Genomic DNA, 288,358 nt, shown 5'->3' with positions numbered 1-288,358 from the left:
AAGAAGATGCTGTGATATGCAAACGGTTAGCTTTTCAGAGCATTCACACAAGGTTGGCGCCGGTGACGACACCTACAACGTGGTGACATGAGGAAAGTTTCCAATCGATTTCTCATACGCAAACAGCAGTTGGCCGGCGTTGCCTGGTGAAACGTTGTTGTGATGCCTCGTGTAAGGAGGAGAAATGCGTACCATCACGTTTCCGACTTTGATAAAGGTCGGATTGTAGCCTATCGCGATCGCGATTGCGGTTTATCGTATCGCGAAATTGCTGCTCGCGATGGTCGAGATCAGCAGAACATGGAATCGGTGGGTTCAGGGGGGTAATACGGAACGCCGTGCTGGATCCCAACGGCTTCGCATAACGAGCAGTCGAGATGACAGGCATCTTATCCGCGTGGCTGTAACGGATCGTGCAGCCACGTCTCGATCCCTGAGTCAACAGATGGGGACGTTTGCAAGACAACAACCATCTGCACTAACAGTTCGACAACGTTTGCAGCAGCATAGACTATCAGCTCGGAGACGATGGCTGCGCTTACCCTTGACGCTGCATCACAGACAGGAGCGCCTGCGATGGTGTAGCCAACGACGAACCTGGGTGCACGAATGGCAAAACGTCATTTTTTTGGATGAATCCAGGTTCTGTTTACACCATCATGATGGTTGCATCTGTGTTTGGCGACATCGCAGTGAATGCACATTGGAATCGTGTATTCGTCATCGCCATGCTGGCGTATCACCCGGCGTGATGATATGGGGTGCCATTGGTTACACGTCTCTTCACCTCTTGTTCGCATTGACGGCACTTTGAACAGTGGACGTTACATCTCAGATGTGTTACGACCCGATCCCTGCGAAATACTACATTTCAGCAGGATAATGCTCGACCGCATGTTGCAGGTCCTGTACGGGCCTTTCTGGATACAGAAAATGTTCGACTGCTGCCCTGGCCAGCACGTTCTCCAGATCTCTCACCAAATGAAAACGTCTGGTCAATGGTGGCCGAGCAACTGGCTCGTCACGATACGCCAGTCACTACTCTTGATGAACTGCGGTATCGTGTTGAAGCTGCATGGGCAGCTGTACCTGTACACGCCATCCAAGCTCTGTTTGACTCAATGCCCAGGCGTATAAAGTCAGTTATTACGGCCAGAGGTGGTTGTTCTGGGTACGGATTTCTCAGGATGTATGCACCCAAATTGCGTGAAAATGTAATCACATTTCAGTTCTAGTATAATATATTTGTCCAATGAATACCCGTTTATCATCTGCATTTCTTCTTGGTGTAGCAATTTTAACGGCCAGTAGCGTATAATTGTTTGAAAATGTTGCGATCTGTAGTTCTTAAAATATATCATAAAATTTGCTTATTTTCTAGGTCATCGCTTTATTTATGTTTGTTACGTTTCTGTTGAAGTACCTGTATGCTTCCACACAACACTACAATGGTCAAAAATCGCCTCCCCACCTCCAGTCCCATGCCTCCTATAACTCGATTGCACTAAATCATGTTAATATTACTTTCCAACAGCAACAATACATGACTTAGCTGAGACGTAAAACTATCGTTTAGCGGAGCTTCAGATTTAACCACAGATTTTGTTCTTATTTATTTTCTGTGCTTTCTTGTGCCCACCTCGGCTCAGTGATGACTGTTGAGTGTTGAATGGTTTAAGAATGCGTGTGCTCTTGTTCAGTTTTGTGAATAATCATTTCAATATTGTATTCACATTCAGTATTCTGAGAATCTTTCTCTTCCCTACTACGATACACATTTCTTCAAATTAAGCCCAAACGCAAGAGCATGTTTTCATCCAAACTCAAGGAAAGGTGCCCTTTTCTGGAAAGTACCAAAATGTGAGATTTATTGCGCAACTTGTTACAATACATTTTCAATTGCACGTGGTGGATGTTAAGACATTTTACAGCACGACAAAACTAAGAAACATAAATTATGTTCAAAATCTGCCCAGTACAAAATTAGGTATATTGACAGAATATTGTAATATCGAAAGCTTATACTTTTGTTATCAACTACTACATTTTTTTTATTTTGTTAGTAGCTTTTACGAAATTCCTCCTGTCTCAGACAACGAAGAATTAAAATTAGCTGCAGCAGAAAGAACATTTGCCCGCCACACTGTGCGTCACAATCACAGCTACAGTTCCATGGACTACATACCGAAAATGATTAAGAAACTGCATGGTATCAAGTTTAGTTGTGCAAGGACAAAAACAGAAAGTATTTATAATAATATATTGGCTGCATGGTGCAAAGAGCTTCTTACTGAAGACCTTAATGAACTGAATTTTATAAGAATTTCTATCGTTACCAGCAATCATAAACCTAGTAGATCACTTCTTCTCATTGTCAGATATTTCAAATCTGAAAGTGTGGTACATGTGAAGTTGTTAGATTTCTGTTCTATCTAAAATTAAACAATAGTTGTCTTATCACAGCGCGTAAAGCGTAATTTGGAGTCAAAATTTGTGTCTCTTTCAGCCGATAGTATGAAAAGTATGTTTGGTGAGGTTAAGGGACAAGGTAAAGAAAACGTTTTCTGCAAATTAGAAGAGAGTCTGAAAAAGTCTCTTGTAGGGGTTGGCTGCGTGTCGCATACAATTCACAACAGCGCAGAAAGAACAGTAGGCAAGTTACCAATCGATGTAGAAAACATTGTGTGTAAAATAAGTATTTCCGTGGAATGACTAAAGGAATTCTGTGAATTTGTGAACATTGAATATCAGCAAGTACTGGGTTATAGCAACACAAGGTGTTTAGCATTAGTGCCTGCGGTTGAAAGGATTGTGAAAGTGTATCCTGCTTTAAAATCATTTTTCCCGTTAGAATCAGGGTGCCTTGCTGATTTCTATTCATTTTTCGATAACGAGAAAACGGAATTACAGTTATGGTTTGTGCACAGTCAGCTAAATATCTTTCAAAGAAGCGTTGTAGAAATTGAAAGGCAGAAGCATTAGGTTGTTATGGGATACTAAAAACAAAATTAAAAAATAGGAGAGATAATAATTTTTTGAGTCTGCAAGTTAAACCCCTGTTACTGAAATTGTATATATATGTATTTTAGATATTGTATAAATGAAGATATATTTTATTCATTTGTAAATATGTACGGTGTAGCATATGACTATCTAGCATCATGCAGTCAGAAATTTCGACTCCCGTTGGTCTGCTTTGAAATCAAAAACAAAATGATCAAATGTGGAGACCAGTATTTTAACAATAAAAGACATAGGTAATGTAATCCTTGGCTGTTCACTCTTTTTTGATGAGTTTTGTATGACTAAAACTTACTATAGTAGCAGTACATGATAGGTGTGTAGAAAGTATTCAAGGAGAAAAACATTGCAATAACAGTCCTCCCTAATGTTATAGAATTTATCGTTTGCCTTCCAGGCACAAATGCGCCCATAGAACGAATTTTTCCAAAAACGAATACGTACTGATTATGTGAAAAGACATATATTTTGCAAATTCTTTAGTGGTACATTGTAATTTCACTTTCCCATGCACGGAGTCATATGACAAATTGTTGAGTCTCAGAAAGATTTGTGAAAATATTGGCTCCGGTGCAAAATTTGTAAATAAGCAAACATGCATGACTGCATGAGGTTTGTCTATGCATCAAAGATTTATGAGAAATGTTAAATTGTTTTAAATGTGATAGTGTCCTCTCTTTTAACTACTTTGTACTAGTTTTATATAAATAATAATGGCTTTTTACTATGTATGAAATACAATTTCTATACTTGAATGTCGATGGTGAAAAGTCATTATCATAATCATCGTCCTCCTCTCCTCCTCATCATCATCGTAATATTCCAGTCACGAAAAGCTATTGTTGATTCGTTTCGGTTCCAGTTAAACGGGATGTATAAGACGTTGGTGTCCCGTACGTTTAAAAAAATATATATGGCCGGCTCACTTCACAAAATTTTGAAGGAGCCTTCTTATCCGGGAGATTGCTGTCCAAGGAGAAAAGTTAAGTGGCGTGTTAACTTTTCTCCTTGAACGGTAATCTCCCAGATACCCCGACGCTGTGTAAATCTTGTTAACCAGCCGTAATATGCATTGAAATCCATAGTTTTTTTTTTTAAAAAAAAAAGACTGTAACAGTTTGCTGCACATTGGGCCAGATACTTTATGCCCTCAGCTGTTTTCTATTGAAACCATTCCAACAGGGCCTTATTCAATTCTGTCTTTCTTTTGACAAACCTTTAGAGGGATCAGAACTGCTAGCAAATTGAATTATTTTGTCTTTGGTTTTTACGGATATCACGGTTCGTAGTTCCACTCACAGTGCAAACCAGTGCCATGTTTCGCGATTAAATACTACCTTCTTAGGGTTTGTGTATCATTTCCAGTTTCTGCTGTACTGTTAAGAAAAGACGATTTTGCTTCTCAGACATTGTTCGGCACTAACAGAAACCAATGACTATCTTGCAATGACTATCTTGCAGTGCTCTAGCAGTACGTTGTTTACTACGCTCGCGATGTAATGCAAGATTATCGCTCACCCGCGACCACTCCCGGGATAAAGAAAAATTTTTCTGGAGAAAAAAAGAGGGGAAAATAAGCCCATGGATAATCCGCAAAGCAGAGAATCCGCCCGCAGTAATCCAGAGGTTTCTGTACTTACGTTTTGTACAATGTGTATCAACATAATAAAAACGCTCAGGAAAGCAAAACGCCTGGCCAAGAACGTTCCCTTACGTGAAAGAGCTCGCAGCGACCACGACCGTTAGACAAGGGCTCTGGTTTCGTAGTCTAGACGATGGCGCATTCTTCTACCTAGCTTCACTGGAACTAGGGATTAGATCGATCCCTTCCATACATATTTTATTGAAAATAGTTTTCATTCTATTCTTTCTAACTAACTAAAGGGAGACAAATCCAGACTGTTATTTTCGTTTATCCGTGTTCTTCTACATTTACCATCTTCCTTTCAAGTTTATTTCAAACTTCAATTCTCACTTAATGCGAAAATTATCTTGGATGCAGAGTCATCAACGGTTGTAAAATAACTTTAGGTGTGTCGGAGGGAAATGTGTTGGGACTCTTGCTGTTATTATTGTATATTAATGACATTGCAATGTTACTAGCAAGTACAGATTTTTCGCAGAAAATATAGGTGTTTATAATAAAGTAGTGCCTTTGCTACTAGTAGTATATAAAACAATTTCCAAGGTTATGCTAAACTGGGTAGAAACAACACGTGCCAGTCATTTAGGCGAATATCAAGGTGGTTTAAGGAAGGCCAGATCATATTCTGAACAAATATTTAATCTGAAGTGAATCATTCGCCACAGATTAGTAAATTGAAAAGATATTGTAGTGAGGTTTGTTAAATTCAGAAACGCGTCTGATTCCGTTGACAGACAAACTATAGATAAAATAATCCGAGAATTTGGTGTAAAATCTAAAATAGCAAATCTAATTTGTGAAACACTTACAGACACAATCTCTAAAGCGAAATTTGTGGGGCGAATATCTCTGCAAATCAGGAATAAACACAGGTGTACCAATACTTTTTAATTGTTTTCTAGAAAAAAAATGAGTATTAGGAAGGAAGAACTGAATGAATATAAGATTTGACCAATAAAGTTGGGAAGGGGAAACAAAAATATTGGAACAAATTGTTTCATATTTGCTGATGAATTGCTACACTATCTGAAAATGTGACAGCTGGCGTAACACAAATTAATCTTTCAGAAGCACTAATTAGTAGGACCGGCTTAAGAATTTACGCAGAGAAAATGAAATCTTGTACAAACATTTAAAATGGGCAAGTTATTGGAAACAGAATTTCACCAAAGTGAAAAGTTAAATAATTTTAAATATTTTGGGAAGACAAACGAAGAAAATGGTTTAGAAGAAGATATATAGGGGAAAGAACACATAGAATGGTAAGGGAAAATAATATAACCAAGATTTTTACAACAAAAAAGTCTATCTAAAAAATGCTAAAATAAGATTAACATTAAATTATACTTTAAATAAATTAGGAATACTAGAAAGGCGAATCATTAGGAAAATGTTAGGCCCACGAAGAACTGCGAAAGATTGAGAAACCCGTATAACGAATTTATCAAAACAGAAAAAAACCTACAGTAGTAATGAGAGAAAGAAAATTGGTATTTTTTGGCATTTGTGTCCAATGTAAGACACTGGAAAAACAACTGACAAATAAATGTTTATAAAAAAACTATTGAATGTGTAAGGATTCCAAGATAAAAGCGTGAAAAGAATCTGATATGAAGTGGTCAGAACACAGGAAGGAAAAACGTAGTGTACAACAGATCAGGAAAAGAAACTGGTATGTGGTTCTTAGTTGGCCGATACGAGAAGAAAACAAAGTAATGTCTGAAAAAGGCTGCACAGATATCACGACAGATAAGGTGTCAATGCAGAACAAAGATTGTATCTCACTGTAAATGCTCAGAAATTCAAAATTGTGTACGACATGAAACAGAAAAACGTGACATTCTCTGACTGCAACATCAGTGAGCCACAATTGTAATTAACCAACTCATATAGATATCTGGGTGTAACAGTGCTGGGATATGATGCGGAATGGACACAGAAACTCAGTCTTAGGTAAAGCAGGTTTATCGGTGGTATACTGGGAAAATGCAGTCAATCTACAAAGGAGACCAACTATGCAGCGAAATCTTACTTAAAAAGTTTCAGGGGCCAATATTAAGCGAGGAATTCAGGAATGTACTACAGTACCCTTCGTGTCGCTCCCGAAGGGGCTGCGAAGACAGGTTTCCTGTTAGACTAATGACGGCGCACATCGAGGGCTTTAAGCAGCCATTTTCCCCGCGCTCAAAACGGAGCATGGAACGGGAAGAACCCCTAGCAACTGGTACGGTAGGAAGCAACCTCTGCCATACACTTCACGTCAGAGCATGCAGTAGATGGAGATGTAATGTGGCCCTTTCATTGACCAAGCGCAAATTATTCTTTCGTCACAGAAGGGGTGATTGGTGATTGTAGTGTGTGAATTTGTCGTATCGCCTGAAAATATGTTTTAAAAGCTTGTCACCTTCAGTTAACAAGAAGTTTCATAATTGAAATTTGGTAGGAAAATGGAGGACAGATGTCCACTTTCTGGCCCTGGTTATGAATTAGACCTATCCCGCTGGTTTCTAGTAATATGAGGCCAATTGGCGAACCATGCTCTATCTTCTGCTTCCTTTCATATTCATTCGTAGTAGCTTAACTCTACGCTACAGTGCAAAGCTGTTTATTTCTTCTGCTTGCTTTTCCATTCATTCGTAATAGCTAAACATTACAGTATAATGCCGAGTTACTCATTATAGTTAGTTACAACAGGCAGTTTACTTATAACTGCTCACACACAAACCACACACACTCATTTACGGGTATTGCTGGGTCATCTCCGTGTTAAAGTCACCGTGAGATAAATGTGAGGAATCATAAGAGACTCCGCCACTGCGCCTACTTGACTCGTGTTTGCAGCAGACGGTGCTTGCACGTAGCGTCGTTTATCAGTTTATTGTGACGCAAGTCTCATGACGTTCCCGCAGCATTCACGTTCTTTTAACTGTCGTTGATAACTGACGTCAGTTGAGTGGCACGCTGTGTTCGGAAGCGATGTTTCACAAGTCGCTTCAGAAAGAACAAGTCAACGAATGTCACAGCAGACTAACGAGGATGGGCGCACGAGATATTAGCATAACGAGAAATTAATCTTCCCATGTAAATATCTGTAACGGAAATTTCATTATAATTCGTATCGCGTTTGCGGTTGCTTTGTCGTGTTGACATCGTAGATGTCTCACAAACATAATGAGGATCGGTAATTGGCGTACAGAGAAGTCTAGTGGGGTACACTGACGACATTTAGCGCTGACAATAACACGATGGTTTCCTTGCCCGAAGACAGACGACGCCACATTGGTTTATTCACTCTGTGCTTCGTTTAGATCGGTGATAGCCAAGCTGGTCCCTATCGCCCACTAGTGAATGAGTGTTCCAGCTTCCGTGCTGGGAGGTAGCCGATGGCCGTTTTAAAGACATGTTCACTAGGCTTTCGAAAATTTTGCCAAACGTATCTGGTAAGTAATTATTATTATATGTGTTAACTTGCCTTAGCTCTGCTTTACAAATTTTGTAAAGTACAGTTACACCCCTACATTGTAAACCACCACTACTGTGGAGCAGGAAGGCGGTTAGAAAACTTACTACTAAAAGAGATATAAAAATGAGCGATATGTAAATAAGATTGACTACCCCTGGTCTAGACCCTCGAACTCTTCTTGTACGGTTTCGTGATTTACAGGGATGAAAATTGTGATCTTAATAAAAAGTCTCTTGTTATACCCAGGACTGCTAACTGTTCCTGGGAAGACATGTATGGTTTTGTCAGATTTAATGGTGTAAATTTAACATAGTTTTTATGTGTTCGCCTTGCCCTTTAGCTTTCTTCTGCTCTTCTATCGCAGGAACGAACTAAGAATCTGTAGAAGCTATTGAGACATCGAAAAACCGTCTGCTATCGATAACAGTGTCTAGCTATTCTACAAATGTTCAAATGTGTGTGAAATCTTATGGGACTTAACAGCCAAGGTCATCAGTCCCCAAGCTTACACACTACTTAACCTAAATTATCCTAAGGACAGACACACACACCTATGCCCGATGGAGAACTCGAACCTCCGCCGGGACCAGCCGTACAGTCAATGACTGCAGCGCCTAAGACCGCTCGGCTAATCCCGCGCGGCCAGCTATTCTACAAACAACCATCAATTACACCTGGCAGTTAAGATTCATCTTTCTAAACAGAATAATCCTCTGAAAAGGATATTAGACACATCTTTATATAGTCGTCGTTCTTGAGAATCAAAGTAAATATCGTTACTTTATTATGACACTCTCCCGGACATATTTATTGTATACTTGAGAGACAGACAAGAAATGTTCTTGAATAGACCAGCGCCATCTTAATCTACACAAAGGCCTTGCAGTCCACCCTGTCGCGTGTGATGGAGAGCGCATCGGACCAAAATTACTATCACAGTGTCCAGTTATATTAATGTGACCGCCACCTATTTTCGAAGTTCATTTGTAGTAACCACCTAAGGACGGAAGATGGCAGCACTAGCAGTGGAGAGTACATAATGCGTGTCGGGGGGCGAGGGGGGGGGGGGGGGGGGGACGCGGAAAACACGGTAGTCACTGTCGTAATGCAGAAACAGAGTGGTATATATGACGTCGAAAAGGGCATGATCACTGGCTTTCGGCCCAAGTTGGAAGCATTTCCGAAACGTCTAAGAATGTAAACAGTTCTTGTGCCACAGTGGTTAAAGAATACAGTGGATGGCAAAATGGCGGTATCCAGAACCGGTACTGAGACAACTGTGGTACATCTTGGGCCACAGATGACAGGGGCGAACGATATCTTATACCTCCCCAGGAGGTCACGAATGTAAAATTAGAGAGATTCGAGCGCGCACGGAGGCTTTCCGGCAGCCGTTCTTCCCGCGAACCATACGCGACTGGAACAGGAGTGGGAGGTAATGACAGTGGCACGTAAAGTGCCCTCCGCCACACACCGTTGGGTGGCTTGCGGAGTATCAATGTAGATGTAGATCTGTACGGGCGAATAGACCTGCATCTGCTGAACACCTTACCGCGCACATATATATGTAAGTAGGCTGTTTAGGTTTTTATGTTGGTAACGTCACGTGGCGCTCTGTATGAAAAATCACTGACTGTGCTGTGTGCAGTCTGTGCCTGGTTTGCATTGATGGAATATTTGTCATTGTAGTGTTCGGCAGTTGGATGTGAACAGCGCGTAGCGTTGCACAGTTGGAGGTGAGCCGCCAGTAGTAGTGGATGTGGAGAGAGAGATGGCAGAATTTTAAGAGCGGACGATCTGGACGTGTGTCCGTCAAAAATGGAAATTTGTTTAATTGGATGTCACAAAATTATATATATATATATATAATGACTTTTGAACGCTATTAAGGTAAATACATTGTTTGTTCTCTATCAAAATCTTTCATTTGCTAACTATGCCTATCAGTAGTTAGTGCCTTCAGTAGTTAGAATCCTTTATTTAGCTTGCAATATTGGCGCTCGCTGTATTGCAGTAGTTCGAGTAACGAAGATTTTTGTGAGGTAAGTGATTCAAGAAAGGTATAGGTTATTGTTAGTCAGGACCATTCTTTTTAGGGATTATTGAAAGTAAGATTGCGTTGCGCTAAAATATTGTGTGTCACTTTAGTGATGATCAGAATAAGTAAAGAGAGAAATGTCTGAGTACGTTTAATTTTACTCAGCTGTCTTTGTATCAAATAAGGTAGAAGTTTACTAGCACAGTCATTCATAATTTTCCAAAGGGGACGTTTCAATGTCTTGCTGCGAAAAATGGCTATTCGGGCTTTTTACTTGTAGCCACACTAATGAGACTGGACAGTGTGTAAGAAAAACCGCCGTCAGGCGCTCTGTTACTGAGTATTCCACCGGAATACATGCCTGTCAAGTAAATCACGCCATCACAGATTTCGTAGTTTGAATCTTACTTGGTATCACTTATTCCGACGTGATCCCCGATGACGATTCCAGACAGATGCGCAGGGCTTCTCGAAACTACTTCTGTCATAGAGAATCTGCACCTCCACTCTGAAATGTGTGACGTTATCATTTCCTCCAATGTTACCAGAGACGCCAGTCAGTATAAAATATATCTATAGAGAGTTATCTTTTATGCTATATTGCGACAACATCGGCTGACTATGTCTAGTAGCGCGCATTATTGCGCGATGCAGTTTACATAAAGCTCACTCGTCAAACCAAATGCTGACCTCAACGTTAAATTAGCTCTCAACAAATGAGAGAAACACTCAATTATTTAGACCAAGTAACGGACTAAAATAAAATACGTAATTACGCCAGTAATGGAAATGAAGTACAGGCGGATGAGACATGTATCCAAATGAATACACTATCTGACCAAAAGTATCCGGACACCCCAACGTAAAGCGGAATTGACCACCGGATGTCACAAGAGGCGGACCTGCCAGTACGAAAGAAAGTGCGGAGATTGTGTTGTCAGTTGAGAATCAATGACAGCAGAATGCGGCGCCAGTGAGAAGTCAGTTACTTCAAACGTCCAGTATTTACCACCACGGACTCGCATTCCAGGACGACGGTTGAGATCCGCGTCCGACCATCTTGATTCAGGTTTTCATTGATTTCCCTAAATCGCTTCGGGAAAATGCCAGCATTGTTTCTTTCAAAGGCCACGGCCGACTTCCTTCCCCGTTCCTTAATTCCTCTCCCCCCAAATCAACCCAACTCAGAATCAACCAACCAACCAACTTCAAAAGTCATTCATTATCATGTGAGTAACGAATCCACCAGAAAAAATTTCAAGTCTTCTCAAGTTGAGCAAGTAGACTGCTGGTTATGTGATTGTGAAATGAAAAGGAAGGCACAACTACAGCTAAACCAAGACCTAATGAATTTTGCGGAATCCCAGCTAGCCCAATGCCTGTGCATAGGGACTTAAAAATAATGGCCTACAATGGCCGAGCAGCTCCTCCAAGTCCCACAGTTCTCTAGTAGATGCTTAAGAGACGCTTGAGATAGTGTAAGGAGCGACGGCAATGGACGGTGAATGACTGGGAACGAGTGATTTGGAGCGACGAATCACCCCATACACCGAGGTAATGCGATGGAAGGGTCCATGAGTAACATTGCCTGCCATCACGTTTAGTGCCACCAAGGAAGTACGGAAGAGGTTGAGTTACGGTACGGGTGTTTTTCTAGTGGTTAAGGTGCGGTCGCATTATTGCCCTGAAGGAAACGCTAAATGCGGAATGGCGCTGATTCATTTTTACAGCACTGTGTTCTTCGTGCAGTAGAGGGACATTTCGGAGAAGATGATTGTATCAGTATAACAATGCACTCTTTCATAAAGCAGCATCTGTGAGGCCACAGTTCGTGGACAGTAACATTATTGATATGGACTGGCCTGTCCAAAGTCCCGACCAGCACCCAGTGGATCACCTTTGGGATGAATTAGAACTTCAGCTTCACATCACAACCTAGCGTCCAACATCACTACCGTTCTTGGTGTCTGCTCTTGAGGAAGAAAGAGCTGCCATTCTTCCACAGATAACCAGACACCTCACTGAAAGTATCGCCAGCAGAGTTCAGAGTTCAAGCCGCCATAAACGCGAAGAATGCGATCATCCCATGTTAATGTATACTACTAGATATGTGGATGGTGTGTAGATGGTAGATGAACCAAGAAAGGTCTGAGTTGGACCCAAAGGGATAAGAAAGGGCAGAGGCGACGGTGGGTGGGCGACATTAAAAGACACGAAGGAGCGACATGTTTAGGCGTAGGTGAAAATCGTAGGGCACAGAAAAGTCCAGAGGAATGCGTTGTCCAGCAGTAGTCGCGTAATGCTGCTGCTGCCGTTGCTGATGATGTTAATGAGCTGTACCAGGAATATTTTGTTTTTGCAGCGCATGTCGTGCTGTTATCGTTAACACTGTGTTCTCAAGACTCACATCAACCTCATCAAACACTTTGAGGGCAGTCATCTTCTTCTTAGTAAATTCAGTCTAATTGTACTAACGTGCTCAGTAGCCGAGTTCTTCCGATGGGTTCTGTATCTCATCACGACGTTTCCGACAGTTCTTCATAGTCGAATTCTTCCCACGACCTCTGTATGTCGTGACAGTACGTAATCAAATAGTGGCTGTTCTCGCAGGTGCACCAACTAAACAGGCACTGACAGTGCTCCCTCTGCGTCTCTCTACTTCTTTCTCGGTCCCCGTACTCTCCCTTCCCACAATGTATATGTTTTAGGCTACTAGTCAGACGTATTCGCATCGTCTACCTCGTTAACTCTACCCAGATCATCGTCAGCAGTAATGTGTAAGGAATTAAGAAGAAATTAATCTGCAAAAACCCCGCGACCAGGCTCTGAAGGCATTGCGATAGTCGACCGGCCGCCGTGTCATCCTCAGACATTAACTATCAGACGCGGTATAGATATTAATCTGATTTTATTGAATTTGAATACATCGTGCACATTTTTTTTAAAATTCGCAAGAAGAATAGCGATAAGGGTAGTTATAGTCCACCTCTACCTCTTGGATGAAAGGGGAAGGGGAGAAATTATTAGTGAAAGCGAAGAAAAGTTAGACTAGTTCTTATTGCCTGCCGACCTGCCACTTACCAGTTATAGGAGCGATGGAATTGTGCCTTGTAGACGATACAGATTTTTGTCACGCTGTTAGTGTTAAGAAGCGTTTAATAAGCCGTCACGATTCATTTAGTGTGCCATTTGCTCGGTTGGCAGACGGTCAATTCAGACGTACAATCTGACCATAAACCATTTCCACACATAATCGTGCCCCAACTCTACGACACTGCCTCGCCCGTAACTATGATGCGATTAGATTAACAAAAATATCCGAATTAAATGTGCGCTCGTGATTCAACAGCCAGAAACATAGACTAAAATTTAATTTTATATAAAGTTAATGGATACAAGATGCTTTACGATAAACTCATTCGCAGAAAAATTTTGAAGGCTTCTCTATAAACGTTTCAGCTGTTAAAAATCTCTTATTTTACCCACGAAATGGCAGCCACGTAAAGTGTATTTTCGAGGTGCCGTTGCTGGCTCGCCGACTGGAGCGCGCGCGAAGTGAAAAAGCAGACGGCACTTGAGACACGTTCATTTACAGCCGCTAATGCCTCGCTTATCACCATGTGTAAACGCCGTCACACCAGGCGTGTGCAAGGGCAAGCGCTTTCGCTTTCGTCTCGTTCCCAGTTCCGAGTCAGGCAGAAGGAAAATTACTCGACGGGAATTGTTTCTTTTCCTTTGAGACAATAGTGCTGAAAGCCTTAGAACTCCGTTTCAGGCTTTTAAATTGTCTTTGTGCTGCTATCAGAAATTATAAACCGAGTTATGCCGCATTGTGGTGGAGACAGTCATCTTGTATTTTGTAGAAGTGTCGTATAAATACCATCCGAACCGCACAGTTTTAAATTACCCACGATTTCCTTGAGTCGCCTGTAATGATCGTCGGAGCTACACCTGAAAATCCGAGCCTGTGCTCGGTGACTAATGACCTCTACGTCCACAGTGCTCTCCTCCCTTCGGCCATTAGAAGAAATGCTGTTGTTCGAATACCGAATGCATCATGATAGCTCCAGAAGGCAAATGGTTAAGGACTGGAAAACTGATGCGTGTTCTGTGCAACACATAGGCAACAGAAACGCAATGGGAACATGGTGCACTGTAGCTGATAGCTGAAGTTCGAAACTATAACTGTAGTTGCGTCCATCATAAAGAATACGTTATGTTAAGAAATTAATGCCCTATGACATACCCGTATGTGTGTCAGTGTCCTGATTTCATACTCAAAAATCTCTCTGCAACCATGCATGAGGGACATTTGTATCTTTTCTCTCTTGTAGTATTTTGTTTTTGTTCACTTTGTTCCACGATGTTCCCTATAGTTAAGGTTCGCTTTATGTATTATCGTTGCAGTTTTCCCCCCATCTTGGCGATACTTTTTGAGATACATGTCACCGTGTCGGCTGCTTTGTCATAGATTTGTTCTCACATAACTTCCGTTCTTGTCATGTACGTTGAGCTACATCTACATCATACTCTGCAAGCCACTTAGTGGTGTGTGGCGGAGGGTACTTTTGTACAACTAACTGAGACCTCCAATCCTATCCCACTCACGAATAGCGCATGGGAAGAATGACTGTCGGTGAGCCACTGTATTGGCTTTAATTTCTCGAATTTCGTCCTCATGGTCATTGCGCGAGACGTACGTGTACATTGATAACCTCGATATGAGTCTTGTCAATACAGTGTTAACAATAACAGCACGACATGCACTTCAAAAACAAAATATTCCTGGTACAGTTCATCAACATCATTAGAAGCAACAGCAACAAAAGTCGCAGCATCAGACGTTTGCTGCAGGATAACGGATTCCTCTACTTTTTTGTGCCCTACGATTTTCACCAACGCCTAAACATGCTGCTCTTCGTGTCTTCTACTATTGCTCACTCACCGTCGTTTCAGCCTTTTCTTACCTCTTGGGATATAACTCAGAACTTTTCTTGGTTCATGTACCATATACACACCATCTAGTAGTATACATTAACATGGGATGATCGCATTCTTCGCATTTATCACGGCTTGATCTCTGAACTCTGCTGGTGACACTTGCAATGAGGTGTCTGAATATCTGTCGAGGAATAGCAGCCCTTTCTTACTCAAAAGCGGAAACCAAGAACGGTAGTGATGTTGGACGCTAGGTTGTGAAGTGAAGCTGACGTTCTAACTCATACCAAACGTGATCCACTGGGTGCTGGTCGGGACTCTGGACAGGCCAATCCATATCAAGAATGTTACTGTCCACAAACTGTGGCCTCGCAGATGCTGCTTTATGACAGGGACCATTGTTATACTGATACAATCACCTTCTCCGAAATGTTCCCCTACTGCACGAAGTACACAGTGCTGTAAAAATCTATCAGCACCCTTCCGCATTTAGCGTTTCCTTCAGGGCAAACACGTGATCACACCCTAACCATGAGAAACACGCTCATACCGTAACACCACCTTCCTTGGTGGCTCTACCCATGATGACAGCAATGTTATTCAGGCATTTGCCAAACTCAGACCCTCCCGTCGCGTTAGCACACGGTACGGGGCGATTCGTCGCTTCAAATCGCTCGTTCCCAGTCATTCACCGTCCATTGCCATCGCTCCTTAAACGACCTCAAGCGTCGCTTAAGCACCTACCTGTTCGGCCATTGTAGCCCATTATTTGTAACTCCCTATTCACATTCATTGCGCCAGCTGGGATTCCGTCAGTACACTAGGTCTTGGTTTAGCTATAGTTGTGCCTTCCTTTTCATTTCACAATCACATAACCAGCGGTCAACTTGCTCAGCTTGAGGAGGGCTGAAATTATCCTGATGGATTCGTTACTCACCTGATAATGAATGACGTTTGTAGTTGGTTGGTTGGTCGATTCTGCGGAGAGGACCAAAGAGTGAGTCGGATTAAGGAAGGGGAAAGGAAGTCGGTCGTTCGTTTCGAAAGAAACCATCCCGGCATTTGCCTGAATCGATTTAGGGAAATCACGGAAAATCGGAATGAAGATCGTCGGACGCGGGTCTGAACCGTCGTCCTCCCGAATGTGAGTCGAGTGTACATTTGGAGTCACTGGCTCCTCACTGCCGACACATTCTGCTGTCACCGCTTCTCTACCGATAACTCAACCTCCACGCCTGCTTTTATACTGGCGGGTCCGCCTCTAGTGATATCTAGCGGCAAACGCCGCATTGCCGTGGGGTGTCCGGTTACTTTTGATCAGACACTGCATTCATTTGGATACATGTCTCATCCGCCTATACTTCATGTCCATTACTATTATAATTATGTATCTACCCCAGTCTGTTACCTGGTCTATTTGTTTGTTTTCGTGTCTCTCCTAACAATTTCGAACAATTATATCTCCTTCGCTCGCCGAGAAACCCGGTCTTCACATTGTAAGTCTGTGGTTCATTGCAGTAACTGAAAACGATTTTAGCAGTATTTTAAGTAGCATAAAATTAAGCTATACAGGGTGAAAAGTATTTAAACCGACAAACTCGGGAGGTTTTAGGGGACATAAAAACAAATATTTTTACCTAATGCCATTTTTTCCTATGAGGGTTATTTATACCGATGGAGGCCGTATTACACTGTTCAGTTGTTAGAGGCCGTATTACGATCTTCAGTTTTTAGAGGCCGTATTACGATCTTCAGTTGTAGGCAACTGCTATCCACCAGTGCAGTAGTGCATTGTATCTGTTTACTAATGGAGCGATAACACCTGGAGTGAGTACACTGATGCGGTTCGTGCGTACTACTTAGCGCACCACAACGGACGAGCTGCACAGCGGGTTTATCAACAACAATACCCTAATCGCCGTATCCCGCATCATACGACCTTTGCTGCGGTGTACCAACGTCTGCGTGAGACCGGGTCATTTAGCAGATTACCTGGACCAGGGACGCCGTCGCACGGTAAGAACGGTGCAAGTTGAGGAAGCTGTCTTGCAGCATGTGGAGCGGGATCCTTCAATCAGCAGTTGCGCAATTGCACGTAACATGGGGACGAATCAGAACGAATGTAAGACCAGTCCTTCGAGAGCAATTGTTACGTTCATTTCACTTACAGCGTGTCCACAACCTGGGACCAGTTGATTATCCACCCAGAGCACAGTTTTCGCAGTGGTACCTGGAGCAATGTGAAATGCATCCTACATTTCCATCCTCTGTGTTGTTTACCGATAAGGCAACGTTCGGGGGTGATGGAGTCTTCAACATGCACAATTCGCATCTTTGGAGTGAGGATAACCCACATGCCACACTTACTAGCGCTTCTTCGTTAACGTGTGGGTCGGTGTTGTTGGGGACTGTTTAATTGGGCCGTATTTGCTACCTAGATGTTGTCTCTTGGTCATAAAAAAGTGGAAAAGTGTTTGTTGGTTTAATTAATTTGCCGCCAGAGAAATCTTCCTCTACCGGTTTAAATACTCCTCATACGAAAAAATGACTTTAGGGAAAAATATTTGTCTTAATGTCCCCTACAACCTCCGAGAGTTGGTCGGTTTAAATACTTTTCACCCTGTAGGTATAAGCCCAGCCAGCTAGCTGCTCTGTCTAACACGGTGCTTCCCGAACGGGAAGGAGTGCCGCTTCCTGGTACGATCCGCCTGGCGGATTAGTGTCGAGGTCTGGTGTGCCGGCCAGCCTGTGGATGGTTTTTAAGGCGGTTTTCCGTCTGCCTCGGAGAATTAGTGTCGAGGTCTGGTGTGCTGGCCAGCCTGTGGATGGTTTTTAAGGCGGTTTTCCGTCTGCCTCAGCGAATTAGTGTCGAGGTCTGGTGTGCCGGCCAGCCTGTGGATGGTTTTTAAGGCGGTTTCCGTCTGCCTCGGCGAATGCGGGCTGGTTCCCCTTATTCCGCCTCAGTTGAACTATGTCGGCGATTGCTGCGCAAACACTGCCTCCACGTACACGTACAGCATACTTACTCTACCACGCTAACGTTGGGGTTACACTCGTCCGGTATGAGACGTTCCTGGGGGGTCCACTGGGGGCCGAACCGCACGTAACCCTGGGTTCCGTGTGAGGCAGCTGTGGGGTAGGGCGATGGACTGCTGTGGCCTGTTGTGGGGTTGTGAACCACTGAGGGCTACAGAGGAATGAAGCCTCTCCATCGTTTATAGGTCCCCGGTTCAGTACACAATAAACGAGCTACAGGTATGAGCTGCAGGTCAATTTGGTCTAATAGAAAGTCATGAGCACTTGTTCGAAAAAAATTGACCCCACAGGTGGTTTAAGAGGATTAAAAATTTAAACGACTTCGTATATCTAGGTTCTCTCGAACGTAGTAGGGAGGATGAGATTTGGAGAAGATTCGCCCTCGGAAAATTTATGATGCTCAAATTAACAGATATGTGGAGTGACAACAGTAACAAATGCCACAAAATTTTTCCTTGCAAAAATTATTGTAATTACCGCATTTTTTATTGTTGTCATTCAAATACATGAATACAGGGTTATTACAAATGATTGAAGCGATTTCACAGATCTACAATAACTTTATTATTTGAGATATTTTCACAATACTTTGCACACAGATACAAAAACTCAAAAAGTTTTTTTAGGCATTCACAAATGTTCGATATGTGCCCCTTTAGTGATTCAGCAGACATCAAGCCGATAATCAAGTTCCTCCCACACTCGGCGCAGCATGTCCCCATCAATGAGTTCGAAAGCATCGTTGATGCGAGCTCGCAGTTCTGGCACGTTTCTTGGTAGAGGAGGTTTAAATACTGAATCTTTCACATAACCCCACAGAAAGAAATCGCATGGGGTTAAGTCGGGAGAGCGTGGAGGACATGACATGAATTGCTGATCATGATCTCCACCACGACCGATCCATTGGTTTTCCAATCTCCTGTTTAAGAAATGCCGAACATCATGATGGAAGTGCGGTGGAGCACCATCCTGTTGAAAGATGAAGTCGGCGCTGTCAGTCTCCAGTTGTGGCATGAGCCAATTTTCCAGCATGTCCAGATACACGTGTCCTGTAACGCGTGAAACTTGCCCGCACGCGTTCAACCGTTTCTTGGCTCACTGCAGGCCGACCCGTTGATTTCCCCTTACAGAGGCATCCAGAAGCTTTAAATTGCGCATACCATCGCCGAATGGAGTTAGCAGTTGGTGGATCTTTGTTGAACTTCGTCCTGAAGTGTCGTTGCACAGTTATGACTGACTGATGTGAGTGCATTTCAAGCACGACATACGCTTTCATTTTGTCTCACTGCGCTCTCGAGCGCTCTGGCGGCAGAAACCTGAAGTGCGGCTTCAGCCGAACAAAACTTTATGAGTTTTTCTACGTATCTGTAGTGTGTCGTGACCATATGTCAATGAATGGAGCTACAGTGAATTTATGAAATCGCTTCAATCATTTGTAATAGCCCTGTATCAAGTAACATGAAATAGATACGATTTGGGTGTGATTCTGGCATAGATTGCTTTGCATATCGAAAATAAGTAATTACAAAAAAACCTTTTGTTGAGTGAAACTTGTACGTTCACGCTCGGCAACGTAGTTTTCTTCATTTTCAGCATGCGATCGGGAGATATGAAAGCAACCATTAATTTGTCATCTTACAAGAGAGTTAGCAGCCAAGACACCGATAATAGTTAAAAGATATGTTGATCTCTAAAACATGGTACTCGTTTTACAAGCGAGTATTCCCATCTGAACACCGAAGAGAGCCAGGAATGACAGTGATGACGATGGGTATTCATATTCTCGACCTATCATTTCAACCAGTAAAACCCTCTTTAACTAGTCATACACCGCTACTTTAGTCTCGTATCGTAATATTCGCCGGCCATTGTGGCCAAGCGGTTCTAAAGTGCGCATCATTTATGTTGGCGGCCGAGTTTAGGTTCGTTCTGCGCATCTGACGTCACAAAACACAGTCAGCCAATGAACAGAGAACGAAGTTGCCAGATCTCGACTGCAGTGCAGAGCATGGACGAGTGTCTTCAGTTTTAGAAACGTTAAGTCATAAATAAAGTAATAGAACAAAAGCAATGTCTTGATAGCAAACTTTCTTTTATACTGCTTTTTCGCAATAAAGAACAGCGGTAATTGTTTATTTCCTATTGTACTTCGACGAAGCGTGAGTAATTCATAGTTATACCAACAGTGTTTGTCAGAATTTTGCGTGACGTGTTACAGTCCTCATGGCATCCTGTAGGCAGACGAGCCGCGATAGCGTAACGGTTAAGGTGTTTGACTTCTATGTTATGAGTTCAAATCTTGTGTGGTGCTTAATATTTTCCTTATTTAAAAACAATATCGAAGTGCCTTACTTCACGAATTATATTCGTTTGAATGCAATTTTTTGAAATTTCTAGTGCTTTGTCTCTTCATTAACCCTTTCGCTGCTATAGACACGTGCTCCCCGCATTCCGCGCTGTGGGCGATTTTGTCATCACTGCACTGCTCGCCTGTGCAGTCACATGGTGTTCCCACTGCTTTGACACACTTATCATTCGATTTCACAAATACTATTTGGCCCAAAAATTTGATTTTTACACGTCTTCTTGACTGATACCTTCCCCCCATAAATGACTTAATTTTGTTTCGATGTTCAACGCAGTTATTATGCAGCATTAAATATAGTAAACCATTGCACGAAATTTTGAAGAGTTTGCAGAGGTAAAAGTCCATAGCGTATACTTTCTGTATGGTCGATTTTAGTAGCCACAATGTTGAGAATGAAATGTGGACAAGATACCTAAATTTCATATAAAATTTACTGTATAACGATATCTCATTTAGTTTAAGTACCACATAGGTGTCGTATGTAATATTGAGAAATATTCCGTCTTTTGCGACTGTAATAAAAGTTTTATTTACACCGGACGCGTTTGGCTTTATTTTAAAGCACTTCAATCAATGAAAGGTATGGCACATACACAATGGTACTCATGTTCTCTTTCTTGTTTTTGTTCCACAGTCCCAGTTTTACCAATGGTACTGAAATATATTTCTCTTCTGCAATTGTAATAAGCGACTTATTTAGACCAGACGCGTTTTTCTCTTTTGAAGCATCTTCAGTGGACAGTATTTTGTCTCCTCCATTGCCAAGTCACCTTTCGTAGTTTTGTGCTGCGGTAACACAATATTCAACGTTTGTGTTGGCTGATCAGTGTTTTAGCAAATAAATGATGTTTGTGTGTGCGACACACAAAAATTATATTTGACATAGCTCAGAGCACTTCACTGATAAACGGTATATTCAAGTCCTAATGTTTTTGTAAGTCCACAGTTTTGTTTAATGTATTTTGTCTACTTCCTTTTGATTGATTGAAGTGCTTTAAAATAAAGCCAAACGTGCTCAGTGTAAATAACTTTTGTTACAGTCGCGAAAGACGGAATATTTCTCAATATTACATACGACACCTATGTGGTACTTAAATGAGACATTGTTATACAGTAAATTTTATATGAAATTTAGGTATCTTGTCCACATTTCATTCTCAACATTGTGGCTACTAAAATCGACCATACGGAAAGTATACTCTATGGACTTTTACCTCTGCAAACTCTTCAAAATTTCGTGCAATGGTTTACTATATTTAATGCTGCATAATAACTGCGTTGAACATCGAAACAAAATTGTCATTTATGGGGGAAAGGTATCAGTCAAGAAGATGTGTAAAAATCTAATTTTTGGGCCAAATAATTTTTGTGGAATCGAATGATAAGTGTCAAAGCAGTCGGAACACGATGTGTCTGCACAGGCGAGCAGTGCAGCGACAAAACCGCGCACAGCGCGGAATGCAGGGAGCACGTCTTTGTAGCAGCGAAAGGGTTAATGCGGCCGTGGTGGCTTTACTTCATGAACTGCGCGCTCCCCCCTGAACGTAAGTTTGCGAACTATACTACGGCGCTGCTTCTCTTGGCGCGTACATCTGGCAACGCAGCAATCTCCCGCGTCTGGGCGGGCATGCGCGAGCCGCCAAGATAAAAGAACTGAACTATAGGTGCTTCCGTGCAGAACCGCGCTGCTACTACGGTCGTCGTTTCGAATCCTGCCTCGCGCATGGATGTGTGTGATGTTAGGTTTAAGCAGTTCTAAGTCTAGGGGACTGATGACCTCAGATTGTAATGCTATCTGTGCCTCACGGCTTTTTTCTTTAACTAATTTGTGCCTGATTTTATTCTGAGAAGCTCAGTAATGTATGTAAATACCGTAAATGTAAATGTGATTCAAAAAGTACTTGAAGTGAAGTGAAGCACAGCTGGACAGCATGAAACTGTTTAGCACGCAATCCCCGCAATGACAGTATTAAAGAATCTTTGAGTATAGACTCTAAAAGAAAAAGACAATTGACTTTATTTTTTAAAAAATGACTGTTAATCTGTATCTTGTGGAAAGAGGACGTTTTGCTAGGCCGTCGCTTAGAACGCATTGTTACATTTAATGAAAATTGATATTTTAGTGATAAAACCGAGTGAAGTTTTATGTGTAAGAGTTGCCAAACATTTATGTATACAAATTTTCTGGAAGTGAAGAATAGGAATATTTTGTTTTTGGAAAAGGAGGTGAACTTCATTGTCGTTGCCGCCTATCAATCGACAGAATTGTAAGGGTACAAAGTTCACGAAAATACAGGAAAAGAAATGCATTCTCTGTAGTTTTCATTCAATAAGTAACAACCTCTCATAATTTCTTAATTACAGTAACTGGATTATGTTATTGTACAACATTATGGTGCTGAACTCCACTGACCAATTTTGATGCAGCAGGACATGTAGTTTGAAGGAAGTTTGTGTGCCAACCAATCTCCTTTTCTCACGGAAAGCAGATTGTTGTTTGATCTTTCTTATTTACAACAGTGGTCCCTTAGGTATGAAAAGCTACGAAGATTTGGGCTCAAAGCTATCCGCATTACGGCCAAATAACTAACAGAGTCGTATTTTAAACCTTAAAGAACAATAACTTCCTCCAAATTGCAATACTTCAACAACTGGTGCAGAAGCTGATCATTCAAGGAGGCAGCAACCAAAATTCAGGCACCAGTTACGACTTAAAGTAAAAATCTTAATCAAAAATCAATCTCTCTCTAACTCTCTCTACAAACACATATATAAATATTGATATTATGAAGAAAAGTCATTTTTATAAGATGTTAAGTGCCATAGTGCTTAGAGCCATTTGAACCATCATAATCTTCGATACACATTAGTCTACAGTGTGTCAAAGGTTGGGAACATCGCTGATCTGCATCGCTGAAGCAGAAATGTAGGGTTGGTCATGTGACTGGAACGGACGTGTGTCTGTGTGTGTGTGTGTGTGTGTGTGTGTGTGTGGAATGAGCAGGAAAGCAGTTAGTTCTGGGCACTCTGATGGTACTTTCCACTGCGGCGGCTGGGCAGTTGTTTATATCCATAGCTTATGCTTCGGAAGTAACTGTATGACACGGAGTGCGACTTCTGTATGGAAGCAGGATCATAAACGCACGTAATGGCGTCGAGTATAACTGGTGTGTCCAGCATCGTGCGGAGGATGTGGCTATATGCTCATCTCTTTGCCTCATACCGACACATGTAATAGTGAAGTGGGCTTCATATTTTCATGGTATGTAGTGCATACCATGCACTGGTGACACTTTCTGGATGTAAAAAGGACAGTGCATGTTGTGGACTCTTTCTGTGTGGATGTCACCTTGTTAGACTAGAATAATTATCGGTTACATGTGATTGTTTCATTTCTATCTGCATGTCTTTGTTCTCGCATTGGCGAACAATTAGTGGGTGTTTGAGAAAACTGGCCACGGAACTGTGTTGCGAATGTGTCTGCACCAATAATTTGAACTGTCCCTAAAGTATTTTTGTTTCAGCGAATGCTCTACACTTAAATAAGAAAACATTCTTGCTCATGTTAATAAGAAGCATGGCTATGGACTGACTTCTTGTTTGTGCTGATAATAGAATGTAACAGATCCTGACCTCCGAAGCTCCCAAAGTGAATGCAGTAAACACTTTTTGTGTACTCTGCTGTAACTATCGTGATTTTTGATTCCTTTAAGAGGCGATCAGCACAAATATTATTTTCATTATATTACTTGTGTATGGTTAACTTACTCCGTTTTTCTTTTTTTTAATAATTTCTGGTAAACTGCTGATTATAAAGATCTCAGTTTTTAAATTTCAGCACACCTACTTGTCTTTTTTAAAAACGTAAATTTTTGGTAAGCTTCTGATTATCAAGATCTCACTTGTTAAAGTTTAGCAGAGCTCTTCATCTTTTTAAAGTTAATTCTGGTAAATTTGTAATAATACAATGTCTTGTTATTCTAAAATGGGTATTGTGTTTCAAAAGAATAAATGAAAATATTACTGTTTTGAAGGAAAAAACATACATTCTTGGAACTTTGGTTTTGTGTCTATCGTTTCCCGTAATCAGCCACTGCGAATACGGTCTAGTGCGAGTAGTATCACAACAGAGCTGTGTTGGAGGCAACGGTGAGAATGAGAATTGGCTGGGGATTGTGAGGGAGTTAATACTTCAGTTTTAAACACTGTTATTAATAACAGAATTACGTAAATCAGAGTGCATGAGTAAAAGTAAAACACAAGGAAAATGATCAGTGCTCCATCCACAAACCGACATTGTTGTTGTTGTGGTCTTCAGTCCTGAGACTGGTTTGATGCAGCTCTCCATGCTACCCTATCCTGTGCAAGCTTCTTCATCTCCCAGTACCTACTGCAACCTCCATCCTTCTGAATCTGCTTAGTGTATTCATCTCTTGGTCTCCCTCTACGATTTTTACCCTCCACGCTACCCTCCAATACTAAATTGGTGATCCCTTGATGCCTCAGAACATGTCCTACCAACCGATCCCTTCTTCTAGTCAAGTTGTGCCACAAACTCCTCTTCTCCCCAATTCTATTCAATACCTCCTCATTAGTTACGTGATCTACCCATCTAATCTTCAGCATTCTTCTGTAGCACCACATTTCGAAAGCTTCTATTCCCTTCTTGTCCAGACTATTTATCGTCCATGTTTCACTTCCATACGTGGCTACACTCCACACAAATACTTTCAGAAACGACTTCCTGACACTTAAATCTATACTCGATGTTAACAAATTTCTCTTCTTCAGAAACGCTTTCCTTGCCATTGCCAGTCTACATGTTATATCCTCCCTACTTCGACCATCATCAGTTATTTTGCTCCACAAATAGCAAAACTCCTTTACTACCTTAAGTGTCTCATTTCCTAATCTAATTCCCTCAGCATCACCCGACTTAATTCGACTACATTCCATTATCCTCGTTTTGTTTTTGTTGATGTTCATCTTATACCCTCCTTTCAAGACACTGTCCATTCCGTTCAACTGCTCTCCCAAGTCCTTTGTTGTCTCTTACCGAATTACAATGTCATCGTCGAACCTCAAAGTTTTTGTTTCTTCTCCATGGATTTTAATACCTACTCCGAATTTTTCTTTTGTTTCCTTTACTGCTTGCTCAATATACAGATTGAATAACATCAGGGAGAGGCTACAGCCCTGTCTCACTCCCTTCCCAACTACCGCTTCCCTTTTATATCCATCGACTCTTATAACTGCCATCTGGTTTCTGTACAAATTGTAAATAGCCTTTCGCTCCCTGTATTTTACCCCTGACATCTTTAGGGTTTGAAAGAGAGTATTCCAGTCAACATTGTCAAAAGCTTTCTCTAAGTCTACAAATGCTAGAAACGTAGGTTTGCCTTTCCTTAATATATTTTCTAAGATAAGTCGTAGGGTCAGTATTGCCTCACGTGTTCCAGTATTTCTACGGAACCCAAACTGATCTTCCCTGAGGTTGGCTGCTACCAGTTTTTCCATTTGTCTGTAAAGAATTCGCGCTAGTATTTTGCAGCCGTGATTTATTAAACTGATAGTTCGGTAATTTTTACATCTGCCAACACCTAATTTCTTTGGGATTGGAATTATGATATTCTTCTTGAAGTCTGAGGGTATTTCGCCTGTTTCATACATCTTGCTCACCAGATGGTAGAGTTTTGTTAGGACTGGCTCTCCCAAGGCTGTCAGTAGTTATAATGGAAAGTTGTCTACTCCTGGGGCCTTGTTCCAACTTACATCTCTCAGTGCTCTGTCAAACTCTTCACGAAGTATCATATCTCCCATTTCATCTTCATCAACATCCCCTTCTATTTCCATAACATTGTCCTCAAGTACATCGCCCTTGTATAGACCCTCAGTATACTCCTTCCACCTTTCTGTTTTCCATTCTTTGCTTAGAATTGGGTTTCCATCTGAACTCATGGTATTCATACAAGGGGTTCTCTTTTCTCCAAAGGTCTCTTTAATTTTCCTGTAGGCAGTATCTATCTTACACCTAGGGAGACCACATTCTTACATTTGTCCTCTGGCCATCCCTGCTTAGCCATTTTGCGCTTCCTGTCGATTCCATTTTTGAGACGTTTGTATTCCTTTTTGTCTGCTTCATTTACAGCATTTTTATAATTTCTCCTTTCATCAATTAAATTCAATATTTCTTCTGTTACCAAAGGATTTCTATTAGCCCTTGTCTTTTTATCTACTTGATCTCTGCTGCCTTCACTACTTCATGCCTCAAAGCTACCCATTCTTCTTCTATTGTATTTCTTTCCCCCATTCCTGTCAATTCTTTTCTTATGCTCTCCCTGAAACTCTGTACAACCTATGGTTTAGTCAGTCTATCCAGGTCCCATCTCCTTAAATTTCCACCTTTTTGCAGTTTCTTCAGTTTTATTCTACAGTTCATAACCAATAGATTGTGGTCAGAGTCCACATCTGCCCCTGGAAATGTCTTACAATTTAAAACCTGGTTCCTCTGTCTTACCATTATATAATCTATCTGATACCTTCTAGTATCTCCAGGCTTCTTCCATCTATACAACCTTCTTTCATGATCCTTGAACCAAGTATCTATTAAAATGTATGTCTTACACACTGAATCTTGGCTGTGAAATCAGTACGTTCCCAGATGCAGTTGACTAAATTTGCCGATACAGTCCCCCTCTTTTGATTAAAATAGAAACAATACACAAAGGATTTACAGATATTGGCTGAAACCAGTAGGGAAAGTTGAAAATTGGTGCTGGACCAGGATCGAACCAAGGTCTTGCACACTAGGCAGGTGCTCGGAGCACTAGAGCAGAGACATTGCCTTCAGAAGATGTGCTGACAATTCGGCTGTAACTGTAGTGCAGACAGTGAGAATAACTGATATTAATGTTTACAGGCAAAGACCAAAATAATATGAGAACCCACCTAAAACAGCATAGAGATAACTTTGGAATTGAACTAAAAATATTTCAGAAAATCGATACCATATACATAAGTCCTGTAATTTCATTCAGTGTCCCATAAAAAAAAAACTTTTTAAATATCTGACAGACAGGGTGGAATAACGACCCTAACTTTTTCACTTCGGATGCCGATCACCACGGCTCGAAAATATTTAAATCTGTTAATTACTCAGGCCTGGGAAGAAGTGTTATTTTACCATGGTACTTATGAAACTAATCTGGGGTGTGTACACATGTCTGGCTAAGAGAAACAGTATCTTGGGAAATGCAGTTCCCTGCTGTGAAAATACCTGCATATCTGCATTAATAACATAAACTTAAATTGTTTCACATGCGTTATTAGTCACGTATCGTTTCATTATGACAACCATATGAACTCCGCTCTCCAGCCCTGATGGATTATTCAGTTTCGTGCCATCTTCTGCCACTGGCGTCATTCAGATGCGGTATAGAGGACACGTGATAAGCACAAGCTGTCCTGGCTATTGTCTGCTTCCCACCCTCAGGGAGCCGATACTCCCCATTCAAGTACCAATAACTCCTCAATTCGTATCACGAGACCTAGTAGACGCTGTTCTAGTCCTCCCACCAATCCATGGCACTCCTGGGGACTGAAGACTAGTCGTCTGCATGGCCGTCGGACATGCTAATCATTCAGCTATGGAGGTGTACAGCACACTTTCACCTTTCAGTGAAAATCACAATACTCTGTACCAATAGCACACATGAAACAGCTCTGTGAAGAGGATCAATGTGGAGTTGGATGGACTGCTTCGGGCTGGTGCTGGGTCAGGGATTGGTTTGGTTCGTGATGACAACATCGGTAGGTGGGGCTTTACTTCTCATGGCCTGCACCTCAGTAGAATAGGGAAGGATATACTGGCTAGGATGATAGCAAATTCTTCAAAGGCGGACACTGCAACTCATGGAAGTATTTCTTTCTTAGGTTAAACCCATGACCTACGCATTCAATACTGAAACAAGATGTATCTGAAAATGTCAATCATAATACTTGTAAAGACAAAAAAAAGTAACAGTAAATTTACTTCATAAAACTATCAGAGGTTTAAAAAACAAAATTAATGAATTTCAGATCTGTTTAGATGAGCTACAGTCTACAAATCCTGCTGATATTATTTGTATTTCTGAACATCATTTAGGTAGTGAAATTGAAATGCTTAAAATGGAAGGGCATACATTAGCTTCAAAGTACTGTAGAAAAAAGATGGCGACAGGAGGAGTTGCCACTTACATTAGAAAGGGTCACAGTTATAAAAACGTTGACATTCTTAAATACTGTAGTGATCAGCATTTTGAAGCATGTGCCACACAAGTAGAAACACATAAAAGAAAAATAATTATGGTCACAATATACAGGGCTCCAACTGGTAATTTTCAGCTATTTACTAAACAGCTTGAAGTACTATTAAATTTCTTAAATTCTAAAAATAATGAACTCAAACTCAGTGGAGATTTTAATTTAAATTTTCTGAAGGATAGTCACTCAAGATCCATACTAGAGTCTCTTAACACTTCTTATAATCTCATACCCTTAGTACAGTTTCCAACCAGGGTTATGGGCTCCAGTATGAAGCCAATGTTGTTGATAACAGATACTACCACACTAGTAAATCATAGTATAAATCCAATATTTAATGGCCTTTCAGATCATGATGCTCAGTTGCTTACATTTAATATAGTGGGGTCTTGTTCAACGGCCGGCTGCGGTGGCCATGCGGTTCTGGGCGCTTCAGTCCAGAACCACGGGACTGCTACGGTCGCAGGTTCGAATCCTGCCTCGGGCATGGATGTGTGTGATGTCCTTAGGTTAGTTAGATTTAAGTAGTTCTAAGTTCTAGGGGACTGATGACCTAAGATGTTAAGTCCCATAGTGCTCAGAGCCATTTGAACCATTTTTTTTCTTATTCAACTAATAACAGGAAGTGGGAAACGATACGAATAATAAATGAAACAGGAATTGAAGGTATAAAAAAACTGTTTGAGGAATAGAGACTGGAAAGATGTATACAATTCACCAGGATAAATGAAAAACATAACTGTTTCTCTAATTCTGTCATAGGTCACACTGAAAACTGCTGCCCTAAGAAAGTAATCAAAGCAAATAGATTCAATGTTTCAAAACCTTGGATTACAAATGGAATAAAAGTATCTTGCAAAATAAAAAGAAGACTGCACTTAATGTCAAGGGAAAACATTGACTACAGAGCTAAATCACATTACAAAATGTATCATAAAATTCTAAACAAAGTAATCAAAAACTCAAAATGTATTTATTTTCAAGAAGAAAGAAATACCTGTAATAACAAGATAAAAACTATATGGAACATAGTGAAAAGTGAAACAGGGAAAACTAATCAGGCAAATGAGGAAATTATGTTAAATGTAAATAATGAGTTGATTAGAGATACCTCCAAAGTTGCAGACACTTTCATCAACTTTTTCCTTTCAGTATCAGACAGCTTAGGTTTGCATAGTTCATCAGAATACAGCTTAAAATATTTTTTTTAAATGCATTTCCGCAGACTTTTGACAAAATTCAACTATATCCTACCTCACTGAAAGAGATTTATAATATTATTAGCACTCTTAAAAACAAGTGTTCCAGTGGTTATGATCAAATCACCACTGGCATAATTAAATGTTGCTCCTCAGAACTTTGTGACATACTGAGTTACTTATGTAATGAATCCCTCCACAGTGGTACTTCCTCAGATAGGCTGAAATATGCTTCTGTCAATCCATTACACAAAAAAGGAGACAAATCATCAGTGGAAAACTTATGTCCCATTTCATTATTGGCAATATTTTCAAAAGTGTTTGAAAGGATTTTGTACATTGATACTTGCAAATATTTCATTAGCTGATTGCTCAGTGAGATCACAGGAACGGATTGTCAACTGAATTGGTATAAAAACAGTACCTTTGATCTCACTGGGCAATCAGCTAATGAAATATTTGCAAGTATCAATGGGTGGTTCATAGCAAATGGATTGTCACTGAATTTTGACAAGACCCAGTACATACAGTTTAGTACCTCATGAAGAATACCTGAGCCTATAAGTATAATGTATTCAAACAGTGAAATCAAACCTTTTGACAGTGACAAATTTTTAGGGCTGCAAATTGACCTCAAGCTAAATTGGGAAACTCACACTCTAGACTTAATGAAACGCCTTAGTTCAGCTACATTTTCAGTACGCATGATAGCAGAAATAGGTGCTTTAAAAATGAAGAAGTTAGTTTATTCGGCCTACTTTCATTCGCTAATGAGTTATGGAATCATCTTTTGGGGAAACTTCTCTCACAAAGAGAATATTTTCAAAATTCAGAAACGAGTCATTAGAATTACATCTTTGTCAGTTCTAGATCATCATGCAGAGACCTCTATAAGAAACTTGGTATTCTAATTACTACTTCTCAGTACATATACTCATTGCTGTCCTTTGTCATTTCCAACATGCCTCTGATTTCACAAAATAGTGCAAAACGTTATTGTAATACCAGAACCAAAACCAGTCTGTATAAGGACTATAAAAGCTTAAAATTAGTACAAAAAGGAGTCGAATACATGGGTACTCATATATTTAATAACTTACCAGAGCATATCAAAGGCCTTGTAAATGATAAAGATCGGTTTCAGAGTGAACTTCCTGTTGGCCACCTCCTTCTACTCCATCGATGAATATCTTCACAAGGATTATAGCTCATAACTCTGTCTGCATTAGAATTGTACAATATCCATGTATCTGAGTAAAAAAAAAAAACTTTAACTCTTTCCACATCCCACAGACTCTTCTCCAATGGATCCATGGAAAACGACAAATGTAATGTAATTGAAATAGCACACTGCATGCATTACCGATCTCTCACAATTTGTTCCACATATTGCAGTGAAAAATACCTTATCAATGCTATAATAAAGCAATTGAAATAGTTCATAACTAAACCCTTTAATGTATTACTTGGAGAAATGCATGATATTCAATGTATTGTCTTGCACTACATTTATTCACTGCTGATTTCCACATAGACAATCTTCAAAGCGATAGCACAAAAACGGGAACAAAGTGAAAAATGTTAATCTCAAAACATAGTGCATTTTCGAGAGAAATCCCTTCACATGCCATACATGCTATTTCAGCAGGAAAGTATACGCCTTTGCGACATGAAAACGTAAGAAAACTGATTGTTTAATCGTCTAATATAAGCTTAACAATTGCTGTAAGAGCAATAAGTGCACAGGGCCACTGCTCAGGCACAACAAGACTCAGTAAGCTAAAACTCAAAGAGTTGATCAAAGAAGCTACAAGCCAAAGTCAAAGATCATAGGTCAAAAAACAAGTTAGAAAATATGTATACATTATAGAACAGTCACAGAGAGATACACATGCACTCAAATTACGATAAAAGAAATACAATGAAAGAAGATACAGCTGTACATGATTTTTTAATTCCATACAATGTTAGGCAATACAATATTCAAATGACACTATTATAGCGTTATATGATATTATAATGTCACTAACCATTTGGTGAAAACTAGCACATATGAAAATATACATAGATGTGTACAACATTATGTAATAAACCAGTCACATGATGTTATTCTACTGTCACATGATGATATAACATCACATGATTAAAACAAACTGGTCATTTTGTAAGAACTACAACATTAAAATGTACATGATATGTAATGTTAAACGATTAAATGAAGCACTCCAACTACCATGAATCATTCATTCTACCAGCAGTAAAACAGTTTCAGTGTCAAACCCATATCAGAACTATGAGAATACAAATAGTGTAACCAAATGAGGAACTGGATAATACATACAGTATTGAGTACGATGGTGGTTTGAAAAGTTCTCGGAATCACCACGAGAGGTCAGCACTAGCGCAACGAGTTGTTCACGTTATATTCATTGGACTGTGCCTGTAAACACGTGCGACATCAGTGCTCTTGGAAGAGAGCTGTGGCGGTGATAGGTCTGTTGTTGTTCCTGCATAGTAATTTGCGAAGACAGAAAAAATCGAGATTCGAGCAGTGATTAAGTACTTCATAAAGGAAAGTATGAAAGCAAAAGACATTCATGCCGATTTCCAGAATACACTGGGTGACTCTGCTCCTTCATATTCAACTGTTGCCAAGAGGACAAATGAATTTAAATTTTGTTGGGAGAGATAGATATTGATCCGTGTAGTGGTCGGCCAAGAAGTGTCGCTACTCCAGAAATCATTGCAAAAGCGCACAAAATCGTCATCGAGGATCGCCGATTGAAAGTGTGTGAAATTGCTCACGCTTGCCAGATGTCATCTGAAAGGGTATATCACATTTTAAATGAAGAATTAGAAATGAAAAAATTATCTGATAGATGGGTGCCACGACTCTTGTTTCTGGATCAAAAACATGTGCCATCGCCATGGAAACATTACACGAACTAAGGTATGAATTGTTACCACACCCGCCTTAGTCACCTGATATGGCTCCTTCAGACTTCCATCTCTTCCCAAAGCTGAAAATTTTTTTTGGTGGACGAAGATTCACATCAAACGAAGAATTGATTGCCAGAATTGGCAACTATTTTGTAGGCCTGGAGGAAACTTATTTTCGAGATGGGATCAAGGCACTGGAACATCGTTGGACCAAGTGCATTAATCTATAAGGAGATTGCATTGAAAACTAAAAAATTCAGTGATGTAAGTACTGTATTGTGTTCCGTTTCGAGAACTAATCAAATCACTCTTGTAATATAATAATCACATGATACTACTCAAATATCCAGTGATTTTACAGTGTCACATAATAAAAATAAACGAGCAATTTGATGAGAACTATAACATAAGAAAAAATGTATACAGACATGTAATATTGGAACATCTTAAGAGGGAATACCACTAAAAACAAAGAAAATAAAAACAAAATGATAGCTAAAATAATTCCAACATCAAGTCCATATCTGAAGTTCGAGGATACACTTATTGTAAACAGTTGAGACACCATGGCTAAAATCACTTCTAATGGTGTTACACAAAAACTGTAATTATTCATTCTGTTACATGTTTGACCCTACTACCACTCACTAATCAATTTTATTTAAGTAATTTACCAGTAATATCAACATAGCATATGCCCAAAACACCTTTTATTATCCACCAGCATCAGTATGAAAAATCTAGCAGTGAATTTAAATATCAGAAAATATGCACACATCTATGATCATACCAAAATGACCAGGGCTGTGAAGTTATTCCTGTATCATAAAAGTTTACGAGTTTCAAAAGAGGGAGGGGTAAGTGGGGGAGAGAGGTATGAGTAATGTAAGCTCTATGTCTCCATGGCCTATCTCATGATATACGCAATATCTAATGTTTGTAGCATGTATGCAGGCCTGTTGCAGTAATAGGTCCCTAATGACAATGCAAGGTACATATTAAAAGTAGCTAAAAATATTCCTACATCAGGAAAATGTAAAACTTTAAAAAGGGTGGGGTAGAGGTATGGGTAATATAAAATCCTTGGATCCATAACATAACCAATGGAATAAATATTATTAACCATTTGCAACAGGTGAGTAGAACCAGTCTAATATCAGGCTCTTAATCACTTAATAACAGAAAAGGAACATATTTAATGTACTGTAATGTCTCAGCCTGAATGTAATAAAAAATTCTGTCTTAACACATTATGTTGAATACCAACTAAATATAAAATTAAAAGTTGGAATAAAATATATTTTGTGTCGAGTGCTGGGAGAAGGCAAGGCAGACCTGCCTATAGTAACGTGCATGATGCAGTCATATAGGTGATTGATTCTGAGCGGTGAAAGGCCACTACATATTATGGAAGGGTCTTTATATTTCGAGAGGTCTGAGTGAGCTCCAGAGCACGAATCCGACTTTTTTAGCTTGTTTTAAGGAACCGAGGATAGACAAAGCATGAGTGACTATTTTTCGTATCGCGCGTGTTAATTTGTGAAATATCATGTTGAACTCTGAACTATTTTGAGCCGGTGAATCTTTCGTGTATTGTGATCATGAAACAGATTTAGTTTTCGCGAGTCTTTAATGATTATTTAGTTCGGGGATTTTGCTACCATTCTCGTAACGCTCTCAAAGTAACTTTGATATGGATATTTTCTGTTTGTATTTTAACTGAATATCGGAGAACCACTTCCACTTTAATTGAGATGTCTTTTCTTGAATAAGCATTGTTCAACATAACTCTCTGTGGACTACATTAATTATAGCCACTAGAATAAAACCCTTGTCATTAAATAATTCATTTGACTTTTATTTTGTATTTCTGGGTATTTTGCTACTTATCATTTCTACACAACGCATAGACTATTTGATTGCAGGAAAACAGCTATACATTTTTATTTGTAGCGAATTAGCTGCGAGGCACAAATTAGACTTGCGGGGCTCGACCCTATGACTGCATCGAGCCATCCTTTTTCAATAGAGCTGTGCGTAGCAACAGTACCTGAAGTACGAGTAACCACAGGTAACGTAACAACTGGTTTCCTCATTGTTTGGAAGGCACCGCCCCAAGAGACGCAGATGATACTTGCATTTAGATTCCTCACTCCTTGTGAGGCAGTCTGAATCGGGAGACAAGTTCAGGTAGCATCGATCTGGAGTCTACTGTCAACACTGAACATTTATGGAGAGATTATCTGGCGGTATCAGTCGGTTAGGACGAAACAAAAATAGAAAGGGTTTTACAATATTTCAGTAAATTCACGTGGGCCCGTCCCTGACCTGTCAAGTTCACTTCTCTTTCCGGTATGATTGCACAATCACTGTTGTCTATCCACAGGTATGTTATGTTGAAATAACATGTTAGTTGATTGCTACCTGCCCCATTCCTGTCATATAACTTTGAGATATCAATCTTTCTAGTAACTTACTTCCCTGTTTCAATTAGATACTCTTTCTCATTGTGCACATATAAATTTTACTCAATATCCTTATTGATGTGTGTACACTTAGTATTTTCTAATAAAAACTGGGTTCACTTGGGCCAAATTCTTGATTTCATAGTTAGTGAATATCTTTAATGCAGTTAATTAATATAGAATTATAAAAATGTCAATACCCAAAATTCAGTTCTAGGGACACTATTTTTCCATTAATAACGTTAATTAAAATCCGTTGTGCAAGGTTTTATTGAGCATCTGAGTTCTTCGGGGAGTGATCTGCCTCTGAGCAGCCAAATTGTGGGTGTGTGTGTGTGTGGTTTGGGAACGTATGGGCGCCCAACGGCGAGGTTATCAGCGCCGTGACATCGGTGAAAACAAACGAATGTGGATAATAACGAAAACTGTCGTACGCGCATGCGCACGAAACGGCCACACAATGAGTCTATCGCACAGGCACTCTCCCGTGCATCAAAACCAATGTAGAGGCAAGACAGCTAATCAAGAAATTAAAACCGAGGGAAAACAAAACACAAAAGAGCTAAACGAACAGCACAGGGAAATGAGACTGGCTGACCACTTACGAAAAAATTTGGGTGAACCAGCCACCCCGTTGACACATTAAAAATATCTCCCCAAAATCTTGTTAAAAATGTGGGACAATTCATAGAACTTTAAAACCTGAACCACAGCCAAATTGATGCAGATCGTTATACCATTCAAGAAGGAAGGTTCAGCACGATTGGCATCTCGCTTAGGATCCTTTCTATGTACCCCCTCCCCTCCCTCTTTTTCCATAAATCGCTAATGTCACAAGATGGCCGCAATGACACCCTATGAGCCGCTTCTCATGGGACATCTTGTTTGTAATGAATACACTCTGACGTCACGGGGAAGTGCTAAACCATAAACACCTTGGCCTAATACTACTAAACTGATACTCCAGTATTTCATTGCTTGTAGCACACGTTTATTTAAATTTCATGCATGTGAGAGCCTATTTTCAGTACAGAAAGAGCCATTCCTGCGATAAAGAATGGTGGAAGTGCGTGACGACTATTGAACGTGTGCAACGTTACTAGAAATTTTCAAGTGCTGATCGCGACAAAACATGGCCAGTGGACGTGCACATGTGGCTTATCGTCATCTTTCAGACGCTGAGAGATTGCCGCCTGATACCGACATATCGGAGGAACAGTTGGCTGCAATGCGGTGATTGCAGAACGAGTGGTTACGAAACGCACTCAGTACAAAAGTGTGGCAAATACAGTGGGAACAATCCCTTTCAGGAGGGCAAGAAGGTACGAGCGAGTCCTTCCATACGGACTACGCCAGGCTTGTTCGAATGGCTCTGACGAAACCACAACATCTAGATTACAGGCAGGCGTTACAGGCAGAGTGGCACCACGCACTGTCTCGGACAGATTACCGGGAACTGGATTGAGATCTCGAGTTGCCACGCACCGTTTACAGTTGACACCATACCACAGACAACAGGCACGTATGATGTTGAGTCAAGTGTCAACTGCGACACTGAATGACATTCCGTGGTTTTCAGCGAGCAGTCTCGCTCCTGTATATGTGAATTACAGAGACGCCAACGTGACCGTAGACGACTTGGTGAAATGTCCGATTCTCGAGACCGATACCTCTCCAGCTTCTGGAATCATGGTTTGGAGAGCTATTAGATAGGACTATGGGACTGATTTCGCAATTGTTGAAGAGTGGCGTAATGCTCGCCAGTCTGTAGCATGAATGGTAAACACTATTGTCGTACTAAATGGTTCAAATGGCTCCAAGCACTATGGGACTTATCATCTGAAGTCATCAGTCCCCTAGACTTGGAACTACTTAAACCTAACTAACCTAAGGACATTGTAAGTAGGCTGTTTAGGTTTTTTTATTGGTAACGCCACCTCTGTATGAAAATCACTGGCTGTGCTGTGTGCAGTCTGTGGCTAGTTTGCATTGTTGTCTGCCATTGTAGGGGGGCAGCTGGCTGTGAACAGCGCGTAGCGTTGCGCAGTTGGAGGTGAGCCGCCAGCAGTGGTGGATGTGGGGAGAGAGATGGCGGAGTTTGAAATTTGTCATGAACTGCTATATTTATATATGATGATATCAAGGTAAATACATTGTTTGTTCTCTATTAATATCTTTCATTTGCTAACTATCCCTATCAGTAGTTAGTGCCTTCAGTAGTTTGAATCTTTTATTTAGCTGGCAGTAGTGGCGCTCGCTGTATTGCAGTAGCTTGAGCAGCGAAGATTTTTGTGAGGTAAGTGATTTGTGAAACGTATAGTTTAATGTTAGTCAGGGCCATTCTTTTGTAGGGAATTTTGAAAGTCAGATTGCGTTGCGCTAACAAAATATTGTGTGTCAGTTTAAGCACAGTCATGTATAATTGTTGAAAGGGGACATTTCAACATCACACACATCCATGCCCGAGGCAGGATTCGAACGTGCGACGGTAGCAGCAGCGCGGTTCCAGAGTGAAGCGCCTAGAACCGCTCGGCCACAGCTGCCAGCTATTGTCGTACTCTTCACGACCAGGGGATCACGTGGAACAGCAGGATAACGTAAGATTCTGTACTCCATTTCACACAACAAAACGCCTTGAGGAAAGTAAACAGCCCTGACTGGCTGCCTGGTCTCCTAATCTGTCACCCACAGAGTTTGTCTGGGACGCAGTGGCAAGACGTTTACTTTCACACCAGTCCCCAGTCAGCAGTCATGTTAAACTGATACAGCATGTGTTACAGCCCTGGTAAGAAGTTCCTCCACATGACATTCGGAGGCTGTTTGCTTTACACAAGGGTGTATTCGTGCCCCTCGGGGTCACACATAATGTTTGATGCTGGACATCAGTTTGAAATGGAATGGAACTAGTCACTTAATATCCGTTAAGTGACGAACCTCTGCACAAGGCTTTATAAATATCTAACTGGTTCTTCATGGTGTAAGACTTTCCATTTCTGCCAGTGTATGAAGACTCGCGTATTCACAATATTTGCGAAGCTGATTTCAAAGCTGTGAATTTAATGCAAAATTTATAGATCTAGACCGAAATTACGAGACATGTGAACAGTTTGTAGCACAGCTCGTAGTTTGACACTCACTTACGGCCTGTAGACCAGATGGTGACGGGGCAGACCAGGTTTGCCATTACGTCGCAGTGGGAATCTTACTGCACACAGTACATAATGCACCGTGGGACTTTCCCTCAGAGAAGCTATTTAGTCTTGTGCAAATTAATGTGAACAAGAAGGTAATTTTCACTTTCATGCATTGCGTCATTGTTTACATCCGCTTCCTGGAACGTGTCCCTGTCGTCTGTTACCTTCATATCATACCCTTATTTTTTATGATTTTGTTCGAACTTGTAAACGTAGGCAGGTGTACAAAATAATACATACATATAATGGCGCAGGGCACTCACCTGTGAGAACTGCCACAGCACTTCAGAGGATAGGGATCAATCAGATGTTACACAATTCTGTGCAAAAATAATGTTCGAATTTCTAGAGAAATACTGGAGATGCTGACAGACTGTTATTGCATTTTTCAGTGTCAGCTATAATCACTCGAAAACGTTCAGTCTGAGTTTATGGTGTTCAAGGAAGACGTATTATTTCAGACATTTTGGATTAAATGCTCCCCCTGGTGCTCTTTATACGCAAATACGTCCTGCGATAGGGAATACACTACATACCTACACTGGTTGGAATCCAGATTTTGTGCTCTTTGCTCTTTTTCTTTGCCTTAAGCTGTCGCAGAAGAGGTTTGGCAACATGAAATATATGATGAATGTTTTGTTTATGCTGTTCCCTTCGCGCTATTTTCGATTCACTGTTTTCTCTAGCTGCAAACCAGGTTTAGGATAATGCAGAGGTTGGTTCGCTTACAGCGGTGTACAATTTCGATGGACTTTCTCTAGATATTAGCCAATTAAATCATCCACAAAAATGATTAAGTCTACTTCTAAAAAGGACGGAACGCACAACAGCTGCTTGCTTATCTTCGATTACAACACGCGAGACTAAGGCTCTTAAGCCAAAGCGAGAGCTTGTAGCACATGGAAAGAACAGCGAGAAGAAACACGATGGCACGGAGAGTGCCGCTAGTATAATCCATATGCTGCTCCATTCGTAAGATCACCGGTTCACCGAATAGACATACGATGGACGGCACCTAATGTTCTTCATAAGGAAACGCTGCTCCACGGCAACTTGCACGGTCACCTCCATGGGATAGCATCAAAGCTATTCCTACTTGTTAGTCCTAGTCAATACAATGTGATTCAAACTCCGGTATTCTTTTCTTTCGCTATGGGCGGTATCGCGATCAGAAAGTGCGTTCGTACAGGATGTCAATTTGAAAAGCTGATTTCCAACTACTGCCAATAATATTAACAGAATCGTATAATTTTAAAAGGTAGTAAATTGTACCTAAATCAGAATATTGGGACCACAGCTCATCGCAAGTTTGGATGCCGCCTCGTGACGTGATAAGGAAAGAATATAAGCGTAACAAAGACGATTTGGGACCCATTCTAGAGCTACGGACAGCAAATGGGGAAATCCACTGACATATGCAATTGTGACGAAGGGTAGATTGTTATGGCCTGGAGTCTGGAAAATAGCATCCCGGAAACGGCGAAACTGCTCGGTTGTTACCGTGCTACTGGAAACTAACAGCATTTGATTCCAGGTACCGCGGTGCGTTTTTGTGATCTACTATGTGCTTTGTAAATATTTCCTGAGTTATTATAGAAAAAAAGGTAATGTCAACGCGCTACAGATACATAAGAAATTAGCTCCATATGCCTGTTTGTATATGAGGACGCCAAAATTAATCTGTCGAGGGACTGTACATACTTCTCTCAGGAGCAGAAACAAGTCTGGTAAAAAAGCAAGAAAAATGTTTGAAAAAAGAGACAGCATTGGTCGTATATTTTTTTACTATTGCAAAATCGATTTTCTGTCACTGAGTGACCATCTTCAGTGCTATATTGTATAACTTAAATTGGGATGCACTGTTGTCACTAAGCTTACGGCAATCACATAGAGAGTCTATGTGATTGCCGTAAGCTTAGTGACAACAGTGCATCCCAATTTAAGTTATACAATATAGCACTGAAGATGGTCACTCAGTGACAGAAAATCGATTTTGCAATAGTAAAAAATATACGACCAATGCTGTCTCTTTTTTCAAGTATACCTGTTATCTGGTCGTAGTGCACAAGACAACATGGAGTCGCCAATCAAGAAAAATGTTTGTTCCACAGACAAATCACCTTAGTTCTCGACTTCCCTCCTTCGATATACACTTGGTACAGCGATCCTCCAGCTTTTTCATCCCACCGGAAACGTAGGTTCTGTCAAACTCTGCAAAATACTCGTTGATTGCAACTGTTCGATGAAAATTTCTTCCCACCAAGCCAAAGTTTGATCTTAGGGAACAGGAAGAAGTCACTTGGGGGTAAGTCTGGTGAATACGGTGGATGACGAACCAATTCAAAGCCCAGTTCATGAACTTTCGGCGTTGTTACCTCTGATGTGTGCAATGGTGCATTATCCTGGTGAAAGAGCACATTTTTGCGTGACAACCTCGGTCTTTCTTCTACCAACACCAGTTTCAGACGATCCAACAATGAATCATGATAGGGTCCAGTTATGGTTCCGCCTTTTCCAAAGTAATCTACGAGGATTATTCCTTGGTAATCCCAAAAACAGTGACAGTCACCTGATCTGACCGATTGGTCTTTGCCTTCTTCAGTGCACTTTCACAAGTCTTTGTTCATTGCTTTGATTGATGTTTTTAACTATGGAATGTAATGAAGGATCCACGCCTAACCAACAGTCAGAAACCGGTGCAAAAGGTCTTGCGGATTGCGATTAAACATCGCCACACATTGCTTTGAAATGTGTCGACTTTGAGAAATCGCGGCACCCCTCTCGCACACAGCTTCTTCACAGCCAGTTCTTCGTCTATGATAACAAGCACTGGTTCAGTTGAGATGCCTACAGTCTCAGCTGTCTCACAAATTTTTATTCGGCGGACTTGCATTACCATATCACGGGTTTTGTCAATGGTTTCCTTTGTGGTGGCCTCTACTGGACGGCTGGACTGTACTTCGTCTTTGGTGCTTGTCCGAACACGTCCAAAAGTAAATTGTCTTCAGTGATGGTGCAGAGGAAACGTTACTTCAACCAGTTCTCTTTTTATCTGTGCAGCAACGAAATCTGCAAATGAAAATATTTAATAACAGCTCGAAACTCGGTTTTCTCCATTTTGAATCGCGGTCGGCACAGTGACCAATTCAGACGGCTAACAACGAACACTTAGACCCTAGACTGTACGTTGTTGAAATTATTTATACGATCGTTGCAATAAACAAACTTACCAACTGTGAAAACGCAATAAAAATATTTCACTCTGTCATGGAAATTTAACAGACTTATGAAGCCACTCTGTGGAAAGCAAAGAGAAATTTCCCCAGTGCGTGGAGGGGGCTATGCAGATGGTTCTTCGGCCACGTTTCACAGCAATTCCCGCAAACGTGACGTCATTTTGACGTCACGCGCAATATCGACGACCGCATGATCGTCTATCGACTTACGTTAGGGTTCGATACGGGCCTCTCACAAGACTTCATGCATGCGTACCAAGATTTACAAAACACGTCATTCTTGGAATGCTTTATCATGATTACTGCTTTAAAAAATTTTACACAATGATTTATGACGGTTAATGCCTTCATGTAAGAGTGTTCTCTCAGGTGTGAGTTATTATCGTCAATAATTTACAAATTAATCATGAAATACGCTTGTTTTACAATTTGCGGTACGCCATTTCAAGATAACAGAGCCGTGAAAATTTATGACAAACATGTCACCATTATCATTACATGTCACGTGATAACGCTTTTTTTTGGACCGTGAATTCTTGTAGTTCGCCGCTTCCACAGAAGTGGAAGACAAAATAACGATTTCGATCGCAGCATTAGTTTTCTAACGATCCGTAAGAATCTGTGTAAATGCTTTGGTAAGCTTTTGTAAGAAAGGAAATTCGTTTATGTGCGTAATTTCAGGTATTTACACAAAATAAGCACGTATGTTTCCCGACTTTTGCTTAATTCGGTACAGATACCGAAACAATATCAAGACAGGAAACGTAATATATTACATAAGGTTGATTATACTGGTGTAGTGAGCTAGATGTTAGCGATATGTCGTCTCAAAATCTGAGTCATGCACGAAGCTTTACACCCAAGGACCAACAGCCATACTAACTTTCAACTTCTGGAAATAGCTCGGCAAGTATTTTAAAGTAATTCACTTACACAACTGAGATTTTCGTCACTTTATCTGATCTATAGGATACGAAACAACTGCCTAATCTGAGCGTATGTAAAGGTCTTTACTTCTGCATCTATAAAAAAGCACAACATATGATCTGTAACAAAAATGTCATAAATTGTGCACTACAAATGCGTAATGACATGCTCGGCATCGTGTCCCGAGTCACGTGACAGACGTTGGTTTCAGTAAAGTTATGTCATGCGCAATCTATGTTATCTATGGCCTATGTCGTTGACGGCCAGTCAGAGAGCTACTATTGGCCACCGAAGCATAAAAGAAAATATTTATGCAGTAATATAACAGTTGATTCATGATACAAAAAAGAAGCAAAGGGAGAGTCAATGGCTCAATGCTTAAATGACCTGAAAGTGTGATTAAATCAAACGGGTGTGCATTATAAATTAGTAAATGTAAACGTAACACTGGCCTGCCTAAAATTTACTGTGGATACAGTTTGTTTGCATCTTGACTCCACATCACACATATCTGTAGAATTTATAAGTGCAAACCTTGTGATCTTATTGTTTTGTTCTAGCGGATAGAGCGCATACGGCGGAAACTGAAGCTACACAATAGCCATGTCGATTCGTATACATTTATAAATGGTTTACATAAACGCAGGATTAGAGAAGTCTGCGACAACCACAATTTATTATTACAACTGTTTTTGTAGAGCTCCGGCGGGCTAATTATCATTTTGCTGCCAACCTGATGTGACAAATCGAGGCTTTTAATAGTTGAACAAAACAATCCGCGTGCCGGACATTTCTGATTCCGCTTTCTAACTCTGCCCTCGAATCCTACTCCTAATAGCGATCGTGACGTGTCATCCACGTTAAGGTCGTTAGAAACGGATCGTGGCTGGCCGTGTTTCGCAAGATCCGTGAATGAAATCAGTGCTTCATTGTTTATCTGTATCAAGACTGTACTGCAATAATCTGAGGCACTTGACGGCGTCCCGGAAACTGCAGCACAATTAGTAGTGTCAAAACTTGGTATCTTGTATCTCCTTCTGACTGATCAACTGCTAGTCAAGTGTTGAAACATGTAATCGCTAAATAATCCAACAGTCCCAATAGCTTTACGGAAAAGCTTAAGAAACCGATTAAAAGAAGTAAAGTGACCTGTGATGTAGGCACATCTAAATTTTTTTTACAGGAATTAAGAACTCGGTCGATGGACTCTCTCGTTCTCCTTCCGCCTCTCCCTCAAAATAACGCACACACACTCACACACACAAACAAATAGTGCATTCCATGTAATACACAAGCTAAACCTAAATTCACGCACTCTGACGCAAAAGCGCGATTTCTTGCGTACTAACAGTAAAAACGCCACTAATAAAATTTCGTCCCACACATATTTTCAGAAGCAAGTAGACATTAAACAACGGCAATCTGGCAACAGTGTGAGCATGCACACGACAAATATGGTGTCTTCATTCCGGACTAGTGGGTAGTGTGGGCAGACTTTTGTATTACAGTACTCCAGTTCGGGAGTTCGATTCACGGTATAGGAATACTTTTTTCCTACTTTTGGTCTGCCCAATAACGCTGTGCAATTCGCTGTTTCTTAAACGATACGTATCCTACAACTAGATTTTTTTTTAACTTTTGTAGGCCTCTGGGACGACGGCCATTTATTACCGTGACGGATGAAAACACCTACAGCGGTCCTTATGATTTTATTTTATTTTGTAGCTACCAGTTTCAACGCTTCTGTTGCGTCATCTTCAGGCTGTTTTTGATGCGATACTGGTTAATATGATCCCCATGGATAACACATCAGTTGCCAGCATTACTGGATACTCAGTTTGAGTTGGCAGTTGATGGTTGGAGTGCTGACACATTATCTACGTATCCAGTAATTCTGGCAACTGATGCGCATGCGTGGGTATCATTTCAACCTGTATCGCATCAAAAACAGCCTGAAGATGACGCACTGAAGCGTTGAAACTGGTAGCGACAGAATAAAATAAAATCATAAGGACGGCTGTAGGTGTCTTTATTTATTTGTCAAGATAGTTTTTTTTAACAGTCAGCACAACAGTTGTTGCTCAGATATGTCAGGAACATTCCTAAATATAAAGACGAAAAAATAATCGCAACAAAAAGAAGGAGCTGCGCGACATACACGAAACATGGTAGGAGTGTTTCTACATCTGAAAGATGATGCATATTCAGATTTCGCACCTGCTGCGTAAGAGCTGCGCTAGTAGCGCCAGTATCAGCACGCAAATTACCCTACTGGCCATTAAAATTGCTACACCACGAAGATGAGGTGCTATAGATGCAAAATTTAACCGACAGGAAGAAGATGCTGTGATATGCAAATGATAAGCTTTTCAGAGCATTCACATAAGGTTGACGCCGGTGGCGACACCTACAACGTGCTGACATGAGGAAAGTTTCCGACCGATCTCTCATGCACAAACAGCAGTTGACCGGCGTTGCCTGGTGAAACGTTGTTGTGATGCCTCGTGTAAGGAGGAGACATGCGTACCATCACGTTTCCGACTTTGATAAAGGTCGGATTGTAGCCTATCGCGATTGCGGTTTATCGTATCGAGACATTGATGCTCACGTTGGTCGAGATCCAATGACTGTTAGCAGAATATGGAATCGGTGGGTTCAGGAGGGTAATATGGAACGTCGTGCTGGATCCCAACGGCCTCGTATCACTAGCAGTCGAGATGACAGGCATCTTATCCGCACGGCTGTAACGGATCGTGCAGCAACGTCTCGATCCCTGAGTCAACAAATGGGGACGTTTGCAAGACAACAACCACTCGCACGAACAATTCGACGACATTTGCAGCAGTATGGACTATCAGCTCGGAGACCATGGCTGCGGTTAACCTTACGCTGCATCACAGACAGGAGCGCCTGCGATGGTGTACTCAACGACGAACCTGGGTGCACGAATGGCAAAACGTCATTTTTTCGGATGAATCGAGGTTCAGTTTACATCATCATGATGGTCGCATCCGTGTTTGGGGACATCGCAGTGATCGCACACTGGAAGCGTGTATTCGTCATCGCCATACTGGCGTATCACCCGGCGTGATGGTGTGGGGTGCCAGTGGTTACACGTCTCGGTCACCTCTTGTTCGCACTCACGGCACGTTGAACAGTGGACGTTACATTTCAGATGTGTTACGACCCGTGGCTCTACCCTTCATTCGATCCCTGCGAAACCCTGCATTTCAGCAGGATAATGCACGACCGCATGTTGCAGGTCCTGTACGGGCCTTTCTGGATACAGGAAATGTTCGACTACTGCCCTGGCCAGCACATTCTCCAGATCTCTCACCAATTGAAAAACGTCTGGTCAGTGGTGGCCGAGCAACTGGCTCGTCACAATACGCCAGTCACTACTCATGATGAACTGTGGTATAGTGTTGAAGCTGCATGGGCAGCTGTACCTGTACACGCCATCCAAGCTATGTTTGACTCAATGCCCAGGCGTATCACGGCCGTTATTACGGCCAGAGGTGGTTGTTCTGGGTACTGGTTTCTCAGGATCTATGCACCCAAATTGCGTGTAAATGTAATCGCATGTCAGTTCTAGTATAATATATTTGTCCAATGAATACCCGTTTATCATCTGCATTTCTTCTTGGTGTAGCAATTTTAATGGCCAGTAGTGTAGATTTCCTTTAAATACACCCTGTAACGGTGTTAGATTAGTTACATTTGAGACTGGACGTGGCGAGTTGGTGTTAGTCAAGAATGCTTTTAAGGCGACAAAGACGTCGTTATCAACACCTCACTGAGTTTGAACGAGGTCGTGTAATTGAGCTACGAGAATTTGGATGTTCCCTCTGCGATACTGCAGAAAGACTTGGGGGGAATGTAAGCAGTGTACGCCATCGCTAATATCGGTGGTGACGAGAATGTACGGTTGCAAGACGACAGGGCTCCGGGCGATACACGTAGGACTACCGAGAGGGAAGTCGACCGTGCTCGGCGTACGGCTCTTGCGCATCACACGGAGTCTGCAGCAGCAATCTGAGCAAAGTTGGCTCCACAGTGACACAACGAACTGTTACAAAACGGTTACTTCAAAGACGGCTCCTAGCCAGGAGTCCTGCAGCGTGCATCGCGCTGACCTGAAACCGCCGCCATTTGCTGCTGCAGTGGTGTAGAGAGCTCACTGGAGGGCAGGGTGGAGGTCTGTTCTGTGTTCTGATGAAAGCTGGTTCTTCCCCGGTGCCAGTGATGGCCGTGTGTTGGTTAGAAAGAGCCCAGTTGTGGGCCTGCAACCAACCTTTCCGCGTGCTGGACACCCTGACGTACACTTGGAGCTATGGTCTGGGATGCCATTTCATATGACAGCCGGAGCACTCTCCGGGTTATCGCAAGCATCCTGATTGCAAATCTGCCCGTCAGTCTGGTGATTCGACCTGTTGTGCTGCCATTAATGATCAGCATTCCTGGAAGTGTTTTCCAACACGATGACGCTCGCCCACGTACCGCTGTTGTAACTCAATATGCTCTACAGAATGTTGCTAAGTTGGCTTGGCCTGCTCGATCAACAGATTTGTGTCAAATTGAGCACATGTGGGACATCACTAGGCGACAACTCTGGCATCGTGTAGGACCAGCATTAACTGTTCCTGTACTGACCGACCAAGTGCAACAGGCATGGACCTCCATTCAACAAACCGACAACCGGTAAGTGTACAACACAATTCATGCACATTTGCATGCTAGCACTCAATATTCTGACGGTTGTACTTTTTATTGATTCACCAATATTTGACATTTCCTACAGCTTATCTCGCGCTTACGTTAACCTGTGAACTTGCAAAGTTAATCTCTTAAATATTTTTCCTTACAAATGTATTCCCGAAATTTCCTTACTCTGAATTAATTATTCTTTGGTGTTGCGTTTTTTTCTGTCTGTGTATAAATGAGTATAGACCAGTATCTGCTCACAGAGTCAATAAGGGAAACGGGGCACTTTTCACATACGCAAAAGTTGAAAATAAACTTCTTCGTTCTTAAAAAAGTATATATACAGATCAGAGTCTCGATGGACATGCTTGTGATCCCCAATGAAGCTCAAAACTGGTTCAAATGGCTCTAAGCACTGTGGGACTTCACATGTGAGGTTATCAGTCCCCTAGAGTTAGACCTACTTAAACCTGACTCACCTAAGGACATTACACACACCCATGACCGAGGCAGGATTCGAACCTGCGACCATAGCAGCAGCGCGGTTCCGGACTGAAGGGCCTAGAACCGCTCGGCCACAACGGCCGGCCCTAATGAAGCATTCCCGTCTTAAACTTATGACTGTGTACAGACTTCAATGGAAATCTTTCAGCTATTTATAACGCATTTACATTTGTTGTTGATTCTCTTGCTAAATAAGAAAAACTGCGCAGCGCGGTGTAGCTGCGCGGTCTTGGGCACCTTGACATGGTTCGGGCGGCTCGTCCCATCGGAAGTTCGAGTCCTCCCTTGGACACGGATGTGTGCTCTGTCCTTAACGTAAGTTAGTTTAAGTTGGATTAATTAGTGTGTAAGCCTAGGAACCGATGACCTCAGCAGTTTTGTCCCATAGAACCTTACCACAAAAATTTCAAAAAAAAAAAAAAGAAAAATTGTGTTAAACTTTGTGGATATTTCTGCGTAGATTTCATAAAAGATTCCTCCAAAATTATCGGCTTGAAACACTGTTTCACTGTTTCAACGATTTCAATAGTGAACGTTGTCAGTAAACTATCTTAAGATGATTGAAAAGTGGTTGAAACAAGCAATGCAGTATAATTCTTCTCTGAGATGTATCCATATAAAACGATTAGACACACAGGAGGCAATGTCTTAAGAATAAGATACAAGCGATATACTGAAATGATATAAGTAAAGAAAAACGTTATGATGTGAAATACATTTTATAGTAAATCTGTCATTATTAAAAAGCAGCTTCTTAGTAAATTGTTCGGAAATGCCATTAAAAAGAAGTAAAAATCCACTAAAAATGTTGTTGCTATAAAATAGAATTTTTAAGAATAACGACGAAAGTAATTTTCACATGACGTGCCATTGCCAATTAACAAAGCTCGAGGAAACTTCGACTACGCACAAAAAGAACTGCTATAGAATAATAAGCAGGTAACTGAAAGACATACGCAATGAGACGAACAGAATGGCGCTTTTATTGAACGATAATAATTACACTGAAGTCACCGCGATTTATATTGGTCACTTGGGCATCGCAAAAGAGGGAACACGGTTCTTAATAGGATGTGTGTCCGCCCCGATAGCTGAATGGTCAGCGTGACGGAGTGCCGTCCTGACAGGCCCGGGTGTTGTGTTGTCTTCATCATCATTTCATCCCCAGTGTGGCGCCGAATGTATTAAGACTTGCACCAAGGCGGCCGGACCTGCCCCGCAAGGGGCCTCCCGGCCAATGACGCCAAACGCTCATTTCCATGTCATAGGTTGAGTGATCACCACAGACGGCAGTGCGTGCTCCGCAACGTTTTACCGTGCAGGCCACAAGGTTGGTAAGAAATTCTTGTAGTAGGGCGTTCCACTCCTCCACAACAACCGGATGGTTATGTGGACATGGTGCAGTACGTCTCCTCAACGCCCCCAACAGGTGCTCGATGGGATCTGAATCAGGGGAATGGGCAGGCCAGTCGATCCGCCGAATATCTTTTCGTTCCAAGAGATCCTGTACCTTCTCTATTCGATGCGGTCACGCGTTGTCATCCATAAAAATAACGTCACGGCGGAATGCGTCCACGGAGTGACGCACATGGGGAAGGAGTACAGTGTCACAGTGACGTTGCAGGGTGAGTGTACAGTGTTCAAAAATCTGGAGGTCAGTAGACCCGTGCAACATTACGCCTCCCCACGGCATAGCACTGTACCATCAAAATGATCGCGTACGACAGTGTTTCTGGGAGTATTGCGTGTTCCCAGCTCTCGCCATACGAGAGTATGTAGCGCATTCAGGAATTACGTCGAACAGGATCTTTTTGGTGGTCCGTATGATACGGTGTAGGAAGGCATAATGTTGCGTGGGTGTACTGCCCTCCAGATCTTTGAACTCGGTACGCTCTCCTGTCAACGCTACTGTGTCACTATTATTCATCCCCATGGGCGTCTTTTCAGGGGAGCGTTATGCTCCGACAATGCGCGACTGCATCGAACAGTGCAAGTGGAGGAGTTCTTGGAACGTGAGGATATTCGGCGAACGGACTGGCGTGCCCGTTCCACCGACTTAAATCCCATGGAGCACGTGTGGAATGAATGGGGGAGACATAACGCATCACGTCCACATAGACAAACGACCATCTAGCAGTTGTTTAACCGCGCTGATGTAGTAATGGGACACAGTGGCACAGGAACTCCTCACCAATGGTGCGGTCACCGTGAGAAGACGTTGCAGAACATATGTTGCTCACCGTGCTGATTACACACCCTATTAAGAATCTGTCTCGGCTTTTGTAATGTCCAAGGATCCAACACAAATCGGGGTGACTTAAGTGTAAATAGCTTCTGCACTGTAGCAGCTTTTTCTATGAATAATCCTAATTTCATCGAGATATGAGACTTGGCATGACACATCATGCGAATGTTACTTTCGCCCTTATCTTGTGCACACCAGTGTACATGAACCTCAGGAAAAATATTAATGATTCTTATAATTCAGTTAAATCTATATGGTGCACTACATGGTTTCGCAGTTTCATATAATAAGTATATCGATAATTGTATTTTTTTTTTTTTTACAATCGTATTGACCAATTAGGATCACGTTAACAACTTCAGTTCCTCTTCTTCCTTTGTTGTTGTTTCCTGTTTTTCCACTATTCCCTCATTTTCTCCCCATGAGGTCTCTTCCTTTCTTCTGTCCATGTTGTTCCCGATTTTTTATTTCTTCTGCTTTTAAAGCCTTCCAAATTTAGTATTTTGGTTTTAAAACGGTTTCTTTCTGCTATTTCTCATTCTTTGATGTTGTTTATTTCAAGATATTTTTTTACTTCTGTAATCCATGCTATTGTCGATTTCTTCTTCCAGAAATATTTGTTTTGTTAGTCTATTTCCATCCATTCAGTAGAGATGTCCAAAAATATTTAATCTTCGTTTGGCCATTACTTCAGATACTTTCTCTATATTTTTGTAGATCTCCTCATTACTTCTTATTTTCCAACCATCTTCAGTTTTCATTGCACCCTTTATTTTTCTAATAATCCTTCTTTCCAGTACCTCTAGTTTGTCCATCTTATAGTTCATCGTTAGGCATTCAGATCCATATAAACACTCTGGTCGTACCACTATGATGTAGTGTTTTAGTTTTGTTTTTCTAGATATACATTTCTTGCCGTAAATATTTTTGGTCAAACCATATGCTCTTTCCATTTTGTTAATTCTTACATCTACTGCAGACTTTTCTAGTCCATTCTGTTGTATAATTTCTCCAAGATATTTAAATTTATTTACTCGCTCTATTTTACCTATTTGTGTTTCTATGTACTTTGGTGCACTTTTTATGTTTATCATGAATTTTGTTTTTTCAGCTGAAATTTTGAGACCAGTTCTGTTTGCTAATTTTTCCAGAATGTTTATTTGAGTAACTGCTTCTGTCAGGTTTTCTGAAGGTATTGGGAAATCATCCGCAAAAGCCAAGCAGTTTACCTTAATTCCATTTGTTTTCCTTCCCAGAGTTATTGGTTCAATTTTGTGATTTTTTTAGCTCCGAATTCCAGATCCTTACAATTTTTTCTAGAACACAGTTAAACAGTAAAGGTGATAAACCATCACCTTGTCTAACACCAGTTTTTATTTCAAAAGGCTGGGATACTTCTCCAATAAATTTGACTTTAGATACTGTTCCTGTTAATGTTTCACGAATTATGTTTGCTAGTTTTGATTTAACACCAAATTCTCTAATAACCTCATCTATCATTTCTCTGTCTATACAATCAAATGCTTTCTTGAAATCTATAAATGACACTAGTATTGGTTTGCTGGTTAACATTCTATGGCGGATTATTGACTTTAAGTTAAAAATTTGTTCTGCACAGTATCTTCCCTTTCGAAAACCATCCTGATATTCTCCTAGTTGTTTCTCTAAAGTACCTACCACTCTGTTGAGGAGAATTTTTGATAATATTTTATATGACACTGGCAGAAGTGACACTCCTCTGTAATTACTGACATTTTGTTTGTCTCCCTTTTTATGTAGCGGGTGGATTAATGCTGTTTTCCATTCAACTGGAATCTTTTCAGTTTTCCAAATGTTCTCCAAAAAGCAGCTGTAGATCCTTTATGATTTTTGATTCTGACCACTTCAGTAATTCTGCTGTAATGGAGTCTTCACCACTTGCTTTATTGTTTTTGGGTGTTTTGATGGCTTCACGAATTGCTAGCTCTGTTGGTGGAAAATCTTCCTCTAGATTTTGAGGTGTCCCTGGAAAATTCTAATTTATCTGTTGGAACTGGACAGTTTAACAACGTTTCAAAAAAATTGCTAAAATTTCACAATTTTCTTTATTGTTTAATCATGTTTTGCTATTTTCATCTTTGAAACAAATGCTTGGTGCCTGATATCCTTTAAGTATGTGTTTAAAGGTTTGGTAAAAATTTCTAGAATTATTTTTGTTGAAATTTTCTTCTATTTCAATAAGCTGACAATTTTCAAAGTTCCTTTTGATTTTCCGGATTATTTTTTTTTGTTTCTTTTCTTTGTTGTCTGAATTGTTCAAGGTCTTCCTTCTTTTTTGGACATTTCCATTTTCTCAATTTTTGAGCTCTTTGTATTAGTGCTTCTTCACACTCCTCATTCCACCATGTCTTCTTTTTATTCTTGGCTAATCCTAAAGTTTTCTCTGCTGCTTGAGTTATTTTCATCTGGAGTTCACGCCAATCACCTTCTTTACTTGTCTCAATTTCTTCTCTAAATTTTTCTATATTTTCTTTTGTGATATTAGCTGTAGTGGTGTTGTATTTGATCACTTTCTTGGACGCCTTTTTTGGTTTAGATGGGAGAAATTTTATTTTAATCTTAGAGAGATAATGATCTGAATAGAATTCCTCATTTCTGACTATTTTAACATCGATAATTTCCGTAATGTACCTTTTAGATATGGCTACATGATCCAGTTGAAATTCACCTAGGTTTGGATTTGGATGTCTCCAGGTTTTGGCTTTTCTTGGCAGTTTGCGGAAATGTAGGCTGCCTCTTCCGCCAGCTCCGCCGTACCGAAGTCCATCTTCTCCGCCTTCGCTGCCGTTGAGGTCTTCACCGTGTCCCTGGCAAGGGGCCCTCACGAGGTACTATCACCTGGGCCAGATGAACCAAGGTTTTTAACCAGGTGTTACTCCTCCCCCTCCTCCTTTCTCAACCGGGCTTGGGACCGGCTATGGCGGAGTTCAATAATTGTGATTATTTTTAATTATAATTTTCTGTATGTAGTTCAGTTGAAGAAGCAAGGGGATGCACTGTTAACGTCATACAACGAAGGAATAAGTAACAGAAGTAACACTGACACCCTGTAGTGTAATTAAAATAACTGCAAAAAGTTCGCAAAAGCACACTTTGATGTATTAATTTAATATTTACATAATTCTGGAGAATTTCATACCTTAATAAGAAATTTTATTGGCGACATTGTAACAGACAATTTTCCCATACAGATTAAAATAAGCACCTGCTGAACATCTCTGTAAGGAATGTGGCAGGAAAGTTCCAAATAATTATCATCCTACTACTTTACTTAAATTCTTAAAAATTAGCGAGATATTTTGGTAAAATAATTCATTTAGTACCTCACAGTTTGTTTCAAAAGGCCTGTTTTCCTTGGGATATCATATAGGGATGATAATTGATACAGCAGTCACAAATATCAAATTTCGAAGAGAAGACCGACGTCACCCTTAACTGAGCACCGAAATAAATCGAAGTAGAAAATTTGTGCCGCTCTGAGACTGGAACTCGAATCTCGCGCTTAATGCGAGAGGTTGCTTTATATCCCCTCTACCATCGACACATGCTTTCCATCTGACTCAGATTCTCAACTTGTCGCACGCTAGTGGCGTCCACTGTCTACGAGCGTGTGACAAGGGGAGAATTTGAGGCGGACAGGTGGCCAACCTCCAACGTTAAGAGGGGGGTGCAGGTTAGAGTCCCAGTGTAGCACAGATTTTCAACTTTCACCATCGAATTATTTCGGTTTCCGATTGTGCCCTGTGTCGGTATCTCCTTCGAAATTTATGTAATCATTCACTAAACAAGACAAGCATTTTTTTGTTGTCTGCCAAAAGTATTTCATTATATAAATCACAAATCTGTCTTTAAAAAACCTAAATTTTATGAATTTATTGATATATGAAACTGGCTTCAATAACAATTAACAGAAGAATGTAGTAAGCTGTGCTAATTATTACAAACTATGTTGGAAGGAGTGAAAATATTGGTGACTGGATATAAAATCATGAATGGAGTCTCAATGGTCAAAGTCTGGGTCCACTCTTACTGCTGATATATGTGAAAAACCTTCTAAATAATATAAATCAACAAGTATTATAGTTAATACTGTTAAATAACTATCAACACAAGAGTTTAACAGTAAAGTTTTTCACAGAGTTGTTAGATGGTTGTCGGTAAATGTATTTTCCCTGAATTTTGCAAAAAAAGAAAAGAAAAGCCAGCGTCAAACTTGAAACTTCCTGGCTGATTAAAATTGTGTGCCGGATCGAGACTTGAACTCGCGACCTTTGCCTTTCGCGGGCAAGTGCTGTACCCACTTTATTTTATTTTATTTTATTTTATTTTTTTATGCATTCTGTTCGTTGTATTTCGTCGTACCGGACGTCACATGACATCCATTGAAGTTCGTTGTTGATCCGTTCACTCAGTTTTTTTATTACAGAGACCAGCCAGCTCTCTAACCGACTGAGCTACCCAAGCACGACTCACGATGCGTCCTCACGGCTTCAATTCTGCCAGCACCTCGTCTCCTACCTACCAACAGTTTTAATCTGCCAGAAAGTTTCATATCAGTGCTTACTCCACTGCAGAGTGAAAATTCATTCTGGAAAAGCCAGCTTGATTAGTTCTATTCAACTTGATTAGTTCTATTCAACAAATAGAAGATCACCATTGATTAATTCAGCAAATCACCATGAAAAAATTAACTAATCAGGAGAAAAAAGTAGAGTAACAAATGAAAGGGCAATGTTCTACGAGTTAGGGCAGGACATGCAATGTCAGAATTTCAAAGTGGTAGTAAAGCTATAAAATCTGAAAAGAGAAAGGCTAAGGCTCAGATTAGATATAGTGGAAGTCAAAGAAGTGAAACGGAAAGAGGACAGGAATTTCGGTCGGACGCGTGTAGGCTAATATCAACAGTAGCAGCAAGTAGTATAACTGGAATAGGATTCCTTATGAATAGGAATGTACGGCAGGGAGTGAGTAACTGTGAACAGTTCTCTCACAGAGTTATTCTCATCACAATCGACAGCAAACCAACACCGACAACTGTAGTTCAGGTGTAGATATCGAAGTCGCAGGTAGAAGATGAAGAGACAGAGAAAGTGTGTGGAGATATTGAATGAGTAATTTAGTATGTAAAGGGAGATGAAACTGTAATAGTCATGGAGTACTGTAATACTGTTATAGGGGAAGGAATAGAAGAAAGTGTCACGGAAGTAGTAGGAGTGAGAGAGGAGGAAGACTAAATGAGTTCTGCAATAAATTTCAGTTAGTAATTAGCGAATACTCTCCTCAAGGATCACTAGAAGAGGAGGTGTACTTGGAAAAGACGGAGAGATACGAGAAACTACCAGTTAGATTCCATTATGGTCAGTCAAAGACTCCAAAATAGCCATTGGGTTGTAAGGTGTACACAGGAGCAATATGGACTCAGATCACAATTTAGAAATGATTAAGAGTAGGTTGAAGTTTAAGAGACAAGCCCAGAAGAACTAATGCGGAAAGACATGGGATATGGAAGTACTAAGGAATGAAGACATACTCTTGAAGTTCTCTGAGGCTGTAAATACGGTGATAATGAACAGCTCAATAGACAGTTCAGCTGAAAGCAATGAACATCACTAAAAATTATAATCACAGAAGATGGAAAGAAAAACATGGATAGCAGAAGTACTTCAGTTGATCGACGAAAGAAGGAAGTATAAAATTCAGGAAGAAGCAAATATAAGTCTCTTAGAAATTATGAAATAGGAAGTGCAAGGAAGCTAAGGTGAAATGGCTGCATGAAAAATCTGAAGAAATCGAAAAAAAATGGTTGTCAGAAGGACTGACTCAGTCAAAAAACCTTTGGTAATATCAAAACCATGGGCAGCAATATTAAGAGTGCAATGGGACTATCACAGTTAAATTCAGAGGAGAGAGCGAATTGGTGGAAACAGTACATTTAAGGTCTCTGTGAGCGGGAAGAATTGTCTGATGAAATGACAGAAGAAGAAACAGTATCAGCAGGAAGAAGATAACGATCCGGTATTAGATGTAAAATTTAAAAGAGGTTTAAACGACTTAAGATCAAATAAGGCAGAAATGATACATAGTATTCTATTGGAATTTCTAAAATCGTTTGAGGAACGGGCAACCAAACGACTATTCAAATTAGTGTGTAAAATCTATGAGGCTGGCAACATATCATCAGACTTTCGGAAAAATATCATCCATTTAATCCCGAACATAGCAAGAACCGACGAGTGCGAGAATTATCGGCACTCGGCTTAACAGTTCAGGCATCCAAGTTGCTCACAAGAATAATAAACAGAGAAGTGGAAGAAAATTGACGATCTGTTAGATGACGATCAGTTATGCTTTAGGAAAGGTAAAGGCACCAGAGCGGCAGTTCTAACGTTGCGTTTGACAATGGAAGCAAGACTAAAGAAATATCAAGACACCCCCATAGGATTTGTTGACCTGGGGGACGAATTCGACAATATCAAATATTCGAAATTCTGACAAAAAATAGCGGTAACCTGTAGGAAGACACGGTGATATATGACATGTACAAGAAACAAGAGCGAATAATAAGAGTGGAAGACCAAGGACAAAGTGCTCGTATTAAAAAGGCCGCAAGACAGGAATGTAGTATTTGCCCCTATTTTTCAATCTATACAGGGTGTTACAAAAAGGTACGGCCAAACTTTCAGGAAACATTCCTCACGCACAATGAAAGAAAATATGTTACGTGGACATGTGTCCGGAAACGCTTACTTTCCATGTTAGAGCTCATTTCATTACTTCTCTTCAAATCACATTAATCATGGAATGGAAACACACAGCAACAGAACGTACCAGCGTGACTTCAAACACTTTGTTACAAGAAATGTTCAAAATGTCCTCCGTTATCGAGGATACATGCGTCCACCCTCCGTCGCATGGAATCCCTGATGCGCTGATGCAGCCCTGGAGAATGGCGTATTGTATCACAGCCGTCCACAATACGAGCACGAAGAGTTTCTACATTTGGTACCGGGGTTGTGTAGACAAGAGCTTTCAAATGCCACCATAAATGAAAGTCAAGAGGGCTCAGGTCAGGAGAGCGTGGAGGCCATGGAACTGGTCCGCCTCTACCAATCCATCGGTCACCGAATCTGCTGTTGAGAAGCGTGCGAACACTTCGACTGAAATGTGCAGGAGCTCCATCGTGCATGAACCACATGTTGTGTCGTTCTTGTAAAGGCACATGTTCTAGCAGCACAGGTAGAGTATCCCGTATGAAATCATGATAACGTGCTCCATTGTGCGTAGGTGGAAGAACATGGGACCCAATAAAGACATCACCAACAATGCCTGCCCAAACGTTCACAGAAAATCTGTGTTGATGACGTGACTGCACAACTGCGTGCGGATTCTCGTCAGCCCACACATGTTGATTGTGAAAATTTACAATTTGATCACGCTGGAATGAAGCCTCATCCGTAAAGAGGACATTTGCACTGAAATGAGAATTGACACATTGTTGGATGAACCATTCGCAGAAGTGTACCCGTGGAGGGCAATCAGCTGCTGATAGTGCCTGCACACGCTGTACATGGTACGGAAACAACTGGTTCTCCCGTAGCACTCTCCATACAGTGACGTTGTCACCGTTACCTTGTACAGCAGCAACTTCTCTGACGCTGACATTAGGGTTACCGTCAACTGCACGAAGAATTGCCTCGTCCATTGCAGGTGTCCTCGTCGTTCTAGGTCTTCCTCAGTCGCGAGTCATAGGCTGGAATGTTCCGTGCTCCCTAAGACGCCGATCAATTGCTTCGAACGTCTTCCTGTCGGGACACCTTCGTTCTGGAAATCTGTCTCGATACAAAAGTACCGCGCCACGGCTATTGCCCCGTGCTAATCCATACATCAAATGGGCATCTGCCAACTCCGCATTTGTAAACATTGCACTGACTGCAAAACCACGTTCGTGATGAACACTAACCTGTTGATACTACGTACTGATGTGCTTGATGCTAGTACTGTAGAGCAATGAGTCGCATGTGAACACAAGCACCGAAGCCAACATTACCTTCCTTCAATTGGGCCAACTGGCGGTGAATCGAGGAAGTACAGTACATACTGACGAAACTAAAATGAGCTCTAACATGGAAATTAAGCGTTTCCGGACACATATCCACATAACATATTTTATTTATTTGTGTGTGAGGAATGTTTCCTGAAAGTTTGGCCGTACCTTATTGTAACACCCTGTACATCGAAGATTTAAGGTTAAACGTTGTCAATGACAAGATTCGCTGATGGCATTGCTATCCTCAGTGATAGTGAAGAAAAATTACCCGATCTGCTGAATTGACTGAACAGAATACGGATTGAGAATAAATCGAAGAAAGAGGGAGATAATGAGATGTAGTAGAAGTGAAAATAGCGCTAAAATTAACATAAAAACTGGTGACCACGAAGTAGTTGAAGTTAAGGAATTCTACGTTGGAAGCAAAATTACTCATGATGGATGAAGCAAGGAGGACATAGAAAGCACCAGGAAAGAGGACACTCCTAGCGAAGAAAAGAGTACTGGTATCAGACATAGGGATTAACATGAGGAAGAAATTTCTGAGAATGTATGTTTGGAGTACAGCACTGTTTGATAATGAAACATGGGCTGTGGGAAATCCGAAACAGAAGAAAATGGAAACATTTGAGATGTGATGCTACAGAAGGATGTTGAAAATTAGGTGGACTGATAAAATAATTCATGAGGACGTTCTCCACAGAATCGGCAATGAAAAGAATGTATGGAAAACACTGACAAGAAGAAGTGACAGGATAATAGGAAATGTGGTAAGACACTAAGTAATAATTTCGGTGATACTAGAGGTACCGTATAAACTGTAGAGGAAGACAGGGGCTGGAATACATCCAGCAAATAATTGAGGATGTATGTTAGAAGTGCTACTCTGAGATGAAAAGGTTGGCACAGGCGACGAACTCGTGATGGGCCGCATCAAACCAGTCAGAAGACTGATGACTCAAAAAACATAATTATGAGTTAATGACTACAGGATGTTCATGTGTACGAACCCTTATAATAAACGTAAAGGGGAAGAAACATATTATTGACCCATTCAAATAGCCAAGTTCTGCAGGTTTTGCTTTATGCTGTTTTCAGAGATAAATGAAGCTGCAATAATAAATTTTTATGTTTCGATTCCTTAACATCTTTTGGCATCAGTTCCTGAGGTCACCCATTACACAGATTTTGAAGGAATAAAATTTTCACAGCTACAGTCGCAGAAGATACATTCCCTACACTACACATTCCTAAACGTGTCGCTAATTGAAAAAGTGTTCAATATTCAGCCATAAAAATAACACACAGTATCTGACGAGTAGCAAACCAAGATTTAAATGTAAGGTAAAATAGTATGTTCTACACAACTCTTTATAATCTGTGGCCAAGTATTGACTTAAAAATTAGTATCATTGCTTTAGAAGACAAAGACATTTATTTCTGTTCTTAAATATGTTTGCTTCACCGGTAGTAGAGTAATGTACAAACACTGATACGTTCATTTTTTTTTGTTTTAAGCCACTGTTTCATTTACAATTTATGAAAGGCAATTACACACACACACACACACACACACACACACACACACACACACACACACATAAATACCTTCATGGTGCGATGGGAGATTTCTACGATGCAGGCATACATAAGATGGTACACAGCAAGTAGAAATCCATTTATCTCAATGGAAATTATGATGTCAAAAAATCGGTATAGTCTAAGCTTTCCACACACGTATTATTCAACGCCAATAACATGTTTTTCTATAAATCAGATTCCAAATTGTTAACGAGTTCCTTTCCTCTGTTAGAAAATCCATTAATGACCACTTCAACAATAGCCAGCGTAAATGCAAAGACATTCAGGTCAAGCAAAGCACACACTTGCCCCTAATTATCAGTGAGCAGTCACTAAAATATTCAGTCAGCAGGCTATGATGGGTTGTCCGTTCAGCACATTAAAAAGATGCGTACACAACATGTGCCATGTCCACAGGAGTAAAAGATGAAATTGCATGGAGTAGTTTCCCAAACAATCTAAAAATAGCACTAGCAGGCTCTATTTACGAGAAAGGTCATAAATCTAAAATTGAAAACTGCTGACAAATCTCAATCTTAGCAGAGTTTTTGGAGGTAAGTGAGGAAGTTATTTAGATGAGACTAATGTCATTCCTGAGTCAATGAAATTTAATATTGGAAAATCAGAATGATTTGTGAAAAACAAGTCGACTTTGGCAGTCACAGCGCAGTTAATACACAAAATAATAACTGCAATAGATAACAAGGTGTGTGTTACTGGAGTGTGCCTTTTTCTAGAAACAGCTTTTGATTGTGTCAACATCACCATATTACTTGACAAGCTGTTGAACCAGAGTGTTAGAGGAACTGGCTATGAATTGATGAAATCGTATACGAGCAACAAGAAACAATTGCTTAGAATAAAAAGTGGGCCATTCATAACCAAAATTGCTGATATCAAATATGGAGTCATTACAATTCAATGATGAGGCCATTCTTTTCTTGATGTCCTAACTCTAAAAAATATTTAATGCAGACAGTGTATCAGTTATGTGCAAACAGGAAACTGTATGACAGTTTGGAGGTACTGTGCAACAGTGTTACCAGTGAAATAGTCAAATATTAATATGAAAGCCATCTAAATGCAAATGCTTCAAAGGCTGCAAGAATGGAACTTAACAACAGGAAACAAAATAGAATTTGGTATAAATTATCAATAGAGAATTACATATTACTAAAAGAAAAATGGACAAAATTCTTGGGAATCACAATCCCCAATTATCTCAAGAGGGATATCCGTATAGATACTTTAGCCTGTAAGTTGTCTAAAACATATTTACCATAAACATGATTAACAAATAATATAAAGAAATGTGTATGTTATAAACAGCATGTATTTAATTATTCTCATCAGATTTGAACAACCCAGTACAAATGTGGGGTGCAACCACAAAACAACCTAAACACAATACTAACACTGCAGAAAAAACTGTCAGAACTTTTTTGGTGTTAAACCCAGTCATGTTAGAATCTGTTTCCAAAATTAGGTGTGCTTATCATTATAGGGGTATATATATTGACATAATATTGCTCGTGAAAACTATAAATCCAAACTTAAACTGTAGCTTCACCTGAATTACACAAAAAAATTAAGATACCATGCAGACAGCCACAGAACATCATAAGCACCAAAAATTGCTTATAAAAGTGGTTTGTACACTATGACAATGTGCATGTTCACACGTTACTGATCACAATTGTGATGTTATGCAAAATGAACTTCAAAATAGTTGCCCACCCTACTCTTATTTCCTGAATTGGACACCACATGGGTTTTTTGTGATTCATAATACAAAAAAGTTGCTAGCAGCAAAGAATTTCTCAGGGAATGAAGAGATTATCACTACTGAAAGTAAAAGTTACACAGATATGGACCAAGAATCTTTTCTGAGCTTTTCACACAAATAAGTAAAGTCCATTTTAAGTTACAGAAAAAAACTTTAAATTTAAAGTGACTTATAAAACAAATTGCCACAGACTATGTTCCACAGAAATTATTTCTGCATTAATTCAGTATACCAGATGTTCCTGTCATCTGTAGTGTAGCGAAACTTTAGATTTTTGCACTGCTTTCCTTACCACCTGAGTAAAGTGCAAAGATGTAATGATGTTTAACACATAAAAAGTGCAATGTTACACAGATAATTAATTTGATTTTTATATTATTTATTTGTGCCTCATTGTAAATAAATGATTATTTATTTATGTTTCATGTATACTTACAATGTAAGCAACAGCTATCAACCACAGTAACATGCTGTGAAATGTTGCAAACTTTCACATTTGTTGTATCAAAATGAAAAAAATATATCAGTTTATTCTTTGTAACTGTAATGACAAGAAATTATGAAGTATTAAGTGTCATATGGTATTCTCTATAAGTATGAGAGGAGTCACTTCTCTGTTAGTAGGACATGATAGTAACTGTACAATTTCTATATGATGTATACATGCTTATCACTGAAATTAATAAATTTGAATTACATCTGTGAAAGTCTAAAAAGAAAAGCATTCACTGATTATTACTTTGAAGCAGATGTATTGAATATGAAGATTATTTATTAATAATAATTGATATAGTAATAAAACATTATACAGATTTCTCAGCTGACTACTTTTATAACAAAAGGAAAATGGGTTCTAATGTATAGTATTAACAAGACTTCTGAGTTTACATCACAACTCATACAACAGGGAAAAGAGGTATCTCTGATATCAACTTTCACAAATGATAATACCCACTTTAAATGTTTTACTTTTTTGTCTTCAAGGTTATTGTAAAAATAGATACAACTTGCAAACAATTAATAACTTCAGTTTAATATTGTGAAAACATTCAAGCATTCAATACCAACAATCAAAAATAATTTGTATTTCACAACCCAGTATTATGATTAAAATCGATAACTGTTCCTTGTACAGTTACATAAGGAAAAAATATCTTCAGGTAAATAAATAATAAAATTCACATATTGCCTATTGCCTTCCATCTCAGAATCTTTAGCCAACATTTATTTAATCATGAAACAAATGTCAGATGAAGATACCAAGACAGAAGCGAGCAGTAATCCACCAAGTAGTGGCCATGAAAGCTTCAACAGATTTGTAAATAATAAAATTACTGAAACTTCCTGGCAGATTAAAACTGAACACCAAACAGTGATTCTAACTTGGGACCTTGCCTTTTATTGGTGAAGTTCTTTCCCAGTTGGTCATGAGTCGTGTTGGATAGCTCACTAGGTACAGTAAGGGCATTGCACACGAAATTCAATATTCTGAGTTTGAGTCCCAGTCTGGCATACTGTTTTTATCTGCTAGGAAATTTCAAAACATCATACACTCTCCTGCAGAGCAAAAGCTTCATTCTGGAAATAAAATTTCTTTGAAGTATAACACCATTACCTGTGGTGATGTAGTGCAGCTGATGGTCTGGTAGAAGCTATGGGTAGAATAGTTACCCAGAGCTGGGTAACTCAGGGCTGTAGATTTTCACAGCATAGACTTGTGTGAGGAGCTGCATCAGACCAGTCTTCAGACTGAAGACCACAACATTGTATATATAAATATTTAAAAATTACTGTTCCAAGCAAACGTATTTCAGACACAGCCATAATAACCAGTTGATATTAAAAGTAATATTTACATCAGTTCTGAGTTAGAAAGCAGTAACCTATTTAGCTTTGTCATCATTAAACCTATACAGTATACTCTCACTGCATTTGGTACAGAGTATGAACAACTTCTGTTTTACTGTTATAGGTTTACATAATCTGTTCCACAATCTTCTTCCGTATTAGTTTCTTTTGAACCTTATAACGCATTTAGAGATAGAAACAACTTTTTTGCACTTAATGATTGTACTGGTACATACTGGTTTCTTTATATATAAACTTCACATATTTTCTTGTTTTTGTTATTTAAAATCTATGACATTTATTACTTTATTATACTTTTTAACCAAAACCAGTAATGCACTATAAATAATTGTTAATGAGAATTATTTTCGAAATATTTTATAAAGAACAATTACAGATTTTAGTTTCTTCAGTTACCACTTCTAAAACTGTACCAGAATCTAGTTGGATATTAGAAATATGAAAACATTCTTAAGTATCTCACCAAGCAGCACAAAATACACCATGAAAATATGACACATACCGATGTAACAGCAAATGTGTTGTAATGAAAATCAAAAGCAAATCGCATGCAGTCAAAATTGGAGGTAAATGAGCTGTATATTATATGGGGAAACTTAGATTAGAGAAGCATGTAAATTGAAACCAAATATGAATACCACAAAAACATATAAATCATATTTACTTCTATGTACACTTCTATGTATATATAGTGCTCAAGGGATAATCATATTAGAAAATAAATAATTTAATAGAATATTATGATATGTGACAGGGTAATTGAAATGGTATGTGTCAATTCTATAAATGACCAACAAATTTAAGTTGTCCAAATTGACTAGTGATTCCAAATTATTAAAAATATTAATAATATATTAATATAATAATGGAAAACGTGGAACTTCTGGTCCCATTATATGTGTGACACTATTCCGGTATTAATGCCATTAGTGATTACTGCAGTCATAAAAAGAACATATTGACCTGGTAGGTACTCCCCAGACAGTCCCAGGCACAGTGATGGGCAGCTCTTGTAGCAAGGTTTCGACATGGATGTGAGTCATGCTGTATTACTTATGTACTCCTTCCTGTAAATAGATCAATCATGAGAATCTCATAATCAGTCCATTTCTTCACAGTAAGCTATTGTTTTACTTCCACTAAATCATTTCCAGGTCTTGAAATCAGAGAATGCTAACCTGTTGCTTTAGTTCTTAAAAAGCAGGATGTATTAAAACCTGTCATATCATAAACACTACATTTCAAATTTGAAACAAATGTGTAGTTTTGTCTATGTGCACCTGAAGTGATTTGCATTGTACCATATGTTGGGTTGAAAAAAAAAAAAAGATCAAGGGGACTGTGCATATTTAGGGATTCCCATGTCAACACATAGTTCAACCAACAAAACACTCATAAAACACAATAAACATCATTCATTGTTTCACTATATTGGTTAATAAGTGATGGAAGGCAGTATCTGGCCTTCTAGATTTGTGCATTGACGGATATCACTACACCGCTCAGAGCAACACTGAGTGATGTCTGATTTGAGTCATGAAAGACAAATAGTTACTATGACTCTTATGAAGAAGGCTTATTCCGTAGTTCCACTGTTGTTTTACGAACTAACAGTAAAATGATCTAACATCGAGTAGAATATTCCATAAAAAGGATCAAATTTTCTTTTATGTCGCTCACAGTACTCGAACTTGAAGATGAAAATATTTGAGACGTTTTTCTCTTCACACATCATCACCAGGCGGTGGTGGTCTGTTCGAGTCATTCATCTAGTGAAATTACATTTCTGTCATGAAATTTTCTTCCATCGAGAGCTTTATGGGTCTACTTGTGCTTATCTTTCAACTTATGGGACAGTGATCGACAGTGAGCGTAGAATTTTTTTGACAACATGTAACTAATGTCTCTGTTTTTATCACTAGAGGAAGAGATGTTAAAATTATTGAATTCCGTATTTTTGTTGCTATTGGATGCAGGGAGAAACAACTCCAATACTGAAACGGAAGATGCCAGAAACTAACAATCCAATGCTTTATAGTAAATGAAAGCTTTACATATTTTTCAGTAAGAAGTCATGACAACTGGATTATCATGTCTTTTACTAGATCCTAATGGCACATTTTTTCCACAGTTATAATCTGTTTCCTACAGCCATAAAACATTTCCGAATCGATAATAGTTACAGACTAGCTATACTGTTTGAAATGTTGTATGTAGTACCCATATATCACTAAGCTGTCATAAAAATTTAGCTCCTGTAAGTAGATTAAATACTCCCAGGCCCTGAATTACAAACATAACCAGAATATCACCTTTACTTAGCATTAAGGGAGTCAGATAAACGACTGCGTTGCATTACATTACAAACCATATTGTAAAATTTTAAATAAAAGTTGTAAGAAACAAAAATGCATACGTTATCAAAAATATTCCTTGAGAAAACAGACAGATGAAATCAAGAAAATGGGGAAATTTCATTAAAGGGAACTGATCGAATACAATTGTAATACTGTGAGCAGCTTTAATGAGGTTTTATCTTATTGAAGTAACATTGTTAGTTCCGAACACTTCCTTGCCTCATAAACTACAATTTCTAAAAAAAAAAAAAAAAGTGTGTGGGAACAAGTTTGATAAATTTCCACTTCCAGTTTTTCTGTTACTGGTATTAATCCACCTAAGAGAAACAGCTGCCACCATTGTTAAAGCTGACAGTTCTTTTTCCGGAGTTGAACTTTGCGAAACTGAAATTGCTTGATAATTTCTCGTGTGTGGCGATGTCGAAGAGAAGAAGGTATTGCAGCAGATATTGTATTGCTGCCCTTGATTGCCAGCGCTACATCGCTCTCGTACAGGGCTTTCTATGCACCACATACGAGAAAGACAGTGTTTGGGGTCAGTGTACTGGAACGAACAACTCAACGAGTAAATACAGTTTGATGCCTGCTCATTGAGTAAACGTTAATTTTCTTGATTTTAGTACTTTTAGGAAGGCATTTTTATACAATAGTGAAGTGCGTGGAAGAATGCGCGAAAGGAAATAGTTGTTCCATAGGTTACGTTACTTTAAAAATACCAAAATTATTGTAGCATTTTTTTGAGAATGTTATTGAATTATTCGCTGAAGTTAATCCGTGATATCGTTACTAAGCAGTTGTTAATGGCCTTATGTTTAAGAATATTTATTTTTGTATATATATTACGAATTTATTGATGAAGTGCATTGTACGCCGTGCTCACAAAAACAAGTGGAAATGAGCAATGTATTAAATTGTTTTATACTATCGACAATATGAATTCCGTAACATCTCTTTATATAATCCACAACACTGGTATCAGTTTTGTTGTTGATGAAATATGAGTGAATATTGTGTCCATTCGCTCGATAACGTTCGGTTTGTGCCGCTGCCATCCAAGTGTAGAAGAAGTACGATGTTTACAAAGTTTACCCATCGAAATAATTCATGCATTTTGTTACAAACGTATTTCATTTAGATAACGCAGCGCAATACACCCTTATAATGTGATGATTTTATAAATGAATTGCTTTTATGTTCTCCAAAGTTGTAGTCCACCCACAGGGTAATCACACAGACGAAAAAAAAAAATCCTTAGCCACTGTCATCTTACACAGTCGTGCGACGTGGTAAAGTGGTAAGGCTCTGAATTGCCATATGGGAGCACGGTGGTTCTAATCATTCAGATTTATGTTTTCCTAACTCTCCTAAGACAAATACTGGGATATTTCATTTGAAAAAGACATAGTTGATTTTCGTCCCTATCTTTCCCAAAGTAAGGCTTTCTTTGTAATGAGCTCATTGTCGACGAGAACGTTAAGCCTTAATCTTCATTCCTGCTTCCTTTATGTTTTGTATATCTTGAAAACGACAGCCTCCACGTGATCTTCATTTAGACGTTGGCGCTTGGAGGATCAACGCACTCTTTAAGTGTCAAGCACTTCTATGATTAATTACGAACCAGTTTCCGGTTCTCTTATTGTCAGCGTTCCATATTGTGTTAGCTAGACGAGTCAATGCTAGTTTTAAATACAGTATTGTACGTCGCATAGGGTGACGCTGTGCTACGCGTTGTAACAGGGATCGTGGTACGTCCCCGAATAATGCGTGCCGATATCGTCGAATCCCGGCGTGTAGAAAGCGGATTTCTAATTGCTTAATCGAACCCGTAGGTCAGAGAATTCTCAAGACTTAAGTTTGATAACTGGATTATTGAGGAAGACCAGCGCGGCAATAAGCAAACCGTATGAATCCATATGTTGTTGAACAATAAAATAATTCGTCAGTTAATAAAGTAATGTTGCTTAATGTTGAGTGAGAACAAATGAGCATTAAGTATGTGCAAATACGAAGCAGTACGTAACAGAATGGATCTTAGAATTATGATTACACGGAGCGCGGATGCTATTAAGGAAAGGAACAATACATGAACAAAATGTTAATATTATCAGCCAGGCTTTCAGTGTACAGAATTGGTTCACACAACATAGAAATCACCAGTTCTTAAGCTAAGACTAGCTAAGGACATGGAAAAACATGGTCAAATTTGTATTACACAGTGCAGACTATCATTTTCGTCTTATTCTGATCTTGCCGCATACGATGCTATGCTAAAACGGGAACAATGACTATCATGGAATGAAATTTTCACTCTGCAGTGGAGTGTGCGCTGATATGAAACTTCCTGGCAGATTAATACTGTGTGCTGGTTGGAGACTTGAACTCGGTACCTTTGCCTTTCACAGGCAAGTGCTCTACCGACTGAATTACCCAGGCACGACCTACGCCCCGTCCTCACAGCTTCAATTCTGCCAGCACCTCCTCTCCTACTCACCAAACTTCACTGAAGCTCTCCTGCAAACCTTGCAGGACTAGCACTGCTGGAAGGAGGATATTGCGGAGAAATGATATCAGCGCACACTCCACTACAGAGTGAAAATTTCATTCTGGAAACATCCCCCAGGCTGTGGCTAAGCCATCTCTCCGCAATATCCTTTCTTCCAGGAGTGTGGAAAAGCCTCCGACTCCTACGCCGCGTTATGAGATGTGGCCCTCCAACATCCTGTCGTTTACTCGCGTTTTCACCATCTTTCAATCACTTTCCATAGTTGCTTTCCATTAGAACGTTCTAAACGGGGTACTAGCAGTAACAGGCAGCCTGGGTGGATGACTAGTGGAATAAGAATATCATCTAGAACAAAGCGGGAATTATATCAAAATGTTAGAAGTAGTCACAATAAAAATACAGTAGTCCATTACAAACAGTACTGTTAGGTGCTTAAAAATGTTATTAGGAACACAAAGAGTATGTGGTATGCAAATCGAATAGCCAATTCACTGGTTGAAATTGGTACCATGTAGTCAACAGCGCAAGGTCGACGATATAAAGTCAATTCGTAGTAAAAATATTTCTGTTACTGATAAATCATATATATGTACAGTATTTAACAATCATTTTCTGCGCATTGCTGGTGAATTAAATAAAAAGTTAGTTTCTATAGGGAATCGTATAACTTTCTTGGCAAATAACTTTACGACACTGATGTCTGAAAAACTCCTTTGTGATAAACACAAGGGGGAGATTGAGTCAATAATTAAATCACTGAAGACTAAGGACTCTCATGAAGATGATGCAGTGCCTAGCAGAATGTTAAAGTACTGTGCTGCACATGTTAACCCTGTATTTAGCCATATCTGTAATTTTTCCTTTAGGAATGGTCAGTTTCCTGAACGATTAAAGTACTCAGTAGTAAAGCCGCTTTATAAAAAGGGAGAAATGGATAATGTAGATAATTTTAGACCTATTTTATGCCATCAGTGTTTGCAAAAGTTATAGAAAAGGCTGTGTATTTAACGATAATTGATCATTTTATATCACACGATTTGCTTTCAAATGTGCAGTTCGGCTTTAGAACAACTGAAAATGCTATATTCTCTTTTCTCTGTGAGGTACTGGATGGGCTAAGCAAAACGTTTCGAACGCTAGGCATATTTTTTTATTTCACTAAATATTGCTAAAGAAGTTGGACCATTATGGAATACGGGGAGTACCTCACTACTGGTTCACGTCTTACTTTAGCAACAGACAGCAAAAGGTCATTATTCACAATGTTGAGAATGTCTGTGATGTGGGATATGAGTGGGGTACTGTCAAGTGGGGGGTGTCGCAGGGATCAGTGTTGGGGCCACTCCTGTTCCTTATTTACATAAATGGTAAGCCATCTAGTATTACGGGTGATCCTAATATATTTCTGTTTGCTGGTGACTGTAGTCGCGCGCAACATTGGCCCGGTTTCAAATAGTGCAGTTCATGTGGCCTGTAGAAAATAAACTAACGCTAAAACACAGTAAGACTCAGTTTTTACCGTTTCTAAACACAATTCAACAAAACCTGACGTTTTAATTTCACAGAATAGTCATATGATTAGTGAAACTGAACAGTTCAAATTTCTAGGTGTTCAGATACATAGTAAACTGTCGTGTAAGGCAGGGTGTTCCACTGTGCATGGCGGGTTTCCTGTTCCACTCGCAAAATTGCTGCCCAGTTTCCCGTTCTACTCGCAAAATTGCTGCCTGTCTGCCTCTGTGTGACCCCTAATTTCTCTTATCTTAACCTTACGGTCGTTACGAGAGATATACATTCGATGTAGAAGAATCGTTCAGTCCCCTATTAAATGTTGAAACTTGTGTGAATTCGCTGGCCGCTTTGGCCGAGCGGGTCTAGGCGCTTCTGTCTGGAACCGCGCTGCTGCTACGGTCGCAGGTTCGAATCCTGCCTCGGCCATGGATGTGTGTGATGTCCATAGGGTAGTTAGGTTTAAATAGTTCTAAGTCTAGGGGACTGATGACCTCAGATGGTAAGTCCCATAGTGCTCAGAGCCATTTGAGCCATTTTTTTTGTGTGAATTCCTAAGGAACCAAACTGCTTAGGTCATCGGTCCCTAGACTTACACTCTACTTAAACTAGCTTATGCTAAGAACAACAAACACACCCATGCCCGAGGAAGGACTCGAACCTCTGGCGGGAGAAGCCGCGCAGTCCGTGACATGACGCCTGAAACTGCGCGGACACTCGGCGTGGCAGTCCCCTATCACAAATGCAGTTTCTTTAAATACTGCCAGTATCTTTCCGCTTAACGAGGACTGCTGGGAAATGCAGGAAAACCAACATGTGGGTCAGGTGACAATTTGGACTGGAAGACTTAATTATGCACAGAGGTGACGAAGACGTAGGATAACGATATGCACGTACACAGGTGTCGGTAGTAGCGCGTACACAAGGTATAAAAGGGCAGTCCATTGTCATTTGTACTCAGGTGATTCATGTAAAAAGCTGTCGTACTTGATTGTGCCGCACTATGGGAAATAACAGACACTGAGCACGGAATGGTAGTTGGAGCTACACGCATGGAGCATTCCATTTCGGAAATGATTGAAAGTGTCAAGAGTGTGACGAGAGTACCACACTTCAGACAATACCTCTCACTATGGGCAATGCAGTGGCCGACAGCCTTCAATAAGCGACCGAGAGCAGCAACCTTCGCATGGAGTCGTCAGTGCTAACAGACAAGCAACACTACTTGAAATAACAGCATAAATCAACGTGGGAGGTACGACGAACGTATTCGTTAGAAGAGTGCGGCGAAATGTGCGTGAATGGACTACGGCAGCAGACGACAGATGAGAGTGCCTTTGCTAACAGCACATCGCCTGCAGCGCCTCTCCTGTGCCCGTGACCCTGTCAGTTAGACCCTAGATGAACTGGAAACGGTTGCCTCGTCAGATGAGTCCCGATTTCAGTTGGTAACAGCTGATGGTAGGGCTCGAGTATGGTGCAGACCCCACGAAGCCATGGACCCAAGTTGTGGCACTCTGCAAGCTGATGGCGGCTTCATAATAGTGTGGGTCGTGTTTGTTTGGAATGGACTGCGCCCTCTGGTTACATTCAGCTACCTGGAAACCATTGACAGCCGTCGATGCACTACATGTCCCCAAACAACGATGGAATTTTCGTCTATTGGATGGCGCAACTGTTCGCGGTTGGTTTGAAGAACATTCTAGACAGTTAGAGCGAATGATTTGATCACCCACATCGCCCGACATGAATCCCACTGTACATTTATGGGACATAATCGAGAGGTCAGTTCGTGTATATAATTCTGCTCCGGTAGCACTTAGGCAATTGTGGACGGCTACAGAGGCGGCACGGCTCAATACTTCTGCAGGGGACTTGCAACGATTTGTAGAGTCCATGCTACGTCGACTTTCTGCACTTTAGCGGGTGGAAGGATGACCGATACGATATTAGAAGGCATCCCACGACGTTTGTCACCTCACTGAAACTGTAACGAAATGAAATGGGGAGGTAAAGAATATTTTGTCAGGTGAATGGATTGCAGATGGAGTATAAAACTTCTTTGCTGGTTTTCAACAGATAAGAGAAGAGCAAATAGGAACACTCAATGGAAGGTGGGTTGGTGACGTAAGACTCTTATGTATAGCTGAAGACTAGAATGCACGGGAATTTCAAGCAATTCGCCGGCCGCGGTGGCCGAGCGGTTCTAGGCGCTACAGTCGGGAACCGCGCGATTGCTACGGTCGCAGGTTCGAATCCTGCCTCAGGCATGGATGTGTGTGATGTCCTTAGGTTGGTTAGGTTTAAGTAGTTCTAAGTTCTAGGGGACTGATGTCCTCAGAAGTTAAATCCCATAGTGCTCAGAGCCATTTTTTTTTTTTTTTTTTGTCAAGAAATTCGCATGTCAAATAACTGTTTTTGCTGCTGATACCGAGCAGTACGTTTTAAGCTGACAGCTACATTTTGCGCTGTTTGTATTGTTTATGCTGTGTGAACACTCCATCTACCTGCCTTACCTACACATGTCTCCCGTCTGCAAAATATATTTAAGGAAAAATGGCTCTAAGCACTATGGGACTTAACATCTGAGGTCATCAGTCCCCTAGACTTAGAACTACTTAAACCTAAGTAACCTAAGGACATCACACACATCCATGCCCGAGGCAGGTTCAAATGGCTCTGAGCACTAAGGGACTAAACATCTGTGGTCATCAGTCCCCTAGAACTTACAACTACTTAAACCTAACTAACCTAAAGACATCACACACATCCATGCCCGAGGCAGGATTCGAACCTGCGACCGTAGCAATCGCGCGTTTCCAGACTGTAGCGCCTAGAACCGCTAGACCACCGCGGCCGGCCCCGAGGCAGGATTCGAACCTGCGACCGTAGCAGCAACGTGGTTCTGGACTGAATCGCCTAGAGCCGCTCGGTCACAGCGGCCGGCTATATTTACGGAAAGCTCCGTCATAAATGTAAAACCATAATGTAGTATTCTGCCCACTCGGGGTGCTTAGGAAGCTGTTTTCTCGGATCACTAAACATCAATTCAAGCAAATCATGTTAATGGAGTTTATTACATTAAGGTAAATGGACATAATTTTGCGTATTCACAAAGATGTGTCGCAAGCAAATGGCGACGGGCAAATAATCGACGTTCTTCGGTGCATGCAAGCAAAACAAAACGGTTCATAAGTCACTGCTGTAGCATTTGTAAGACGGCTCTTCTTCCACTCCGGCCGCGCCTTGGTGGAGCGCCGCTTATGTTCCTCTTGGCCCAGATGCCGCTTCTGTCTTGGCGTCGTCCTAGAGAGCGTACTACTGGCTGATGTCGTCTCAGAGCCCTCTCTGCTCTTCAGGTTTTCATCATCGTACCGGCGGGCGCTTGTTGCGCCGGAACTGTTAATACTATCGCTTATTTGTTCTAGCCCATTCGCTAGTTTTGTAAAATGCTCTTAAAGTTTTATTGAGCTCAATTCCAGCAAACCGTCGCTGCAAACTGCGTACACATAGAAAACAAATTGCGTGCATATAGAAAACTGAATAACAATGACTAGTTTCCCGAGATTACGTTTGAGGCTTTCCCGGTGTTTCTAAAGCACTCCCTCTATTTGTGCAGGTGATGTCACCAAGGAATTACTCACACCTTCCACCTCTGGAGATGCCATGAATGGGGCGAACTGAAGGCCGCCGCCCTCAGGCAACTTCTGCGTTACGTCCAGGTTTACGCAGGCTAGAGAGCCGGCAGGAATACACCTCGCGCTTTTCCCACGGTGCCTCTCGTCCTTGTTTGAGGCTCTCTGTAAGCGAGGGTCGTTAACGAGCTGGAAAATCTGCGCCGCGACGGAAACTCACTGCTGCAAATCTCGAAACTTTGCGTCGTAAGCGTTATGGTTAATGGCTTCAGCTCTTGTCTTTCCTCCTATTCCATGGTGGAATGATTAACAGCCATAAAATAATTGAAACAATGGTCTTCACAACGTACATGAGATACTCAGACTATCCAAATTACAGGGATTGGGCAAAAATATAGAAAAAGAGCGAGAAATGCATTCTTTAGAATAAATGCAGGTACTGCTTATTTATTTATTTATTTACACGACAAGTTCCGTAGGACCAAATTGAGGAGCAAATCTCCAAGGTCATGGAACGTATCAGTACATGAACTTACAACATAAAAGTAATAACACATAAAAATAAATGTGCATGGACCTGAAAAAAGTCTGTCCATAAGTTTAAGTAAACGCTATCAGCAATACAATAAGAATCAGCTTAATTTTTCAAGGAACTCCTCGAAAGAACATAAGGAGTGACCCATGAGGAAACTCTTCAGTTTCGATTTGAAAGCACGTGGATTACTGCCAAGATTTTTGAATTCGAGTTACAGCTTATTGAAAATGGATGCAGCAGTATACTGCACACCTTCTTGCACAAGAGTTAAGGAAGTCCGATCCAAATGGAGGTTTGATTTCTGCCGAGTATTAACCGAGTGAAAGCTGGTTATTCTTGGGAATAAACTAATATTGGTAACAAGAAACGACAATATGGAGTATACATATTGAGAATCCAATGTCAAAATACCCAAACTCGTGAGCAGAGGTCGACAAGAGATTCGTGAACTCACTCCACTTATTGCCCGAACCGCCCATTTCTGAGACGAAAATATCCTTCTAGAATGGGAAGAGTTACCCCAAAACATAATACCATACGACATAAGTGAATGAAAATAAGCAAAGTAGACTGATTTACATGTCGAAGTATCACTCGCTTTTGATACCGTTGGAATAGTAAAAATGGCAGTATTAAGTCTTTGAACAAGATCCTGAACGTGGGCTTTTCACGACAGATTACTATCTATTTGAACACGTAGAAATTTGAACTGTTCAGTTTCACTAATCATATGCCTGTTCTGTGAAATTAAAACGTCAGGTTTTGTTGAATTGTGTGTTAGAAACTGTAAAAACTGCGTCTTACTGTGATTTATCATTAGTTTATTTTCTACAAACCATGAACTTAGGTCATGAACTGCACTATTTGAAACCGAATCAATGTTGCACACAACATCCTTTACTACCAAGCTAGTGTCATCAGCAAACAGAAATATTTTAGAGTTACCCATAACACTAGAGGGCATATCATTTACATAAATAAGGAACAGGAGCGGCCCCAACACTGATCCCTGGGGCACCCCCCCCCCCCTTAACAGTACCCCGCTCAGATCCCACATCACAGTCATTCTCAACACTGTGAATACCGATCTTTTGCTGTTTGTTGCTAAAGTAAGAGGTGAACCAATTGTGAGCTACTCCCCTTATTCCGTAATGGTCCAACTTCTGGAGCAATATTGTGAGATCAACACAGTCAAATGCCTTAATTAAATCAAAAAATACGCCAAGCGTTAGAAACTTTTTGTTTAGCCCATCCAGTAACTCACTGAGAAAAGACAATATAGCATTTTCAGTTGTTAAACGACTTCTAAAGCCGAACTGTACATTTGATAGCAAATCGTGTGATATAAAATGATCGATTAACCTTACATACACAGCCTTTTCGATAACTTTTGCAACCACTGATTTCATAGAAATAGGTATAAAATTGTCTCCATTATCCCTTTCTCCCTTTTTATAAAGCGGCCTTACTACTGAGTACTTTAATCGCTCAGGAAACTGACCATTCTTGAAGGAAAAATTACAAATATGGCTAAATACATGTGCAGCACAGTACTTTAATATTCTGCTAGACACTCCATCATAACCATGAGAGTCCTTAGTCTTCAGTGATTTAATTATTGACTCAATGTCCCTCTTGTCTGTAGCAAAGAGGTGTATTTCAGCCATCAATCTCGGAAAGGCATTTGCTAAGAAATTGATATGATTTCCTGTAGAAAATAAATTTTTATTTAATTCACCAGCAATGCTCAGAAAATGATTGTTAAATACTGTACATATATCTGATTTATCAGTAACAGATATATTATTACTGCGAACTGACTTTATATCATCGACCTTGTGTTGCTGAACAGACACTTCCTTCACAACTGACCATATGGCTTTAATTTAGTCCTGTGAATTAGCTATTCTATTTGCGTACCACATACTTTTTGTCTTGCTAATAACATTTTTAAGCACCTTGCAATACTGTTTGTAATGGGCTACTGTAGCTTGATTGTGGCTACTTCTAACATTTTGATATAATTCCCACTTCGTTCTACATGACATCCTTATCCCACTAGTCAGCCAACCGGGCTGTCCATTACTGCTAGTACCCCGTTTAGAATGTTCTAATGGAAAGCAACTCTCAAAGAGCATGAGAAATGTATTATGGAAAGGATTGTATTTATCATCTACACTCCTGGAAATTGAAATAAGAACACCGTGAATTCATTGTCCCAGGAAGGGGAAACTTTATTGACACATTCCTGGGGTCAGATACATCACATGATCACACTGACAAAACCACAGGCACATAGACACAGGCAACAGAGCATGCACAATGTCGGCACTAGTACAGTGTATATCCACCTTTCGCAGCAATGCAGGCTGCTATTCTCCCATGGAGACGATCGTAGAGATGCTGGATGTAGTCCTGTGGAACGGCTTGCCATGCCATTTCCACCTGGCGCCTCAGTTGGACCAGCGTTCGTGCTGGACGTGCAGACCGCGTGAGACGACGCTTCATCCACTCCCAAACATGCTCAATGGGGGACAGATCCGGAGATCTTGCTGGCCAGGGTAGTTGACTTACACCTTCTAGAGCACGTTGGGTGGCACGGGATACATGCGGACGTGCATTGTCCTGTTGGAACAGCATGTTCCCTTGCCGGTCTAGGAATGGTAGAACGATGGGTTCGATGACGGTTTGGATGTACCGTGCACTATTCAGTGTCCCCTCGACGATCACCAGTGGTGTACGGCCAGTGTAGGAGATCGCTCCCCACACCATGATGCCAGGTGTTGGCCCTGTGTGCCTCGGTCGTATGCAGTCCTGATTGTGGCGCTCACCTGCATGGCGCCAAACACGCATACGACCATCACTGGCACCAAGGCAGAAGCGACTCTCATCGCTGAAGACGACACGTCTCCATTCGTCCTTCCATTCACGCCTGTCGCGACATCACTGGAGGCGGGCTGCACGATGTTGGGGCGTGAGCGGAAGACGGCCTAACGGTGTGCGGGACCGTAGCCCAGCTTCATGGAGACGGTTGCGAATGGTCCTCGCCGATACCCCAGGAGCAACAGCGTCCCTAATTTGCTGGGAAGTGGCGGTGCGGTCCCCTACGGCACTGCGTAGGATCCTACGGTCTTGGCGTGCATCCGTGCGTCGCTGCGGTCCGGTCCCAGGTCGACGGGCACGTGCACCTTCCGCCGACCACTGGCGACAACATCGATGTTCTGTGGAGACCTCACGCCCCACGTGTTGAGCAATTCGGCGGTACGTCCACCCGGCCTTCCGCATGCCCACTATATGCCCTCGCTCAAAGTCCGTCAACTGCACATACGGTTCACGTCCACGCTGTCGCGGCATGCTACCAGTGTTAAAGACTGCGATGGAGCTCCGTATGCCACGGCAAACTGGCTGACACTGACGGCGGCGGTGCACAAATGCTGCGCAGCTAGCGCCATTCGACAGCCAACACCGCGGTTCCTGGTGTGTCCGCTGTGCCGTGCGTGTGATCATTGCTTGTACAGCCCTCTAGCAGTGTCCGGAGGAAGTATGGTGGGTCTGACACACCGGTGTCAATGTGTTCTTTTTTCCATTTCCAGGAGTGTATATTATCGGCACTATAAACATCTTGCCACTCTTGTTCCTTGACAAGTTTTGAAAAACTCTCTATTGCTGTTGGATTAACTTTCCTACGTAGTTTGTAATTAATACGACATTGGTTAGAGTACAAAAACCTTTTAGTGTTAAAATTTGTGCATCATCGTCTGAAATGCCATTCATCCTTTTACTAACAGAATGCCCATCTAGTAATGAAGAATGAATAAAAATATTGTCTATGACTGTGCTACTGTTCCCCTGCACCCTACTTGGAAAAAACACAGTTTGCATCAGATCATATGAATTTAGGAGATCTACCAACATCCTTTTCTTGCACAATCATATACAAAATTATTATTGGAGTCACTACATGTAACTACTTTCTGGCACTTCCTACAAAGTGAATCAAGAACCCTCTCTGGCTTAAGCAAAAATGCTCTGAAGGTGGAGTAAGGGGACCTATAAACAACAACAATTAGAAGTTTAGTTTCAGTAAATTCAACTAATGCTGCACAACTTTCAAATATCTGTTCAGTGCAGTGTCGTGATACGTCTATGGACTCAAATGAAATACTGTTTTTTACGTACAGAGCCACTCCCGCACCCCGCAGAGAACTCCTTGAGGAACAGCCAGCTTATCTGTAGCCTGGTAAAGGAAGCCTCTGAATTATCATATTATTTAAGTGGTGCTCAGATATACCAATAATTTCAGAGTTAGCATCTATTAGCAGTTCACTAACTTTATCTTTGTCCGCAGCTCGTGGTCTCGCGGTAGCGTTCTCGCTTCCCGAACACGGGGTCCCGGGATCGATTCCGGCGGGGTCGGGGATTTTTCCTGCCTCGAGATGACTGAGTGTTGTTGTGTCGTCTTCATCATCATCATTCATCCCTATTACGGCCGGAGGAAGGCAATGGCAAACCACCTACACCAGGACCTTGCCTAGTAAGGCATTTTGATGAAATATGCTAATTCCTTCTCTACTTGGAAACATTACATCCTCTGAAGGTGAGCCCTTAGTTAGAGGGACTTACTTAAAGCAGGTATCAGCTGACTTCAATCTAAAAAAGGTGCAGCTCTAACACCAACTACTACAGGAATCCTATTCTATTCTATTTGACCGCCAACGGCGATGTCCTCAATGCGTTGCAGGCGTCACTCGTGGTCAGAATAGTGTTCCCTGTAGTTGTCAGCGCATTGTGTCGGAACTAAGGGAATTCGAACGTGAGAAAATTGTTATTGCTCTTACGGTGTGTGCTTCCGTAACCAAGGTAGCCGAAGTGTTTGGCGTTTCGAGAAGAATCGTATCGAACATTTATGCCACGTACAGGAATAGCGGAGAAACGTCATCTGCCAAGTCACAACGCGGACGGAAGTGTATGTAAAGTGATTGTGACAGACGGTCATTGCAGAGGACTGTGACGAAAAATAAAGAGGACAATAGCGGCAAAACGCACTGCGGAAATGAATGTCGCACTCACCAACGCCGTCAGCACCAAAACAACACGAAAAGAGCTCCATAAGCAAGAAACTGGAGGGCGAACTGGAATTCCAAAACCACACATCAGTGATGTAAATGCCCGTAGCAGGAAAATGTGGCGCCGAAGCCGTAAAACCTGGACTGTGGAGCAATGGAAAAAAGTCATTTGGTCGGATGAGTATAATGTTGCATTTCTGCCAAGCATTACGTGACCATTTTGGCTGATCAGATCCATCCCATGGTACAATATTTGTTCCCAAAATATGATGCTGTATTCCAAGACACAGGGTCCTCGTTCACATACCTCGTGTCGCCCACACCTGTTTTTATACGAGTATGAATCGTCGTATATCCTCTGATCATCAAAATTAACAGCTCTCAATACCATTGAGCCTTTGTGTCTACTTTAGAGAGAATGGAACAGTGACCGCTGTCCACCTGCATCATCGTTACCTGAACTTGGCAGTATTTTGCAAGAAGAGTGGTATATGACTCCCTTGAAAACCATACAGGGCATGTATTTATCCATTCTGAGACGACTGCAAGCTGTTTTGAATGCCAACGGCTTTTGTACAGCGTATTAGACGTAGTAATGTGTTTTTAGTGTTTCCATATTTTTGTACACCCGCTGTACTTTCCTTTTACAACAGTCTCCTCTACGCCACATAAATTTCATGATGTGAGTAGAATTTCGTGAGTAAAGAAAGTTAATTTTTTAAATCAGTTTCTACTGACATTTTATTTTCAGACGCTAAGCTGGCGTTCCGAAACAGTTCATAAATTTTCGACTAGATCAGATTTACGACGTTCAGAATTGGCAACTCTATGACCAGTAAATTAACTGCATCTAAATCACTTCCCTATACAACATGAACCATTACTTTGCCATTATGATACAACAGTTATCACCTAAAGCGTTTCGATGCTAAAGATACTGTTGTTACATGTAATAATAATGGCTCCAAATCTTGAACAGCTAGATACCATGGTTGCATGAGCATCAAGATCTTTTTTTCTTTCTGGTGTTGTTTTGTAACTCAACCTGATTCAGTAAAATTATGTGCCTCGGCTGTTGTGTGGTCGACGCTGGACAACACCACTCTTGGTGGCTTCTACGAGGGACACTTGATGATTTCAGGATATGTCTTAGGTTTGAGGCCTGCTATTGGCAACGTTGCCCTGTGAAAACTCCTTTGAGGCAAATGATCTTATTCATATTTTAGGAGTGAAACTGTCCATCACTATGCATCAAAACAGTTTTTACTGCATTACTAATTTCTTGTTTATGAACAGGAGCTGCAGCTGGTTCAGACACCTGGAAGAACTTGGTAATTTATTTTTCCAGATTAAAATTCTGTTACAACTGACAATAAATTTTATTATGCCTTACCGGTTTCGACAAATTATTTTGTCATCTTCGGGAGCTTAGTATTGGTTTACCAGATGTCAATATCTTCTTCATCCACTACAGTGTGAGTTAGCAAGAGAAGCGAATCGAACACAACATTATCAGTTACTACGGCAGGAGAAGGCGTTAGGGCATGACGTATGAGGAACTGTAATACCCTCTAGGAGGTTCAAATGACTCTGAGCACTAGGGCACTTAACATCTGAGGTCATCAGTCCCCTAGAACTTAGAACTACTTAAACCTAAATAACCTAAGGACATCACACACATTCATGCCAGAGGAAGGATTCGAACCTGCGACTGTAGCAGCAGCGCAGTTCCGGGCGGAAGCACCTAGAACCACTCGGCCACAGCGGATGGCCCTCTAGGTGGAAACCATGCATACCGTAACTATGGCTGCATGACACCGTGCATATTAGACCGCAGTGGTGGTGGTGGTGGTGGTGGTGGTTAGTGTTTAACGTCCCGTCGACAACCGAGGTCATTAGAGACGGAGCGCAAGCTCGGGTTAGGGAAGGATGGGGAAGGAAATCGGCCGTGCCCTTTCAAAGGAACCATCCCGGCATTTGCCTGAAACGATTTAGGGAAATCACGGAAAACCTAAATCAGGATGGCCGGAGACGGGATTGAACCGTCGTCCTCCCGAATGCGAGTCCAGTGTGCTAACCACTGCGCCACCTCGCTTTAGACCGCAGTCTCTGTAACAATGTATGATTTAATAAATGGTGTCCAGCATTGAAACCATGCTTTTCCAGACATAAGTTCATTAGACCTTTTTTGTTCTGTATCTCATTGGTCGATCCCTAGAGTTTGTACAAGATGAAAAAAATCACCCTGCATATTTTTTTCAACAGTCGATGGTTGGCCTAATCTAGCTGGTGAGATTACCTACTTGACCGAAACATTGCCATCCTCTTTCCACATAAAATTATCTGTCATGCATACACTGGACCTGGGCAGATTTCACTCGGTACACTGACATACCCTCAACAACAGCTAAGATTCCAGAGAAGCTTGTTCCGAGCATTTAAAGAGTTTTCAGTTCCAAATAAGGTTAGACTGAAATTGTGAATGGAATGGACCGTTACATCCGAATATCGGAGATGCAGCCGACCATCTCACTACTGGACACTGAGACAGTGGGCCATTGTGAAAGTCATTTAACAGGTTATACACTGCCTGACAAAAAAATCGCGTAAAACGGGAGCAGGATGTATAATTTAGGAAGCACTTGATAGTATAAGCCCACTTATCAACATAACGATAAACTCTCTCTGCCCTGGATGCATGCACAGATTCGGTTGGGAAGGGTGTCGAAGTCGTTTTGTCCTGTCCTGAGGCAAGCTGGCCCACAACTGTCTCAGCTGATCCTTGACACCCTGGGTACTGGCTCTGGGACAGAGTCGACATCCAAGTTGGTCCCACACATGATCGATCAGGGACAGACCTGCAGATCATAGCGACACGTGTTGGCGGTAGTGACTCACAATGGTACGACAAGCACATCCTACGTCCTCATGTGTTGCTTTTCACTCTACAGTATCCTGGGTACTGGCTCTGGGACAGAGTCGACATCCAACTTGGTCCCACACATGATCGATCAGGGACAGACCTGCAGATCATAGCGACACGTGTTGGCGGTAGTGACTCACAATGGTACGACAAGCACATCCTACGTCCTCATGTGTTGCTTTTCACTCTACAGTATCCTGGGTACTGGCTCTGGGACAGAGTCGACATCCAAGTTGGTCCCACACATGATCGCGATCAGGGACAGACCTGCAGATCATAGCGACACGTGTTGGCAGTAGTCACACACAATGGTACGTCAAGCACATCCTACGTCCTCATGTGTTGCTTTTCACTCTACAGTATCCTGGGTACTGGCTCTGGGACAGAGTCGACATCCAAGTTGGTCCCACACATGATCGATCAGGGACAGACCTGCAGATCATAGAGACACGTATTGGCGATAGTGACACACAATGGTACGTCAAGCACATCCTACGTCCTCGTGTGTTGCTTTTCACTCTACAGTATCCTGGGTACTGGCTCTGGGACAGAGTAGACATCCAAGTTGGTCCCACACATGATCGAACAGGGACAGACCTGCAGATCATAGCGACACGTGTTGGCGGTAGTCACACACAATGGTACGTCAAGCACATCCTACGTCCTCATGTGTTGCTTTTCACTCTACAGTATCCTGGGTACTGGCTCTGGGACAGAGTCGACATCCAAGTTGGTCCCACACATGATCGATCAGGGACAGACCTGCAGATCATAGCGACACGTGTTGGCGGTAGTCACACACAATGGTACGTCAAGCACATCCTGCGTCCTCGTGTGTTGCTTTTCACTCTACAGTATCCTGGGTACTGGCTCTGGGACAGAGTCGACATCCAAGTTGGTCCCACACATGATCGATCAGGGACAGACCTGCAGATCATAGCGACACGTGTTGGCGGTAGTCACACACAATGGTACGTCAAGCACATCCTACGTCCTTGTGTGTTGCTTTTCACTCTACAGTATCCTGGGTACTGGCTCTGGGACAGAGTCGACATCCAAGTTGGTCCCACACATGATCGATCAGGGACAGACCTGCAGATCATAGCGACACTTGTTGGCGGTAGTGACACACAATGGTACGTCAAGCACATCCTACGTCCTCGTGTGTTGCTTTTCACTCTACAGTATCCTGGGTACTGGCTCTGGGACAGAGTCGACATCCAAGTTGGTCCCACACATGATCGATCAGGGACAGACCTGCAGATCATAGCGACACGTGTTGGCGGTAGTCACACACAATGGTACGTCAAGCACATCCTACGTCCTCGTGTGTTGCTTTTCACTCTACAGTATCCTGGGTACTGGCTCTGGGACAGAGTCGACATCCAAGTTGGTCCCACACATGATCGATCAGGGACAGACCTGCAGATCATAGCGACACGTGTTGGCGGTAGTCACACACAATGGTACGTCAAGCACATCCTACGTCCTCATGTGTTGCTTTTCACTCTACAGTATCCTGGGTACTGGCTCTGGGACAGAGTCGACATCCAAGTTGGTCCCACACATGATCGATCAGGGACAGACCTGCAGATCATAGCGACACGTCTTGGCGGTAGTCACACACAATGGTGCGTCAAGCACATCCTGCGTCCTCGTGTGTTGCTTTTCACTCTACAGTATCCTGGGTACTGGCTCTGGGACAGAGTCGACATCCAAGTTGGTCCCACACATGATCGATCAGGGACAGACCTGCAGATCATAGCGACACGTGTTGGCGGTAGTCACACACAATGGTACGTCAAGCACATCCTACGTCCTCGTGTGTTGCTTTTCACTCTACAGTATCCTGGGTACTGGCTCTGGGACAGTGTCGACATCCAAGTTGGTCCCACACATGATCGATCAGGGACAGACCTGCAGATCATAGCGACACGTGTTGGCGGTAGTCACACACAATGGTACGTCAAGCACATCCTACGTCCTCGTGTGTTGCTTTTCACTCTACAGTATCCTGGGTACTGGCTCTGGGACAGAGTCGACATCCAAGTTGGTCCCACACATGATCGATCAGGGACAGACCTGCAGATCATAGCGACACGTGTTGGCGGTAGTCACACACAATGGTAGGTCAAGCACATCCTACGTCCTTGTGTGTTGCTTTTCACTCTACAGTATCCTGGGTACTGGCTCTGGGACAGAGTCGACATCCAAGTTGGTCCCACACATGATCGATCAGGGACAGACCTGCAGATCATAGCGACACGTGTTGGCGGTAGTGACACACAATGGTACATCCAGCACATCCTACGTCCTCGTGTGTTGCTTTTCACTCTACAGTATCCTGGGTACTGGCTCTGGGACAGTGTCGACATCCAAGTTGGTCCCACACATGATCGATCAGGGACAGACCTGCAGATCATAGAGACACGTATTGGCGATAGTGACACACAATGGTACGTCAAGCACATCCTACGTCCTCGTGTGTTGCTTTTCACTCTACAGTATCCTGGGTACTGGCTCTGGGACAGAGTCGACATCCAAGTTGGTCCCACACATGATCGATCAGGGACAGACCTGCAGATCATAGCGACACGTGTTGGCGGTAGTCACACACAATGGTACGTCAAGCACATCCTACGTCCTTGTGTGTTGCTTTTCACTCTACAGTATCCTGGGTACTGGCTCTGGGACAGAGTCGACATCCAAGTTGGTCCCACACATGATCGATCAGGGACAGACCTGCAGATCATAGCGACACGTGTTGGCGGTAGTGACACACAATGGTACATCCAGCACATCCTACGTCCTCGTGTGTTGCTTTTCACTCTACAGTATCCTGGGTACTGGCTCTGGGACAGAGTCGACATCCAAGTTGGTCCCACACATGATCGATCAGGGACAGACCTGCAGATCATAGAGACACGTATTGGCGATAGTGACACACAATGGTACGTCAAGCACATCCTACGTCCTCGTGTGTTGCTTTTCACTCTACAGTATCCTGGGTACTGGCTCTGGGACAGAGTCGACATCCAAGTTGGTCCCACACATGATCGATCAGGGACAGACCTGCAGATCATAGCGACACGTGTTGGCGGTAGTGACACACAATGGTACGTCAAGCACATCCTACGTCCTCGTGTGTTGCTTTTCACTCTACAGTATCCTGGGTACTGGCTCTGGGACAGAGTCGACATCCAAGTTGGTCCCACACATGATCGATCAGGGACAGACCTGCAGATCATAGCGACACGTGTTGGCCGTAGTGACACACAATGGTACATCAAGCACATCCTACGTCCTCGTGTGTTGCTTTTCACTCTACAGTATCCTGGGTACTGGCTCTGGGACAGAGTCGACATCCAAGTTGGTCCCACACATGATCGATCAGGGACAGACCTGCAGATCATAGAGACACGTATTGGCGATAGTGACACACAATGGTACGTCAAGCACATCCTACGTCCTCGTGTGTTGCTTTTCACTCTACAGTATCCTGGGTACTGGCTCTGGGACAGAGTCGACATCCAAGTTGGTCCCACACATGATCGATCAGGGACAGACCTGCAGATCATAGCGACACGTGTTGGCGGTAGTCACACACAATGGTACGTCAAGCACATCCTACGTCCTCATGTGTTGCTTTTCACTCTACAGTATCCTGGGTACTGGCTCTGGGACAGAGTCGACATCCAAGTTGGTCCCACACATGATCGATCAGGGACAGACCTGCAGATCATAGCGACACTTGTTGGCGGTAGTCACACACAATGGTACGTCAAGCACATCCTACGTCCTCGTGTGTTGCTTTTCACTCTACAGTATCCTGGGTACTGGCTCTGGGACAGAGTCGACATCCAAGTTGGTCCCACACATGATCGATCAGGGACAGACCTGCAGATCATAGAGACACGTGTTGGCGGTAGTCACACACAATGGTACGTCAAGCACATCCTACGTCCTCGTGTGTTGCTTTTCACTCTACAGTATCCTGGGTACTGGCTCTGGGACAGAGTCGACATCCAAGTTGGTCCCACACATGATCGATCAGGGACAGACCTGCAGATCATAGCGACACGTGTTGGCGGTAGTCACACACAATGGTACGTCAAGCACATCCTACGTCCTCGTGTGTTGCTTTTCACTCTACAGTATCCTGGGTACTGGCTCTGGGACAGAGTCGACATCCAAGTTGGTCCCACACACGATCGATCAGGGACAGACCTGCAGATCAGAGCGACACGTGTTGGCGGTAGTGACACACAATGGTACGTCAAGCACATCCTACGTCCTCGTGTGTTGCTTTTCACTCTACAGTATCCTGGGTACTGGCTCTGGGACAGAGTCGACGTCCAAGTTGGTCCCACACATGATCGATCAGGGACAGATGTGCAGATCATAGCGACACGTGTTGGCGGTAGTCACACACAATGGTACGTCAAGCACATCCTACGTCCTCGTGTGTTGCTTTTCACTCTACAGTATCCTGGGTACTGGCTCTGGGACAGAGTCGACATCCAAGTTGGTCCCACACATGATCGATCAGGGACAGACCTGCAGATCATAGCGACACGTGTTGGCGGTAGTCACACACAATGGTACGTCAAGCACATCCTACGTCCTCGTGTGTTGCTTTTCACTCTACAGTATCCTGGGTACTGGCTCTGGGACAGAGTCGACATCCAAGTTGGTCCCACACATGATCGATCAGGGACAGACCTGCAGATCATAGCGACACGTGTTGGCGGTAGTCACACACAATGGTACGTCAAGCACATCCTACGTCCTTGTGTGTTGCTTTTCACTCTACAGTATCCTGGGTACTGGCTCTGGGACAGAGTCGACATCCAAGTTGGTCCCACACATGATCGATCAGGGACAGACCTGCAGATCATAGCGACACGTGTTGGCGGTAGTCACACACAATGGTACGTCAAGCACATCCTACATCCTCGTGTGTTGCTTTTCACTCTACAATATCCTGGGTACTGGCTCTGGGACAGAGTCGACATCCAAGTTGGTCCCACACATGATCGATCAGGGACAGACCTGCAGATCATAGCGACACTTGTTGGCGGTAGTGACACACAATGGTACGTCAAGCACATCCTACGTCCTCGTGTGTTGCTTTTCACTCTACAGTATCCTGGGTACTGGCTCTGGGACAGAGTCGACATCCAAGTTGGTCCCACACACGATCGATCAGGGACAGACCTGCAGATCATAGCGACACGTGTTGGCGGTAGTGACACACAATGGTACGTCAAGCACATCCTACGTCCTCGTGTGCTGCTTTTCACTCTACAGTATCCTGGGTACTGGCTCTGGGACAGAGTCGACATCCAAGTTGGTCCCACACTCGATCGATCAGGGACAGACCTGCAGATCATAGCGACACGTGTTGGCGGTAGTAACACACAATGGTATGTCAAGCACATCCTACGTCCTCGTGTGTTGCTTTTCACTCTACAGTATCCTGGGTACTGGCTCTGGGACAGAGTCGACATCCAAGTTGGTCCCACACACGATCGATCAGGGACAGACCTGCAGTTCATAGCGACACGTGTTGGCGGTAGTGACACACAATGGTACGTCAAGCACATCCTACGTCCTCGTGTGCTGCTTTTCACTCTACAGTATCCTGGGTACTGGCTCTGGGACAGAGTCGACATCCAAGTTGGTCCCACACTCGATCGATCAGGGACAGACCTGCAGATCACAGCGACACGTGTTGGCGGTAGTCACACACAATGGTACGTCAAGCACATCCTACGTCCTCGTGCGTTGCTTTTCACTCTACAGTATCCTGGGTACTGGCTCTGGGACAGAGTCGACATCCAAGTTGGTCCCACACATGATCGATCAGGGACAGACCTGCAGATCATAGCGACACGTGTTGGCGGTAGTCACACACAATGGTACGTCAAGCACATCCTACGTCCTCGTGTGTTGCTTTTCACTCTACAGTATCCTGGGTACTGGCTCTGGGACAGAGTCGACATCCAAGTTGGTCCCACACACGATCGATCAGGGACAGACCTGCAGATCAAAGCGACACTTGTTGGCGGTAGTGACACACAATGGTACGTCAAGCACATCCTACGTCCTCGTGTGTTGCTTTTCACTCTACAGTATCCTGGGTACTGGCTCTGGGACAGAGTCGACATCCAAGTTGGTCCCACACACGATCGATCAGGGACAGACCTGCAGATCATAGCGACACGTGTTGGCGGTAGTCACACACAATGGTACGTCAAGCACATCCTACGTCCTCGTGTGTTGCTTTTCACTCTACAGTATCCTGGGTACTGGCTCTGGGACAGAGTCGACATCCAAGTTGGTCCCACACACGATCGATCAGGGACAGACCTGCAGATCATAGCGACACATGTTGGCGGTAGTGACACACAATGGTACGTCAAGCACATCCTACGTCCTCGTGTGTTGCTTTTCACTCTACAGTATCCTGGGTACTGGCTCTGGGACAGAGTCGACATCCAAGTTGGTCCCACACACGATCGATCAGGGACAGACCTGCAGATCATAGCGACACATGTTGGCGGTAGTCACACACAATGGTGCGTCAAGCACATCCTACGTCCTCGTGTGTTGCTTTTCACTCTACAGTATCCTGGGTACTGGCTCTGGGACAGAGTCGACATCCAAGTTGGTCCCACACATGATCGATCAGGGACAGACCTGCAGATCATAGCGACACGTGTTGGCGGTAGTCACACACAATGGTACGTCAAGCACATCCTACGTCCTCGTGTGTTGCTTTTCACTCTACAGTATCCTGGGTACTGGCTCTTGGGACAGAGTCGACATCCAAGTTGGTCCCACACATGATCGATCAGGGACAGACCTGCAGATCATAGCGACACGTGTTGGCGGTAGTCACACACAATGGTACGTCAAGCACATCCTACGTCCTCGTGTGTTGCTTTTCACTCTACAGTATCCTGGGTACTGGCTCTGGGACAGAGTCGACATCCAAGTTGGTCCCACACATGATCGATCAGGGACAGACCTGCAGATCATAGCGACACGTGTTGGCGGTAGTCACACACAATGGTACGTCAAGCACATCCTACGTCCTCATGTGTTGCTTTTCATTCTACAATATCCTGGGTACTGGTTCTGGGACAGAGTCGACATCCAAGTTGGTCCCACACATGATCGATCAGGGACAGACCTGCAGATCATAGCGACACGTGTTGGCGGTAGTCACACACAATGGTACGTCAAGCACATCCTACGTCCTCATGTGTTGCTTTTCATTCTACAATATCCTGGGTACTGGCTCTGGGACAGAGTCGACATCCAAGTTGGTCCCACACATGATCGATCAGGGACAGACCTGCAGATCATAGCGACACGTGTTGGCGGTAGTCACACACAATGGTACGTCAAGCACATCCTACGTCCTCATGTGTTGCTTTTCATTCTACAATATCCTGGGTACTGGCTCTGGGACAGAGTCGACATCCAAGTTGGTCCCACACATGATCGATCAGGGACAGACCTGCAGATCATAGCGACACGTGTTGGCGGTAGTCACACACAATTGTACGTCAAGCACATCCTACGTCCTCATGTGTTGCTTTTCATTCTACAATATCCTGGGTACTGGCTCTGGGACAGAGTCGACATCCAAGTTGGTCCCACACATGATCGACCAGGGACAGACCTGCAGATCATAGCGACACGTGTTGGCGGTAGTGACACACAATGGTACGTCAAGCACATCCTACGTCCTCGTGTGTTGCTTTTCATTCTACAATATCCTGGGTACTGGCTCTGGGACAGAGTCGACATCCAAGTTGGTCCCACACACGATCGATCAGGGACAGACCTGCAGATCATAGCGACACGTGTTGGCGGTAGTCACACACAATGGTACGTCAAGCACATCCTACGTCCTCATGTGTTGCTTTTCAATCTACAATATCCTGGGTACTGGCTCTGGGACAGAGTCGACATCCTAGTTGGTCCCACACATGATCGATCAGGGACAGACCTGCAGATCATAGCGACACGTGTTGGCGGTAGTCACACACAATGGTACGTCAAGCACATCCTACGTCCTCGTGTGTTGCTTTTCACTCTACAGTATCCTGGGTACTGGCTCTGGGACAGAGTCGACATCCAAGTTGGTCCCACACATGATCGATCAGGGACAGACCTGCAGATCATAGCGACACGTGTTGGCGGTAGTCACACACAATGGTACGTCAAGCACATCCTACGTCCTCGTGTGTTGCTTTTCACTCTACAGTATCCTGGGTACTGGCTCTGGGACAGAGTCGACATCCAAGTTGGTCCCACACATGATCGATCAGGGACAGACCTGCAGATCATAGCGACACGTGTTGGCGGTAGTCACACACAATGGTACGTCAAGCACATCCTACATCCTCGTGTGTTGCTTTTCATTCTACAATATCCTGGGTACTGGCTCTGGGACAGAGTCGACATCCAAGTTGGTCCCACACACGATCGATCAGGGACAGACCTGCAGATCATAGCGACACGTGTTGGCGGTAGTCACACACAATGGTATGTCAAGCACATCCTACGTCCTCGTGTGTTGCTTTTCACTCTACAGTATCCTGGGTACTGGCTCTGGGACAGAGTCGACATCCAAGTTGGTCCCACACATGATCGATCAGGGACAGACCTGCAGATCATAGCGACACGTGTTGGCGGTAGTCACACACAATGGTACGTCAAGCACATCCTACGTCCTCGTGTGTTGCTTTTCACTCTACAGTATCCTGGGTACTGGCTCTGGGACAGAGTCGACATCCAAGTTGGTCCCACACATGATCGATCAGGGACAGACCTGCAGATCATAGCGACACGTGTTGGCGGTAGTCACACACAATGGTACGTCAAGCACATCCTACGTCCTCGTGTGTTGCTTTTCACTCTACAGTATCCTGGGTACTGGCTCTGGGACAGAGTCGACATCCAAGTTGGTCCCACACATGATCGATCAGGGACAGACCTGCAGATCATAGCGACACGTGTTGGCGGTAGTGACACACAATGGTACGTCAAGCACATCCTACGTCCTCGTGTGTTGCTTTTCATTCTACAATATCCTGGGTACTGGCTCTGGGACAGAGTCGACATCCAAGTTGGTCCCACACACGATCGATCAGGGACAGACCTGCAGATCATAGCGACACGTGTTGGCGGTAGTCACACACAATGGTACGTCAAGCACATCCTACGTCCTCATGTGTTGCTTTTCAATCTACAATATCCTGGGTACTGGCTCTGGGACAGAGTCGACATCCTAGTTGGTCCCACACATGATCGATCAGGGACAGACCTGCAGATCATAGCGACACGTGTTGGCGGTAGTCACACACAATGGTACGTCAAGCACATCCTACGTCCTCGTGTGTTGCTTTTCACTCTACAGTATCCTGGGTACTGGCTCTGGGACAGAGTCGACATCCAAGTTGGTCCCACACATGATCGATCAGGGACAGACCTGCAGATCATAGCGACACGTGTTGGCGGTAGTCACACACAATGGTACGTCAAGCACATCCTACGTCCTCGTGTGTTGCTTTTCACTCTACAGTATCCTGGGTACTGGCTCTGGGACAGAGTCGACATCCAAGTTGGTCCCACACATGATCGATCAGGGACAGACCTGCAGATCATAGCGACACGTGTTGGCGGTAGTCACACACAATGGTACGTCAAGCACATCCTACATCCTCGTGTGTTGCTTTTCATTCTACAATATCCTGGGTACTGGCTCTGGGACAGAGTCGACATCCAAGTTGGTCCCACACACGATCGATCAGGGACAGACCTGCAGATCATAGCGACACGTGTTGGCGGTAGTCACACACAATGGTATGTGAAGCACATCCTACGTCCTCGTGTGTTGCTTTTCACTCTACAGTATCCTGGGTACTGGCTCTGGGACAGAGTCGACATCCAAGTTGGTCCCACACATGATCGATCAGGGACAGACCTGCAGATCATAGCGACACGTGTTGGCGGTAGTCACACACAATGGTACGTCAAGCACATCCTACGTCCTCGTGTGTTGCTTTTCACTCTACAGTATCCTGGGTACTGGCTCTGGGACAGAGTCGACATCCAAGTTGGTCCCACACATGATCGATCAGGGACAGACCTGCAGATCATAGCGACACGTGTTGGCGGTAGTCACACACAATGGTACGTCAAGCACATCCTACGTCCTCGTGTGTTGCTTTTCACTCTACAGTATCCTGGGTACTGGCTCTGGGACAGAGTCGACATCCAAGTTGGTCCCACACATGATCGATCAGGGACAGACCTGCAGATCATAGCGACACGTGTTGGCGGTAGTCACACACAATGGTACGTCAAGCACATCCTACGTCCTTGTGTGTTGCTTGTCATTCTACAATATCCTGGGTACTGGCTCTGGGACAGAGTCGACATCCAAGTTGGTCCCACACATGATCGATCAGGGACAGACCTGCAGATCATAGCGACACGTGTTGGCGGTAGTCACACACAATGGTACGTCAAGCACATCCTACGTCCTCATGTGTTGCTTTTCAATCTACAATATCCTGGGTACTGGCTCTGGGACAGAGTCGACATCCAAGTTGGTCCCACACATGATCGATCAGGGACAGACCTGCAGATCATAGCGACACGTGTTGGCGGTAGTGACACACAATGGTACGTCAAGCACATCCTACATCCTCGTGTGTTGCTTTTCATTCTACAATATCCTGGGTACTGGCTCTGGGACAGAGTCGACATCCAAGTTGGTCCCACACACGATCGATCAGGGACAGACCTGCAGATCATAGCGACACGTGTTGGCGGTAGTCACACACAATGGTACGTCAAGCACATCCTACGTCCTCGTGTGTTGCTTTTCACTCTACAGTATCCTGGGTACTGGCTCTGGGACAGAGTCGACATCCAAGTTGGCCCCACACATGATCGATCAGGGACAGACCTGCAGATCATAGCGACACGTGTTGGCGGTAGTCACACACAATGGTACGTCAAGCACATCCTACGTCCTCGTGTGTTGCTTTTCACTCTACAGTATCCTGGGTACTGGCTCTGGGACAGAGTCGACATCCAAGTTGGTCCCACACATGATCGATCAGGGACAGACCTGCAGATCATAGCGACACTTGTTGGCGGTAGTGACACACAATGGTACGTCAAGCACATCCTACGTCCTCGTGTGTTGCTTTTCACTCTACAGTATCCTGGGTACTGGCTCTGGGACAGAGTCGACATCCAAGTTGGTCCCACACATGATCCTTCAGGGACAGACCTGCAGATCATAGCGACACGTGTTGGCGGTAGTCACACACAATGGTACGTCAAGCACATCCTACGTCCTCGTGTGTTGCTTTTCACTCTACAGTATCCTGGGTACTGGCTCTGGGACAGAGTCGACATCCAAGTTGGTCCCACACATGATCGATCAGGGACAGACCTGCAGATCATAGCGACACTTGTTGGCGGTAGTGACACACAATGGTACGTCAAGCACATCCTACGTCCTCGAGTGTTGCTTTTCACTCTACAGTATCCTGGGTACTGGCTCTGGGACAGAGTCGACATCCAAGTTGGTCCCACACATGATCGATCAGGGACAGACCTGCAGATCATAGCGACACGTGTTGGCGGTAGTCACACACAATGGTACGTCAAGCACATCCTGCGTCCTCGTGTGTTGCTTTTCACTCTACAGTATCCTGGGTACTGGCTCTGGGACAGAGTCGACATCCAAGTTGGTCCCACACATGATCGATCAGGGACAGACCTGCAGATCATAGCGACACTTGTTGGCGGTAGTGACACACAATGGTACGTCAAGCACATCCTACGTCCTCGAGTGTTGGTTTTCACTCTACAGTATCCTGGGTACTGGCTCTGGGACAGAGTCGACATCCAAGTTGGTCCCACACATGATCGATCAGGGACAGACCTGCAGATCATAGCGACACGTGTTGGCGGTAGTCACACACAATGGTACATCAAGCACATCCTACGTCCTCGTGTGTTGCTTTTCACTCTACAGTATCCTGGGTACTGGCTCTGGGACAGAGTCGACATCCAAGTTGGTCCCACACATGATCGATCAGGGACAGACCTGCAGATCATAGCGACACGTGTTGGCGGTAGTCACACACAATGGTACGTCAAGCACATCCTACGTCCTCGTGTGTTGCTTTTCACTCTACAGTATCCTGGGTACTGGCTCTGGGACAGAGTCGACATCCAAGTTGGTCCCACACATGATCGATCAGGGACAGACCTGCAGATCATAGCGACACGTGTTGGCGGTAGTCACACACAATGGTACGTCAAGCACATCCTACGTCCTCGTGTGTTGCTTTTCACACTACAGTATTGTAGTGCCATTTATCAACAGAACAATGTTCATCTACATTCGCATCTACATCACACTCCACAAAGTACCTAAAGATGTGTGGTGGAAGGTATTTCAATTGGTGATACTAGAGGCATTGTCCCATCAAAGTTTTCTCAGTAACCACGACCATGACCTGAAATCATATCCGATGACTCTCCACACCGTGATGCCATCAGTAATAACACTGCTGTGGCTGTTCAAAACATTGGATGACTGGGGCCTGTCCCTATATCACCACTTTACTAGCCAACGATGACCATCCTTGGTGGTGAAGATCTGCCATTCATCTCTGAACACAATGCAACACCACTCATCAATATTAGGGTTACAACACCACTCCAAACGCAGCCGACTCTGTTGTGGTGTTAACAGCAACTGTAAGTAGGCTGTTTAGGTTTTTAAGTTGGTAACGCCACGTAGCGCCCTGTATTAAAATCGCTGACTGCACTGTGTGCAGTTGTGGCTGGCTGGACTCGTTGTCGGAAGTTTTTCGCCTGTGTAGTGTTGGGCAGTTGGATGTGAACAGCCCATAGCGTTGGGCAGTTGGAGATGAGCCGCCAGGAGTGGTGAATGTGGGGAGAGAGATGCCAGAGTTCTGAGATGTGAATATGAGCGGACGATCTGGACGTTTGTCCGTCAGAAAAAGGAAATCTGTTAAACTGGATGTCAAGAATTTATATATATATATATATATATATATATATATATATATATATATATATATATATATATATATATATATATATAAAGACTTTTCAACACTATTAAGGTAAATACATTGTTTATTCTCTATCAAATTCTTTCATTTGCTAACTATATGCCTATCAGTAGATAGTGCCTTCAGTAGTTAGAATCTTGTATGTAGCTGGCAGTATTGGCGCTCGCTGTTTTGCAGTAGTTCGAGTAACGAAGATTTTTGTGAGGTAAGTGATTCATCAAGGGCATAGGTTATTGTTAGTCAGGGTTGTTCTTTTGTAGGGATTATTGAAAGCCAGATTGCGTTGCGCTAAAATATTGTGTGTCAGTTTAGAAATGATCAAAATAAGTGAAGAGAGAACAGTCTGAGTACGTTCAGTTTCACTCTCGAGTTTCAAAATCAAGTAACGTAGAAGTTTTACCAGCACAGTCATTCTTTACATTCAAAGGGAAGTTTCACAACTTATGACTGGGGAGGGAGGCAACCAATGCCTATGCCAGTTGCTGTTAGTCTCATAGCCTCAAACCAATGGTGTTCGATTACACAGAATGCTGCAAGGAGTCCATTGCTTGTTCTTGGATGAGAGGCGCATATGTGAAGGGATAACGAAGTGACCTGTGGAGAATACTGCTATCCTCCGTTGTGGTGGTCACACATGGTTCACTGGAATCTTGACAACGGAAATGCCTGCCCTCTCGCTCCCATGCAGTCCAACATAGGTTCACTGTCACATACGAATGCCTCACAAATCTGGATACTACACTATTCGATAAGTCAGCGAAATGGAGACTCACAGTGAGGTCGCTTTCAAACTGTGTCATGTGCTGGTAACGCTTTCTCACACAAGTACACAAATTTCCGTGTCCTTCACAGTCGTCACGCTATTTATGCCCCTTATGAACCCTATCAGGCTTGGTTCAAAAATGGTTCAAATGGCTCTGAGCACTATGGAAGTTAACATCTTAGGTCATCAGTCTCCTAGACTTAGAACTACTTAAACCTTTAAACCTAACTAACCTAAGGACATCATACACATCCATGCCCGAGGCAGGATTCGAACCTGCGACCGTAGCAGCAGCGCGGTTGCGGACTGTAGCGCCTAGAACCGCTCGGCCACTCTGGCCGGCTCCAGGCCTGGTAACAAAACAAATCTGGAGCAGCACTAATGCACCCTGGTGGGAGTTCCACCTGTCACAGAGAATTGCTACTCTAACACTTTACTTATCCGGCAGTGGTGTGCACATACATCTAAACATGGGTGTTTCAATTTTTTTGTCAGGAAGTGTGTTTACGTGTGGGAAGTTTCAAACACAACATGAGAAATTTGGGCTTCCGCACAAATGCCGTGAGGTGTGATTACAGACGGCATGAACCCTAAAGGTTACATGCTTCATTATTCTCTCCAGTCAGCTTGTTACACATAGCGTGCTCTCCAAGCCGTCGCGTGTGACCTGGATGCTGTAGAGTTCTGTGTACAGCTAGTATGAGGAAACGAGTTACATTTTATGTGTCTACAAATATGCAGTCATTACTGTGTATATCAAGCTTGAAGATTTCAGACTCCAGAACTTAGTGCGTGGCGAAATATTCATTTCATAATACGTCTCTTTATACGAATGCAAAGATATTCAGTCGTCTGATTTTTTAAAAAGCTAGTACCGCGAACATGATTTTTTGAGAAGACACATTTATCATTATCCATTTTCATCATAAAAAGTGAAGCCTGATGTTGACCTGTTATAACCAAAATAGAAAGAACCAATCCGACCTACCTTCTAGCCAAAAGTAATGGTGTAATTCTTGTTAACCAAATTTGCTCCATCACAATTGTGACATCTTCAGTGGAAGTTTGTTCAGTTCCTTTGAAAATATATTGTCAGAAATGCTGTGAATTTGTACTCTGAACACACTTATCGCTACTACCCACAGTTTTCTTTATTTCGGTTGTCTCTTACGTTTAGATTACTTTTGCAATTTCTGTGACTGTCCATTTGAGCTACAAATTTATAATAAACGCGGTAAGTCGTCTCAGATATCTCTTTCGAAAACTTAGGTCTCAAGGGGGGGGGGGGGGGGAGGTGGGCGGGAAGGAGGGGAAACCGCGAAAGCGCCGCACGTGAGCTGCGTTGCTTCATATTTCTCAACGATATGGATCGCAAGAAAATAAATTTTTTGTTGGTGTTAGTTATTTTTCGCGCTGAAAATGTAACAAAATATATATATGGTGCAAACTGTCGGCATATGGATAGACGCAGACTGTTCGCAGATTTTCGTTACTGAATTTGCCATGTAATTATGATTTATTTAGTTTCACAGTCGAAAAATGTCTTTTACTCACATATATTGATCGAGACATTAATATTACGTTCGTAACTTTATTATGGAGACGTCGAAACTTTTCCCAAGGAAAACAACGTAGACGTCCTGGACAGGTTTAACGTAAAAGAGTATCTTTGAAATTTGAATTACAATGCGTATCGACCAGTTCCATCTCCAGATACACAGAGGCGCTTTCAACTGAGAGTGAAATGGAAAAAACTGTCTCGAAAACAGCTCAGAAACTGATGTAAGGCGTAATCGTTTAGAAAGAAGCTATTTCTGTAAGTCTTTCAAAGCTAAGACGGGTTGTTCAAAATACGAGTTTTCTTTAACGTCAGTGAGCTCAGGGACGGTGCTCGCCGTCAGAAGTTGTCCCTTTCACAATGCGATTTTCTTCTTAAGTGCATCCACTTAAGCCGTAAAATCGGGAATAAGTTGCTTCAGACTTTACAGTGTCTTACTGCCGACAGTCTGCCGTCAACTGTACTTAAAATTCAAGGTCTGCAATCCATCCGGATCTTCTACTTTCCGTTCTTGCTTTTGTTTTGTCCTCCAGAAAGTCAACAATAATGGGGCTTAAAACGAAAACTCGTTCCGGACCTGTGGTTCACTTAACCAACGTACTTTGTAGTAATATATAACGTCTGCATACTCTTCGATCGCTTCCATGAAAAGTTGTTGCAGCTGGCGACGCAGTAATGCGTGCAACTTCAGAAAATTTACTAATCGCACCACCAGATCCATCACGTGTCCTATGCCTATGTATTTAACACAAAATGTTTACTGATGTGAACAATGAATCCTGTACAGATCCTCTCCCGATCGTAGTAATTGTCAGCTCTTCTATCGTCAGTTAAATCTTTAAATTCTGTCTTTTGTGGTATTGTAATGCCGTTTCTTAGCAAATTTGCGGTATCCGTCGATTAGGCTAGTTCGTAATAACTGTTGAGAGTTCCCACCCTTCTACTCTATGGTTTCCATTCATTTTTAAAGGACTGCGACAATAAATCGTAAGGTGACTCTTTTTGTGCGAACAGCCACTGGACCTATGAGCTTGCTTTATATGACGAACAAATATCGAAGGATAAACAGCACAGCACATACGCCACTATTCTGCCGAACTGAAGAAAGTTGTGCCGACCAAAATATGCACGCCAAAAGCTGAAAGAAAGAGTCCCATCGCACTGCCATATTATATGTCGCACCGAGAAGGAGCGAGCAAAGCCGAGACTTACCGAGCAGTGCCGAGACATGCCAAGCCTCGGACCGCACGCAGGCAGCACGTTGTGCACGCGTGAAGCTTTGCACAACGTGGACGATGCCAGCCTAATACTGTAGCACCGGAAAAAATATATTTTACAATTTTCCAACCTCAGGAGCCGTGGCGACTTGTCGTACTGTATCGATATCGATATTCTCTTTTCTTTGGCTCTTAGATGTGCATAGCGAGCGCAACTCCCTCTACTTGGCCTGCTAGGGCCACAATGGAGTATGTAGTATCAGTGGGGCAACCAAGCAGAAAGGAGGCCCTTTGCCGCCACCCACCTGTCTCTATGTTGGCGTAAACTGGGAAAGATATGCAGGGGTTATGTTGGCCAGTGTTTGGCTTTGCAGTGCCGAGGAACCTCAGCAGTGGATTACTGAAAACCCGCCGAGCTGTCTGAAGCGTGTTTATCGGAATTACTGGATGCTCCGATTCTGTTTATTGGTACGGAAGTCCACGCCTCCATGGCATTTCCAGGCTGAATTGTATGACTAAGAACTTATGTTAAAAAGATCTATTAAATATTTTAATTAGATCTTTGTATATTGCATCTTATTGGAAGTTTGATCTGTGAATTTTAACTGTCCGTGGCGCCTTTAATTTCGGTTTATGTTAGTATCTGCCTCTACAAGGAAGCTTACTGTGAAGTTTGTTGGTAATGTAGGATTTATTTGTCTTTAAGTGCTCTACCTGCCTGTTTTAGTTCTCGCCTTCAAAAAAATGTTCAAATGTGTGTGAAATCTTATGGGACTTAACCGCTAAGCTTACACACTACTTAACCTAAATTATCCTAAGGACAAACACACACACCCACGCCCGAGGGAGGACTCGAACCTCCGCCGGGACCAGCGCCACAGTCCATGACTGCAGCGCCTTAGACCGAATTCCCGCCTTCCTTAGGGCAAATAACTATCAGCTGATATTAGTTCTGGCGCACAGTATTGGTCGATGTTTAATGTTATCCCAGATTGTATGTTCTTGGTGTGAAAGTGGACTTTCGTGTTGCGCGAATGTTTTCAGAATTAATGTTAAGAACTGTGTGACTTATGCGTACTTTGAACGTTTTGGGTAAGTGCTTTGTTCAATTTATAGTTGTCGTTTGGTGGAACATTAACCGTCTTTGTGGAATTGGCTCCAATGTGTCTTATTTATTGAGGCTAATGTACTGCTTATTCTGCTTCACGTCACGTATAGCGTGTGTTTATTTTATTTAAGTGGTTTAGATGGAAATTTTAGTTTCTTTTAGGACACATTGTCCGTTCTGTGCTTGGCCTGGACTGTCTACGTGCGCAGGAGCCGCAGAATTTAAGGGAATTGGCTCCAGGTTGCCTTAGTCATTGTTCCGAGGTTTGCATACACCGACTGTAAGTGGTGTCTTACATTTTCTGTTAACTTCTTAGAAGACTTGAATTTAGAGTATCGCTCTGTAAGAAATTGCGTTAACTATTGGGAGTCTATCCATTATTTATTATAATCTTGGTTGCGACTTGAGCTTGCACTTATTGCAATTTATTTGGCAGCAGGGAGTTTTGCTTAAGACTGCTTGTGCCTTGGCGTCGGTGCTGTTTACTGGTCCTTGCCAGGCCCACTCATTCTGCGAACAGTCGGCTTATACAGCCGCCTGTTCATGCGATTCTGTGCACAAGCCTTGGCCAGCTCAAGCTCAAGCCGTCCCACTATTTCTTCCAAGCGGAGCAATGGCCTTTACTGCTGCTGTTTAAAGTTGAAATTTTAGAGCAATTCAGAATCATTCCATTTGTTAGTTAAGAGGTTCCATTTTTATAACCTTATTAATTCCTTAAGTTATTTAAACGTTTTATTAGTGGTTGAGAGCTAAAAGGTAATTTTTATGTAACGTAAATTTTAGTTATTTGAATATTATTGTGGAATCCTGTTAGCCTTCCTACCATGTCCGTTTTGAGGTTTTAAACCTTTCTCCTTCTTTGGTCACTTTGTATTTTAGTATCGGAATTTTTTTGGGAGTAGCCTATTATGTGGCTGGTTCAGTTTTATTAAATTCTTTTATTGGTGTCTTCTGTTCATTAAGTTTTGGTAATTTTTATGCCCGTTTATATTTTGATTGAAGTTTGTATCACTAGTCTTTTATCTTAAGGTCTGGCGAACAGCGATTGGGTGCGAGTTATAATTGACATTTTCTGCCTTCACTGATTACTGTTCAGTGCTCAAATAAGCGTTGCTTAATTACACTCCTAATTGGATTTCATGTAATTCACCCTGTGCAAAATAAATTTTTGTGTTGTACCAGTGAATGAACTGTGCCAACTCCCCATTGATCTAGCCCTCTCTGCTTTTTCCTCCTGGCCAAACTAAGAGGCCGTATTTTCACATTTCAGAAATGAGGTAAGAAGAGGTATCGTGTCAAATGCAGTGTGGTCAAAGTGAATGTTTTGCTCTGTATAAGTGTTGTTTGAATGTATTATTTCGGTTCTGTTGGTAACAACGATTGCTGCCTTTTCACATTTGGAGATCTGTTTCTATGATATTACGATGGTTACCATCTGCTGTGGGAAATAACGCTTGATAACGGAGATGGTGCAGTTCCTTACCTCAGCGCAATGTACTTTTAAATATCTAAGTAGCATAGCAGTAAAATTCTCTGGGACAAACACCCAAAGAGCGTTGCAAGCTTGAAAACAGCTGACAGCTATATAAACGTCGAACTTTCTGTGATAAGACGTTGGATTTTCAGACCAGACTATCGGATTAGATTAGATTAGAGCCTGCATCTGGAGTGGCGCGTGCACCCGAGACCCGGCGGCTCTGTGAGATAACCAGGCGCCACGGATCGCTTCCTTCGAGTGCTCTTTTAAGAGGCGGCGCACTCTCCATGCGTAATCTTGGCCGCCTATCGATGTTTATTTACCCTCGAGAGTTTCCATGTCGATAAGACGCATTATTTGCAGTCATCAGCCTTCTGACTGGTTTGTGGCTCCCCGCCACGAATTCTGCTCCTGCGCCAACCTCTTCATCTCAGAGTAGCACTTGCATACCACGTCCTCAATAATTATTTTATTTTTTTATTTACACGTCACGTTTCGTAGGACCAAATTGAGGAGCAAATCTCCAAGGTCATGGAACATGTCAGTACGTGTAATTACAACATAAAATTAATAACAGATAAAAATAAAATGTCTATGAACCCGAAAAAAGTCAATCCATAAATAAACGCAACCAACTATACAACAAGAATCAGCTTGATTTTTCAAGAAACTCCTCGACAGAATAGAAGGAGTGACCCATGAGGAAACTCTTCAATTTCGATTTGAAAGCGCGTGGATTACTGCTAAGATTTTTGAAATCGAGTGGCAGCTTATTGAAAATGGATGCAGCAGTATACTGCACACCTTTCTGCACAAGAGTTAAGGAAGTCCGATCCAAATGCAGGTATGATTTCCGCCGAGTATTAACTGAGTGGAAAGCTGCTTATTCTCGGGAATAAGCTAATATTGTTAACAAGAAATGATAGTAAGGAATATATATATATATATTGAGAGCCCAATTTCAAAATACCCAGACTCGTGAACAGGGGTTGACAAGAGGTTCGTGAACTTACACCACTTATTGCGCTAACCGCCAGTTTCTGAGCCAAAAATATCCTTTTAGAATGGGAAGAATTACCCCAAAATTTAATACCATACGACATAAGCGAATGAAAATAAGCAAAGTAGACTAATTTTCGTGTCGAACGATGATTCAGTTCAGATACCGTTCGAATAGTAAAAATGGCAGCATTAAGTCTTTGAACAAGATCCTGAATGTGGGCTTTCCAAGACAGTTTACTATTCATCTGAACACCTATAAATTTGAACTGTTCAGTTTCACTAATCATATGAAGTTAAAACGTCAGGTTTTGTTGAATTGTGTGTTTTTGTTGTTGTTTTGGTCTTCAGTCCTGAGACTGGTTTGATGCAGCTCTCCATGCTACTCTATCCTGTGCAAGCCTCTTCATCTTCCAGTACTTACTGCAACCTACATCCTTCTGAATCTGCTTAGTGTATTCATCTCTTGGTCTCCCTCTACCATTTTTACCCTCCACTCTGCCCTCCAGTACTAAATTGGTGATCCCTTGATGCCGCAGAACATGTCCTACCAACCGATCCCTTCTTCTAGTCAAGTTGTGCCACAAACTCCTCTTCTCCCCAATTCTATTCAATACCTCTTCATTAGTTATGTGATCTACCCATCTAATCTTCAGCATTCTTCTGTAGCACCACGTTTCGAAAGCTTCTATTCTCTTCTGTTTTAAACAATTTATCGTCCATGTATCACTTCCATACATGGCTACACTCCAAACAAATACTTTCAGAAACGACTTTCTGACACTTCAATCAATACTCGATGTTAAAAAATTTCTCTTCTTCAGAAACGCTTTCCTTGCCATTGCCAGTCTACATTTGATATCCTCTCTACTTCGACCATCATCAGTTATTTTGCTCCCCATATAGCGCAACTCCTTTATTACTTTAAGTGTCTCGTTTCCTAATCTAATTCCCGCAGCATCACCCGACTTAATTCGACTACATTCCATTATCCTCGTTTTGCTTTTGTTGATGTTCATCTCATACCCTTCTTTCAAGACACTGTGAATTCCGTTCAACTGCTTTTCCAAGTCCTTTGCTGTCTCTGACAGAATTACAATGTCATCGGCGAACCTCAAAGTTTTTATTTCTTCTCCATGGACTTTAATTCCTACTCCGAACTTTTGTGTGTTAGAAACTGTAAAAACTGCGTCTTACTGTGATTTAGCATTAGTTTATTTTCTACAAACCATGAACTTATGTCATGAACTGCACTATTTGAAACCGGGCAAATGTTGCGCACAACATCCTTTACTACCCAGCTAGTGTCACCAGCAAACAGAAATATTTTAGAGGCACCTGTAATGCTAGAGGGAACATCATTTATACAAATAAGGAACAGGAGTGACGCCAACACTGATCAATGGGACAGCCCCCACTTGACTGTACCCCACTCAGACCACACATCACAGCCATTTTCAACATTGTGAATAATGACCTTTTGTTGTTTGTTGCTAAAGTAAGAGTTGAACCAATTGTGAGCTACTCCCCGTATTCCGGAATGGTCCAACTTCTGGAGCAATATTTTGTGATCAACACAATCATACGCCTTAGTTAAATCAAAAAATATGCCTAGCGTTCGAAACCTTTTCTTCAGTCCACCCAGTACCTCGTAGAGGAAAGACAATATAGCATTTTCAGTTGTTAAACGATATCTAAAGCCAAACTGTACACTTGACTGCAAATCGTGTGATATAAAATGATTAACTATCCTTACATACACAGCCTTTTCAATAACTTTAGCAAGCACTGATGACATAGAAATAGGTCTCAAATTGTCTACATTATCCTTTTCTCCCTGTTTATAAAGCGGCTTTACTACTGAGTATTTTAATCGTTCAAGAAACTGACCATTCCTAAAGGAAAAATTACAAATATGGCTAAATACAGAGCTAACATATGCAGCACAGTACTTTAATATTATGCTAGGTACTCCTTCATCTCCATAAGTGGCCTTAGACTTCAGTGATTGAACTATTGACTCAATCTCCCCCTTGTCTGTATCACAGAGGAGTATTTCAGATATCAATCTTGGAAAGGCATTTGCCAAGAAAGTTATATGACTCCCTGTAGAAACTAAGTTTTTATTTATTTCACCAGCAATGCTCAGACAATGATTGTTAAATACTGTACATAAATCCGATTTATCAGAGCCAGAAATATTTTTACTAAGAACTGATTGTATATCGTCGACATTGTGCTGCTGACTACAACTGACCACACGGTTTCAATTTTATCCTGTGAATTAGCCATTCTGTTTGCATACCATATACCCTTTGCCTTCCTAATAACAGTTTTAAGCACCTTGCAATACTGTTTCTAATGGATTACTGTATTTTGATTGTGACTACTTCTGACATTTTGATATAATTCCCGCTTTGTTCTACATTTACTGGATGTACTCCAATCTCTCTAGTTTTTGCCCTCTATAGCTCCCTCTAGTACCACGCAGGTTATTCGGTCTTGTGTGTGTTGGGGTTTATGGGCGCTCAACATCGAGGTCATGAACATTTCTTTTATTTCCTTCATTGATTCTTCGATTTCTAGATTGAGCAATACGCTGCATCGTTGCCTCACACCCTTTTTAAAATGACCACTTCCTTCTTGGCCTTCCAATCTCCTAATTCCTTCTTGGTTCTTGTAGATAACGTATATTACCCGTGTTTCCCTATAGCTTACTCCTCTTTTTCTCATATTTTCGAACGTCTTCATTTTACATTGTCGAACCCTTTTGCTATATCGACAAATCCTGTGAGTGTGTCTCGATGTTTTTTCAGTCTGGTTTTCATTATCAGCCACAATGTCAAAATCACCTCCCTCGTCCCTGAAGGTTTCCTATAGCCAAACTGATAGGCATTGAACAGATTCTCAATTTTCTCTTCTATTCTTCTGTATAGTACGAGTATTCCTGCCAGCAGCTTGGGTACATGAGCTGTTAAGCTTATTGTGCGATAGTTCTCGCATTTATCGGTCATAATGTAATCATAATGTAATCGAGTTGGAGTCTTCCCGTGTCTCTGCGGCTTCACAAAGTGTACCCCGTCCTCTTGTTATTCTTGCACAGAGTATTCGCTATTACCATCTGAAATTTATTGCGGAACTCAGTTAGTCCTTCTCCTCTCTCATTCCTACTACCAAGCATATATTAACCTCTAACCTTATTTCTATTCCTTCCCTACAAACGTGTTCCAATCGAACACGATGATTAGATTTTTATCTCCGTTTACATACTGAATTACTCGTTTAGTATCTTCATATACTTTCTGTAGATGGAAAGATCATCAGGACATTTTTTTCAAAATGGTTCAAATGGCTCTGAGCAGTATGGGACTTAACATCTGAGGTTATCAGTCCCCTAGAACTTAGAACTACTTAAACCTAACTAACCTAAGGACATCATACACATCCATGCCCGATGCAGGATTCCAGACTGAAGCGCCTAGAACCGGTCGGCCACACCGGCCGCCCAATTTTTTCAATTACAGGCCACATGTCCCGTGGGCACACAATGTGTCTTTAATTCAGTGGTTTTCATTGCCTTCAACAACCTCATGCCGTTGCTCATTGCTGATCCTTGTGCCATTCAGGGGCAGTTTCCCACAGCAAGAGTGAGTGCCCTAAATCTATCCTCTTCTCCGGCCTCTTTGAGGCTGTCGGCGGAACGAGCGTGACTTCTTATGACACCAATACTGATGACTTTTATCCACAATTTAAGCAGTGGCTGGGCTCGAACCCGGAACGGAGGATGTTTTGAATATTAGACAAAGATGCTACCCCTCCCCTTCCAAAGGAATTGCAACATCCGTATAGAAAATATGTATGACATCATCCAGCAAGGGAAAGGTTCCGCGACCTAAACTGAAAATATTTTACTCGAGCCCATTCGTAACTTTTGTTCGATGATTGTGAGAATTGTGTTTTAAGTGCATCAGAGCCGAGTGGCTAATGTGCCGAGCACTTGTGCAGTTATGCAGTGTAGTGTCTTCTTTGTATTGTTATCCATTTATTACCGAAATAACTCAGACGGAGAGGGGGAAAGCCGATACCAGCCTGCTCCTTTCAAATAACATCAAATGGGACACCAAGTCATAAGTGCCAAGTACATTCACTCCACGACAGTTACGGAGAAGTTCATAAGTTATCCCAGAAAATTGTGCAAAACCTGATGATCCTTAGTCAAAATACTCAGGGTCAGACACCAGCATGGACTGGGAATCTTGGCTTTGGAGGTGAAAAGGAAACGACATACGTGTTGACTCCATATCTGAAGGGCGTTTGAAAAGTCATCATTCTTACGGGTGATGGTTCTTTGCTCATTTCATTTTATTGTGTTTGTCTGTACATTTGTTCCAGTGACGGTGTTGCTGCTGTCGGACATAGCACTACCACGCCAAGCATTACGTATGCTTAATTTTGAGTTGGTGCTGGCATCAGAAAGTAATTAGTCACTCTGTGGAGTGTGAACTACGTAAACAGTGAAATTATCCCACTAGCGAATGAGTGACACGGATTCAAGCTATGGTTTAGCCAGTACCGTTAATCGACGGTGACGTCTCAGATGTACCGAATGACATTCTCAACCCCCAATTCCACCATTAAAAATGTTCAGCGCGTTGTTCCAGCGACTTGCGCCCACCGTGTCACTCACAACAAGAAGGCATCGTGGTAGACCTAAGTTAGATTAAGTAGTTTGTAAGCATAGGGACAGATTACCTCAGCAGTTTGGTCCCATAGGAACTTACCGCAATCCCATCACGCTAGAATGGAAGAGTGATTGTTGCGACGAGAAGATGGTCCTGAAGAGTATGCGAAGTTTTTGTTCTGTTGAAGGCATAAAGCATGCACTTGCGTGGTCAGTTCTGCATGAACAGTTTTAATATCGTTACAACTTACAGTGTGTGCAAGCTATCATACCACAAGCCCACTATGTCAAATAATATTTTTGTCGATGGATTATAAGGCCAAGAGCTTGAAAGTTTGACGTCTGTGATTCTGCTGTGTGCATACACAAACTCTTGAGTCTGAGATATTATTATCGCGAGCAGCAGCGAGCGAGGAGTTGTCGAGGGGAGTCGGAAGCGGTCGGACGCAGGATCTTGTCAGATTTATGTATGCATACAGTCAGAGTAATATTCGTATCTTTGTTGTGGCCAGAAACGTGTTTATTGGGTATAGACACTGTGGAATAATTAATTCTGTGTAAAGTTTGTCAGCATTTAAATCATCAATTTTTTGAATACAGTGAAATAAAAGTTTTTATTGGTTTCTTTCATTTCTCTTTATATCGTTTAAGGTTAGTTGACCAAACCCCTCCTGATCACTCAGTTACTGTGTATAAAAATATGGCAGCAATTCTTGCAATTAGTCCATGCACTGCACTCCGCAAGGATCGCAATGTTGCCTTTTGGAATGATTTAGCTTGTTGCTGATCACGCAGTTGCAGCGGCAGGACGAGGTAAGTTGTCTGTTGTGTACAGCAGCACTGCACAACAGTTGTGAGGAGACATTAGACTGGATATTTTAAAACTCGCAGTCAGATGGTTGAGAACAGATTTATTTATAATTCGTGGGAACGGTAATTCGTTCTGGCTCAACCCTGCCGCGTCCACGACCACGCCCACGACCTCCCCTCTGTCCTCCTCCCTGTTGAGGGGGCGCGTTATCGCTGCTCCAGCCTCTGTTCTGTCATCTCGACTCCTCTGAGTTGGTACCCTGTTAGAATCACCGTCAGAGGGTGGTACGGGACTACAAGTTCCACCGCCACACCTCCAAAGTGAATTGCAGTGACGCACAGAATGTCGACGGGATCCGGCTGCATACCCGGAAATTATTAGAAGAAGAAATACGCCGGGAAAATTTCAAAAGTCACAATTTGTATCTTGTTTATATGTCTCTCTGTTCACAGTAGAATTTTATCATAGTTAGAGACGGAATGTCACACGCAAATTTCCGTACATCTCTTAAAGTAATTTATCAAAGAAGAGGTTTAATCTTCAGATCTGCAGTTCACATATTATATATTAACTATGGATGAGGCGGTATTAGCACAGAGTTGGACGATAAATTACCACAACAACCACGTGTGAGCAAATGTAAATATTCGGGGTATCTTGTAAACAAAACACCAGGTTTGCTTAAGTGTCATTGTGTGGGCAGGAATTGGTGACAGATTCAAAGAGCGTAGATTTTACAGAACAGATTAACAGGTTCTGTTTATAACGAATTTCTGCGTAACAAATTAACCTCGGTGTTGGACAGTTATCTTTGCAGGATAACGGCACTTGTGGTTTATGCACGATTGGTCGCTGCTGTAGGGTTCGCAGATACCCAGACTGGAAACTCCTACTCTTTCGTTGGGATGGAAGTAGAGAAACCTTTGTGGAGCCGTCAGACACAATAAAACAAGATTAAATATTACTTCTTTTATTCCTCAGAGTACATCTTGTCGCCGTGTCTTTCGTGGTTGATGGTAGCTTCGTAACCGGAGTGGAATCTGCTGAATCCAGAGGCAGACTCAGGGCTGCCAAAAATCACTCCTTCAGCCTCGAGTGCAGGAACCGGTGGCGCTGTGGTCAGCACAATAGACTCGGATTCAAGAGGACGATGATTCAAACACCCGTCAGGCCATCCTGATTTATGTTTCCGTGATTTCCTTAAATCGCTCCGGCCAAATTTTGGGTTGCTTCCTTTTAAATGGCATGTTCAATTTCCTTGCCCATCCTTGAATCATTTCGAGCCTCTGCTTCATCTCTAATGACCTCTATGTCAACGGGACTTTAAACAGTAATCTTCCTTCCGAATGCAGTCCAGTGACTCAGTGTGGCAGGTTACCAGCCCGATGGTTTGGAAGGCACTTCCCATTAGGTGGTCTTCTACAGATTAAGATGCAACTGTGTTATGTGTGTGTTTGACTACACACCATCCTGAGTATACGTTGTCCCTCTCAGGTCAGTGCCAGTGTTATTGCATCAAATAGACCTCAATATTGGATGCCATGATGTCATATTGAATGCTGATCCTTACCCGCCAGTTTGGTAGGCCGTCTGACCTAAACGATGCTGAAGTTTCGGAGACATTGGTGGCCTGAACTGGAACAGTGTTGGTAAACTCATGGACTACGCACCAGTGGCGACTTCAGTACTGGATGTTGGTTCGTAGTCACCCACGGCTAGGGACTGGAGGTCATCACATCAGGCAGCAAGCGTATGACAAATTCTGGAAGAATCTCACGCAAGATCTTAAAAGTATAATAATTTCACAATGAAGTTTGAACGACATGGATGCCATTGATCCTACTGATCATCTGACTCAAGGCTAGTGTGGTGAAGTATTTTTGGCATCTAGGAGTGGCTTTCCTGTACGGCATCATTTGTAATGATTCAATGGGTCTCGCTCATTAGTCATCAGTGGTCTTCAGTTTTGCTGTATTGGTTTAATCAACTTGTTTCAGTATCATAATTGCTTTGTCAAACCCGTGGCAGGTGTTGTTGTGTCCTACATAGAACTTCCTACACGATGTTATAAGAGTAATGGAGGCAGGTTGTTCTGCCATTGCCTTACACTTTATCGCTGAGTTCACTAGCACTTACAAATGGAAGTGTTGATGTCACACCCTTGGTGACCAACTAAGCATAATGTGATGTTTATGTCTGGTGGTTGGCTCATGTCGATACTTTCGTGCAGCTGCGGCACGAACCCATGACCTGTACTGCGTAGATCGCGCGTAAAATAGCTGCGTTAAGTCGGTTAACTATTGTCGAAGAAGAGCGGAGAAAATTGCGAAGACGATTGTGGACTCGACGGTTGGAACGGCGAATTGCTGGTACATACAGTCAGGGTGCAAAATTGATGGGACAGTGATATGACGTACACATGTGGTTGCAGTATCGCGTACAGGCGGTATAAAAGGACAACACATCTGCCCTCAGGTGATTCATGCAGAAAGGTTTCCGACGTGATTGTGACCGCGCGACGGAGTTAAGTCTTTGAACGCGAAACGGTAGTAGGAGCAAGACTCATGGGACATTTCATTTCTGAAATCGTTAGGAAATTCAATATTCCGAGATCCATAGAGCCAAGAGCGCGCCGAGAGTAGTGTGGAAGGAGGTTGCTCTTCCATACAGTGTTTTGACATCGATAAGGTTGGCTTCAGAGCTATGTTCTGTGATATCACAAGAGACAAAAGAAGAGTGTATTGTTTTTGAGTGTTATAAAATGTGTCGTTGCCTAAGCAACATCCGATTCACGTCTTATAAAATGTTATAATAAAGAAGTTTTAAGGTCTTATTTGTGTTTGTGTTTACCTGTGTTAGGCACCACCGACAAATTGGTGATCCCGACGTGATCGGCGAGACAACAGAAGAAACCCTCCAACGTAATTATCGGCGAATTGTCCAACGCGGAATCTGCTGTAATTCGGTGCAGACGGTGTTCAATAAAATACTCAAAATGCAATCAGGAAGTTGACTTGACGGGGACAGTCCTGTGAGTACTCCGGAAATCAATAAGGTGAGCGTAAAGCTTCCTCCCTTTTGGGTAGAAAAGCCCGATATTTGGTTTTGCCAAGCCGAGGCTCAGTTTACGATCGCTGCCATAGCAACGGAAGCAGCTAAGTTCAATTATCTGTTGGCCCAGCTCGAACCGAAATATGTCGAAAACATCTGGGATCTGGTAACCAGTGGTGAAAATAATAAATATTCTCTGGCAAAAGAACGACTCTGAAAAAACAATTTTCAAAGAAAGTGAGGAGCGTAAAATAAAAAAAAAACTGTTGAGTGGTTTGGAACTTGGCGATATGAAACCTAGCCAGTTATTACGAAATATGCGAAACTATGGTGATACCAACTTGTCGGAGAACGCTTTAAAAACACTGTGGCTCGATAAACTTCCTAGTAATAATCGAAGTATATTAGTGATATCGGAAGAAACGACGGACAAGATCGCGCAGATGGCCGATCGTATAGTGGAGATGCAATATGCTGAGGAGCTTCAAATTACCTCATCCCAGTCAGTTCCTTCAACATCCTTATCAGTCCAAGATATTATTGTAAAAATTAAAGACATAGAAAATGAAGTTAGGACGCACCGAGAATCAAATAGAGCCAGGTCGCGCAGCAGAAGTAGAAACAGAACATAGTTTTTAAAAAAAATGGTGAATATTGTCATTATCACTTAAAATTTGGCTCACGGTGTAAACCTCAAAAGTGTGTACAACCTTACCAATGTAAAAACCCTCTGACTTTAGTCCCTATGCCGCAAATGGTTCTTAAATAAAAAGTTATGGGTCTTAAGCGTAAGTTTGAATGGCCGTTTATGGCAGCAGATGTATCAAAAGGAATATTGGGGGCCGATTTACTTCATCATTTTGGTTTACTCGTAGATCTGAAAAATAAAAACTTATAGATAACATTACTAAGTTAAAAATTTCCGCAGAGGTAATCGCTGTGGATACTAACGATTCAGTAAGCTCACTCTATGCAAAATGTCAGTATTCAGTATTTCCTGAGCTAACAAAACCATCTAGAATACCAAAGGTGTTAAAGCATAAAGTGCAACATTATATCACTACCTCTAGTCGACCACCGGTGTATAGTGAAGCTCGTAGGTTGGACATACATAAATTACTAAAAGCTAAGAAAGAATTTCAGTTTCTGCTGAATAATGGTATTATACGTCCATCATAATCACAATGGGCTAGTCCACTTTACCTTGATATGAAGTCCAATGGTCAGTGGCGAGTTTGTGGGGATTATCGTCGTCTTAATGACAGGACTCTCCCAGACCGGTATCCAGTCCCTCGAGTAGATGACGTAAATTTGATGGTTCAGAATAAGAAGATATTCTCCAAGATTGACCTACTAAAAGCGTATTATCAGATTCCTTTAGCCGAAGAAGACAAACCAAAGTCAGCGGTTATTACTCCTTTTGGTCTTTATGAATTTAATTATATGCCCTCCGGACTTCAAAATGCTCCTAGCACATTTCGGTAGTTTATACACGAAGTTGTGAGAGAGCTGGATTTCTGCTTTCCCTATCTGGATGATATTTTGATAGCGTCAGAACCTCTCGAACAACATATCGAGCATCTAAATTTACTCTTTAAACAATTGAATCAGTATCGTCTAGTAATAAATGTTGCAAAATCGCTATTGGGAGTGCAAGAACTCACATTCTTGGGACAATTAATCACACCCTCAGGAACTAAGCCGGATCCAAAAAGAGTGTCTGCGCTAATGAACTACAAGCGACCTGAAATGTTAGCGAACTTCGAAAATGTTTAGGAATCATCAATTTTTATCGTACATATTTAAAACATGCTGCAGAAAACCAAGCCTTATTGAATTATTACCTAAAAGTAACAACTAAAAATAACCGAAGACATATTGACTGTACAGAAGAGGCAATTGCTCTGTTCCAAAAATGTAAAGACGATCTCGTAAATGCTACACTTTCCGGGTCTGCACAGCTAACTCGCATAATTTGTGGATGCATCCAATTTTGCAGCTGGTGCTGTGTTGCAACAGTGGCAAGATGAACAATGGAAACCTATTGGATTCTTTTCAAAAATGTTCAGGAATGCACAGAAAAAGTATTCCACATATGGCAGTGAACTACTTAGTATATATATGGCAGTCAAGTATTTCAAATGTCTGTTAGAAGGTAGAGACTTTGTTATTTATACTGATCATGCCCCTCTAACATATGCATTCAAGCAGAAGAATGAGAAAGCAACGTCGATCCAATTACGTTATCTCCAATATATTTCACAGTTTACAACAGAATTGCGACATATTTCTGGTAAAGCAAATGTTGTGGCTGATAGCTTTTCAAGGCGTGAATAACTGGTTCCAATTAACTATGAAGAGATAGCCCAAGCACAAGAAAAGGACGAAGAGCTTCATCAACTGAAATCTGGCAATAATACTTCGCTTGAATTAAAATACTATTTGACTCAGACAGGAAAGCAATTGTGGTGTGATGGTGTGATGTCTCTACACGAAGTATTCGACCTTATATTCCTGAACAATTCCGTTATGCTATTTTTCAACACTGTCACAATTTGGCTCACCCAGGTATCAAGACAACTGTAAAAATGATTGCATCAAGATGTGTCTGGATGAAAATGAAAAAGGACATTTCAAATTGGTCACGAGCATGTAACGCTTTTGAAAAAAAAAAAGTATCACAGCATGTGCATTCACCAGTAGGACACTTATATTATTATTATGAATATTTTAAAGTAGTTCATCTGGATCAGGCAGGGCCAATGCCTCCTTCTGATGAATATACGTATTGCTTAACATGCATCGATAGAGTTACGAATTGGACAGAGGTAATACCACTTCGGAATATTCAAGCAGAAGAAACTACTGCATATCATTCTCAATCCAATGGAAAAATAGAAAGATTTCATCGCACACTTAAAGCAGCAATCAGTTCACATTCAACTACGAAATGGACTCAAACAATACCTGTAATCCTTCTTGTTCTTCGTTGCTCAGTCAGAGAAAACACGAATGCTACGATAGCAGACATGGTTTATGGTTCACCCATCAGGGTACCCGGTGATTTTTTTCAAGAAGTCGGAACAAAAAGGGATTCAGACTTACCCCAATTTGTTTCACAACTAAAACAACATATGAACCGGCTGAAACCTGTGCAAATAGCTCACAAAGTAAAAGAGACACCATTATATACAAGGACATCAGCACTTCAACACACGTATTTGTAATGGTTGACAGAGTTAAAAAGTCGTGAGAACCTCCATATGAAGGGCCATACGAAGTCGTGGAGAGAACGCCAAAATTTTTTGGACTCAAAATTATAGACCAAGTAAAAAAGAACCGATTGAACCCTGCATATTTGCTGAACGAAGACGTTAGATTGCTGGAAGATACTTCAGTTTCACCATCACCCCCAGGACAAACAACCTGAAGATAAAAAACCACCAACATCAAGATCGGGTCGCGTAACTCGATTTCCCGCAAGACTAGTGGACGTGGTACAGTGAATTGTGACCATCTTACTGAGAAGGGGGTGCTGTGAGAGCAGGTTGCTCTTCCATATTGTGTTTTGACGTCGATAAGGTTGGCTTCAGAGCTGTATGTTCTGTGATATCACAAGAGACAAAAGAAGATGGTATTGTTTTTGGGAGTTGTAAAATGTATCGTTGCCTAAGCAACACGCCGATTCACGTCTTATAAAATGTTATAATAAAGAAGTTTTAAGTTCTTATTTGTGTGTGTGTTTACCTATGTTAGACACCACCGACAGTACAAAATTTCAGGTATTACCTCTCGCCATGGACAAAGTAGTGGCTGACGAGAGCAGTGGTGTTTACGTAAAGTTGCCAGTGATAATAGACGAGCAAAACTGCGTGAAATAACCTAAGAAATCAATCTGGGAGGTACGACGATTGTATCCGTTAGGACAGTCCAGCGAAATCCGGCGTTAATTGTCTATGGCAGCAGACGACCAGCGCGATCTGTTTTGCTTACGGCACGGCATTGCCTCCGGTGCCTCTCCTGGGATCATGACCATATCGATAGGACCCTAGACTACTGGAAAACCGTGGCCTGATCAGATGAGTCCCGATTTCAGTTGGTAAGAGCTGATGGTAGAGTTCGAGTGTGGTGTAGACCCCATGAATCCATGGGCCCAAGCTCTCAACAAGGCACTGTGCAAGCTGGGGGTGGCTCCATACTGATGTTGGCTGTGTTTACATGGAATGGAGTGGCTCGTCTGGTCCAACTGAAACAGTCATTTAAAGTGTAAGACGTCGTGGTCTCTTGACCTTCATTGCTTACATATTCTGCCCTCACAATCATATTCCACACATCAAAACGCTTCATTCGAACACAAACTCGATAAGATAAAGTCAGTGTTGTATGAATTCATGTAAATGATATGCAAGTAACAAGTGCGCACCGGGGTTGAAATACTCGAGGCTGGCGTACACACATACATTCCAGACACGACGGTCACAGGAGCGTTTAGTTCGAGAGAGGCAGACCACACACCGGGAGGCCGGTCCCTTCAGAGGACGGGTCAACCTCGGCCGCCCATGGAGCCGACAGAGTGTGCCCGAGTGAAAGGGGGAACAATCCCATGTTCGGCGTAAAAGCAAATTCCGCTACATTGTGTGGGAGCGTCCAACCTAAGCGCTTTTTACACATAGCACACAGTTTCAGAGATTTTGACAGGGAGACAGCAAACGCCAAACGCCAATACTACAGATTTTCGGATTGGTCGCCTTAAACTAAACATCATTCTCACGTTTTAGAAGAGCAATGCTGATTGGCAGACGATATTTCTGACGCCTTGAGCTGAAGGAGTAATGGAAGAGACCGAAAGATATACCCCTTCACGTCTGGCGTGGAGAGGCGCCGTTCCGTTGTCGCTCTTGGAGCGAGGAACAAGTCTCTCCTCAGTACTTCACTGGGAGAGCACCTCTGTCGAGAGCGAATCGAAGTGCGACTCTATATCGAGTCCTTGCGATTAAGCATTGTTCACTGTGTTGGCCAACACACTTATTGTGTGGTGTGAACGGACAGAGTTATAGTTAAACGCCTGCGAGCGAATTTTTGAGTGGTATTGCGGTGGACTGGTTATCTGACCAGTGTACCACGCCAATAGTTAGACTAGGGGCAAATAGGAATCCTTGACTTCATCAAGGTGTAGGGATAGTTTGATTGGCGAAGGTCAATCCAGATAGAACGAGAGTTATCTTATCTGTCAGCAGCAAGCGGCGCAGACAACAGTCATCGCAGCTTACGGTACTGTGCGCTACAGCTATTGCGAGCACCATATTTCCTCCACAACAGTGCACTTCACTGCATTTCGCACATGACAGCCTCGACCGTACCTAGCAACATTCTAAAGGATAATTATTCGAGTTGAGTAGGCGCACCTCTCAGCCATTCTGCCAAGTCAATAACAATCTTAAACTTTGTATAGAAACTTCATTAGCGAATCCTATCCTTGAGAGGTAACTTCACATTCCGAAAAGAACCAGGATTTAACTTGTTAATTCATAACTAAAAGTGCCATTGTGATTTCTCAGAATGTTTGCAAAATAAATAATAATTTTCGTTAGTTTCATGTTTTTCTTACACTAACTAGCACTACTCCAGTACCCAAGTGTCCCACTAGTTACGTAAGAAAGTTTGTGAATTTTTGTGTCATTTCCTTACAGCCGACGACTCCAGAAGATATTTATTGCTGAAAGTTTTTCAGGCATTTCTCTTTAGAACGTTAGGAGCGTCTGTCTGACTTCTGTAGTAGTGTGTGGGTGGAAATTGCATCTTGCAGGGGTCACAGGATAAAGGGTACATCTCAGATTAATCCGTCATGCAGAATAACAGAATAGCAGATCAACCTCAAGCTCACAAAAGAAAATGGTAATATTCGGCTACATGGAGACCATTTTGCAGTCATTCATGGACTTCGTGTTCCCAGACATCGATGGAATTTTATGGATGACAGTGCGTCATGTCACTGGCCACAATTGTTCGCGATTGCTGTGAAGAACATTCTGGACAATTCGAGCGAATGATTTGGCCATCCAGATGCCTGACATTAATACCATCGAACACTGATGGGACACAATCGAGATGTCAGTTCTTGCACAAAGTCGTGCACCAGCAACACTTTCGGAAGTATGGGCTGCTATTTACACAGCATGCCTTAATGTTTCTACAGGAGACTTACAACGACTTGTAGAGTCCATGGCACATGGAGTTACTGCAGTACGCCAGGTAAAGGGAGGTTTGACACAGTATTAGGAGGTATCTCATGACTTTTGTCTCCCCAGTGTATTGTATTGTATGTTAACCGGGGACCTAGAAACGACGGAGAGGCTCCGTCCCCACGGCAGCCGCAGTGGTCCACAACCCCACGACGACTACCGCAGTCCACCCCTCCGCCGCCCTGCACCGAACCATTCTTTTAGGGTTATTGTGGGGTTCGGCCCCCGGTGGACGTCTCACACCAGACGAGTGTAACCGCTATGTTTGCGTGGTAGAGTAATGGTGGTGTACGCATACGTGGAGAACTTGTTTGTGCAGCAATCACCGACCTAGTGTATCTGAGGCGGAATAAGGGAAACCAGCTCACATTCGCCGAGGCAGATGGAAAACCGCCTAAAAACCATCCACAGACTGGCCGGCTCACCGGACCTCGACACAAGTCCGCCGGACGGATTTGTGCTGGGGAATAGGCGCTCCTTCCCAATCCGTAAAGCCGTGCGTTAGACTGCTCAGCTAACCGTGCGGACTCCTCAATGTATAATCTTCTACAAATTAGTTCAGCGGTGCTCAGCTTTGATGTTCATGGATGACGTCGAAAGCTCCACAAGGCTGCTCGTAGAAGATGCCTTTGTCTATAGTAAGGTAGCAGCGCTAGAAGGCCGTAGCGCCCTGCACGCAGACATGCTTGGTGCAGTGACTGCTAGTCGACTCTGAACGTAACTAACTTTGACGTACTGCGCATAAAAAGGTGAAGCAATACACCACAGTACGATTACACTATTGGCAAGAAATAACTGATGACAGTAACCACCGTAAAATGCCAATAAGTGATCACTCATTGCGACCTGAATTGGAATGACAACATAAAACAGACTCTAGGAAAATCGGATGCCAGACTGAGATTCATAGGTAGAATCTTAAGGAAATGTAATTCATCCATGAAAGAAACGGCTTGCGAAACACTTGTTCGGTCGATTCTCGTGTATTGCTCATCAATCCGGGACTCTCATCAGATAGGCTTAATAGAAGAGACAGACATCAAACGAAGAGCGGCGCGTTTAGTCACGGATTGTTTAGCTGGTGCAAGTGTGTCAACAAACTCCAAGGTCAGATTCTGCGCGAGAGGCATTGCGCATCACGGAAAGGTGTACTATTGTAATTCCGAGGGAGCACGTTTTGGGAAGAGTCGGACAGCATATTACTTTCTTCCACATGCGTCTCCCTAACCACAACTAGAAAGTACGATAAATCAGAGATACACAAATTTACTGATAGTCATTCTTCCCACTCGTCATTCGCGAATGGAGCAGAGGGAAACAGGGTGTAGCAGAAGTACTCCCCACTACACACCCTAAGATGGCTTGCGGAATATAGCTGTAGATGTAGATGAATATACGATTCTCGCAAAAAGAAAGCAGGATGAATGAGGATTATTTAAGGAGACTCTGTTGCCAGTGGATTAAAAAAGGCCTCTGACGTTTTAAGGCATTGACGACGTCAAAACGACTTTAACGAAGTTGATAAATATCGACACACAGCAAGAATATGATAGAGCATAATAATAGTGTTTAGCATAGAAGAAAAAAGCCCTGTGGAAACTGGTACGATTAATGTGATTTGTCCAGTGTCCACATAATCTTGGCGAAAATGTGTGAAGAGCCACAGACATTGAAAAATAGAAATAGGAGAGGGGTACCCGAGAACTCAACCCATGAGAGAGAGGGGGGGGGGGAGGGGGAGGGAGAATCAGTAGTCACGCCTGGTTAGTTCCGTTGGTAAAAGCATCGCTTCAGAAAGGAATGATTCCGAGTTCGAGTTATGGCTCTGAGCACTATGGGACTTAACATCTGAGGTCATCAGTCCCCTAGAACTTAGAACTACGTAAACCTAACTAACCTAAGGACATCACACACATCCATGCCCGAGGCAGGATTCGAACCTGCGACCGCAGCGGTCACGCGGTTCCAAACTGAAGCGCTTAGAACCGCACGGCCACACTCGCCGGCTCCGAGTTCGAGTAACGATCCGGCACACTACTATGACCTGCCAGGAAGTTTTATAGCCGTGCACATTCCACTGCATTCGTTTTGGATACATAGATCTGTACACACAGCTCTTGATATATGTGAATGACCTCCCATCTTATGTGAAACAAGATGCTGAACTGACACTGTTTGCTGATGTTACAAGCATAATTATTAATCCAATGAAAGAAAGTCCGATAGAAAATTATACAAATAAGGTCTTTGGAAAAGTTATTAATCGGTTTTCTACGAATGGGCTTGCTCTGAACTTTGAAAAAACACAGTACATACAATTTTCTGCTGCAAAAGGTATAATTCCTTCAATAAACATAACACATGAAAAGAAGTCAGTAACCAGGATAGAGCGTACTAGGTTTTTGGGTGTACATATAGATGAGAATGTTAGTTGGAAAAATCATATTTTGGACCTCCTAAAGCGACTAGGTTCAGCAACCTTTGCTATCAGAATAATTGCCAATTTTGAGGATGTAGAAATTAATAAGCTAACATACTTTGCATACTTCCACTCTCTGATGTCATACGGAGTAATATTCTGGGGCAACTCAACACTTAGGCAAAAGATATTCACTGCTCAAAAGAAAGTAGTTAGAATAATGTGTGGGGTTCATAGTCGCACATCTTATAGGCATCTGTTTAAAAGGTTAGGAATTCTTACAACTGCTTCACAGTACATTTACTCAGTACTGAAATTTTTTCTCAACAACATGGACCAGTTTAAAATCAATAGCGACATTCATGATTACAATACCAGAAAAAAGAAAGAGCTACACTATCCTTTACTTAACCTATCTTTGGCACAGAAAGTGGTAAAATATGCTGCTATAAAACTTTTTGATAAATTACGAGATGAAATAAAATGTCTGGCAGACAGCAGTAATAGTTTCAAAAACAAATTGAAATCATACCTCCTTGAGAACGCCTTTTATACCATAGATGAATTCTTGAATATGAGTAAATAAATCTGGAGATAGAATATATGCATTTTGTGCCATTTAAGGGAATGGGATAGATAATAGAAATATTTAGATATAACACTATAATGTAAACAACAAAAAAACTTGTTTCCTGCGCGCATTTCTTGTGCATTTGACACGTTCCACATCATAACGGTTTTCCGTGCTATTGATCATTGAAACACGTAACTAACTAACTAACTAACTAGCTCTCCTACAGATTAGACTTTTGTTTAATAACGCATTAACAGCACTGCGTTGGGAAAGTTTGTTTCTGTTATGTTCTTCCATTCACTAGGGTGGGCTGCAGCTTGGGATGGCATCCTAACTTCTATTCCGCTCGCCTCCACGTCCCAAATGAAGGCTCCACTCCGTTTCAACGGCGTGGGAAGTTGCGCAATATATATAATTTCACTATATTAAGTGAAAGATAAGTGAATTAACACATTAAAAGTAGATGTAGTTCTCTTGTATAAGCATAGCCTACGTCTCTTTACATGTTAGGCATAATTAAATTCCGCTCGCCTCCACGTCCCAAATGAAGGCTCCACTCCGTTTCAACGGCGTGGGAAGTTGCGCAATATATATAATTTCACTATATTAAGTGAAAGATAAGTGAATTAACACATTAAAAGTAGATGTAGTTCTCTTGTATAAGCATAGCCTACGTCTCTTTACATGTTAGGCATAATTAAATGAAAATGGCTGTTTATCTCTCTGCACAAAATGGCAATCTCTCATAAAGCAACTGGAAGCAGTTAATTCCATAAATTATCTGGGAGTACGCATTAGGAGTGATTTAAAATGGAATGATCATATAAAGTTGATCGTCGGTAAAGCGGATGCCAGTCTGAGATTCATTGGAAGAATCCTAAGGAAATGCAATCCGAAAACAAAGAAAGTAGGTTATAGTACGCTTGTTCACCCACTGCTTGAATACTGCTCAGCAGTGTGGGATTCGTACCAGATAGGGTTGATAGAAGAGATAGAGAACATCCAACGGAGAGCAGCGCGCTTCGTTACAGGATCATTCGGTAATCGCGAAAACGTTACGGAGATGATAGATAAACTCCAGTGGAAGACACTGCAGGAGAGACGCTCAGTAGCTCGGTACGGGCTTTTGTTGAAGTTTCGAGAACATACCTTCACCGAAGAGTCAAGCAGTAATTGCTCCCTCCTACGTATATTTCGCGAAGAGACCATGAGGATAAAATCAGAGAGATTAGACCCCATACAGAAGCATTCCGACAATCCTTCATTCCACGAACAATACGAGACTGGAATAGAAGGGAGAACTGATAGAGGTACTCAAGGTACCCTCCGCCACACACCGTCAGGTGGCTTGCGGAGTATGGATGTAGATGTAGATGTAGATGTAGAAGCATACATGCTTTCGGGACTGATTGCAAAACACACTCCCATAAGGCACTCTTCCTGTCAGACTACGCAACGAGTAAATTTGATGACCACTAGGAGGTCGTTAAGTATGTTGGCCAAGTCTGCCGTCAGTCACATACTCATAAAGGGGGGCAGAGAGTAGTTCGGAAAGCCCGCAGTACTCTCCCGAGAGGTGATACTGGGGATCTTTGTGCTGCGTTCCTCTGCTCCGTGGATAATGTGACAGCTGCGAATCTGTGAATGACTAATGAGTTTTTCAGCAGTGTAACGCTGTACTTATTTTGTTAAGAGTGAGAATATAAATAAACTACGGAAAACGATAAAACCCACTGACGAAAACAAACCTAATCGTCGCAAACAAAGGTTAAGCGGGCGACGTAGCTTAAACACACACCCGACAAGTGTATACGTCCTGCAAACATTTCTTTGCTTTCAGTCCAGGAGTTCCAAACGTAACTCGTTTCTGTGAATCAATTGCTCGTTAAGAAACTAAGAGGGCTATTAAGAAAGTAAGTTCCGATAGGTCGCAGAATGGAAACGACACTGAAAATCCGATGAAGCTTAGCACAGATGTGTTCGGCAGTGTCTCTAGCATCGTGTCCCGTCGCTCTTTTCCGTTCTGAGCAGACAAGGAACACGTAAATATGCCTAAAAACACCTACATCTACATCTACATGGATACTCTGCACATCACACTTAAGTGTCTGGCAGAGGCACTTTCACGGTGATTCTCTATTATGCCACTCTCAAACATCGTGCGGAAAAAACCGAACACCTTGTAAATTCCCTGTTTAGGTTTTTATGTTGGTAACGCCACGCAGTGCTCTGTATGAAAATCGCTGACTGCGCTGTGTGCAGTCTGTGGCTGGTTGGACTTATTGTTGGAATATTCACTTGTGTAGTGTTGGACAGTTAGTTGGATGTGAACAGCGCAGCGTTGGGCAGTTGTAGGTGAGCCGCCAGCAGTGGTGGATGTGGGGAGAGAGATGCCTGGATTTTGAGAGGTTACTATGAGTGGACAATCTAGACGTGTATCCATCAGAAAAAGGAAATTTATAAGACTGGATGTCATGAACTGATGTATATATATATATATATATATATATATATATATATATATATATATGATGACTTCTGAACATTATTAAGGTAAATACATTGTTTGTTCTCTGTCAAAATCTTTCATTTGCTAATTAGGCCTATCAGTAGCTAGTGCCTTCAGTAGTTAGAATCTTTTATTTAGCTGGCAGTATTGGCGCTCGCGATATCGCAGTAGCCGAGTAACGAAGATTTTTGTGAGGTAAATGATTCATGAAAAATATAGGTTATTGTTTGTCAGGGCCATCCTTTTGTAGGTATTATTGAAAGTTAGATTACGTTGCGCTAAAAATATTGTGTGTCAGTTTAGTGATGATCAGAATAAGTAAAGAAAGAACTGTCTGAGTACATTCAGTTTTGCTCAGCTGTCTGAAAATCAAATAACGTAAGAGTTTTTCCAGCAAAGTCTTTCTATGCATTCAGAGGGAAGTTTCATATGTCGACCCTTAGCCGAGGATACCTCAATCGAATCATCTGATTTTTTCTCGTGGTGTGAGTATTCTTTGTAGTATTAGTTTTTCATTGCTATACTGAAAAACAGCTGTGACATGCATGTAGATTTGCACAAAGTATTTCGCAGCCGTGCTTGCAATTAATTAGATATTATTTTCAGTGCTATGTTAATGTGTTTTCTTATTTTTGCTCTTCAAATTGTGCTTCTCTGTGTTATCTTGTGAAATACGTGGTAATTATGGTGTGTGAAAAACGTAACACTAGGTTCCAAACTAAATTGAGAAATGATAGTGACGACGAGCGTAGCTTATCAGCACCACCGTGTAATGAATTAACAGACATTCAAAGTAGTAATTTGGTAATTGTGCATAGGGAATTGGAGCGGGCGGCAAATAATGGTGTAGACAGTGAAACAAGTAGTGAACAGAGTAGTAGTGTCGATCGATCGGTCGGCAATAGCTCGCTTCAGGAATCCGAAATGAAAGGACAAGATCTGGCAAATACTGCAGATTCAGGTTTTGCATCATTACCCTTTTCTCAATTAAGTCAAGATACATTATCTGCTTTTCAAACTGCGAATGTCGCCGGTTCAAATGCACTGCCGAATAGCACTGAGGAACATGTTTCAGACACCAGCGCATTGTTATTACGATTAATGCAACAAATCAGACAAAGGCTTCAAAAGTTAGACACAACGCTTGAACAAAATCAGAAACAAATGGGCCAAAAGCTTCAACAGTTAGACACAATTAAGCAAACGCTTGAACAAACACGAGAAGGTTTAACGACTGAGTTAAATGTCAAAATTTTGTAATGACGTAAAAACACAAATTTGTGAGCATTTTCAACCTATTTTTTCGGGTCATGGAAATGCATTACAGAATCACGAAGCAGCCATAAAAGAACTGCTAACTATTGTTCATGAAAATCACGACACCTTGCAAGTTAAAACTGACTCAGTTGCGCCTACCAATTTATTTACGCAACTTACAAAAACTCAGGAAAACTTAAAGGACACAGTAGATATAGATACGCTTTCGACATATATGGACACTCTGGAACTTGGTTCAGAAAAACACCCAGAGGAAATCAGCATCATATCTGAGAAAGTAGTCGAACTTTTGAATCAGCTAAATAATTTATCTACGAAGGTACATGTTGATCTGAATGACACAAGACCCACAGCCTTTATTGACACAGAAGACTATGAACAAATTAATAAATTTAAACAAAATCAGAATCAAATCAATACACAGTACAAAAGAGAAATGCGGGAAGTACAAGATCAGTTGACACACAAATAAAGCAAGAATTACATACTTCAGAGGAGACTCGCGCTCTGACACAGGAAGAGGGATTCAGAAATAAGGAAAAGTTACAAAGTAACAACACAGGGTACTTTGGAAATTTTGAAAGAAATTGGCAAGGTACACCGAATTTTGAGATGGAACCGCTGACACGACGTAACAATGACCGAATGCGACTCGCCGACATGATGATTTTGACTATAAGCTGTTCATTACTATAAGTAAATTCAAAACATTTAAGAATTCTGGCAACGACATTCATCCACAAGCGTAGCTTTATCAATTCTCTCATTGTTTTCCTCCCAACTGATAATTAGTGCACAGATTGGAATTTATGTGTGGCTATTTGGAAAATGAACCTGCTGTAAGAATGCGTCTGGTCATTTGCGAATTTTATCATGCCTTCCACTCAGCATATTCGTCTCAAGCTACTCAAGACTGAGTAAAACATAGCATCATAATGATAAAACACTTTGAACAATCTGAATTTTCTAGTCTTGTCAAATATTTTTAAGACATGTTGCACAAGAATCAGTACCTGTCAAACCCATACAGCCCCTCAGAACTCATCCGTATTTGCTGAATCAAATTTCCTGAGCATTTGAGACATATTATTTTGGCAGGACGTTGTAAGTCGACATTGAAGCTTTTGAGGGACTGCTACAAGAATTGGAAATTGACACTGACAATTGCGGTACGCGAATCCAGGGAAACAACAATTACAGGTCACACCTGCTACAACTGTGTGACGACAGAAATAATAACTGGACACGACAAGGCTATTCTTACAACGCAAGTCGTTAGCAAAACAGACACCACCCGTATGACAACAGTTGGAAGAGTAATAATAATTACATGGAATGATCACGCCTCCATGGAAATGACTATCATAGAGACAATAATAGAAACAGCAATATGGTAACCAAAATAATTATTATCAAGGGAGATAGAATAACTTCAGACGCAACGGTGCACCTCGCAACTACGATTCTGGGAGAAATTCTCCACCACGTGACCACCAAGAAGGGAAATATGGAAACTACCAACAAGACGACAGAAGATATAATCTTAATAACACAACAGAATTTAATCAGAACTGGCAGGATTCAAACAGGGCAGCGCCCTGTCGACAAGTTGAAATTGTAGAAGTTAGATCTACAAATCCCAGTAACGACGCACGACAACAAAGAGGTAACAGACAATGACTTGCACTGCAGGCAGCCACGTGCACCGGCTGGGCTCGAAAAAGTAATACAGAAGCTAACCTTGAGAAAAATTCCGGTATTCTTTACTGTCATATACTGCATGATAATTGCGTTCAAGTTGAAATTCTGCTTACTAGGAAGAGTAAAGTATTATACCACATTTCACATGTAAAACCATTTATTTAGGGATAACTTGCTTTCTGAATTAGTCGTTGCTACAAGATTTCTACTTCACGTTAATAGTATGCTTTGTCACACTTAGAAACTTAACAGGCAACAATGTTTTGAAATCAACTATCCAGTCAAGAACCTAGGGAACTTATTTAGCCATTAATTACGACTGCACTATTATACTGAACAGATGACATAGTATTATTGTGTGTACATCTTGCTTGTTAGTTGCATGATTATGTAACAACTATAAGGCTTACATACTTAGAACATATACTGATAATGAGATTTTATTGCAACATTTTGGTTTACTTGAAAAGACATTCTTTATTTAAAGTACTTTCTGAGAGATTACAGATGACTCAGTATTTGGTTTGTTTGGCAGCTACACGATTATATCAATACGCTATTAAAGAGTAACACAATTCATATTATTACTTTTGCACTGGGTCTGTTTTATATCTGCACAGTTTTTCTTTATTCTTCTGGAAAGTAAAACATGTTTCAGTAGTAACTTTTGTGGTATAGCTACAATGAGACTGCCTTTTCCGTAGCATTACAGTACAATACTTTCATGATCACAGCAATGAGTATAATAGCTACAATATCTATACGCATAGCATTTCGCATTTGTTTATGACAAGGTAAGTACATTGACTTCTACAGAACTTTGCTTATGGACGATGATAATTAGGACACTTGGCACAGTTTTACTGTTAAGTGACGACAGAAATTATCCTACAGCAAGACACACAGTTGAGCGCTATGGGAAACGCATTTGAGCGCTTAATTTTTGTACTTGCAAAATTTTTAGAAAGTTTCTTCAATTACAAAGACACATAGAAGGTTTTCCGTGAGACATTTCATTCCATTGCTGTAATCTGTAACACCTGAGAGTATTAATCATCGGGGGTACATGCCTACTTTGTGTACTAAGCGTGTGGTAAGCGCTAGGAGCCCTAGCTAATATGGTATTTGCTTACTCGGTTTTACACATCAGTACCATATTTCTCTAAAACAGAATTACACAGCTATCTGATCATTTAAGATGGACTAACATTTTTTTTTCTACATTAGTGAATTCGCACTTACAAAATTGTATTTTGTCTGTACTTTGTGAACTGTTCATGTTTTTTTGGAACCATTGTGATACAATGAGAGCTTTGAATGATGTATTTGGTAATAGATCATGATTTTTGAAGTATGTTTGAGGTAGATGACACTATTGAAACGAGCAGAGAAATTTTTAGGTTTTGAAATTATTGAAACAAGCTGTGACGTTTTTGAGATGTGACTGATGTGGTATGATGATATTATTATGAGGACGATGTGTATTATATGTTGAAATATGTTTATGATCATTAAGATGATGCTGTATGAGGAATGTGATTACGTGTTTATATGTATATGAATAATGAGTAATGGTTAGGGACTCTGGTTTGTGAAAAGGATGTTGGAAACTGTGAATCGTACTTTAAGAGTTATGAAATGTGTGTACATGCATGACAGTGAGTATCACAATGCCGAGGGAAATTTTTAGATGCTGCTATTCATGAGATTTCGTTTGTATAAATTTCTACTGTATTTTTTCGACCTGTGAAATTTTATTTATATGAGACTGTCACTGTAGCGGAAACTGCTGTTGGAAATGTTTTGGTAAAGAATGTAAGTGACCTTGACGTAATGCACTGTGGGTGCCCAGCTGCGCGACAGTTGCCTGGGAAAAAAAGCCTTTAGTGTGTCTTTCAGAGGCACAGGTGTAGAAAAAAGGGGCCATTAACCTCGCTATTGACACTTCTTTGTAGAAAGCATTGCAAATATGACACGCTCATACATGAAAACATATTATTACACTTTGGGGCTGGTAATTTCTGATATTTACTAAAATGCCTATGAAATCATGAGAAGTATTTTACGTCTACACACCTGATTATGAGTACTGTCTTTCTAGTTGAGAGATTTTTTTACTGCCTTATGAGATGCCATATGGCTAGTGAAAGACGTTTCATGCCTTGCTTTATATATACATTTGCTCATTTTGTTTCATGTCTAGTTCTAACTGCACTGCAGCATTGGTTAAAATAAAATTTAATAGATGTACCAATGTAAATCTTTTCTGTCTACAGATCCATTAAATAATAATTTTATGATGTACTTTCTTTAAAAAAAGGGAGCACAAATAGACATTTCCCTTCACAGGAATTGCATACATAATTTTTTTGCAACAAACTGGTAACATGTTTAGTAGAGTAAGTTATCATGATGCATCACTCTAGCATTAAGATGTGATATCGGTATTAGACATGGCTATCTTTACGGTAATATTTTTTCTGCTTGAGCTTTGTCATGTTTAGGTATAAGTTATTGCATTTGCTGCTGCTGTTTGCCAGGCTTAGTCCTACTGAATTTTTTTCACTTTGTATTACTCTGCTAAGCCAATTTTACTGCTGATTTATTCTTCTTCTTGCTGCACATTGGCTCATATTAGTTGTAATGTTACATTTGCTTTGCTAATTTGTATTTATTGCTGCTTGCTTTGCCACTTTGCATTTTTTTCTCGTTCTTGTTTGTGTTAACCTTTTTGCACTGCTGTATTGCCTCATCCCTTAGTTTATGTATCTGAGCTCTGTAGACTTAAGCTAGCTTAAGAGGGGGGATACCATATAAGAAACTAAGTATGAAGAATAGGGAATGAATGCATTGAGAAGTTTTATGAAAAAGTTTGGAAAAAAAGTAGTGTACAATGAAGAATAATTATTTTGAAAGGGGATATGAATAGGTTACAGAAAGCAGGCATAGATAGGACTTTTTTGGAATAAATGAAAAATGAAGGGGGATTTCCGAGATGCAAAGAAAGTTTTGAAACTTCCTGGCAGATTAAAACTGTGTGCCGGGCCGAGACTCGAACTCAGGACATTTGCCTGTCGTGGGCAAGTGCTTACCAACTGAGCTACCCAACCATGACTCACGCCCCGTCCTCACAGCTTTACTTCTGCCAGTACCTCGTCTCCTACCTTTCAAACTCTACAGAATCTCATCTGTGAACTGGCAGAAGTAAAGCTGTGAGGATGGGGCATGAGTTGTGCTTCGGTAGCTCAGTTGGTAGAGCACTTGCCCATGCAAGGCAAAGGTCCCGAGTTCGAGTCTCGGCCCGGCACACAGTTTTAATCTGACAGGAAGTTTCATATCAGTCGCCGGCATGGTACCTCAGCGTGTTCGGTCAGAGGGGTAGCTGCCCTCTGTAATAAAAAAACTGAGTTAATCGATCAACTTGAAAGGGTGTCTTACGACGTCCGCCCCGAGCAGTTGCGACGAACAAAAGCGAACAAAGTGAGATAATCGGTTCTAAATATTAAAAAAAAAAAAAGAGTCTTGGCCTGGCACACAGTTTTAATCTGCCAGGAAGTTTTATATCAGCGCACACTCCGCTGCAAAGTGAAAATCTCGTTCTGGAAAGAAAGTTTTGTTTGCATGTCAAATATGATAAATACTGCAGAACCAAATGTTATACTGAAAACAAACCCTGTCCTTTCCTTTTGCGTTATTCCACTATGTGTTTATGTGTACCCTTGTGTGTCTATGTTCTTCCTGTCTTTATGTGTTGTAGACGTTTCTGATACTAAGCTGCATGTACTATGATGATGAGTACTGTTATCCTCAAATACTTTGGATAGATGTTTGGATATTATTTATTCTGTTATGTTTTCCTTTAATGATTATATGTCAAATTAATGTTTGAATATTCTCATTTATTAGTTATGTCGCAATTTCTATAATACTCATGTATATGCTTATTTCTATTCTTTTGTAAAGCCTGTATTACTAAAAATGTTGTCTGTAGTATTATGTTCTTTAATGATGTTTTCTGTACCTTTTTAATTGTATTCTTATGCCGTAAATTTGTAATTGTATAGACACCAGTTCTTCAAATTAAGTGAATAGTAAGGACCCATTTTACTGCACACGTTTCTAATGGTCATACTCTATGTGTAAAATCTCAGATGCTAAATGACTGTCTTAGTGTTTGGATGTGTGTTGATAATTCAGCAAGGGACTGGTTAACAGCATTGCTGGTTGTAAGGACATTCCAAAACGTTTCAGAGTGCACCGACCGGCTGCTGTGTCATCTTCAGCTCACAGGCGTCATGTACCAGTCTACGAAACCGGAGCCGCTACTTCTCAATCAAGTAGCTCCTCAGTTTGCCTCACAAGGGGTAACTGTACCCCGCTTGCCAACAGCGCTCAGCAGACCGTTTGGCCATCCATCCAAGTGCTAGTGCAGCCCGACAGCGCTTCACTTCGGTAATCTGATGGGAACCAGTGTTAAATGGATTATGACAAATTTTTAAGTTTTAATACAAGAAAGGAGTTTTTAGCATCATGAGGGCGAGAAATATCAAAGCAGGGAAATATCACAAAATAGTTTGCAAAATAAAATTCGATGATTTTATAACAAAGTTATTTTGATTTCACCATCATTTCAGATTTGCAACATAATTTCTTTATTAATTAAACATGTGCCAACCAAAGGTAAATTAAAATTATTCGCTTACAATTAATTGAGTACATAATTGATGTATGCAGATGATTTGCAAGCAGATTCATTTAAAAGTGGTATTCTGCAAATTGTATTAATTAACTACGTTTAGTGTGGTGAACTTTACTTAGTAGTAGTCCAGTAGAATTGTAGTTAATAACAGGTATAGATCATTCTCAATTATTTGAACCAGATACCCAATATTAGGTTGGTGCATAAGTTCGTAGCGTTTTTGTTTTGCATATTGGTATTCCAGTTGGTATGGGTTATTTATCGATTGTCGTTTTGTACATGTAGTTCAGTGTTGTTATTTGATTTTACATGTTGTCATTTTGTCGTTTGGAGATAGTAAGTGAAGCACGGGACGCTAGAAAATGTAGTGCCAGTTGGAGAAATCGCAACATTTCCGATATATTCTTCTGTTGGAGCTCAACACAGGGGTAACACTAGTGGATGCAGCCAGAAACATTTGCTTCGTGTATGGGAACAATGCCATTCGACAGAGCGCGGCAACGTAATGTATATGGATAACGCCATTGGTCAGATCACGGCAAGAACACGGTTTTCTCGTTATAAGGAGGATCGTTTTGACTTTAGTGACTCTCCACGTTCAGGAAGACCTTCGGGGTTTGATGAAAACCACTTAAACTCATTAATCCACAATAATCAACGTCAGTACACTCGAGAACTAGCAAATGTAATGAATTGTGAGCATTCCAACATCGTGCGACATTTGCATGCCGTGCAGAAGGTTCAAAAATCGGGTGTACGGATACTGAGTGCTCTAAGTCAAAATCACAAAAATCAGCGGGTGGCCAATGTTCACCTCTTCTTGCTAGTCGTCGATTGGCTTATGTACAACACCGACCATTCCTATCCTGTACCGCTACTGGTGATGAGATGATAATGATGATGATGATGATAATGATGATTAATTATTCATTCCATAAACCCACAAAAGAAGGGATCCACCTGGGTGTGAACATGTCAGATAAACACATTAAAACAATGTAATTAGAAAAACATGAGTTTCATTACTTTTAATGATCCTCAGTCAATAAGCAGCAAATTTATGTACCTGAATTAAAATTAAACTTCCAATATTTACAGGTTTAATACTTACATCTGCTTTCATTAAATCCATCATTCACACAGTAGCTAGTTACTTGCCTATTACAGCCAAGTATTGTCAAAAATTAAAGTAAATTATACATTTCAATGATCCTCAGTTAAGAACAGTCAAATTATGTACAAGATTTAAAATTAAACTTCCACTATTTACAGACTTAAGACTTACATCTGCTTTCCATACATCCATCTTTCACACAGTAGGTAGTTACTTGGCTGTTACAACCAAGTATTGTCAAAAAATAAAGTATAATAAATTTTCATTAAATGGTCTACTGCACTTGTTGAGAAATTCATGGATAGAATAGGAAGAGTTGGCCACCAAACATTCTTTTAAATTACGTTTAAGTCGTGTGTTGTCTGAGACTAAACTCTTAATGGTTGCTGGTAACATATCGAAAATATGCATTGCTGAATACTGGACTCCTTTCTGGCCAAGAGTAAGTGATTTTAAATCTTAATGTATATTGTTATTCCTAATATTGATACTGTGTACTAAGCAGTTAGTTGGAAAAAGAGATGTACTATTTACAACAAACTTCATTAAGGAATAAATATACTGAGAAGCTATGGTTAGTTCGCCTAATTCTTTAAATAGGTTTCGACATGATGTTCTTGGATTTACACTACACATTACTCTTTTTATACGCTTCTGTACTTGTGGAGTTACCCCAAATATGATACCATATGACATAATGGAGTGAAAATAACCAAAATATGCCAGTTTTTTTATATTTATATCTCCTATGTATGACATCATTCACACTGCAAATACAGACTTGTTTAGGCGCTTTAGCAGTTCGTTAGTATGTCGCTCCCAACTGAATTAATTATCAAGTTGTAATACCAAGAATTTTATACTCTCAACTTCTTTTTCCATGTCATCATATTTTATACACACACTAGAAGGGAATCTCTTGGAAGTTCTGAACTGCATATAGTGGATCTTTTCAAAGTTTAATGACAGTGAATTGGCTATGAACCACTTATTAATGTCAGTAAAAATTTGATTAGGTGCCCTTTCTTAATTTATATTTGATTTACTATTTATTGCAATGTTTGTATCATCTACAAATAAGACAATCTTGGCATTTGGTAATGTACAGATGACAGGTCATTAATATACACAAGAAAAAGTAGTGGACCTAGTATGGAATCTTGGGTAACACCACATGTAATTTCTTCCCAGTCAAATGATGTCTTATTGCCTGCTGCTGAAGTGTTACGTAACGACAACCTTTGATTTCTATTAGTAAGATATGACTGAAACCACTTTGCAGCACTACTAGTGATGCAATAATATTTTAATTTACTTGAAAGAATGCTGTGATTCACAAAGTCAAACTCCTTTGACAGGTCACAGAATATGCCCATTGCCTCTAATTTGTTGTCCAATAAATTAAGGACATGTTCACTGTAAGTGTAAATAGCTTTCTCAATATCAGAACCCTTAAGAAACCCAAACTGTGACTTTGACAGTATGTTATTTTCACTAAGGTGCTTAGGTAGACAGTTGAACATAACGTTTTCGAAGATTTTTGAAAAAGCTGGCAAAAGTGAGATCAGTCAGTAATTTGACGGCATTTCTTTGTCCCTTTCTTGTGGAGAGGTATAACGTCAGCATATTTAAGCCAGTCTGGGAATGTTCCTGTGACAAGTGATTGATTACTCAAGTAACTTAAGATATGTCTAAGCTCACATGAACACTCTTTTATAACTTTGTTGATATGTTATCATAACCACTAGAATGCTTTGATTTCAAGGACTTTACAATGTATTCTATTTCTTTGGGTGAAGTAAGTGTCAATTACATTTTACTGAGATTGCTTGCGTGCACTGGTCTCAGATATTACATTGCATTATTTACTGAACCTGACAACCCCATGCTATCAGTAACAGAGACAAAATACTTGTTTAAATGGTTTGCAACACAACATGCATTTGTTACCAGGGTTTCATTTATTTTTAGAGCTATTTGTTCCTCCTCATTTTTGGTCCTACCTGTCTCGGACTTAACTATATCCCATATTGTTTTTATTTTATTGCTGGATGTATTTATCTTCTTCTCACAATGCAGGTGTTTAGATTTCTGGATAACCTTCTTCAATATTTTGCAGTAATTTTTGTAATGAGCTATAATGCTAGTATCAAAGGTGTCCCTACATATCAGATACAGTTTCCTTTTTGTCTCACATGATATCTTTATCCCTTGTGTGATCCATGGTTTCTTATTAGACTTCTGCTTAATTTGAGTTACTTTCAGGGGAAAACAATTTTCAAATAAGGTGCTAACTTTATTAATGAATGTTTTGCATTTTCCATTTGTGTCTTGGATGCTGTAGACATCCATTCAATTAATTTCTTTGAGCAATCTCCTAAATTTCCCAGTTTTTGACTGTTTTATTGGCCTTCTGTACTCAGTTCTGATAGATGTTTTACTCTGGCAATTTTCAAAATTTAACATTAGGTGTTGCATGTCATGGTCAGATAGCCCATTTACTACTGGTTTTGTAATGTGGCTTAGTTGTCTAGAATTTTCTATGAAGATATTATCAATAGCAGTCTTAAAACTTTTGTATAACCTAATTGGGAAATTTACAGTAGAAATTAAATTGAATGACTTCAGTAACTGTTCACTGAGAGTGTTTTTCAAGACATGTGTATTAAAATCAGCAGCAACCCCTAGTTCTTTGTTTTTTAATGTTAGATGAGATAATATATCTCAAGACCGTTTATAAACAGGTTGAAATGTCCTGAAGGTGCTCTGTATATGGCTACTATTATAAAGGACCTATTATGAAATTCTATCTCTGTTGCACATGCTTCTAAGTGCTGCTCTAAGCAAAATTTAGTAATGTCAGTATTCTTAAATTTAAAACTGTTTTTAGCAATTGTGGCAACTCGTCCTTTCTCCATATTTTGTCTACAGAAGTAAGAGGCTAACTTAAATTCTGTAAGGTTTAACATATCTATACCAGTGGTCACATGATGTTCAGAGTGGCAAATTATATCAGCTAGATTTGATGACTCTAATTCATCAATGCACATGAGTAGTTCGTTATTTTTACTTCTAAGCCATCGAATATTTTGATGCACTAAAGATAGTTGGCATTTCACATTTACCGAGATGAAATAGGGAGGAAATAAAATTTCTGCTGATTGCTCTAAATTTTTAACCAACAGCTGAGTTCGCTGATCCAATGTGCCAGGATTATGCTGTTTGATTTCTTTACTTCTCACAGAACCTGACTTCGTTCTGTCCTACCTATCCTAAAAAAGCTGCTGCTCCAACACCTATGCCCACTGGTATATTACCACTCATGGCAGTGCCTCCCCCCCCCCCTCCCACATTTCCTGCTATTAGCCCAGCCAGTTTATCCTTCCCTTTCCTGTTGAGGTGTAGGCCGTGCCTGGTATAGTCCCACCTACTGAGTGGATCAACAGGAACCAAACCAATATGTGACTCCGCACCCGGCCCAAGCATCCGTTCCAACTCAAAATTAACTCTCCCGACAGACGAGTCTAAATGAGGTCAGTCATGGCGTCTCAGAACAGACACAAACTCGACACTGGTATGTCTCGTTGCTGATGCAATCTTTGCCAGATCACACTCTACACTGTACCCAGGATCTCTGTTAATACTATTGCCTGGCCCACCCACAATAACCACGGTGTCTTCCTTCGTAAAATCTTTACAGAGTGAACCTAATTCCTCTGTCACCTGACCCAGACGAGCACTAGGTTTAAAAAAATTTGTAACCTGGTATTCTGATCCTAACTGGTCCTGACTTAAATTCTCAGATATTTCTGAAAAGAAACTTAACTTGCAACATAGTTTTGCTAAAAAAAACTGAGTGTTAGTAATTCACCATAATCAGTACCACCTCCCAGCCCAGGTCATATATTTTTCAAAGAAGCTGGATTTTCTTAAATGTTCTCGTTTATCAGCCAAATGAATTTCATGTGCATTTCAAGTATTATGGCCAGCATTGCACACTGTTGAGCCTGTAGTTAGCGTATTTACATTTTTTTGTGAGAGACCAGAATATATCGCATTCAACCATTGCTGCTTTAGAGGTAAGATAATTTAATTTATTTGTTATGTGCACAGGTACCAAAGTTATTAGTTCTGAACAGGGCCTTAGGATTCAGTGCTTAAGGGGCTGAATGTATTTTGCAGTGACTGTATTTCGTTATTGGTATTGGGAGTTGCATCGCCCAATAACAGAGTAAGCACACCACCTGTACTTAAAACACGCAACACGACAATTACAGTGCAATACTCATTACAGATATCAGACATTCATTCAACGTAATCGTAAAGTTATCATTTTAAAATAAAGTTACAAATTTATGCACCAACTCAATAGAATGAATACAAAAAGTTACCGTACGGTTACGATAAGCCTCTCTTCCGCTAAGAGCCATACTCTGTTGTTGGATTGCTTTTCAGTATCCCCCACGAATCGCCTCAAGTATTTAATACAATATTTCTTTCTTCATTGCCGTATATTTGTAAAAATTGTCTGGTTGTTTCAGTTACTGATGAATGCGTGTATGCTATTCAATACGTTATTTTCGATACAGATATAGCTCATTTATATACATTCGGCATCATTTTAACAACAAAAACCGTAATGCAGGTCTCGTCTCGAAGCGCAGAAGCGGCATTACATCCGTCTAGCCAAAATTGACGAAAGATGTCGGACGTACTTTGACCAAGCTATCAGCCAAAGTTAACTGGCAACCCCTGGCAATGGCGTCGGACGAACCTTTCGGAGCCACTGTGACTGTAGCCTTAGTCCTATTGGGTACGGGACCCATACATTTCAGCAATATTGTAAAATCGATCACATAAGTGTTTTGAAAGCCATTTCCTTTGTAAACTATGACTGGTTGCACTTCCCTAGTATTCTACCAATGAACCTAAATATGCCACTTACTTTACCTACGTCTGAGACTGTGTGATCGTTCCATTTCATTTCCCTACAGATTGTTAGACCTAGGTATTTATGTGAGCTGACAGATTCAGTCAAGGGATACTATGTTTTCTCGTTTTGAAAAAGTACAATTTTACCTTTCTGAACAAATTTCTAGTCTATACACTGCTTTGAAATCTTATTAAGATCTGACTACTGGTGGAGCTTTTTTCAGACCATACTTCATTACAGAGAACAGCATCATCTGTGAAAAGTTTGAGGTTACTACTAACGTTATCCGCAAGGCCATTAATACACGATATGAACAGCAAGGGTCCCACCACAGTTCCTACGTCTGTCGATAGCTCTAAAACCAGGACAATGTGCTGCGTTCTCCCTATCATGAAATCCTCACTCAAGAAAAAATTCGCTACCCCACACAATCATACTTTCGAAAATTAGTGTCGCTGTGTTACTGAATCAAATGCTTTTGAGAAGTGAAGAAACACTACCTCTACTTGACTGCCTTGCTCCACGGCTTTGAGATTTTCATCTGATAAAAGTGCGAGTTGAGTTTAACATTATCGATTTTTCGGAATCTGTGCTGGTTGTTATGAACGAGGTCATTCTGTTCGCAATACTTCATTATATATGAGCTCAGAATACGTTCTAAGATTCTGCAACGAACTGATGTCTAGGATACTGGACGGTAATTTTGTGGATCATTTCTGGTGCCCTTCTCGTAGACGGCTGTGACATGTACTTTCTTGGAACCACAAGGCACAGTTTTTTTGTTTGAGGGAGTACGATATATCATGGTTAGAACAACGACTATCTCCGCTGCAGATTAGAATAGAATATGATAGAGATTCCATTTGCCCTTGAAGCTTTGCTCAATTTTAAATATTTCAGCTGTTCCTCAACACTGCTGACAATAATGTCTATTTCATTCATCTTTGCAGTGAAGCGAGAATTAAATTATGGCAAAATCCTGAGTTTTCTTTTGTAAAGGAACATTTGAAAAAGGAGTTCAGCAATTCTCCTTTTGCTTTGCTACTCTCAATTTCAGTTCCCATCCCATCCATGAAGATCTGGACACTAAGTATGGCCAGAATTTTTTTCGGTTTTATCGGGTATCTTTCGACGGCATTCTACTACGGTAGTCGTTGAAAGCCTCACGCGTTACCCGCCTGACAAACGCGCATCACTTTGTCTAAAACCATATATTTTTGTATTGCACTTATTGTGCAATAGTCTCTATTTTTTTAGAAGTGTATTTACAGTGACTTCAGACCATTGAGGGTCTCTCTCCTTATGAACTGTTCTACTAAGTACTTAATTGGTCTACTTTGCTTTTCAATTTGAGCCACAATTCTCCATGCTCCTGTCGAGAGGTATATGTTCAGTGTTTTCTTTGAGATGTGATATTGCTGCCCCTTTGTCTGGTTGATTGAACATACAAACCTTTCCACTTGGTTTAGTTGCCCTTTGTACTTTTGTAATCAAATACATTAGTTTCAACGTGGGCATCCTCAGAGAGATCAAGTTGTTTTGTTGCCATTAAACGCAAAGCATTGCATCATGAGTAGGCTTCCGATCTGTCTATTCTAAGCAGTTTTCAGAGACGACATTCAGTAAGGATTCACAAAATGTCTTGTCACGCCTACAAATTACAAGACCGTGGCTACTCCAGCTGATTGCTGGATTGTGTAAGTTTTCTCTGATGACGACAATACGATTGGTCAACTCACGCACTAACAAACTGAAGTCTTCTCTAACGTTTTTGGCAAAATCTAGGGATGAGTCTGGTGGTCGTTAGGAAGAACCAGTTGTATTTTCACCCTTGAGTGAACATCTGTGAGATTTCAGCCCTCGACCGTTCATCTTGGCGATCACTAATCCGTAGCGAGGCATACTGGCAAACAGCATCTGATAAGAGGGGACGTAGAAAAGAAAATCTTGTCCAAACAATATTGCAAACAGCCTGAATTTCTTTCTCGGTGCATTTGTATCTCTTGTTTACTGTGGCAAGTACAAAAATTCCATTCCCCCATTAGACTATCATTTCGATGTTCACTTAAACTTTCCCCAAAATCTCATTGCTATCAATTTCAAGTTTTAAAGAACTTTCTTAACGTGCTATTATGTGACCTCCACTGCGTTTTAGTTGCGCTGCAAACCGTGACACTTTGTTGCGAATACTTAATTACTAGGATTTTACTTCTCATTTGCCGAACGTCTGAACTGCAAACAGTTAATAGATCCTTATCCCATTTGCATTTGCCCTTCATGACACACGACGCAGTAGGCTACCAAGCAGGTGAAGTGAGACTCACTGGCTCAGCTTCAGTCAATGGACGTCATCAAATCGGGCTTGTGTTCAGTGGAATGAGTGTAACACTTGAGTTCTCCCTCGTACTTGTCATCATTGTACGGAGCACTTAGCCCTACCGTTGACAAGCCACTCAAAACAACTTATTACGTCTCTCTACGGTAATTTATTATTTGATATATTGATTTATTAGTATTGACTATTACGTAAAAACAATAGAGGCCGTAATACGAAGATTGATTTGTAGGTCGCCAAAATAAATGTTAAGTTATTATTTACTTGAGCGGAAGGCACCCTACAAATTATTTCAAATGCTCTTAAAGCGTAATGGAATTCCGGCGAAGTCCGCTGACCTAGAAATAATTGCATCTCCTAAAATATTTAGTTTTTGCCAAAATAACATTATTGAATTTTTCCGCTTTAAATAACTTAATGACTTGGAATGATTTTTACTACGCTGGCTATTGAAGTAATCTGCACAAAATAGCAACTTTAAATATACTGCGTAATGGCGGCCAATTGTTACCGATCAAAGATCACCGCTGCTCGCTTCGCAGCAACTGCAAAATGCTAAATAACTTTTTTCAATTGACACTGCATGAAGAGGTGCTTGTATGGGTTTTTAAATGACTCAGTGCACTCACTTTTATATATATTTTTTCACTAAGCACAAGATACACTCTAATTAATCGCTAAGCAAGGGAACAAACAGAACAAATGCAATCGCTATACGTAATCTCTTCAGTACAATAGCGATCTTACCTTAGAGACAGCAGACGAACAGCAGCAGAAAAATTCATTGTTTTTTTTCAGTTTATTTATAAGAACAAAAATCATAATGATGGCGTCTATACGTTATACACGATTTCATCCATTACATATAATGTCTTTTTTTTACATTATGATCGATATAATATTTCCTTGAAATTAATTTGATAAATTTTCATAATAAATTTGACGTACCTGTCCATTTAATATTATTCACAGTCTCTTTTTTTAGTCATTTCATATGTATTGTCCTTAATATTTGAAAAGGGACACTACAAACTCTGCTACTTCCTGCAGAAAAGACAGTATCGAGGAGAGGGTAGCGCTTAAGATTTCTTTGGAATCATTCGTGTATAACTCTCGGTAACTCTCTCAACACAGTCATTCGCAGTAACTTCCAATCACGTGACAGCGGTCAGAGCGATTTCCAGCTGCTTATTAACGCACCTAACTCAACCCGTGCGCGAGGAAAGCAGTGACGGTGGCTAGTAAAATGTTTTACAGTAAAATTAGCAAATAACTTTAAACTAAGCTTGCTGTTTCGCTTTCTAATTCCGGATCTATCAGTAAATCCCCATCCCCTGACTTTAAGAATCAAACTCCCATGTATAGAACAGCTTCAGACATCTGACAACTTTACAAATGAGTTGATGTTTTAAATATTTGGCGCTAAGAATGTAAGCAGATAAATTTTTAAAATGCTTTAAAATTATGTTTAAAATCTGTTGGAAGTCGCTATGTGGTCTTATTATCAAACACTGGATGAGTGCACACCGAGAAATTTGAGCTCCGCTCCAAGCAAAAGCTAGTTTCTAATGCATCTCAAAGTTTATGGCCTCACCTCTCCCGAACTGTACGTCGTAATTTTGCAGGTACATGCAAAATGTGCTGCGAAGCTCTCAGCAGTCAAGAAATGATTTAGTGCCCGTGGTCTAGGACAGTGTCTTTATCTATTAATCAGAATGTCCACGGACCCGGATTTGAACCCAGAAACTGCTTAAATTATGATTAAAAATCATCAGCAATCTCAGTTTATGACGATTGTAATGGAAACGAGTCAATAAATCAGTCACCTTACATCCAGTGATTGCTTAACAAAAAAAAAAAAAAACTAGCGTCCATTTCAGCACTGTTCCTTCGTGATAATAGATAGTGTGTATTCACACGACCTGTGGCTTGTAATTGAAAAAGCGTTGGCAAAAGATCCCGAAATAGTCCCTCATTCGAATCTGCGGGAGGGGACACCCAAGGAAGAGGTGACCATGAGAAAAAGAAGAAATAACCAACGATGGGAAAACATTCTACGAGTCGGAGCATACAATGTCATAAGTTTGAAAATAGTAAGAAAGCTAATAAAATTGAAAAGGGAAATGTAAAAGCTCAATCTAGGTATTGTGGGCTTCAGTGAAGTAAAGTGGAAAGAAGATAAGGATTTATGGTCAGGCGAATATAGGGTAATAACAAAAGCATGTGAAGATGGTACAACGAGAGGATTCGTTAAGAATAGAAAAATAGATCAGAGAGTGAGCTATTGTGAACTGTTCAGTGATGGGTTTGTTCTCACCAGATACGACAGCAAACCAGAGTCGACAGTGATAGTTAAGGCATATTTTCCAACGTCGCAAGCAGAAAATGAAGAGACAGAGAAAGTATACGAGGATGCTGAACGGGTAATTCTGTACGTAAAGGGAGATGAAGATCTAATTGCAACGCTGTTTTAGTGGAAGAAATAGAAGAAAGGGTTACGGGAGTGTATGGGATTGGCAGCAGGAAAGAGAAACGAGAAAGATTAACTGAGACTTGCAATAAACTGCAGATCGTAAAAGCAAATACTCTGTTCAAAAATATTGAGAGGAGGAGGTTTGTATGGAAGAGACCCGGAAACACAGGGACATTTCAGCTTGATTGCATCGTAGTCACACAGAGATTTCAACTCATATTCTGAATCGTGAGGCGTGCCCACGTGAAGTTATAGACTCAGGTCACAGTTTACTAATGATGAAAAGTAGAGTGAATTTTAAGAAAATCGTGCGGGAGAATAACTGTGGAAATAAGAGTGATGTAAGTCCTGAGGAATGCAGAGACGCTTTCGAAGTTCTCTAAGGATGTGGATATGCGATAAAAAAATACCAGTGTAGTTCGTGCAAGAATGAAATAAATAGAAAATGCAGGCAGCCAAATTGAAATGGCTGGGGAAAGATGTGAAGAAATCGAAAAAGAAATGCTTGTCGGGAGGACTGAATTAGCATATATAAAAGTCAAAACAATCTTCGGTGAAATTAGAAGGAAGGGTGGTACCACCAAGAGTGTCAGAGGAGGAGAGAGCAGGCAGATGAAGAGAGGTCACTAAAGGCCTCAATGAGGGCAGGACTTGTCTGAAGACGTGACAGATAAAGGAACTGGAGTCGACGTGGAAGACGTAGGAGATGCAGTATTAGGGCCAGAATTTAAAAGAGATCTGAATGACTTGAGATCAAATAAGACAGATAATGTTCCATTGGAATTTTTAAAATCAGTGGGCGGAAGTGGCAACCAAATGATTATTCGAGTTGATGGTTGGAATCTACGAGACTGGTGACATGCCAGACATTTGGAATGACATCATCAACACTATACTGAAGAAAGTAAGGGCGGATAAGTGCGAGAACCATCGCACTATCAGCTTCACAGCTCATGCATCCAAGCTGCTGTCAAGAATAATATAGAGAATGTGGTGTCACCGCCAGACACCACACTTGCTAGGTGGTAGCCTTTAAATCGGCCGCGGTCCGTTAGTATACGTCGGACCCGCGTGTCGCCACTATCAGTGATTGCAGAACGAGCGCCGCCACACGGCAGGTCTAGAGAGACTTCCTAGCACTCGCCCCAGTTGTACAACTGACTTTGCTAGCGATGGTTCACTGACAAAATACGCCCTCATTTGCCGAGACGATAGTTAGCATAGCCTTCAGCTACGTCATTTGCTGCGACCTAGCAAGGCGCCATTATCAGTTGCTATTGATCTTGTGATTCATGTACCGTCAGACCGACGTTCACCATTAATGGATTAAAGTTAAGTATTCCACCAGCTACGTCCGTTTTTTCTAAAGTCTAATTTCCTTGTCCTGTTCCAGACCTCGCGCCAGCCTGCGTGAGCTAAAACGCGTGCCTTTCGGCTTCCTCTATGAACACTGTGTTGACTCTCCTGCCAACCCACAACAGAGAAGAATCAACAAGAAAATTGAGGATCTGTTAGATAACCATCAATCTGGCTTTAAGAAAGCTGAAGGCACCAGAGAGGCAGTTCTGACGTTCCGTTTGATAATGTAGGCAAGACTGAAGAAAAATGAAGACACGCCCCTAGGGTCTGTGGACACAGAAAAATCGGGCCAAGATGTTGTACAATACATACAAGAACCAAGAGGGAAGAATGAGACAGGAAGTCCGAGAATAAAGTGATAGGATTAAAAAGGGTGAAGTCTTCTGAGCCTACTATTCAGTTTATATATCGAAGAACCAATAACAGAAATAAATCAAAGGTTCATGAGTAGGATTATAACTCAAGGTGAAAGGATATCAATGATGAGATACGCTGATGACAGTGCTACCCTCGGTGAAAGTAAAGAAAAATTATAGGATCTGTTGAACGCAAAGAAATCTGAAGAGTACAGAATGTCGACTGAGATTAAACCGGAAAAAGACAAAAATTAGAAGTCGGAGAAATGAGAATAGCAAGAAACTGAACATCAAAATTGGTGATCATGAAGAATTCTGCTAGCTTGAAAACAAAACACCAATGACGGACGAAGCAAGGAGGGCGTACGAAGGCGATTAGCATGAGCAAAAGTCGCATTCCTGGACAAGAGAAGTTTATTGGTATCAAACATAGACATTAATTTGAGGAAGAAATTTCTGAGAATATACGTTTGGTCACAGTGTTGTACTCGTACGATAGTGAATGATGGATAGTGAGAAAACCGAATAGATTGATGTGAGGTGCTACATAAGAATGTTGAAAATTAGGTGGACTGATAAGGCTGTTATTCACAGAATCGGAAAAAAAAGAAAGATATGGAAAACACTGGCAAGAAGAGACAGGGTGATAGGACGTCAGGGAATAATCTCCGTAGTACCTGAGTGACATGTAGAGGGTAAAAACTGTAAGGGAAGACGGAGACTGGAATACACACGACACATAATTGAGGACGTAAGGAGCATCTGCTACACAGGCGAAGAGGATACAGCAGGACAGAACATCGTGGCGGGCCGTTCAAACCAGCCAGACGACTAAAAAAAAGTAATAAATTAAAACGTCATGCCTAAGTTTCACTGCATGAACAGCAAAAATGTAGTAAGGGACAGTTTTTTCCTGGCATTATTTTGTGGGGATTGTAACCGAGAAGAAGTTTCGTAAGGGTTTGAAATCATGTATGAAGTTGGTTGGAAGCCGCTAAGTGCAGTCACTCTCAAAAAAAGTTCGTAAATGTAGTCTGCGTAATTTATGCTCCGTGAATTATGCTGACTCAAGCACATACATTGCTTTTAACTGCAATAATTGCCTTACTGTGTTAAACTTTATCCGTAAGATTATATACACTCCTGGAAATGGAAAAAAGAACACATTGACACCGGTGTGTCAGACCCAACATACTTGCTCCTGACACTGCGAGAGGGCTGTACAAGCAATGATCACACGCACGGCACAGCGGACACACCAGGAACCGCGGTGTTGGCCGTCGAATGGCGCTAGCTGCGCAGCATTTGTGCACCGCCGCCGTCAGTGTCAGCCAGTTTGCAGTGGCATACGGAGCTCCATCGCAGTCTTTAACACTGGTAGCATGCCGCGACAGCGTGGACGTGAACCGTATGTGCAGTTGACGGACTTTGAGCGAGGGCGTATAGTGGGCATGCGGGAGGCCGGGTGGACGTAGCGCCGAATTGCTCAACACGTGGGGCGTGAGGTCTCCACAGTACATCGATGTTGTCGCCAGTGGTCGGCGGAAGGTGCACGTGCCCGTCGACCTGGGACCGGACCGCAGCGACGCACGGATGCACGCCAAGACCGTAGGATCCTACGCAGTGCCGTAGGGGACCGCACCGCCACTTCCCAGAAAATTAGGGACACTGTTGCTCCTGGGGTATAGGCGAGGACCATTCGCAACCGTCTCCATGAAGCTGGGCTACGGTCCCGCACACCGTTAGGCCGTCTTCCGCTCACGCCCCAACATCGTGCAGCCCGCCTCCAGTGGTGTCGCGACAGGCGTGAATGGAGGGACGAATGGAGACGTGTCGTCTTCAGCGATGAGAGTCGCTTCTGCCTTGGTGCCAATGATGGTCGTATGCGTGTTCGGCGCCGTGCAGGTGAGCGCCACAATCAAGACTGCATACAACCGAGGCACACAGGGCCAACACCCGGCATCATGGTGTGGGGAGCGATCTCCTACACTGGCCGTACACCACTGGTGATCGTCGAGGGGACACTGAATAGTGCACGGTACATCCAAACCGTCATCGAACCCATCGTTCTACCATTCCTAGACCGGCAAGGGAACTTGCTGTTCCAACAGGACAATGCACGTCCGCATGTATCCCGTGCCACCCAACGTGCTCTAGAAGGTGTAAGTCAACTACCCTGGCCAGCAAGATCTCCGGATCTGTCCCCCATTGAGCATGTTTGGGACTGGATGAAGCGTCGTCTCACGCGGTCTGCACGTCCAGCACGAACGCTGGTCCAACTGAGGCGCCAGGTGGAAATGGCATGGCAAGCCGTTCCACAGGACTACATCCAGCATCTCTACGATCGTCTCCATGGGAGAATAGCAGCCTGCATTGCTGCGAAAGGTGGATATACACTGTACTAGTGCCGACATTGTGCATGCTCTGTTGCCTGTGTCTATGTGCCTGTGGTTCTGTCAGTGTGATCATGTGATGTATCTGACCCCAGGAATGTGTCAATAAAGTTTCCCCTTCCTGGGACAATGAATTCACGGTGTTCTTATTTCAATTTCCAGGAGTGTTTCTTAATGAGTACCTTTTGACAGCATTTTAATTTTTTTAAATTCGGTCAATAATTACATGAAATATTGAAAGCAAAATGTTTCTTGGCCCTGGAACCTATTAGATATGCAGCCTTCAACTGTGATCGAACAACGGTGCCCGAGTTAGTTGTTTCGTAACATATATTATGACAATTATTACCGCTTCTCTTTAATAACTGCAGGGACAAAGAGCAAAGAGAGATTTTTGTAATCACTAACAACTCTAATACAGAATTAGTTTACGTTACATGCAGACAATATGCACTCCTGTTGAAAGAAAATACTAAATGCAACTCGATATTTTGGTGCAATGCGTATATGCTACAGTGACTGTAAATCACAAACGCTGAGTCTGAAATATGTTACGTACAACACTCATAACTTGCGAACACTATCAAAAATTTTAGTTTACTAGCGAAATTTCATTGAACCACTTTTGTATAACATGGATACAAGAGCTAAAATTGTGTAAATAAGAAAGGTTGATTACAAGTGACACTATAGCACAAAATATGTTTTTCGCGACACTCGGGTTTACTTATTGTTTTCATAAGTTTTCTTGTATTCTCTTTTTTACGAGAGATTCTGCCGCCGTAAAACTGTGAAAAAATTACGAAGGTACATCCCATTACGGCCCTCTTCACAAAACTGTCGACAGAAGGAAACCTTGGAAACTACAGCGATGGTATACAAGAAATTTTCTCCCAGCAAACATTACAAATTACACAGACTGCTAAGTGGTGGTTAGAGTTTTCAAAATGTATTTCTTTCTGTATTCCTAAAGCTAGAACAGAATTTTCAAAACTCTTCTGAAGCAAACATCAGGCGAACTCATTGGGTATATATGGGAGGGTATTTCCAGATCCAGTAGATGCCTTACAACCAAGGGAAACGTCAGAAAAAGCTTGAGCGAAACCCGGTGATTGGAACTAATTGTAATTTACTTCTGAGACAATTTGTCCGTTACAAAATTATTCAGAGTACGTGTTTGTGAATGTACGAAGTAGTGAAACAGATTTCATTCTGTATCCGTGCAGTGTCTCTACCATGGCTGCTGAATACATACTAATACATCACCGGTAGTAAAATCCAAACATCTGAATATTACATGGAAAAAAAGCTCATATAATAGCACAAAAAAGGCGAGTTTGTCCTAAGCAGTGTTAGGAATATAAAAGAGGGGAACTAACTTTTCGACTTATCTGGCAGCTATAAAGACATTTAAATCAAAGCATCTTGACATATTCGCACGTTTACACTTGTTACTGTTAGTATCCATATCTTGTAGCATAATGCGTCGTGTCAAGTTAAGCAACATGATGCATGATATCACGTCGCATAACACGACATATCTATCATGCCATCCGACATGGCACTTGTAATGTTGTGCAATATGACACAAGGTGTCGTCATTAAAGCATAGGATCCATTCAATCTCACTCTGGCATACTTCTTATTGTAGAAGCATCCCACTCTTTAGAAACACATATATTTGTGTTTGTTTGTTCTTACACCCCTCGCTCTACATGTAACAGGGAGTAGGTTTGCGGGAGAAATGGTTCCCTTTAGGAAAAAACAATCCCCCGAACCCAGATATAAAAAAATCATTTTAACGCCTCCCCTCCCCCCAGGAACAAATCCACCCGCAGAAATTTTATACCTGACAAATTTTATTTTAGCTGCTACAAATATGCTCTTTAGCCATATATTGTATATTGTTTGCTATGGCTAGCGAATCTTCCAGATTTTTGGCACAGGATTCGGGACTTAAAGCCTATAAATTGCAATATGCATGTGTGACACCTTGCAACTAAGAGAGCTCATCTCGCTGGGGAAGTAGGGTTAACTCGTAAAAAAGCGCTAATATGTCAAGATTTAAATGTCTTTGAAGCTGCCAGCTAGTCGAAAAGCTAGTTCCCTTCTTTTACATCCCTAACTCTACCGAGGACATATTCGACTTCCTTGTGCTATGACAGGAACATTTCCCATTCTGGCTTCTACTTTTTACTTTATCATAATTTTGACATTATTCCACCGCCATAGCATGGCAACCAATATAGATTTTTGTTAACTCGGGTGACGGCCAATCGTGTACAGATTTTTTTTTATCGTCTTTCGAATCATGTTGTTTATATCATGCCAACCAATAAAACTTTAACAAAACAACAGGACGACCATTAATTAGGTATATTTGTCTACCTTCTTATAACATTTGAACTGATTCGCAACAAGTCTGAAACATACACTGACGTGCCAAAGAAACTGGTGTATGCACGCATATTCAAACAGTCAGAATACGGCACTGCGGTCGGCAACGGCTATAAGACAATGACTGTTTGGCGCATTTGTTTTTACATCGGTTACTGCTGCTACAATGGCAGGTTACCAAGATTTAAGTGAGTTTGAATGTGGTGTTATAGTCGGCGTACGAGCGATGGGACATAGCATGTCCGAGGCAACGATGAAGTGGGGATTTTTCCGTACGACCACTTCGCCTTTGTGCCGCGAATATCTGGAATCCGGTAAAACATCAGTCTCCGACATCGCTGCGGCCGGAAAAAGATCCTGCAAGATTGGACCAACGGCAACTTAAGAGAATCGTTCAGCGTGACAGAAATGTAATCCTTCCGCAAATTGCTGCAGATTTCAATGCTGGGCCATCAACAAGTGTCAGCGTGCGAATCATTCGACGAAATATCATCGATATGGGCTTTCGGAGCCGAGAGCCCACTCGCGTATACTTGATGACTGCACCACACAAAGCTTTACGGCTCGCCCGACGTTGGACTGTTGATGAATGGAAACATGTTGCCTGGTCGGACGAGATTCAGATTGTATCGAGCGGATGGACGTGTGCGAGTATGGAGACAATCTCATGAATCTGTGGACCCTGTATGTCATCAGGGGACTGTTCAAGCTGGTGAAGACTTTTTAATGGTGTGGGGCGTGTGCGGTTGGAGTGATATGGGACCCCTGATAGATCTAGATACGACTGTGACAGGTGACGCGTACGTGAGCATCCTGTCTGATCACCTGCATCCGTTTATGTTCATTGTGCATTCCGACGGACTTGGGCAATTCTAGCAGGACAATGCGACACCCCAAATGTCCAGAATTGCTACAGAGTAGCTTCAGGAACACTCTTCTGCGTTTAAACACTTCCTCTGGCCACCAAACTCCCCAGACATGAACATTATTGAGCGTATCTGGGATGCCTTGCAACGTGCTGTTCAGAAGAGACCTCCACCCCCTCTTACTCTTACGGGTTTATGGACCGCCCTGCAGGATTCATGTCGTCAGTTCCCTGCAGCACTACTTGAGACATGAGTCCAGTCCATGCCACGTCGTGTTGCGACACTTCTGCGTGCTCGTGAGGGCCCTACAGGATATTAGGCAGGTGTACCAGTTTCTTTGGCTCTTCGGTGCAAAATCTTTTGCAGAAGGAATTAATCGATTCGCACAATTTGCCAGTTCGTTGTCCAAACTTTGCCTAACATACTGTCACATAACTACAGTAACACAGATGTTCGAGTAGCTATACTGCATTACTGGCCATTAAAAATGCTACACCAAGAAGAAATGCAGATGATAAACGGGTATTCATTGGACAAATATATTATACTAGAACTGACATGTGATTACATTTTCACTCAATTTGGGTGCGTAGATCCTGAGAAATCAGTACCCAGAACAACCACCTCGGGCCGTAATAACGGCTTTCATACACCTGGGCATTGAGTCAAACAGAGCTTGGATGGCGTGCACAGGTACAGCTGACCATGCAGCTTCAACACGATACCACAGTTCATCAAGAGTAGCGACTGGCGTATCGTGACGAGCCAGTTGCTCGACCACCATTGACCAGACTTTTTCAATTGCTGAGAGATCTGGATCATGTGCTGGCCAGGGCAGCAGTCGAACATTTTCTGTATCCAGAAAGGCCCGTACAGGACCTGCAACATGCGGTCGTGCATTACCCTGCTGAAATGTAGGGTTTCGCAGGGATCGAATGAAGGGTAGAGCCAAGGGTCGTAACACATGTGAAATGTAACGTCCACTGTTCAAAGTGCCGTCAATGCGAACAAGAGGTGACCGAGACGTGTAACCAATGGCACCCCATACCATCACGCCGGGTGATATGCCAGTATGGCGATGGCGAATACACGCTCGCAATGTGCGTTCACCGCGATGTCGCCAAACACGGATGCGACTCTCATGATGCTGTAAACAGAACCTGGATTCATCCGAAAAAATGACGATTTGCCATTGGTGCACCCAGGTTCATCGTTGATTACACCACCACAGGCGCTCCTGTGTGTGATGCAGCGTCAGGTTAACCGCAGCCATGGTCTCCGAGCTGATAGTCCGTGCTGCTGCAAACGTCGTCGAACTGTTCGTGCAGATGGTTGTTGTCTTGCAAATGTCCCCATCTGTTGACTCACGGGTCGATACGTGGCTGCACGATCCGTTACAGCCTTGCGGATAAGATGTCTGTCATTTCGACTGCTAGTGATACCAGGCCGTTGGGATTCAACACGGCGTTCCGTATTACCCTCCTGAACCCACCGATTCCATATTCTGCTGATAGTCATTGGATCTCGACCAACGCGAGCAGCAATGTCGCCATACGATAAACCGCAATCGCGATAGGCTACAATCCAACCTATATCAACGTCGGAAACGTGATGGCACGCATTTCTCGTCCTTACACGAGGCATCACAACAACGTTTCACCAGGCAACGCCGATCAACTGCTGTTTGTGTACGAGAAATCGGTTGGAAACTTTCCTCATATTAGCACTTTTTAGGTGTCGCCACCGGCGCCAACCTTGCGTGAATGCTCTGAAAAGCTAATCATTTGCATACCACAGCATCTTCCTCCCGTCGGTTAAATTTCGCGTTTGTAACACGTCATCTTCGTGGTGTAGCAATTTTAATGGCCAGTAGTGTAGTTACCGCCGGTCCGAGCTGAACTAAAAACATTTTAGTCCATGTTCTTAGCTGAAATAGTAACTGTGTACCAAGATCCACTCTCCCCTCTTTCCCCCCCCCCCCCCCAAACCAACGATTCTGCGCGTGGCTTTTCCGTACACACTTGTTACAGTGCTTCCGAGCTGTAACGGTAGTCTGTAAGCTCAAAAGCATGTCAACGTAAATGCAGCTTGTTAACTGATGTATTTATGGACCGCTTATACATCCTTTACCGATCCCCAAAACACCAGCAGCGTCACCGTTTCTGCAGACTCCTTCGGCCAGCACCACTCCGCCAATCCACTTCCCAGCTGCCGAGGCGGCGTCGCGAGGTATCACCTGCCGGCTGCGAGGCAAAACACGGACGTATCGGCGGGGCGCGGAGTACGGCCAAGGTCAGCCGGCGTGGCGTATGTTGCCAGACCAGTCACGCATCTCTGCCGAGTGTTTACGTCCTGAGCGGCTCTCTGCTCCCGCAGCCAGAAGCTGTTTGCCGCTTGACGGCCACATGTGTAAGAAAATGTTAATCACCTTACGCAAATACGGCTCTTTCTATTCCCGTGCCTAATAAACAAATAACTAATGGGAACGAATCTCCTAGCAAGAACATGGTGTTTAGTTACCAACTAACTCAATAAGTCACAGAACTGCTGCGCCATCGTCAATACATCTACATCTACATCTACATGATTACTCTGCAATTCACATTCAAGTGCCTGGCAGAGGGTTCATCGAACCACAATCATACTATCTCCCTACCATTCCACTCCCGAATAGCGCGCGGGAAAAACGAACAGTTAAACCTTTCTGTTTGAGCTCTGATTTCTCTTATTTTATTTTGATGATCATTCCTACCTATGGAGGTTGGGCCCAAAAAAATATTTTCGCATTCGGAAGAGAAAGTTGGTGACTGAAATTTCTCGCCGCGATGAAAAACGTCTTTGCTTTAATGACTTCCATCCCAACTCGCGTATCATATCTGCCACACTCTCTACCCTATTACGTGATAATACAAAACGAGCTGCCCTTTTTTGCACCCTTTCGATGTCCTCCGTCAATCCCACCTGGTAAGGATCCCACACAGCGCAGCAATATTCTAACAGAGGACCAACGAGTGCAGTGTAAGCTGAGTCTTTAGTGGACTTGTTGCATCTTCTAAGTGTCCTGCCAATGAAACGCAACCTTTGGCTCGCGTTCCCCACAATATTATCTATATGGTCTTTCCAACTGAAGTTGTTCGTAATTTTAACACCCAGGTACATAGTTGAATTGACAGCCTTGAGAATTGTACTATTTATCGAGTAATCGAATTCCAACGGATTTATTTTGGAACTCGTGTGGATCACCTCACACTTTTCGTTATTTAGCGTCAACTGCCACCTGCCACACCATACAGCAATCTTTTCTAAATCGCTTTGCAACTTATACTGGTCTTCGGATGACCATACTAGACGATAAATTACAGCATCATCTGCAAACAACCTAAGAGAACTGCTCAGATTGTCACCCAGATCATTTATATAGATCAGGAATAGCAGAGGTCCCAGGACGCTTCCCTGGGGAACACCTGATATCACTTCAGTTTTACTCGATGATTTGCCGTCTATTACTACGAACTGCGACCTTCCTGACAGGAAATCACGAATCCAGTCGCACAACTGAGACGATACCCCATAGGCCCGCAGCTTGATTAGAAGTCGCTTGTGAGGAACAGTGTCAAAAGCTTTCCGGCAATCTAGAAATACGGCATCAACTTGAGATCCCCTGTCGATAGCGGCCATTACTTCGTGCGAATAAAGAGCTACCTGCGTTGCACAAGAACGATGTTTTCTGAAACCATGCTGATTACGTATCAATACATCGTTCCCTTCGAGGTGATTCATAATGTTTGAATACAGTATATGCTCCAAAACCCTACTGCAAACCGACGTCAATGATATAGGTCTGTAGTTCGATGGATTACTCCTACTACCCTTCTTTAACACTGGTGCGGCCTGCACAATTTTCCAATCTGTAGGCACAGATCTATCGGTGAGCGAGCTGTTGTATATGATTGCTAAGTAGGGAGCTATTGTATCAGCGTAATCTGAAAGGAACCTAATAGGTATACAATCTGGACCTGAAGACATGCCCGTATCAAGCGATTTGAGTTGCTTCGCAACCCCTAAGGTATCCACTTCTAGGAAACTCAAGCTAGCAGCTGTTCGTGTTTCAAATTCTGGAATATTCCATTCGTCTTGCGTGGTGAAGGAATTTCGGAAAACTGCGTTCAATAACTCCGCTTTAGCGGCACAGTCGTCGGTAACAGTACCATCGGCACTGCGCAGCGAAGGTATTGACTGCGTCTTGCCGCTTGTGTACTTTACATATGACCAGACTTTCTTCGGATTTTGTACCAAATTTCGAGACAATACCGGAACATGTGTACAGATGTACGCGACCACATCCGAGATGAGAAGTCTTAAGCGTACACCTCAAGTACATCGAGGAACGTCGAATCGTGAGAGAAACGCTTAAGGATTCTGACAGGTTACCCACACTTCTGTCATGAGTAAGAGAAGTGATGTATCATAGTTAGAATGTGGGAGAACCACTGGTTTTCCGGGCCAAGAGGAGACAATGTTTCTGAAACGGTGAAGGTCTGGACCGTTCTCGTGTATCTGCATTAAAAATACTAGTATATCGTCAGAGGTGATCATCGGCACTTGCCGAGCACAACAGTTCAGTGAACCCTGCTGTTTATAGTGCTCTGAAGCAGACAGATGTTGACTGAACCCGTGCTTTATCGACGCAAAAAACATGAATATGCCCACCATTGTTGAATCTGGAATGCTGCTACCGGTTGACAGGGATTTTATGCTCTCTAGATGGCACAGATGTGGGTGTCAGATTACAAATCCAAAATATTTCTGAGTCTACGTTCAGCTGTAAGCTCCCATATAACCAGCTCATTAAGTCAGTTCAAAAGTCAGAGGAAGATTGGGGCGTACCACCTCCAGCTGGACCTTATGTTGGAACTGGTCAGTGGCACACTTTTATTCTCTAGTATACAACACTAAACCACACATACAGGGTTATTACAAATGATTGAAGCGATTTCACAGCTCGACAATAACTTTATTATTTGAGGTATTTTCACAATGCTTTGCACACACATACAAAAACTCAAAAAGTTTTTGTAGGCGTTCACAAATGTTCGATATGTGCCCCTTTAGTGATTCGGCAGACATCAAGCCGATAATCAAGTTCCTCCCACACTTGGCGCACCATGTCCCCATCAATGAGTTCGAAAGCATCGTTTATGCGAGCTCGCAGTTCTGGCACGTTTCTTGGTAGAGGAGGTTTAAACACTGAATCTTTCACATAACCCCACAGAAAGAAATCGCATGGGGTTAAGTCGGGAGAGCGTGGAGGCCATGACATGAATTGCTGATCATGATCTCCACCACGACCGATCCATCGGTTTTCCAATCTCCTGTTTAAGAAATGCCGAACATCATGATGGAAGTGCGATGGAGCACCATCCTGTTGAAAGATGAAGTCGTCGCTGTCGGTCTCCAGTTGTGGCATGAGCCAATTTTCCAGCATGTCCAGATACACGTGTCCTGCAACGTTTTTTTCGCAGAAGAAAAAGGGGCCGTAAACTTTAAACCGTGAGATTGCACAAAACACGTTAACTTTTGGTGAATTGCGAATTTGCTGCACGAATGGGTGAGGATTCTCTACCGCTCAGATTCGCACATTGTGTCTGTTCACTTCACCATTAAGAAAAAATGTTGCTTCATCACTGAAAACAAGTTTCGCACTGAACGCATCCTCTTCCATAAGCTGTTGCAACCGCGCCGAAAATTCAAGGCGTTTGACTTTGTCATTGGGTGTCAGGGCTTGTAGCAACTGTAAACGGTAAGGCTTCTGCTTTAGCCTTTTCCGTGAGATTTTCCAAACCGTTGGCTGTGGTACGTTTAGCTCCCTGCTTGCTTTATTCGTCGAATTCCGCGGGCTACGCGTGAAACTTGCCCGCACGCGTTCAACCGTTTCTTCGCTCACTGCAGGCCGACCCGTTCATTTCCCCTTACAGAGGCATCCAGAAGCTTTAAACTGAGCATACCATCGCCGAATGGAGTTAGCAGTTGGTAGATCTTTGTTGAACTTCGTCCTGAAGTGTCGTTGCACTGTTATGACTGACTGATGTGAGTGCATTTCAAGCACGACATACGCTTTCATTTTGTCTCACTGCGCCCTCGAGCGCTCTGGCGGCAGAAACCTGAAGTGCGGCTTCAGCCGAACAAAACTTTATGAGTTTTTCTACGTATCTGTAGTGTGTCGTGACCATATGTCAATGAATGGAGCTACAGTGAATTTATGAAATCGCTTCAATCATTTGTAATAGCCCTGTACTATAAAAATGGCTGTATGTATGTAATCGAGTCCCACATCTCCTCCTAAACCAGTGGACCGATTTCAGCCAAACTTCATACACATATACACATATCCCTTACTGTCAGGCAACAATCGCTGTGAGTTAAGGACCACATATCTATCATAGTTTAGGAGATACGTCGACATAAACACTGAAATGCGTGATAAACTGCCGCACTAAGCACGACGTTTAAATTTATTACTACTTTTCTATTACATCTATTTGCAACACGTTTTGCAGACAGTCTCTGAATGTACCTACAGAATTATATCGTTTTATGACATACAAATCAGGAGACGTGACGTCATAAACACTGAGATGCGTGAAAAATGCCGCATCATGCTGAAGATTTAATACAATTATTGTCTACTGCTAAGACATTCCTACACTCGAGTCAACTTAAGGAAATCTCTGGCATCTGACTGCGCTTTTGACAGACTTCAAGTGCGAAGCGCAAACGGCTGTAGCCGAAAACGATAGCCGTCTGTAGAGCTATGAAGAGGCGTTGCCACAGAGACGTTCACAAAATCACGTCGTAGACGCTTAATTTGGCTGCTGTCCTTAGACATTAAACTTTATGCGTATTTCTTTGCACGACTGTTTCATAGTTCAAAGTTGTTTTCACTAATACAAGCAAATGAAACTTTTTCGACACTTCACTACATACACAGCTGAATCACTGTTTTCGTTTCTAATAGAAAAGTGGCAAAATAAATAGCCGGGAAGTGGCAGGTATGCTAGCTAGTAAACACCACCCAGTCCAGAAACACTTTTTGCACAACATTAATTTTTTATTTTCGTTTACATCCAAATAGGTGTTAGTGTAATTTGTTTATGGACTAATGTACAAAGACGTATACAAGAGCTATTTTGGATGAAGTATCATAATACTAAAAGATCTGACAATTATATTTTGTAATCTTGAAAAATAAAACAGTAATGTGAAATACTGTTTTTCTACTTTCTCTATTAATAACTGAATATTTTCTGAATTCAAAATAATAAAGACAGAAAAGTAAATTGTAAATAAAAATTAGTCAAAGATAATTTTATCATATTATAGAGTAGTAACTTTGTTTACCTTGGTGTATCTTTGTTTACTTCACATTTGGCGGCAAGGGGTAGTAGTGACTGGTATGTAGTAAGCTATTGTGATTTTAAGGTGCACATATTTGTCCGAAAGATCTATGTTATTTAAAGTTAATGTATATTGTAAACTATTCTGCAAAAGAAGTTATTAAAATGGAGAAACTCAGTAGAAAAAGGCCTGCAACATTTCCTTTATAATATTAATATATGTCAACAAACTCGGCACTGAATTTTTCTTCTTACAGCAGGAAATGTACCTCGAGGCATGCTTTGCCACAGACCTTCATCGAGTAATGTACAAAAAAGTGAAGAAGTTAACTAGAAAACCAACAATGAATAAATTTTGGGATTATCATTATCGACAAATCTTTTTAACACATCTCCTTTGCTCCCTCGAGATACTGAGAACCGTATGAACCAAACCACTGTTCAAGGATAGTTCGCTGAACATTATTAAATCTTTTTTAACAATGTAGGAAAAGATAGATCGCAAAGTACCATAAAGCAGACACGTTAAGTTGCAAACAGGCACAGGTAAGACACTTATACAAAGTTTTCGTCCACAGGCTTCTTCAGCAAAAGAGAAACACACATCATTAGTACAGACAAACAAGCACACCTTACGCACACATGACCGCCAACTCCGGCTAATACAACAAAAGGTCAGAAACTTTCCTATAAAAACACTTACAGTACTATAGTGAACCTACTGAATGATAACAGCTTTACCAACAGAACAAACGTTGGTTGGCGTGTGCAGCGACAAACAAAGGACGACAAACACTCTTCACTGTTGCCAGAAGCAGGCGCAAGTTCAGGATTCTGTTCCCGAAGGAAGAGGGGAGGGGGCGGGGCTGATCACGGCTTGTTACTGCCCCTCTCTCCCTTTCCTTGCCTCATACCTCCTATAAAGCATTGTCGCCCGTCACCATAGATGTGTACAATTTTCATAATAATAACGATAAAAAATATAAGCTGTTTCAGCACTATATTAATAATTTGTTTACGTTCAATAAAACATTCAAAATATTATCAGTGTTAATAGTGGTTGAGGTCTGAAGCTGTGGATTAAACACTGAATTACTTGAAGAAATCCATTGACCACCCACTTTTTTTTACATAGTTTTATTTTATGCCCAGACGTGTTTGGGACTCTCACCAGCTTCAGTTGGCGTGATACACTTGTCAGTACAACGTTTGCATCGACTGTCTTTCTAATGTTGCACCTATCTTTTGTCCAATAATTTATGTCTCCTTATTCCCATATTTGTGTACTGCTATAAACACTTTTACGCTCACTGATGGGGCACCGCATCAGTGCACCTTCAGTTTCAGCTTCGAGGACGCTTCCCGTTTGCAAACAGCTTCCTCATCGTTCTCTGAAGAGGATATAGGTGCAGCACAAAAACTAGCGGGGAAGAACCGCGTGTGTAATAACACCAGCTGGAGGAAACGCTGCGCCTGTGTGACTAGGAGCTCACATTGCTTCGCAAGATCACGCAACGAGAAATCATTATACTTTGCGCTCTTAATGACTGGCCGAGATAACATAGTTTGTCTCGTGGTGCAAGGAAATGCTCAAAAAATCGAAAGTGAGGCTTCTCCCTATATGAATAGGTTAAACCTATTTTCTTTACAACGTAAGTTGGTTTTGAAGTAGGTACAATTCACTCCGTATGGAGATCACAGTCGGCTAAGTAGACGAGGTAATTAACGAGTCGCAATCGCCTCGGAGAAAGCCGGCTCGAATTTCAGAAGTGGAACAGATATTCAATAGCAGTTTTTGGCGAGCTGCGGGGGGCGCGGTACAGGAGTAAGGTCCCAGTTACCAGACTGGATTGTTTTCCAAACCTCTGAATAGTATCTCGTGAAATAGGGGATGAGACACATGACGCTTTTGATGGTGCTCCGATCGTTGGATGGAGACGATAAGGTCAGCGGCCACTGGACGCTTTGCATCTCTCTTCTTTCTCATTGTTCACAACAACACGAATCAAAAATTGAATTATTTCAGTTGTATCCATTAAAATAGCTACTCTTCAGATACTTGATGCATAAACAGCCGAAATAGTTCTGCGTGCCGTCAAATAGAGTAGAGGGAAAGTCTTCAGCCAAATGAAGGAGTCTCCACTCTTTAGCATACTGGTGGCGCTTTGTGGGTGGCATGCACATTTTCGTATACTACAAGTATTGCCACTGGTCGGTCTTCTCGCCAAATCGGGACTATATACGGCAGAGTGCAGCATCAAATCCAGAGCCTACATGCAAGGCAAAACCCGCTTTTGATTACTAGAGCCAAAGGGGAACATTTTTTAGGTTGCAGTTAGGTTACAAACTGCAGTCTGAAAAAACTGAAACAGGGCAGGACCATAACATGGGTAACAGTTTCCAGGAACGTTTAGGAGACTGAAAACAAGATGGATTTACTTCCTATATGTCTAAAAGATGTGGAAAATTCTGAAACGATAAACGGTCTGCGCTTCTCTGAACACCTTGTAACTGCAGGAGTGGAGAACTCAAGTATTACGAATTACAGACTAGCATCAGTTTCATATAGAATGAACATGGAGAAAGGAGGAGGTGTAACGCATGCAAAAGTCAAAAATATTGAAACAGAGAGTTTTTGTGTGGATCAGAAGCTAGAATTATGTGCTTGTGAATTGTTACTACAGAATACTTCTCATGTAATTGTAAAAGTGTGCTAATCAACTGTAGAAAACTTTCAGCTATTTAATAGAATTGCTGTGTGCGCTATAGAGCTACCTATCAGACAAGAAGAAAAAGTTATTAGTTTGCGGAGATTTCAGTGTAGACTTCTTAGAAGCTACGGATAGCAAAATTTTCCAACTTGTGTGCTGTAACGTAGTAGGACCCTGACTGATAACATTTTTTGTAGTCGATGCTCAGGCTGAAACGATGTGTACACTACTGTTAATTTCCTGTGGTAATTCATCACTTAGACGGGAAGTATCGATTGCACAAAGGCGAGCAGTAAGAATAGTATGTGGTGTTCATCCACAGACGTCATGTAGGTTTCTCTCGAGGGCCACGAGAAAGACAGGCCGTGGCGCGTACGTCACGAAGTTTGTCCTGAACTCGCTCGCTCGCTCAGCTCAGCAGACAAAATGCGTTTCTAAACCTGTTAACTCGCAGCTGGGCGTGTAAGTACTAACGAGAATTGCATCTTCCACTGGAATCTGCTATTATGAAGTCTTACTCATTAACAGTACTACAGCAAAATTTAATTTAAGATCAGTACTCGATATAAATGGTGTAACGGCGTGTTTATTGCATTTAGTCTCTTCTGCTTAACAGTACTCATTACATGCTGGAAGTGGTGCCTTAAGCAACTGATAATCATTTTAGCATGACTTTATTTTATTGTACGCCAATACAACCGTAACAAATTAGAAGTAGGCCCATGGACTTCCCGTCATTACAGGACTAATAACAGTAAGATTCCATAATAGCGGATTCCAATAGAAGATTCAGTTTTCGTTTGTACAGACAAGCCTAGTTACGAGTTAACAGGTGTAGAAACGTAGTTTGTCTGCTGATTTGAGCCAGCGCAGGACTACTTTCGTGACGTACACGCCGTGGCGTGTCTTTCTCGTAGGCCTCGGGTTTCTCTTCAAGGCGCTAGGTATTTTAACTGCCTCGCCACAGAACATATATTCACTAATGAAATTCGTCATAAATAATCCATTAGAATCTGAGAAGAATAGTGATGTCTACTTCTACCCCTCTAGACGACTTTTCATATCCATTATTAAAGCTGTTAGTAGCTTAGAAAGGAGTTGAGTGCGCAGCAACAAAAATTTGTGATCATTTGCCCAATAACATAAAATTTCTGACAGATAGAAAGGCAAGTTTAAACCTAACCTAAAGACATTTCTCCTAGACTACTTCTTCTATTCCGCATATGATTTCTATTTAAAAACTGGCAGCTTGCATGAGTGGGACTGAAAGGTAATACGTTCATTAATGTTCACACTCGTCATGTAGACATGTCATGTGTAAACTGACTCATTCCATATCGTATGGAAGAAGCCTGAAATGATCTACAGAACATGCAACTAACGGCATTCCACCTTAATAACTGGACAGGACTACGCAATACCTACTCAGCTATTGTCGGTCGTAGTTTGTTAGCCCTCACTTCCTACCTGTCTTCCTACTAATAACTTGTAGATTTATGACTCAACATGAAAGGTGCTTGTTTAAACGTTCGTAGAAATTTTTCTTGTTTTGGATGGCTAGAATCGCGCTCGTAAGGTTTGAATTGCTTGGACGTACTCACCTAGCCTCAGCTGAGGAGCTGCGATACACAGAGATGAGTTAGAGGTGATCTTTGGTCTGCGAAGAAGCGCGCCAGATATTTGTTGATCGCGAGGAGAGGAGAGGAGACAGACAGTTGAGCTTTGGTCTTACAAGGGGAGGCCGCCAATTGTGAAATTCAGATTCGATTCATACTGCGCATAATAAAAGCTCATGGCCAGAGGTGTAATGTGGCAAAGCACCAAGATGCACTTCTCAGCCGTTGTCGAGAAAATCGACAGTTAAAAGAAACCGTTCCGGTGAAATACTCTCTACGATTAATAATTCTATACACCGTCGTGGCGCAGCGGTAAGCGCTCGGGTTCGTAATCCGAAGGTCGCCGGATCGAGTCTGGCCTTATGCAACTTTTTTTTTTTTTTTTTTTAGTATTTGTTTTTCATAATTCAAATATATATATATATATATATATATATATATATATATATATATATATAATTTCCGGCAATCAGTTGCAACAATTATGCATATAATAAGTTGTTGAAAGTCGTTTGTCGTGGAAAAACTGGCGACTTCGAACATCATTATGTTTTCCGCAAACAAAGTTGTATTTCGCAAATGTTATTAATTGTCTTCATAATGTTAATCACGTATAGTTAACGGAAGACGTAGAAACGATATTCCGAAACGAATACGTATAGCGTAAGTCAAACGTTCGAATTAGAATAGAGACCCCACGAACACAAATTTGCTGTGGCAGGTATGAAATATAAACTCCGTTACTCGCTCGTTACACTTGAATGACAGATGTTGAATGGGCCGAAACGAGCCGCCGCATAACAGCGTAGTTGCCTGCTAACTTCGACAGAAGGTAGATGCGGTCCCTAGCGCAACTTATAACATTGTCGAAAATCAGTGCAGACGTGAGAGCTTTGGTACACCCTGTTAAAAAAAAAACGGAAAAATGGAGGCGGTACAATTGGAGACCGATCCGCCTTCACCAACATGCATAAGCAATTCATTATATATATATATATATATATATATATCATCGAGAGTATTTCACCGCAACGGTTTCTTTTAACTGTCGATTTTCTCGACAACGGCTGAGAAGTGCATCTTGGTGCTTTGCCACATTACACCTCTGGCCATGAGCTTTTATTATGCGCAGTATGAATCGAATCTGAATTTCACAATTGGCGGCCTCCCCTTGTTAGATGTGATCAGTCGAGTTTCGGTTTAGTAGCAGTAAGCAGCAAACAACGAAGATTTTTGGGAATTATATTATGAATTAATAGAAGATTTCTTGTGGAGATAAAAGGAACTGATTTTAACTATGATACTACATTTTGCAGCTCTATTATCGAGACACGCAGTCGCTACGAGAGTAGTTTGCACGGCGTTATCCAGCGCGACCGAGATAAGCCAAATAGTGTAGAAAACAGATTCTTTCTTTAAGCAGATTTCACAGGGGTGAACTTCAGTTTCAAAGTAATTAGTTTCTCATAAAAGTTTATAGTCAAATTTTGTGGTAACGTAAGCTTCAGACAGCGCATGAGTTTCTCAGAATTCTCGCAGTTAGATTTCTCTACGCGTTCTCGCAACTGTATTTTGTCACCAACAATCAGCGTTACGCAAGCTATCAGTTTTTAGGTCTGGTATGTACACTATTAAAAATAGGAAGCCCAAAGTTTTGCATCTAACAGACAATTAATATTAAAAACACAGTTAACATTACAGATCCACTTTCACAAAAAATATAAACATTTAACTTTCAAACCGTGCCGTTAGAACATGTACCTACACGGAATCTGCATCGCACGACAGTAGGTGGCGTGCAGGTCTTCTTGGCTTCAGGTACAATTACGTTCGTTGAACTGCCATTTTCCCAGTATCTAACAAACTACCACTTCTTCCTCAGGACGCTGAATGTGAAACAGGGTATCATGTATGGAACATCTATTTGCTACCTTCGTGTACAGGAGACCTTGGAGTGCATTTCAGAAAAGAGCAGACAAAGAAAGTCTTCTGCACGATAGACAATGAATTCGTCTGGTATGTGAATGTTGAGAACATGAGTGGGGCAAACTAGTGAGTAGCTAACATAGTGTTGCTATTTAAACCAGCAATTTTCGCTGGCCTTTGGTTGCATTGCCGACATAAAGTATTGCACATACAGTTTGGAGTGCTCTCCACAATTTTTGCGCAGTCAAATTCGGGTTATTTACTTTAAGAGCGAGAGGTGCGAAGCTTTATATAGCCTCTTCGTTATATATAAATGAGCATCCTTGTTGTTTATAAACGTTACGTGAAAGGGAATTTTTCAAATGACGCGGAGACCCGCATTTTTGGGTACCACATTATATGTTACAAGTATTTGTTTGTGTTGTACTATTACTTTGTTTGAGGTACATCTTGGGTGGCAAGCGGCAGTTACAGAGTCCGCCAGCAGACGGCTTTACGTCACAAAAAGCGCGTCATTGAATTTCTAACACCATACGGACTGCTGAAGCGGCCCCCGGAGTTAGCGACATGACATCGAGAATCACCACGGAAGATGGTGTATTCAGAAATGAATAGGTCAAATCTCGTGGCTGTAGCTGTTAGTTTATTTCAGTTCATTTCTGATGCCCAAAATTATGAACATATTGCTTCACATAATAAAAAAAAAGTTCTGTATTAGCAGATACTGTAAGGGGGGGGGGGGGGGGCACAGTCAAACAAGGGGTGATCCCTGTGGTTATTGGGACCAGGCAGAAAGGTTTTTTAGGTTAAAGCAAAATTCCAGACAGACAACAACCAAGGAAAATAGAAGAAAAGAAACTTCATGCACAGCAAATAGGGATAAAGCTAAGGGTGGTATCAACTTACTTCACCAAAATATCAGGGTAATAAAAAATAAAGTAGATGAGCTGATAAGAGGTGTTTAGATGATCTAAAAATAAGAATGAGATTGGTATACTTTGTCTGTCTGAGCACCATGTAACTGTGGGGACGGAAAATGTCAGTGTAAATGGGTATAATTTAGCATCTTACACTTGTAGATCTAATATGGACAGAGAAGGAGCTGCCATTTTCATAAAACAAGAGTATAAATACAGAACTGTTGAATTAAGCAAATGTTGAGTTGATCAGCAGTTTGAGGTTTGTGCATGTGAACTTCAGCTAGATAATGTTATGTTGATATTAGCAGCAGTGTACAGGTCTCCACTGGGAGCTATTCATAAAAAAGTTTGACGCCCTATTATGCTGTCTGTCAGACAAAAAGAAGAAGTTATTAATTTGTGGTGATTTCAATGTTAACTGTCTAACCAATTCTGATAGGAAAAGTGAACTAGAAGTGTTGTTAACAACATATATCTTACAATCAGTGATCAGTTTCCCTACATGTATAGCTCAGGACAGTAGTACTCTAATAGATAATGTATTTGTACTGTAAGAGGAGGTTGAACAAACACATGCTTTCCCTGTGGTAAATCGATTATCTGACCATGATGCACAACTGATTAACTTACAAAACTTAACGGGGTGTACCCTTCAGAAACCATTAAATAAAAGTGTGAGGGTGCTCAACCTGATATCTAGAGATCACTTCAGAGAAAGTTTAGGAAATGTAGTCCTGGAAGATGTATATTATGAGCCAAATGCTAATGATAAATGCAGCATATTTCTTGATAAATTTATATTCCTTATTGAACATTGTTTTCCAAAGAAAATAACTGAATGAAACACCACAAACTTTTCAAAAGAAACTGTATGAGACCTCAAGAACTAATAAAGATCCATAAGTAGTTTTACACTATACAATTTATTGTAACATACTGAGAAAAGTTGTAAGGAAATCAAGAAATATGTATGTTAGAGAAGAAATTAACAACTCCAGCAATAAAATCAAATCAATACGGAATTTTGTTAGAAGGGAGACAGGAAAAGTAACCTCTGGGGTAGGTAGTATTAATGTTAAAGAGAATGAGACCATCTTAAACAACAGTACACAGGTAGCCAATGAATCTAACAATCACTTCTTAAGTGTAGGAGAAAAAAATTGGTGGGAATAGTTCAAAAGAAAAAGCCAGGCAGTACATGGAAGAGTCAGTTTTGAAAAATTTTAGTCACATTAAGTTTCATCTAACAACCTCTTGTGAAATAAGGAAAATTATTAAATCTTTGAAAAATAAATGCTCTGTTGGAGTAGGTGACATCTCTAACAAGTTATTAAAACAATGTTGAGCAATTATAGCTAATCTTTTGAGTCACATATGTAATGCATCACTGACTCAGGCTATTTTTCCAGACAGGTTAAAATATGCCATTGTCAGGCCTCTCTTCAAAAAGGGGGAAATCACAGATGACAATAATTCCCAGCCAGTATCCTTGCTTACAACATTTTCAAAAATCTTTGAGAAAATAATGTACTCAAGCGTGGTCAGCCATCTCAACAGTAATGGGATATTTAGTAAATCACAGTTCGGATTTCAGAAATGCTGTTCCACTAGACAGCAATATACAATTTTACTGTCCACATAATAGAGTCTTTAAATAGTAAAATGTCACCAGTAGGAATATTCTGTGACTTGTCCAAAGCATTTGATTGTGTGACCCATGACATTATGTTAGAGAAATTACAATTCTACGGTATAAATGCAACAGTATATGAGTAGTTTATATCATATCTACAGAACAGGAAGCAAAAAGTCTCTTTATATGCTTCAAGTGATTCAAGGAGTTTGCCACTTCATCTAACTGGGGTGAAATTACATTAGGTGTTCCACAAGGATCGATCATGGGTTCCCTCCTGTTCTTGATATATATGAATGACCTCCCTTGTTATGTGAAACAAGATGCTGAACTGACACTGTTTGCTGGTGATACAAGCATAATTATTAATACAGTAAAAGAAAGTCCGATAGAAAATGATACAAATAAGGTCTTTGAAAAAGTTATTAATTGGTTTTCTGCAAATGGGCTTGTTCTGAACTTTGAAAAAACACAGTACATCCAATTTTCTGCTGCAAGAAGTATAATTCCTTCAATAAATATAACACATGAAAAGAAGTCAGTAGCCAGGGTAGAGCATACTGAGTTTTTGGGTGTACATATAGATGAGAATCTTAATTGGGACCGAGCGAGGTGGCGCAGTGGTTAGACACTGGACTCGCATTCGGGAGGACGACGGTTCAATCCCGCGTCCGGCCATCCTGATTTAGGTTTTCCGTGATTTCCCTAAATCGCTCCAGGCAAATGCCGGGATGGTTCCTTTCAAAGGGCACGGCCGACTTCCTTCCCCGTCCTTCCCTAATCCGATGAGACCGATGACCTCGCTGTCTGGTCTCCTTCCCCAAAAAACAACCCAACAACAACAACTTAATTGGGAAATTCAGATTTTGGATCTCCTAAAGCGACTAGGTTCAGAAACTTTTGCAATCAGAATAATTGCCAATTTTGAGGATGTAGAAATTAGTAAGCTAACATACTTTGCCTACTTCCACTCTCCGCTGTCATATGGAATAATATTCTGGGGCAACTCAACACTTAGGCAAAAGGTATTCACTGCTCGAAAGAAAGTAGTTAGAATAATGTGTGGGGTTCATAGCTGCCCATCTTGTAGGCATCTGTTTAAAAGGTTAGGAATTCTTACAACTCCTTTACAGTACATTACTCAATAATGAAATTTTTTCTCAACAACATGGACCAGTTTAAAATCAACAGCGACATTCATGATTACAAAACCAGAAAAAAGAAAGACCTACACTATCTTTTACTTAACCTATCTTTGGCACAGAAAGGGGTAAAATATGCTTCTATAAAACGTCTGATAAATTACCAGATGAAATAAAATGTGTGACAGACATCAGTAATAGTTTCAAAAACAAATTGAAATCATACCTCCTTGACAACTCCTTCTATACCATAGACGAATTTTTGAATATGAGTAAATAAATCTGGAGATATAATATATGCATTATGTGCCATTTAAGGGAATGGGATAGATAATAGAAATATTTAGATATAACACTATAATGTAAACAAAAAAAGAAAAGAAAAGAAAACTTGTCTCCTGTGCATTTGACACGTTCCACATCATAATGGTTTTCCATGCTATTGATCAACGGAACACGTAACAAACTAACTAAATAACTACAACGCAGTGGTACTTATTTATAAAGTGTGTAGGTATAAGTAATATCTCGAGATCTAAACTGCATCGAGAATATTTTTTTGTGAATTTGCCACCCATATGTTCTCTCAATCTGAGAAGTTTTAAAATCAACATGAATTTCTTCAACATCCAAGGTGAGTGTCGACTCCACTCATGGAGAGGAACTTAATCATGGTACACAACCAGCAAGTGTCACTTCGTCTGTCTCTGAGTGGATATCAAATGATTCTGATACTCATGCGCATTTTGTGAATGCCTTTCCAATGTATTTTTATGCCATGTCACATGGTTTATACTTTATCTATCTTTCAGAATAATCGACACATGAATTTTGATTTGCATATCCATTTTTCTTGTTATTATTCTCAGTTTATGGAAAACAGTATAAGACAGGAACAATATGAAAGAGCTGTTAAAGTGTAATACAAGTAGACTTTCCAGGCTGTGTACCCGCAGCTTGCAGTACAGGCTATTTTAACATGGACAGGTGTCTGGCGCGCTGCTTGCTACCCAGCAGTTGCGTCACAGCGGCAGAGCGGCTCACGTGCGTGGATTTCCGAGAAAGAATGCCTATTTGTCCGCCAGCTACCTACGACCGTTCTGTCTGAGTCAGATAAAGTTCCAAAAGCCGAAGGCTGTGGGATGACGTGGAAACACGAAGCAGTGGCAATGAATTTAGTACAGTTGGTCTCTTCTTATCCGGTTTCAGTCTACTATACTTCGTCAGAAACTGAGCTCGGCTTTTCATTCATAGGTAAGATTGCATAAAACAAGAAACAGCTATTTGAAGGTGCTGCAGAACTCACAACACCTGTAATATTTACACAATGAGTTTCCTCTCTAGAAATAATTAATTGTGTAGTGATCAAGATTTGAGGTGATGAAAAGCAATTGAAATCGCTAAAACTCAAGGATGTCTGTCGTATTCTGTCGGGTTCTGCGAATGATTTAGCTGCACACTTACTTCTAACCCAATTCAGACAGCTTAAGCAGAGAACTCTTATTTGCGACTGGTAAAAGAACGTCAGTCACACGTATTTACAAATTAACCTGCTTAAATCGTTTACAGAGCTACCATCCTGTCTCATCCATATAGATTTGCAGTTCAAACGTTATGACCTACCTGACTCTGCTGCGGTGCGTTGGCTTGCGTGCCTCAACGAAACAGGCAGTCGTACTGTGGGTGCAGACACATCGGAAGACCGATGTATGATTCCTGAAGAGATGCAGCAGGCTTTTCAGTAATAGCAGGGGCAACAGTGTGGATGATTCTCTATTCTCGCGTTGTAACATTAGTTAATTGGCCTTTCAAGGTTGGGATTGAAAACTGCTGAAAGCGATTATATTTCTCGAGAACAAGCAGCTCGGGTGCATGGCCTAATGGTAATAGCATCCCCTTGTGTAAAAGATTGCGGAGGTAAAATAGTCCCGTTTAGGATATCACGCCATTTCGAAAAGCTAACTGTTTTTTCATTGGTTTTTATGTCTATTACGGAGCACTAATCATTTAGTGTCATAAAGACTTATCTAATAACTATACAATCTCTTTGCAGAAATTACTTTTACTATTTCTCGTTGTTGTTAATTATTTCACTTACATTAAATCAGAGGCTTTTTAAGTAATACTTTCAATAATTTAAAAAGGCTACATTGAAATTAATTTCTTTCATTAAATGCTCTTTTATAGCAAAATGTTATTTTTTGTGGATGTTACACTATGTGATCAAAAGTATCCGGACACTTAGCTAAAATGAGTTACAAGTTTGTGTCGCCCTCCATCGGTAATGCTGGAATTCTATATGGTGTTGGCCCTCCCTTAGCCTTGATGACAGCTTCCACTCTAGCAGGCATACGTTCAATCAGGTGCTGGAAGGTTTCTTGGGGAATGGCAGCCAATTCTTCACGGACTGCTGCACTGAGGAGAGGTATCGATGTCGGTCGATGAGGCCTGGCACGAAGTTAGCGTTCCAAAACATCCCAAAGGTGTCGTCCAGGATGTCGTGTAACCACTCCGCCACGGGCTGTGCATTATAAACTGGTGCTCGATCGTGTTGAAAGATGCAGTTACCACCCCCGAATTGCTCTTCAACAGTGGGAAGCAAGATGGTACTTAAAACATCATTGTAGGCTGTGCTGTGATAGTGCCACGCAAAACAACAATGAGTCAAGCCCCCTCCCTGGAAAACACGACCACACCATAACACCACCACCTCCGAATTTTACTGTTGGCACTACACACGTTGGCAGATCACGTTTACCGGGCATTCACCATACCGACACCCTGTCATCGGATTGCGACATTGTGTACCTTGATTCGTCACTCCACACAACGTTTTACCACTGTTCAATCTTCCAGCTATACGTTCCTTACACCAAGCGACGCGTCGTTTTGCATCTACCTGCGTGATGTGTGGCTTATGAGCAGCCGCTCGACCATGAAAGCCAAGTTTTCTCACCAACTGTCATAGTACTTGCTGTGGATCCTGATGCAGCTCAAATTTCCTGTGTGATGGTCTGCCTATTACTCATTACGATCCGCTTCAACTGTCGGCGGTCTCTGTCAGTCAACAGACGAGGTCGGCCTGTACGTTTTTGTGCTGTACTTGTTCCTTCACGTTTCCATTTCACTATCACATCGAAAATAGTGGATCTACGGATGTTAAGGAGTGTGGAAATCTCGCGTACAGACGTACGATACAAGTGACATCCATTCACCTGACCACGTTTGATGGCCCGTGAGTTCCGCGGAGCGTCCCAGTCTGCTCTTTCACGGTGTCTAACGACTACTGAGATCGCTGGTGTGGAGTACCTGGCAGTAGGTGGCAGCACAATGCACCTAATATTAGAAACGTATGTCTTTGTGGTGTCCGGATACTTTTGATCACACAGTGTATATGTTTGGCATCGACTATATTTTTGTCACATTTACATGAGCAGCAGTACAGATTTTTTTTACTTTGTTTTCTCCCTGTAGTGCCACCAGCAACCAGCATTCTTTTTTCGTGTGTGTGACTGAATAAAATATCGACTCCGCTGGAGCTAGTGCGAGAGGCCGTGGAAGTGGGGTAGACTGGAGAAGACCAGACGCAGTTACACCAGACATTACCTGGTTATATGGCAAACGCTGCGGACAATTTAACGGTATAACTTTATTATATCTTCAGTTCTACATGAGGCAGGCGCACACCTCTCCTCATGAGCTCTGGACGGTGCAGCTGGCGTCAGCTGCCAGAACGGATCCAGCGATGCTGCGACAGGAGTCCGGCCCGCCAGCAGAGGCAAAGCCACGGCCAGCTGCGACAGCGGCGCCAAATGGCGTTGGCCCCGCTGGTGTTCTGCCCACAGTGGTGAAGGCGGCTGTGCGCGGGTCTCGAACAGCACTCCTCGGACAGGCGGTGGACGTCAGCTGGTGTCGTGACACCGAGGGCCTCCCTGGGCCTCAGCGGGGGCGGCAGCAGGCCAGTGGGGCTGTGGCACCAAATCCCGTGTAGGGGCAGACGCAGCCTGGTCTCGAACTGGAGGCTGCTGCCGGCGCTGCCCAGTCGTCTCACAATCTGGCGGCGCTCCAGCGTTGTGGTGCGACTGCTCAGGGATGACCGCGTCCCCGAATCGAATGACGCCCTGTCCTCAAACTCAGCCTCACTTATAATCCGTTACTGCCCATTTGTTTCTCTGAAACTTGGCGAAACATCCCCTTAGAAAAATTAAGAATGACTGTGCTGGTAAACCTCTTACGTTATTTTATTTCCAAACAGCTGAGCAAAACTGAACGTACTCAGACATTCCTCTCTTTACTTATTCTGATCAACACTAAACTGACACGGAATATTTTTAGCACAACGCAATCTGACTTTCAATAATCCCTACAAAAGAATAGCCCTGACTAACAATAACCTATACCTTACATGAATCACTTACCTCACAAAAATCTTCGTTACTAGAACTACTGCAATACAGCGAGCGCCAATACTGCCTAACTACTGAAGGCACTAATTACTGATAGGCATAGTTAGCAAATGAAAGATTTTGGTAGAGAACAAACAATGTATTTACCTTAATAGTGTTCAAAAGTCATAATATACCAGGTGATCAAAAAGTCAGTATAAATTTGAAAACTGAATAAACCACGGAATAATGTAGATAGAGAGGTAAAAATTGACACACATGCTTAGAATGACATGGGGTTTTATTAGAACAAAAACAAGTATTGCTAGACGCGTGACAGATCTATGGCGCGCGTCATTTGGTGATGATCGTGTGCTCAGCCGCCACTTTCGTCATGCTTGGCCTCCCAGGTCCCCAGACCTCAGTCCGTGCGATTATTGGCTTTAGGGTTACCTGAATCCGCAAGTGTGTCGTGATCGACCGACATCTCTAGGGATGCTGAAAGACAACATCCGACGCCAATGCCTCACCATAACTCCGGACATGCTTTACAGTGCTGTTCACAACATTATTCCTCGACTAAAGCTATTGTTGAGGAATGATGGTGGACATATTGAGCATTTCCTGTAAAGAACATCATCTTTGCTTTGTCTTACTTTGTTATGCTAATTATTGCTATTCTGATCAGATGGAGCGCCATCTGTCGGACATTTTTTGAACTTTTGTATTTTTTTGGTTCTAATAAAATCCCATGTCATTCCAAGCATGTGTGTCAATTTGTACCTCTCTATCTGCATTATTTCGTGATTTATTCAGTTTTCAAATTTATACTGACTTTTTGATCACCCGGTATATATCAGTTCATGACATCTAGTCTTACAAATTTCCTTTTTCTGACGGACACACGTCCAGATCGTCCGCTCATAGTAACCTCTCAAAACTCTGGCATCTCTCTCCCCACATCCACCACTGCTGGCGACTCACCTCCAAATGCGCAACGCTACGCGCTGTTCACATCCAACTGCCCAACACTACAATAGCGAATATTTCAACAATGCCAACCAGCCACAGACTGCACACAGTACAGTCAGTGATTTTCATACAGAGCGCTACGTGGCGTTACCAACATAAAAACCTAAACAGTCAACTTACACTGGTGTCCAGTCAAATCACCCATAATAAAGTCACTGGTTCGAGTGTGGTGGCAACAAACCACTTACTACATCGTTCTTGCCTGCGGGGGGCATTTTTCTGCTTCGCTCAACTATCCTCGCTTTGTATCTCTTTTTCACATTTGTTATCGTGCCCTGCATGTCGACATAGAGTGGCTGACGGCCAATGCTGTTACCGCAATTCTCTGCGGCAGCCTCCATGCTACTTTCAGTCATTTACACTAAGATTTTAATACTTTTACACAAAATACTGAGTAGTGCCGCTAGCTACATTAGCTACAGTTTTAAGCACGATCTTTTATATGGCTTTAGTGTTTGTCATGTTTTCTCTTTGTGATTATATCTGGGTTTGTAATAGTTATCACCACCCCCCACCTACATACACCATCTGCTGTGGATTGTGTATACTAGCTGTATCCTTCTGGTACGTTTCCGTGCCCAGTACTATGAGCACAGCCCGAGGCAAGGGCAACTGTGCCTTCTATGTACTTTCTATGTGATGTATCTGTGTAGGCTTGATCTCGTTTTAGTGGATGAAGATGGCACCATTTATCTGACAAGGTAATCTGCCGCGTATTTATAAAGACATACGTATTTGTTGTGAGACTAAGCCAGTTTTCTATTGAATACTTCTTGACTATCCTCACGATGAGGTGTTTTATAGGACACTACACGAGGCCTTTTTAAAAATTTGACAAGGGCAGCAACCTACTGAGGCTTTCGTGTGTTTTAGGTGTGGTTTCCCATGTAGTTAACAACTTCTGTATTAGTAAGTTACACAATATTGGCCATATTCCAGTATATTTTACTCTTATTTTATTGGACGCCGCACAGGGTTCTTTAAAATTCTGACCACGGTAGTTTCCTACTGGTACATTTGTATGTATGGCATCCTATGTGCTGAACACCATATTTTGCCTGTAACTTGTTTCAGTTTTCTTGATATTTCAATTTTGCTAAATTCATATGAACGGTTGCATTTTTTTTCTCATAGGCTATTCTGGAGATGCCTCGTATAAGGCGAAACGTGTCATTGGAGCATAAATAAAATAAAAAATCGGGTTTTGCAACCAAGATTATTTGTTCTTTCAAATCTTAATGTGTTTTAGTAAATAATACAAACAATTTTTGTTTTTTGGTATGTGGTACAAAAATCAGACTAAACTCATTGACAACTGCAGCTTAACCTTAAAGCTATCTCAGTAGTGCCAATGTTTGTATTGTTTATAAAATCTTATAGAATAACTAAGTTATGACAGCAGTGAAATGTGTGGTTTATATTCGAAATCTTTATGTATTTCCATAAATAATATATCTACATCTACATGACTGCTCTACAATTCACACTTAAATGCCTGGCAGAGGTTGCATTGAACCACCTTCAGACTGTTTCTTACCCTACAATTTTATTTTGGTGTGAACAACGAATTTTATTTCATAATCAGGTATCTTCTTTAATTATGCGGTACTTGCATACTACAATCAGCAACTTGTGTGTATTTTGTATTCGAAATTTCTGTATATATTGATAAATAATTTTATTTTGGTGTAAATATCGTATTTTCAAGATATGGAACTTTCCTGTCTTTCGGAACTGTATTAGAGTGTTGTCTACATTCAAACTGTGTTTACATTTCGTATTTGAAGCATCCACAGCTATAATTACGTATTACGAAAATACGTAATTTAAGTGATACAATCCGTTAAACATCTCATCTCAATACACCATTTGTAGTATGCTTTGTTGTGCTTAAGTATCGATAAATGTGATGTCTGTGGCTAAACGTGCAATTTAGGCCTAGGAAGAACAGTTAAATACTACTGTACTGCCTGCAACACATGTTTTGCACTATTACAGGAAAAAATTTGCAGGTGGAAATGGTATTATGGCAATAATTTCAAAGTCCACAGTCACGTTTTAGGCGTCAAATGTAAGTTACACACTAATTGCACTCATCCAGTAACTGCCAGCTAAAGATAAATAACACAGATTGTTTGTTTGTGTCAGCTGTTATTGCTTACCTGTTTAGGACATTATTTGAGCCAAGATATGTTTTGTACAGTCATAGATGTGTTCAAGTTCGTTTTTATGCATATCATCATTTCAGACATGGTAATAACATTGTGAGTCTTAACATACACCATTTTGTGTGTGTGTGTGTGTGTGTGTGTGTGTGTGTGTGTGTGTGTGTGTTATGTGTGTGTCTTGTGTGTGTGTGTGTGTGTGTGTGTGTGTGTGTGTGTGTGTGTGTGGGTGAACTTAAATATTTTCAATATCCATAATATTTAATTTGGGACTCCATTGTGCCTCATGCCAAGTGTGGTACACAGATAGAACTATGCTCATTGACAAGTGCAGCTTCGCCTGTAAATTAGATCATCAGTACCAAGTTAAACCTTTATTGTCATATCGTTCAGCATTTTTCATAAATAATAGAATATTTTTGAATATGGAGCAAAATTCAGGTAGTTCATTTACTTATGAACATGGTTACATAAAATCAGGCGTTTCATTTCAGTAGCTGGCATAATATGGGGATATCAGTGTGAGTGTGTGTGTGTTTGTGTGTGCGTGTCTTCGATGAAACGTACTAATGAGGTAGAAATTTTGCTCTTGAACCTGTATATCAGGTTACTGTTGACACAGCATCTTACTCCCTGTGTGTGATGCCACGCATGTGGTACTAAGCCATGTGCGTGCCAGCAAAAGATTTCAAGGTAGGTCTAATGGTGTCAAGTAGAACATTGCTACACTGCTCATCACAATGTTGAGGAATGTTGAAGACATCAGAATCAGGATGTGGTATGTGAGTTGGTAAAGCGAACATGGGTTGGAATAATAGTGACAATAAATTCTCAAAATATTACAAAATATACGGTGCGGTTTTGTTTAGGCAAACCAATGAAAGGTCTTGTTTAGGCAAACCAATGAAAATTCAGGAGACTGGAGAGTGTGTTGGCATAAGGAGCACATAGATGAAGTAAGTCGAGTTTTGGGACTGTAGGTCCTAAAAAGTATCTGTAGAAATTATTTGAATGTGTATTTTTTGGTAACATGGTGAAGAAGATGAACGACTATATTAAAACTTACGATAAATGTCAAAGAGCAGAAGTTACTAATGAAACATGCAGACTTCCCAAGCAGAACGTTAAACTGAATGATTTGGTGGAATTGATGGTTGATATTTATGGCCCATTACGAAAGACTAAAGGAGGTTTTGGGTACAGCCCTCTAGTATTGGAGATGTAGACCAAATTTATAAAGCTCCATCCTTTGCGTAAGACAACTTGCAAGGACCCCTGAGTAAACTAGAAAATTATTTTATGAAATTTGGAAAACCTCAAGCTATTTGATTTGGTAATGGGTCACAACATACATGTAAAAAATGGAATGTAGGTCTTGCCAACCAGGGAGTGAAGCTTATGTACTCTTAAACTTATCATACAATGGAGAATTCTACGGGACCTGTATTATGTCTGTTTGTTGAATGCCTTTCATCACTACCAAAAGTAAATTCAGGACTGGGTAGCATTGGGATAGTATTCTCCAACCTACTTCCCAACGTTCCAGTCAACAATTTGGCGACTGTTTTATCTTTCAAGACAGTATTGCAAGAGCCCACTGCACCCACCTCGTGAACATTTTCCTCCTAGAGGCAGAAAGACATCTGTACCCAATGGAATTTCATGTGCTGTTTGCTGACACGATTACTACAGAACATGGTTGGGACCGGCTGAGACTTGGAGTGTGTCGTTATAGAAAACCATCTCACCAGTGATTGTCCTAAGGAGAGACCCACTAAACAGGGGGACAGGCTTGAGAGGAACATCTCGGCCACATTGTAGCCAGTTGGCCAAGGAGGATCCAAACATGTTACATAGGGTGGAGTAACAAGTATTAAGTGTTACTCAGCACTAAACTTTGATTTCACAGATGTACAAAAATGTGCACTGTCAAACAGACAGTCCGCAGCTCGTGGTCGTGCGGTAGCGTTCTCGCTTTCCACGCCCAGGTTCCCGGGTTCGATTCCCGGCGGGGTCAGGGATTTTCTCTGCCTCATGATGACTGGGTGTTGTGTGGTGTCCTTAGGTTAGTTAGGTTTAACTAGTTCTAAGTTCTAGGGGACTGATGACCATAGATGTTAAGTCCCATAGTGCTCAGAGCCATTTGAACCATTTGTCAAACAGACTACCTTAATTTTGCCCGTTTCGCTGTTGGTGCAGGAGTACAAGTGGAGAAACATGATCAAGCTGGTAGAGGGGAGCGTCAGAAGAGAAGTTTCAGAAAGTAAAGAGTGAAATTTATTGAACTGTAGTATGTTCTCAATACCCAGAATACAGAAAAGCTCACCTGGGGCAGAAGTAAAGGGCCCTGCCAGTCAAGATCCAATGTAAATAACATAAAACGAATAGGGTGCGTGAGAGGAGGCGGTTAGCGTTCATGTAGCTGATGGCTGGCCCTGGTGAGCCGCGCCAGAGGCAGACAGCGGCAAACGTCCGCTCTGGCTGATACTAGAGAGTACCTACGCTGTGCCCTGCACTCCAAGATGCTTTGGTAATCACACAAGTGACTGATACCTCACGTTCCCTGTTGTTTGGGTAGCGCATTTAGTATTGTCAGCAAAGGTGGAAACGGTAGTACAATGTTAACTTATTCAGCAACAACTGGAACAGTGGTGTTATGCTTACAATCACAGATTCCTCTGACACACATGCCTCTGTGAGAATTCGAGTCGAGAAAGTGTCTGAAAGATGCAGTTAGTAATTTTGGAAAAAAAATCTCCAAAATATTCGCTACCGACTGTCCACCCTGTACATTTTATTTCACAGTATGTTTCGCAGGGCTGCTTCTTTCGTTCGCTACTCCCTTGGAATCCACGTCCACACATATTGGCAGATAAACAGGTACTGCAAAGCTTTTTTTGTGCAGTTTATAATACAGTTGTTGAAACGTCTGTATGTGACTCATTCAGGCAGTTAAGGTTTCAGAATCATAGCGCCACACTGGTACAACTTGCATATTACACATAGTAAACGAGAATTTCTTTCGAATAAATGATCATATTGATACAATATGAATGGTGCCCACCTTGCTTCAAGTGTAGAAATACTTTTATAGTTAATTCTATATTCAGTAACAGCTCATGTGAGCAACTGTGTCCGATACGTGGTCATTTATTACCTGCATTTATAAGGGTTCTTGTATGAACTGCAAGTAAATAACTTAGTATGTAACATTTTTTGAAAAGGATGATTATATTTCCTGAAACTTGTTTATTTGTCCAAGTTATCAGCTGTCTCCAAGGAACGGAATCTTCTTAATCAGTGACAATAATATGATGTCTCCTCGTGTGTGAAAAAATATATAGTTATCGAGGACCATTGTCTAAAATACTTGGGTAAATAAGAGTAATTCAGAATCACTTAGGAGAGCGTAACGGTACTCCAAATTTGAATTTATTGTTTCTAACAAGATCAGAAAAAGTCGCATAATCCGCTAGGACATATTATGAGAAAAAACTTTATAGAAAAAACAGAGTGCGATCATCGGGATTTCTTATATTGTGCGAAATTCAAGTCTCTTCTGTTGGTCACTGACGAAGAAATGCAAGTGTTTGATAGGGAAGAGAAATGGGGCGAACCGTTGACTGAAATCGGGCACTAAGAAAAAAGTATTTTGTGGATGATCAAAAGATTCTAACCTGCAGCGGAAATTTTGGAGTGTGCTGAGTCATATAGGCACTGAATGCATGTTATACAGAAGAATGATAAGAGCGTGGAATCTGTCGGACGATAACGCATATGAGCGCCGTGATATCTGATGTAGGGACAGCTATCCAGCTTGAAAAGTGGGTCGTTTTGTCGGTGGCTTCAACGATCTACATCTTTACCCTGAGACCAGACTGGGTACTAATGTTAGAAATGTTGTGTAATGATTCCAGTAGTATTTCTGCAGCAGAGTTATTGTTTTCATTCACACTACCGCAATGTAACGCCTCCAGTAAAACCAGAAAGAGTAAACGCTGAAGCCACCTAGAATGTTGGTACGTTATGAAGCCTAATAGCCCATAAAGAAACGTTGTAAGGTATTATGCTCGAAGACTCAGAGAACTGCACCAGGCACCGTATTTGAAAAGTAATTCTCAAAGTACATATTGCTGAATTTCCTTCAAAACTGGATAACCTCAGATAGATGCGTATGGGTGGAAGTCTCGGGATTACGTCTTTAATAAGCAGACAAGGAAGGTTAAAATTTGTCTCGTTGACATTACCTGAATTATGAATCTGGGTCAAACGTAAATCGTAAATATTCATTTCGCTGCTATTTGTTTTGCCCAAGTGACACGAAAATGTATCGCTTTCAACATAATGCTCTCCCCCCCCCCCCCCCCCCCGTTCTCTCTCTCTCTCTCTCTCTCTCTCTCAAGCTCCACGCAATTTCTCTAGCACTAACCAAACGTCTGAAATCTCTCACGAAGAAAGAAATTTATGACTTTGCGCAAGCACTTGTATAGCGTTCAACATAACTTATATACGTTCAGCCCAGTGCTTTTGGCGTAGTCCAAAGGTATGGAAAGGTCTGGCGAGTATGGCGGCTGCAGAAGACGTGCAAATTTGAGGTCTGTGTTTGTAATTGTTGCGCAGTCCGCCTGGGGCCGTGCATTGACATGTTGCTATAGAACACCAGTAGCCAACAACTCATTTCGTTTGGATTAGACTGTATGATGAGAACGGCTTTCTTAAGGAATTCGAACGTGTTTGAGTTGCTTTCATTGTTCTTCGAGATGTGCAGAGATCCAAAATATTCAGAGGATCAACATAATCTTTTCAGTTGGGATGTGTGATTGGATTTAATTCGGACAATTGTCGGCAAGCTAAATGAAACATTTACTGGTACATGCAAATATGCAGAACTCTTGAAAGCTGGTGTTCAGTTACATCACATAGAGCTACAGGAAATGAAAAAGATGAAAATAAATGAGTTATTCCATTTTTAAAGAGTTAAAGCTCCCATGTGTATGATGAAATTTCAAATAGGATTATGAAGAGCATACATTAGTTCTGCACTCAGCCAGTTGCACAGGTTTTTTTTTTTTAGGTGTGGTGAGTTTTCTAACAGACAAATATTCGTTAGTGAAACTACTTTATAATAAAAAGAGTGAAAGAGGAGATGTAGACAATTGCCGGCCAATTTCTTTGGCAGGAGTGTTTACAAAAATTTTAGAGAGAAGTGGCATATCCCATCACACATAACGTGCAGTCAGGCTCGTATTTTGGTTTCAGGAGTGGAGCATCTACAGAAAATGGAACTTATTCATTTGTCTGTGAGGCTCAAAGAACGCTAGGCGATAGGTATTTTCTTTGAATTAAGAAAAGCATTTGATTGTTGGTTGCTTGATTTGGGGGAGGGGACCAAACAGCGAAGTCATCGGTCCCATCGGATCAGGGAAGAATGGGGAATGAAATCCGCTGTGCCCTCAAAGGAACCATCCCGGCATTTGCCTGAAGCGATTTAGGGAAATCACGGAAAACGTAAATCAGGATGGCTGGATGCGTATTTGAACCGTCGCCCTCCTGAATGCGAGGCCAGTGTGCTAACCACTGCACCACCTGGATCGGTACACTTCACTGTGTAGACGATGCAATACTTTTTTGCATATGCTGCAACATTACGAGATTAAGGAAAAAGCTCAACAATGGTTCACTTCATATCTGGAAAGCAGGAAGCAGAAGGTTGCCCTCCAGTGTCAATGAATATGGAGGGGTTTCAATCTGACAGAGAGTCGCGTAAAATGGCGGTGATGGGGGTGAGGGAGGGTGTCGCAGGGATCCAGTGTTTTTCTTGAAATACAGGGTGTCCATAAAGTCCCTTTACAACTTTAAAATTTTATTACAACAACAGTTGTTGAAATATTTTAACAAAATTTCTTTTATTGTAATCACTGTTTACTGAAGTTTTTAAACATACTAAAATTTTGTGTTTCAGATACTCTGTTGATGGAAGGAACTGAACCTCTGTAAAATGGCAACTCCTCAAGCGAAGGCGCAATGTGTGTCCTGGTTTACTGAGACAAAATCGGATGTTCAGAGCCAACGAAACTTCAGAACGAAGTATGGAAGAAATCCACCATCGCGCCCTTCAGTCAGTGCATGGCACAAAAAATTTATGGAGACAGGGACAGCGTTGGATAAAGGGAGGAGCGGGCGACCGAGAACATCCGAGGAAACATCGATCGCGTTTTAAACTTCTTCACTCGTTCACCTACGAAGTCCATCCGTTCTGCTGCCAGACAGTTGCAACTACCACGTTCGACTGTGCATAAGGTCCTCCACAAGAACTTACGGTTCTACACTTACAAAGTGCAACTGTTTAACAGACACTTGAGCAAATGACAAGCCAAAATGGACGGAGTTTGCACTCAACATGCTGGAATGTCTTTCGGAGGATGAAGCATTCCTCAAGCTAGTTTGTTTCAGTGACGAGGCAACTTTTCATGTTTCTGGGACATTATACAGACACAATGTGAGAATATGGGGATCTGAATACCCCTTTGACTAGGGAGCTTCACCAGGGTAGTCCAAAATTGAATGCTTGGTGTGGAATCATATGCTACCGAATAATGGGTCCATTTTTCTTCGAGTCAACGGTTACTGCAGATGTTTACCTCGACCTTCTGATCGAATATGTAGCACCACAGTTGATTGACTTACAACCAACTATCATTTTCCAGCAAGATGGCGCACCAACACATTGCAGCCTGCATGTTCGTCGGTTTCCCAATTAAACATTTCCAGGCAGATGGATTGGGAGGAATGGGACAATTCCTTAGCCACCGCGTTCGCCAGATATCACTCCCATGGACTTTCTTTAAGGGGGTATGTAAAAGATATCGTGTATCAAACACAGATACGGGACATTGCTGACTTGAAGCAAAGGTTTCGTAATGCTGTTGCCACCATTGATGACGCTATGCTACAGCGAACATGGCAAGAAATCCAGTACCGTCTTGATGTGCTTCGTGCAACTATGGGCGCCCATATAAAGGTCTATTAAACACTATCAAAAAAACTTTTATAAACACTGATTACAATAAAAGAAAAGTTGTTAAAATATTTCAACAACTGCCTTTGTAATAAAATTTTGAAGTTGTAAAGGGACTTTACGGACACCCCGTATGTCGAGGACCTGTCATTAAATATAACAGATGACTCAAAAATTATTCACGTTGCAGATGACGCAAGCGTCATTGTGGACATGGAACATATAAATGATATAGCTAACGGGGTAGTCAGTAAAATCACCCTGCACTTTTAAAGGATAGATTAACTCTTTCTGAATGTAAGCAAAAGTTATTGTAACACGGAGGTGAGAAATACGTCAACTGTAATATGACGCAGCTATACTTACATCAAGAATACATTTGCAAATGAAAGAAAATTAAGTTTTTCCTTCTCACTAACCAATGTAGAGAAGAAAAGTTCATTATTTTAAAATCTAAGCGACACGCTGAAGGAAGAAGAGGTACAACATCTTAGCTATGTAAAGACATTGAAACGATCCTCGAGCGCGAAAGGAAAATCACTACGCAAGAGCTTTGGTAACAAAATGCAAGAAGCTTTGAAGTCCTTTAACGGAAAACACGGATTCCAAAATTGGATAATTTCCAAGAATGATTTCCTATCGAAGTCGCTGGGTGCAAACGACACATATCGAACGTGCAATCGTAAATCGACCATGCGACTACGGTGGCGGGCGTTGTGATCAATTATTTGTGATCGTCATTTTTATCTGTTTCCTGTTGTTCCCGCAGTTACTCTAAATTACATACCTCCGCGAATTATTTTGAGTTGCTAGGGAAACCCAGACGATATATATCGTTAGTGAGTGGGATGTCTGGTGTTCTTGATGTTTCTTCGGCGGTTTCTCGCACATGGAAAACTTTAATTCCATGTTTATCGAGCGTAGAAAATTGTTTGATTTTTTTTTTGTCGCAAATATTGGGTACTACCAGACGAGGGAAGAAAGGACTGTGTAGACTGTGATGGTGTGAAGTATGTAAAACTTCGTAAGATGAGTTTCGATGCTGAAATACCGTTACAATTCCATTGCGGACAGTGCGGAAAAAGTACGAGTATCAGGAAGAATACATGGTTCGACTCTCCCCAATTATCCATCCAGACCACTGTAATGAACTTTAACATGACGACAACACCGACGACGAGTAAGGTAAGTCGTCTCCTTTGCAATTGCAAGTATTTTTGTAACGCTCTTCTTTTGTCATTGCTGTAGTGACCACCATAAACATACTCATAACGCCCGTCACCAGAGTTGCATGATCGATTTGCGATCGCACGTTCGGTATGTATCGTTTGAACCCCACGACGTCGATAGCCAATTATTCTTGGAAATTACCCAAAATTGACTCAGCGGTCAATTGTAATGATTTTTATAACATACGTCTAACTTTCCGAGGTCAGTCGCAGCGTTATATCATTACGTATTCTGATAAATACAATATAGGCCTACTTAGTCGTTACGCCAGCGGCGCTTTCGTTTATCGGTGCATACCTTATGGATACACTAAATTACAGCCCACTTCTTCGCTCGCGTATGCTGTATGGTCTGCACAGTTTTTTTTTATGTTTTTCTTTAATCGAATTTTTATGTTGTTCAAAAATAGCAACACCTTTTCAACTTTCCACACTAATTAAGACCACAGAAGCATGGTCTTTTCGTAATGTACTTCTGAAAAAAAAGCGATTCTGCTAGCTGAAGTCAAAGATTTTTGTTAATCATGCCTTTTGCGTTTTGTGTAGTGATATATCCACAGAAACTTTTTTCCCCTAATACATTTCTTTCCTTATATCTGAACGAGAAGTGAAATACTAATATTCATAGATTTAGCTTTAAACATTTTTTAATATAACGAAATATTTTCTTAAAAATTTTCATCCCCTATCTAATGCCATTAGGGGTTTGAATTTCACGCTATTACGTGTTTGAATTTCCAAAGGCAATGAAACACTTTTTTTAATTTCTAACACAGAAGTCAAATACCAATGTAGCTTTAAACATGCTTCAATAGTTCTTTAATAATCATTCATTTTCAAAATAAAATTTTGCCCACCATTTCACCCCCATAGGGGCTGAATTTCTAAAAATGCTGAAACATGTGTTTTTTTTTTAATTTCTGACTGAGGAACCAAATACCAATGTTCGTAGTTCTAGCTTCAAAATTGCCTAAATAGCGACATATTTTAAAAAAGGGCTTCAATCCTATTTCACCTCATTAGGAGTGGGACTCCGAACAATCCTTTCTTAAACGATGTCCACTGTATAAGTTATAAATCCTCTCCAAATTTCAAGATTTTATCCCTAGCGGTTTGGGCTGGCCGATGCTGAGTCAGCAATCAGTTTGGTCCTGTTTCAGCCCCTTAGGGGTTGAATTTCCGAAAACACGTAGGCCTATCTGTCACTTGTAACCGAGAAGCAAAGTATCAATTTTCATAGATTTAAATGTTAAAATTCCATCACAATTAAATATTTTCATGAAATATTTCACCCGCTATTTCACTTCCTTAGGGGTTGAATTTCCAAAAGCACTGAAAAACGTATTTTTTTATTTGTAATCAAGAAGTCAAAGCCAATTTTCATAGATGTAGCTTTAAAAATACTTTAGTAGTTCTTTAGTAATGATTTACTTTCAAAATAAAGCTTTACCCACTCTGTAACCTCCATAGGGGTTAAATTTCCAAAAATGCTGAAACAGGTGTTGCTTTATTTCTGACCGAGAAACCAAATACCATTTTTTTCACTTCAAAGTTGCCTTAATAGCGACATGTTTTCAAAAAACCGTTCATCTCCTTCTTCGCCGCCTTACGGGTTGAACTTTGAAAAATCCCTTCTACAGTTTCAGATCAACACTCTCTGTAAATTTCAAGTTTCTATCCATAGTGGTTTGGGCTGGGCGACAGTGAGTCAGAGTGGGTCAGTCACTCAGTCGTGACATTGCCTTTTCTACAGGGTGAACATTAATAAAACTGACAAACTGCAGAGACGGTTGCCTAACAGGACATGGAGGAAAACGAGGTCCTATGAGCAGATGTCTGGAAAAGCATTGTTCCCACGGAAATGCATTGTTCCTCTGACCACGTGCCGTATGTTCGTTCTGTGTAGCATACTGTGTGATTGACGCAGCGTAATTATCTTCCCTGCATAATGTAGTCTCCATTTTATGCACAAAAATGGCTTCCTCTCATGTTAAATCAATGTCCGGGGGTAAAATAGTCCCCCATTCGGATCTCCGGGGGGGGACAACTTGAAATAAGGCAAAAAATCAAAACGAGAATTGGTACCTGGAATGTTAGAACTATGCTACAAGCAGGAAAACTAGAAAACATTAAAAGTGAGATGGAAAAGAATCATATGGACCTCGTAGGAGCTGCTGAGGTAAGATGGAATGGACATGGAGAGTTGCACTCAGATGAATGTGTATTGTACTACTCAGGAGGAGAAGTAAAAGGAATGAATGGAGTAGGAATGATTATGACAAAGGAATTGGCAAAATGTGTGGAATATGTAGACTATGCAAATGACCGGGTTATTGGTGTAAGGCTGAAAGGAGCACAAAAAGATTTACTGATTGTCCAGGTGTATATGCCAACTTCAGAACATGATGACCAAATTGTAGAGGAAACGTACACTGTAATAGAGAGAATAATGGACGAAAATAAAAAATGCTACAAAACAGTAATGGGAGACTGGAACGCCATTGTGGGGGAAAGGAAAGAGGGAAACATAATAGGCAGTCATGGTCTTCGAAAGAGAAATGACAGAGGTGAATGATTAATTGACTACCGCAGGGAAAGGCAGCTGATAGCGGCAAACACATGGTTCAAGAACCACAAGAGGAGGCTCTACACTTGGAAATCTCCAGGGGATAAATACAGAAACCAAATCGATTTTATACTGGTAGAAGAAAGATACAGGAATGGAATCAAGAAGGTGCACACATTACCAGGTGCAGATATTAATACCGACCACAACTTATTTATGGCAGAAATAGAAATAAGAATGAAAAAAATGAAGAAGGCAACCACGTTGAAAAAGTGGGATTTAGAGAAGATAAAATCCAACAAAGAACAAATTACAGAAATGCTGTCTCGGGAGTTTCTAAACACAATACGAGACAAAGAACCATCGGATAATGCCAACGAGTACTGGAATATGCTGAAAGAAGGAATCATTAAAGCAGGACAGCAAAATATAGGATATGTAAAAGGGAAAAGATGAAAAAAACCATGGGTCACACAAGAAATGATTTCCAAGATGGAGGAGAGAAGAAAATTGATAAACAAGAACACTGAAGATGCAAGAAAGATATACCGAAGGTTAAATAAAGAACTGCGATGAGAAACAGAGCAGGCTAGGAAAAAATGGCTAAAAGAGGAATTTGATGAAATTGAAGAACTGGACAGGAAGGGATGATACGACTTACTATACAACAGAGTAAAGACTATGGCATGGGAACAAAACAGATCAGGAAGTGCTACTATGGAAATTTTGAGTAAAGATGAAGAGGTAGTGTACAAAGATCGTGACGATGTCCTCCAGAGATGGGGAGAATATCTAAAAGAGCTATATGACACAAATAGCAAACCAGAAACTCTGGAACTTGAATCACACAACAGTGTAAGTGATGACGAGAAAGGACCAACAATCATAATGAAAGAAGTAAAGTCTGCCATAGCTGCAATGAAAAATGGCAAAGCCGTAGGTACAGATACTGTGGTGTCACCGCCAGACACCACACTTGCTAGGTGGTAGCTTAAATCGGCCGCGGTCCATTTAGTACATGTCGGACCCGCGTGTCGCCACTGTGTGATCGCAGACCGAGCGCCACCACAAGGCAGGTCTCGAGATACGGAATAGCACTCGCCCCAGTTGTACGACGACTTTGCTAGCGACTACACTGACGAAGCCTTTCTCTGATTTGCCGAGAGACAGTTAGAATAGCCTTCAGCTAAGTCAATGGCTACGACCTAGCAAGGCGCCATTAGCCTTACATAGTTTGATAGTTATCGTATGAAATGTCTCATCAAGAACGTTGTAAACCAATAACGAATTAAAAGTTAAGTATTATAGCAGCTACGTACTTTTCTTGTTACCATTTATTACGTATCCTGTTTCAGACCTTTCTCTAGCCTAAGTGAGATTACGCGTGCCTTTCGGCTACTTCAGTGTAGCGTAGCTGTCTCGTTACGCCACAACAGATACAATACCGGGAGAAATACTAAAATGCTTGAACCAAGATGGAATAAGAGAAATATTGAGGTTATGTAATAAAATATATGGCAGTGGTGAATGGCCTGAGGACTTTCTGACAACAGTAATGATACCATTACCGAAAAAACAAGGACCAAAAAATGCAGCGAGCACAGGACAATCAGCCTCATTTCACATGCAGCCAAAGTGATGTTAAGAATAAATAATAAAGGACTTGAAAAAGTAATGGAGAAGAATCTTGGCGAGGAGCAGTTTGGCTTTAGACGGAATACGGGCACCAGAGATGCAATAGGGCTCTTACGAATCTTGGGAGAAAGGTTTATTGAAAAAGGAAGAGCCCTATATAAGTGCTTCATCGATCTAGAAAAGGCATTTGACGATGTGGTTTGGGACAAGCTGGCGACTATAATCAGGGAAAAGAGAGTGGACTGGAAAACCAGAAGACTTATAAACTCATTATATCTTAATCAAAAAGTTTCAGTTAAAGTGAGAGGAGAAAGTACAAACTGGATCAGACTAGGAAAAGGAGTAAGACAAGAATGCTGTCTATCACCTACTCTTTTCAACCTCTACTTGGAAAATATGATTGAACGATACTCATCAGATGACAAAGGATTAGAAATTGGAGGAAGAAGAGTAGGGTGTTTGAGGTTTGCTGATGACATGGACCTTTTAGCCACAGGGGAAAAAGAATTACAGGATTTGGTGGACACCATTGCAACTAACAGAAAAAAATATGGAATGAAAATTAACACAAATAAAACAAAAGTATTGGCACTAGGAGGAAATAAGGAAATAAAAATTATGCTGAATGGAGAAATACTAGAACAGGTGCAAAATTTAAAGTATCTTGGAAGCAGGATAGACACCGACTGGAAGTGCACCACAGAAATTAAAACAAGGATAGCAATGGCAAAAGAGGCGTTTTATAAGAAAAGGAGAATTTTCTGCAGCGGTCTGGACAGAGAACTCAGAAAGAGACTCTTAAAATGTCTTGTATGGAGTGTTCTTCTACATGGCGCTGAAACATGGACTATGAGGAAAAAAGACAGAGAAAGGCTGAAGGCTTTTGAGATATGAACATGGCGGAGGATGGAAAGAATAAGTTGGATGGACAGTGTAAAAAATGAAGAGGTACTGAGAAGAGTGGGAGAGAAAAGACAGTTACTAGATGTAATAAAGAGAAAAAAAAGAAACTGGATTGGGCATATATTAAGAAAGAACGACGGACTGATAAAACAGTTTTAGAAGGTTATGTAGAAGGGAAAAAGAAGCGAGGAAGGAAGAGATTCCAGATACTGGATGACATGATGGACGGTACAACATACAGCAGCCTTAAGAAGGAAGCAATGGATCGCAGAAAATGGAGAGGCAAAGGACCTGCTAATATAGCAGATAACTGATGATGATGAATGTAAAGCAGCAGTATGTTCCGGTATTCATATCGGGAACAAGCCGACACAGCGTAAGAATGCGGCCAAGCAGACAGAAGCGGTCGAGAGGCAGCACAGTCCTCCAAATGAGGGGTACGCACAGGCCGCCGCCTCCCTGCACGTTCATCTGTCTGTAAGGACCCACGACCACACAGACGCCCGAAAAGGGCTCCAAATATCGTACAATGTGTTTGGTGTCTGTGAGGGTATTAGCCGTGCTGCCTCTCGACCGTTTCCATCTGCTTGGCCAGACACAAACATTATCTGGGCTTTTTCTCGACACGAGTACCAGACGACTCTGCTGCTTACAGTACGATGCGGGAATCACACAGCCTGCAGCACGCAAGGAAACACAGCAGGTGACCAGTGGAACTTCCGTTCGTCATCGCTATGTACCGTGGCAACGATGCGTTTCCGGACAACGTGTTCATAGGATCTTTCTTCGTCCTTTTCCAGTTAGAAATCCTCCTCTGCAGTTTGTCGGGTTTTACTAATGTTCGCCCTGCATATAGAGATAAGCGGCAGTCGAAAAAAAATCTTGCCGCGACTTCTAGGGAGATGTCCGTTTGCGGAGCCCATACCTGTTGGCGAATAATACTCAGTTTTCAATTATCGTTCGATTTCTTCAATCCTGAGTCGATTGCGCATCGTGAACTCTTCTCTTTACGTTGTACACAAGCAACTTGCCAAGTATGTCCCTAAACGGTTGCCCATGTCTGAAGCCTTCCGCTTGCAATTAAGAGGACGAGTCAAATGAAAACGTTAAATGTTTTTTTAAAAATATTATTTATTGTGTAGAAGTGGTTCAAGGCTGTATCACTTTTCAACATAATCTTCCCCACGCTCAATGCAAGTCCTCCAGCGCTTACAAAGTGCATAAATTCCTTTAGAAAAAAATTCTTTTGGTAGTCCGCGCAACCACTCATGCGCCGTGTGGCGTACCTCTTCGTCAGAATGGAACTTCTCTCCTCCCATTGCGTCTTTGAGTGGTCAAAACATATGAAAATCACTTGGGGCAAGGTCTGGTGAGTACGGTGGATGAAGAAGACACTCAAAATGCAGGTCTGTGATAGTTGCAACTGTTGTACGGGCAGTGTGGGACCTTGCATTGTAATGTTGCAAAAGGACACCTGCTGACAGCAATCCACGTCGCTTGATTTGATTGCAGGGCGCGGATGATTTTTTAGGAGATCTGTGTATGATGCACTGGTGACAGTGGTCCCTCTAGGCATGGAATGCTCCAAAATGACGCCTTTTTTGTCGCAAAAGAGAGTCAGCTGATGGTTCTGTTCGTTTCACTTCGGTTTTGGTGATGAAGACTGGCGTCATTCCTTGCTCGCTCTCTTCGTTTCCGGTTGGTGGAAGTGAACCCAGGTTTCGTCTCCAGTAACGATTCTTGTAAGGAACCCATCACCTTCTCGTTCAAAGCGCCGAAGAAGTTCTTCACAAGCATCAACACGTCGTTCTCTCATTTCAGGAGTTACCTGCCGTGGCACCCATCTTGCAGACACTTTGTGAAACTGGAGCACATCATGCACAGTGTTGTGTGCTGACCCATGACTAATCTGTAAAATGCTGCAATGTCGTTCAGTGTCACTCGGCGGTTATCCTTCACCATGGCTTTAACTGCTGCAATGTTCTGTGGAGTCACAACTCGTTGTGTCTGACCTGGACGAGGAGCATCTTCCACTGAAGTCACACCATTTACGAACTTCCTACTCCATTCGTAGACTTGCTGCTGTGACAAACATGCATCACCGTACTGAACCTTCATTCGTCGATGAATTTCAACAGGTTTCACACCTTCACTACGCAAAAACCGAATACCTGAACGCTGTTCTTCCCTGGTGCATGTCGCAAATGGGGCGGCCATCTTTATACTGATAATGCGACGGTATGTGTGCATCTGCACTATGCTGCCACCTACAGGCCATTCTGCACGCTGTTTGTAGCACGCTTACCAACTTACAGGATAACGGCGCGAAATTTCTGTTTGTTCTTAGAAATTTGAAGTTTCCATTTGACTCACGCTCGTATAATGTTCGAAGGGAAATGATGAACTATTAGCTCATAAGCCTCACGAGGCGGCAGCCTAACGTTTAAAATGGGAGGAACCCATTGACACCCTTACATGCAGGTATGAGAGGAAAATACTCGATATCAGATACTGCTGCTGCAGAACAACGTCCGTGTGGCTGCTCTCAGTGGCCGGCAGTAATCGTTTTAACAGCAACGTAAAACAGTCATTCTGCAGAGCACTGCAAGCTAAGAGTAGCGAAAACAGCAGGAAAGTGAAACGTGCCTACGATCCGGCGCGCGAGAGGGCAATCAAGGTTGGCAAGATGGACTGAGCAATGGCTTTGCGCAAGACAGCTGCTGAGAATGAGCTGTAAAGCGGAACGAAAGTCGTCACCTCCACTGTCGCCAGCCCCAATTCTCAGGAGCACCGCAACTTCTGTTCACCTACACCAGTATTACCTGTGTCTGTGTGCTTAATGTAACCGTATTTAACTTATTTCATACCACCGCTGAATAAGGGATCTCATGAGGAATGATAAATACTTCAAAAGGTGACAATACAAAGGTTTTAGAGTTGAAAATTTCATTTCCGCATTTATATTTTGCAAGCTACCCCACAGTGCATGACGAAGGCTACTTCGAATTTGTGTTAACTACTTTCTGTCCTCCACAATTAGTGTTTGGAGCAAAGAAAAAAGAGTGTGCGCCTGGGAATACGCCCTAGTTCTCTTATAATCCATGCGCGAAATATACGATAGAGCCAGCGACATTAACGCACAGGTCAGCTCAAATATCAGTTCTGTAAATTTACGCAACGAGTTTCGTGTGAACAACAATTAAAATCTTAGTTCGCGGAGCATCTTCGTTATATATATAGGGTGATCCACTGATAGTGACCGTGCCAAATATCTCACGAAATAAGCATCAAACGAAAAATCTACAAAGAAGGAAATTCGGCTAGCTTGAAGAGGGAAACCAGATTGCGCTGCCATAGGTCAAACGGATATCAACTGTGTTTTTTAAAATAGGAACCCCCATTTTTTTATTACATATTCGTTAGTACGCAAAGAAATATGAATGTTTTAGTTGGACAAATTTTTTCGCTGTACGTGGTGTCATGTAACATTCCGCCAGTGCGAACTGTATTTGCTTCGTGATACACTACCCGTGTTAAAATGGACTGTTTACCAATTGCGGAAAAGGTCGATATAGTGTTGATGTATGGCTATTGTGATCAAAATGTCCAAGGGGCGTGTGCTATGTATGCTGCTCGGTATCGTGGACGACATCATCCAAGTGTCCGGACCGTTCGCCGGATAGTTACGTTATTTAAGGAAACAGGAAGAGTTCAGCCACATGTGAAACGTCAACCACGACCTGCAACAAATGATGATGCGTAAATAGGTGTTTTAGCTGCTGTCGCGGCTCATCCGCACATCAGTAGCAGACAAATTGCGCGAGAATCGGGAATCTCAAAAACGTCGGTGTTGAGAATACTACATCAACATCGATTGCACCCTTACCATATTTCTATGCACCAGGAATTGCATGGCGACGACTTTAAACGTCGTGCACAGTTCTGCCACTTGGCACAAGAGAAATTACCGGACGATGACAGATTTTTTGCACTCGTTCTATTTAGCGACGAAGCGTCATTCACCAACAGCGGTAACGTAAACCGGCATAATATGCACTATTGGGCAACGGAAAATCCACGTTGGCTGCAACAAGTGGTACATCAGCGACCTTGGCGGGTTAATGTATGGTGCAGCATTATGGGAGGAAGGATAATTGGCCCCCATTTTATCGATGGCAATCTAAATGGTGCAATGAATGCTGATTTCCTACGTATTGTTCTACCGATGTTACTACAAGATGTTTCACTGCATGGCAGAATGGCGATGTACTTCCAACGTGATGGATGTCCGGCACATAGATCGCGTACGGTTGAAGCGGTATTGAATAGCATATTTCATGACAGGTGGATTGGTCGTCGAAGCACCATACCATGGCCTACACGTTCACCGGATCTGACGTCCCCGGATTTCTTTCTGTGGGGAAAGTTGAAAGATATTTGCTATCGTGATCCACCATCAACGCCTGACAACATGCATCAGAGCACTCTCAATGCGTGTGCGAACATTAGGGAAGGCGAACTACTCGCTGTTGAGGGGAATGTCGTTGCACGTATTGCCAAATGCACTGAGGTTGACGGACATCATTTTGAGCATTTATTGCATTAATGTGGTATTTACAGGTAATCACGCTGTAACAGCATACGTTCTCAGAAATGATATCACATTGGAACAACCGAAATAAAATGTTCAAACGTACCTGCGTTCTGTATTTTAATTTAAAAACCCACCCGTCACCAACTGTTCGTCTAAAATTCTGAGCCATATGTTTGTAACTATTATAGCGCCATCTATCACAAAGCGAAAAAAGTGGTCCAACTAAAACATTCATATTTCTTTACATACTACACGAATATGTAATAAAAAATGGGGATTCCTATTTTAAAAAACGCAGTTGATATCCGTTTGACCTATGGCAGCGCCATCTAGCGGGCCAACCATAGCGCCATCTGGTTCCCCCCTTCAAGCTAGACGAGTTTCGTTCTTTGTAGTTTTTTCATTTGAGGCTTATTTCGTGAGATATTTGGCCCGGTCACGATCACCCTGAATATTTTTATGGGTTATACCGACCTGTTGGTAGCGTGTGTATGAATTTGTTCAATGTTTAGTCACATGACGACTTGATAAGGAACCCAAATGCTGGGCAGTACTTTTGTCACACTGGCATCTTGGTTTCCTTTAATGATACACTACACTTTCCCAGTACTCCTCAAGCAAGTCTTCCATTCACTTATCCTAGTTCTGACATTCTTTGTTCATTCCATTCCATATCGCTCTCTTGTTCCTAGAATTACCTTGAAATATCTCAAGGCCGTAGTAGACACCAGAGGTTTAATAACCTGTTTTCAGGTTACAGTAACTCTTAAGTGAAACACGTGTGAAAACTGTTCATGAAAAAAAAATCCAAGGAAAGCTAATAACACAAAACCAGTTTATTGTTGCAGAAGTATGCAAATAACTGGTAACTGTTGAAAGCAAACTGCCAAAAATCTGAATCTTGTCTACAATACGCTATTAAATTGTCACTGCAGCAGCTTGTGTAGCTCTGCTGAGAACATTCATAACAGAGGATGCTAATTCGTCTGTAGGATGGCGCTTTGATTAAGACAATTGACTCGTTTGCGGGAGTTCAGATGTAAGTTTACCGTGATTTCCCAAATCACTTATGCCGGGGTGGTTCCATTGAAAGGGCAGGGCCAATTTCCTTCCCCATGAATTCCCAACCTGAGCTCGTGTTCCAACTCTAACAACCTCGGCGGCGGCAGAACGTTAAAACCTTATCTTCTTTCCTTTTCTTGAATTTAATTTCAGTCTACAGTCCCTGGTCAATTCATTAGACGCACTACAGTTTTTAGGCAAATTTTGATTTAAGTCTAACGAAATTTGTTTTTTAATACATAAATTGTGATAAAATGATTATGTGTAGTCTACTTCATAACTAAGGTGATATAACAACTAAATAAAACGTAGTATAATTACTACAAAAATTAAAATATTGCGAAAGTGAAAAGATTAGTTTTAATATCTTGTTGAGCCACCTTTTGCAGCTAATACGACGTGGCAAGCTGTCGATGAAGGACTGTATTGTGTCCTGCAGTTGTGGACGATGATACCACACATGGATGATCTTTTCTAAGACCTGTGTTTTTGTTGTGATTACATCTTTTGCCACGTCCCTCTTCATTAGTTCCCATACAGTTTCTACGGGGCTCATGTCGGGACTATTACCTGGCCAGTGTAACAGAAGAATATTTTGTTCCTTCCGAAAGGATTTAACTGACTTGGCTGTGTGACAGGGAGTTCCATCCTGCATAAAAACAAATGGTTCCCCATTCGGGAACCGTTCTCTGAGCTTTGGTATTAACCGTTTATCCAGGACTTCCTTGTACTGGTCTTGCCTCATTATGCCTTTAACCCCGTAAAGGCGTCCTGTACCCTTGTCACAAATGACAGACTAATCATCACCTTAACTGCATGTTTTACGTACTGAATAACGCAGTCAGGATGAATTTTTTCTCCTGATCGACGGCGCACATACTGAGATTTGTTAGTTAAAATTTCAAAGCTGCTTTCATCGCTGAAGCATACCTGTAAAAATCAAGAAAGATGATTAATATATTATGAATAAATATACATAGGTTATATCATATCGTAAATAATAATCTTAAAGTTAAATTACCGATCTCCAGAAGTCCACATCCTTATCACACCACTGCTTAGCCCATTTCAGACGTTTTGCTTTCATTGTGGCTGTTAACTCTGGTTTTCTAGCGGGTCGATAGTCCTTGAAATCAATATCCTTCAACTTTCTGCGAACAGTGCGTTCAGATGCATTCACATTAGCCTCTTCCAGTTGAGATTTTATCTGATTCGTTGTTGCAAATCTGTTTTCTACGCAAATTCTTTTGATAAATCTTTCTGACCTTGGGTTGAAAATTGGTGTTCTTCCACAATTATTCTTCCTTCTGGGGCTCATTTCTTCAACTGAATCAATTTTCTTCTTTATGCACCTCACGCTAGCTTCTGACATTTCCAAACTTCGTGAAATTTCCCGATTGGAATACATTTTCATATTAACGAGGGCTTTGACCTCAGTTGTATTACATGGTGAAATGTCCCCTCTTTTACCCATTTTAAAGGTCACAATTAGTAATATCTGGTAGTTAAGCAATTAATTGTGATTTCGATATTACGAAGTTGATAATTAAAGCGAACGAGTATTGCACCAGTTACATGCAAGAACGCCACTGAACGCTGTACTCTGCACATTGATACCTACAACAAGTTAACAATCCAATGTCACGTAGCAACAATAGGTACAAAATTCAACAATGTAATAAGTGTCGTGAATAACTGCCATAAATCTTCCGATTAATCGGATTAAATATAGTACTCAAAAAATTACAATTACAAATAACATGAAAAATGTGCAGTGCGTTTAATAATTTGGCCAGGGACTGTATATCTTTCGCTTATCATCTACATTCAAAGAGAATCTTCTAACTGATGAAGATCACGTGGTCTTTGTACTCCGTAAATAAGTTCGGACCTATACATTGTGCGCAAGCTGAAAGAAATGCCTAAAAACAGTAACTAATCATTTTCCAAGAAATCTCCACATACGATAACAGCCCGAGTTAAACTTTTGTTGAACATACTGCAACGCAAATTTGTGGGAAATCAATGTGGAAAGTGTGTGTTACACTATGACGTGCATTTTCACCGCACTAAGAATGTAATCTACGGATGAGTTGATGGAAATAATTAGTCATTAGTAATTCCACTTGAATAAAAAGGTTTTGTTACTTTTGTTATACCTAAAGATATTTACTGATTTCATTTTTTACAATGACTGGTTATAGCTGTAATCGACAGCTACCTTCTGACAATATTACAGGATAATAAGCCTCGTGACATAAATGAAACAAGTGATTCTAGCCAAGTAAAATGGTAGAGAGGGTATTGTTTCTGAAAAGCACAAGTCGTATGCTGACAGTGCAAGACTTCAGGAACAAAAAATGTGTGTGAAATCTTATGGGACTTAACTGCTAAAGTCATCAGTCCCTAAGCTTACACACTACTTAACCTAAATTATCCTAAGGACAAACACACGCTCCATTGCCCGAGGGAGGACTCGAACCTCCGCCGAGACCAGCCACACAGTCCTAGACTGCAGCGCCCTAGACCGCTCGACTAATCCCGAGCGGCCTTCAGGAACAAACGGCAGCTAGTGCAAATAAGCATCGTCAGCTTCTTGACATCCACTATTGGATAAATGGCTCCTCCAGACTCCTCCATCCGGTCATTAACTATACTCTTCCACGTAGTGCCTTTATGCTTTCGACTGTCGCCATCTACCTTCCATTACATTGATCTAGTGTAACCACTTGGAATCCAGCAAAGGACGTCCTTTGTTCATCTCACATCCATGTCGTACCCCCTGATAGTGGACTTTCCATTTCAGGCACATGAAAACCTACTTCTGAAGTGTCAATTTAGTTTATTCCAGGCCGTTTTTACTCTTCCTTTTGCTTATTGTATTACAGTCTATTCAGTCGTGTTTCCTATCCGTTCTAAAATTTAAAAAAACTCGACTGTTGCTGACTTCACTGTTAATTCATACTATTTTATTTTCGGTGGGTTAATGACACACTACTTTAGTCTTACCACAACTGCCTTAAAGACTACTGCCAACCTTCCTTTCAAAGTCCTACCACAGTTGCTGTGGTTTGTCTGTACTAGAGGCAAATGGTATGACGTCATCAGTGACTAGAAGGCGGCTCTGGTATGTTCCAGTAGCCCATATTCCTTTTTCGTTTATGCGTTATAGGAATCTGTAAACTTTCTCTAAACCTGCTGAAAGCGTAGGTGATGTGGAATCTCTTTAAAGGCCTGATTCTTCTTTTCATTCTGAATTTGTCATTATCTTGATGAAATTGAACTGAAACAGTAGCACTGTTTTCTTTTAAGGTACCCGTGGTCTCAGGTGGCTCGTTACCGAATAATTGCATTTTGTTTGATTTATCATCCCCATTTATGATTGTATCTGTATTGCACTGCAAATACCGGGTGGTGATGATTGAGGTGCAGCTATTCACATAGGTCCAGTGTGGGCTGTAACTATTGCACGGCAGCGAAATTTACTGGATATGCTAATTCGTTAATGCGGAACTGATTTACGCTGGAAAAATATTAGTTCCAAGGCTTTTTGGCACAGATTGTTTTTAAACTGAGTGAAAATATTTCTCAAACTATGTGAATCGCGATCAATGCGGTAATTCATACTCTTTGCCCCTTTCTATAACTTGGTTCTTGACTTGTAAATGGTCCACTGTGCTATCATCCAATTCCAGAGCCAATTTTTTCCTTTGTTTCATTAAAATACAATTTTTTACCAATTTGGATACTTTGACATTACGGAGAGTTGTGCGGATGATTGCTCTCTGACCTAATTTGGGCTGTTCCAAAAAATAATCTAACGTAATAGCAGTTGCGATACACGTAAGTCACACAAAATTCATCACAGCGTATGGTATGGTTCAATTGAAAAGTGAGCTATGTGTGCACGAGTGTGCAGCTTACTAGTCTAAAGTGGTATATTGTTTAGTTAACCCAGTAACGTTTAAACACGCCTGTTGCCAAGGTTATTTCGGCTATGCTGCAGAAGTCTCTCTGGAATGCGCTCACACATCCTCCATACAATTCCAACCTCAATGGTTCAAATGGCTCTGAGCAATATGGGACTTAACATCTCTGGTCATCAGTCCCCTAGAACTTAGAACTACTTAAACCTAACTAACCTAAGGACATCACACAACACCCAGCTATCACGAGGCAGAGAAAATCTTTGACCCCGCCGGGAATCGAACCCGGGAACCCGGGCGTGGGAAGCGAGAACGCTACTGCACAACCACGAGATACGAGCAATTTCAACCTCTTCCCATGAGATTTCCATATTTTTGGAAATCGGAAAAAAGACATTCGTCTCTGTCGGTTTGCTTAGGACGAAGAGGCGCACGCTTGGTTACAATCCTGGTTCCGTAGGAAACCACAAACGTTTTTTCATGAAGGCACTGACCACCTTGTCTCGCACTGGGATGAATGTATTAACAATAACGGCAATTACTTTTGAAATAATAAACAGTTTACTTTCCTTTTTTCAGTCTGTCTCGTTTTCATTTGACTCTCCCTTATATTACCCATATCCAAATCAAACTGACAAAGTAAAAAATTTCCTCCGTTTGTGCAGCCCATATATAGTCGGTGAAGGGATCCACAATTTGTTAAACCATCATCATTTTAGGGATATATAATTGAATATCTAATGAAAAAATTACAAGCTGAAGGCACCTAGTAGGTAATACCGCGCCGCAGAATGAGAATTACGACTCTTTGCAGCTTCTTGCATCAAGGAACTTTCTTTCATTCAGGCAGTTGCCAATCTTTCTCGCAACCCTTTTTGTCAGATCAGCACTGAATCTGCGATACGCTGAATCAGTAAACACTACAACTTTTGAATGTAATCGGCCAACACAACCGTAGCACTGACCTTGACTGCAGATAAGATAACAATATGAGGATCCACCCAGAGTGAACAGAAAGAAAGCCGTTCCACTAGAGTATAAGGCCATCCAGAGACCCACAAGGAAGGGGTTCCTCTTAGGACTATTGTCAGCAGCATTGACACACCATGTAGCAAAACACCTCGCTGCTACTCTGTTGAGCCCAATAGTAGGTCGGTGTGTCCATCACATGACTTCTTACGTCGATTAGAGGGTCTGTGTTTGACTGTCTGTGATATTTTAATAAGTTTTGATGAGTTCTCTCTCTCTCTCTCTCTCTTCACTTGTGTTCCTTCTCCCTGACTTGTTACAGTTCATGGAGCTTAGGTTCGAATTGAATTAGCGAACCCATTTTGATATGTGTTGACTTATATGTACTTTTTATTAATGACCAGTTCTATGAACAGACAGATGGAATTGCGTAGGCGAGACTGTTGTCACCTATTACTGCCAATCTGCTTGGGGCAGATTTCGAGGGACGTGGCCCTGAGTTGGCGGCATTGAATCTATGTGGTTTTTCAGAAATGCTGACGATAACTTTTGTTGATTGGCTTCATGTAAGTGGGAATTAAAACAGCTTCTTAGGACATCTCAGTTCAATCCGAATGAATAATTGCGTCACGACGGAGATGGGGGAAGATGGCTCCTTCAGTCAGGAGAAAGACTGATGATATTTTGGGATATGCTGTTTTAGAAAGCCAACTCACTGTGATTTGTATGTTCAACTGATAATTATCACCTTCTGGGTCGGCGTGAAGCGTTTATTTTCTATATCAAAGTATCAGAGGTTTAAAAAACAAAATTAATAAGTTTCAGATCTGTTTGGATGAGCTTCAGTCTACAAATCCTGTTGATATTATCTGTATTTCTGAACATCATTTAGGTAGTGAAAGTGAAATGCTTAATATGGGAGGGTAAACTTTAGCTTCAAAGTATTTTAGAAAAGAGATGCAGAAAGAAGGAGTTGCCACTTACATTAGAAATGGTCACAATTATAAAAACAGTGACTTTTTAAATACTGTAGCGATCAGCATTTTAAAGCATGTGCCACACAAGTAGAAACACAGAAAAGAAAAATAATTATAGTCACAATACATAGGGCTCGAACTGGTAATTTCCAGCTGTTCATTAAACAGCTTGATGCAGTATTAAATTTCTTAACTTCTAAAAATAATTAACTCATATTAAGCGGAGATTTTAATTTAAATTTTCTGGAGGATAGTCTCTCAAGATCCATACTAGAGTCTCTTACCACTTCTTATAATCTCATCCCCTTAGTACAGTTTACAACCAGGGTTATTGGGTACCAGCACCACTACTGTTGATAACATTTTCACAGATACTACCACACTAGTAAATCACAGTATAAATCCAATATTTAAAGGCCTTTCAGATCATGATGCCCAGTTGCTTACATTGAATATAGTGGGATCTGATCAACTAATAAAAGGAAGTGGGAACCAATACGAATAATAAACGAAACAGGAATTGAAGGCATAAAAAAACTGTATGAGGAATACAGACTGGAAATATGTATACAGTTCACCCGGGATAAATGAAAAATATAACTGTTTCTCTAATGCAGTCATAGGTCACATTGAAAACTGCTGCCCTAAGAAAGTAGTCAAAGCAAATAGATTAAATGTTTCAAAACCTTGGATTACAAATGGCATAAAAATATCTTGCAAAACAAAAAGAAAACTGTACCTAACGTCAAGGGAAAACCATGACTACAGAGCTAAATCCCGTCACAAATTGTATTGTAAAATTTAAACAAAGTAATCAGAACCTAAAAATGTATTTATTTTCAAGAAAAAATAAATGCCTCTAATAACAAGATAAAAACCATATGGAACATAGTAAAAAGTGAACCAGGAAAAACTAATCAGGCAAATGAGGAAATTATGTTAAATGTAAATAATGAGTTGATTAGAGTTACCTCCAAAACTGAAGACACTTTCAACAACTTTTTCCTTTTTGTAGCAGACAACTTAGGTTTGTATAGTTTCTCATAAGACAGCTTAAAATATTTAAAAAATGCATTTCTGCAGAAGTTTGACAAAATTAAATTACATCCTACTTCACCAAAAGAGATTTATAATATTATTAGCTCTCTTAAAAACAAATGTTCCAGTGGTTATGATGAAATCAGCACTACAATAATTAAATGTTGCTCCTCAGAACTTTGTGACATACTGAGTTACTTATGTAATGAATCCCTCCACAGTGGTACTTTCCAGATAGGCTTAAATATGCTATTGTCAAACCATTACACCAAAAAGGAGACAAATCATCAGTGGAAAACTTCTGTCCCATTTCATTATTGGCAATATTTTCAAAAGTGTTTGAAAGGGTTATGAACAATAGACTTCATAAGCACTTGGTACAGAAAAATATTCTAATTAACAATCAGTTCGGATTTCGGAAAGGATTGTCAACTGATCAAGCTATATTCACTTTTATGGATGATATATTTGGATCAATAAATCAAAAGTTTTTACCACTTGGAATATTTTGTGATCTGGCTAAAGCTTGTGATTGTGTTAAGCATGATATCCTTGTACAAAAGTTAAAATATTGTGGGATAACAGCCGTAGGAGGCTCATGGTTCTAACCCTGTCTTTTTGACAGGAAACAGTGTGTGTCTGTATCAAGCTTACCACATAGCAATAGTCATTCAAAATATGAAACCATCAGACAAGGGGTGCCGCAGGGCTCTATTTTACGTCCCTTGTTCCTATTATATGAGGGTGAGTCAGATGAAAACCGTAACTATTTTTTAAATGTTATTTGTTGTGCAGAAGTGGTACAAAGCTGTATCACTTTTCAACATAATCTCTCCCATGCTCAATGCAAGTCCTCCAGCGCTTACAAAGTGCATAAGTTCCTTTAGAAAAAAAATTCTTTTGGTAGTCTGCGCAACCACTCATGCACCACGTGGCATATCTCTTCATCAGAATAGAACTTCTTTCCTCCCATTGCGCCTTTGAGTGGTCAAAACATATGAAAATCACCTGGGGCAAGGTCTGGTGAGTATGGTGGGTGAGGAAGACACTCAAAATGCAGGTCTGTGATTGTTGCAACTGTTGTACGGGCAGTGTGGGACCTTGCATTGTCATGTTGCAAAAGGACACCTGCTGACAGCAATCCACGTCGCTTTGATTTGATTGCAGGGCGCCGATGATTTTTTAGGAGATCTGTGTATGATGCACTGGTGACAGTGGTCCCTCTAGGCACGTAATGCTCCAAAATGACGCCTTTTTTGTCGCAAAAGAGAGTCAGCAAAACCTTCCCTGCTGATGGCTCTGTTCGAAACTTCTTTGGTTTTGGTGATGAAGAATGGCACCATTCCTTTCTCGCTCTCTTCGTTTCCGGTTGGTGGAAGTGAACCCAGGTTTCGTCCCCAGTAACGATTCTTGCAAGGAAGCCATCACCTTCTCGTTCAAAGCGCCGAAGAAGTTCTTCACAAGCATCAACACGTCGTTCTCTCATTTCAGGAGTCAGCTGCCGTGGCACCCATCTTGCAGACACTTTGTGAAACTGGAGCACATCATGCACAATGTGGTGTGCTGATCCATGACTAATCTGTAAACATACTGCAATGTCATTCAGTGTCACTCGGCGGTTTTCCTTCACTATGGCTTCAACTGCTGCAATGTTCTGGTGAGTCACAACTCGTTGTGCCTGACCTGGACGAGAAGCATCTTCCACTGAAGTCACACCATTTGCGAACTTCCTACTCCATTCGTAGACTTGCTGCTGTGACAAACATGCATCACCATACTGAACCTTCATTCATTGATGAATTTCAATAGGTTCCACACCTTCACTACACAATAATCGAATAACAGAACGCTATTCTTCCCTGGTGCAAGTCGCAAGTGGGGCGGCCAACTTTATACTGATACTGCGACGGTATGTGTGCATCTGCACTATGCTGCCACCTACAGGCCATTCTGCACGCTGTTTGTAACACGCTTAACAACTTACAGGATAACGGCGCGAAATTTCGATTTGTTATTAAAAATTTAAGGTTTTCATTTGACTTAGCCTCGTATATTAATGACCTTCCATATGCAGTGTCACAAAATGCAAATTTTGTCTTATTTGCAGATGATACAAGTATTGGTATAAAAAACTGTATCTGTGATCTCACTGAGTAATCAGCTAATGAAAAATTTGTAAGTGTAAATGGGTGGTTCACAGGAAATGGATTGTCACTGAATTTTGACAAGACCCAGTACATACAGTTTAGTAGCTCACAAAGAATACCTGACCCTATAAGCATAATGTATTCAAACTAATAAATTAAAGCTGTAGACACTGTCAAATTTTTAGGGCTACAAATTGGCCACAACCTAAATTGGAAAACTCACACTCTAGAGTTAATGAAACGCCTTAGTTCAGGTACATTTGGAGTACACATGATAGCAGAAATAGGTGATTTAAAAATGAAGAAGTTAGTTTATTCTGCCTACTTCCATTCACTAATGATGTAAGCAGGCTGTTTAGGTTTTCTTATTGGTAACGCCACGTAGCGCTCTGTATGAAAATCACTGGCTGTGCTGTGTGCAGTCTGTGGCTAGTTTGCATTGTTGTCTGCCATTGTAGTGTTGGGCAGTTGGATGTTAACAGCGCGTAGCGTTGCGCAGTTGGAGGTGAGCCGCCATCAGTGGTGGATGTGGGGAGAGAGATGGCGGAGTTTTGAAATTTGTAAGACTGGATGTCATGAACTGCTATATACATTATGACTTTTGAACACTATTGAGGTAAATACATTGTTTGTTCTCTATCAAAATCTTTCATTTGCTAACTATGCCTATCAGTAGTTAGGGCCTTCAGTAGTTTGAATCTTTCATTTAGCTGGCAGTAGTGGCGCTCGCTGTATTGCAGTAGTTCGAGTAACGAAGATTTTTGGTGAGGTAAGTAATTTGTGAAAGGTATAGGTTAATGTTAGTCAGGGCCATTCTTTTGTAGGGATTTTTGAAAGTCAGATTGCGTTGCGCTAAAAACATTGTGTGTCAGTTTAAGCACAGTCATCCATAATTGTTCTAAGGGCACGTTTCAATGAGCTATGGAATCATCTCTTGGGGAAACTCCTCTCACAAGGAGAACATTTTCAAAATTCAGAAACGAGTCAATAGAATTATATCTGCTGTCAGTCCTAGATCATCATGCAGAGACCTCTTTAAGAAACTTGGTATTCTAACTACTACTTCTCAGTACAGTCTTGTAAGTGATAGAGATCGGTTTCAGAGTTAATTAAAGAACTTCCTGTTGGCCAACTCCTTCTACTCCATCGATGAATATCTTCACAAGGATTATAGCTCATAACTTTGTCTGCATTAGAATTGTACAATATCCATGTATCTGAGTAAAAAAGTATCTAAAGAAACCTTGATTCTTTCCACATCCCAGAGGCTCTTCTCCAAGGGATCTAAGGATATTGAAGATTTTTCAGTTGAGTTAGACCACTTCAGACTCACGTGTCCCTAGAATGGTTATAGTGAAGGACAGTTCAGATCATGAGTAGCGATACTGACCAGCCGTGAATCAAGTGGTGGAAATAACGAGATGCCACCAAAGTCAACGGCCTTTTTGGCTTACGCAGGTAGCATTTTCAGTGGGACTGGTCGCATTCTGCGGGGACACGTGTGAAGTCTGCTTTTCTATTACAGTCTAAGATTAGGGCCCTTTTAGGGTTCGTGAAACATAATCTTGGGTTGCGTAAGACGTGTGTCTGCCGTATCCCTTGCAAATGTGGCACGTTATACACTGCTCAGAGCATCAGGATCGTGGAGAGGCTGACAATAAGCGTCACACACGCTTCTGCCAACTGAGAAAATCTGATACTGGAGAACATTGCCTTGGCACCGGTAAACCTCTGAAATATAGCAATACAGAGGTTCTGGTGTGCACTTCCAGCTATTGTGGTTGTAGTATTAAGCAAAGAACTGAGATCACATTAGCAAGTGACCTTATAAACAGAGACGGAGGTTTTTTTTCAGTTCTGTTTCGAATCTTGCTCTCTTCCTTGTCGAAAAACAGAGGAACACAGTTAGCGCTACTGAGTCACCTCCTGGTAATTAATATTCGCTATCCATAACTTCTGACGTTGGTCATCTTTGGTTGTGTGGTGGCGCCAGTTCTTTACAGTCCGTACGTTATCTTTCCGCACATGCACCGCACACTGGTGTTTTAAATTTCCTTGCACTGCGTTCTCCCGTTGCATTTGTGCCTTGAAAAAGATGGAGTGTGCACCTGTCGAAATATCGTTAGTTGTCGAAGGAGTCTCCCGGCTACATTTTCGCAAGACGAAACTTCTTGATAGATTAAAACTGCGATCGGATTGGGACTTGAAACTAGGACCTTTGCCTTTCGCGGGCAAGTGCTCTACCAATTTTTTTCCTTTTTTTTTTGGAATTTTGTTCGTTAATGTTCGTTATAGTTGGTCGTAGCGGACGTCACATGACATCCGTTGAAGTTCGTTGTTGATCCACGAAGTTTTTTTGTCATTATTATTAAAGAGACCAGCTAGCTCTCTGACCGAACACGCTGAGCTATCGTGCCGGCGTACCGACTGAACTATCCAAGCACGACTCTCGAACCAACTTCACGGCCGGATTAAGGTGGGGGGAGTGAAGGCAGGGCTTAGAGGGGCTCTAAACTTGGGCCTCCAGGTGGAAGGGGGACCACCACTCTGATCAAGGTCTCAACTGGCTGTCTAATAAGAAACATTCAAGATAAAATCACCATCATAAGATAAGATATGACCAAAAATATGAAACAAATTTCTTAGTTTGTTACATCCAACACCTTAATAAATTAGCATAAAGCTGTTTCAAAAAAGAAGATCGACTACATGCATGATAATAGTGATTCATATTTTCTCATTAATAGAAGTGAAATACTGGCGTGGCATTGTTGACTGGGAAGCCCAAACCGGGGAAGTTCGACCGCCAAGTGCGACGCCGCGTTGGCCGACTTGCGTGCGGATGATGACACAACATCCAGTCCACGAGCGGAGAAAATTTACAATCGAGCCGGGAATCGAACCCGGGCCCATTCCACGGTAAGCAACCGCCTTACCACTTTCTTTTTCGCAACGGACATCACATGACATCCATTGAATCCCTTCACCCAGTTACTGTTACGAGCTTGGCTCAAGTACTGAAGTGACGCCCTCTGTTAATGCAGCATGTAAATCCAGCCTCAGTTATTTTTATTTTGTCAACAAGTTTATATTGACAAGGTCGTCTCTCAGATGGCGTTGCATGTTGCGTATCCTGTATCGACGATGCAAACACCTTCTTGATCTAGCGCCATCATTAGAGAAAATACCAGACTTCTCCAGTAGCACAGGGCTGGAACTATTTACGCGGGACGTTGATGAAGAACACACACTATTTCAAAAAAGCACCAAATCCACAGTTTTGGAGAAATGGCAATGAAATTTTGTACCACGCTTTACATGAAAGTAACACATTTACATATAAAATCCTTTGATTACATACACTACTGGCCATTAAAATTGCTACACCAAGAAGAAATGCAGATGAAAAACGGGTATTCATTGGACAAATATATTATACTAGAACTGACGTGTGATTATATTTTCACGCAATTTGAGTGCATAGATCCTGAGAAATCAGTACCCAAAAACAACCACCTCTGGCCGTAATAAAGGCCTTGATACGCCTGGGCATTGAGTCAGAGCTTGGATGGCGTGTACAGGAACAGCTGCCCATGCAGCTTCAACACGATACCACAGTTCATCAGTTGCTCGGCCACCATTGACCAGACGTTTTCAATTGGTGAGAGATCTGGAGCACGTGCTGGCCGGGACAGCAGTCGAACATTTTCTGTATCCAGAAAGGCCCGTACAGCACCTGCAACATGCGGTCGTGCATTACCCTGCTGAAACGTAGCGTTTCGCAGGGATCGAATAAAGGGTAGAGCCACGGGGAGTAACACATCTAAAATGTAACGTCCACTGTTCAAAGTACCGTCACCGCGAACAAGATGTGACCGAGAAGTGTAACCAATGGCACCCCATACCATCACGCCGGGTGATACGCCAGTATGGCGATGACGAATACACGCTTCCAATGTGCGTTCACCGCGATGTCGCCAAACAGGGATGCGACCATCATGATGCTGTAAACAGAAGCTCGATTCGTCCGAAAAAATGACTTTTTGCCATTCGTGCACCCAGCTTCGTCGTTCAGTACACCATTGCAGGCGCTCCTGTCTGTGATGCAGCGTCAAGCATAACCGCAGTCATGGTCTCCGAGCTGATAGTCCATGTGGTGCAAACGTCGTCGAACTGTTCGTGCAGATGGTTGTTGTCTTGCAAACGTCCCCATCTGTTTGTTGACTCAGCGATCGAGACGTGGCTGCACGATCCGCTACAGCCATGCGGATAAGATACCTGCCATCTCGACTGCTAGTGATACAAGGCCGTTGGGATCCATCACGGCGTTCCGTATTACCCTCCTGAACCCACCGATTCCATATTCTGCTAACAATCATTGGATCTCGACCAACGCGAGCAGCAATGTCGCCATACGATAAACCGAATCGCGATAGGCTACAATCCAACCTATATCAACGTCGGAAACGTGATGGTACGCATTACTCCTCCGTACACGAGGCATCACAACAACGTTTCATCAGGCAACGCCGGTCAACTGCTGTTTGTGTATGAGAAATCGGTTGGAAACTTTCCTCATGTCTGCACGTTGTAGGAGTCGCCACCGGCGCCAACCTTGTGTGAATGCTCTGAAAAGCTAATAATTTGCATATCACAGCATCTTCTTCATGTCGGTTAAATTTCGCACCCGTAGCACGTCATCTTCGTGAAGTAGCAATAGACCTTGTCAATATAAACTTGTTGACAAAATAAAAATAACTGAGGCTGGATTTACATGCTGCATTATATATATATGTATATAATGCAGCATGTAAATCCAGCCTAAGTTATATATATATATTTATTTATATATATATTCAACTTTTTTAATGAAATTTGAAGTTTTATTTTCAAAAAATAATGTATGTTCCTTTTTCTCAGAAAGTACTCAAGAGATTTCTACAAAAATTTCTCTGATTTATCTCTTTATATGTTGTAAGCTCCTCTCTTGTGGTTTTTGGAATTGGTCAAATAGGAGAATTTTCTGAATTTTTTAATTATAATTCCACAAGTACAATTTTAAATTCATGCAAAATTCCAAGCAGTTTGCCCTATATCTCAGCTTTCAATCAGAATTTCGAAGTTTGCTCTTGAGACATCGTTTATTAGGTTTACAGAAATACGTGTACAAAATTTCATAATTCTGGCATTCATGGAACCTGAGGAAAAGGTACATAAACGTTAAAAAAAAAAAAAATTCAGGAACCGCAATTTAAAGTTCAACCTAACTTTTTTCATTATGTCACTTCTTCAGAAGGCACCACATTTACCTTCAAGGCTTCTCTTCTGGTTTCTTATTGTCTGTCTTCTTTCCTTTACCAAGTCTTCAACTGACTTTTCAGCTGCAGGACGCGCTGTAAATCTATTTTTTTCAGGAATTCTTGAGTAAAATTTCCTGTCTTGAAGACGATTCTTTCTAATACCTTCATCCTCCCGACATTCCCATCATTAAATACAATAAATGCATCTTAAGTTGCAATTCTGACAACTGTAACAGATGCAAATGTGTTTACAGGGCATCGTTTCCATATGAGTGAATTTAGAGACTCATTTGGATTTTGGGTTTTGCCATGAACACACTTTTTGAGTAGTGCAGGATCGGCCAAAGATGATCTATAAAACCAAAGAGTATGTATCATGGCCTTCTAGATGTATCCCGCACATGTTTGGTTGAAAGTAATGCACAGAATCGTTGTTCACTGAGCTGGTATTGAAGTGCTGCTTCAAAACGTGGGCGTGGCAGGGAGGCCGCGTCACACTTTTAGTTAATTTTCAGGCACTTCGGATGCGATTTCAACATTGAAACTATGGGAACTTATTCTCTATGAGTTGTACTAACAAATAAAAAATAAATCGAAAATTGACTTTTTTGGTCAACTTCATCAGCGTCCCCCATTAAGCAGCGGCACGCGGAAGTCGGGCAGTCCCGAATTAAATAGCGATCTGATACCACGACCGTTTCTAAAAGTAATACGAGCAACGAGTGCAAGTTAGTAAAGTTTGAAGTGTTTACTGCGGGTATATGGGACGTGAAGTGTATAGTGACGTTTATTTCGATGACTGAAGTGTTATTGTCGACTGTTTACCATCTAATAAGCTTATCATAGCTTATGAAAATGCATATGGATGGAAAGAGAAAGTCTCACTTTTCGGATTAATACACAAAAGAGTGGTCTTTTGTCAAGAAAGGACGTACGGATCAGGAAGCACTGTGTGAAATCTGTAGTTGATCATCTCAGTAACTCACGGAGGTAACGCAAATTGTGAGGCATCATATTTCTACGAAGAATCATACAAACAGATTCGCGGTAGCATCGACATCAAAGTCTATTTCTACATTCATGATTAAAGAAGATATCCCCGAAGAACTGCTCGTTGCTGCTACAGAACGAAAAACAGCTTCTAAAGTTGTCAAGCATCATCAATCCTTCAGTTCTCTTGACTGTACCGTAAATCTGAACAGCGCAATGTATCTTGACTCCAAACGCGCCGCAAAGCAGTCTACAGCAGGACCAAAGCTACATCGATTGTTAAAAATATTTTCACACCACACTCCATGTCCGCATGCATGAAACAATTGTCAGAAGTTTCATTTTATGGCATAGGCCCCGGCGTTTGGGGGATTTATACATTTGCCGTCATTAGGCAATTCAAATTTTGTCGCTCCTACCGATCTCTACAATTCGATACCCTATGTCACAATTATATTACTAGTAATTACAATTTTTTGTCAATTGTAACCTTATGATTTGTGCCTATCGTCCTAATTACACCATCTTTTTCCTATAATTAGTATGGTTGTGAACTAGGAGATCGAAATGTCAGCTCCTCGATTATTTTTACAACCCATCGATTTAGTTAAGATTGCACAAGAAATAGTTTTTGGGTATTTCTGAGATAAAAAGAACTCAATCATGTACTTATACTGCTAATAAGGTGGGGTAAGGTATGCATTAATCCTACTTAAAAATAATGTACATTCGGTAAACACAATTAAATAATTTTTATTGCGCCTACTTACAGTTTAAAAACAATACATTCAATTATCTGATAACAACCCTGCTGATGATGGCGATGAAATTCAGTTAATTAAGTTATGAAAGTTTTACAATATCTTTTTGCGCGATTTTCTATTTGCAAAATCATCATTTATATCGTCGTATGAAATCTTGTTCATTAGTTCTGACTTTGTGCACAAAAGAGCTGAGGCGTTTAGCTTTTCTTGGCGTAAGGTAGATATTAGATAGTTTTTCACCAGTGTTAAGCAAGAAAAGCTTCTCTCACCCGTACAAGGGGCAGGCGGAAGAGAGGAGATTAGTGTTTAACGTCCCGTCGACAACGGTGTCATTAGAGACGGAGCACAAGCTCGGATTAGGGAACGATGAGGAAGGAAATCGGCCGTGCCCTTTCAAAAGAACCATGCCGTCATGTGCCTGAAGCGATTTAGGGAAATCGCGGAATACCTAAATCAGAATGGCCGGACGCGGGTTTGAACCGTCGTCCTCCCGAATGCGAGTCCAGTGTGCTAACCACTGCGCCACCTCGCTCGGTCTCACCCGTACAATCTGTTTCTGGTACACGGACAACCATGCGAACTGCTATACCAAGTTTGGATAAATGTTTTGAAAATTCTGTTTTCGCAGAAACGAAGATAGACTTTTCAGTGATTCAGAATCTGGTTTATCAAAGTTCTTGCAGAATAAAGGTGGCGCTGAAAATTTACCCATTCTTGAACTAATCCAGTCTCTAAATCATTAAGAAACATTTCTTCCACAAAAAGGGTTTTGTCTGTAAGGGTTGATGATGACAACTCACTCATTTTGGTCAAAAATGGTAACTTTTTATCGAACCTGTTGTAGGCTTTCTGCCGTTTTTTTTTTAAATTTTCGGATAGATCTATCAATGAGGACGAGAAATGTGCTAACCCTGAAAGTTATCACCCGCAGTCATTGCCATTTATTCATTGGATGTTTCATCATAAATTTCTATCCTCTTCGATTGCCTTTTTCCCATGTCTCAAGCATACTGTTTCGATATGTTTAATTCCATCGCCTTTCCTTCGAAATACTTAAATTTTTCTCGTTCAGCTATGAAAAACTTGCAAAGAGATTCGTAAAAATCAGCAACAATGATCAAATCTATGATAGAAGCCTGAATTCGAACAATCGCTATGTTTATTCTTTCCAAAAAACATTGCACACAACAACCAATTACCGTCGTTTCCAATGTTTATAAATACAGAAGTATTCCCGTCGCTTCGTTTCGCGTTACGGGCTTTTCGGTACGGACATCCTTGATTGATTCCAAGGATTTAAGGACTTCGTGCCAAGAATCTCTCAATCTTCTACATGAGTCCTGTCTCGCTGACCAACTTGTCAGAATTACTCTCTTTAGCGTTTTCCCTTTCTCGATTTCAGTCATTAATTTTTGCCAGCGTTGTGGCGAAATTACAAAAAAAAGTAGATTTCCTGAAGCAACAAGCTTTCATGCAAATTCAGCAGCCGTAGTTGCCACTAAATTTAAAGAGTGGGCTGGGAAAGGAACGAAAAGAGCAAAAGGTGCTTGGCTTTCAATTGTGGCCTGTAAGCCATTGTAGACAACAGAATGTTTTCGGCAATATCATATGATTGTCCACGGTAGACACCACACATGTTTGCGGCATTATCATGTGATAGTCCACGATAGTTTTCAATTTTTATTGCCAGTGTTTTGAGTTCCGAAATAATGGCAGAAGACATTTCTTCAGCTTTATGTCTCACAGACGGCAAAGACTTGAGAAACCTTTCACACGGTTCGCCTGTTTCTTTCACACGGTTCGCCTGTTTGCAAAACGTATCTAATGACGAGGGTAAGCTGGTGCACATGTGCTATATCCGGGGTTGAACTAATGATTAAGGAAAAATATTTCACCCATCTTATATCGTCTCCAGTCTGTTTTAAGACTATGACTCATCAAGTGAATAACTCACCGCAAAGGGTCTTTAATAAGTAACTGGTACCCCCAAATCCTTGATTCCAAAATCGTTCAGTATGACTGACTAAAAGAGGATCAAATTCGCCTAACAGTTCCAAAATCATACAATAATTTCCGTTATGAGGATCGCCGAACTTTTCATTTTCTTCTCTGAAGACGAGGCCTCTTGAGCACAGTAATTTCACTACGTCAGCATCCCTCTTCAGTACGTTTCCCCAATAAGTAATTTCTTCATCAATCTGGGCATGCAATAAATTGTCGAGTCGGCCATCAATTTCAGTTCTAACTTTCGAACTAAGTTTACGAGATTTGTGACGCACAGAGTTTTCACGCGGAGCTACTCGATTAAATACTTCTTTCTCACAGTGAGTCTTTATTCTCCAATGGACCGAATGCCCAACAGCACCCGCAATGTGCAGATCTTTTACTTTCAGAATAAACCAGCCGGTTGCGTTCATTCTCTTCATTATTTTCAATTGTCTTTGGAAGATACTCAAAGGCAAGAAACGACGCCGATCAGCATTTATTTTTTCACTTTTAGAGAAGTCACAAGACTTGTTTTGATCGAAGCCGAAACTTGCGATAATCGTTCATTTCCCATAAAGATGGATCTTTGTTTAGATTTTCTGCTGTTTGCACTTTGCTCCTTGTATTACTTAACGTCTGATTCTGAGACGCATCTTCAGTTGTCATACTTACTGATGATTGCTCTACCGCTTCTTTCTCAAAAACATAAATATCCGTTTTTCAGACATAGATTGCTCAACAGATAACTTGTCGTTGGCTTTCAGGGTTCAAAATAGTTTGATATTTTCCAAATTGTATTGTGTCAGTACATGTTGTTGAAGTTCCCAATCTTTCAACAGACTTCAAACTCCACTTTAAAAAAAGCTGTCAATTTTTATCGTTTTACAAAAAACTTCTCCTGGTCCTTTTTTTGTTATTTTGGCCTTCTTTTCATACTTATCTCCACTAAGTAGTTTCCTCCCATCACTCATTCTAACAATCATTTTATCCAGGAACTGAAATAAAATAAATATTACGTTGGGAGTTTAATTCTTGTACATGCCGGCCGCTGTGGCCGAGCGGCTCTAGCCGCTTCAGTCTGGAACCGCGCTACTGCTACGGTCGCAGGTTCGAATCCTTCCTCGGACATGGATGTGTGTGATGTGCTCAGGTTAGTTAGGTTTAAGTAGTTCTAAGTCTAGGGGACTGATGACCTCAGACGTTAAGTGCCATAGAGCTTAGACCCTTTTGAACCCTTTTTCTTGTACATAATTAGCAATATCCTATGTCCAAACTCCAGACATTGAATAATTACCTAACGTAAGTACAAGAAATTTATTTAAGTATGTTATAACAAAAAAAATCGAAATTTCTTCGGGTAGCTTCCGAAACAGCTATTTACCAACTTAAATTACGTCTTGCTGATTCGTTACGGATGATTTATTATAATATATTGTGATTACTTACCTACCAAAAGTTTGTACGCACCGGTGATGTTACGTTATGAAATTATTCATACAGTTCACGAAACACTTCGAAAAATTACAGCACACAACCAGAAAAATGCAACAGAAAAATATTCATACGTTTGATTTGGCCGCAATAACTTGACGATTCCGCTTGTGCTGGCACAAGCAGAGAAAATCGGCATTAGCTGAAAGATATTCATTTGTCTTCGAGCGCTGCCGGCGTTAAGCTGGCCGTAGATGCGAAGTGGTACTGTACACATTGAAACGTCCCCCCTTTTTACAACAATTATACATGACTGTGCTTAAACTGACACACAATATTTTTAGCGCAACGCAATCTGACTATCAAAGATCCCTGCAAAAGAATGGCCCTGACTAACATTAGCCTATACGTTTCACAAATCACTTACCTCACAAAAATCTTCATTACTCGAACTACTGCAATACAGCGAGCGCCACTACTGCCAGCTAAATAAAAGATTCAAACTACGGAAGGCACTAACTACTGATAGGCTTAGTTAGCAAATGAAAGATTTTAATAGAGAACAAACAATGTATTTACCTTAATAGTCATAATATATATATATATATCAGTTCATGACAAATTACAAAACTCCGCCATCTCTCTCCCCACATCCACCACTGCTGGCGGCTCACCTCCAACTGCGCAACGCTACGCGCTGTTCACATCCAGCTGCCGCTGCCCAACACTACAATGGCAGGCAACAATGCAAATTAGCCTCAGACTGCACACAGCACAGCCAGTGATTTTCATACAGTAAGAAAACCTAAACAGCCTACTTACAACATTGTTAAGCGTAATAGTGTTAGCTCTCTCGAAAGGTGGGAGCAAGGCCGTTCCCAGCAGCCACCGCGCGATACGTCTACTTGTCGTGGCCAGATAGTATAAGAAATTGCAGGACGCAATCAGCCGAGGCGGCTTTCCTTTTATTTTCGAAGTAGATAGGGGTGGGACTTCCCCGTTCGTATCGCCGTTGTGTATCTATCTCTCCCGAACTCAATGCCACCACGCGCCGTATGCCTACAACAGCACGAAGCCGCTTGGCTCCCGCGGCGGCCGCGCCGCGACCTTACAGTCAATTGGCCAGACACACTTGGTCAACGGTCAAGTCACTCGTTCCCGCACCACAGTCAAACGCGACTATATAAATTGCAGAAAAATTTATCTAAGTTGTGAAACATAGCTCACGTTGAATTTTTTGTGTGGATCTAATAACATTTAGGTACACTAATGTGAAGCCAGTCCTGACAAAACTACCACTTGGTGAGCAAGATGTATGAGAGAGGCGAAATACCCTCAGATTTCAAGAAGAATATAATAATTCCAATCCTAAAGAATGCAGGTGTTGACAGATGTGAAAATTACCGAACTGGTTTAATAAGTCACGGCTGCAAAATACTAACGCGAATTCTTTACAGACGAATGAAAAAACTAGTAGAAGGCGACCTCGGGGAAGATCAATTTGGATTCCGTAGAAATGTTGGAACACGTGAGGCAATACTGACCTTACGACTTATCTTAGAAGAAAGATTAAGAAAAGGCAAACCTACATTTCTAGCATTTGTAGACTTAGAGAAAGATTTTGACAAAGCAGGGCTTTGAAGGTGGCAGGGTGAAATGCAGGGAGCGAAAAGCTATTTACAATTTGTACAGAAACCAGATGGCAGTTATAAGAGTCGAGGGGCGTGAAAGGGAAACAATGGTTGGGAAGGGAGTGAGACAGGGTTCTAGCCTCTCCCCGTTGTTATTCAATCTGTATATTGAGCAAGCAGTGAAGGAAACAAAAAAAAATTCGGAGTAGGTATTAAAATCCATGAAGAAGAAATAAAAACTTTGAGGTTCGCCTATGACATTGTAATTCTGTCAGAGACAGCAAAGGACTTTGAAGACCAGTTGAACGGAATGGACAGTGTCGTGAAAGGAGGATATAAGATGAACATCAACAAAAGCAAAACGAGAATAATGGAATGTTGTCGAATTAAGTCGGGTGATGCTGAGGGAATTAGATTAGGAAATGAGAAACTTAAAGTAGCAAAGGAGTTTTGCTGTTTGGGGAGCAAAACAACTGATGATGGTCGAAGAGGAGAGGATATAAAATGTAGACTGGCAATGGCAAAGAAAACGTTTCTGAAGAAGAGAAATTTGTTAACATCGATTATAGATGTGTCAGGAAGTCATTTTTGAAACTATTTGTATGGAGTGTAGCCGTGTATGGAAGTGAAACATGGACGATAAATAGTTTGGACAAGAAGAGAATAGAAGCTTTCGAAATGTGGTGCTACAGAAGAATGCTGAAGATTAGATGGGTAGATCACATAACTAATGAGGAGGTATTGAATAGACTTGGGGAGAAGAGGAGTTTGTGGCACAACTTGATAAGAGGAAGGGACCGGTTGGTAGGACATGTTCTGAGGCATCAAGGGATCACAAATTTACCATTGGAGGCAGCGTGGAGGGTAAAAATCGTAGAGGGAGACCAAGAGATGAATACACTAAGCAGATTCAGAAGGATGTAGGTTGCAGTAAGTGCTGGGAGATGAAGAAACTTGCACAGGATAGGGTAGCATGGAAAGCTGCATCAAACCAGTCTCAGGACTGAAGACCACAACAACAATGTGAATCTTTTAATTTCTGCTAGAGAAAGAAAAAAATTTTGGCCTCAAATTTGATGCTCCAAAAATCTGCTGTTAAATCCGCCACTGCACCCATGCATCGAACCATAAGGCTGAACATATGTTTCTTTGGTTGTTTAATACTTTTCTGAAACTGATGGAATCCAATAGAAGCCATTGAACTTCGAATGGCTGAATACCAAAAAATCGGAGACTATTGCAGAGACAACTGCAAATTCCATTAGATAAACTGATCGCCTTTTGTGGAGACAATATCAACTTCGGAGGACTTCATCAACACGGTCGGTGGAATGTGTTTCACCAAATTAAGTAAGAACTAAGGAAAAATATAGAAAGAATCGGGTGCCCTGCCCGTATTCTCGACAATGCTATATCAAACGCTGATGGAGTCTTTAACCGTCGATACTGAAATAATCTTCAAGAAAATATTTGAGTGTTTCACAACATACATGGTAAGGAGAGAAGCTGAAAGAGTTCTGCTTATGTCTTTGTCAATCGTCAGACTCTTGTGTCACTCAAAAACAAGATGGCTGTCGTTAATGACTACAGTGAGAGAATTTTTACGCTTTTCATTCAATAAAAACAATTATTGGACGCCAGTCAGTGAAATTCACTTCATGCTTCTGCAGTCAAACTTGGCTCCGTTTGAAAAAAATTTAAAAAGTGTGGAGAAGAACAAAGTTCCGATAGATGAAGTAAGAAACAGCGAGTGATCAAATAGTCGGTATAAATTTGAAAACTGAATAAATCACGGAATAATGTAGATAGAGAGGTACAAATTGACACACATGCTTCGAATGATATGGGGTTTTATTAGAACCAAAAAAATACAAACGTTCAAAAAATGTCCGACAGATGGCGCTTCATCTGGTCAGAATAGCAATAAGGCGGGTACCAGGTTGAGATTCATTGGGAGAGTGCTTAGAAAATGTAGTCCATCAACAAAGGAGGTGGCTTACAAAACACTCGTTCTACCTATACTTGAGTATTGCTCATCAGTGTGGGATCCGTACCAGGTCGGGTTGACGGAGGAGATAGAAAAGATCCAAAGAAGAGCGGCGCGTTTCGTCACCGGGTTATTTGGTAACCGTGATAGCGTTACGGAGATGTTTAATAAACTCAAGTGGCAGACTCTGCAAGAGAGGCGCTCTGCATCGCGGTGTAGCTTGCTGTCCAGGTTTCGAGAGGGTGCGTTTCTGGATGAGGTATCGAATATATTGCTTCCCCCTACTTATACCTCCCGAGGAGATCACGAATGTAAAATTAGAGAGATTAGAGCGCGCACGGAGGCTTTCAGACAGTCGTTCTTCCCGCGAACCATACGCGACTGGAACAGGAAAGGGAGGTAATGACAGTGGCACGTAAAGTGCCCTCCGCCACACACCGTTGGGTGGCTTGCGGAGTATCAATGTAGATGTAGATGTAGAAAGTAAGACAAAGGAAAGATGATGTTCTTTACAGGAAATGGTCAATATGTCCACCATAACTCCTCAACAATAGCTGTAGTCGAGGAATAGCGTTGTGAACAGCACTGTAAAGCATGTCCGAAGTTATGGTGAGGCATTGGCGTCGGATGTTGTCTTTCAGCATCCCTAGACATGTCGGTCGATCACGATACCCTTGTGACTTCAGGTAACCCCAAAGCCAATAATCGCACGGTCTGAGGTCTGGGGACCTGGGAGGCCAAGCATGACAAAAGTGGCGGCTGAGCACACGATCATCACCAAACGACGCGCGCAAGAGATCTTTCACGCGTCTAGCAATATGGGGTGGAGCGCCATCCTGCATAAACATCCAGGTGTTTATCAGCCAGGCTGGGGATGATGCGATTCTGTAACACGATTGTCATGCGCAGTCACAGACGTTTTGCTGTCCAGCGCCATCTGTCGGACATTTAGTGAACTTTGTTTTTTTTATGTTCTAATAAAACCCCATGTCATTCTAAGCACGTGTGTCAATTTTTACCTCTCTATCTACATTATTCCGTGGTTTATTAAGTTTTCAAATTAATACTGACTTTTTGATGACCTGGTATATTAATTGGTACTCAAAGATGTCTGAATGAAAGCAAGACTGCCACTTTTATTGGCATGGAAACCGAGATGAATTTGAACAAATTACAGAATGAGAACCCTAAACAAGAAATAATTAATTTGATCTCTAAATTTGAGGAACAGACAATAGCTTTCTATATCTCAGTATTTGACTGCTGAGAGAAACTATTTCTTTCAATAAATATGAAGTATTTGATTCGATGAAGCTATCTGAAAGTCCAGATTGGGTGATGACTGGGAACACTGTTATATACCTGAGTAAAATGGTGTGCAGATTTTAGGCAATAGCTGAAATAAGAAATATAGTAATCGGCACTCAAAGATATCTGAATGGAATGAATGTACGTATCTGAAAAGCTTTTTATAACCTATATGGAATAATGGAAGTCTAAACACTCCATGAAAGAACGCCTGATTTACTTTCTTAAGAAAACCGAAAATCCTGAACGCACATGCCAACTGCAAAAATTATGCGAGTATGGTATCTGTTTTACTTCAGACGCAACAAGTTCGATGTAATTGTATTCTAAATAAAAAGTAATTGTATTAAATTTTTTTTCTTCATTTATAAACCTCCATCTCAGAGTGCCCCGACGAGGTCCCAGCTAGGTATGGCAACCCTAAGGATGCCCAGTCTCAATCCAACGACAAATTACGTCACTACGCAGTTGCGCAATAGGATATACAGTATTCCTTTCACGACAACAAGTTCCGTCTATTTATAAACTCCGTATGCGTGGAGTCAGGTAGCAGGGTTATTGCAAACATTTTTGTGAGCCAATGATGGTGGTGGTGGTTAGTGTTTAACGTCCCGTCGACAACGAGGTCATTAGAGACGGAGCGCAAGCTCGGGTTAGGGAAGGATTGGGAAGGAAATCGGCCGTGCCCTTTCAAAGGAACCATCCCGGCATTTGCCTGAAACGATTTAGGAAAATCACGGAAAACCTAAATCAGGATGGCCGGAGACGGGATTGAACCGTCGTCCTCCCGAATGCGAGTCCAGTGTGCTAACCACTGCGCCATGAGCCAATGAGATACACTCACCCCTCGCCCCCTTCTTTTGTTCGGTGTGTTTATCACTTGTCTATTGTTGAGCTAAATTGTTAATTCGTGTGACAGTACTGTTTAGAGAGTTGTAACGTACGCATATTTGCAGATTGGCTGTTGCTAGTACGTGTCCGACATTACTTACTCCGATCTGTTACTGTGTAACTCATATTCTAGTTTCATTTCTGTTTTTCGGGACTCTAAATGGAACCTCATCACGTGTAAAAGTTTTTCAGTAGTGCCAGCAAAAGAAAAACGCAGGGGGACTCAGCTAAATTTGTGAAGAAACTGCCAAAAGAGATTTCGTATTTTAAGGAGAATGATTAGTTCATTGGTAACGTTAGTGAAGTTCGTAGTGAACCAGAACCTCTTGCACCTGTGCCTACTTCTTCTAAAGAGTGTTTGACGAGTTCCGGTGCAACTGAAATTGTTGTGGAGCTGTATTTTATAAGTGAGGCACTGATGAACGCGGATGTTAAAATAGGCGAACCGGTGACAGGTATTGATAGTGAATTAGTGAAGTCCCCACATTGGAGAGAGATCCGGCGAAATGGTCAAACGTGAAAAACAAATTAGTGGAACTGTGTTTACCGAAAGGTTTACACTATTTTAATGACAATTTAGATGATCTAAGTAAATCTGAACATATCTACAAAACACAACACAGGTATGGACTCAAAAACTTGTTCTTTAGAAAACTGCTCAATGCAGAGAAAAATGGCACAAAATGGCAGTTGTATTCCGAATCTACAGGAATCGTATTTTGCATTTTCTGTAAATTATTCAGTGACAGCATAGACTTAAACAACGTACGTACTCCATTCTCAGGCTGTCGATTTTCTAACTGGAAGAAGGGGGAAGAAAAAAGTCACGTCTCATGAAAAGATCCTAATCATCGCAAAATTTCATTGACGTGGCTTCTGCGATCAAAGAACGAGGGACGTATCGACAGTGAACTTCAGCACATGATTGAAACACAGAAAAAATGTTGGCACGAAGTGCTTTTGCTCTTTGTGGAATTAGTTAAACGTTTGGCAATAAGAGGACTCGCTTTTCCTGGCGCTAACGAATTTTTTGGAGCCCCAGATAATGGTAGCTATTTAGGTTCCCTTGAACTAATTGCTCATTTTGACCATTTTTGAAACAACACATGTATGAGCATGGCTCTAAAGGTCGCGGCCATAAGTCATATTTGTCCAAGACTATTTGTAAAGAATTCACTGGCCTTATGGGACACAAGATATTGTGTAAAATAGTTGGAGAAATTCAAACAGTAAAATAGTACGAAGGAGTTGTAGATTCAGCGGTGGCACATGAAGATCAACTAGCCGTTGCAGTAGGGTTTTGTTTCGAGGGAAGATTTCGCAAAAGATTTTTGTTTTCAGAATGAGTTTTTCACTCTGCAGCGGAGTGTGCGCTGATATGAAACTTCCTGGCAGATTAAAACTGTGTGCCCGACCGAGACTCGAACTTTTTTTTTTTTTTGTAACCATATATATTTATTTAAATATTTTAACAACGATACATTTAAAAAAAAAGACATTTTATTCTATTAATCTATTATCCTAGTGATGGTTAATATTATTGTCATTTTATATGTTTTCGTTTTTATATTTTCCTTTTTCGTTTTTCTCTTATTGTTTGTTCCTTAAACCCTTTTACATGGCCATTTGTCGTCTTTTCTTTTGAGGGGGGTAGACATTGCAGGACAGGCATAACAGTTTATATTTGGCATCGTTGCATTGATTTGAGTTTATGTTTCTGTATGTGATGCACTTGTGATGACACAGGCACATTGTGTATTCTGGTTTGATCTCTTCCTCTAGTTACACTGTTTAGTGGGACAGTATGAAGGAACGTCACCATGATAGGTGGAGCAGAAGTGGAAGAAACTTTTTTTTTTTTATATATACTACAGAATATACCTAATTGAAGAAGAGAGAAAATTTTGTCATATTACATAAGAGAAGCAGAAAGGATAGTGTGAGTAATCAATAGAATTTTATAGGCACAAAGTAAAGGAAATCAAAATATCTAATAATAATGAGTAGTTGGCACTTTCCACTAAGGAGCACTTTGTGTCACTGCTTTATACTACTATACTTCACTATTTGATGCGAGAGGAGAAAGCTCTTTATCTTTTGTGTTGCACTTGTTCACTATCACTGCACACGTTATTCTTGTGGTGAGTGTGGTGAGGTGGCTGGTGGCGGTGCTGAGGGTCACAGGCTGAGGAGGACTCTGGCGATTGCTGTCTGCAGTGGAATCTGCAGGAAGTTTTTGAAGTTCTCGTGGTATCGCCTGTGCTGCTGGGCCGTCTTGTTCTCCTCCCAGAGGTCCATCAGGAAGGCCAGCCGGTCGGTCTGCCTCCGCGCTACGATGGCGTGTGCCGTCATGGCGAGGATCCAGAGAGTCGCCAGTCGCGTGGGTCGTGGAAATGGGTTGCAGTCTGGGGCGGTGATTGCTTCCACTGTGATGCTTCCCGGCGCCGTTCTATTGATGTGGGCCGCCATCTGCTGGCACGCTTCCCAGATGTTGATGGCATTCCCGCACGTGAATCGGTGTTCGAGGGTGTCGGTCATGTCACATACGTCACACTTGTCACTTGCGACGAGTTTTATCTCCGCCAGTCTTTGGTTGGTTGGTACCGTTCTGTTAATTATTTTGTACCATGTCTCCTTCGCATGTTTAGGTAGCACGTTTTCTGAGACGTTCCCCCATATTTGTTTCTAATTGTATTGCGGGAGTTTTTGTTCAATTTTGTTTTTTTCCGGCTTCCCCCTGAGGGCCCAGTATATTCTCTTGGCTGTTCTGTGGCTGGGGTTCGCCACGGTGTCCAGAACGTGACTTTTGTTGGCGTAGTGCAGCCTGACGTGTCGCATTCTGCAGGGAATGTGTCTCGTGTCGACCGGCGCTTCTTGTGATGCGGACTTGCATCTTCCAATTATCTTGGCTGTGACGCTGTCAGGGTTTTTGTCCTGGATGGCGAGCGTTCGTTTCAGTAGAAGGGCTGCACATTTGGTCTTTATATCAACTAGACCTAGTCCCCCTTCTTTTGTTGGCAGCGAGCACGTTGCTTGCGCCACTTTGAATATATTTCGACGCCACAACAGGTAGTACACTGCGCTCGTTAGTGCTCGCGCAATTTCTGTCGGGATGCTTAAGATTTGCGCCAGGTACCAAGCTTTCGACAGGATCGTCGTGTTTATCAGTTCTGTTTTCTGGTGGATTGTTAGCTTCCGGTTCGCGTGCTGTCTGGAGAGACCTCTTATGGTGTGTAGCACATCCCTCCAGTTGTATGCGGCCATTCTAAGTGGACAAGACTGTATATATATTCCAAGAACTTTATGGCTTTCTGCTATTTTATACCATTGTCTGTCTGGTTTGAGTCGTTGATTCCCTATCGGCAGTAGCACTGTTTTTCTGGGGTTGGTTTGGGCGTCTGACGCTTTTTGGAATGTATTCATGATGGTTTCTACTCTCCCAATATCTTCCTGGTCTTCAATAAAGATGCCTAGGTCGTCAGCGTAGGCTATACATGCTACTGCTTTGCCTCCTACGGAGAAGCCTCTGATGTCGTTTGTGAGTTTCCGCAGCAGTGGGTCCAGTGCTATAGCGAATAGAGCCATTGACAATGGACAGCCTTGCCTCACGGATCTGTCCAGTTTTATCAGTTTTGTTTCCCAACTATTGATTATTACTGTCGATCTCGCAGTACTTAGTATCTTATGGATGATTGCGATGAATTTTTGCCCAAACCCGAGTCTATTTAGTATCTCTACGAGATATTTGTGGTCGATCCTGTCGAAGGCTTTGTTGAAGTCCACCGAAATTATGGCACCTGCGCTTCTGGTGGTGACTGCCTGTGCTATTATGTCCCTGTAGGTGCATGTGGCGTCAAATATATTTTTCCCTGGTACCGCACATGTTTGCCACGGACTGATGACTTTCCTCATCGCCGATTTCAGGTTGTTTGCGATGCATTTCGCTATTATTTTATAGTCGGCGTTGAGGAGCGTAATCGGACGAAACTCTTCAATGCGGCGGGCGGCTCTCTTCTTAGGGATGAGTGTTATGGTCCCTTCGGTCAGCCCAGGTGGAATTTCCGCCCCATCGAGTATCTCGTTCACCATTTCCGTGAATTGCTCTCCTAGCACGTCCCATTATGCGAGGTAGAACTCGAGCGGGATGCCGTCGGCGCCGGGTGCTCTTCCTCTTGCGCTGGTCCTCATCGTTTCTTTGATGTCATCCACGTCGACATTTTCTGTCAGCAACGCCCTGTCTGCGTCTGTGAGCATGCTCCTCGTCTGCTGGAGGATTTCAGCAGTTGCCGCGTCGTCTGTCGCTTCTCGACGGAACATGTCTCGGAAATAGTCCTCGATGTGTTTTGTTAACTCCGTTTTCGTCGTGAGCATCTTTCCTTGCTTGTCGGGACCTTTGCCTTTCGCGGGCAAGTGCTCTACCATCTGAGCTACCGAAGCACGACTCACGCCCGGTACTCACAGCTTTACTTCTGCCAGTACCTCGTCTCCTACCCTCCAAACTTTACAGAAGCTCTCCTGCGAACCTTGCAGAACTAGCACTCCTGAAAGAAAGGATATAGCGGAGACATGGCTTAGCCACAGCCTGGGGGATGTTTCCAGAATGAGATTTTCACTCTGCAGCGGAGTGTGCGCCGATATGAAACTTCCTGGAAGATTAAAACTGTGTGTCCGACCGAGACTCGAACTCGGGACCTTTTGTTTTGTTCCCATACACAGTCGGACGAGAGAAAGTCATAGGAAAGTTATCCTAAATCTCTCTGTAAAATACATGATTAGGATAGGAGATCGTCGTTCGCATTCCCATGACAATGCCAGTAACATGAGTGGAAAATATTCAGTTTAAGAGCGAAGATAACGGGACTGAATGCTTTTTGTGCGCCCTGTGATGTGCACTTCGTGGTCCAAAACAGTGCAGAGGAATCCTTAGAATCAGTTGGTTTTTTCTTCAATTTTTGCAACGATATAGGACTTTTTTTTACCTTCTACTCAACGTTGGCACAGTCTTGTGAAGAATAATGGGCGACTTAAGACAGTGTGCGATACTATATGGTCGTGCCGTGAGGATGCAATATCAGCTGTTCGACAGAATTTCGATGCCTTTTACATATCGCTTAAAGAAATTGTCAAGAACAAAGAAGAAATGGCAGCAACAAGAACTGCGACAGATTCGCTTCGGAAAAACGAAAAAAAAAAATGGAAACAGCAATATTGGTTGTTTTCTGGGATGACGTCTCGAATATTTGCAAAAGCCTGGACAGGACTTAACTAGCGAGTGTCAAGCGTTTCAATCACTGGTCCAGTTTTACAGTAGGGATAGGGAAAATTGTAGAGAGTATAAAAATGAAGCTATGAGCTTAAGAGAGCATGTGTACCAAGAATACAAAGACGAAAGGAAACACAAAATAAGAAGATTCCCTGATGGATAAAAATCGGAACAATTGAGTGGACGTGATAAATTTCGTTCCGGACTTCTTGCAGTTGTTGATAAGCTACGAGCAGAACTAGAAAAAGCGAAAAGAAAAGTATTGCGAAGTAGACGATTACCTTTACAAACAATAAAGTAAAGCAAGAAGCTAAAGAATTCTTAATATAAACAAGAAGACTTCGTGAAAAATACCGAGAAGACCTCTATGAAGAAAGTTTTCGTTGCGAAATTTCTCATTTTAGCGAATATTTGAAGTGTTTCCTCAAAGAAAGACTACTAAATATTTCACCAGTCGAATTATATGAATTAATGGTTGAAAACAATCTTGGCGATTTTTTCCAAATGTGATGATTGCTTACCGCATTTTCCTGCTAATACCAATTGCGAAATGTGAAGCGGAGACAGCATAATTCAAACTAGCCCTTATCATGAACAAATTAGTACTACAATGCAAGAAGAACTCATTTCCACTCTCACTATCAGTGGAACACGAAGTGACCAGTTCTCTTGACTTCCAGGATGTGACAGAGGACTTGGCTAGGACGAAAGCGAAGAAAAGAAATTTTTTGGTACTCGTTTTTTATTTATTGCACTTATGTAACAGGCTAACTTTGCCTATTTTTTTAAGTGTAGCTGGAAAAGTTCCATCAGGTGTAATATCATCTTATGCATGGCATAGTTAATGTAAAAGTACGTGTATTCCCTTATCTTTCGCCGGCCGGTGTGACCGTGCGGTTCTAGGCGCTTCAGTCCGAAACCGCGTGACCGCTACGGTCGCAGGTTCGAATCCTGCCTCGGGCATGGATGTGTGTGATGTCCTTAGGTTAGTTAGGTTTAATTAGTTCTAAGTTCTAGGCGACTGATGACCTCAGAAGTTAAGTCGCATAGTGCTCAGAGCCATTTGAACCATTTTAAACCTTATCTTTCCTATTGTACTTTCACAGAGATGTTTGAGACCCGTACGAAGTAAATAGAGGCCACACATTTTTTGTGGCCCCGGGCCTCGACATGGGTTAACCCAGCCCTGCCCACCCTCACCGCTTTGCTTCCGCCTGTACCTCATGTCCTACATTCCAAACTGCACATAAGTTTCCCTGCATATCTTGCAGGACTAGCATTCCTGGAAGGAAGGATACTGCACAGACGTGGCTTATCCACAGTTAACAGATGAGGTACTGACAACACAAAGAGGGCAAGTCGCGAGACGTACTTGGATTGACGTCGGCAGAGCACTTGCCCGCGAAAGTCAGAGGTCCCAGGTTAGAGTCCCAGTCTGGCACACAGTTTTAATCTGCTAGAAAGTTCTACTCAGTGTTTCTTCGCAAAAAATTGTGTGTTCCTATTGCCGGCAATGCATGCATAATGTTTTCAGTCCATGTTAGAAAATAAAATCATCAACTGTATGTTCGTGGTATTCCATATTACCGTTCTGAAACTACCTTTGAATGACTATATTGCGACCTATGTGTGTGAATCCGGTGGCTACCAAAAAGATCCGAACATTAACCTACGTTGACCGACCTGTGCGTTACACTAATTCATATTAGTCCACACCTGAATTCGTTTTTTACCTTGCTAGACTTAAGGTTTCTAATTGTAGGTGTAAAGAGTCCTCCTGGGGTGTCCAATCTATAAATGCCGTACTTCGGGTTTCCACCGACCCTCAGTCTTAGTATATGGGGGCGATTACTTTGTAGGAGAGTCGTGAGTTCAATGACTTCACTAACAATGTTTCGATGAGTAACAACGAATATTTTGATTTTCCCACTCTTCGAATATGCTATTCGATCTGCTGTCGCAATTGTTTTATCTTACGCTGATCTTTCAGCTGGGAGTCTCAGAGTTACATCTAATATAAAAAAAAAGGGAAGACAGTGCATTCCACACGAACTCTGACCCCGAATAACCGTTTCCAAATCAAAAGTGATCACAACATAATGGCCACTGATTGACTGTTGGAACGGGAGTTGAATTTAAATTTCGCAATTATTCAATGCTGGGCTGTTAAGCTGTCTACCAAATTTATTTTTAAAAATTGTATAAAAATATTTGTAACATTATTCGTGCCTTAGAGATATCAAAAACACGATTTTTTGAAGTTGTTTAAACACGAAGATATTTGTATTGTAATTAATCGAAATGATTGGTAGTGAACCAGTGAAGACAGGCTCGAGTCGACAGAAATCTTATCAACGTTATGATGATAGACTGGGTTGTCATAGTCCAAATAAATAAAAAAGAACTAGTAACGTAATTAAGATGGCTGACTATGGAAACTCACGCCAAGGAGGACAAATGCAGAGACAGGATGAGTAAAGTGGAAATAAGCACATAGTAAACAACGAGCCTATTGCGCAGCACCAGTAGTACGCAGTACGATAAGTCCCATCAGTTTTCCGCTAGGGAGGAAAACGTTGTGTCTCAGTGACAATGCTGATTGCACTACTCAAAAACATCGAAAAGTAACACGTGTTTCTATGAACCGCTGTATATTTACAGATAAACAAGTGATTGGCTATAAATTCTACGGTGTTTCGTGCTGTGTTTCGCATTTCTTTCTTGCGCACAATGTAAATATTGCAATACGTAACAACTTACTGAAATAATTCGGTAGTGTCTTACAGTCCGAAGCTCAGTTTTCGTTGTCGGACTCTTATTTCAACACCTGATTAGTTAGGACAATAGATTATATGTGTTTTCTTAATTATATTCTTAATCTGAAGATCACGTTAGTTTATGGTGGAGATACTATTTGTTATTATTTTCGAGAGTTGCATTAGTTTAAAATGTTGCTAAATAACTGGGCAAAATTTGTTGACGCATTCTGGAAACTGGCTCCAACAACGCGTCAATTCACCATGCTTGTGCTTGATGCCAAGTTCTGCTGTAAGTTATCATTTAGCCCTTAACTGGTATAGTGCGGATCATTAAAAAATCGTTTATATTTTATGATGTAAATCTCGTGGTTATAGTATATTCCTAAATATCTCTCAGCTTGCCAAATCAGGCGGTATAAAGCCCGATCGGTCATCATGACCCAAAATACAGGGCTATTACAAATGATTGAAGCGATTTCATAAATTCACTGTAGCTCCATTCATTGACATGTGGTCACGACACACTACAGATACGTAGAAAAACTCATAAAGTTTTGTTCGGCTGAAGCCGCACTTCAGGTTTCTACCGCCAGAGCGCTCGAGAGCGCAGTGAGACAAAATGGCGACAGGAGCCGAGAAAGCGTATGTCGTGCTTGAAGTGCACTCACATTAGTCAGTCATAACAGTGCAACGACACTTCAGGACAAAGTTCAACAAAGATCCACCAACTGCTAACTCCATTCGGCGATGGTATGCGCAGTTTAAAGCTTCTGAATGCCTCTGTAAGGAGAAATCAACGGGTCGGCCTGCAGTGAGCGAAGAAACGGTTGAACGCGTGCGGGCAAGTTTCACGCGTAGCCCGCGGAAGTCGACGAATAAAGCAAGCAGAGAGCTAAACGTACCACAGCCGACGGTTTGGAAAATCTTACGGAAAAGGCTAAAGCAGAAGCCTTACCGTTTACAATTGCTACAAGCCCTGACACCCGATGACAAAGTCAAACGCCTTGAGTTTTCGGCGCGGTTGCAACAGCTCATGGAAGAGGATGCGTTCAGTGCGAAACTTGTTTTCAGTGATGAAGCAACATTTTTTCTTAATGGTGAAGTGAACAGACACAATGTGCGAATCTGGGCGGTAGAGAATCCTCACGCATTCGTGCAGCAAACTCGCAATTCACCAAAAGTTATCATGTTTTGTGCAATCTCATGGTTTAAAGTTTACGGCCCCTTTTTCTTCTGCGAAAAAAACGTTACAGGACACGTGTATCTGGACATGCTGGAAAATAGGCTCATGCCACAACTGGAGACCGACAGCCCCGACTTCATCTTTCAACAGGATGGTGCTCCACCACACTTCCATCATGATGTTTGGCATTTCTGAAACAGGAGATTGGAAGACCGATGGATCGGTCGTGGTGAAGATCATGATCAGCAATTCATGTCATGGCCTCCACGCTCTCCCGACTTAACCCCATGCGATTTCTTTCTGTGGGGTTATGTGAAAGATTCAGTGTTTAAACCTCCTCTACCAAGAAACGTGCCAGAACTGCGAGCTCGCATCAACGATGCTTTCGAACTCATTGATGGGGACATGCTGCGCCGAGTGTGGGAGGAACTTGATTTTCGGCTTGATGTCTGCCAAATCACTAAAGGGGCACATATCGAACATTTGTGAATGGCTAAAAAAACTTTTTGAGTTTTTGTATGTGTGTGCAAAGCATTGTGAAAATATCTCAAATAATAAAGTTATTGTAGAGCTGTGAAATCGCTTCAATCATTTGTAATAACCCTGTATATCAATTAGAAATTCTTCCAATCCATATGTGGCATAGAGTAAACCAGTGCTTAACAGTATTGGTTAAAAACCAAGACTGTTTTTAACCAATATTATATCAATTACGTAAGAAATGTTGATGCAGAAGCTGACTGATTTCTTTCATCACTGGAAGTTCAATAAGAGCTCAGCAGTGCCAAACAGTTTGTTAAGGTTGCATTTGTAATAAAATATGTCTGAGCCTGAACGAAACAGTATAGTAGAGAGGAAGAAAATGAATCTGACGAGACAATACATGAAGAGAATGAACACACGATTCAGGTTCTCATTTATCTCCTAGTCAAGATGAAAAGCCAGTTATAGGTAACAATCCTTTTTTTTTCTTTTTTGGAAAAGGAAGTAATTTCGGATGGTCACCAGAGCCTCCAGAGTGCAATGTGAAAAGTCCAGCACACTATTTGATCAGGAAATTTCCAGGCTTGCGGCGTGTTGCAAGAAATGTTGATAATGATGCAAATGAAATCAAAATTTGGCCCTGTCTTTTATCTGATAGTATGGTGAATGAACTAATAAGATACACAAATGAAAAATTAATTTTTTGAGGGCGAACTATTCAGAAAACAGCAGCGACATAGTTTATAAGGTAGACATGATTGAATTTCTATTTGCCCACAAAAATGCATTGTGCCATTGGCAGGATACTACGGACTCCTTCTCAAAAGACTCGTAAAGTAAATCCATGAACATCAAGGAAGAGATGTTTCATCTGTCCTAAACTGAACAGGAAGACCAACCAACAGTACCTGCAAAAGACCCATATGTGAAATTTGCACTTTGCGTGTTTGCAAAATGTGGGTTTCACAAAGTGAATGAGAATCGATACAAAGATAATCGACACAAAGATTATCTTTTCATTTTGCTTCATTGTATTCAGTAATTTTGTGGTAGAAGAAAGTGTTTGAATCATCTAACCAGTATATAAATTTATCATACACTGTACATCTATTATATTTTACTGATTATCCACCAGTCTTGCAAAATTCTCAAGAAGCCCATAAGGACTATTATTCAAAGTTTATGAACAGTAATTAATTTTTGTAATTGCTATGCAGGATAAACTGTTATATGATTTGCTAATAATTCAAATGTGTTGTATACTTGTCAAATGATCACATAAAGTGTGTTTCTTAACTTTAATCTGAAATCTAAGACTCTTTCCACAATTTTGAAAAGTTGGTCATTTTAGCCCACGCATACAAGCTATGGAACAACTATTGCCCATACGTCAAGCGTTAGTATTACACTTTTTGCTTGCAATGCACGGTGCAGTGCAGTTTATTATGAAAGGCTGTTATCATGCCATGAATATATAGGCTGCCATCATGCCATGAATATATAATTCCGCAGTGCTTACTTTAAGTGAAGAAATGACTTATTTTAGGTGACGATAGTCTTTCAGTGCGCAAGTATTGTTTCCAGGAACTTACTGCATCTTCCAGGATGATTATTTCCGTCTCACAAGACTGTAAAAATTGATTTGACGAATATTAAGAAAAATAAAATGTAAATGTTATCGATGGACTGTTTTGTGCACTGAAAAAAAAGAAAATACACCATAAAACTTCCTACAGAATAGCTTAAGAAATTGAAGCATATTCTTTCTGAAAAATGGAGTACCATCCTAGCGGTCATTATGAATCGAACCAAAGGAGGATTCAGACTGATTTGGGTGTTAAACACGCCATATTGTTTGGATGATCATATTACGCTCTCCATCACCCGTGTCTAAGTAATAAAAATTCCTCAGGATTATTCTCGTATCTTCTATCTACTTTATAAAAAATGACACATGACCTATCAGCGTAAAGAAGAGGAATTCTGAGAAGTCCTAGGATGATATGTTCCATGACCTTGCAGATTTGCTCCTCAATTTGGTCTTACGAAACTTGACACGTAAATAAAAAAAAAGAAAAAAATGTGAACAGTGACGTCATAAATCTAAGCAAAAAGACAATCAGACATTGTTTTGTATCCTACAAATGAATAGGTATTGGAGGGACATTTGCCTAGGGGCGGCAAGTAATCCATTGTCAGCAGATTGTCCGTAGCAGCACTGTGCGACATTAGTTGACACCGAAGCTGCACGAGTCAGGTTACGGAAGAACAAAGCTCTCGACGTCGCAAATGAGTGCATTTGTGCAGCGCGGGATGTGGTTAGAATCAATGAGAAACCCTTTTCCTTCTTCCTCTTCCTCCTTCAAACGATATGTTTTAACTTGATGGGTTCTCTTTACTTTTAGCCTGAATAAGCTTGACAGAGCACAATGTTCTTTCTGCTTACTTGTCTAGTGAATCGTATTATTTGCGTTCAGATTCAATCAACTCTTATTTTACTGACATGGACTTTCTTGTTAGTGCATATTTTATCTATTCATTCACAGACCGTACCAGGATGAACAAGGAAGGTAAAGCAAAATGTTGATACAATATCGTGACTGTAAACATAGCATTAAGAGTTTTGACACATAAGTGGGACTGGATTTCGGATGAAGACAATTACAGTACTATGTTACACGAGTCGGGCATAACTGTCAATTACATACCAGTCCTAGGTTATGCCCTGCTGATGGCAACCATTTCTCAGAATTATTATTGTCGATACGTTTTCATCGGACGGTTACCTATGTAATTCCAAAACACTTACTATCAACCATTTACCAGTAAATGCATTAGCACAAAAAAATAATAATTATTACCTAGAATGTCACAATTTGGAAAAATAACCACAGTTTTGAAACCAACTGAAATCACTTCCAGTATTCTGAATGACTCCACAGAAGAAGCTTAGAATATAGTTTCTAATTTCCACCACCAAACGGATGTGAAAATGATAGACATAGAAATAAGCAAGCCCGCGGCCACGAAAGGAAATGAACAAAGAAGTTTGATAGACCACAGTAGTGTAGAGGAAATCAGACGAACAGTTGATACAGGACTCTTAATGGTCTTTCAAGTCGGAAACCACCTCAAACCGACGAGCAAGAATTATATAAGCCACGGTGCACTCGCGTCGCGCGGGATTTTCTATATTCTGTTGTTATCTTTGAGCAATCTACCATTCCTAGAGAAAAAAATGAATACGGGCTTTTTTTAAGAAATTTAATGTAGTCTGATTTCGTGCTGCAACACCTTTTCGTTAGAGGCCGCAGTTTTTTAGTTAGTCAAGAAAAGCGTACAAAAGTGATATTAGATGTGTTCTATCTCCGCCGGCCGGAGTGGCCGAGCGGTTAAAGGCGCTACAGTCTGGAACCGCACGACCGCTACGGTCGCAGGTTCGAATCCTGCCTCGGGCATGGATGTGTGTGATGTCCTTAGGTTAGTTAGGTTTAAGTAGTTCTAAGTTCTAGGGGACTTGTCAATCGCTGTAACAACGAAGCATCCCACTTTATAGGAAAAGAGTGTAGGTCTTTCCGGTGATACGACAAATGAGTAGAAGTGAAGTGTAAGACCTAGCTCTCTGAAGGGAAAATTGCTGTATAATTATGGAAAGTATCTTGTGCCCACGTAGGATGAACTTTACGGAGATCGAACAATTCCTCTGTAGGAAGCGCAAGGATTTCACAAGCGTAGATTGTGTGAAACTCAGTGTGTTCTGTTCGTTCACGAGGACCATACTGGTGTGGACAACGAAACCCGACTGACGTGTTTCTTGGTTTCCGGAAGGTCTTCGATACAGCCGCCTAGAGCAAATGGTATACGCTCACAGAGTAGTTGAACATGTATGATATAGGATTTAAAGCTTCCAGTCAGTACGTCGTTCTAGTGCGGACATCGTTAGGAAGCGAAAGTAACATCCGAAGTACGACAACGAAGTATGATAGATGTAGAAATAAGCAAACGCGCTACCGTGATGAGAAATGAACAAGTTCGATAGACCACAGACGTGTAAAGGAAGTCGAGACGAACAGCTCGATGCAGGACACTTATGGTCTTTCGAGTCGGGAAACTACCTCAATCTGACCAACAAAAATAATCTAAGCCACAACGCATGCGCGTCGCGCGAGTTTTTCTATATTCTCTCGCTATCTTTTCAGAAACTATGACAGGAGCGTTAGTGTGTGCTATATACGCTCATTAGCAAAAACATCGTGACCACCAGTTTAACAGCGCTTCGACCACATTTGAAACGTAATACAGCTGCGATATTGCGTGACACCGACAGGCCCTTGGTAGGAACTCTGGCACCAGTTGCCTACGTAAAGGTCACGCAACCGGCGTAAATTACGGGTTGGCGATTTGTGGGCGCGGATCTAGGGCCCGATAAAGTCTCGGATGTGTTCTCACGGATTCGGGTTAGACGAATGTGGTGGCCGAGACATCAACGTGAGTTCGCTGCCATGCTCCTCAAACCACTATAGCATAATCGCGGCCGTGTGACACCCACAGTTATTCTGCCGGTAGACGCCATCACTGTCAGGGAAGGCTGTATGTGTGCAGGCATGCAGGCGGTCCGCCATAATATTTATTTAGTCCACAGCTGTCTAGGTGTCGTGGTGCTACTACTACGGGTGCTACAGAAGTCGAAGTGAAAGTTCCCCCACTCCCGTCGCCCACGTATGATATGCCCCACAGGCCTGCATCCTTGGCACGGTAAACGTTTGAAGCAGTCTTTCGCCTGAATGACGATGTATCCGGACACGATTATGGGCCTGTCGTAACAAGGAACGTGATTCATTCGACCAGTCTACGCGTGTCCTTTAATCCACGGTCCAATCTTGATGATCCCGTCCCCACTGCGAGGTAATCGTCGATTTTGTTGGGCCAACATGTAGACACGCAGGGGTTATCAGTTGCGGAGCCCCATATTCAACAACGAGCGCTGAACGGTAAGCTGCGAAACAATTGCGCTTGCAGCAGGAATGTGCTGCGCATCGCCATCTATCCTGCTTTACAGAGCAGACAAGCTACCATCCTCCACGTTCTGTGATTGGGCGTGAAAGTTCGACTCTTTGTCGCCCACTCGTGACTTCACCGTACTCCTACCACTTACCATACACGCCCACGACAGTACCACGCTACCAGCCGAGCAACTTCGCTGTTTTTGAGATGCTCGTGCTCAGGGACTGGGCCATGATAGTCTGCCCTTTGTCAAAGTCGCTCAGGTCAGTGGGTTTCACCATTTGCGCCCGTATCGTGATTCTTCATTCATCTATGCTCCGCTCATATACAGTGTGACCCAAAAGTCGGTTAACATTTGAAAATGCACTTATTCACCGAATAATGTAGATAGAGAGGTGAAAACTGGCAGCCCGCATCTCGTGGTCGTGCGGTAGCGTTCTCGCTTCCCACGCCCGGGTTCCCGGGTTCGATTCCCGGCGGGGTCAGGGATTTTCTCTGCCTCGTGATGGCTGGGTGTTGTGTGCTGTCCTTAGGTTAGTTAGGTTTAAGTAGTTCTAAGTTCTAGGGGACTGATGACCATAAATGTTAAGTCCCATAGTGCTCAGAGCCATTTGAACCATTTTTTTTTTTTTTTTTTTTTGAAAACTGACACACGAACCTGAAGTGACGTGGGGCTTTACTGAAACCGAAAAAGCGCAAAAATAAGCCAACAGATGGCGCCAGATAGCAACACGTCAGTGGCGCCGCATTAGGAACATACACTGAAGCGCCAAAGAAACTGCTATAGACATGGGTATTCAAATACAGAGATACGTAAAGAGGCAGAATACGGCGCTATGGTCTGCAACGCCTGCATAAGAGAAGTGCCTCGCGCAGTTATTAGATCGGTTACTACTGCGACAATGGCAGATTAACAAGATTTAAGTCTCTCTGAACGTGGTGTTATAGTCGGCGCACGAAGCACTATGGGACGTAACATCTGAGGTCATCAGTACTCTAGACTTAGAACTACTTAAACCTAACTAATCAAAGGACATCACACACATCCATGCCCGAGGCAGGATTCGAACCTGCGACCGTAGCAGCAGCGCGGTTCCGGACTGAAGCGCCTAGAACCGCTCGGTCACAGCGGCCGGCGGCGCACGAGCGATGGGACACAGCATCTCCGAGGTAGCGATGAAGTGGGGATTTTCCCGTACGACCATTTCACGAGTGTACTGTGAATATCAGGGATCCGGCAACACAACAAATTCCGACATCCGACATCGCTGCGGCCGGAAAAAGATCGTGCAAGAACGCGACCAACGACGACTGAAAAGAATCGTTCAACGCGACAGAAATGCAACCCTTCCGCAAAATTGCTGCTGATTTCAATGCTGGCCCATCAATAATCGTCAGCGCACCAACCATTCAACGAAACATCGTCGATATGGGCCCACTCACGTAGCAGTGATCACTACACGACACAGAGCTTCACACCTCGCCTGGGCACGTCAACACCGAGATTGGACTGTTGATGACTGGAAACATGGTGCCTGGTAGGACGAGTCTCGTTTCAAACTGTATCGAGCGGATGGACGTATACAGGTAAGGAGACAACGTCATGAATCCATTGATCGTGCATGTCAGCAGGGGACTGTTCAAGCTGGTGGAGGATCGGTAATGGTATGGAGCGTGTGAAGTTGGAGTAATATGGGACTCTTGATACGTCTAGATACGACTCTGACAGGTGACACGTACATAAGCATCCTGTCTGATCACCTGCATCCATTCATGTCCATTGTGCATTCCGACAGACTTGGGCGATTCCAGCAAGACAATGTGGCACCTCACATGTCCATAATCGCTACAGAGTGGCTCCAGGAACATTCTTCTGAGTTTAAACACTTCCGCTGGCCACCAGACTCCCTAGACATGAACATTATTGAGCATAGCTGGGATTCCTTGCAAGGTGACCTCCTCCCCCTCCTACTCTTACGGATTTATGGACAGCCCTGCAGGATTCATGGTGTCTGTTCCCTCCAGAACTACTTCAGACATTAGTACAGTCCATGCCATGTCGTGTTGCGGCACTTCTGCGTGCTCGCTGGGGCGCTGTACGATATTAGGCTGTTGTACCATTTTCTTTGGCTCTCGGTGTATATAAAATGATGTGTAGTGAGAGAGGGATTCAGATCATCCCTAGCCTGGCTGATAAACAACTGTTGCAAGGTACGACTTTTACGTCAGGTATCACTCAACCCCGTATTTTTAAACATGTGAAAGATCTCTTGCGCACTTCCTTTTGATGAGGACCGCGTGCTGACACGTCACGCCCGTCATTTTTGGTCGCCCAGGTCTCCAGATCTCAGGCCAAGTGCTTACTTAGTGGTTGTGGGGTTACCTGAAGTCGCAAGTATGTAGCTATCGTCCGACCCTAGTAGGGAGGCTAAAACACATCGTCCGCAATTTCTCTCCATGCCTACTGACATGTACAGTTGTTGCAGCGTTGTCCCTCAACTACAGGTATTATTGATGAATGACGGCCGACAGCGGCACGGGATTAGCCGAGCGGTCGTCGGCACGGTAGCTCAGCGTGTTCGGTCAGAGGGCTGTGTGGTCTCTGTAATAAAAAAAACTGAGTCAAGGAATCAACGATCGACTTGAACGGATGTCTTGTGACGTCCGTCCAGACCAAACTCAACGAACTATATCGAACAAAATGAAAAAGAAAAAAAAAGCGGTCTAATGCGCTGCAGTCTTGGACTGTGCGGCTGGTCCCGGCGGAGGTTCGAGTCCTCCCTCGGGCATGGGTGTGTGTGTTAGGATAACTTAGGTTAAGTAGCGTGTAAGCTTAGGGACTGATGACCTTGGCAGTTCAGTCCCATAGGATTTCACACGCATTTGAACATTTTTTTGACGGCCGACATGTTGAACATTTAGCAAGTGTAAAGAACATCTTCTACGCAAAAAATCAATTGTTATGCTAATTATTGCTCTTGTATAATACGAAGTGCCATCTGTCAGTCATTTTGTGCACGTTTCTTTAGTTTCAACAAAACCCATGTCATTTCAAACATGTGTGTCAATTTTTTTTTTATCTCTGTACCTAGTTTATTCCGTGAAGTACTGAGTTTTCCAATGGTAACCGATTTTTGGGTCACCCTGTTCTTTCCTTACCGAGTCACGTGGTCATAACACCACCAGGCGACATTTAGTCTTGAGTTTAGCAGTGTGCATAATGCTTTGTGTTATAAGTGTGTGCAAGACTATAACTCTCTGAGACTGTTCACAAACGATTATTCTGTTGTAAGCAAGGATGTCACGTTACTACAAAATGCTGCAAGAGCTTAAGTTGGTCAGCGGTTTATGCAATGGCCCGCAGATGGCACACAAGTACATAAATATAATGTGTAAATAGATGAAAAGGTATGATATCGTTTGACTACGCGATCAGCGATGTCCCTGGAAAGAGGCACATTTGGCCATTATTTAGGAGTACCGGCACGGACAGATTAACGCACGTAAACACAGTATACAAGAACTAGACACAAGAGTGAGATTTTTTTCAAAAGAATCTTAAAAAGAATTTGCAAGTAGGATTGTTACGGTATCTTTGATGTCATAAGGTATCGATATTGCACTCGTTACTAGTCACTTGCTTCTGCAACTTTCACACCCTTATCTGTAGGGAACATTATCTTGCTGCATTATTACAACAATGCCCCAGCGCCGTCTTTGTGTGTGCAGTCGAGTCTCGTTGAACTCCCGCACGAAGCGGTCTTGCGCAGCCGCTTCGAGAATCAGTAGGAAGAACTGGCAGAAGCTGTAATTAAGTGTTGAAAGTATTACGTAGCTCTGTAGACGTTAAGGATTTTAATATTTCAGTTATTTCGCGAAAAGGCGCGCGATATTAATTAAGAGATTTATGGTTGATACAGTGCAGAGAATCAGTAATCATTGGCGTGGAGAAACATATTGATAGTATAACGTGAATGAAAAGGCTGTTCTGTTTAATTAATGCGGGAACGCAACGTAGCAATGATTACTTCAGTGTGAATGTGAAACAACCGTAACTGTTAAACGAGACTGGGTGAGTGTAGCCATTGTTACTGAAGTGTGTTATGTGCAAAATTTTTTGGACAATAAAAGGAAGTAATTTCACTTCCACTATTATTATTTCAATGTAACGTTTTTCGTTCTTTAAATGGATAACTGTAAAATTTGAAAAGTATAAAGAGATACGTCTATGTACGAGGCACAGGGTCAGGTTTATTTCGAAACGAAGCGTGTTCTCTACGTAAAACTCCCAACTTGAGTCCTGAACCGTTGAGCGACTGATAGCTCGCGCAATGTCTCCTGGGACACAATATTTGGTGTGAAGCGGGCGTGGCACGTTGGCCGCGAGTATCGTTGAGACCATTTCCAAAGCGAGGCAGTGGGTGAAGCAGCATGGACAGCGCGAACATGGCGGCAGTTTGCTCTACTGCACCTGTGACTTCTATGTTGGTCTGGCTGAGCAGCTTCCGGACACGAGGGATGTGCCCTGGAAACGGGAATGGACACATTATTCCTTTGGCCGACCAGGTCTGGAGGCGAGAGGTGGGTCGCCGTCTTCCACATATCTCCTGGTGGCTCCAAGCTTTTCCACTGTTTGTCGTTCCACAGAGCTTTGTATGCTCGGTGAGCTACTTATAGTTCGTAGCTTCGGTGCTGAGACCACACGGTATTTGTAAAGACTGATCTCCCTTCCCGCTGTGTGCGTGATAATAGTGCCTGGTTCGCTTCGCGCGCTTGTTTGTGCCCTGCTGCTTCTACATCGGACTGGATTCAACCTCCCGTTGTTATTCTTCCCTGTTCCTGTGATGGGCAGGCGATTTGAGGAACACGTCGCTCGTATCAAAACATAATCGTTCGGCCGCGGTGGCCGAGCGGTTCTAGGTGCTTCAGTCCGGAACCGCTCGACTGCTACGGTCGCAGGTTCGAATCCTGCCTCGGACATGGATGTGTGTGATGTCCTTAGGTTAGTTAGGTTTAAGTAGTTCTAAGTTCTAGGGGACTGATGACCTCAGATGTTAAGTCCCTTAGTGCTCAGAGCCATTTGAACCATTTTTGAACATAATCGTTTCCATTTGATAATTGTCATAGAGTTATGATTTGATAGTGTGTTTCAAATTATTGCGGTTTTGTAAATTTCTTAGATGCTCATTGTCATTACTCACGCGTCGTAAACATCTTTCGTGCCTAGTACTTTGTGTACTAAATCGCCAAGTCGCTTTCTTTGATTATCTCGATGCCAGAAGCTTATACGCCTCATCGCGCCCAATCTCCCCGCATGTATTTTGGCGGGTTATACTACCACGTCAGGCTCGTGTTTTCGTAGATGAGGTTGATGAGCCAACCGTTTGCGTCTTCCTTACAGCTTCCTACTGCCCTGCGCCACGGTTAAGTACTTACCATTTTCGCCTTGTGGCGCCATTTGAAGCTGAACCTGTTGGCTGCTGAACTTCTTCACTATCAGGTGTAAAGTGGCGGTAGTTGCCTTGGCCAGTTACCTTGTTATCTTTTAGCGACTTCTCACAATTGTTTTGTCTACGCTGCCAGCGTGTAATCTGATGGCATAAGTTTTTACTCGTTTTACTTAAAATTTACTCCTCAGTTCATCAGGATATCATTGTATGTTTGTGCCTTGTGGCGTGTTCCCACTGGTTGCTTAGAAAAGGAGGAGTGTAGTAAGCAGCGTATCGGGCCTGTCCGAAGTAATTTCGGGTCCGGTCGCCCAGCCAATTTTGCCTGACGTGCGGTGGTTTCATATCAAGCAGCTCTAACTGTTTTGTTTCCTTTTAATGAACTCCTTATAAGGTAAACGTAAAGTAGGTGTTGTATTTTAGTCAAACGCATTCCAAAAATGTTTGTGGTCTGCCTCTTTTGAAAACTATTTTCTTAGAACCATCAAAGAGATAACTATGTGCCCTCAGTTGGTGAAATGTTTTCTTAATTCTCTTATTGAAATTCGCTGTAAATATTTCGACATCAGCAACCTGTGGCACAGAAGATTTGTATATTTTTGGAAAGAGAATAACATTTGCTGTAAATCTAAACTTTCATAGTTCATGTTCCCATGAACAATTTTTGGAGCACTGAAAGCAAGTATTTGAATTAACACAAACGTTTTGTTATCTGATCTCACTGAAATATTTGATAACACTGATCGATCATCAATAATTTTTCTTAGATTTTTGCATAGTTTTGTTTTAATATGTCGAAGTCCTGTTGACCTAATTGATAAACCATTTTTCCTGAGGAGCGAAAATAAAGCTATCTTTACGCAATAGTACGCACCTGGTCCGATAACTGCAAACACAAAGAATTAAAGACATTAATAACGAGACGAGGACTTTGAAATGTCCCCTTTTGAACAATTATACATGACTGTGTTTAAACTGACACACAATATTTTTAGCGCAACGCAATCTGACTTTCAATAATCCCTAAAAAAGAATGGCCCTGACTAACATTAACCTATACCTTTCACAAACCACTTACCTCACCAAAAATCTTCGTTACTCGCACTACTGCAATACAGCGAGCGCCACTACTGCCAGCTAAATAAAAGATTCAAACTACTGAAGGCACTATCTACTGATAGGCATAGTTAGCAAATGAAAGATTCTGATAGAGAACAAACAATGTATTTACCTTACTAGTGTTCAAAAGTCATAATATATATAGCAGTTCATGACAAATTACAAAACTCCGCCATCTCTCTCCCCACATCCACCACTGCTGGCGGCTCACCTCCAACTGCGCAACGCTACGCGCTGTTCACATCCAGCTGCCCAACACCAGAATGGCAGACAACAATGCAAACTAGCCACAGACTGCACACAGCACAGCCAGTGATTTTCATACAGAGTGCTACGTAACGTTGCCAATAAGAAAACATAAACAGCCTACTTACATAGCCCCCCTGCTCCCCACAAAAAAATTTACAAATTGTTTTGGGCAGTGGCCAATAATGATTTGATAAAATTTTTCATAATTACAATATCAGACATATCAAATGCACACACTTATTGATACAATGTTGGTCAAAAGCTAAAATTTACTCACAGTCCATAAAGACAGTCGTGATCGTTCATCACAGTAAAATAGCAGTGTTTTTCTCAAAGTCTGAGCAATAGAAGAAAATGCACACGGAAGTAGTGGATTTCCATGCAGTCTTGAAGAAGTAGTGTTGCCACAACAGAGCAAACCCACCGCAGAGTCAGTCGAAATTTTGAAGAATATTGGTAGGTAGGTCATCACAGAGTAGACCCACTGTAGTCCTGGTAGAGATTACGGTATTGGTGGGCCACCAGAGGTGCAGACCCACTGTAGTCCTGGTAGAGATTGTGGTATTGGTGGACCACCAGAGGTGCACACCCACTGCAGTCCTTGTAGAAATAATGGTACTGGTGAGTCAGCAAAGGTGTAGACCCACTGTAGCCCTTGTAGAGATGGCCAGCAGCCATCTGCTGCGACTGTGCAGGTGCACAATCACCATCAAAGAGTCTTACAGACAATATAGCAAGTCCATAACCACCACTTGTGCACTCACAAAGTTTTTGGAATTGTCCTTAGAACCAGCAATGCTGCTATCCAGTCCCTTGCTGAATTTTTAACACATGTGCACACACTAACAGTCCCTACTTCTCACATATTGTCCATATACTATGACCAACAGAAACGTGTGCAGTGAAATGGAACTTACAAGTTACTTAATTTGATGAACTGGTGTCAATTACAATTTTATAACATAAGAATACAATTACAAAGGTACAAAATACATCATTAAAGAACATAACAATACAGATAACATTTGTAGTACAGGCTCTACAAAAGAATCAAAATAACATATACATCAGTGTTACAGGAATTGTGACATAAGTTCATACATAAAAGATCAGAATAACTTTTGAAACATCAACTTCACACATGAGCATTAAAAACAAAACAGAATAACTAATGTCTAAACATCTTTACAAAGAAAATAATATATTATTAGAAAAATTCCACAATGTAACTCATATCAGCTAAACACATAAAGACAGGAAAAACAGAAATATACAAGAGTACACAAACACATAGCAGAATAACACAAGAGGAAAGGGCAGGGTTTGTTTTCAGTGTAACATTTGGTACTGCAGTCCAACCTAAAACTTCATTCCATAGATCTTTCGTCTTATTTCAACATTTGTTTCCACCAAAAAAATTCTATCCAAGCATGCTTTCTGTATTTTTATGTTCACATATTTCTCACCTCATTATTTATTTTCCATTATCTTACCTCATCATTTATTTCCAAGAAAATCCTACCTAAACCTGTTGTCCCTAAACCCTACTTTTTTGCTCATATCCTCTTTCAAAATACTTTTTTTGGCCAAACCATTTTCTTATAGCTTCTCAATGCATTTCTTCCAATTCATCACAACTCGTTCTCTCATATAGCCTACCCCATCTTAAGCTAACTTAAATCTACTGAGCTCAGATGCTAAACTAAGGATCGAGGCAATGCAGCAGCACAAAACAATTAACACAAACAGCAATGATAAAAAATACAAATGGCAAAGCAAGCAGCATAAAGTAGCAAAGCAAATGCAATATTACAACTAATATAAGGCAATGCGCAGCAAACAAGAAAAATAAATTCGTAGTAAAACTGGCTTAACAGAGTAATGTAAAGTGAAATTTAGTAGCACTATGCCTGGCAAACAGCAGCAGCAAATGCAATAACTTATATCTAAACATGACATAGCTCAAGCAGAAAAAGTATTACACTAAAAGTGGCCATGTCTAATACCTATGTCACATCTTAACACTAGAGTGATGCATCACAAAAACTTAGTCTGCAAGAAAGTTACCAAGTCATTAAAAAATTATTTATGCAATTCCTGTGAAGGGAAATGTCTATTTGTGCTCTCTTTTCTAAGAAAGTATATGAGAAACGTATTCTTTACTGGGTCTGTAGACAGAAAATAGTGATATTAGTACATCTATTAAATTTTATAATAACCAATGCTGCAGTGCAGCTAGAAACTAGATATTAAAGAAAATGAGCAAATATGTAGAAAGGAAGGCATGAAACATCATTCATTAGCTGTATGGCATTTCATAAGGCAGTAGAAAAAATCTCTCAACTATAAAGACAGTAGTCATAATCAGGTGTATAGACATAAAATATTTCCCGTCATTTCATTAGACATTTCAGTAAATATCATAAATTAAGAGCTCCACAGTGTTATCATATGTTTTCAAGTTTGAGCGTGTCGTATTTGTGATGCTTTCTACAAAGGAATGTCAATAGCGAGGATAATGGCCCCTATTTTTTTTTCATCTGTGCCTCTGAAAGGCACACACAAATGGCTTTTTTCCAGGCGATTGTCGCGCAGCCCATGACACATTACGTGCAGGTGGTCACTTAACTTTCTTACCGAAATATTTATGACACCAGTTTGCACTACAGTGACAGTCTCATATACAAATAAAATTTCACAAGTCGAGCAATTACAGTAGAAAAGTGTAGAAACAAAATCCTATACATATAACAGTGTCCGAAAAATTTTCGACAGCATTGTAATACATTCACGCATGTACACACATTTCATAATTCTTAAAGTACGATTCTTGGTTTCCAACATCCTTTTTCACATATCAGAGACCCTAACCACTGTTCATTACTCCTTACTTTATTACACATATACATAGTCGTCGACACTTCTTCAATATTTCATCATAAGAAATATGTAGCATAATCAAATTCCTCATATACGGTAGCATCATCTTATTGATCATAAACATACCTCAGCAGCATAATACACATCATAGTTGTGATAATAACATCATAACACCTCAGTCAAATCTCAAAAATGTCGTAGCTTTCTGCAATAATTTCAAAACCTAAAAAAAATTCTCTGCTGATTTAAGTAGTGTCATCTACCTCAAACGTACTTTAAAAATCATAATCCCATATCAAATATATCATTCAAAGCTCTCATAGTATCACAATGGTTCCAAAAAAATATGAACAGTTCACAAAGTACAGACAAAATACAATTTCATAAGTATGAAATTATCCAACTGTGTAATTGCATAAACATGTGTCACTGATATAGTAAAAAAAATGTTTGTCTCTCTGTTAAATGATCAGATAGCTGTGTAATTTATGTGTTAGAGAAATATGGTACCGAAGTGTAAAGTTGTATAAGCAAATACCATATTAGCTAGGGCTCCTTGTGCTTGCCAAACACATGGTACACAAAGTAAGCGTGTACCCCCCTGAGTATTAATGTAATTATACCCTCAGGTGTTACAGATTACAGCAATGGAATGAAATGTATCACGGAAAACTTTCTTTGTAATTCAAAAATCTTTAAAAATAAATGTTTTAAGTACAAAATTAATCACTGAAATGCGTGTCCTGTAGCGCTAAATGTGCGTCTTGCTGTAAGATAATTCTGTTGAAGTGTCGTAGTTATCGTCCTCTGTAAGCAAAGTTCTGCTGAAGTCAATGTACTCACCTCATCATAAACAAAAGTGAGATGTTTTGCGTATAGATATCGTAGTTATTATGCTTATTGCCATGATGAAGAAAGTACTATAATGTAACGCATTGTTGTGCTACGAAAAAGGCTGTCTCATTGTAGCTATACCACAAAAGTTACTACTAAAACATGTTTTACTTTCCAGAATAATACAGAAAAACTGTGCAGATATAAAACAGATACAGCGCAAAAGCAACATTGTAAATTGTCACTCATTAGTAGCGTCGTCATAAAATCGTGTAGCTGTCACATAAACTAACCACTGTGTCATCTGGTACCTCACAGAAAGTACTTTAAATCCAGAATGTATTTTCAAGTAAACCAAAATGTTGCATTAAAATCGCATTAGCAGTACTGGTAAATATTCTAAGTATGTGAGCCTTATAGTCGTTACGTAATCGTGCAACTAACAAGCAATAATGCACACACACAATAACACTGTGTCGTCTGTTCACAATAACAATGCATTCGTAATTTCTGTTTAAATAAGTTCTCTTGGTTCTTGACTGGATATTTAACTTCAAACATTGTTGCATGTTAACAGATTCTAAGTCTGACAAAGCATACTAGCAATGTAAAGTGAAAGGTTATATGGCAAAGACAAAGTTAAAAAGCAGATTATGTTTCAATAAACGGTTTTACATGTGAAATGTGGTGTAAACCTTTACTCTTCCTAGTACGCAGAGTTTCAACTTCAACACAATTATCATGTGGTATACGTCGGTAAAGAATACTGGAATTTTTCTCAAGGTTAGCATCTATGTTATATTTCTCTGAGCCAGCTGGCGCACGCGGCTGCCTGCTGTGCGAGTCATTGTCTGTCTCTTTGTTGGCGCGCGTCGCTATTAGGATTAGGAGACCTAACTTCTAGAAATTCACCTTGACGAGAGGGCCCTGCTCTGTTTGAATCCCACCAGTTCTGATGGAATTCAGGTCTGTCGTTTTGTCGGTAGTTTACATAGTTTCTTGTTAGTCAGTCATGTGGTGGAGAATTTCTCCCGGAATCGTAACTGCGCGCTCAACTGTTGCGTCTGGAATTGTTCTGTCTCCCTTGATAATAATAGTTCTGGTTACCATATTGTCTGTTTCTATGATTGTCTCTGTCATATTCATTACTACGGAAATGCGAAATTTCTCTGTAACTATTACTCTGTCAGTGGTTGTCATATAGGTGGTGTCTGTTTTGGTCACGATTTGTGTTGTGAGAATAGCCTTGTCGTGTCCAGTTATTATTTCTTTCATCGCGGAATTGTGACGTATGTGACCTGTAATTGTTGTGTTCCTTTTTTCACGTTCCGCGATTGTCAGTGTCAATTTCTAATTCTTGTAAGAGTCCCTGAAAAGCTTCAATGTCGTCTTTGCAACGTCCTGCCAAAATAATATTTCTTAAATGTTCAGGCAATTTCATTAAGCAAATGCAGATGAGTTCTGAAGGGCTGTATGGGTTTGAAAGATATTGATTCTTATGCAACATGTCTTCAAAATATTTGACAAGACTGGAAAATTCAGATTGTTCAAAGTGTTTCATCATCATGATGCTATGTTTTACTCGGTCTTGTGTAGCTTGAGACCAATATGCTGAGAGGAATGCATGGTAAAATTCTCCTTCACTGTGACAATCGTGAATGGCCGATCGCATTCTTTCAGCTGGTTCATTCTATAAGTAGCCGCACATAAATTCTAATCTGTGCTCTAATGACCAGTCTACTGAAGGCACTAACTACTGATAGGCATAGTTAGCAAATGAAAGATTTTGATAGAGAACAAACAATGTATTTACCTTACTAATGTTCAAAAGTCATAAGATATATAGCAGTTCATGACAACCAGTCTTACAAATTTCAAAACTCCGCCATCTCTCTCCCCACATCCACCACTGCTGGCGGCTCACCTCCAACTGCGCAACGCTACGCGCTGTTCACATCCAGCTGCCCAACACTAGAATGGCAGACAACAATGCAAACTAGCCACAGACTGCACACAGCACAGCCAGTGATTTTCATACAGAGTGCTACGTAACGTTGCCAATAAGAAAACATAAACAGCCTACTTAAGCTTTACAAAGTGTGATTAATGCTCGGAAAATGCCGTTTACTAAACCGTCACTCCACCAAGTGTGGAGCATTTATCGTTGGTTTAGAACACTTGTCAGATTGGATTAGCGGAACACATAGTGAAGTTTCAAAGTAGAACTGCAGGTTTTGCCATGGGTCCGTTAAATCAAGGGAAGAGTGTCACAGAAAAGCTCAACAAATGAGAAATGCTACCAGAAAATCCCCATGCATCGTGGAGTACACAATACAAGAAACACGTCACTTTCTCCATTTAATGACTATCATAGCAAGATTAGAGAAATTCGGGCCTATACAGAGAGATACCGACAACCATTCTTCCCGCGCAGTATCTGTGAAGGTAGCGAAGGGCGGAAAATCGCCACAAACTTATGATGCTAGAGAACTGGCAATTGCCAACGGCCATGCGGCAGCGGTAACACCGGCTCCCGTCAGATCACCGAAGTTAAGCGCTGTCGGGCTGGGCCAGCACTTGGATGGGTGAGCATCCAGTCTGCCGAGTGCTGTTGGGAAGAGGGGTTCACTCAGCCCTTGTGAGGCAAACTGAGGAGCTACTTGATGGAGAAGTAGCGGCTCCGGTCTGGGAAACTAGTATATGGCCGGGAGAGTGGTGTGCTGACCACATGCCCCTCCATATCGCATCAAGTGACGCCTATGATCTGAGGGTGACATGGCGGCCAGTCGGTGCCGTTGGGCCTTAATGGCCTGTTCGGGAGGAGAGAGAGAGAGAGAGAGAGAGAGAGAGAGAGAGAGAGATAGAGAACTGGCAGTTAATGTTACAGAAGAATGCTATTCGAACTCTTCTGGTGCCGTAGGACATGATAAAACAATCCTCGCTGCTGCCAGGTCGTGTATAAGGCATAGCAAATGTTTAATCTAATGTAGGGCACAGTTAGACTTATTTCATTCAGAGTTTTATCGCTCTGTTTAGAAAAGTTCGTTAGTAGCATGTAACATGTCATATACAGAGGGTGGCCAAAAATACGTAAGCACCAAAAACACGACACTTTAACTTGTCTAGTAAGCTATAGGAAAACGGTTGGCATTGAAGCGGCTTCCAGTCGTCTCGGAACGGATAAAAACAGGTTCTGTGTGGTTTTCGAGGGAATCTTAAACCATTCTTCCTACAAAATAGTGAAAAGTTCAGGAATAACGGTGGTGGAGGTGGATAGCGATCACTCACCCTTCTCCCCAAAGTAGACCACAAAGGCTCAATGATATTGTGATCTGGTGAGTGTGATGGCAACGGGTGATGTGACAACTCATCCTCGTGCCCACAAAACCAGTCCTGGCCGATGCGAGCGATGTGAGTGAGGGCCCTGTCGTCTTGGGACACGGTACCACCACTGGGGAACAACATCGTACCATGGAATGGACCTTGTTGGCCAAAATAGTGACATAATGCTTAGCAGTAATGCGACCCTGCAGAGTAGCCACGGGGCCCGTGGGATGCCACGATACGGCTGCCCAAATCGTCACCGAACCCCCGCTCTGTCTAGTCGAGAGTGGAATTCCCCCCTCTGTTCCACTCTTTGGGGTGTAAACTCGACTTTAAGTTCGGAACATTGTGAAACAAGACTCATGCAACAAAATCACTTTCTTCCATTACTCTATAGTGTAAGTTTTCGACTTCAGTACCAGATTTTCCTGTCACGAGCATTCACGTCACTGACGAGTGGTTTTGAAATTCCAGTTGGCCCTGCGATTCCCTGCTTGTGGAGCTCCCTTCCTGTTGTTTTGGTGCCGAAAGGGTTCGTCAGTGTGACGTTTAGTTCTGCAGTGACCTTTGAAGCTAATGTCCCGCTGTTTTTCGTCACAATCATCTTCAATGAATATCTTCACGATCACACAACACATGCTTGCGTCCGCTTTATGACTCACGAATGATATTTCTCCGCTTTCCCTTTATGTGGTATAAATCTTCGACACGGTGCCTATTGAAACACCAATCACTTCTGCTCCCTTGGTTACGGAAGCGCCCACCATACGAGCACCTCGTTGTAATTCACTCAGCCCCTGCATAATGCACTCATGACTCCACAGAGCACTGTGCTGACGACCACGACTGATACTTGCTGCTCGTGGTAAAACACAGCAGCTCAAGCTGCAGAGCCGGCCAGAGTGGCCGAGCGGTTCTAGGCGCTACAGTCTGGAACCGCGCTACCGCTACGGTCGCTGGTTCGAATCCTGCCTCGGGCATGGGTGTGTGCGATGTGCTTAGGTTAGTTAGGTTTAAGTAGTTCTAAGTTCTAGGGGACTGATGACCACAGAAGTTAAGTCCCATAGTCCTCAGAGCCACCACAACCTGCAGACTTGGCTAGCACCTGAATTTATGTTCAAGTGTGCTTTTCTCGCGGTGTTTCCATATTTTTCTCCAAGTTTCAAGACCGTCCGACAAGGCCTTGGAAGATCCAACAGTACCGACCGGCCGCCGTGTCATCCTCAGCCCACAGGCGTCAATGGATGCGGATATAGAGTGGCATGTGGTCAGCACACCGCTCTCCCGGCCGTATGTCATTTTACGAGACGGGCGCCCCTACTTTTGAATCAAGTAGCTCCTCAGTTTGCCTCACAAGGGCTGAGCGCACCCCGCTTGCCAACAGCGCTCGGCAGACCGGATGGTCACCCATCCAAGTGCTGGTCCAGCCTGACAGCGCTTAACTTCGGTGATCTGACGGGAACCGGTGTTACCACTACGACAAGGCCGTTGACTCTCCAAGCTTCACCTTACACCAAGTTACTTGAGAAGTTTTTGCTTTTCCCCTGAAGTTGTTATCGTGAAGACATCTTCACTCCTTTTTACCCGGCCTTCTATTTGGAGTATTCATAGCTCGCAAGGACAACAATTGATGGTTTTTTGTTCACTGTAGGCATGGCACCTTTCTGTGGTCGATTAATCTTACTGGCGCCACTACGCCTCTACAGAAATTTAGTACGCAAAGTAGCTGCGTATCGTGTGAACTCTTTACTGTGTCGTCATTTTTTCGTTTTCGCCATTCCTTAGTTGCTGCAAAATTCGTGGACGTGTATTCTGTCTATTCAATTAAATGAAAGGCCGTTTGATTTTTGCCATACGCGTTTCGCTACTTTTATTTGTGAAGCATCCTCAGTGGTGATTCGCAGTGTTATTAGTCCATATTAGCCCATATAACAGAATGAAAAGTGCAAGTGATGAGCTATAATAAATATGGGCGAAGAAACGCCCAAAATCGGCCTGCTGGAGCATGAGGACCGAATGGACATATCTCCAGGACCACACATATGTACTAATATGGACAAGCAACAATGGAAATTGCCACTGAAGGTGCTTCAGAAATAGAAGAAGCCAAACGCTTATGGCAAAAAGCAAACTGCCTTTCATTTAGTTGCATAGACAGAAAACACCTCTGCGAATCTTAACTGTGTGTTTCCGTGTTTACCTGCTTGCGTAGGAACTGAAGAACTTGCCGAAAGTCATGGACTACGCGGCTGGTTCCGGCGGTGGTTCGAGTCCTCCCTCGAGCATGGGTATGTGTTTGTCCTTAGGATAATTTAGGTTAAGTAGTGCGTAAGCTTAGGGACTGATGACCTTCACTGTTAAGTCCCTTAAGGATTCACATACATTTGAACATTTTTTTTTTAACTTGCCGAAATATCAAATCAACGCTCATTTATTTTTGTGCTCAGAATCAGTCTTAGTTGCCTGTGTCAAAAGCTAGTGCTCCGGCCATATGCGTTCGAAAACTTGCCAGTTATTTCCCCTAAACTTTTAGGGTTCCTAATTCTCCCATAGTAAATGACTCGTTCCATTAGCTTCGCATGTATTTCTAGTAGCTGATACCTTGATTTCCCTTGACGGGCACTCATTTTGGTTTTTGCAAAGCAGGCTCTGAACAACGACGCTCGGAGCACGAACACACTGCATATTTGGCGAGCCGCTCCGTAATAGGACAGAGAGCACTTGTTGGCTTGCGCCGCGTCATCTCCCAGACAGTGCCCCACCGGTTTCCGCAAGGCACTCGCACAGATGTTTCCACAACTACAGGTGTTCATTAACAAGTCAATAAGAGCGTTAAGAAGTAAGGAAGTACGCACGGATGCTCTTCGCTTCAGCTGCCGACATAAAAGTCGAGTTGGAAGCGGTGGAAAATACTATTTCTTTTTTGTTTTTTAAGTCCTCCATTAGGGCACACTGTCTGCAGGTGATTCTGTTTTTATGTAACAGAAATACAAATAATAAGATGGCATTATAATGCTAGATATTTCATAAATGTCGATAGCTTGATAATTGCAATGTATGACATTGCGTATATATTTTGATGTTTGTTGGCACAGGCTTTGTAAACACGCAGACGCTGTTACGGTGAGACTCGTTGTCCTGAAGTAGTCGTGTTGGTGCCCTTTTGGTGGAGATGGTGGTTCTGTAGCAGGCTGATACTGATGCTTGTATTGGTCAAAGAGAGACAACAGCAGGAGCAATGGTAGCCCAAATTGAATAAGGTGACATTTATAATGGATGATGTTAATCGCGCAGTTCAGTAACCAAGCAGTCGATCACAGCTCTACTGCACGATTACCAGCGCTCGTGAGTTGGAGCTTTGATGTTTGCATGTACTGCCATGTACAGGGTTCACTTGTTCTACGCCATGGTTATGTACAGCAGTGGCTTTCAATGTTTCTTTCTCAATAGATTCACAAGTGACCTCTGAGAGGTTTGAGAATGAGATGTTAACTTTCGAGGCTAGTAACGTCTTAAATATAGGTAAATTTATAATGGCGACAATGTGGAAACATTCGATAAGAAATTTATAAATTTAATCAGTAGCTTTGCACGGTCTATGGATCATCATAATACTGAAATAAAATCTTCTATACATGCAATAAGTACATGGTGGAATTTCTTCCCATTATACGAAGTATTGGATGATCTGTACGATTCTCGTCACTATTGACACTTACACCATATGCACAGGTGCCGTTTGTGGTCAGTACAGGAGCTCAACCTGCAGGTTTGCCTAGTATCTACATTTATGGTCAAGCATGTATTTCTGGTAGTGTTTCTATATTTTTGTCCAACCCCTTTAGTAAGGGCTTGGTGAATAGTTTGTGACAAAGTTCTGAGAAACCTTGAGCAAAAAGGCTTACAGGTGGCGGGAAGAGAGTTACTGGTACGTGTCATTCGACAGAAGCGGCTACTGCGGCGAACGAGACTTCAAGTGATGTGATGGCGATCGAAAGGCATTGTTGAAGTCTGCAGTGACGTCTAGCGACAGCAATAGGGAAAAGTTACTAGAAAACTCAAATTAACCCTGCTTATTCCTGTGTAGGTAGATACAGCCATACACACACATCTTAAAGGCAAGAGTTCTTGAGAGTAATTAAATTTCCAATTCTATGGAAAATTTCTAGAGTGTTTACGATGATGCCTAACTTGTGTTTGGTCGTTCCAAGGTGGTTCCCAAACGACGATCTACAATTATCACTGCTGTTACCACGTTCTCTAAAACGAATGTTAAAAACTACTACCAATTTGTCCTAAATAAAAGTTTTCAATCAGTAAACAATGAGCTTGATTATTTAGAACAGATATTCGAGGTTTGCTTAGTGTGTACTAGCGGCAAATCAGAACCAACGAAGTGGTTGGACATGGTTGCAGTTCGGACTGGCAGCGGTACCATCAAAGCACTGGAGGTTCGAGTCGTCCCTCGAGAATGGGTGTGTGTGTTTGTCCTTAGGGTAATTTAGGTTAAGTGGTGTGTAAGTTTAGGGGCTGCTGACATTAGCAGTCAAGACCCTTAAGATTTCACACACACATTTTCAAAGCACTGGCGGTGAGATGGGCTTGGGACCAACATACTAGTGTGGACACCGGGTCAAATGTTTGTTGGTTCAGTAGCGGTTTGCTGTGTTAGTTGAATGGGAATGTATTAATAGTGTCTAAAAATATTGGAGTACTGAGTGGAATTTGGAGCCAGCATTAAAGCTGATAGTTTAATATTTAACTGTAATGTTTATGGGATCCTAAGAACTGCAGTTGTAAAGATAACGCGCTTGGAGGGAAATAAGTGAACTGCTAGAAAATAATGTACACGATGTGAAAAAGAATATGGAATCTTTATGGATATCTTTCTACTGTCAGTTCAGATTTCCTAAAAGAGTTGCCATCTTTGGGAATTTTAGCGGCTACACAATTCAATAACAATACGAAACATGTAGCTTTAATACGCAAAACAATTGAAATAGCCCATATTCCAATTCAGCTTAAGGCCAGACATTAATTTGTCCCACCATATGACTCCCTGTTTTTTAAAAGAGAGGCTAGCGTTGTTTCTTCTCTGTCTTCTTTTTCTAATGATCAACTCCTTGCAATAAAATAAATGCTGCACATGCGAAGGCTGCTAAATCCTATCTTCCCTCATAATATCGGCTGGTGAAACAGTTATTAAAATACTACTTGATGACAATAATTAAATGGGAGCAGCCTCGACAAGTTATCAGAGCCAATTGCGATTTCACATGGTCCAGGCCCTTGGACCCGAGCCTTTTGTTTGGTGAGGATGATACGCCAATCGCCTGTGCATTGGCGACCAACGTTCGGCCGAATCCACCGGCTGTCGTCCGTTTGCCTTCGTCGGGCTAGTGCGTACGCGCCTTTATCCGATTTCCCAATTATGGGTCTAGTTGGTCATTCAAACATTCCAATATCGGCTCTGGAAACATGGGCTTGGTTGCCGAATTTCGGCTGCTACTGTGGACTCTGACCACAATCTATTGGTTATGAACTGTAGATTAAAACTGAAGAAACTGCAAAAAGGTGGGAATTTAAGGAGATGGGACCTGGATAAACTGACTAAACCAGAGGTTGTACAGAGTTTCAGGGAGAGCATAAGAGAACAATTGACAGGAATGGGGGAAAGAAATACAGTAGAAGAAGAATGGGTAGCTCTGAGGGATGAAGTAGTGAAGGCAGCAGAGGATCAAGTAGGTAAAATGACGAGGGCTAGTAGAAATCCTTGGGTAACGGAAGAAATATTGAATTTAATTGATGAAAGGAGAAAATATAAAAATGCAGTAAATGAAGCAGGCAAAAAGGAATACAAACGTCTCAAAAATGAGATCGACAGGAAGTGCAAAATGGCTAAGCAGGGATGGCTAGAGGACAAATGTAAGGATGTAGAGACTTGTCTCACTAGGGGTAAGATAGATACTGCCTACAGGAAAATTAAAGAGACCTTTGGAGAAAAGAGATCCACTTGCATGGAAATCAAGAGGTCAGATGGAAACCCAGTTCTAAGCAAAGAAGGGAAAGCAGAAAGGTGGAAGGAGTATATAGAGGGTCTATACAGGGGCGATGTTCTTGAGGACAATATTATGGAAATGGAAGAGGATGTAGATGAAGATGAAATGGGAGCTACGATACTGCGCGAGGAGTTTGACATAGCACTGAAAGTCCTAAGTCGAAACAAGGCCGCAGGAGTAGACAACATTCTATTGGAACTACTGACGGCCTTGGGAGAGCCAGTCCTGACAAAACTCTACCATCTGGTGAGCAAGATGTATGAGACAGGCGAAATACCCTCAGACTTCTGGAAGAATATAATAATTCCAATCCCAAAGAAAGCAGGTGTTGACAGATGTGAAAATTACCGAACTATCAGTTTAATAAGTCAGAGCTGCAAAATACTAAAGCGAATTCTTTACAGACGAATGGAAAAACTGGTAGAAGACGATCTCGGGGAAGATCAGTTTGGATTCCGTAGAAATGTTGGAACACACATGAGGCAATACTGACCTTACGACCTATCTTAGAAGAAAGAGTAAGGAAAGGCAAACCTACATTTCTAGCATTTGTAGACTTAGAGAAAGCTTTTGACAATGTTGACTGGAATACTCTCTTTCAAATTCTGAAGGTAGCAGGGGTAAAATACAGAGAGCGAAAGGCTATTTACAATTTGTACAGAAACCAGATGGCAGTTATAAGAGTCGAGGGGCATGAAACGGAAGCAGTGGTTGGGAAGAGAGTGAGACAGGGTTGTAGCCTCTCACGATATTATTCAATCTGTATATTGAGCAAGCATTAAAGGAAACAAAAGAAAAATTCGGAGTAGGTATTAAAATCCATGGAGAAGAAATAAAAACTTTGAGATTCGCCGATGACATTGCAATTCTGTCAGAGACAGCAAAGGACTTGGAAGAGCTGTTGAACGGAATGGACAGTGTCTTGAAAGGAGGATATAAGATGAACATCAACAAAAGCAAAATGAGTATAATGGAATGTAGTCGAATTAAGTCGGGTGATGCTGAGGGAATTAGATATGGAAATGAGACACTTAAAGTAGTAAAAGATTTTTGCTATTTGGGGAGCAAAATAACTGATGATGGTCGAAGTAGAGACGATATAAAATGTAGACTGGCAATGGCAAGGAAAGCATTTCTGAAGAAGAGAAATTTGTTAACATCGAGTATAGTATAGGAAGTCGTTTGTGAAAGTATTTGTGTGGAGTGTAGCCAGGTATGGAAGTGAAACGTGGACGATAAATAGTATAGACAAGAAAAGAATAGAAGCTTTCGAAATGTGGTGCTACAGAAGAATGCTGAAGATTAGATGGGTAGATCACATAACTAATGAGGAGGTTTTTAATAGAACTGGAGAGAAGAGGAGTTTGTGGCACAACTTGACAATAAGAAGGGATCGGTTGGTAGGACATGTTCTGAGGCATCAAGGGATCACCAATTTAGTGTTGGAGGGTAGCGTGGAGGGTAAAAGTCGTAGAGGGAGACCAAGAGATGAATAAACTAAACAGATTCAGAAGGATGTAGGTTGCAGTAGGTACTGGGAGATGAAGAATCTTGGACAGGGTAGAGTAGCATAGAGAGCTGCATCAAACCAGTCTCTGGACTGAAGACCACAATAACAACTACTATGGACTTTCGCTACATGTAAACATTCTACCGCATTTGAGTCATGACTTGCTCGCCGGGTTTCGATTTGCATTATTTTCTTTTTTTCTTTTTCAGTTGTGAAGCTGAAATGAACTTCCGTGGTTTAAAGAAAAAGGAGGAGCGTAGAAAGAAGACGGACAGCACGACTGCCAACACCACCTGTGCCTGAGAAAGCGGTAGGAGACGGTGTCTGCACGCTAAAAAGAGCAGTCGTGATGGCACGCCTGACGGTCTGCGAGCCGATATCGCTGAGGAGGAAACCCGCAGGCTGAAGACATCAGCACAGGTGCAGATGGCAGGGGCGCCTGCGGTCCGACCGCCTACCGCACTGGCGTCGCACCGAGCCGTCATACGTTACTGCAGCGTCTGTGTTGTCCGTAAGTACGGTCAAATGTTGCTTGGCACATGCATGCATCTCCGAAGGAACACTGCGTCGAACTTAAAGAACACCACAGCTTCACAATATCGGGTTTATCCGCCGGCGCCGGGCAAGCGAAGTTCATTTAATATATCTCCTCTCTATGGGAATCTACACTACTGGCCATTAAAATTGCTACAGCACGAAGATGACGTGCTACAGACGTGAAATTTACCCGACAGGGAGAAGATGCTGTGATACGCAAATGATTAGCTTTTCAGAGCATTCACGCAAAGTTGGCGCCGGTGGCGACACCTACAACGTGCTGACATGAGGAAAGTTTACAACCGATTTCTCATACACAAACAGCAGTTGACCGGCGTTGCATGGTGAAACGTTGTTGTGATGGCTCGTGTAAGGGGGACAAATGCGTACCATCACGTTTCCGACTTTGATAAAGGTCGGATTGTAGCCTATCGCGATTGCGGTTTATCGTACCGCGACATTGCTGCTCGCGTTGGTCGAGATCCAATGACTGTTAGCAGAATATGGAATCGGTGGGTTCAGGAGGGTAATACGGAACGCCGTGCTGGATCCCAAAGGCCTCGTATCACTAGCAGTCGAGATGACAGGCATCTTACCCGCATCGCTGTAACGGATCGTGCAGCTACATGTCGATCCCTGAGTCAACAGATGGGGACGTTTGCAAGACAACAGCCATCTGCACGAACAGTTCGACGACGTTTGCAGCACATGGACTATCAGCTCGGAGACCACGGCTGCGGTTACCCTTGACGCTGCATCACAGACAAGAGCGCCTGCGATGGTGTACTCAACGACGAACCTGGGCGCACGAATGGCAAAATGTCATTTTTTCGGATGAATCCAGGTTCTCTTTACAGCATCATGATGATCGCATCCTTGTTTGGCGACATCGCGGTGAACGCACATTGGAAGTTTGTATTCGTCATCGTCATACTGGCGTATCACCCGGCGTGATGGTATGGGGTGCCATTGGTTACACCTCTCGGTCACCTCTTGTTCGCATTGACAGCACTTTGAACAGTGGACGTTACATTTCGGATGTGTTACGACCCGTGGCTCTACCCTTCATTCGAACCGTGCGAAACCCTTCATTTCATCAGGTTAATGCACGACCGCATGTTGTAGCTCCTGTATTGGCCTTTCTGGATACAGAAAATGTTCGACTGCTGCCCTAGCCAGCACATTCTCCAGATCTCTCACCAAATGAAAACGTCTGGTCAATGGTGGCCGAGCAACTGGCTCGTCACAATACGCCAGTCACTACTCTTGATAATGTTGTAGTTGGCAGGAGAGCCAACACCGTCTTACTAGAGGAGGCCGAAAGGCACGCGTTTTAGCTTACACAGGCTGGCGTGAGGTCTGGAACAGGACAAGGAAATTAGAATTTAGAAAAACGGACATAGCTGGTGGAATACTTAACTTTAATCCATTAATGGTGAACGTCAGTCTTGACGGTACATAATTCACAATATCAATAGTAACTGATAATGGCGCCTTGCTTGGTCGTCGCAAATGACGTAGCTGAAGGCTATGCTAAACTATCGCCTCGGCAAATGAGAACGTAAGTAGGCAGTGAACCATCGCTAGCAAAGTCGGCTGTACAACTGGGGCGAGTGCTAGGAAGTCTCTCTAGACCTGCCGCGTGGCGGCTCTCGGTCTGCAATCACTGATAGTGGCGACACCCGGGTCCGACGTATACTAATGGACCGCGGCCGATTTAAAGGCTACCACCTAGCAAGTGTGGTGTCTGGCGGTGACACCACATTCCTCCCCCGCAAATCGGTACGGTTGTGGCATAAGGCTTCCGCCCGCCGTGGAGTGGACCCCATGCTGACGTATGCGACGAGGTGGGGAGCCTAACAACAGGCGAGGCTGTGCCACCAGCACCCTGCCATTCGGACCGCGGGGAGCTAGGAAACGCCTGAAAACCTGCTCCAGGGTGCACGCCAATATGCGGCGTATGCGCCCGCAGAGAGACAGGAGGGGCCGAAGGGTCGACCTCCATCGGGCCGGGGCACCCGACGGGCGAAGACGACATATGGTCCGGAGCGGGCAAGAGTTCCATGGCGGAGGACAACTGGTCACGGGAAGCGATCGGCGGCACGTGACCCAGGGAGGCGCCCGGCATTTGCAGCGATGCGTCCACTGTGGGCGTCGCCGGCGGGAGAACAGGCGGCGGCGCGTCGCCATGGGGCAAAATAGAAAGCAGCGTCGGTAACACCTGTGGCTGAGGCGAGCCAGTAGATGGGTCCCCAGGGCGCTGACCGGACGGCACCATCGCTGAAAGCAGACGGGGAGCGGCAGATCCCGTGCGACGACAGAGGCGCAGCTGATTGAGATGCCGACGCACCTCACCAGAGGCCCCCAAAACCAGGTACATAGCGCAGCTGAGGCAGCGAAGAATGCGCCCTTCGAGCCAACGCCGTGAACCTCGATAGTGGCGGTAGTAGACAACGTCGCCTGGGGCAAAAGCAGGTGTCTGCCGCTGTACAGGAAGCTGATGCGGCGGATGTAGCAAAGACATCAAGGTTCGATGAGGGCGACCGTGGAGCAACTCAGCCGGCGAGCGACCATCTCGGGGCTGAGAGCGATACGAGGACAAAAAGAGCAATAACGTGTCCTCCCGAGAATACGACTCTTTCAACTTCAACATCTGTGACTTGAAAGTCCTGACCAATCGTTCAGCGGCACCATTTGACTGTGGCGAAAACGGCGCGGACGTCAGATGTTGAATACCATTGGCCTTACAGAATGACTGAAATTCTGCGGACAAGAATTGTGGGCCATTGTCGGAAACAATAGTCTGTGGAAGACCTTCAATGCAAAAGATAGCAGATAACGCTTGGATGGTGGCAGATGACATCGTGGAAGACATCCGGACAACAAAAGGAAAGTTACTGAATGAATCTACCACAACCAACCATCGAGCATTCCAGAATGGACCAGCAAAATCGATGTGTAATCGTTGCCAAGGGGAAGTGGCTTTTGGCCATGCAAAGAATTTCCGTAGTGGTGCTGATTGTTGTTCGGCACACACCATGCAAGAAGAGCACATATTCGTAATCGTGGCATCGATTCCGAACCAAGTACAGTGCTGACGAGCAAGTTGTTTCGTTCTCACTATACCCCAATGTCCTTGGTGGAGAAGCTGTAAGACAGAGGACTGTAACGAACGTGGGACCACGACCCTGGACTGATCATTATCAGAACGCAACAGCAAAACACCACGTCGAACAAAAAGTCTCTCCTTGTGAGCAAAAAATCAGCGAACCAACGAGTCCTCGATCCGTGACTTTGACAAGGGCCATTGCGTAGAAACAAAACGCAGAATGGTAGCAAGGACAGGGTCGGCAGCCGTGCCTGTAGCTACACGACGAAAATCAATCGGAAACGATTCGACCGCATCATCGGTTTCCGCATCAATGAACATGCAAGCAAGTTCGGAGGAATCGAATACCCTATCCTCAGCAACAGGCAAGCGAGACAACGCATCGACGTTTCCGTACTTAGCAGTGGACCGATTGACGATATCGTAGCGGTACTGCGAGAGGAAAATAGACCAGCGAATGAATTTCTGCGCTGTACGTGGAGGTACAGGCTTGGTCGGATGGAAAAGGGATGTCAAAGGTTTGTGGTCTGTGATTATGATAAAGTGACGACCATACAAGAAATCATGAAACTTTGTAACACCAAATACGAGAGCGAATGCTTCTTTCTCGTTCTGTGTATAATGTCTTCACGCAGACGAGAGCAAGTTGGACGCAAAGGCAATAGGGCGATTGTGCGATCCATCTTTGTGCGCAAGCACAGCATCGATCCCGAAATCCGATGCATCCACCATCAACAAAAGGGGCTTCTGGGGATCGAATGGCGTAAGGCAAGTATTGGAAAGCAACGCCGATTTGAACTAGCGAAAGGCGCGTTCGCATTCCGTCGTCCAGACGAACGGAACACCTTTACGGCGTAAGCGATGAAGCGGAGCTGAAATGGAAGAGGCATGTGGAACATATCGGTGATAATACTAGATTTTTCCCAGCACACTCTGTAGCTGCTTCAAATTCTGCGGCGAAGGCAAGTCTTGTATGGCACGGAGGTGCTCGGGACTGGGATGTATGCGTTGGGCATTGAGTACATGTCCCAGGTATGGCAAATCACGAGCAAAAAACACACATTTGTCCTTCCGCAAGCGAAGACCATTTTGTCGCAAGATCTGAAATGATGTTCTGAGATTGGCCAAATGTTCTTCTTCAATCTTTCCAGAGATCACAATATCGTCCAGATAATTTGCTGCAGTAGGGACCGACAGACAAACAGTTTGTAGATATTGCTGAAACAATGCAGGGGTGGATGCACACCCAAATGGCAGTCGTTTGAATAGATACAAACCAAGATGCGTGTTAACCACCAAAACGCACTGGGATTCTTCGTCCACCGGTATTTGCCAGTACGTATCTGCGAGGTCCAACTTCGAAAAACATTTACCCGGACACAGTTTGTCAAAAAGATCTTCTGGGCGGGGTAAAGGAAAAGTTGCAATCACTAGTTAAGGATTCACTGTTGCCTTGAAGACCACACAAAGTCTCAATTTTCCCAAAGGTTCTGGCAAAATTACTAATGGTGATGCCCAGAGAGGTGCCTGCACACGTTCAATTACACCTTGTGATTCCAAATCGTGTAATGTTTTTGCTACCTCATCACGCAATGCGTGGGGATCATTGCGCACTCTGAAAAATTTCGGTTGCGCGTTTACTTTCAGTTCCAAATGTGCTTTATAGTTCTTAGCGCAACCGAGGCCTGGTGCAAAAATGTCTGCAAATTCTTCACATAGACGAGAAACACTGTCTGAAGGCACAGTCTGGTTCACTGATAGGACCTGATTTACCATAGACAAGTTAAACAACTGAAATAAATCGAAACCAAACAAGTTGACTGCAGAAGAAGAATGAAGGATGTAAAATGACACAAGCTTTGTTTGTCCTTTGTATGGCTGCACTGTCCTAACACAGGGATATCTTGGCCTGAATAATTAGTTAACTTAACATTTGTGGCACGCAACGGAGGTGTGCCCAGCAGTTTGTAAGTGTCTTGATTGATCAGTGAAACTGCAGCCCTGGTATCGAGCTGGAATGGTATCACTTTGCTGTTAATGTCCAAGTCGACAAAAAGTTTATTGTCCTGCTGACAACAAGAGCGACTGTCTCGTACAACGTGAACTGACACTGGTACAAAATCACTGGCGACTTCACGGGAGTTCCGGCGATGTCGATGCACACTATTTGTGGGATGAACACAGTCACTGTTAGAGAGAGTGGCACTGGGCGGAGTGGAATGAACTACATGAATTTCCATGGGCAAAGCTTCGCGAGCCTGAGTATCCTTGGTTCGATTCCGATTCTGGCGCAAAGCATAGGGCCTGGAATGGTTTTGAGCTTCCGATCTGAGCTTTTTCTGGCAAACACGCTGAATATGTCCTTTTTCATTACAATAAAAGCAAAGAGCTTGGCGTGACAGGAAATTCTCACGCGAATGTCTAGCAGCGCACCGCGGGCAGGATTTGAGCACTACATTTGCTTGCCGGTGTAGCACACGTGGCTGAGAGCCTGGCGGCAGCGGCGCGGCCGGGCGCGAGGGCTGTTTACTGCTCCGTGCAGCTCGCCCGGTGGGCCGGTTAACCTGACACACGGCTGGTAAAGTTTCAAATGATTCCTGAGCAAAGTCAAGTGTGTCCTGCCGATCCAATATGTCCATCACTTGTTGAAGGGAGGGATTGACTAGTTTCAAAATCTGTTCCCTTATACGAACATCAGAAACGTTCTGTGCAATTGCATCACGTACCATAGTATCTGAATAAGGGAGCCCACATTGACACTCAAAAGCACAATCCCTAGTAAGGACTTGCAAGGTTGCAACCCACTCCTGATTAGTCTGACCTGCCATACGTTTTGTGCGAAAGAAGGTATACCGTTTCGCAACTACATTGACTGATTCTTTGAAATAAGCATCTAATGCAGACAAAATTTCTTCGTAGGACAGAGTTGCTACGTCGCGTCGGGGAAATAATTTTACTATCACACGGTACGTTTGCACCGTGATAAGAGATAAGGCTGCCGCTCGTTGCCTTGAATTCTGTAGGCGGCGAGATGGAATCCAAATTGGCGTGACCACTCCGTCCAGCTTTCCAGTGCAGCATCAAAAGGACGAAAAGGTGGTGCAACTGCGTGTTGTGGCTGCGGGAGGGGTGGAGCGGCGGCTGCCCCATTGTTTTGCATTGCACGTTGATCCAGAATGAGCTGTCCAAGGACATCCAGTAATGCCTGAGTCTGCTGATTCTGTAAGCGATAAAATTCGGACAGTACCTCTGGAGATTGCGGCGAAGCCATTACACAAGTAAATCAGGGCAATATCGATAAGAACGCGGTTTTGCCTCGTCGCCAATGTTGTGGTTGGCAGGAGAGCCAACACCGTCTTACTAGAGGAGGCCGAAAGGCACGCATTTTAGCTCACACAGCCTGGCGTGAGGTCTGGAACAGGACAAGGAAATTATAATTTCGAAAAGCGGACGTAGCTGGTGGAATACTTAACTTTAATCCATTAATGACGAACGTCGGTCTTGACGGTACATGATTCACAATATCAATAGTAACTGATAATGGCGCCTTGCTAGGTCATAGCAAATGACGTAGCTGAAGGCTATGCTAAACTATCGTCTCGGCAAATGAGAACGTAAGTAGGCAGTGAACCATCGCTAGCAAAGTCGGCTGTACAACTCGGGCGAGTGCTAGGAAGTCTCTCTAGACCTGCCGCTTGGCGGCGCTCGGTCTGCAATCACTGATAGTGGCGACACGCGGGTCCGACGTATACTAACGGACCGCGGCAGATTTAAAGGCTACCACCTGGCAAGTGTGGTGTCTGGCGGTGACACCACAGATAAATTGTGCTATCTTGTTGAAGCTGCATGGCCAGCTGTACCTGTATACGCCATGCAAGCTCTGTTTGACTCAATGCCCAGGCGTATCAAGGCCGTTGTTACGGCCAGAGGTGGTTGTTCTAGGTACTGATTTCTCAGGATCTATCCACCGAAATTGCGTGAAAATGTAATCACATGTCAGTTCTAGAATAATATATTTGTCCAATGAATACCCGTTTATCATCTGCATTTGTTCTTGGTGTAGCAATTTTAATGGCCAGTAGTGTACATAATGTCAGTGCGCGTGCAGGTTGTAGACACATTGTTGGCGACATATGGAAGTTTGGATCTGGCTTTGAAGCGCGCTCGGATAGAGTAATGGTAAGGCGACCACTTGCAGTAAGCGAGAAGTCCGGGTTCGAGTCTCGGGCCGCCACAAATTTTTACTGTCGTCATTCCATTATATGGCTGAAGGCTGTCCATATTCGCAACTGTGCGTAATTACACGAGTCGCCATACAGTGGCTGCTGCGCCTGGTGGAGCTCAAGCAGTCACTGGCTGCACTCATCTCGACTCTCATTGTGGCCCTCGAACAGGCCACACACTTCGCAGAGGCGCTTCAGCTGCTCAAGCCGCCACCTCAACTGCCACTGCCGCTGCTCACTCCAACGTCAGCCCCCAGGAGCAATGAAGACAGCACAGTACCTTGCTGGCATCGCTGCCAAATAGCAGGGCAGCAACATCATGAAAGATGCAATTGTGAAGAAAACCACAACAACTAAGGAAGACTTAAGAGGACCAGCAGAACTGCTTAACCTCCGCCACAAGCGGGGAAGAGCGGAGGTTCCGACGGAGATGCCGGAATCTGTGGTTTTTCACTGCAGGAAACTACACTCCTGGAAATGGAAAAAAGAACACATTGACACCGGTGTGTCAGACCCACCATACTTGCTCCGAACACTGCGAGAGGGCTGTACAAGCAATGATCACACGCACGGCACAGCGGACACACCAGGAACCGCGGTGTTGGCCGTCGAATGGCGCTAGCTGCGCAGCATTTGTGCACCGCCGCCGTCAGTGTCAGCCAGTTTGCCGTGGCATACGGAGCTCCATCGCAGTCTTTAACACTGGTAGCATGCCGCGACAGCGTGAACGTGAACCGTATGTGCAGTTGACGGACTTTGAGCGAGGGCGTATAGTGGGCATGCGGGAGGCCGGGTGGACGTACCGCCGAATTGCTCAACACGTGGGGCGTGAGGTCTCCACAGTACATCGAAGTTGTTGCCAGTGGTCGGCGGAAGGTGCACGTGCCCGTCGACCTGGGACCGGACCGCAGCGACGCACGGATGCACGCCAAGACCGTAGGATCCTACGCAGTGCCGTAGGGGACCGCACCGCCACTTCCCAGCAAATTAGGGACACTGTTTCTCCTGGGGTATCGGCGAGGACCATTCGCAACCGTCTCCATGAAGCTGGGCTACGGTCCCGCACACCGTTAGGCCGTCTTCCGCTCACGCCCCAACATCGTGCAGCCCGCCTCCAGTGGTGTCGCGACAGGCGTGAATGGAGGGACGAATGGAGACGTGTCGTCTTCAGCGATGAGAGTCGCTTCTGCCTTGGTGCCAATGATGGTCGTATGCGTGTTTGGCGCCGTGCAGGTGAGCGCCACAATCAGGACTGCATACGACCGAGGCACACAGGGCCAACACCCGGCATCATGGTGTGGGGAGCGATCTCCTACACTGGCCGTACACCACTGGTGATCGTCGAGGGGACACTGAATAGTGCACGGTACATCCAAACCGTCATCGAACCCATCGTTCTACCATTCCTAGACCGGCAAGGGAACTTGCTGTTCCAACAGGACAATGCACGTCCGCATGTATCCCGTGCCACCCAACGTGCTCTAGAAGGTGTAAGTCAACTACCCTGGCCAGCAAGATCTCCGGATCTGTCCCCCATTGAGCATGTTTGGGACTGGATGAAGCGTCGTCTCACGCGGTCTGTACGTCCAGCACGAACGCTGGTCCAACTGAGGCGCCAGGTGGAAATGGCATGGCAAGCCGTTCCACAGGACTACATCCAGCATCTCTACGATCGTCTCCATGGGAGAATAGCAGCCTGCATTGCTGCGAAAGGTGGATATACACTGTACTAGTGCCGACATTGTGCATGCTCTGTTGCCTGTATCTATGTGCCTGTGGTTCTGTCAGTGTGATCATGTGATGTATCTGACCCCCAGGAATGTGTCAATAAAGTTTCCCCTTCCTGGGACAATGAATTCACGGTGTTCTTATTTCAATTTCCAGGAGTGTATGTTCCAACATGTCAAAACTTTATGTTGTTGAGTATCTCCCAATATATTCCGTAAATAGCTTCGAATTTTCCGCTTGAATATCTGTTGATCCTTTTTTTTTTTTTTTTGACGATACTGTATTTCATTTGAAGACTGATTGTTTTCAGAATGCTTGACAGGGAGCACGTGCACCCACCTCCGTGGCGGAGGTAGCCAGCGCACGCTTGTGCAGTGGCGCTCGACCTGGGGGTAACCCTGTTCGAATCTGGTGATGAAAAACATTTTCACTGCTTGTATTTGGCCGGCAAGAGGAGGAGAGATGGTGATGTTAAGTTCCTGATCGCTAGAATTTGCACCAATGTCCTCGTTTAAATACCAAACCTCTCTACCGTGTCTCACGAAGTGAGGGACTGTGACACTGTTTATAAGGTACCTCCACCAAATAACGCCACGTACACTTTCAACGCCATCCAAGTAATGTCGTGTAATCGTATCAGGTAGTGCTAGTGTGTTGTATGGGACTGTATTGTGATGCCACCTAGCGCCAGAAAAACGTATTACAAGTTCCCCACCACCCTTCATCTCAGCTGAATTGTTGTTGTTGTCTTCAGACTTGAGACTGGTTTGATGCAGCTCTCCACGCTACTCTATCCTGTGCAATCTTCTTCATTTCCCCGTACTTACTGCAACCTACATCCTTCTGAATCTCCTTAGTGTATTCATGTCTTGGTCTCCCTCTACGATTTTTACCTTCCACGCTGCCCTCTAATGCTAAATTTGTGATCCCTTGGTGCCTCAGGACATGTCCTACCAACCGGTCCCTTCTTTTTGTCAAGTTGTGCCACAAACTCCTCTTCTCCCCAATTCTATTCAATACCTCCTCATTAGTTATGTGATCTACCCATCTAATCTTCAGCATTTTTCAGTAGCACCACATTTCGAAAGCTTCTATTCTCTTCTTGTCCAAACTATTTATCGTCCACGTTTCACTTCCATGCATCGCTACACTCCATCAAATACTTTCAGAAACGACTTCCTGACACTTAAATCTATAATCGATGTTAACAAATTTCTCTTCTTCAGAAACGCTTTCCTTGCCATTGGCAGTCTACATTTTATGTCCTCTCTACTTCGACCATCATCAGTTATTTTGCTCCCCAAATAGCAAAACTCTCTTACTACTTTAAGTGTCTCATTTCCTAATCTAATTCCCTCAGCATCACCCGACTTAATTCGACTACATTCCATTATCCTCGTTTTGCTTTTGTTGATGTTCATTTTATATCCTCCTTTCAAGACACTGTCCATTCCGTTCAACAGCTCTTCCAAGTCTTTTGCTGTCTCTGACAGAATTACAATGTCATCGGCGAACCTCAACATTTTTATTTCTTCTCCGTGTACTTTAACACCTACTCCGAATTTTTCTTTTGTTTCCTTTACTGCTTGCTCAATATACAGATTGAACAACATCGGGGACAGGCTACAACCCTGTCTCACTCCGTTCCCAACCACTGCTTCCCTTTCATGCTCCTCGACTCTTATAACTGCCATCTGGTTTCTGTACAAATCGTAAATAGCCTTTCGCTCCCTGTATTTCACCCCTGCCACCTTTAGAATTTGAAAGAGAGTATCCCAGTCAACATTGTCAAAAGCTTTCTCTAAGTCTACAAATGCTAGACATGTAGGTTTGCCTTTCCTTAATCTATTTTCTAAGATAAGTCGTAGGGTCAGTATTGCCTCACGTGTTCCAACATTTCTGCGGAATAGCTGCTGTTATATCAAAGTAAGCATTATTGGTTGTTTTTGCCGCTATATTAATGCATAACTATATAAAACGAAATTGTTGTGATCCCTCAAGGGTCTCCTTTAAGGTTATACACCTTAATTTATAATAACTCTTTCTAATACTAGAGAAACTAATGTATACTCTTATGAAGTACATGGCAGGATTTTAACGCCATGGTGCTGTTAGTTATAGAGGAGTAGAATAACGTTAAGGGTCTACATGCAAAACATTTATTTTATTACAGTTGTAATGCACTACCTAAATATTCTTTATTTTATATATTTATAATATTAAAACAATCGTGTAAAATTAGAGTAGCTACTCTAAATACATTTTCTTTAACTTTATATGCCAAAAAGAGCACTATGTCAGAACAACAGATGAAGGCTGCAATGAATGCAGTAAACAAAGGAATGAGTGAGGAAAGAGCTTCAGAAGCACATAAAAGTCCTAGGAGCACTCTACACGACAATATCCAGGCTGGATCCGTGCCAGGAAGCTTGGCCGTAATCCCTACCTTAGTGCGAAAATGGAAGGAGAACTACGTTCTTGTACTTTCTATTGAGTGAGGTTGGCACGCCAGTAACTCCGAAAGTTTTGTGTGTCTCTGTTTTGAACTTCTGTTTAATTAACAGTTTACCACGCCCTTTTGAAGTGTCAAAACGGTCTGCTGGCAGGAAGTGGTTGAGATTTCCCGGAACGTCACCTAGATGTAGCTGCAAGAACACCCCAAATAATGAACCCACGTCATGCAATGAAACTAAATAAATTTATTGTCAGAGATAATTTTCGAACGTTACGAAGTCTTTTGATGGAAAAAGACCTGATGATGAAGCCAGGGAGGATATATAATATCGATGAGAAGGGATGCCGGCTCACTGTACATTATCACCCAACGGTTTTGGCAGGGAGAGGTGACAAAAGAGTGCATATGGTTGCACCGGAGTATGCTGAAAACGTGACAGTTGTTGCATGCATCAATGCTCGTGGTGCATCCATCCCACCGATGATAATTTTTAAAGGCCAACGTTTGAAACATGAGTAGAAAAAGGATGATGATGATGATGATGATGTTTGGCTGTGGGGCGCTCAACTGCGCAGTCATCAGCGCCCGTACACATGCCCAATCTGTACACATTCCAATGTAGCCACTTTCATGGAATGATGTTGGAATGATGAGGACAACAGAAACACCCAGTCCCCGGACCGAGAAAATCCCCAACCCGGCCGGGAATCGAACCTGGGACCCCGTGAGCCAGAGGTAGCAACGTTAGCCACTAGATCACGAGCTGCAGACTTAAATGGACATGCCTCCTGGAGTTCTGGCTGTTGTGAGTGGAAAAGGTTCAGTGACGATTCTTCTTCATTATTTACAGTAGTCTGCAACGCTCGGATGTCTTTTTGGTTCCGCGACTGTAGAAACCACATGGTTTTGAGGCCAAGAACTCGTCGAGCCGTGTTCGGGGCACTTTTCCGTCCGGAAAGGAAGTGCCTTGAAGGTTGTTCGATGGAGAGTGAAAAAGACGAAAATCTGTGGACGCAAAATGTGCGGAATGACTTCCCATCCCAACTTCGGTATAGTGTTTTCTGTCAGTCTAGCAGAATGCAGGCGGCCGTTTGTCGTGGCGTAGCGTCACTTCACGCAGTCTTCCTGGTCGTTGGTCTTGGATGACACTTGCAAGACGCCTCAGTTGTTGACATTAAACATCACCAGTGACGGTTACATCCTGGGGAAGCAATTCGTAGTACAGCACACCGTCGCTGTTCCACCAGATGCATAAAATTATCTTTTGTGGATGCGCGCAGGTCTCTGTACGAGAAGCTGTTGCTTTGTTTGGGCTCAAGCATTCCTTTCTTTTTCTTGTGTTAGACACAATTTCTCGTCACCAGTAACAACACAGAACAGGAATAGTCGGTGTTGTTCACGAGGCAATTGATGACGAGGAAGCAAGCAGAAATGCACCCGACGATTTTTGTGATTTTGGTTACAGCATGCGGTACCCCTACACCGGATGTTTGAACCTTCCTCATTGCATGCAAATGCCGCACGATGGTGGAATGGTCACAGTTCATCACATTTGCCAGTTCTCTAGTACACTAACGTGGATCATTGTGGATTCACGTATTTAAACGATCTACATCAAAGCCCGAAGGCCTTCCTGAACGTGGAGAGTTATTAACGTCAAAACGATCTGCGTGTAACGAGAAAACCATTTTCTTGCCGTGCTCTGTCCAATGGCATTATCCCCAAACACGGCGCAAATGTTTCTGGCTCCCTCCTCTGCTGTCATCCCTCTGTTGGACTCTAACAGAAATATATATCGGAAATGCTCCCATTTGTCCACTTGCCACTCCGTTTCCTTGCGCCCACAGCTCGAGATAGTATTTCCAAATGACAGAATGGTAATACGTAAACTCAAATAGCAACAGCGAACTACAAATAAAAAATGACAATTGATAAATGAACCCCTAGAATTCGGAATACCAACAAGAGAAACAAAAACGCTTGGGTCTTATGCACCAATATAATATTAATTACTGATGGCTATACAGCCTGAGATGTGTCGAAGTAGTACGGGTCTGAACCTGTGCGCTGATAATAATTGATAATTAAGGGGGGGGGGGGGGGGGGGGGGTAGGACGTCAAACGGGCCCACTTGGAGCAGGAGAGGCACCACAGGACATTTTAATTTCCACTGCCTATACTTTTACAAATAAATTCATAAAACTTTGTCGTCATGACCAGGGAGGATTCAGAATTCACACTCTTAGCAGTGGAACGTCGAAAATAATAACGAAATAATTTTTTTTACATGTGAAATTTCATCATTTTTTCACTTATTAATGGCAGCATTTGTTGTTATAGGCACACTTTTCTTCATAAGTAAGAGAGATCCTTGGATGAATTTTGCACAGCATACAAACCATACTTAAAGGTGTATGAAACTCTAGAATTTTCCAAATCTATTAAAAACTGTGGTAAAAATTGAGGTAAATAACTATAAAATTTGTGTTTCTTCTAACCATGAAGTTTAAAATACAACAGCTCATTCGTTTTTTCATAAATTAAATAAATTCTAGAGTTTCATACACCTCTAAGTATGGCATGTATGCTGTGCATACCTACGGTAGACCGTAGCGTTCCAAAGGATTGGAAAAGGGCACAGGTCATCCCCGTTTTCAAGAAGGGATGTCGAACAGATGTGCAGAACTATAGGCCTATATCTCTAACGTCGATCAGTTGTAGAATTTTGGAACACGTATTATGTTCGAGTATAATGACTTTTCTAGAGACTAGAAATCTACTCAGTAGCAATCAGCATGGATTTCGAAAAAGACGGTCGTGTGAAACCCAGCTCGCGCTATTCGTCCACGAGACTGAGAGGGCCGTAGACACGGGCTCCCAGGTAGATGCCGTGTTTATTGACTTCCGCAAGGCGTTTCACACAGTTCCCCACAGTCGTTTAATGAACAAAGTAAGAGCCTATGGACTATCAGACCAATTGTGTGATTGGATTGAAGAGTTGTCCTGTTGAAAAATGGTATCATGATATAGTTGCATGAGAGATAACACGCGAGGATGCGTTTCCTCAATCACTACCTGCCCTGACCTACACCGTGACACAGCAGTGCCCCTCTGAAACATTGTAAGGAGGGGACATGTGCTCAGGTCTCCGCCACGCTCGACGACGATGGTCAGCTGGGGTAGGGCAGAACCGCGATTCATCGCTGAACAAAATGCGATGCATTCATCACGGGTCCATCCTGGTTAGAGGACCACTTGCAACTCAGCCGTTTATGTTGTGGTGTTAACAGCATGAACAGTAATTCCCTAGTCCATCTGCTGATACTCTGCAAAAAATGGTGTGGCATGATACGGAACATTGCAGGGAGTCTAGTATTTGTTCTTGGATGGCATAAGCAGATGTGATGGGGTTACGATGTGCTTGGTGCACAGTACGGTGATCCTGCCTTGTGGTGCTCAGACGTGGCCGACTGGAACCTTGACGGCGAGTGTGCCTGCCATCACGTTTGCAAGGAGCCACTGTCGCATCTGAACACCCCAAAATTTTAAATATTGCTCCATTCATCCAATCGGCCAGATACAGATCCAAAATGAGGCCCCTTTCAACCTCTGTCTGAAGCTGATAATGCTGTGTCACACGAGTATACACAACATCGTCGTGTCCCTCACAGTCATCACCCAACATCTGATGGCACCAATGCCCTTTATATACCCTTTTTTTCTTTATTGTGATTTCATTCCCCTGCCCCACAGGGGACGGCTGGCAGCAGCACAATCCGCTGCTCTTCAGCTGAGTGCCATTACAGTTAATATAAGGAGGAAACTAAACATATAAAAGGCGATGAAAACGGGGACATAAGATCACAATAAGTGGAGACAATGGGGGTGAAAATATACAGTGACATGGAGACGTTCATTGTGGGACAGTTAAAAAAAGTCGACAAAGTTGAAAAACACAGTTGGCGATTTCAAAATGGTGCAAATGGCTCTGAGCACTATGGACTCAACATCTTAGGTCATAAGTCCCCTAGAACTTAGAACTACTTAAACCTAACTAACCTAAGGACATCACACACACCCATGCCCGAGGCAGGATTCGAACCTGCGACCATAGCGGTCCCGCGGTTCCGGACTGCAGCGCCAGAACCGCACGGCCACCGCGGCCGGCAGTTGGCAATTTGTAGAACACATAAGACACACTACATCACATCCACCAGTTAAAAGTTGGCCACAGTGTTAAAACACTCCAGAACAAAGAAACTTTAAAACCATTGTAAGAGATAGAGCACACACGACGAAGAATAAGCTGGAGGGACCTGCTGAGGGAGAGGAGGCCTGAGAGGAGGGAAAAAGAGGGGAGAGAAAGGTACAGTGGGGGAGGAGGCCTGGAGGGGGCGGGATGAAAAGGAAAGGGGGTCGGGGGCTTACCGAGGGGCAGGAGACAGGCAGGGTGGGAGAAGGAGAGGGAAGGCAAGTCAGGAGGGAGCGCAGAGAAGCAGAAGGGGTGCACTGGAAAGGGAGGGGGTGGAAGAGGGAGGAAAACCGCTCAGGGGAAGGGAAGAGCAGGGGAGAGAGAGCCCTGAGGAGTGGGAGGGGGGAAGGTAGGGTTAAAGTTGGTAGGAGGGGTAGATATCAGGGCAAAGCTCATCATCTGGGAGGGTTAGGTGCTGGAAGTTGCTTTGGGAAAGGAGGCGGAGGGCGTGCAGATGGAAAGAGGGCAGGACACCACGTTAAAGGCGCAGCAACGGGCTGGGGATAGAAAGGATAGAAGACACCAGGAGGGCAGGGGGATCGAGCCTGTGGACGATGTACAAGGTGCGGATGTGTTCGAAGAAAAGGAGAAGATGTGTGAAGGGGATCCACATGAGGGATGGGAGGCATATACAGAAAGCGAGGCAGAATGAATGGCATTCAAGGGTTTGGAGGGCTTTATAGAATTTGGAAGGGGCAGAAATCCAAGCGATGCTAGCATAACAAAGGATGGGGCGGATCAAGGATTTGTAGGTGTGAAGCATGGTGGAAGGGTGCAGTCCTCATGTCCAGCTGGACTGGAGTTTCTGGAGGGGGAGTCTATTGTGAGCTTTGTGCTGGATTGTGAGGAGATGGGGAGTCCAGGTGAGGTGGCAGTCGAGGGTGAGACCAAGGTGTTTCAGAGTAGGAGTGAGGTGGACAGGACGATCATAAATGGTCAGCCCTGGTAACAGCACTAAACACGAATATCTCTAATGCACTCTGGCGGCCGTTGCAATGGGAAAAGAAATAACTCGAAAAATTTATTTAACTGTTGCTCTTCCTACACTTCTTCATGGATGTAAGTGCTGGATACCAGAAGAACAAACCGTAGAAATGAAATTTTTGAGGCGAATAAAAAGTTAATCAAGAGATCATATAGTCATGGGAACGGTAATAAGAGAGAGAATCTAAACTAATATAATTCAAAACATCTAAATGGTGCAAATTCATATAGGAATACACATATTATGGACAATACACAGCTTTCTAAGTTACAACTAACTAATAAAAAGGGATGTAGAAGAAATATAAAAGACCTAAAAAGGTGTGGATAGATGATTTGTGAAGACAGAAAAGCCAAAAGTCTAATCCAAGCGATCATTGATTCACCTCACAGTACAACTATGACACGCACACACTAATATAAAAATTTTTGAGTAAAAACTGGGCAGTCGGCTTCAGAAATGTTATTATTCACACAGCATTGCCTTACAGATGCCGATTTATGACAGGATGCACTGTCATGCTGATAAAATCAGTCATAATCTCCAGGCTGTTCCTCTACTGTGCACAGTATGCAATACTGCAAAACGTGTTCATGTTATTCCGTATTTAACGTTTTCTTTCGCGCAACAAGGAGACCACAACCTGACTACACAAAAAGCACCTCCCCCACACTTCACTGTTGGAATTACTCAAGGTGACAGGTAACGTTCTCCACGTATTCGCCTAACGTAAATCCTTCTACCACACTGCCGCAAGGTGTAGCGTGATTCGTCACTTCAACTCACTCGTTTCCAGTCATCCGGTGTCCAACGGCGTCGCTATTTAAACCACCTCAATCGTTGCTTCGCATTGACTACAGAAATGTGTGGGTTAAGAGGAGCTACTCGAACACTAACACATTGTCCCGTTGTTTTAACTCAATACGCACAGTCATTCTGCTAGATGGATTTTTTTTTTTTTTTACGATTCCTGTCCCTCAGTACATGAGGTATGTCTGGTCTTGGTTTAGATGTGGTTGTTCCATCACTTTTCTTCTTCACAGTTACGTCACCAACGACTTAATCAGCTTTAGAAGTGTCGAAATGTCCCTCTTGCCCACGGCGATGGACGTCAGACGACTGAGCGGATCGCGGCACAACACCGAAATGGCGGGAACCACGGAAGCAGACCGTACAAGAAAACAAGTCTACACCAGCGCCATAGATATAGAAATCGCCCTACGTTTTTAGATCGTATAAACATGATAATTTTACTGTTTTTTAATTTTGGTAAGTACAGATTTTAACCTTGACATCTACAGATTTTAATTAAGTATTTTTGGAGACAGAAGTTAATCACAAAAGTCTACTGAATACAATATGTGCATATGTAGTGTAACAAATATACCAGACGCCACCTATCAGTAATAGTGTTATAATTAATATAAATGACGTGCATTCGGCCAACCAATGTTATGTGACGTAGCATGTGAAAGTTGCTGGATTTGGACGGGTTAGCCGACCGGAGTGGCCGTGCGGTTCTGGGCGCTACAGTCTGGAACCGAGCGACCGCTACGGTCGCAGGTTCGAATCCTGCCTCGGGCATGGATGTGTGTGATGTCCTTAGGTTAGTTGGCCCGCATCTCGTGGTCATGCGGTAGCGTTCTCGCTTCCCACGCCCGGGTTCCCGGGTTCGATTCCCGGCGGGGTCAGGGATTTTCTCTGCCTCGTGATGGCTGGGTGTTGTGTGCTGTCCTTAGGTTAGTTAGGTTTAAGTAGTTCTAAGTTCTAGGGGACTGATGACCATAGATGTTAAGTCCCATAGTGCTCAGAGCCATTTGAACCATTTTTCCTTAGGTTAGTTAGGTTTAATTAGTTGTAAGTTCTAGGCGACTGATGACCTCAGAAGTTAAGTCGCATAGTGCTCAGAGCCATTTGAACCCATTTTGGACGGGTTACTCCTGTAACTGAAATTTCAGGTGCGTTCTGGTACATTTGATGTTGATTAGATAGGATGAAAAAAAAATTTGCATTCGTGAAATAGTAAATTAGTATCATTATCATTACAGATCTGAAGATGGTTCTGGATGAACCGAAACCGGTCATATGAACAAAAATTTTGCAATCAAGACGGATTGTAAGTAACATTGTAAAATCACTGATTGCTGCTATCCTATCAGACATTGTCTGTTTTTACAAATATTACGTAGCCGGTCTGTCGATACTTCTGATCAGATAGTGTATGAAATCTAAGTGTGTGTTTTGCGAAGCTTTTGAGGAATTATATCTTTTAACTTACTTCTTTCACTGGTTCTTAACTAACATTATGTAGGACGCCTGGTTTATTCTGAATATCCTGCATATCATGGCCATTATCTAAATGTAGGTATATGCCGTTTACACAATAGGAGACTTTCTGCCGCTGCATCCAAGTACGCCAACTGACTATATCCATCAACGCCTTCACCTGTGTTTGACATTCGATTTAATCACAAATGCAGCAAACACATGCGTGCCCATTTTCTACTAACGTTAACTCTGAAATACAAAAAAATTCTTATATATTCTCTTTAGTATAATACTCACAATTCAGATTTCATTACACAGTGAAAAAGCATTTTAAATATTGATTTTAGTTTTACCTGTGGCCACCATTATTTGATAACAATGAAGGTACATGAGCTACTTACGTTAAGATGCAACACAGTTTTCAGAAGACGAGACCGAATGCACAAAACCGAAATTCACGACGAGTTTACATGTCACAGCAGGAATCGTTTTTAGTAGCTAATGAAATATCGGTTTTTCGATCGTCAGTTGTTTTAAATACAGTGATCTGTGAAAGTAAAGTCAGAACGTTGATTTTTTTCTCTTATGAGTACAGGAGGTGAATAACTCCTCGGTCAGTACACTATTTTTTTCGTCTCCTCCGCTGCACTAAAAGTCACTGCGTCAAGATTAGCCGCAATTTTTATAACCAAATACGAGCCTGACAACACAAGAACGTTTTAAAAATAGTACGAAGAGCGCTTACATGAAGAGAACGTCAGGCATGCAAGAGGAAATTAGGAAGCTAAAATGACGTTTCAGAACTGATGTTGGAGTGTTTACATGACCGATCACACGCGGTATTGGGATTCAGGCTTGGGAATCCCTTGTAAACGTAATGCATGTGCCGTTATGTCTACAATAAATGTGAAAAGATAGCGCAGGCTTCCATGAGAACACATACAACAACATTTGTTTATCTGTAAGGCAAATCAACAGTAAAAGCAATGCTTTACCTAATAAAAAAATTCTTTGTGCGAAATTCGGGTCCGCGCCGTAGATTGTTTTGCGAAAACTTTGGGATAAAATTCGTACTAGTGTATCGTCTTAATATGTAATTTAATTATCAGTTACGTAGAGTATTAAAATGGCTACCGAATAGATAACTCGCAAGTTTGGACTCTCGCTGGCCACCACATCTCCGACGTGCCAGCTGCGCAATCGCTTTGAGCCACTTCATCTTCTTTTCGACGCTACCGTGTAACTCCTACATTTGCTCGGCAGTGAACTTTTAGGCTTTCTGGATTCCTTTCGATGTGAGCTTTTCTCTGACTCACGTTTTCTATAATTCCGAGCACATTTACGAGTCCAATGAGACGATACCTTTATTTTGTTATTTTCGATTTAATAGCGACTTTCGCTTATATTCCGACGAATATTGTCTCACTTTGAGTACTAGAAGTGCACCGCAAGTTCTTCAGAATGGCAGTTGAATCAATGTTCCAGCTAAATGCGTCTCCACGCTACACCAGTTTATTAATTTATACAAAGTTAATTCGTAACAATCACGCATTTGCACGTACACATAGGCAAAAACAAATACTGCTCGACAACCAGGTATAGGCAAGATATATTCCCTCATGTAATTAACCATTGTTTACCTATTATTCTTCTTGCAGTTGTTAACTATTCAAAACTGACGGTATTTTATCACACAAGAAAGCTTAACCGAGGAGCGAACAGACTTCTTCCGTCAAACATAAACTTTAAGCAACGACAATCTACTTTTTCATCTGAACATGACCCTGAAATGGGGTGAAATTAATTTTGGAAATAACTACATTAACCCTCGCAAGACCAGTGGGGGAAGGGAACTTTGTGACTACCTTTTGAAAACAATATAATTTAGTCAATTACTTTATATTTTAAAATTTTGAGAAACATATTTCTTGTTTTTGGGAATTCTTCCACTACATTCCACACTTTTTTTAAATTTTTCGGTAAAATTTCACCCAAAAGTTTAAATCTTAGGTATAGGTGCCACTTTCCCGATGAATGTCATATTCAGTTCTTTCAGGTTCAGAAACTCACTTGTACATCATTATCTCATTAAATAGTATGTTGTGAGTAAAAGTAAACAACAATTAACGAAATCTATACGTTACTGAAAGTTTGATGATATTGTTAACGGTGTGCTAAAAGATATTTTCAGGCTCTGGACCCCATTTACCCATTACTACGCCTTTAACAAGTGTGTCGTCGCTATACGCAACAACAAATAACCACTTTCATTTTTTTCGAATTTTTTAGGATGGGCATAAAAGTACCCCCCCCCCCCCCCCCCTCAAGGTAGTGCACGTTTGGAAAATGCATTGGTATTCCTAGGGTTAATTGGCTGATGCAGCTACTTGTGGTAGTAACTGATCAGATAATGTGGCCAGCTCTACTCCTTCAACATCTTTTACACTCTGAGTAGTCATCACAAATCGTCCGTCCATTTCTGGTAGCACCGCTCCGTGTTTGGTGAGAAACGTTATCAGCTGTGCGAATTATGCGTTTCTCGACGCCACGTGTTCTTTTTACGAGAATTTATGAGAATTAAACTTGAGTTTAAATGTTGCGAAAACAAGACAGCTTGTTCATCAACATGTGAATTGAGAATGAACAACTACGGGCTAGCGTAACACCGGACGTTGATAAATATGCGAAGCAATTGTGATTAGACGATGACGTCATCCGCGGATGTGACGGCGTTGAACGCAGCGTTTCTTTCTTTTTTTTACAAGGTGCTAAGCCTTGGAAAATACTCTGAGCGTATCGATTCACACAATGCCACATAAACACGCAGTGACATTACATTTCCGTGCTACACTTTAATACGTTGTTTACCGTTCATTAGAGGGAAAGCTCATTCGCACGACGTTGATGGAAAACTCACCTACAATGGCAGGCATTATCGCCTGAAGCTCTGCACTATCATTTGTTTGCAACTCTACTTTTTTATATGTTTGTTTGTTTCAGTGCTTCAGCCTGTGTACAAGGGGTGACGCAGAAAGTGGAAACAGTAAGTTCCGTTCCTTAGTTCAGTAGCAACTATCAAGAAAACTGCCTTTTTTCCCTTATTCCCAAATATTTTTAAGCATGTAAAATCGCTTGGGCGGTAAAAGGAAGGTTGAAATTTATGTCCATCTCTTCTTATACTGTACCAACCAATTTCAACCTCCGCACATCAACTACACGCTACATACTCGCCAGTCTTTCTCTTCTCCCCCACTCTTTCTCTCTTCACTTTGCGCTGTGAAATTAGCCACAAATGGCTGCTCCAGCACACCTCTCACTAATCTATCCGACTAGTTAGGTTTTTCAATAGACCTCATATTTTACTGTCTCTGTTATCTCTTCATGTCGCACTACATTACTTCACACAATCTTTAACATTTTTCTATCGCATCAAGTTTCAAAATCTTCCCATTTTCTCCATTTAAGTTTCGTCAAGATTCATGCTTCCGTTTCATACAATGCACTGCACCGAAAGTACAGTTTACGATATAATGCCCGCGGTTCTGCGTCAATATCTGAAATTCCTTGTTGAAGAAAACTTCCATCGTCTCGGCCGATCAGTTTCCTTTTCCTCGTTGTCTTAACAGTGTATGTAATCTTGCATCTGGCTAGCAAAACTATTTGATTTCTTCTACTGTGGCTTCTCCAATTACTAAATTTCGAAGTCATTTTTCCTTTCTACTATTCCCCATCACCTTTGGCCTTGTTTTCTTTATGCTTAGTCCAGATGCTCCGCTAGGCAGTTGCCTGTTCCATTCAACAGTAATGCTAGTACCTGCCTTGCTCCTGGCGCGTTATTTCGCCCTAGTACCTACACAGATTACCTATCGGTACGCATGCGTTACGAAATACGAGTATGTTCCAAAACGGCGCGCATAAAAACGGGATTCTTCCGAGGCGCATACGTCGGATCCTATCGGTAATAGAAAGGTGGACCCAATTGTTTTTGATAGTCCTTGGGCAATGGACCATTTGTATCCCCAACAGAAGGATCGTCTTAACGTGATTATCCTACAGTAAAGGACAAGCACGAATATTACACACTTTCTCCTGCTTAGCCAAATGGAGCAAATCGTCTCGTCTGGTTCTTGTTGGATTAGATATATTGTGTAGTGGGCCTTAAGGAGCTTATGGAGGTACCATTAGCTCGCGGGCGGTTCCTCTGAAAACCCCCCAAAAATGGTTTCTTTTACAATTTGTTCGTACCAAACCTTAACCACGGATTCAAAGACCGCCATACTATGTAAAAGGCTAAAATTATCACGAGGTATTCCTAAGGTCCCGACATCGAACAACCTTCAAAATTTTCTTGATATCTTTGTCCGTTTCCGAGAGCCAGAGGTTCAAAAATACCCTACTTCTAGCACGTAAAATGTGGCATGTGGCGAACAAATAACCGCAGCAAATTGCTCAGATTTTAAGGGTCTATTCTCTAGGCATTTATCAAGAAGTGTTGTCATCGCGTATTCAAAAATCTTCAGTAGTTCGTGGGCGGTTCCTTAGGGAAGCCCAAACAACGCGTTTTGTTTTTTTTTTAATTTTTCGTACCAAAACCGAACCGCGGAGTTCAAGACGGCTTCTTACAGCAAATGGCTGAAATTTTTGCAAGATATTCCTAAGACCCCGATTTCAAACAACCTTGAAATTTTTCTTTATGTGTTTATCAGTTTCCGAGACTCAGAGGTTCAAAGGTATTTGCTCACGTGCAGTTTCTTAGAGAGGAGTTCTCAATTTTTTCCGTCGCGCTCTCCTAATGAAACTAAAATTATTTTCCCAAACCCCCTGTTTTTCTTTGCTTTCTCAGCACTTCACATACTTGGCACAATGACCCATGATATCTGCTTACTCCGTAATTTTTGCAGCTATCAGTTACAACAACAGCAGCAGCAGCAGCAGCAGCAACAACAATAACAACAATAATAAATATTATTATAATCCTTCGAGCAAATCAGAATTAAATTGGTTTTGTGTTATCACACATTTGTTCTCTTCAAAGGCAGTGAAATTTAAGAATTATAACTAGTTTATAAGTGACCACTGCCGTGTGTGCAGCTATTGGAAACTGAGCAAATATGTTTAATTCACTACATGTTTTTTTACAAATTAGTTTACAAATTAGTTATTTAGTTAAAAATTAACGTTTTACATGTATATTGCTTCTAATGCATTTAGAATGTCTTAATATTTCAAAGATAACGACATACAAAGGACGACAGCAAAATAGTCAACATCTGAATATCAATTTAAAAACTGTAATATTTAAACAAGAGTAAAAATGTACATGGTTCAAAATTCGTGTATTACCGACATTTTCACATTTAGTGTGATGCATGTGTTTGAATTTGTGAAAAAAGCAGATCCGGTCTTGGTTGTATCTCTAAAAACAGCAACTCGTAGATCCCCTTCCAGCTGCAGTAGAGACCGATATCTTGTCTTCATTAATGCCGCTGCGAAAAATGTTGACCCACAGTAGTAAGTTGATGCCCTTATTGCAAAACTGGGATCATACCGAGTCTGCACCCAGAAATTTTCAAGTGACCTCGATTTAAACGCACTTCGATACGTTCCATCATTTGAGAGTTCTACTAGCTCCTAATGTTCTGCTATTGACGAGCCTCTGATTAGTGCTCTGTTGTGACATTATCGAACGAATTGTGGATCCATTCATAATCAAATGAAGGTTTGGGAAATTTATGCTCGAATTGTTGGCGAATGTTTTCGAGATGTACTTCACCAATTCTACTATTTTTGCCTACATCCAACACATTTCCTTCAGAACATCATTCATACAAAATAACATCTCGCAGTTAACCTTTCTCCATCTGTGTTTTTCAAAGCCAAGTCTTCTCTTAAACGCAAAAACTTTCTCGCTTAGCAAGATGATATTACTATTTCGGCCTTGAAGTGATACGTTAATATCATTCAGTTTCTCAAAAAGTCAGCCAAGTAGCACAATATTAGAAACCATTCTTCGTCCAGAAACAGAGCCGTTTATCATTCAGATCCACAAGGCGTCGAGGGACTTTACCATGATATAACCAATGTACCTCCGTGTGCAATAGAAGCGAATAATGAGTAGAACTCATGTACTCGCAATGAACAAGTAATAGCCTATTGTTTAAAGCTCTTGCTTTCGCAAAACCTACAACAATCGTTTAGCACTTTTTTGAATTCCAACCGTGTTATTTCATAAGCCAATTCTCACTGGCTGTATGGAGTGCGTGAATTCTACAGAAGGAGAAACAGCACACTTTCCTATGAACATTTTTTTTCAGCTCCAGTAAATGCTGGCATCCCATCAGTACATGTACCAACACAATTTGCTCATGACAGATCCTTGTCAACAAAAAAGATTTCACAAAAAGAAAATTTCTTCACTTGTTGTTCTCCTTTACAGAGCTTTTAAAAACCAGAAAGTCTCGGTACTTTACATTTCCGTTAACAGTTGCGTACAACGCAAGAAGCTGGGAAATATTTCAGGTATCAATACTGTCATCAAGTTGCAGGACGAATCATGAAGACGTGGTAGCAATTAATTTGTCATGCCAGAGGCTGTTGCAACAATACGACGATCACGGGATCATCTGAGAGTCCTATCGATTTCAGATTCTGCCAAACCATTCTTCATGCATTTTGACGTCTGCGGAAAGTAGTAATTTATCGCCAATAATGTGAGGTGGTTTGGATTTTGCAGTCACATAGGATACATTTTCGAATACTCCTAGGGATTTTTTAGGAACTAATACCTGTTTTTTGAGGACTCTCACGTTTCCTTTTAGTAGTTGCTCATGATGCTGAAAAATTCGATGGGTTTGCTTACATCTCCACAGCAACAAAGTTCTCATTGAAAATAGTGACCCCCCCATAAAATTTGGTATGGCGATGCACTTTCTTATGCCCCTCGACACTTCCCATTCAGCACTTATCAAAATATCGCATTCATGTCTTACAGTCTGCATGGTTTTATCGAAAATGGAATTATTCATTAATTTATAAAAATGTGTTTGGAAACCGTCAGTCACACCTGCCCTCTTTTGAGTATCTAATTCAATATACTCCTTCAACTAGGGGGACTGATTGAGGACGATAGCCTGGGTGATTCTACCTAGCTCCAACCCTAAGCTGAGATTATGACAAAGAATTATGTACTTCTGCTTGTGTCCAACAGTAGTCACATGTTTATGGATAGTGCCTGCTCATGGAATTCGTTGCTCTGGACATAATAGCAAGTCGCTTGTCATTTCATGCAAACTAACAAGGTATATGAGGTCTGCCTTTACCACATACCTTACACCAGAATCAGCTGCCAGACCCAGTATTTTTCCATTTTAAGCCCTCTATCACGTTTTTGGGCAGCCACTGAAACCCACCAACCAGCAGTAGCTGCATCATAGCGTGGCCTTATAAGTTATTCATATCCAAATAAAGTATATAAATTGAATCGAGGGATGCATTGAACCCCGCACCCATGTATGGATTATTTGCCTAGGTGTATCTATGGACACACTGCTGAAGTCCTCCAAGAATCCCGTGCTCATAGAAAAGAAGCATATCAGCATCAGTCAAAAGTCCAATGCTGTGCCTCGTTTTCTTGAGCATTGCGTCCTAGGACAACCCAGGAACCATGTAATAAAAGGTGGGGTCCAGAGAGTACGTGGCCATGCATACACTCCAGAACTTTTCAGAAATCGTCCGCAAGCAATTGCACGTCGGTGTCCATATATAGTCTTGCGTATTCACCCAAATAGGGAATGGTGGATTCCGACCAGACATTGAAGACATCCTCATAATCTGCACTTGTTATGGCATCGCCTGTGAGAGTACTGGTAGATGCGGACATGTCGGGTAGCCTGATTTCATCGAGTTTCGCCTTACCATCCAGATACTCATAGGGGAAAACTCCTTTACTAATTACAAGCTGAAACTCTTTCTCATCGGAGTATGCAGATTGGGTGATATGCATATCCTTCCAAGGTAGAGTTTCAACAAGTTTCTGGAGTGGCACCTCCATAAAACGTAGTGTGTCAAGGAAGCAGGGCTCAATTTTTGGCGTTATTCGTTTGGAGAACGAAATATACTTCTCAATATTCTCAGTCAGGACACTGACCTGTTTTTTTCCAGTTGAAATTAACCAGTTGTTCAACTAGAAAATGGGCGTCATACCCACTTTAATTATGGAAGAAAAAAGGTATGTGTCGTGGTAATTGATCTTCAAATTGCACAGATTGTGAGCTGCACCATGGTACATGGCATCATCATATAATTTCTTATTCTCCTCTGTTTCGGTCATGGGGTTGTTTGTACTGTAAAGCCTATCAGCATCCCATGAGAGTTTTCAAGCTCAGTGAGCAGTCAAAATGCAGGATTTTCGCCAACAGAAAATTCATAGCGGTTAAGACTTGAATCATATGAGCAAGCAGTTTGGGACACTGATGCATACGGTATGTGTTTTTGTGTGAAGTTGGTATTTGAGGCAAAGGGGTTCCCTTCACAGTGGATGATAGCGGCGAGCAGACATTTAAGCTCTGCGTATACAACAAATGGACAACATTCCTGGTGGTGAGGAGTCTTGAATTTAATTAACTTGTTTCCTTCCGTAGGCGTTACAACACATTCCGGTTCTTCAGATATCTTTTTAAATACTTTTCTTCTGCAAAGGTGTTTAGACATCTGAAGGAAATGTGTTTGTTGTATTCACGTTTCGACAGTTGGCTGTAAAGGAGGCGGGACATGTCTTTGATCAAAACACAATGGTGTTTATCACTTCAGGGAAGGGCAGCGTGTTTGCATGTATATCACACTTGCCTGCATATTTCGTAAAATGCTTCTTCTTCAGGCCATAAACATGAACTGATATTCTAAAATTTTGTGCTTCAAATCTGGTATGTCCTGAATCTTTATGGGGAACTTGATATGATCAAAAGGATAACCTCCAGAGATTTTATTCTTTACTGCATTGTATGTTGTTGTGCACTCAGGATGGTATCTCTAATGGTAATTCCTCTCACAAGCCAGGATTGACCATGCAAAACAAGCATTATCCTTTTCATTTTGAAAGTTGTTGTTGTGCTCTTCAGTCCTGAGTATGGTTTGATGTAGCTCTCCGTGCTGCTCTATCCTGTGCAAGCTTCTTCATCTCCCAGTACTTGCTGCAACCTACATCCTTCTGAATCTGCTTAGTGTATTCATCTCTTGGTTTCCCTCTACGATTTTTACCCTCCAATGCTAAATTTGTGATCCCTTGATGCCTCAGCACATGTCCTGCCCACCGATCCCTTCTTCTAGTCAAGTTGTGCCACAAACTCCTCTTCTCCCCAATCCTATTCAATACCTCCTCATTAGTTATGTGATCTACCCATCTAATCTTCAGCATTCTTCTGTAGCACCACATTTCAAAAGCTTCTTTCTTCTTCTTGTCCAAACTATTTATCGTCCATGTTTCACTTCCATACATGGCTACACTCCATACAAATACTTTCAGAAACGACTTCCTGACACTTAAATCTATACTCGATGGTAGCAAATTTCTCTTCTTGAGAAACGCTTTTGTTGCCATTGCCAGTCTCCATTTTATATCCTCTCTACTTCGACCATCATCAGTTATTTTGCTCCCCAAATAGGAAAACTCGTTTACTACTTTAAGTGACTCGTTTCCTAATCTAATTCCTTCAGCATCACCCGACTTAATTCGACTACATTCCATTATCCTCGTTTTGCTTTTGTTGATGTTCATCTTATATCCTCCTTTCAAGACACTATCCATTCCGTTCAGCTGCTCTTCCAGTTCCTTTGCTGTCTCTGACAGAATTACAATGTCGTCGGTGAACCTCAAAGTTTTTATTTCTTCTCCATGGATTTTAATACCTACTCCCAATTTTTCTTTTGTTTCCTTCGTTTTGAACGCTAATAACAAAATAATGGTTCAAATGGCTCTAAGCACTATGGGACTTAGCATCTAAGGTCATCAGTCCTCTAGACTTAGAACTAATTAAACCTAACTAACCTAAGGACATCATACACATCCATGCTCGAGGCAGGATTCGAACCTGCGACCGTAGCGGTCGCGCGGTTCCGGACTGGAGCGCCTAGAACCGCTCGGCCACAACGTCCAGCGTACGTTAATAACAAGCCTGCTTGTTCTTGATATCCTCAGGGAGTTTGATATAACTGTACCGTCCATTTAATGGATCATAGTCATGAATATGGATGTCGAGGTGAGGTGTGGTATTTTCATCACAAAAACCAGGCCAGTGTAGCACCCAAGATGGATTCACAATACCACTCAGCGACTGATGTACTCCAATATATAACGGCATTAGGGTGAGTCAACTCGCAGCAGAGTCCTGCCTTACATTTAATGGGGTTATAACTCAGTTCATCTAAGGCATTGAGGAGCTCCGCCTCTGGCACCAGGAGGCATGCTTCTAGAAACCTGATGGGTTGCAATACCCACCCAGCCGCATTCTGAGTTCTGGTAAACCAGATACGCCCTTCAAACGCCCTAGCAACCGCCAAATATTCTATAGGGGTCATTACATTGTTAATCTGATGTCCTTCACTATCAGGACGGGACAGAGCACTACCACTAGCCACAGGTTCATTAGCATTAACACTACAGCTAGGAGACGACTGCACCCACCCAGTGGATGATGCTGCAGTGGAGAAGGTGTCTTCATGGGGCGGGATGGGGGGGGGGGGGGGGGGGGAGATGCGCTGAGGCTCACATATATTTCACTGCCGGCATGGGCGAACAGCTGGAGGTGGAGTAGGAGGAGGGGGCGGCAGTGACCTCCTGTGGGAGCACCCAGGCTCTGGAGAAGGCGCTCGTTGATGTTGGTGCGTGTTGGAGCCTTCACCATCGCCCACCTGGAGGGTGGGAGGTCGTACCTCTGACCGAGGTACGCATGGATGCCGGAGGGTATACGATGGTTCAGGGGCTGGCACTGCAGCAGCCGCGGCTGCTTCGGCCACCTCTCGCAGGGCAATGAGCGGCGCTTTTCATGGCGGTGCACTTTGCTCAGATGCATGTTTGATACCTGCCGCCACAACCATCGTTCTAATGCCACAGCAAGCTGCTGTTGTGATGTTGGTGGCACTTCTGTAACATACGAATAATAGAAAAAAATTAAGTACAATGTTCAAGATTTTTTAAATATATGCTGTAAACAAATAACAACAACTAAGTACATCAGCATTCCAGAATAATAATTATGTGCTGTAATGGTGTCGGTCCCATTATAATCACTTTTTACACTCTGGGTCTCAGGATTGATCTATTCAGTCGATTTTTCTGCTAGTTCTTCCACCACTCGGATATCACCACCTCCTCTTCCAGAAGGGGAGATCGCCACCATCTCTTGCTCCCACTCCGGTATTTCACCCTCACCAGAAGTTTTATTGTTGTGGAGTCACCGATTCATCTCACAGAAGTCGTCTACAACAAGATATTGATTATAAGAAACAACAAAAACAACAAAAATCTGTACTGAATTTGCCCACAGTGAGATATTGACGATACATAACTACGAAAAATAAATAAATAAATAATAAAAAGTTTGTACCAGGCGGAAGTGATGACTCCTGCTCATCATTCTCGACGAATACCCCTACTAGATTCTCGTGCTCCTCTTGATCCAGAGTAACATCTACAACAATGAAGAATATATGTCTGACACATCTGTATACGATAAAAAAAGTCTAACGTCAATATATTACAAATGTTCTTACATTCTTGCTGCATTTCGGCCTCTGGCAGCCGCTAAGTGTCCGTCAGTTTCTGTTTTAATGACACAACAGCGAGATGAAATATTTTATAAACACTTGTTATGATCTGACTACATCAAGAGCTGTTTTTTGAACATGTAAACTATCACACAGAATATTGCGATATACTTACATGATGTTAGGACAACCTCCTTGGCTTTCTGGCGACTTTCAGCTTCCAGCTGACGTTATAATTCAGCCAACATTTCGGGAATGAATGCTGCAATACCAAGAAAAAGAACTTTTATAATCACTTGATGCGAAAATGTATCACACTCTCGAAAATTTTGAATACTCATACTTTGCTACGATATTTTATAATTGTCGCAATTTGAACTCATAATTTTTTTATAAATAATTGTATGGCAATTACCCCAAGTTTGGTCGTTTCCCATCACCACTGCCACTGGCATCACTGCCGGCAGACTGTTTCCTATTGTGAGAAGCACATGGACACAACTAGGTTCGAAATGGCTCTGAGCACAATGGGACTTAACATCTGAGGTCATCAGTCGCCTAGAACTTAGAACTATATCGACCGAGCGAGGTGGCGCAGTGGTTAGACACTGGACTCGCATTCGGGAGGACGACGGTTCAATCCCGCGTCCGGCCATCCTGATTTAGGTTTTCCGTGATTTCCCTAAATCAATCCAGGCAAATGCCGGGATGGTTCCTCTGAAAGGGCACGGCCGACTTCCTTCCCCATCCTTCCCTAATTCGATGAGACCGATGACCACGCTGTCTGGTCTCCTTCCCCAAACAACCAACCAACCAACTTAAACCGAACTAACCTAAGGACAGCACACACATCCATGCACGAGGCAGGATTCAAACCTGCGACCGTAGCGGTCGCGCGTTTCCAGACTGAAGCGCCTAGAACCACAACTAGGCACTGTCAAAGACTGATGATGAATGTGGTGGGGGTGGTGCTTTCTATACCTTCAGACTCCACCCTGTATTTTGCAGAGGAGCATTAGGAACTCAGAATACCATACCAGCAAGTTATAACTTGCCTTCTTTTTCCTCAAGCAGGTTTGGTGGAGATGTTTAAGGAAGCAGAATGTAGAAGGAGAAAAAAAAAGAGTGTCGAGACAAACATTATTCGTTTGCTGGCAAGTGGCTGGAAAATTGAACGCAGCTGCTAGCTTTAGAAAAACACTCTTTGTACATTCTGAGACAAACATATAGCTTGACACTTCTGACATCAGCTGCACCCCTCAAAATACATGTTGTTGTTAGTTAGGGCACAGTTGTGCGATAAGGACACTAACTTTGCCTTCTCTTTCCTCTTCAAGCAGGCTTGTTACAGATGGCTGGTGTGGGGGAGAAAAAAAATTATGAGAAACAGGTAGAAGCCCCATCTGAAAACATCCTTTGTTTGTTGGCAAGTGGATGGAAAATTGGACACATCTGCTACCTTTAGAAAAACACCCTTTGCTCATTCTGGGACAAAGAGATAGCCTGGCACTTCCAATGACAGATGCATCCCTCGAAATATATGTTATTGTTTTCACTAAGGCACAGTTGTGGGAGGAAGATGCTAACCTTCGGAAACAAATGTATTGTTTGTGGTAGATGCCCACCACTGCCTGCTTGGGGCTGTACATTATAATCATATGCCAATTTCCAACTGCTGGCTACCGATCCGCCCCCCCCCCCTTTCCACCCGACCCCTGTGGAGTGGAAGCAGAGGACTGGGAGCCACTAGTGTGGGCAGGGAGGTGGGGAAGTGGTCACTGTGCAGACTGCTGGACACCGACTGAAGCGAAGCATGGGGTGTTCATCTCAGACCATTGGAGAGTTATGCACATATATGGGACGGCGCGCTTTCATCTCAAGCCGCCGGAGCAGAGCAGGAGGCAGTAGCAGCGTCCAGTAACACTCTGTGAGGCGAGCCAGCTGCAGCATCCAACACAAATGTGGTTCCTTGGAGGCGGACCGCACCTCGAAGGTTGCGTGAGGGGCCTGCAGCCTGATGTGGGTAGGGGAGGGGAGGGGGTAGCGGTGGGGTGGTGAGGGAGCGGAGGCCCATGTGCAGCTGATGTCAGCTGGGGGTGGGATGGGAGTTGGGGATAATTATTTGATCAATTTAATTAATTTCCATATATCAAAATTGGGGTGGTGCCGCCATCTCCCTACTACTGCCACATACCCCCACTAACCAACCAACAAGCAGTTGGATCCCAGATATGCAGAATCAGTGATGTATTTCGTTCCAAAGTCGGACAAACAAATTATTAAGCAGGTTGTCATAATGTTGTGGCTCGTCAGTGCATTATTTATGTAGTCGGAGTTGCAGGGAAGTGGCGCTTTTTTATGCTGAAAGAGAAAGAGACAGTAGCAGTGGGAAAGAGACGAAAAAATGTTCAGTAATGGGAGATAGCAGACAGTGGTTGGGGTAAAGAAAGAGTGAAGGAAACGATGGCAGTGTGAGGGCGAGACATTGACACAGTGCCAGCGGAACTTCATTGACAGCGACAGAACCGTGCTAGGGAAAGGTGAATGTCACCTCTCCCAGACAGCGCTAGGGTCATAGGCTGGTCGTCCGTGTGCCAGACAACAGGAACAAGATGTGTCCTCTGTGAGTGTCGGAGGCCGCAAGTGCAAATGACAGTGGAGCATTGAGCAGTTCTCCGCTTCGGCAGTCGCTTCTGGGATGCTGGCAACACACGCATGCTAACTGCAATCATTTACGACATCGCGCATTTCCGTGGAGTAGCTTCGCCTTAATGTGATGCAACACTCATACCTTAACCATGATTTCCACGAAGCAGCTTTGACTTAATTAACAATTCCTTGGGTACAGGTAACTTACAGAAGTTATTGAGTTCCATACATGACGGTTTAAAATGCTGAAGGTAAGGAGAAAGTGGATGAGAGCCAGTGATAATGAGAGACAAAGTCTACGACAATGAGAACGAAGAAGAGACATTAGTGACATTGAGAAGAGACAGCAGCAGTAAGAAGGAAGGAATGAGACAGCACTAAGAGCGAGCAAGAGGCAGACAATGACAGCGAGAGGAGACAGTGGTAGTGGGACAGAACGAAGGAGACTGTGGCTGTGAGACAGA

The 288,358-nt window shown here is 42.0% G+C and overlaps 1 non-coding gene across 1 annotated transcript; it reads left to right on the top strand.

Moving 5' to 3' along the window:
• The first annotated feature begins 128,845 nt into the window (after nt 1-128,845).
• Nucleotides 128,846-128,922, top strand: Trnaa-ugc. Its single transcript has one exon. It is a non-coding gene; the product is annotated as a tRNA-Ala (tRNA).
• The last annotated feature ends 159,436 nt before the right edge of the window (nt 128,923-288,358 follow it).

This window comes from Schistocerca americana, chromosome 2 (assembly GCF_021461395.2).
Source record: "Schistocerca americana isolate TAMUIC-IGC-003095 chromosome 2, iqSchAmer2.1, whole genome shotgun sequence".
Lineage (NCBI taxonomy): Eukaryota > Metazoa > Arthropoda > Insecta > Orthoptera > Acrididae > Schistocerca > Schistocerca americana.
Note: the sequence above shows the minus strand (reverse complement) of the source record. Positions and strands in the feature narration are given on the sequence as shown.